The sequence below is a fragment of the Oenanthe melanoleuca genome, chromosome 1, assembly GCF_029582105.1.
Source record: "Oenanthe melanoleuca isolate GR-GAL-2019-014 chromosome 1, OMel1.0, whole genome shotgun sequence".
NCBI classification, from domain to species: Eukaryota; Metazoa; Chordata; class Aves; order Passeriformes; family Muscicapidae; genus Oenanthe; species Oenanthe melanoleuca.
The window spans coordinates 85783465-86041369 of NC_079333.1; the positions used below are offsets into that span (position 1 = coordinate 85783465).

Below are 257905 nucleotides of genomic sequence, written 5' to 3' on the forward strand. Positions count from 1 at the left end.
CTGTGAATAAATACCACGGACGTGTAACTCCAAAATGACAGGGTCTCTCCCCTTACCGCCAGGACTGACCGACAGCTCACAGAGGAACCGGGAACATCCTTTGGCAGCTTTAGGGACGCGGGTACCGCGACAGACTGGACGGCACCCGGGCAGGGAGCTGGCTGGGACACCCAGCACGAAGAGAAGGCGCGACCCTCGCTCCTATTGTCACCCTTTCGGCCGCCTCAGGGGTTGGGTACAATTAAATTAAACAATTAGATCACAATAATTTGGGGACGCCCTGGGGCAGCGGGGTGAGGCCCCGCGCCGCCTCCCGCCGCGCCCGCCAGGGGGCGCCGCTCTGCCAGGGATGGCGCTGCTGAGGGGCCCCGGCCCCGCTCCCGGCCCGCGGCCCGAGCGCCGCTGCCCCGGGGATGCCGCGCCCGCCGGCCCTGCCCGCCCGGCCGCCAACACCCGCACCGCTCCCCGCGGGCCGCCGGGGCTCCTCTCCGCCCCCGCCGGGGTGCCCTCAGCTGCCCCGAAGGGTCTCCTCCGCCTGCCCCCGCCTGTCCGGGAGCCTCCGCCGGGAGGAGGAGGAGGAGGGAGTAGCGGCGGCGGCGGCAAGCGGGCGGCGAGCCCTGCTGGGTCGGGTTACAGGGAGCCACGGAGCGGCGGCGAGGCGGGCGGGGACCGCCTGCGGGGCGGCCGCCGTGCTGCGGGCGGCCCCCGGGGCTCCCCGGCGCTCCCCGCCCCGCGCGGAGGCGCGGCGGGCGCCTCGCCGGGCCCCGCCGTAGCTGCCGAGCCGCGCCGGGCGGCGGGAGCAGGCGCGGGCAGACAGGTGCCCTCCTCCCGGAGCGCTGCGCTCCCCGCCGCTGGCATCGCCGCCGCGCCGCGCGGCGCTGGGCAGCGTCGCCCGGGCGGCTCCCGAGGTCGCCGCCGCCCGCCGCCGGGGGCTGCCCCGCCGCCCCGATGGCCCCCGCCGCCCCGCCGCCGCCCCTCCCTCGCCGCCGCCGGCCGCGGCGGCCCTAGGGGCGTCGGGGCCCTGCGCTGCCCCGCGGAGGGGAGGCGGAGGCGGCGGCGGCGGGGCGGGGGCGGAGGCGGAGGCGAGGGGGCGGCGGAGCGGCGGCGGAACGCCGGCGGAGCGGGAGCCGGCGGCGGCGATGGACGAGTCGTCGCTGCTGGATCTGCTGGAGTGCTCCGTGTGCCTGGAGCGTCTGGACACCACGGCCAAGGTGCTGCCGTGCCAGCACACCTTCTGCCGCCGCTGCCTGGAGAGCATCGTCAGCTCCCGCCACGAGCTGCGCTGCCCCGAGTGCCGCATCCTGGTGGGCTGCGGCGTGGACGAGCTGCCCGCCAACATCCTCCTCGTCCGCCTCCTGGACGGCATCCGGCAGCGGCCCCGCGCCGCCGGGGGCGCCAGCGGCAGCCCCAGCGCCGCGGCCCCCACGTACCCCCAGCCCGCCGCCGCCCCCAGCGCCGTCGCCGCCGCCGCCGCCTCGGCCGCCGCCAGCCTCCGGGAGCTGGCGGCCGCCAGCCGCAGCGCCCTGCTGGGAAAGGTGGGTGCCGGGCCGGGCCGGGCGGGCGGGAGCGCGCGTCCCCGCGGGGCGCCGGGCGGCCCCGGTCTGCCGGCGGGACGTCCCGCAGGGTGTCCGCCGCGGGCACCGTGCGCCTGCCCCGCGCTTGTGGCCGGCTGCTGTGGTCGTGCCCCCGATCTAACGGTGGGAAGCTCGGACGGGGATGTCCTCAAAGTACTCTGGGCGGCGGGAGCGGCCGGGACCGCCCCGGGACACCCCCCTTAGGGTGGGTTTATCCCGGCTATGGGGCAGCTGCTGCACCGGCGGGCCCCGGTGTAGCAGAGCCGGACGTGGAGTTGCGAATCACAGAGTGCCTCGAAAGCGCTGCTGTCCGGCGTGCCGGGCTGCGGCGGTGCCTGTCAGGTGCGGCAGGAGCCGGCTCCCCCCTCGCCCCGCCTGCGGGAACTCTCGGGAGCGCTCGGCCGGTCCCGAGCCCCGCGTGTTCCTCAAGGCCGGAGTTTGCCCCTCCGCTCTCCGGGCGCTGCCGGTGCGCTTACAGCCACAGAGCCCTCCTGACAGCCGCAACAGAGCGGGCTTTGGAGCTAAAGCTTCCCCTCCCCAGGGAACGTAATTTCATTTTTATGTATAAGGTGTGTGACTTATCGAAGGCGAGTACTGCAGCGTGTGCATTTATTTATTGAACTCTTCAATCGAGTGCCCCATCTTGCACCCTTTAAAGTCCATGACAAGGGTTTCATTGGTTCGGAGGGGACAAGATCAGTTCCTCCCACTGTTCTGTATTGCTCTTTCATGGGATCTGATAAAATTTACTATTGGATCTCTTCAGAAATCTTGGGAATGGAGACAGTCTTTAAACTGTGAACTTCATCTCACTTTTCATGTCATATATATATACTGGATATGTTTAATTGTCTTTGATCTTTAACGAAATCCGCTTGAGTTATAGTTTAGTGTACAGGCTTTTGATTTGAAAAGGTCCATGTAGAGATTCCTTGTGAAGTCTTGTGAAGTTGTATTGCTATAGTAAATGTTTCAATTAATGAATTTCCTAATTTTTTTTTTTTTTTTTTTTTTTTCCGAATAAAAGGAATAGACCTGTACTGGTGTTTCAAAGTTTTCCCTGCAGGAAATGATGGCAAATGTCACACATTGTAACATAAAATTCAGTCCTGGAGTTGGAATTGAAATATGCTAGGCAGTATTTCTAGTAGGGTAGAGCCTTATTGTTGAGCCATAGTCTTCAAGGAGCTTCAGGTATTTAATAATGACTTGTCCGATTTAAAGCAGAAAAGCAGTGGAATTCTGCCTTCTGCTTTTTTTGCTTGTTTTTCAACTAAGCTCTGTGCTGTAGCTTTGTCACATCAGACAACTCCTGTCTTCTTAGTTTCAGCATTATACAAAGGGAAGTTTGCATTCATTAGGTAAAGTACAATATCCCATGGTCTGCTTTGAAGTCCAGGCAGGTGTCGCTTCTGGGAGGCAGTGTTTGTGTTAGAGGGGCAGGGTCTTGGACCCTCACTAGGCTTTTGTGGCCATCCAACAAGAAGGCAATCTCTGGTTATCGAATCTTTAAGTCCTAGTCATATTACATATGACTTGGATATCACAAATTACATATGTAATATAATATGTAATATTGCATACTTGTATATTACAGTGGTGTGCACATGTAAAGAAATGCTTGATGGGGAAAGTTATTTGCAAATGTTTAGGGAAATTGAATTTTCATTATTTTACCATAAATTGTCAGGCTTTAAAAAAGTTGCTTCCTTAGTCATTATTGCAGATATCATGTAGTAAATAAAAACACGTTGCATTTTGTCATTTTCTGTCTTTGATTGCATAGCACTTTCATGAGTATTGGCAGTTCTGTTGTCCATTTCTGTGAGGATTGTTACCCATCTGAATTCGACAGAAAGCAAAATTACATGACTTGAGAATCACATTTTGGCTATTACGATTAACAACTGTGATTCTTTCCCCTTTGCTGGGGTTAATGGGTAATTCTGGGGCAGTGGGTCTGCTGGGACAGAGTAAGTCTGTGAAAGTGTTTGCTTGGCCTTTTGACTGATGGCACAATTTTATCCTGGAAATCAATGCAATGTGCTTGATCCTTACAAGGTTCATTACAGTGAAAGAAAGTCTGAACTAATCTGCTTTTAAAAAAAGCAGCAGGGGAGAATAATCCTCCTTGGAGCTGCTGATACAGCTGATTGCTGAGCAGTCCTCAGAAAGAGTGCAGAACCTCTCTGTACTAAACAATAGATGGTACAATCCAGGCTAGAATCAAGCTTTTTGAGGCTGATACGGAAGAGAAGAATTACATCCTTTTCTCTCTTATGTTGGTCTTTGACAGCTCAGCTGCCTTGAAGAAAGCAGAAGTGATTCTTTGTGATATGTATATATATATTTCAGAAATTGCAGTAGATTTGCTGCCTGGGGCTTAAATGCAAATTACGCTATTTTACTAATTATTACCTTTCATTTTGGATAATGCAGTATATAAAATAGGACATACCATTATGGGCTTTTTTGTTAGGAAGGAAGCTGCTGATTGTGAAGTGTAATGGCAGAGAGCCAAGGTCACTTCTATCAGACTTCAATCTTGACCAGATCCTTGGACCAGTATGTTAGAATCACACCAGGGATCTGTTTCTGTGAGAGTTTTAATTAACCTTAGAAGACAGAGCAGGGTCAGTCTCTGTGTTGCTATCATGTTTGTGTTTTGCTTCTGCACCTTATACTTTGGAGAAGTCTTCTTTGTGTAGATGCTGTTTTCTGAAATCAACACGTTGTTTATCACTTGGGCAAAACGGTGGGGTTTATATTTCTTTTTTGGGTCTCTGGCCTTTCTTTTCCCATAGTTTGTTGCAGACTTGGTCTGTACAGACTGCTTGAAGCCAATGTGGAAGGGGCTGAGCTGGGGGGTCAACTGGTGCTGGTGCTGTTTCTACAATTGCCTGAGACCATTCTTCAGAAACACTCCTGGAATACTGTAGGTATTTTGAGATACATGGTACACATCTTCAGTATGAGAGATCTGGAGGTGGTGCATACCTGCTAACATATGATTGAACAATATTTGGGATTCTGTCAGTTATTTTGGTGTGACCAAATGCCTCTGTTTCAGCAAACAGTCTTGTTGTAAATTATATTGCATATTTTGAGATGTGCACATTAAAGCTGTTTAAAGGCAGAGTATGGTGTTAGACATTAAAGAGGGTCCAACTGCTGAAAGAGCACACTGGAAGAATGAAGGAGAGGAAATCCAACAACTGTGTGCCCCCTCCAGGGAATAGACAGGAGGCTAAGAGTGGTTTATAATGGTAGGTGCATTACTCACAAGGTTATAATTTATTGGCTCCTCTGTTTCCATTACCACTGTCGAATTGCTTGGGGAATTCGTGTTCTGTCAAAGTAAATGGCTCCCTTAGATTGTTGAGGTATTATGGTAAATCTGCCTTCTTTACTGTGGGGTTTTGGTTTTTGTTTTTTTTTTTGTTTTTTTTTTTTTTTTAACAATTATTGCAGTTTATCACTTAATTTCTTTTTTTTTTTTTTTTTTTTTTTTTTTCAGGAGTTCTTAAGATCTAATAGCCAGCTAAGTGCATGCAAGTTTTTAGTAATTTCCTCCCAAACCAGGCTTCTTTCACTCCAGGTGCAAGGCTTATTGCTTGTTTGCTCATAGTACAAACTGAGAACAACATTTGCATGAGAAAGAAAACCTAGGAAAACAAAACATGTCTCTCCTTTTTCCCCGAAGAGAGAACATGGCTGAAGTGATGGATTGGGACGTGGTACATTACCAGATGGGGTTATAGGTACCAGTGGACAGTAAGATGTGCACATAAGGAAAATGATGTGTCAGTGTGCCTGAGCAAAGTGACGGATGGGCTGCACTCCCGTGTTGCATGGGATGCATCTCCTGTGTATCAGCTTTGCAGAGCTATTTCACTGTTTCAGGAGCAAGACTGCCATTTCCTAGCCCTTGGCTTCACGCAAGTTTTGCAAGCAGAGGGAACAGCACTAATTTGCTAAATAAGCTTTTCAGCTACTCTGTAGAAATTCTCCAAAAGAGACATTCTGACACTTTTTTTTAGGAGTTCTGCCTCATCTTAGACCAGGTACGGTGGATTAAAGGAGTAGACCTCACAGTATTTCTCTGCTCCCCTGTTTTCTTTCCTTTTTGGCTACACTATCTATCAGGTGAAGATCCCACCCTAGGTTACACAAGAGGAAGCAGATAGAGTCTGGCCTTTTTATGCATTTATATGTCTTACAGCAGGAGAGGATTGTGTAGGGGACACGCTTTGTCTTGGGCAGATGGTAGTCTTCAGCTTGCCTTGTTAATGGTCAGACTTGCATAGACTGGAGTGCTGTTCAGCAGTGTGCCGTGTACACAAACCCAGGGACTTACCTTACTTTTGTTCATTCTCTTTGATTTATTTTCTTCTGATGCTGTAGTTTCACTGATCAGCACTTGAACCTTGTCATAAAGCCATCCAAAAAGGAGTGAGTTCCACATGTCAAAGGCTCTGATCTTGAGGATTTTCTTTTTGTCTGGCAGATGGCTAAAAATGTGTTTTGACACAGGAGATTAACTACCATACTAAAGGGTATTGTGGAAAATATAGCCAGAAGTATTTAAAACCCCAGCAGCTGAAGCTGTCTTCACAGAAATGAGTGAGCATAGGAGAGGGGATTGCTGAGGGGCTGTGTCAGAATAATTCATCATTCACTGAACACTTACACTTTCCAGAAAATGTGTCATTTGCAGGTGTCATCTTCACATCCATTATGTTTTCCAGAAATGGAGTATTTTTACACGTGATTTTTTCTGTGTGATGACGTTATTTTACTTGCAAGCTAGAAAAATATGTGATGTACTTGATGTGACTAAAGGGTGCCGTGCTGACAGTGAACTTTTTCTTCTGATCTGGGGTGGCCAGCAGTGGCTCAGACACACCTAAAAAAGTTGTGGGACAGTGCAGAGGGCTTTGTGCCATTAGCCCCAAACCCTCCCTATTAATTGTGTCAGTGTGACATGCCTCTGTAGGACTCCTCTTGATGTCAAATGTGAATGCTAAGTTTAATCCCTGCACGTCATCCTTCTGAATGATTAATGATGCACACTGGTAACGTTTAGCATATGACAGGGTACCATGTTCAGTAGCTGGTTACTCAAAGACAGATGGATAGGCTTGCTCAACTCAGCCCTAAACATCTTGTGCACGTTTCAACCCTGGCAATTTTTGCCCAGCTGCCCTAAAGCTCTGCTGTGGTTTCAAGGCACATGCAGAACATGGTCATTGATGTCTAGTGAGCTGCAGGAGCTTTCTGGCCTTCACATTTCCCTGCTGAAAACCTGCCCCAGTAGCTCTAGCTCACGCTCATGTGCTTCTCGGTCTCCCGAAGGAAGCTGCCCTACAAACACAGAATTATGGCTAGAGAAGCTGGGTTTTGGGAAAATTGGAAAGTGCTGGCTGTATACACTGAAGCTATGATGGTTGTTTTCTATTGTTGTGTGGGGCTTGGCAGAGATGCTGCACTTTGTTTGCGGGGAGCATCAGCGCAGTGATGCAGCGATGTGTGCTGTGCATGGACTGTAATAGTACTCTGTATTCCTTGTTTCTAATCTTATCAGTTCGTGTTCAGGCAGACTCCTGGTTCTGGCTGGGTGCCCAACAGGTCAGACAGGCTGCAGGCACTGGCTGGTAATGCTGGGTGCCTGTGCTTGCAGGTCAGGGGTAGGCTACGCATGCTCTTTCTAGATGAAGCTGTGTCCGTACGATCAATAAGCTGCCACATAAAGTGCTACAACAATATTTTATTTATGCTGTGGAGGATTTCTTTCTTTGTGAAGGTATTTTCTTATACTGTAGAGTTATTTTGTCTGCTGTCTCATAATTTTAAGCCTAATAATCCCATTACAATTAAAACTTGAAAAGGCTGGGTAGTTCTTGAGTTTTGCACTGTTGTCCCCTCTAATTTCACTGTTCTGTTCAATATTTTGTGCTGTTTCTCGTAAGAAACAGTGCTTAAATTTCAGATAACAGCCATAGTTTACTTTTGCACTTCAGTGACCCACCTGAAATATCTTCAGCTGTGAGATGACGCTTGTTTTCAAAGTTGTAGACCATTATTTGGTAGAAGCCTTTCCTTAAGCTTCAGAGAGCATTATAAATAGTATTTCACTCTGATTAATGACTTTAAGCATTGCAACATTGTAATTGATGACCTCTTGAGCGCAAGATTCATTCAGTGTCCAGGGACTTCATGATTTCTACAGACTAAAACTGCTGGGGGTGCACACGGTTTCAGCTTTCCTGCATTCACTCATCACATATCAAGCTAAATTTTTGCAATCATGTTCGGTCAGTCTTGTTAAAATCTGATCTTTTACAACAGGTTTTCCCAATCTGCTATGAGCTGTCGTGGGAAGAACCCAAGATTAGTTCTAATAGGACATGAGAGCCTGGACAAAGATAAACTACAGGATTTGAGAAAGTTGTATGACCTTGGCGCTGCCCAGCTCCCACAGCAGCTGTGCCTCTGCAGCTGGGGAGGGAGTGACAGGGAAATACAGTGCCAGCTGAAAGCTGCCTATTTATCCCTAGTCTTGCACCAAACCAAACTGCTCCTAATGACAGAAGCCTCTTGCTTGGAGCAGCCTGGTACTTTGGCTGGAAAGTTACTGGTCTGACCATTAGGCAAAAAAAAAAAAGAAAGAAAAAAAAGGATAATTAAATAATGGGAAAAATTTCTTTCTAGTGCATGATGCCAATGGGCCTGGGAATAGGTTCTCCCCATGTACCAGTCCCATATCCTCTTTCTTTTTCCAGTTTGGATTCCTCTGAGCCATGCCTTTTCCTGACTGTATGGGGTGGAGGGGTGGTTGCTGATGTGCTAGTTTTACTCACTTGGCTCTGTTACCATCTTCCTCAGCAGTAATGTTAAACTTGTTACATCCTCTTTGTGGGAAGTTTTGCTTATGTTACTAGAGGATTGCTGAAAAACCTTTCAAATTGTTTGAATAGCTTTAAAAAGAAAAACCCAGGGCATGTGCCTAATAATTTAATCTAATTGTCTTTGTCTGTAATTTGAACATTTTTATTCCGTTAGAAAGAACAGACATTAATTTAATGATATATGTACATGAGATGGCTCTTAAGGGAAGAACAGAAGGAGAGAGTATTACTTTTGGTATTAAAAAGACATTTTGTTTTCAAAAGCAAAGAGAAAAATGTGAAACATCTGGAATCAAGAGCACTTTTTGCCCAGTCTTTTGAGCATAGCTTCCTTTGGTTCCACAGGACTTGCTGCTTACTGATTGCTGCTAGCTGGGGTAACCTGTGTGCTCAGGTGATGGCAGCTGAATATCTGCCCAAAGGAGCTGCCGAGGCTCTTCAGGGTGTCAGACTTGCCACCTGGCACTGGGCTCAGTTTTTCACATCTGCAGGCTAGCTATTGAGGGGTTAAAGAGTGAAAAACTTGCTTGGCTTTGTCCTGGTTTTCTTGGTTTCTGGCACATTCAAAGCATGGGTTGGCCCCTGCTGGAGTTTGGCTTCTTGTCCTGTCGGAGTGGTTGGGATTTTTGGTGTGACTGGTCTGTTTGCATGTGGTTGACCGAGGGCAGGGGTTTCTGAGGGACGCACATCCTCATGAGCACTTTAAAGCTGTTTCTGCAGCAGGTCTCCCTCTTGTCCCATTTTGGAAATGGGACAGCTTAGCTGTCTGGTTTACAGCACTGGGTGCCAGGAGGAGAAGGAAGGCTGTGGGATTCACTGTTTTAAAAAAGGGAGAGATGGAACTGTTTTCTTTCACCATAGTGTTTGCATAATATAATTTGACTCAGGAATGCTGAAGAAATTTTGTCTGCTTGCAGTGGCAATGGGACAAAAGTGCAAAACGCTTTTCTGCTTTGCAGCATTCAGCCTTTTTTGTTTTTTGGTTTTTTTTGAAGACACCTTAAGGATTTGTGGTAGGGAGGAATTTGTCCCTCATGTTGGCTGTCAACAGGAATATGATTTATCAGACAAGTGAAATTAATGCTGTATATGGTTAAGGAGTGCCTTTCTGTGCACAAAAATGGTATTTATGAGAAGCGGCTGCTTCTTAGTCAATGCCTACAGTTTCTTTCCACTGCTACAGCAACAAGCACAAGAGTCTGATTATTCAGGCAAATTAGCATTAATTTTTCTCCAAGTTTTTTTTTTAAATCTGATGCAAACCAATATAAATTTGCCATTGCTAATTTTAGAGTGGTCTGCTTGTATAAGATAACAAACCCCAGTTTTACTTTAAAGAGAAAGTATTTTAACAGAAGGCTGGCAAGATTGTTATCAAAATGCTAATGATCATTTCTCCTAGAGTCTCGGTTATTTTCAGAGGGAGGACTAGAATAGATACATAATCTGAATAATATTGATTTTAATATGTATTACTGTCTCATTAAGCTGTTACAGTCTTTCCCCTTCTGGACAAAGGTTCATTAATTGCTGCAGTTGATGTATCATTAAAGTGGGTTTAGATGCAAGATGGGTAGAGGGAAGGAGAGATCTAAAATGTTGACTCCAGTAGTGGGTGGACCTTTGGGTTAAGATATTAAGGCCCTAACCAAACTAAGGGGGCACTGCTGTGCTTGATGTTCTGCCTCCTGATTGCCTTCCCTGCAACAGCCAAGAAGTCAGCCAAACACAGGCAGTATATCGTGTTTACTTTCCTAAATGATCATTTCAGTAAATATTATTGAACATGTTTATTTGTGGATTACTTTCAGGCCAATTCCAATAAAAAACTCCTCTGTGACTTGCTATAAAAAGACATGATTCTATAAATTTGCTTTTTAATTTCTAAATTAATTCTGAAACAGCTTTAACAGCTTTTAGCATGCTGCCTCTCTACTGGCTGCCTTCATATGTGTTTTGAAATGCTTTTATTTCAGCTTGTACCAGGTTTAAAATATTGTCATCCTTATAAGCAAATCAGTATATTTTCAATAACAGCAATAATTTATGAATTTGTAATTTCAATGCAGTGAAGTAGAAGGAATTTGAAGGAAGAAGGAAGATTTTGTTTTGATTGTGTTTTGATTGACTTCAGCTTACATTTAGATGTCTGTAAACATGATACACACAAATATGTATGCTATATTTTTATATATCTATATCTATTTATGTATTTATCTCCTTGAGTGTATATTTTTTTGTCAGATGGGCCCATTCCATGCATTCTTGTGTCCATATCCAGTCCAGTAAGCTGCACATTATTGTCAGACATGGCTGTGTGTTGTGGTCTGGCCACATCTCTGGACATGTGCCCATGGGGAACCCCTCTTGCAGAGGATGTGTCCTTGAGGGATCATAGGAATGCACCCACACAGCCTCGTCTTGCACCCCAAAACCACAGACCTGTGCTTGTGGTGTGAGGGAGAAGGGATGTCCATTAAGGGGCTGGCTGGAGAGGAGGCAGGGAATGGGTCCTGGTGTGCTGCAAGGCACCTGTTCCTTGAGGATGCTGCGACATGTCGTGATGGGCTCGTTCCTGAACCTCCTTGGGATTTCATGCTAAAATGTCACGAGATGAGACACAGAAATAGCACAGACTTTCCTGGCAGAAGTGTGATCTGCAGCATGTTGAGTGGGCACAATGCATCAGTGCCAGGGCTGCTGCTGCTGGGCCAGCTCTGTGTGGGGAGGGTGCAGCGCTGTGGAAGAGGCAGGCGAGGACGTCTTTGTGTTCAGTCCAGAGCATCTTGCATTTCAGCCAAGAGCTGTTGTGTGGAGAGCCTCATTCTCTTGCATATGCTCTTTCTAAAACAAATCATAAAACCCCCTGGGAGAATAGAGTCATACACACACGTCATAAAATACAGTAAAATAGTAGTTGACAGCCATGAGATGAAATTTTTTGCTTATTCTCTTCTGCTGTGTAGGTAATTGTAGTGTTAGATCTTAGTGGGAAACATCTGATTATTTATATTTCACAGTCATGCAGCAATGTAAAATTTGAACCAATTATACCTTTTTAACAATTAGTACATTTTTTGTAAAAGGAAAGCGTGTTACCTTTGATCTATATTGCAGAAGGGAAAATTCATTTTTTCCTAGTTAGTTTTATCTGTTCTTTTGATAAACACAGGACTTCCTTTTATGTGGCGTTAGTCTCACTTCTATCTGAGCGTGAACTTCCATGATGGTCGGTACTGTGAAAAATAATTCAGCGCATTTTAAATGAGAGACTGTGGAGGTTTCATGGTCTGTAATAATATTGTTCAGCCAGGGAGAGGTCATTCTGTGCTTCCTAATAAACAAGAACTCAATGGCCAGGGTTGAATGGCCATCTCCCTCTCATCCCTGGCTTCTAAAACCAGGAAGCAAGTAGCTGAAGGGAAGGTTGGTGTCTTCCTCCCTTTGTCTTGTCAGCAGCACATTACAAGAAGTTCAGAGCCACATTTGGTGTTCTAGAGCCACATTTGCTTTCCAGTTTCTCCACTTCTGATGTTCGTTTCATATGAATGTTATACCGTTGAAATCACTGTTGCTAAGAATTGGTTTTGCCAGTTGTATTAAAAAACCCAAACCAACAAGATACAGCATTGAATTTGCTGCCTTGTGCAATGTGTAGAGCTGAGAGACAAGCCCTGCCTACCCGCACAAATGAGTGCAGGAAATAGGTTTGGTGCCTCAAGTTACTGTGATTGTCTGGGGGACTCAGGGCAGTTTGTTGTGTTATTTAATGCATCTCCTCTCCCAACTGTTTCACCCACCTTAAAAAAGATATAAAAAATAGGAATACCAGAAGCAAAGGGCTTTGGTGGTAATGGTAGCAGAAGATCCAGCAAAGGATCTGTGTCATCCTGTCCTTCCTGCAGTGCTTCGTCACCATTTGAAGACATCCAGCAGTCAGGAGTGGTCAGGAACAGTCTGTCCAGGAGCTGGGCTCTGGTTCTCCTGTCCTCTTTCTGTCTCCACATGAATCCTCACTTTTCAGTGGGCTGAGGCACCTGCCTCTGCTTTCACTCCTGCTTGTTGAATTTTTAATCTCCCAAATTAGCATATCCTCTCTAGCCTGTATTGCAGAACCCAGCTTTCAGGATGAGCACTGTCACCTTTTTTCACCTTTTTGAGTGATGAGCTCAGAGAAGGATCCAGAAGATGAGCTCCTTCCACATGGATGGTTAAGTTCTTCATGGGTCACTGGTGATGCTAGTGGTCAGGGACCCTGGGAGAGGGGCATGCTTGGCAGTAGCTAATGACAGGATGACTGTACCATGTAGAGCCATAATGAAAGGCAGCACAGGGCTGGGCAGAAAAAGAGAGAGGATCATTTTGAAGGTTTGGTTTCCTGTGGGAGTAGGGCTTTTGTAAATGCCTAATCTTAAAAATATGAGGGGAGTATTTAGGGGGAATTTGCCCTGACAGCACTGTAGGTTGGTATTCAAGTGCAGTTAGTAATAACACTAATACAATTTGGAGACCATGTTGAACTTTCTAAGTCTTTGTACCCTGTTCTCTGAGCTCAGAAACCTCTGCTGCACCAGGGACATGATCAGCTGTTGCTGCTGAGCATTTTCCTCATTGCTGCAGCAAGAAAGGAGTTGGTGGGCTTGTGCCATGGTATATTTGTAATCACATTAACACTCTCTAGACTCAGCCTGCTTTGACCACTCTTCACATAGGCAACCACCTACTTAGAAAACAGAGGCAGGGGCAACTGTCTTCAGCCAGTGAACATGGCAGGAGAATTCAGGGTGCACAGAGGTGACAATAAAATGGTCACCAAGTACCGAGGAGAAGAGGGGATGTTCCCAATGGCTAATGTTCTTCAGCTCTTCGTAGTTCTTTGTTATTTATCAAATCAGGCTTAAAAATTCCAGGAAGTATTGCATTTGTTCCAGCCTTCTTCATGTGTTTTGGCTTTTTTTTTTTTAGTTAGATTTTATATAAAATAGATGCTTAAATTCTTCTATATTCAAGTGAAGGGATGAAAGGAAATGACCTAAAGTTGCACTAGGAGAGGTTCAGATTAGATATTAGAAAAAAAAATTCACTGAAAGTGTTGTTAGGCATTGGAGTGAATGGAGTCATCATCTCTGGAAGTGTTCAAGAGGCATCTGAATGTTTCACTTGGGGATATGTTTTAGGAGTGATTATGGTGGTGCTGGGTGGACAATCTTGAAGTCTTGTCTAACCTTGATGATTCTGTTATTCTCTCAGCAATATTCCTCATGTAGTGCGTAGTTTCTACCCTAAAATGCTGCCCTGCTAGAGAGGGCCTTTCCTATTTAAGTTGATTATTTGAGAATTAGTTTGTCTGGCTGTGAAAATTGTGGTGAAAGAGGGGTGGTTTTTATAGGATCTTGGATGTAGGAGAAGCATATTTCCTTTAATACTTTCCATAGCTATTGTCAGGGAGACTTTTTGTTGATGCAGGGGTTGGGGAGAAAAGAGCTCCCAGTTAAAATAAGAGATAGCAGGAAACTGGGTAGAGTTTAGGTTCCTCAGCTGGTCTGATGCTTTTGATGAACATGTGCTTCTTTGATTGAGTCAACTCATGAGTTTATTGTTTTGGGTGGTGATGCCGATGCCCCAAATCAATGATTCCTATTCAGTGCTAGTGAAATAAATAGAAGCCAAACACTGAGTAAAGACTAAAGTTGTCCCATTAGTGTGTAAACTCAGAGCAATTGGCAGTGAGCAGATAATGACCAAAATGAATCTCAGGTAAAACAGTAAAGGTTACTTTGAGGGGGGGAGGAGGTTGGTGGGTTTTTTCCCTCCCCTGAAGAGTTTAAAAGAGCATTGAAAGACGCCTTTATAGTAGTAGTTAATTTTTTGATGTTATGTCACTGCAGACCCAAGAAAGTAATGGTATGAGGAGATCTTGATCTTGTAATGTTCAGTATCTTGGCTGTTTAGTAGCTTTGCCTGAGTGAGCTTCAAATAGACACTCCTCTGGTTTTTGTGGCTTTTTTCAGTAATTAATGAAGGAATGTGAGTAATCTGCTACTTGGCAGATCTGCTCTTTAGGACTCTGACTCTGTTTGGTGGGAGGTGTGAGAAATCACTACCCTAGTAAGCAGCAATATCGTAGCACCTCAGTAGAACCATTTTGGAGAGTGTTGCTGGAAGGCAATAGTCTCCTTCCTAGGACTAAAAGCTTGAGAAACATCATTCAAATAGCTTTGCTTCATTGACCTGGTGAAAATATTATTCAAGATAATGCTTTGCACAGATGGAGTTGCTGTATTACTTCACTGTAGGTCTGTCAGGTGTTACTATTTTCTGCTCTGTGTGCCATGAATAGATTTGCTTTTTTCCTTCTTATGTCGTGTGTTTGCTTTTTTTGCACATGCAAGAAGCAAAAGGAAACAATTTTTCCAGGAATGAAGGTCTCACATGGAGGCTGTGTTCTCATCACCATGTTCCCCTTGGGTTTAGGCCATGAAGGGGTTTGGGAGGATGTGTTGTGTTTTCACCCAGGCTCGATGGGAGGTGACAGCTCAAGAAATCTCCATGGCCCACTCTGTGCCCCTGTGGTGCCCTGTGCTGCTAGTGCCCCTTGCTGCTTACAGCTGCCTGGTCAGTCGCAGCTCAGTGTCTGCAGCTCATTGCCATCTCCCCTTGACATTGTCTCTGCCTCACTACCATCCCTCCTTTGTCCCAGGATCCTCTCTGGGGCAGCAGACAGCCTGTGGAGCAGAGCTGCTGCTGAGCTTTGACACTCCCTATTCACTTTGCATGTGAGCAGTATTGGAGCAAAGATGGACCAAATGAATGGCCGATGTCCAAAAGGAGATGTGGACACCATGTGGCATTCCTTAGGTTCCTTACTGGAACCGGTACTGTTCAATATCTTTATTAATAACTTAGACAGTGGGGCTGAGTGCACCCTCAGCAAATGTGCTGGTGACACATGACAAGTGGTGCCATTGATATGCTTGAGAGAAGGTATGCTGTCCAGAGGAACCATGGCATTTTAAGGAGTGGGTCCATGTGAACCTCATGAAGTTCAGCCAGGCCAGGTGCCAGGTTCTGCATCTCTGGCAAGTACCACTGTCACTACAGACCGAATGGACTACAAATGGACTGAGAAGCACTCTGCCCAGAAGGCGTTCAGGATACTGGTGCATGGAGAGCTAGGCATGAGCTGACAATGTGTGCTCGCAGCCTGAATGTTCAGACGTGTCCTGGTCTGCATCCAAAGCAGCATGGCCAACAGATTGAGAGAGGTCATTCTACCCCACTTCACTCTCATGAGACCCCACCTTCAGTACTCCAGCTCTGGGGTGCCCCATACAAGATAGATGTGGACCTGTTAGAGTGAGTCCAGAAGAAGGCTGGAGCACTTCTCTTAGCCAGATGGGCTGAGAGACTTGGGTTTGTTCAGCCTGGAGGAGAGAACACTCCAGGGAGACCATATTACAGCCTCTAGTACCTAAAAGGGGCTTATAAAAAATATGTATAGAGATTTTTTTCACCAGGGCCTGTAGTTACAGTACAAGACGTAACAACTTTTAAGTGGAAGAGGGTAGATTTTTGCTGTGACGGCTGACGAGGCACTGGAACAGGTTTTCCTGAGAAGTTGTGGATGCCCCATCCCTGGAAGTATTCAAGGCCAGGTTGGATAGGGCCTGGAGCAATCTGGTCAGTAGAAGGTGTCCCTGCCACTGATAGGGAGGTTGGAACCAGATGATCTTTAAGGTCTCTTCCATCCCAAACCATTCTGTGATCCTGTGACTCCATGACCAGAGAATGAGTACAGAAAATAGAGCGTGGCAGACACAGCTGCAGTGAAAAGTAAATATTGTAAAGTGCATGTGTATGTGTTTAATGAGGTTATAGTAGTTCACATTTCTACTGTTGATTCTTTAAACATCGTGATGCAGTACGAAGATGCTACAAGGAAAATTGTATTTTTGTGCTGAAAGGTTTCTTTGGGTATAATGCGTCCAAATTGAATACAGAATTGAATAAAAATTGAATCATTCTCATATCTTTATTCCATCACAGCTTTGCTGGAGGAATTTTTGATTTACAGAAAAATTCATAGTGGAAAAATCATTTGACATTCATAACAAATACAGTCTCATCTTTATATTGTTTATATTTTGCAGTGGGTGTTCTTTTTCTGAACAATAATAGTAAATTCTTGACCTTATGTTACAGTTTCCAGTTCTTCAATAAATACAGGAATCTTTAGTTAATCTTTCTTAACTCCATGGAATCCTTCATAGAAAACAGTAAATATCAGTGCTTCCTTTGTGGATGAGAAGTTAAAGCACGACCAAAAGGACTCAGTGCCAGCGTGGCAGAACCAGGGAGGGATCACACGCCTCCAGACTCGAGCACTGTGCTGTTGTGGCACTTGATGCACTCAAGCTCTTGTCACCATCCTCGTGTTTGGAAGGAGCGTGACAGACATTTCACACAAGTTCCACCTCCTTTGCTGTGTGCTACAGCTCTCTTTGGCTTATAGCCAAGATTAGTTACTTTAGTTGCTGAAATTGTTTTCCTGTTCTATTTCCTAGTATTAAATTGCTGTAAAATTAACTGGAAAACTACTATTATGTACCCAGTTTCTTTCTTTTGTCTTCACATTCTGGGTTTTTTTTTGTTTGCATATGTTTATTTTTCGTTTATTTTCTCTTCTATTGCATCTGTTAAGCTTTTGTTCTCAATTTTCATGTCATTTGACATATGAGAGAAGCCAAATAAAATATTTCATTTTTCTGTTTCAAGTTAAAAACCAGTTTTTATGCTGAACAATAACTGTATTACAAGGAAGCCTGATGTGCCCTCAGTGCCATTACAATATGTTGAATAAAAGGTAATTTAATGGCAACAGCAGAGTATTTGAAAGTTCACTGCATGAAAATTGGATTTTTGCCTTTTATTATTTACATTGCACCTTATTCATATTTAAGGCCACAGGGATTATCATCCTTCTTAATGGCTTTATTTAATAAAGACTTTGCATTTCACAGTATAGGATCTAGCACAGACTTCAGTCTGTTATCAGGATTTCAATTAACTAGCTTTAGCTTCAGTTGACCTATAAATCCGATAAATATATCTAAATAATTAATTTGCTTTCACTAGCTGATAGTGGCTACTTTTAAATACAGCTGCTATGTACTTAGCTGCTGAATGGTACAACTATGCTCATAACCTGCTTTTATTCTTATGATTCTAAAGATTACATGTGTCTGTTAAAGCAACTGGCTAGGGCAGGACTGGTCTCTCAATTTAAAAGACCTCGTAGAGGGGCGACACTTCTAGCTGAGGACCATTGCAGCTGGGATGCAAGTGCACCTTGAATTTTGGAAGGAGAGGCTGGGAATAAGTAGATGTTGTGGATCAATATATCCCTTAACTGCACTGAATCATCCTCTGGCTGTGATTATGTATATGGTAAACCAAGGGTTGGATGTAATTGATGCCAGGGTGGAGGAGTGGTGGTAAATACAGGAGACTGAATGAAATTCTGTTGCTCTTACATTTGGGTCTTCCCTTCACCTATGAAGCACTGCTCGGTTCTGCACCTGGCCACGCTCAGCAATTCACCCAAGAGCAGCAGGGTGACATCCAGATTGGCAACTGTGGGAAAGCACTGCTCATGTAAGGTTCCTGGTCTTTCTGATGTTGTTCCACCTGGCTTAAGTCCTGAGGACTGAAGATCCCTTTAGGGACCTGCAAAGAGCAGGACACCAGTCGAATTTAAAATGCTTAAGTTACAATACCTAAAGCTTTAAAGATATTTTCTGCCTATCAATGCACAATTAACTGAGTGTATGTACTCAAAGAGAAACGTAATATTTATTAAACACAGTTAATTTAGACATTTTGGCATTTGGTATGCAAAGATTATGCATTTTTCCCAGGAGTTATGTTAATTATTTCTGCATGATAACTTTAATTTTGAAAGGGTTTTTCATTGCTAAAGGGAGGGTTACATGTGCATATGTACAAGGAGAACTTTAATTAAACTTACTGTTCTCCATTCTTTCAGGAGTTTTAAATGCACTTTATCTTCTGTGAGTCAAAAAGACTGCTTGAATTTACAGGCCTCAAAGGGTTAATGTATGAAAATGAAGACATTCAAGGTTATGTTGCTGACAGCACCATTGGGTTGGCAAAGGAAAAAGATGAAACACAGCCTCAATGTACTTCTCTTGCTAAATAGTTTTTTGTTCTGTATTGTTAGAAGAAATCATTCCATATCTGGAAAAGATGGAAAACATGGAAATCATGATGCTGCCTCTACTGACCTTAATATAATTTTATTTTTAACTATTTCACTCCCAGACCTCCTGAAAGGCTTGAAATAGAAGCAACTCTGTTTTTCTGAGGAAGGTCTGAGAATTCGAAATGTGATCCTCATTCTTGGTGCCTACTGCAACAGATAAAATATGGGAAGTTCTCCACATGTTTGTGTGTACATCTGGACACTGGGAAACTGATGTTCTTCGATACATATTCCATGGAAAAACAGCATATGTTCAGTAAGTTTGCAAAGCATTAATCAGTTGGTACATTTAATTTAGCCATGGTATAGGAGATTGTTCCCAGTGTTGTAATGGTGGTGGTGTTTTACACCACTTTAGTGGTTTGTCTGAAGTCTCTTCTGTCTTCACTCAGAGCCAGGATTTAAAAACACACAAAGGAAATGGATTTCTTGTGTTTGGGCTTGGTTGTTTATCAAAAATCTTATCAAATGTACAGAAAGTTCAGAAACATTTCTAACCACCAGCTAGAAGCGAGCAAACTGGAGCAAGATTTAGCTAGCTACAAGATCTCTTAAAGCAAAGCAGTCCAGTAGAGAAATAACACTTATATTATTTATACTTTTAACCCAATAACCAAATTCCCATGACCCTCAGTGTGACACTGACTGACCAACCAGAAACTATTACTGGAACTAGGAAGAAGAAGATAGATGGGCACCGAAAGAGACACCACCCAAAATCCTCCATCTTGTCCCATACCTATTACTAAAAACCTCAAGTTTAAAACCCTTCACCATGTGAAAGCACACACTTCTATTTAACTACACACCCGTGATTTTAGTTTCATCACTCAAATTTGGAAGCCTTCTCCAAGGCCTCAGGTCAAAAGCAGTGTTCTCCAGGGGGTCAGTGCCAGAAAGCTCAGGAAGCTCAAAGCCCTGGTTAGAGTGTTAGAGAATTGATGAATGAACTGGGGCAGAGGGTTCTTGAAGGTTCCTACAAGTTCTTCTGAAAACTTCCATGAATTTGAATGGAAAAGGAGAAAACCTAAAAAAAAAAAAAAAAAAAAAAAGACAGTTCTATAAGTTATAAGACAGTTATAAGACAGTTCTAATAAAATTAGAACTGCTGTAAATTAGTACTTGTCCAGAGTGAGCTCCAGCCATGGAGTGCAACAGCCCTCTAGAGAATCCAGAAGGGACACCAACATAGCTTCTCTCCTTGAAACCTATGATCAAGAGGCTGTAATCATTCTCTGGGAGAGTTCCTTTGTGCCTGCACCGCCCTCTCCTGTTGAAGTTCTCCCAGAGAAGCCAGGAGGGAATAAGTGCCTCTGCTGCTGCAGCTGTCACAGGTTGCCTTTGCTGGTGCTCTTGACAAGGTTGTCACCTGTCCTTCTGAAAGAGTTAGCATTTGCCACCCAGATGTTATTTGCTGAACCAGTAGCCTTTAAATATCATGAACATCAACAATACAAGTCAGAGGAACAACATCACTGGAAACTGCTCTGCAAACCACTGTCTGGCAAAGCAGCTTCTGTAAAAGCAAATAAAGAAGAATATAAATGTTTTGATTCAGGAGTTGTATTTTCCTTTGAAGGTTGATAGCAAGGGGTCAGTCTATTAATAGGGAACTTTGGTCCCACTTCAACTCACTGCCTCAGTGAACCTTTATTTTGTTATTTTATTTCAATATAAACGTTGCTATTTTTACCTTAAAAATAACAAATGTTACTGATAGAAAATGGTCTGCTATGACAAGCATTCATCTGTAGCTACTAGGAACACTATTGCTCCTTCTGTACAACACACACACACATATCTTTTTCTTGGGTGTTAGCAATCAATCTGTTTTTCTACTTTTTGCCAGTGGAAAGGCCCTGGCTCATTTCTTTCTAGTGAATCATATTTTGATTGTCTCATTTCCTGCTGAAGTGAGTAAAGTTGATTTGGGCATACACAGACTGTAACTTCTACACATACCTCTGCTAAGATGCATATTAATAAAACTTGTAAAATTATCTTCTACTATGAACTTATTTAATGTACTAAAACCTCCTAAAGTAGTTCAGAATAAATGATAGGGTTATCCACATTCAATACTTCTTACCAGATGGAGGCAACATGTCCTGGGTTTTTAGCCCAGTTTGTAGGCTAGGGGACCAGGACTCCTGGATGCATTGAGGAACAAGCACACCTGGTAGAATGAAAACAGCCCAAAGGGTCCTTAACAGGCACCAGTAAAGAAGTACTGAAGCAGGGCTGACATGCCTCATGGGCTGTGTAGAATAGTCTGGGTCTGGATATGAGGAGTATGTCCCTGCACCTTGCTGGTAGATCACAGTCACAGAGTGTTTGGCAGGCACCTCTGGAGGGAATCTAATCCAGCTCCCCATCTCCCCTTCCAAGCTGGCCAGGAACTTGAGCAGAGGTGCTGAACAGCACATGAGTACAGCAGAGACTGCCAGGTCATGGAAGTGAAATAGTGGATTTAGAAGTAAGCAGTCCTTAAAACTGTAAACCTGTTGTTCTTGCATTGTTAGGCTCCTTCTTTGTTAATCTTTAAAGGATGCTTTTGGCTAGTTTATTGATTGGGTGTGTTTTAATGTTCATATCTGTGCTATCAGCAATTGGAAGCAGAGCTGGAAGGTGCAGCCACTTCAGCCACTTAAGTGTGAGAGTCTTTCCCTCAGACTTTGGAAATTGTCACCTGTCCTGAAAATTTATAGCTCGTCTTTTCTTTGGTGGCTACTGTGAGTTAATCTGAAGTATTTATAGCTATTATAGTTGTTTGAAAAGCAGGTTCAACCTAATAAGAGAGAAATCAGCAGAGCAAATTAATAGCAGGGAGTCCTTTGTTTAACTTGGCAAGGCTCATCACAAGCCAACAAAGCAAGCAGTCGCTTTGTCAGTAGTATTGAATGGATGAATATTACAAACAAAGAGGTCACCAAGTCTTACAGCCTAGTTTTCCTAAGAAACAGAAGGGCTTGCCAAACAGCTTTAGGACTAGAATCTAGGTGTTTTATGTATTCAAAGCATATGGGGTTCAAAACTACTGTTCCTTTAGTATTGGTGAGTTTTCTGAAAATACAGGAAGGAAACAGGTTTGAAGGAGCCCAGACACGACATGCAACCCATCTGTTTTTCTGAACCATTTCTCTAAATTAATTCCATTGCTTCCCAAGTAGAGTTGATAATAGGATGTTAAAAACAAGAGTATTTCAGAACCAATTTTGAAAGAGGTTCCCAGTGGCCTGTTGAGATGCAGGTATCCTGACAATAATTCCCCACTCCCAGGTGAGGTATTCACTTAAAGCCCTAGTTCAACAGAGGCTTTAAAAGCATGCTTCTGTTAATCTCTGTTACTACAGTTTTGCCTGTGGTTAACTCCAGTAGCGTGTTCTCAATTAAACATGTTTCTGATGTGTCCTCTGCAGAAATAAAGGGCTGACTTGAGGTTAGACATGATTTCCTCTAAGTAGCTACTGAATTCTGTTTAGGCTGTACCTGTCTGCATCTATTTTGCACAAGGCAAGGCAGTGACTTACATCCTCCTATCAGGAATGGTTTTAAGAGTACAGCTGAAATCTTCCACTTGATTAATTCATAAGAGAGGAGCTGAAGGAGCTATGCAAAAAGCAGAACTATAAAATTTTGGGGTTACTGCTCTTTGTCAGCTGTTGCAGGGACAATGAGCATTGCCAAATGTCATAGGCATCTTTAATTATATATGGCTTACTTCCTGAAATATTCATAAGAAATGGAGATACAAAGTGACAGTTCTGGTTGGAAGGTATAAAGGTTATTCTTAAGTATCAACAAGGTGATTTCCACTGCCAGGTTCTCCATCTAGCAAAATAACTGAATTGCCGTGTTTACAGGAAAAAAATGTCAAAGCTGTTCTTTCCGCCATGCATCTTCTTTCACCCATGCCTTCCTTGCCATCCCACAATAATAATTGGTGTAGATGTGTCTGAAAGTCCTAAGCACTTCAGGTGTGAAAAAATCCTGGCTCCTGATGAGGAGCTGGGGAGTGAAGACAGTGATTTATAGGACAACATAAGCATTGCAGAATTCAGAAGCAAGTATACTCTTCAGTTTTAGGTTTGATGAGTCCTGGGAGCCCTGCAGGACTGGTGAGCCCCATAAACCATATGGTTAGCAAGTTGTGCAAATTCCAGTCTGAAACAAATGTAAAAACAGAAGAACTGGTTTTAGCACATTGTTTTTTACTGCCTGTGCTTACATTAGGATTGTGTTAGAAATAGGAACATTAAACTTTTACAGCTGGCAACAGGTGGAGGAGGATGAGCAGAAGGACTGTGTTCTGGATGTGCAAGATACAGGTTATGGGACTAAAAGGTGCTGCTGTTTTAATGACATAACAAGTGTAGCCCAGCAGAAGCCCCCCAGTCATCAGTCATTTCTGCACACTCAAGACTCAGTGTGTGTCCCACTCCCAACCCCTCACTCTGCTGGTCTCACATCTGTGCTGGAAGGGGTGGAAGGATGAACCAAACAACTGCAGTGTCATCCTAGCCCTCCCCCATCTCTGAGAAGTGCCTTTCACTGAATTTTGTTTCTCACCTCTTATGCAAGCAGGGAACAACCTGTCTGCACTACCAGCCTGCATGCACTCTGGCTGTTCAGACATGGCAGCATTTGCTTGAACCACTGCTGCCCTATCCCCTGCTATCCCCTGCTGACCCTGTGGGCTGGTAATGTGTTCTCTGTCCCTGTCACTGACTCAGCTACATGTGACCCTGCAGTGCTTCCTCCCTGTCTGCTCAGTTATGTTGTTCACTGCAGTGCCCTTATTCACAGACACATTTAGCTGCAGTCATACCAAGCCTCCTTTGCCCATCCTGAATGGTATTTTGAGCCAATTCATGGTCATTTTTAGGAAAAGATCCTAAACTTAAGCTTTGCTTTATGAGATGAATTGCATGGAAATTTACTTGCAGGATGCCTTGTGTTTACTAATTCTACCTGATGGCTGCTGATGGCTTACCAGCAAGTACCTTGGTGCACGTGGTGCTTTGGATAGAGACCACTCCTTCCTCAGGGGTGACACATCATGACCCAGCAGGACCCTGATCACTTTTGGTGCCTCCTACTAATTCACATGACCCTCCTAAAAGTGAGGTAAGACAGTAGAGCACTCCTGGCCTATGCTTGCCAACACCTTATGAATGGAACCACATGGTCATTGCCTTCAGCCTTCTCTTATGGGAGACAACTGCAACAAAAAAGTCATTCTGGAAAGATCTACAGACTACCTGTCTCCTGATGGCCTGATTCAACAGAGGCTAAAAGTCATTTACCAGCATTATTTTATTAAATGTAAGATCAAAACTCAAAGGAAACAGTAGGAGCAGGATGAGCCCTGCTAATATTTCTAGATTCCCTAGGACTGAATGGAGAAATCCAGTACAATATACCCAGATACCCAGGAAAACATCATTTGATGTGAGCATGGGAACATGTCAGCCCAGCATGTGAGGGGTTTTAGTGCCAGGGTTTGCTGAGCTGTGCCCTGCCCAGCACCATCACTCCAGCTGAGGAAATCTGGTCTCTGCAAAACCTGTATTTTAGAATGGTCACAAGCTGGCATTTTGGGAGCTGCGTCCTCCCATGACTTGGAAGAGCAGCTGATTCCCAGCAAGCCTCAGCACGTGACTAGGGAAATTGCTGCTTTCTTACCCATTTGCAGCCCTTGGAGTTCTGTATGAGGTCAAATTGCTCAACCAGAAACTTCCTTCTGCACCTCCCCCAGGCCTCAATTTAGGTAAGTCCTTGCTGGCTTGAAGAACTGCAGAAGTAGTCTCAGGAAAAGAGCAATCCTGAACATGGGTCCTGCCTGGCTGCATGGGATGTAAGCATTTGGTTGCAGCTCTTAATTAAAGCCTGAATGATGATGGACCAAAGGGGGGGGGTTTACTAGACCTCTTGGGATTTACTTTTATTTATTTTTTTTAATAACAAGGACAATAGGAAATAATTGCCAGTAGTCCACATCAACAAAGTCTGGAAGAGATGACAGGGGCAAGCTGCTGGATCTCTAATTTGTCCTTGATCTCAGCAGTGCTCCAGGTGTCTGGTAAGGTAGCAGTCAACATTAGGTGTTGTCTGATCAGCAAAATGTGAAGGAATGCTGGTGGTTTATCCCAAATATCATTCTTCTGCCTGCTTTATGTGGCTTTAAGTACATATGTTTAAGTATATATATAGGGACAATATAGTTAAATTATTTTTTAAAATGTATGAAGTCTCTGACTTACCATGGAAGTTCAGCCTGGAATCTGGCTGTTTTATTTGTACAGATACATTTAAGAGGAGGGAGGCTGATGTTATTTTCAGGTGAATGGGGTGCTCTGCTATTGTTGGTACCAGGTGGTTTGACAAGGGATAAAAGGCTTTTAATTTTGTGACTATAGCTGTGCTTCATAGAGAATTTGGGATGAGTTGTGGAGCCAGAAAAGATAGTGATCCTTCTATATGCTTGTTCAGTGGTGAGTGTTTAACATTTATGCTGGTAAGTAAATCTCTCTTATGAAAAACAAGCTTTAAAGGAAAAAGAAAGTCTGTTTGCAGCCTCAGACCTGACAGCACTTTGGTTTTCATTATTATTTATCTGCAGGCACCGTTCTCTGTAAGAGATCCCAGTTTCTGTCACACCTCACAACATATTATGCTGTCAGGAGTCTGTAGAATATGTGTGTTTTAAAAAATTATGTGTATTGAAGTTTTACGATAAAAGCATCACGTGTTATATTGTAGATGTGTCAACCAAGGGGAAAAACATTAAAAAGAAGGAAGGAAGAAAAAATTACATCAGGGCTAAATAATTTTTATACTCGATTGTTTCACAGTAAAATGTAGTACAGTGAGTGTGCGTAATTTACCTCTTCTTGTTGACTCCCTTTGCAGAACTGTATCTGAATCATTTCCTGTTAGTGAATAAAATCAAGAGGTTTTCAGGGTTGTTTAGTCTGGGCAACTGGGAGTTGGTGTAGCTAATGTGTTCCAGGAGGTTAACCACTGTGAACTCTCTTGTCTGAACTATTTCCCTTTTTTGGGTGGTTTTCTACCCATACAGTTGCCTTTCAGGTAGCAAGTTATCAGCTGTCTCGCCTGTAATGTGAAAGAAATGAATCTGTGGTAATGTAAAATTTCAAAAACATGTATTGTCTGTCTCTACTATAGCCAGGGAGGAGGTGAAGGAGACATACTCTTCTACAGCAATGATTTTTACTCCCAGAATAAAGACATTCATGCTTTATGTGCAGTAGTTTTTGAAAGCCTCATTTTCTATTCACATAAAATCATGGTAACAGGCAGAGTATTTATCTGTGATTCACATCTTTAGCTCATGGGAATGTGTTTCCTCTGAGGCATTTTAATGGAAATTTTTATTTCCAGATAGAATCCAAAAATGAATATGAATTTTAGGTGATGCCAACAATGGGGAGTAAGTAATACAAAATCCTGACCTCTGTGGTGCTCTTGCTGTGGAAAACTGGGCACAAGCAGAGTGGCTTGATGCTTTCAGAGCCATCTGGAATGGGTGATGACATGGTTTGCATTTGCTCCTGGTGTCAGGGTGCTCAGGTCAGAGGGTTTCTCCAGCAGAGGGTTTCCTGTGGCATCAAGTCACTGGTCACGCACGGGATGCCTGCAGGCGATTGCTGCTGGCAGTGCTTTCTTCAGCGTTTAACCTGAGCATTTGGAACAGCAGTGCTCCTTGTACTGTTTTACTGGCTACATTTGTGAGCTTTTCATTGATTTCCACCCCTCTTTTTTTTTTTTTTTTTTTTTTTTTTTTTTTTTTTTTTTTTTTTTTTTTAACTGTGACTGATGCATTTGTAATTAATTATTTAGTGGGCATAGTATGACATAAAAGGGAATATTGTACAAATGATTCTATTTTTCTCCTTTGTGTGGCTTTTCTCCCTGCTCCCTTGTGATCTCTCCACAGCTGATCTCATGGTTGATGACAATAAATGCTAATGGACTTCCACCTGTCCACAGTTACAGGTGTGCTACATTTCAGTCCCTGCATGAAGAATAGATTCTCAGGTTCCTTAATGGATATTAGGAAAGTATTTTTCATATGAAAGATAAATATGCTAATGGATAGCAAAAGCCAATTTGATTCTTGGGTTTCAAATTAATTTGTATAAAAGCTCTAGGTTTAATTCAGTTCAGAATGTGGTCTTAAATCAGTAATAGAGGAAGAGTGGTGAATATGGTGAATACTAGAAAGCTAATGTTCATTATATTAATGTTTAGAAATGAAATGCATTCTTATTTGTCATACAGTTCACATTAACAGGATGGCTGCAAACCATGGAACTCCACTGTAAGTACCTTACAAGCCATTTCTTTGCAAATTTCTGTTTGACTTAAAGCAGTAATTAACCCTTTTGAAGCGTTTTTAAAATACTGTGTAAACCCCTCCAGTATTCTGTGGTAAACTCTTTTAATTAGGCTCAAAGATTTGTGAATTAAATGAAGGTGAAAGCCTCTTAACAAATTTTTTTATTTGTATGTTTAGCTAATACTGTACCAGACCTTACCAGGCTGAGGGTCCAAAAGAAGCACAGACTTAATAATTTTATTTCTAAATACATGTACCTTGACAATAGCAGTTTTTATTGGCAGAGTTTAATTCTTTATGTACGCAGGTATAAGGTAAGAGTGCTTCAGTAAGCTTAACAAAACTTAATGAAAATATACTGCCACTGATCTGTCCATGGCATTTATAGAAACTTTCAGTTAGCTTCTTTACTAATTTTTACCCTATAAAGCCAGAGAACTCATTGGATTTGAATATTTTAGATTTTATTAGCAATTATTTTATGAATTTACTTCCACATTTCACATGTAGGTTTTACATGCACCCAACAGGGAAAAAAAAACATGGGAAGTTTTGTGGCAAATGACTGTCTCTCAGCATTGCTTAGGGGTGGATGGTCTCAGTGGGTGGGTGAGGATGTGAGGTGGGACCATGCTGTCCAGCACATGGGGCTGTGGCCATACCTGTTCCTGGGACCCCTGCCATCTCTGTTTGCCTCTCTCCACTTCAGAATGTGAATTGAAAGTGGATGCTCATAGCTTCAGAGGCAGAATTAAATGCAGGAACTGAGCAGGTTGTCTGGAGGAGAGGGAGGAGTAAGAAGAGAAGATCAATAGCCTTACTTCAGCTTTGAGAACCCTACCTGAATGTTTATTAATTAGAGCTCCTCTAATGTCTTCTGTTTTCTCTGAACATCTTTGGACAGTAGTAAGGGAGATGCATCCTCACTCAAAATCTTGTTGTCTTCTGTGCTGTTTTTAAGTTTGCTTTAGCTGTCTTATTTGGGCTCTTGCAAAAAAACCCAAATGAAGAACATTTCAATTCTATGAAGTGTACTTCTGAGTAAAAGGTTAAAATTGATGCATTTGAATGATTAAGAAATGTACCTAGTGATGGTTCTCCAGAACCACAACATGGTGTGTCCTTTGCTGGCTGTACTGAGGGCTCTGCTCATCAGCTTTCCAGTATTTACAGCACACATACCATTTTTTCTTGCAACTTATACTGTAAACTCCTGAAAGCCAGGCTCCTGATTTATACTGCTAAGTCCCCTGTTGGAAGGCTGTTTGCAAAAAAATATTTCTGGTAACAACTAGTTGTAGTGCATTAGTTCTGTTTTCCAGTGCTACCAGGTCATTCAGGTGACCTCCCCTTATCTCAGCTTTTCAGGCTGTGAAGTTAATGTTACTGTACTTTCTTATCAAGAGGAGATTCTCTGTACATTCCTTCATATTTACAGCTTTCCATATAACACTTTTCTATGGTCTTGCTACTTCTGGGTTGGTCTTTTTGAGAAGTCTGTAAAAAAAAAGTGGGCATAGGATTTGAAATGAGCTTTTCCTGCAATAGTGTTTGAGTTTTTTGCTTTTGTTTGTTTGCTTTACTTTTGTTTATTTGGGTTTTTAGTGATGTGAGATTTTTTTCTCTAGGTAAATTTGTTCAGAAATTGGCTTAAACATCAGACATGGCAACTATTTTTTTTCCCTTTCATTTATGTAGCCACTGCTTTCCAGAAACCTGTCATAGGATGTTTTTAGGAAGCAGTAAGGACTTCAGATCTTCACTCTTTTGCCATGTTTATTTTCTACAGGCTTATAGGATTCCCTGGAATAATTACAAATTCAGGTGTGAAGTTAGGTATATTGTTGAAAATATGCTGGTGGGTGTTCATACAGTCTTGAGGGAGCAGGCCTGCCAGCTCTGTTTGCAGTGCCTTCTTCAGCAGCCTGAGTTTTGCAGCAAACTGATGACACTTAGGGGAAGGCTAATGGAATCACTCTTGCACAAACACAAGGTGTGCCAGGAGTTAAGGAATAAGGTGTTTTGCAAGGATACATCAACAGGATTACATCAGTAGATAGAAAATGTGGTTTTTCAAATGCTTATTCGTAGGTTTGCAAGATGAGATTTTATTCTTCCAGCCATGGTATACTGTTAAGTTCCAAAGGTCTTAAAAATTATATAGGAAGTGGAAGTGTACTGAGTATTGTGAGGTCCTACAGTTGTTTTCCAGTTTGTCCTCTGGCCTTCTTCAATTTCTATGATAATTTAACACAACTCTTAATTTCTGCTACCTATGAATGTGGAAAGTGGTGGAACTTGAATTAGAGGGTTAAAGGTGAATTTTTTTTTTTACTGTCTACTGTAAATGCTCAGCAATTTAATGATGGTAACACTACTTCTTGATCATAGAATCACAGAATAATTTGGTGAGGACTATGGAAGGGGCCTTAAAGATCATCTAGTTCCAACTTCCCTGCCATGGGTGCCAGGGACATCTTCCATTAGACCAGAACCATTAGGTTCTTAGAGACTCATCCAGCCTGGTGTTGAACATTTCTGTGTTCACACAGAACAGAACACACATTTTACTGATCAAGGTTAATGAAGCCACGATTTTAATTCCAGGTCAAAGGTGCAGGAGGGTTTTTTTCATGTTGTCACTGGGAATTGTAACCACTGTGCTACCATATGGGGAAGTCACTCAGCTGTTCCTTTTATTTTGTTGACCATCTGGTCTGCTGCTGCTGGGGACCTCAAGCCTTGCAAGGGTACATTGAGGTACCTTCCATTTCAAACCACATTGTTGAAACCTGAAGCAGGAAGATCCCTAGTGAAGGGTTCATTCAAACCACTTCAGCAATTACAGACTGGGAATGGAGTGTCTAAGTGATCGCTCTGGTAGTAGGAGCAAACGTCTACAAAGTGTTCTTTTGGTCCTGGAAACTTGCATTGCTGACTTATAAAACAGACTAGCCAGGCTTTTGTGCTCTGCAGACTGGATTAAATTGTAGAAGATTGCTCAAAGGTTACTCATTACCTTGTAATGTTACATGATGGTGGAAAATATTTTAAGGGTTAGATAAAATTGTCCTGTGGTCTTGAAGGCTGCAAGAATTACAGAAGAAAGAAGTAAAGCAAATGAAATTTGATACAATTCTGGTGTATTTGATGTAGGAGGTATTTTTAGTTGTACCATTCATCTTTCCAGAGGTAAAGATGGAATTTCTATAGAAAGGATAATGTTGATGCCATCAACATGTACATTCACTAAACCATGCACTGTGATCCTTGTAAGCCTGAGGAATAGTGGGTATGCTTCTGTTTAGAAGTAGATGTACTTTTCCTCATCTGTTCTGTTTTCTCTGGAAGCCACAGTTGGGCTCTGTAGCATAATGTGGTTATCAGTACCACTGTGCTGCCAGGACTAGAAATTAGTCTTGTGGTGTGCTTTAAATAGGACTTAATTCAAGTTTGAGGCAAGCTGTTTGTGTTTGCTTATGGTGAGAATGCTTTTGTATTTAAATAAGTCAAAGCAAATAAAAGGGGAAAAAAAATAAGTGAATAGTTTGTCTTTGTGCTTGGAACTGGTTTTACAAAGACTACTAAGATTTTAGAACAAAGCCATATAGAAAGCAAATGTACATTCAGCTTCAGTTAAACTTATCTTTTCCAACTACAATAGACATTATAACAGAAGGAGTACTTATAATGAAATTTATGATACAGTCAAACCTTATTGAAATGCTTTTTCTTCAGAAAGAATTTTAAAAAATAAAAAAAATCACAGAAACAGAATCTAAACATAGCTCATCTGTCCAACATCTCTTGGAGGCAGGCTGTTAGAAGTAATGAGAATAGTTCTCGCAAACAGCTCAGTCTCTTTCAGGCTATTTTAAAAGCCTTGGCTTTTCCTAAATAGTCTTTATGTTTCAATATCCATTATGGGATAGGATGTTTTTCTTCTCTTCACTGCCCTTGACTTGTGTGCTGGGGGTTTCTCTTCCCAGCACACACCGTGCCAACACATTCACACCATTCTTGTAGGGATCTCCATTGACAACCTCCCAGCTATGTCATGCTGAAGCTGCCCCGACCAGGCAGATTATTTACCAGATGGACATGGGGAACAGCTTGAGGTCTGCAGTTGTGTCTGCACTGCTGTGTGTGAGCAGCTGTGGAAAGGGGCCCAGTGCCAACCTTGTCTCTTATCTAGGTTGCTGTTCCATGGGAGGGCATTGGTGGGAACATTGAGGGTGATGGAGCCAGAGTGTGGGGCTCCTTGTCTGATCCAGCTGTCTCCTTGTATTCCATACATCTTAAATGGGTACCATGAGACTTGAGTTATAGCAGACAGAACAGCACAGGATCCTCCCCAGAAGGATATCTGTCTTTCTTAAAGCAAAGACAGATGGGATTTGTGATTATCTGGAGCACAAGCTAAATTATGTTCAAATTGTCAGTGTAGAGAAACATAAACCTGCAGCTCAGGTAAGTTGAGATGTTGCCATTGAGACTAATGAAACAGCACAGTTCAGAGCTACATTAAACGAAACTGTCTTGAGATACTCACCAAATCCGCTGACGTGGAAATGTGTATTAAGAGAGCCTCAGAGGCTTGCATGCTGCAGAGGTGAGACATGAATTAATCAGCTTTTGAGAAATAAAATTTCCAGCTCAGTTGCTGCAGTCCTAACTTTCTTACCAGGATAGCAACATGCCACATACATCAGCGTGCACTGCCAATGGAGATGAAAGAGAGTGAAACTGAAGTCCCAACACAGAAAGCAAAAGCACAACAGAAATTGTGTTGTATACTGCTGTTGTCCTGGATATAACTGTGTAAAGACATTGTTATATAGTGTGTTATGTTACTTTGTCAATAGAAGTTCATGATACAGGATCATTTGTTAGTATTGGGTAAATATTGCTTAAATGGCAAGGAGCTTGGAAACACTTCCATGTGTTCGTGTACTCTTCTGACCTGCATGACAGTTGTAGAAAGCTGAAGTCTCACTGCCATGGAACTCTGCAGAGGGTCATCCTCCAAGGTGTATTTTGAAGGTCAGTAAACATGGCTTTCTATCAGTTCTGCTGGCTTAAGTAATTGTGATTTGATAATACTCTTTTTAGATTTCTCAAAATTTAGAGGAGCATTTTCTTGCAAAAAGGAGCATGGACTGTGATCTTGTGGTGCACTGGTGACAATAAAGACAAATCTTTCAGTACTGGGGACTTACTGTACTTGGACTGCACCTCTGTTACAGGTAGTGCCAGGTGTCACCTTTTACGTATGCCACCTGTAAGGAGGGAAAGAAAAGAGCAAGCAACTGTCCTATCTTCAAGCAGAAAGCTATTAAAGGAGGACCATTATGATAACAAGCCCACCAATATGTAGTAAAGCAGACATCACACTTCTCTTTTGCCCATTGTACTTGTTTCTCAACTTCTGTCTGTTCCCATGTCACACTGTGTGAGAGATGTCCTGGCATCAGCTTTAGACTCACCAGGTTGGAGCTCACCTTAGCTCCTTTCTTATGTTATAAATCTCATTTCTGTGGGGATTCACTTTTTTTGTTCTAACTGCTGGCACTTTAGAACCATTTGACAGGAATATTGGTGAGATAAATGTTCCTCCTGCAGATAAGGATAAATGTAGGTGTGTTACGGAAGTAACTAATAGTGAACAGTGTAAAACAGCAGGGAAGGAGTGAGGACAGATGGGTTTGTTTTTCCTCAGGGAGTCTAAAATAAACTTGATCTGTCTTCTTTAAATCCTTACACTCAGTTGACAAAAATATAGGAAGTGATGTTTATTCATGTAATAGAAATATCTTTAAAAAGAGTTTACATCGGCTAAGGAAATTTGGCAGGTCAGGGATTTATTTATGTATGTATATATGTAACTGGGTGTAAGGGAGGGCTGATGCTTCACTGTACTCTCTCTGATAGTAACATAATCTGTTTTATTTTCATAGATGAATCCAAAATCTGTATTTGGCATTCTGTGTGTTCTGCAAAGGATATTTCTCTCTCAATTTAGGTCAGAGATTTTCAAAGGCATATAGAGCAGCTAGGCATTTAATTTGCACTCATGTTAATAGAATTTGACCACTTTCTTCTTTCTTGTTTTTTGGCATTTTTCATGTCACAGTTTTTATTTCAATTGCATCTGCCTAGTAAAAAGGTGTAGGCAAGAGGCACATGTCTGCCAGCTCTACTGCTTCTTTTACTCTTGATAGACTATTGCTTTACACATTGTTGTGTCTTTTTTTTTGTTTTTGTCTTGTTTTTTGTTTTTTGTTATTTGCCACATTTCTGGATGCCTAGTAAGTAGGGTGAGCAGTAGCTCAGACTGGAAAACTGGAAATCCATCAACCCAGAGCCAACAGCTGCTGGGCACTGGCTGCCAGTCTGAGAGGCTGCAGACACATCATGCTCCCTGCATCCGCAGGATCAATTGCTCCTGACCCACATGATAAATCTGACATGAGCAATGCATGGCAGAGCTGTTGTGCGTGTGTGGGTCAGATACACAAGATACCAAAGACTATGATTTTGAATTTATGGTAGAACACACAGACCAGTTACCACCTAAGTCTTCCTTGCTCTCTTTAAGATAGAGTTTTCTTCTATGCATGTTAGGGTTCTTATCTAAAATAGCCATTAAACCTACATTGTAGATACCAGATTATTCACTCTGTTTTTTTTGTTTATTTGTTTTTTGTGTTTTTTTTTTTTTTTTTTTGGTTTGGTTTGGTTTGTTTTGGTTTTTTTTTTTTTTTTTGTTTTTGTTTTTGTTTTTGTTTTTGTTTTTGTGGCTATTTTAGTTTAAAAAATAGTTTCTGTAGTTGTCCAGATTTTGCTTAGCCATCGTGCCTGTGAGCAGTGTGCTGTGGTGATCAGCGCTGTGTCTTGCCTGCGGGAGTGTTGGTTTGGATGTACAACTTTGTCAGTGTGCAACACATTCTGGGCAGGATGTGAGCTCCCAGCCCCAGGGCCACGGCAGATGTCTCAATTGCTTTGGACTGAAATTGGTTCATTATTGCCAGTGTCCTATTTAGACCAGTTAGAAATAAGCAGTAAAAGAGTAAATTGCTTGAACTCCATCGCAATGAGGGTAAATGAATTTTTACAAACATTGGTGTTAGTAATGCATTGTTTAATAATTAATAATTTTGATGTACAAATAGACATTGCTATAACTGATTAAATACTTTTCACTTGTGCTTACTTTGTGATGAAACACTCAGTTAGCTGCCCCAGTGATGTCATTGTTACTAACATGCATATATCAGCGTGTGGGAAAACACAAAGTATTTTCAGTGAGAACTAAAGCTTCTCATCTAACCAGATAGTGTACCTGTGTATTTATGGTGCAATTTTTAGTGGTTATTCATAAAGGACATGTAATAATCTCTCAGACCAAATTAGTAAATTAGTTCCCTGCAAATACATCTGTGATGTCTTAAAAAATAATAAAAAGAAAAGCCAAGAATTCTACAGGCACTGCTGTTTGCCCTTAAACACATTTAGGAAAAAGGAAAATAGATGCATTTAAAGGCATAGTATGTATAGATTTGCATAAGCATATTCAGGTACTTACCCAGTTAACACTTTGGGGAAAGTGGCTCTTGCTAGAGCATGAGGAGCACAGTGCAGGGGAGCTGCAAGGAGTGGCCAAGTCCCCTCACTGCAGACCAGGTTTGCTGTGTGGTTTGTCTCTGGTGGCTTCTGACACACTGAGCACCACTTGTGCATCATAAAGGATTTGAGAGGAAATTCCTATTCCTAGTCCACTGAATGAACTGAGTCCAATAGCCTTTCTGTGGGGCCAGTACAGCAGTAACCTGGGTCACTGTCCTTGTCCGTGTGAGTGACTGGGACAGCTCACCTGGGGCAGGACCTCTTGTCATCCCAGCATCCTTCCCAGAGTCCATCCCAGGGAGGACAGCAACATCCACAAAATGGTAGTGCCCACCCTGGAGCTGGTCACTAGGCACAGGCTGCCCTCTTGTCCTGCCTGCAGCCTCAGGGGTGCTTGGGCAGATCTCCTGGAGTGGTCAAACTTCAAGCAAAGCTTTTTTTTTTTTTTTTTTTTTTTTTTTTTTTTAACCTCACTGCAGAATACTGCTGGATTCCTTTTGCTGTGGGTGAGAATGAAATGATACAAAAATAGCCTTGTCACATCATATTCCTGTATTTCTGCTTCAAACTGAACACAAAATAAAGGGTTAACAGTGAAGAAGGCTATGGTTGCTTTTGGAAATACAGCTAACAAAGATGCAAACTGCATTTGCTTACATTATTGTTTAATATACAAAGGTTCAATTCTCTGTGTCCTTAGCCTGAAACCCAATAATAGGCTAAATCTAATTTGAACAGAACATGTTGTCTCCAGTTTATTTGTCCGTTAAAGTTTACTGATAAATTGATCTTTCTGTAATGGTTTTAGTAAGAGATAGCCTATAAATCATTATTCTAATGGAAACAAATACAATATTAATGCTAAGTTCTTACAAGCAAAGCAATGGAAGATAATTATCACAACTTATTAATAAACCAAAACAAACAAGGATTTGGTGTACTCTCCAAGAAACTCAATTTCTTTTGTTTAATCAGATGTAGTAAATATGTTTTCATCATTGTTTTATAATAAGATTTTTTTGATTCAGAAATAGTTTTCCCTTTCATGTATTCATCAAACTAGCTAATATTCAGATTGACTCCTATGCTAACTTTTTCATTTTGGCTTTTGTGTCCAAGAACATAAAATTACATCACTTTTTTTTTGATTCATGTCAAAAGTAACAAGGTGTCTGTCTTGGGGCAGACACTATGGGCAAGTGAGGGACCCTTCCTGCCCATCATCTTGGCAGGTCCCCCCTCAGTGCCTTGGAGGTAAGGATGGCCCAGGGACAGCAAAAGGAGCAGGGCTGTATAAAAGTCAGATCCCATAAGGCACTTTTCATCTTCCTGCCCTGGGGGGTTTCAGTGCCTTAACTGAGTTTCTTACATACATTTGAACCTCATACATATATAATGTGTGGGATAGTAAAGCCCTTATTATAAAAGACCACATAAGTCAATGGGTTTTGTTTCTGTCATGTCAATGCTTGTACTTCAGATTCCAGCTCTGCTATTCAGTTTTACAAATGCTTTACTGCTACCACCTTGTTCTCTGAAAGTATCAAAGAGCATTATGATGTTACCCAAAAGGTACTAGAAAGGTTTGTCCTCTCTCAGAAACAAGTATGAGTGTGAAAATCACATCCACTGGCCTATGTCTTTGATGATTATTTTAATTTGCTGTTTTCTGAAATTAGCCCCTTTATGTTCCTTGGAGAAAAAAAAAAAAAAAAAAAAAAAAAAAAAGCTGATAATAGCTTTTTCAGGAAGCCTGCATAACCAAAGAAAAAGATGTGTAACAATTTCCTTTTTAACACAATAGCAGTTGAATTAAGCTCTTTTCAACCTTTCTGGAATTTACTCAGAACTTCAGTTTTGATAAATGCAATTCAAAATTCCTATTTGTTGTGACATAATTGTGCATAGTTTCCAGTGTTCTACTTTGGCCAGCCTAGACTGGTTTGTTGTAGTACACAAATGATTAAAAAATGGGGTTTATACCTACAGCCACACATAGATGTGCACAGAAACCAGAGAAAAATGTGAGACCCTGTTTCTTCTGCATCAAACTACATAGCATCCCTCATTAACTGAAATTGCTTTTCTTGAAACACCTTTTCTGAGCTCATGTAGCTCTCAGCCTCTCATTTACAAATGTACTGTGTGGAGAAAGGGAGATAGGAACTTACACTGCTAAACCTAAAAGAAGCTGTTAAAGCCTGAAAGAAGAGATGACTTTGGAAAGGAGATAGGATCCTTAAGTTTCCACCACTGCCATAAATGAATTAAGAAGATGATGCTTAAAAGTCATGAAAGCAGATTGCAAAATGTCCAAAGAAAGTAACCAGGGCAGTTCATGTGGGACTGGAGCTGATGTCCATTCCAGTTCCCAGTGGCAGCTGTCTCTGCTGGGTGCTGCTGCTTACAGGGGCACGAGTTGGAGTGATGACCAATGCTGCACACTGGCACAGCCCTCTACCCCAGATACCCACCCTTGCCCTGTCATTCCCAGTAGCTGGGTGGGTTGCAGCTTTAGGTTCCAAGTGCAGGTTTAGGTTCCAAGGCTGCTAAAATGCCTAGGAAAAATAAAAAAAGAAGCCCCCCCCCCAACTTTTCCCTTCCTCTTTTTCCTCCCAGATTCATATGATCTGGAATATCCCTCTGGTCAGTTGGGATCAACTGTCCTGGCTGTGCCTCCTCCCACTTCCTTGTGCATCCCCAGCCCCCTTACTGGTGGAGTAGGGTGAGAGGCAGAACAGGTCTTGACTCTGTGTAATCTCTGCTCATTGATAGCTAAAATATACCTGAGTTATCAACATCATTTCCATCACAAATCAAAAAAATTAACTCTATCCCCACCAAAAACAAGCACAGGGTGGTTGTGTACTTGTGGGTTTTAATGCTGTGACACAAAACAAATAGTTTGTTTTCTTAAGGCACTCCAGAAGTGAGTTTGAAGATTTGGATACTGGGAAAGGGCGTCTCTTTTTTTACCTCCATTTTTGGAGTGAAGTTCTTTAATTTTTTATTGGCGTAGGACTTCTCATTTCTAAACTCAGCAGGTCTTTAACAGTGTTTGATTATGCTACAAGACTTACATTTCTGATTTACAGCTGTTTTTTTCACTGACATTAATACATCAACAGGGTGTAGCAAAGCTGTCTGGCAAGGGTGAGACACTATCTTTGTACCCACTGCTCTCATATTACAAAGTTTATGATGTCTGTTGTAAGTCCCTTGAAAACGAAAAGCTTTTGAGAAATGTTGAGATATCTGCTCCTTTCTTTTGTACCCTGCACACAAATCACCCACCCTAAGATAAAACTGGAGTCTAAGGAATCATATTTAATCTTCTCTTGAGATGGCAATCTGCTTCAGCAAGTCCTTCAAATGTCTCTTGCAGGAGCCTGCTGACCTTCTCTGAATGACATATTAAAGAACAATAGAGCCAGTGATGATGCCTCTGGAGCTGCTGCAACTTTGAGGTCAATTAATTGTCACTTAGGATGATATATCTGAATTCACCATTAGTGTCTCAGTCTTCAAGAGGCTGGGGGCAGGCATGCTTGCCTTGTACTTGGCTTAAAGGCCTTGATGTCCTTGTTGCTGAAGCAAAGACGGGCAGTATCACAGAGTCAGCTTTATAAACAGTCTCCCCTTTATTTCAAGGAACTTAAACTTCTTTCCTGATGGTGAGAGACCTGTGTGAGAGCCTGGACATGGTGCTGTGTGGGCAAGCAGCAGTCTGGTGTCCTGACCATTTAGCCATGTGTTGGGCTGCAAACTACTAATTCAGGATCCAACTGAAGATGGGCATCTGCCCCGTTTTCCTTAGCAAGTGTTTAGAAATTCAAAAAGCAAATACACAGCCCAATCTGAACAAATAGGATTGTTCTCAGGGATTTCTCAATGTAATACCTAAAGATGGATGAAAAGCTCTTCTTGGAGACACAGGCTCTTTTATAAGTAATCTGGGGGGTTGGTGATTTTTTCCCACACATGGGGTCTGGCTCTCTCCTGTCTGTGCTGTGCCATCACCCTTCCCTGCAGCTCTTGAAGCCTGCCATGAGCCCAGGTCCAGGCTGAGCCTTGCTGACTTTCCTATGCAGCAGAGAAAAGTAGACATTACTGTGATTTTGGAGCCTCCTGTGCAGGAACTGGAGCTGGAAGGATGAGATGCAGCATCCAGTCAGCTGTGTCCCCCAAAGGTTTATCCATCTGACTACTTGCAATGCAGAAGGAGCCTGAAAGAAGTTTTAGTTTTACTCCTCTGTTTAATTTCTGTGCAATGCTGAGACATTGATGTTGGAGTAACAGCTCTGGCAGTTCCAGCAACTACTTAGAGCTTTTCTTCAGAGGGTATATTTAATTACATCAAGTTTTTAACTGCTGTATTTTCAATACTTCTAATGTCTTAATATCACTATATGTTGAAGAAAAAAGCCCAAGTTTTATGGGGTGCAGAAAAATGGAGAAGGAGCCATCTGCTTGTTGGAAGTCAATCAGTTATTTTTAACATTGTTTTGGAATAGATGTTGAATATCTAGTACAGAAGGGGATTGCAATGATTCACCAAAATATGACTTACAATAGACATTGCAGAGGAATTCACGGTTTATTGTCCATGGTGTCTCTGTGGTGGTGGGTGCTGCAGCCTGTGGCAACTCCAAGAGGCTGCTGGGGACAAGCAGCATCAGACCAGCCATCCCTTGGGGTTTCCTCTCCTTGTTGCCTTAGCAGAGGCCAGCAGCTCAGCCAGCTTTCTCTGACACAGAAATACTTCCAGGCTTCAAAATTACCACTAACAGTTTGTTGTCACACATCTGTCTTATCTGCTGCTGTGGCCTTCAGAGGTGAGTTAAACTGTGGAGAGGCAGAAAACAAAACTAGCTAGTGAGTAAATGGCTCATGGTGGAGCTGTGCCAGATACATCTATTTTTTTCTACCCCCAGAAGTGCTGAGGCTGCTCAGTTATTCTCCAGAAAAAAGAGAAGAGAAAAACTGGCTTAAGGACAACAGCCACTGATCCCTTGTCACCACAGGGAGGGCTGTGACACCAGGGATGCCACCCATCAGGCAGGAGGTCCTGCTTGTATCCCATAGCCAACACCAGATAACTGTCTCTGATGTGACACTTGTTCTGGTTGTTCAATGAAACAGGATGGTGATTTTGTCAATATTGATGCAAAATGATATTTTGATACATTTGGCAAGAGCTCACTGCCACTTGTGAAGGGTGTATCAAAATGAAAGATGAGAAACCTTTGGGTTTGTTTTTTTTTTAAAAAGTGGTGAAACAGAGCAGTTGGAGTTCTCTAAAATACTTTGCAATGTAACACATATCAAATATTTACCAGATTATTTTTTAAATTCAAGTGGAAGTTGTGAATCCTTGTACTGATTCTGAAACTGCGTGTTTGACAAATAAACCCTTCATCCAAAAACTTCACTTGACCATCTTGTTAACACTGTAGTATGTTTGCACTGCTAACAAAATCTTCCCACTCACTAATCCTGATGCTTGCATTCTGCCATTTTCTAAAGTGGCAGCTCAGTTTGAGAGGGGAGCAGAAGTGAAAATAGTTCAAGTTAAGTCTGCAGCAAGGAGAGAACTGCACAAAACCAAAACCAGTCTAGAGCTCTGCAAAAATTGGCTGTCCTGCCAGCTTATAATTCTCCAGAAGTAGAGTCTTAGGGCATTTGAATCTGCTTGCTGAACCATTTTGGCTATATATAAAATAAAAGTAATAATTTTGCATTGGCTGAAACATTTCCTTTTGACATTTTCAAAACAAGATCAAATTAAATTCTTATTTTGAAAGTGCCATTCCAATTGAATCAATGTGAGTTTCAACTGAAGTGGAGTCAACACCTCCAGATAAATTTCTGTAACTGGAAGATACCCATCCTTGGTCCCTGGCTGGGGAATCTGAAGGGTTACTATTGTCTAGGTGGGACATCTCATAGCAGCATACCCCCCTCTGGTGTGGTGATGCTGTTGTTGTCAGAACTGCTCCTTATCAGTGTGGACAGGTGGGACAGGTGTCATATGTGTGCCCTGGGGCAGGCTCAAACAAGCCCCAAGGCAGTATCTGGACCACAGCTCATGTTTTCAGCCAGCATACTTACACAAAGGGACCTTCCAATTTCTTGAGGAAACAAAAGTGTTGAGAATGCCCTGACAACCTGGGCAAGCCTCTGCAGGTGGTGGTGTCTGCCAGTTGCTCAAGAGGAAAAGTTTGAAGAGGTTCCACCACAAAAGGTGCCTTCAGCAGAGGTTCTGACTTAGAAGTGCCCTTCTCTCCCTGGAGCCAGGCTGGGCAGCAGGGAGCTGTATCTGGGTACTCCTGCCTTTCCCAGGGAGCAGGATCACTGTCCAGGTGTGACCATATCCATTAATCACATGTTTGGAAGCCCATCATTTTATCATCTTTCCCTAATTTCATTCTTTCTGCAGATGCTTTCTCCATGCTTTTTCATAGTGGTTTCATCCAGGCCAGCAAAACAAGGAGTCAAAAAATGTTGCTGTTCTCACTCAAAAATTTCCATTTTTGAGTAGTAGGAACATTTAAAATTCATCTGCAAGCAGACATGATATGGGAAAGCTTTTTTTATGCCACACCACACTGAAATTTTTGTGGTGTTTTCCCAAACAATCGTAATTCAAGGAAGCAGATGGGACCTGTAGTGAGTGCAGGGGTCTCTCCAGACACTGCTGCCAGCCACTGACCAGTCTCCCTTTGCCCTCAGCCTGAAAAACAGCTACAAGTTCTGTTGCAGCTACCCCAGCAAATCTTTGCATTGCAATTAAGAAAATTTTCAAGGGAGCTTAACAATTTTTTTCCCCCAGTCTCTGTGTTAGGAATAATGGGAATACCATGGTAACAGCTTTCTCTTGCAAAAATGAAGTGATATTTTGATGGGGGCTGCTATAGAAGATGGAAACAAAACTGATACAAATGATTTTGAAATGAACTTAGTAAATTATAGATAAATCTCTGGAATGCATTATATAGTTATCTCTCTTCCACGTATTTTATCCTTTTATAGGTTTTTATAAAAGGAATAAAAAAATCAGGATGCATGGGACAAATAAAACAGGAAAAGCAATAATAAAAAATAATAGTTGGTAATTTTCATTTACAGAAGGACAAGATTTACAGATTCTCCAAAAGACACTGAGATTGTTAAAAAGAAATGAAGAACAACCCAACCTTACTGTAATCCCTAGCTATTGTAAATCTCTTGCAGTTTGAAAAAATAGATGACAAAGACTCTTCACAGATAAGAAAAGCTTATTTGAAAACAAAGAATACAGACAAATCATGGACATTAAAGGTTTTTAATTATCTAGTGCCAACTAAAGAAAATAACTGAGAAAAAAATGAAAGGAGGTTTATATTCTGTAAAAATAGTGAAGAGCTGTTTTCCTACCTAATTTAAATAAAAATCCTGCAAAGGCTAGTGAAGACATCATTGAAAGAAGTAACAAAGCTCCAGTTACTAATGGTTCCTCACTGTTCTGGCACAAACTTCTCATTCTCATTCAGGGCTACTGAGCTTTTTTACCATCTGTAATTCTTCCTTCACAGCTGTGGGCTTAGGACTTTGCAGCTGGAAGGACTGAAGAGGGGAGGCATGTTGTCACTGGACTACATGGTGACAGTTCTTGGGGTGTATGAAGTCAGGCTCATGAAGCTGTATCCAGTTTTGATTTTTAATACAACTGCCAAATGTGTTCTCATCATAAGGTATAAAAAGGGAAGGGATGCAGATGTTCTCATCCTCAAAATCTTTGTGAGTATTGGAGTATATATATAAGAGAATAGTTTTTTTAGGTTGTTGTTTTGTTTTTTTTTACTTTCATACCTAATGGACTGAGGCACAGACAGGCTTTCACAAAACCTGAAAGTTGGCCTGCTGTGCTAACTAATGCATTCTCCCCAGAAAAAGGAATTTTACAATTGCTTTGTAAGGGTTAGTATTGTTAAAAGTTCAGTGTTAGCAACAAAGAAGTACTAGAAGAGGTCAGATAAGAAAAGCAATGCAGTCTGAGCTGTTACAGGACTCCTGATAAGCAGCAAGGAGCAACACCTTCCAAGAAGTATGAAAAAGGATGCAAGGAGTTAGCAGCTGGACAATGTGCTTTGAAGTACTGAATGTCTGTCTTGCTGGCAGACTAAATGAAGGAGTCTTTTATCTCTCAGACCCACTGAACTAAACTAGAAGAAAGCCAGTGACTCACCTTTAACCCTGAGGCCAAGTCACAGATTGGTTTGCACCCGTATTGCTTATGGTGGGCTCTGTCCAGAGCACACCTGGGGCATCTAGCCACATAGAACTTAACCATGGATCTCCCTTTGGCCCCATGTGGTGTTCTGGTAGCCCTGAGGTATCAGCATGGTGAGTTTTATGTTTTCTTTTCTATCTGGAGTTTTCTCTTTTCTGTTGAAGTGATGGTTTTATAGCTAAAGATGCATGTTGCGTGACCTGGGCATGGCATGAGGCTGTAATACCTAAACTGAGCATACAAAACCTGTTAGGATAACATTACAAAGCTGCATGGAGCACAGACAGCCGTACCTGTTGTCTTCTCCATGCTTTGGGGGAGCACTCCCCAGAGTGAGTTATTCCCAGGAGGATGCTGAGGCACTGGCTCAGGAAGAGCTGACTGACTGGAGCCAGAACAAGACAGAGCAGAAAGTAAGTGCTGGGGGTGATCAAGGGTCTCCTGTCTGCCTTCACTCTTAAGTTTTTTTCTAGTTCTAAGCCAGAAAAAGGAAGAATAGATTGCAAATAGTTAAACATACATGATCATGAACGAACACCTGTTTTCATTAGTTAATTTGCTTTTGCATTCACAGAAGGGGTAAAGAAATGCTTCTCATCAGAAGAGGTTGGGATCACTCAGTGCTGGTCTGGAAGCATCTGACATGAGCTAGGGATGACCAGTGCCACACCAGCCCCAGCCTGGAGCCTCAGAGCCAAGCCCCAGCTAGTTTTGCAGGGAAGGAGTGGAGCTGCCATCACCCCAGGGCTGAGTACAGCTTGCAGCTTGAGACCTGTGCAAACACATGTGAGCACATGAGCCTTGTACAGGCAGCACGTGGGTGCAGGGGGGACACCCTGGGGGTGCCAGTGGGAGGCAGAGTCAGCTCAATCCACCAACATGTGCCTTTCCCACCCAGCCTTACCATTGGCCTGCATTTACACCTGCTTTGGGAAAGGGAATGGCTAGAAATGCCAGGCTGCTGGGTGCCTGACATGTGGGCTGCTTCCCAAAAACTTGGAGAACACCCCTGCTCTAGGTGGGCAAGTGGTCATGGGCCAATACAGCCAACTGGCCTCTCTGCCTTCTTCACACTGCCCAAGTCAGACTTTGAAGATTAAGAGATTGCAAGATACTAGAAATAAAATTTCCAGTTATTTTTGCATTCCTGTGCAGCTCTTAAGGTTATACTTGCCCTGATTTGGTATGGTTGTCCAACGATGGTTGGTGGTTGGTACGGTGTCCAACAATTTTCTTTCTCATTTGCTTCACATGCAGTGCTATGAAATTCATGGCAGAGCTAGCAGAAAAGCAAAAGCCAGAAGGAAAGCAAATCCACTACCTAAAGAATTAAAACTAAAACCAACCAAACAAAAAAGGATTGATAAATTATAAACAGCCTTAAAACACATTTCTAGTGGGCAGATGGTAAGAGACAGTTTTTGTCACTCAGAATGGTAGTGGTTAATTGAACACAAAAGATAAGAAAATAACAGATGCATTCATCAGTTAATTTGCTTTTCTGTTCGAAGACAGGAAAAACTATAGTGACTTTAAGTAGGAGTTGTATCCCTGTTACAATAGGAAGGGCTTATTTGGAAGACAGCAAGAATAGAAGGAGGTATTAAAGACATCTCTTAAGTGGGTGACAGAAAGCAATAACTGGCTACATCTGCTAAGTTTTCCATTTTTGTTGTTCTATCATGAAAAGTCAGATCCCTGTTGATGCAAGAGGATGAAATGTGTTTGTTAATTATGTTTAACTAAGATAACAAACTGTGATCTCAAAGCCATCTGTAAATGTAAAACCAGGTGGCTGAGCAACAGAATGAAGATCACAAATAGAGGATCATAAAAATTTGGGCTGTAAGAACCACTTGTATGTCTGGTCTGTTTATGCAAAAATGCAGTAAAGAGTTTCTATATTTGTAGGCTTTACCTTGAGAACAGAATTTCTCAGGATTCCCTTTTGCTCTTTGGTCTTCGTTATTATCAAGAAAATTAAGTTTCTAGCAGGCTGCACTGTGAGTGAATTCTCCCTGAGGTGACCTTTCTTCCCCTATGTATTTATTACATGTTATTACCCCATGTGATCTCCTGTGCTTTGCCAAAGATGCCACTTGAGCCCCTTTGTGGAGCATTCCTGTGGCTCCTCTCCACAATTAGTGTCACACATGCATGAGTGTGGCAGGAGATGAGACCTTCACACAATCATTTGTGAGGATCATGAAAAATGGTGCTTTGTATTTCTCTGGTTTCTTCCTCTGACCTAGATTTTAGGATTTACTCCCCCTCCCGCTTTGGTTTGGGTTTGTTTTACTTATTCCTGGAAACCTGCTGCGATGATCTGAGCTACGGAGGAATGCTTGTCCTTCCAAATCTGAAGTCAAAACCCTTTTTTGCACTATGTTTTCTCAGTGTTTACCCTTCTCCCTCTTTAAAGACACCAAAATCAACTGAGATTTTACACATATTCATAATACAGAATTAATTCTTTTCTGTAACAAGTGGGCAAATTACATAGAATGGGAAGAAGGACTTAAAGAAGTGAAAAAGACTTTTTCAGGAACATTTGTGTAATTTTTTTTTTATATGAAGTAGAGATTCGTGTTTTTTAGAAATCCATAAATCCTGCCCCCAGATATTTCTAGTAGGCAAAAACCATTTCCATACACTTTCCAAACTTGCATTCAGTTGATAGGTGTTTAAGACATGAATATGTGAAGCATAAGAATGCAACCAAAATAAGTGTATACATGTCACCTTTGTGAATATGATGTGCATATCTGTTAAAGATCTCTTATCTTTGTTACATGAATTATGTTACTGCAAATCTTTCAGGGTTATTACTTTAACTAGTATACAAACAGGTAAAACTAGATAAAATTGGGTTGCAGTTAGAGCAGAATAAGAGAGAAGTCAGTGTCATTTAATTTTACTTCCTGGGTTTGCAAACAAAAAAGTGTTCCTCTGCAGTATTTTAACACATGCTTTGGAAAATAATCTGTCTTCATGAGTGCTGAGAGGCAGTGAGATCCAGACATAACTTGCAAGAATCTTGCTCTGTGTATTGCAGGCATCTGCAAAGCTTATATTATTGCAGCCCCTCCCTGAAATGAGGAGACATTTAACATTGCCATGGTTAATGTTAAATAAACAGTGCTGGGAAGCAGCTTTTAGAGTGAGCTCTGGAGTTTGATATGGAGGAGTTGTAACTCTGTAGGAAACTTCAGGTCGTTTCTAATATAACATTCACTGTACCCTTAACCACAGTGGGAGCATGTACCATTTGATCATGTGCATGGTTTTAGCTCTATGTCAAAAGTAACCAGAAAACTTGGGTTAATTCCATTATCATGTGAAAGGGTTACAGGAAAAGTATGAGGTTTGAGATGGAGTAAAACCTGAAACTTTGAAGGGGTTTGATTTTTGCCTCATTGTGGGAAGTCTAGCCTTTCCAACATTTATCATAGTTTCTTGGAGTTATATAAGGTGTTTTCCCCTCTGAAATGCATGAATTAATTGATCAACCCAAATTTCAGTTTAATTAAGCTTTCACTTGTGACTTACTCTTTGATGTGTGTAAATATATTCTGTATAACATCAGTTTTTTTATTCATGCTGATTTTGAAGTCCTTTAAAAGTGAGATGGGGATGCCTCTAATTGAGGCATTGCCTCTGTATCTCCAAAGTATCGTGCCCCCTAATTATTTATTGCTTTCCTCTAGGGAACTATCAAAGTGATATTCTGAAAATCTGAAATTCTGAATTTTTGAAATACACACTTTATAAAAAAAAGTTGGAAAACTATTTGCAAGATTTCTTAAGCAGTCAGAGCCCTTTAGAATGATTTCTGAATTGGCCGTTACAGTACATGACACGCACAATGAAGTTAAATTGTCATTATTAAAAATTAGCAAGTGAAAATGAGACAGAAGCATCTATATGGAGAGTCTCATTGCTGCAGATTTGGAATCTAAAATGCCTGTCACATCTGCAGCTCATTATGACCCAAAATGGGAGAGCCTGGTACATCTGCGAGAACAATGCCTGGTGATGCTGGCGCAAGTGGACAGAGCTGGTGCAGGGGGTGCAGGGTGCCAGCAAGTCTTTATCCTTGCTGTCACGTCCCACATTGCCTCCTGACAGCTGGCACAGGAGGTCATCATTGCCTTTGCAGCACTTAGTCTCCATTTGTGTTGAAAGCACTGAGAAGCCTCATTATTTTTGAGGAGGGCATTTTCACGGGCGGCTGGTTGTTGCCCACGCGCTGCCTGTGGGACCAGGGTTTTGTTTTCCATGCTTGTGGCCAGCAGCTCCTTAGCTGTCTGCAGCAGGGAGGCACAGACACGAGGCCAGGGGGCATCTGGCATTGAAAGGGAGGGGTGTGTGAGTGGGTTACTGGACCCCTTTCCCTGCGTCTTCGTTCCAGTGTCACAGACGTGGTGGAGATGTTCAGTAAGGGTGATGGTCTTCATTCCATGTGGGGTGTGGGACTTGGAGGGATTGGAATACTCAAACTCAGTGGAGAGTTCACAGGAACAGAAGAAGGTACATCTTTCTCATACAAACAGATATACTCCCCTCCTCCTAGTTTCAACTCTGAAACAAAGAAAAATTATTAAGATCTTGGGTTTAGTACCTATAAAAATTGTATTTTCCCCAGCTTTGTTTTCAGGAATAGAAGACTCATTTTAACAGGCACATCCAACAAAACCAAAGCAAAGTGCTTACTTGGTATAAGCCAAACACCTGGCAGGGACACTGAAAGCCTGTCAGTTTGAGTTTGGCAAAGCACTAAGCAACTGGGGGCGGGTGGGAGGCAGAACCCAGCTGCTTTTCCCGGGAAGGACTTGTGCCAGACCCGATCCACTAACCTCCTGCAGTCGAGGGGATGCTTGCAAGACAAGCAGCACTGCTATGAAAGTTTCCTCTTACCTGGGTCACGAGCCCCAGACCTTGCTTCTCTTCTCTGTAGTGTGCCACATGTGAAAGGCTGCCTACAGGACATAGGTATTTACTTCAACCTGTAGCTCACCAGAGAAATTTAGGTCTCAGCAGTACAAGTGGACTGAAACTCAGCTCACCTCCATTCATCTGTGCACATGTAAACAGGAAGATAATGGCTAAATGCGAGAAAAAAGCCCACCCAGCTTGGCTTGACAGAGTTTGCCTGAGCATGTGAAGGGAAGTGGAGGTGGAGGAGAGGATAGGGGGTTGTTTTGCAGGGATGGTGCTGGGCAGAAAGCAGGCAGCAGTGTTTGCAGCAGCTCACTTTAGTGAGCACAATGCACACAATTACTGAAGAGATGTCAGTGAACAAATGCATTTGGCAAACTATTTGTGCTTAATGTATGCTGATTTGTGAAGTATCTAGTGGATTTCTTTGTCCCTTGGGAAAAGGGATGGGGGGGAAAGAGAAAGTGTCCAGTTGCCATGACAACAGAGCAGGGCTGAGGAGAGATGAGACTTATCATATTTTCATTTTTGATGCTCTGTATAAAATTATGTAGGTAATTACACATGTACTGATCTGCCATGCGGCAGAGCAACTTCTTTTTAGGACACTGCACATCATGCAACACCATGCTGATCCCTTTTTAGAGCAGAGACACAAATGTATTGACATTTTGCTGGGAATATTGCTAGAGAAATTACAGCAGCGGGAACGAAAGAGGGCGTGACAGCAGCCCTGCTCTCCTTTAAGAAACAGAACAAGAATCAATTAACAAGTTGCCAGTGGAAACCTGGCTATAATTATAGCTCTATTATGCTGGCCGTGTTGTTTTCCCATAGAAAATACAGTTTTTAATTAATTTGTGGATTTGGCACTGACACCTCCGCACTCCCTGGCAGGAACAAAGTCGGTGTTTCCCTGCTCAGGACTGGCACTTTATCTAAAAGTGCCCGTAGCACCCACAGAGCTGCTCTTCAGCAGGATGATCTGGGCATGGTTTTTCCCAGTCTGGAGGGAAGCAGGTGTAACTCATCTCCCCACATTGTATTTTGCAGATAAGAAAGCAAAAGATGTTTTCCTCTGTGGAAATGTTATCCTTCCTGGAGGGTGCCTGAACTGGCTGGTCAGACAGGGTTGGAGGGAAGGAGCAGCTGGTGTTTCTGGGGGAAGCATGGGGTGGATGTGTCTCAGTGCCCAAAGGCTGTGTCCTTCATGCAGTCCATGAGATGCTCAGTGCAGGAGCTGGGGGAGTACAAATTCTGGCCAAGAGCCTGAACAGGGCTGATTTTGCACTGTCAGGAGAGGGTAGGGAGGAAGCCTCTGCCACCTAGACCTTACCAAGATACCCATATGTCAAGTCTGTTGGGATTTCTTTTGCTTCCACTTCTGTGCCTGCCACTTTTTCTCAAAGGCAATACTGTACTACTTGAGGGAAGTCAGAATATTTCAGCTGTGGCAAACATACTGCTTTTAAAATGCAAATGTGTTATACATGTACACACCAGGCACTGCTGCTGCTTTTCTTCTGGCACCATTGCCTTGAGTGCAGTTCAGTTTTTGAGTGTATGCAAAACCAGGAGGGGTTTTCCTACAGAAATGCATTTTACTGAGTAGCCTGTTTCTAACGTTGACCTGTGTGGGGTGCTCAGGGAATGAGTCTAAAATGGAGGGTGTTTTAAGCAATCTTTCTCATTGGTATATTCTGCCTGCTTTCTGAGTTTCCCAAGCTGGGTGTCATGTGTAGTTTGGGGGTCAGTAATGGATTTATTTCTGAAACACTCTGAGAAACCTCTTACTTTTTTTTTTTTTTTTTAATTTTTTTTTTTAACTTTTCACATACATTTTTGGCTATTACCACATCCTGTAGCATTCAGATGCAGTTATAATTACGCTTTCAGTAAAAAGATAATCCTCTGATTTATTTCAGGCCTGCTGACTGATAATTTTTCACTGAACAATTTTTGTGCAGTAAGAAACTGTGAATACTTGTGCTGCCCAGGCTGAGTCTGTTCTGTGTCTTCTTGTGTGAAAGGTTTTCCAAGCCCCAGCCTGTCCTTATCCTTCTCAGCCCTTTACTCATTCCACTGTGTCCTGTCATTGCTTGGAAGCTGAGTAAACTCTGAGTCACCATGTAGGAATTAATGGCACCAAGCAATTATTTTGAATTGTGTGATGCTTAGATTGCATTTTTAAGTCAAGTTAGAGGAAGCAGGTTTATCCATGTATATGCAGTTTGTAACAGTGAGTTAAGAAGGATAATAAATGATACTGTAAAAATGGTTTCTGAAACATTTCCTCAGTTTTCTTTGTGTGGCCAGTGAACTACAGAAACATGAATCAAAGCAAGCCAATAGGTATAAAAGGTGGTATGGAACTAGATGATCTTCAAGATGCCTTCCAACCCAGACCATTCTAGGATAAAAAAGCTGAAGGGTAACTTACTCTGTATTGAGTGTTTCTCCACCTGGAACCCATTGTTTGCTTAATTTAACATGTTTTCACCATGTGTCTCTGAGTTGCTGGTGTTACTTTATCATCTGTCTGTGAAAGAGATTACACCACTAATAAACAATAACATGAATGTTGAGCTGTGGCCACACAGGGAGGAGATCCCTGTGTCCTTGCAGACTCATAAACAGTTCAAGGGGATTTTTTCCCTTTTGTAGTATCAGAAAATTAACAAAATGCAGAATCTGCACCATGGTCATTCTAGGCAGGTGAAAGCTGCCCTGTGCTTAAGGGATGAGCCTTGACTGGGCAGTGAGAATGGTCTGAGGATGGAAACAGGCAAAGACACTGGTCTGTCTAACTTTCTGGTTCTGCAGTGCGTGGGTAAGCAGAGCAGGCAGGGATAAAATACAGTAGGATGGAATAATGCAAATTTATTTTCCCTCCTTCAGAATATCTCTGGAATAAGTCCTTGCAAGGTGAACCTCAGCTGCACCAGACCACTGTCTTTCCTGGCAAGGCTTGGAGATTTGCTGTTCACAAACCTGGGTGTGCTGTTGCTGGTTCTGGACTGGTCAGGGAAGGAGCATGCTGTGGAGTGCTTTTATGGGACTCCATGTGGGATCACAGGACATCACTGGGAATGCCAAGTTACAATGTCAGGTGTTACTTCTTCTGATTTCATGTTAATAGCTGGAGCAGCCCTGAGAGATGTCCCTCTAACATGGGAAAGGAGTCTGGGAAAAAAAGTGGTGGGGTGTTTGTTTGTTTGTTTGTTTGTTTGAAGTTTCCTCTCCTCTCCTCTCCTCTCCTCTCCTCTCCTCTCCTCTCCTCTCCTCTCCTCTCCTCTCCTCTCCTCTCCTCTCCTCTCCTCTCCTCTCCTCTCCTCTCCTCTCCTCTCCTCTCCTCTCCTCTCCTCTCCTCTCCTCTCCTCTCCTCTCCTCTCCTCTCCTCTCCTCTCCTCTCCTCTCCTCTCCTCTCCTCTCCTCTCCTCTCCTCTCCTCTCCTCTCCTCTCCTCTCCTCTCCTCTCCTCTCCTCTCCTCTCCTCTCTCCTTTTTCTCATTCTAATACCTGGAAATGAAAAGGAAAAGTCAGCATTTACAAGCAGCTAGCTGCCCATAGGTTGCATTTTGGAAAATCACCTGGAGTGCTATATTTACAATACTTTAGCTGTGCTGATTTTTGCTCTCACAGAGGGCAGAGGTGCTTTCAGAGCCTCAAGGTGATTTGTGAGCAGCAGGTTTGGGGTGCTTGGCCTCAGCAGCTCCCCAGGTTTTTCTGAGCCTGGCAAGGCTCATGAGAGTGATGGCAGCATGCTGCTGAAGGTCTGTTTTCTTAAGGCATGCCATCACCCTGATGCTGTTTGGATGAGAATAGAGAATTGTGGTGAATGAAATGACTCTGTGGCCAGGAGGAATGGGTTGAGTTTTTATTTGCAACAGTCAAAGAAATTAAAAGGAAATAAATTTCCTGGTTCTGCTCACCTTAAGGGTTAATGCAGTGAAACAAAGCAAAATAGAGAGCTTTTTCATAAATTGTTTTCAACCTGATGGAATCACTTCAGTTTTTTTAAGTCAAGGAAATCCAGTGTTTCCTCAGCAGCTGTTGCAGTAAAGATGACTGGTCACTTTGCATGTATATTTCTATTGCTGGAGGTTCTTTTTCACTTTACTACTGAATAGCCCTGTACAAATAACAGATATTCAGCTGCTTAATGTCTGGACATTTGACATCATGTTTCCTGAAACCTTGCATGGAAAGATATTTGCATCAGAGATGCATGAGCATTATTACATGGGTAGAAAATTTACTAGAACAGCAGAATTGGTGGATAAAATGGCAGCATACAGGTGTAAGAGAAGAGACTAGGGTTGCAGCAAAGTTTGATATCTGGGGCATTTTGGGATAAGACATAGAAGCAGTCTGAAAGCAGACCACACATTCTTACTCTGAAACAATGTGCTAAATAGGGAAATCACAAATATGCCAGTAATGGTACAAAAGTGTACAAAAAAAGAAGAACCCTAATTTTGATTGGAATATGGAAAAGTGGAATGAGGCTTAGAAAATGGGCAATTCATGCAAGGGAAATAATGTGAAAGAAAAGAAAAAAGACTGAGAAGTGGAATAATTAGCCTAATGATTTTGCATTTAAAAGTTGCAAAATCCTCCCTCTCTCCTGGCTCTTTGGAGGGAACATGTCAGCAGATCTGTGCTTGTCACATGGTGGGAGACATGTGGCATGTTGTGTGTGACAACCTCAAGCATCAGAGAGAAACTGGTGGTCAGTTCTGGCTGTAAGATGTTCTGTTTTCTAAATCCTGTTGATTACAAGAAGAAGGGCAAAATGGATCTTGTCTTTTGGGCTGTATGGCTTTTAAACAGGAATGGCACTGACAGGGTTAGTGTACTTTTTTGCCATAAAACAGGGCCAATAATTCTGACCTTCTGCTTCTGACCTTTTGTTAAAGTTGAGATGCTCAGTACTCCAGTCCTTGTGTGTTGTACAATTGTGAAGAAAGCTTTTGCTTTGCTTTTTCTGAACTTTTGATTCCAGATAAGTGAATTTCAGGACACATACCTCAGTGCTTATTTACCATGGGCCAGTGATAGCTTTTGGGTTGGCAGTGATTTTCAAAGTTGTTTCTGTACTTCTATTTGACCCTTTTCCAAGGGCTTTGGAGACTAAGCAAAGGTGACCTGCCACGATTGTAATTCTACTTCTGGGATAGAAGATGATCTACTAGTAAAGTACCTACTAATTATTTAAACATTAGCTAAAAATTGTCTGATTCATCTTGGCTGTCTTCATATGACAGAACTACTTTTTTGTGGAGCTTTTTGGCGAGTGGGTTTTGCTGTTGTTGTTGTAGGGTTTTTTTGCTGTCTTTTTGTTGTTGTTGTTGGTTTTGTTTTGTTTTTGTTAGTTTGTTTTTTTTGGTTTTGAGGGTTTTTGTTTGGTTTTGTTTTTGGGAGTTTTTTAATCAGTGAACAATAAAAGGTCAAATATTCTTGTTGGTGAGGTGTCTGGCTTTTGATAGGCAGTGTTACCATAATAAGGCCATAAAAAAAAGTTAATCACTGTCATTTAATTTGAAATGGTCAAGTTTTTTTGCTATTCAGTGCCTCTTCAGCTGGTGTATTTTAATGAACTTCAGTGATAGAATAAATGCCTCTTGGGTCATCGTGATATTAAGTGTGTGAACCCTGCATGCAGTAAGAGGTGGTGTAATTATTTTTTGCTCCTGTTGTGAGATGGATTTTGCACCTTCAATTGGAAAACAGAAGAAGCTGAAGTACATCTGTGAACAGATGGAATTAGAGCTCCTCAGGTTGCTGTGTTCTCTGAGAAGACACAGCAACAACATACCAGAGAGAAGAGGGAGGGTGAAAAAGTGCCTTTCAAGGAGACAGGAGAGAGAAATGCCAGAAAAGACGGCAGCTAGCCCTTTTACTCTGGGTGTTTTCCAAATGGACCTAGTTTGCAATGACCGTCCAGCAATTTAGACATCAAACTAAAGTAAATTGGTCTAGTTCATTATTTACCAAAAGCTGCAGCTCAAGGTAAAACAGAGCTACAGAATTGGATCAGTGTTTTCAAACCTGTTTATGTTGATATAAAGTAAATGATACAAAAAGGTAAAAATACAAAAAAGAAAGTAAATTGAATCAAATTTTCATTCAAATAAAGGACTTTAATAGAACGGAATTTTGTTTGGGCTTGGGTTTGGTTTTTTTTTGTTTTTTTTTTGTTGGTTTGTTGGTGTGGGTTTTTTGTTTGTTTGTTTTAGATTGGTTTGGTTTGCCTGTTTGTTTGGGTGGGAAAGGTGCAGACAGAAAAAAAAAAGAAGAAGACAGTAAAGTTCTATTTAGCTGTTTTGGTTTCTTTTTCCCCCAAGACATCTCCCTTTCAGGAGAAGGCTGGGTAACAATGTACACAAATGTATTATGAATTTAGTACCCAGATCCATCAGTCGTATTCCACTCTGGCAGTTCATTGTTGTTAAGGACAGAGCTCATGATCTCCTTGGTTCTGCCTCCCTTCTGACTTTTTTTTCTCAGTTGAATAGCATTTCTCAAATCATACTAATGTCAAAATTGAGACATCCTGTTGCTTTTCAGGTATAGTACTGCCAGCTGATCAACATGAAGTTTTCCTCTATAAATCTAGCTACAAGTAAATGTATATTGATTCCTGGAAAACACTGTACTGTAACAGTGGAGTGCTGTAAAATACCATAAAAATTCTTCAGGACTAGAGGAGGGACACTGTGTTAGACTGAAGTTGTCTGATCTGGATGTTATCAGAAAGAAAAGTTGTTAATAAATGTCTAACCCTGAGATACAGAGATATGGTATTTTGCTGTGCAGAGAGGTACTTCATATGCATTCTTCTCAAAAATCTGGCTCAGAGTCAAAATACCTTCCTGCTCTTTCATAATAGAAACTCAAACAGATGTAGCACAAGTCTGTGACAATCTCTTGGAGGCTTTACTCCCAGGAAATGTTTTGCTCCTCAAAGGTTAGTATTTATTCTTGGGGGAGGAAGCTATTTCAGAGGTCCTTGTAACCCCTTTCTTCTGCTCAAGTGATATTCACAGTCAGGAGCCCAGTCATCTCCAAAATGGTTCTGTTTCTGAACAACAATTGGTTGTGCTGCAAGTTTTAAACTTTTTATGTAAGCAATCAGCTGCTGAAAAACATGCTTCTATTTTCCATATCACAAAATGAAAGAGTAGTTGGCTTTCTGTCCTCATTTTTGTTTTCCTTTCCACAGTTGTGGATTTGTGTTTTGTCCACAGGCCAAGTCTGTGTGGTTCTTGGCAGGCTGCTCGGACATTTTTCTACTGAGCTTTTATCAGAGCATCTTAGTCTGGGTTACACATGAAATAATGCAGAAAGGCTCAATAAAGGGAAACCTGTGCTGCAGCCTTTAATTAACGCTGTGTGTGTAAGTGATAGGCGATAGGCGAGCCCAGATGCACTGCTTCATTTTGATGCTCTATTGCTTTTCTGCTCTGCAGTGACATTAATAAATAGATGCAGGCAAGCATTTTAGATTTCATTACTGCCTGAAATGCCTTTACTTTTTGGCTTGCCCCAGTTCATTTATGAGGCATCATCATGCTCAAATTAGATAGAAACTAAGCTGTATGTCACTGCTGAGAATTATTGGATTATTCAATTACTGTGAACGGTGCTCACGGAATAAAATATTCAAGAAATATCGAAGGAAAAATCCCTAGATAACCTAGCTACATAAAGGTTACATGTTCAGGCATGGTTATAGTACCAATGTAAGGCAGTGGCATGAGATTAGGGCAAGGGGCAGCTGCAGGGCTGTGCATTGTGGCTGGTGTTGTTTGGAGTGATGAATGCTGCCCTGGCCCTTCTGGTGAACTGTCAGTGTGATTTAACAAGAGGGGAAAGAGGTTTGTGAGGTGTTCCAGGCTGAGATCTCCCCAACAGTTTACAGGGGTGCTGATGGCTGCAAGGTGGTGTTCCCAGCCAGCCAGGGGACCAGAAAAAATCCCATAAGACTGAGCTGATTTCTTTGTCATCTGGAAAACAAATGGCACGTGGATACTTTCACAGTGTTTCTCTTTAGAAAATGAACCTTTTTCTTTAGCTGAATGACTTAAGGCAGGAGCTTGTCACAGTTTCCATGCTGAACTGAGCTCTGGGCTACCTAAAGCTGAATATCTAAATTATTTATATTGCCAGGCCTGCATTGGCATCAAGCATGGGATTAGGCTGTTTTGTTCATGTGTAGGCTAGAGTCGCTGGTTTGAACCAAACATAGCCTTATTAGGATTATGTCTGTACTGCACTTCAAACTTTGGCCATCTTTCTCCCAGAAAATCTGTGTTTGTTTTATTTTAACCACAACTGCTTTGTGGTAATAAACACCCCTATTTAGTGAAGAATTTTAAATAACCGAGAATGCTCTGGATGGTGAAAATTTGCCTTCTGTTCTCTAATAGACAGTACGGAAGTAGGTAAGTCAGTCAACAGCAAAATAAGTATTACAGGAAACCAAAGCATGAATTCATTAATTTTAACGATAATGTTGCTGTTTTACACCAAGCTTAAGTGAATATAAATGTAACTTATTGAAGAGTCGCTGGCAAAAACCATCTGTGCAGGTTTTTCGAATCGCATCTGTGCTAAAACTAGCTCTGCATTCTAAGAAGCATCATCATCATCATCATCATCATCCTCAGCAGCAGCAGCAGCAGCAGCCGACCTTCAGCTGACTCCCAGCAGCATTTCCCCTTCCAGCAGCAGCGTGGAGCAGCCAGCGGCTCTGCCAGGGTTGTTTGGGATGGTGGGAATACGTCAGACCTTTTATTTTTACCACTAACACGGTCTTCCCATGTTTGATATCAGCGGGTGGTTTGGCAGGATGGCTCAGATTCGGTGCTTTGGGCAGAGAAATGGTGCAATGAGCTAATTCTTAATAAGGCTAGTTATCCCTTCACTGTTATTTGCAGTCCTGTGGTTAATAGAGCATCAGGACTGAGTCCAAGAAGTTGAAAGAATGAAACAAAAAGCCCGTTGTGTCTGTAGTGATGAAGGTAATTAAAAGAGAATGAGACTGAGGGGTTCCATGTGATGCAAATCATTATCCTTGGGGTTTTCTTACACCTCAGACCTTTTTCCCCAAATGAAGTCGACAAGTATTTCTGCTCTATAAATTTGGTTCACAACTCAGTGATGGCTTTTTTGCTCATCAAGGGGTGCAAAAGATTTTTGTTATGGTCACTGATTTTCCACGAAATCTTAATAATTTACAGACATCTGCATTCATTTAGATGCACAGAAGGAAAAAGACAATTTAATCTTGCTTCTTTATTTGTGATGGATCTCTGGTTTTGTTTAAAAAAAAAAATGCATGCAGGGAACAGATCCTTAGGGAAATCACCGGAAACAGTTCCTTGTTAAATTTATAGATCCAAATATGTTATCCTTGGCCTTTCTTGAAATGCTCCAGTGGGATACCTACATGAATATCTCCAAAGGTAATAATATTGATGAAGTTAAAGTGATATGGAGAACTGTCTGGTGTAATTACTCAGTAAAATTTTTTAAAGCTGCCGGGAGCAGCTTTATCCCAAATCATGCTAGCAACTGCAAGACAAAGCAGGAGACATGCCTGTTTTGAGAGGTATTGTATAAAAGGTATTTATTTGACTGAGAATGACATAAATCAGAGTTGCCAGCATTTCCTGAAGGATCTTGAAGTCTTGTATTTTTTGTTACAATTATTACTACACTTGACTCAAAGGGGCAGAGATCATTAAATATGTTTTTAATGCTGCTCCAACCCCTCCACACTCCCAAGCCAAGGTCAGAGGCCAGCCAGATAGCTGATTATTTCATCACCCTGCTGCACAGACAGTGTATTAGAACAGCACTAATGTCTGTGCTAAGATTAGTAGCAAGCCACTTTTAATCTTAACTTGCAGTTGGACACATCTGACCTATAAAGTGTAGGTGATGAGAAGTGATGTCAGATTTAGTGGCTTTCCTCTGCTAGAGTGGAGACTGTCAATTTTGTGGCATTTAAAACTGTTTCTTCTCTGCTGGTAGCGATGACTTAGGGCAGCAGCTAAAGTCTAGGAAAATGCAAAGTGACCTGCAAATACTCGTCAGAAAGGCAGTTCCCAGCCTTAGAAGTGAGCACACTAAAGGAGGAGGCAGTCCCTGTCCTCAAGGGCAAGGAGGTGACTCTGCTTGTGAGGATTAAGTTTATCAGGGTCATTAAATTCTGATGTCAAATGTGACTTTTAAGACATGATTTTTTTGAATCAGGATGTCTGTGGAAAAAACATTAAAGCATTAATTTTTTTCTAGTTTCATACCACTTTTATATAAGACATTTCTTTTTTCAAATGGTGACCCAAAATAATGTTTGAGGCCAATGATATCTTCTGATGAATGCTTTCTTTTATATTCTGTGTGTCTGTAAACTCCAGGCTGCATCATCTTAGATACAAGCAAAAATGCAGAAGGTGTGTTTTGACAAGACTGGCTTACAAAAGTCACGTGTCTCCAAACTAATAATTACATTAGATACAATTTTTCATGTTCACTTTGCAAAATATTGCTATATAATCCTATGACCTTGCTTCTTTTTCAAAATACCACTGTGGAATGCATGATAAAATTCATCCTGTTATTTGTTTAATGGCATCACTTAAGTGTATGGAAATATTTCTCTGTGTGCTACTAGGAGTGGATAGTTTGTCAGTAATATATCCACTATTTAGTTCAGTCTTGCAGTGATCTTATTTTTGTTATATTCTCATGATGGGGTAGCTTCAAGCTTCACAGCCCAGGCCTCTCTATAGTGATCTGTGTGTTAGTGCAGGTACACCTTTCACATATATGTGCAAGTCTGCACAGATGTTATCAAGAGTTTTCCACAGGGAGCCTGTTAAGTTGTCAGTGGCTCATATGGTGTTATTTACTAAAAGATGGCCTCCTGTCAAATACCTGTTTTGGTTTTTTAAAAGCCTGAATATAGAGCCAAATTCCTAGCCTGTCTCAGATGTGATCCTGGTTCCCATGTGAAGATGCTGGCTGCAGGTAATTCCTTCCTTCTGAACAAGGAATTCCAGAGCATGTGGAGCTGGAAAGGTCAAACTCATTTGCAGGGAGTTGTGTTTAACTGAGTGATACAGAAGTGATCATCATTACTTGTAATTAATCCTCACGGTTCCTGAATGTCAGTTTACAGACACAGCTGTGAAGGCAATCCATGGAAGATAATTAATATTTGTTATTCCTGACTTTGAAAAGACTCTGGATAGCAGTGTTTATAAGTCCTTCCTACTGGGAGAGCCTATGAGGAAATTCCCTGATTAATCATCAGTGCTGTTGTCTCTGCCTTACTGTTTTACAGTAATTGCTGCCCTTTCACCACAGAAGGGCATGGGGTGATGTGGTGGAAGACACACGTTGGCAGATTTTCACAGTTTCAGAGAAAATGTCCTTCAGGGAAAGGTTAATGCAGTTATTGGGCAGGTTAATGCTCTGGCATTCCCTGAGGGCTGTTCATTGATATGGGTGTGGGGGGGATCCTTTATAGTATTTTTATTTTAAAACTATTAGGCTGCTCAAAGAAAGTGAATGAAATCTAAAAATACATGTTTTATTAACAGCAGAAATCTCTCTTAGAAAATATAGGTCAAATTCTCCACAGTTGTCAGTGTGAAGTTAGAACATCTAGTTGTAGCTGAAAGTGGAAAATATTCTCAATTCTGTGAATTTCACCTTGGGTTCAGATGAGATTTTGGCTTCCTATTTGCATAGCAGCCTCTGCATGCAATCTTACCATTCTTCTTCTGTATTATATTGTAGACTGAACTGAAAGATTAAAGAAGAGTGATTTTCTTGCTTTGTAGGTCCATTATCAAACAGAAGACATAATCTTATTTTATGTTTTGATGTTGATGTGAAGCATTTTTCAATTTTATGTAAACCCTGCCTCTTAAAAATATGAAGACTGACTTTTGTGCAATTTTATGGTCAGCAAACTGAGAGATTATTTAGTACCTCATACAAAATTTGATCCTCTGTAGTCCAGCTCTTTCATTTCTTCCTTTTTGCCATTTCTGTAGGAGAAACAAATATACAAAAGGCTTCTTTGCATGCTACAGTTACTAGAAAATATTTCTGGATTAATGTAGGTACTCACTGGTTTTTGGCCAGTTCTTAAAATATAGAGTTTTCTGGTTTGAATCACAACTTTTTCTCATTAGAGTGACCCTAAATTACTGTGGAAAGAGGGAAAAGCAGTTAGTAAGTTTTGGGAAAATACTTCTGTTAGTGAAAGGGCTTTTTGAATATGAAATAGCCTATTTGATATTATGCTGGTATTTTATTGGTTTATGAACTAGGGTCAAACTTCTTGGCAATGAATTAGAGAACTTAACTGCCTGGATTTTAGTGCCATCTTTCTGGCAAGTGTTCAGTGATCCAGTGAAAAAATTTAATCTTTTTTCTACTTCACTGGTTTGGCCATCATAAGCGATGTTATTAATTATGGACTCTAAAGTAGCAGGTTTTTGTCTTTTGTGACCTAGTACTCACATTGTCAGAAGTGATGCATTTGCCACCTTCATGGTACTAATTAGTATGTTTATAATGAGCCTCCACTCCAATACTGTAATCCTCATCAGTCTACACACCTGGCAGCAGCTTGCATATCTCAATGGCAGACACAAAGTCAGGGAGCTAAATTCTCTGCCATATGGAACATGGCCATGAAAATCCACTTCTCTCTAATTCTATCCCAAATGTATTGGTATTTTGAAATGTACCCTTTCTTTATGGATAATGGGTTACAAATATTTGAGAGTTTTTATGCAGAGGTTTTAAGAAGAAAGGAATAATAGTTTAGAGCAAGAATAGAAAGAATCTGATAGATAGGATAAGTCCTAAAAGCTAGTGAATGGAAAGATTGATTTTCAAGGTTTGCTGTAAGGTTTGTTCTCAGAGTCATATAACTGGCATAAATGGCACAGGATGCAGAGTTGTAATTTCTGTAGGGAAGTCGTGTTTATCAGGAGTGGCTTGTTTGCCAAAGTGTCAAAAAAGCTGACAAACTAAAACATCATGTTGTCACACAAGGGATGTGGTTGGAAAAAGTGTGTGGTGGGAGGTGACTGAAAAGCAAAGGAGAGAGAAGAAAAAAGCTTTACCTGCAGCATACTGGGATCATCTAGTGGTAGCATAATGGTTTTGACAGTCCTCCTTACAGGGTGTGTTGTCTTGCAATGAATGAATGCAGCATCACCCAAGCCAGGTGGAGCAGGTGTGGGCTGAGCATTTGGGATCAAACAACAGTTCAACTTCTGGGGTCTCCCTAAGTGTTGACTCATGCCACTGGCTCTCTGTGGTGGTGTGGTGGTGTGTCCTCTGTGCCAGCAGGATTTATTTGGATCCACAGAGATGGCTGGTCTCGTCCCACTCACCACCAGCCTCCCTTCTCCTGCCACCTCTCAGCAATTTGCTTCCACTGAGTTTGGGGCAGTGATGTAAAATATAAACTTCCCATCTGATTTACTTCTGTCTAAGGTTTTAGAGACATAGGACCTGAAGCTTTTTTTGCCTCTATCTTAAACATTTTTGTGCTTGTTCTGGACTGTTTCTGATCTCCTTACCCCGTGCGTTGCTCTCCGTGCTTTTTCTCCCTCTCCTTTCTTTCTCCTGACCCTGATGGGGTTTGCTCAGATGCACAAGAGAGCAAAACCAAAGGGAAATAAATTATACTTCATCTTAGGTTAATTTTCTTATGGGTTAGTTCCCTGACCCAGCTCACTGCACAGCATCCAAATATTCATTCTGGCAGGAGCAGACGGGAGAGGAAAGAGCAGCTGCAGGTGGGGAAGAAGACCAGAGCATCCTCTCCAGCAGCAGCACTGGTTTACACTGGGGCTTTGTGCTCCTCTGTCACAGCATGTTAGACAGAATCACCTCAGGAGGGGAATTGTCACTGGGATGTTGCACCGAGGACTGGGACAGCCAAGACACAGAGGATGCAACCACTCACAGAAGGCTGGCACTGTCCCAGCCCACCTCACCAAGGATTCCTTCCCAGTTTTCACTGATTTCTGCTTTTTTGAGTCATGGAAGGTATAGATACATTCTTACTCTCAAGGCTTTTTAAAAGGAGCTGCACTTGGGAGAAACTTCTCTTAATAAGGTACTGTCACTTTCCAAGTTCTTTTCAGAATTTTCCATAATCCATAATAAAAAGAAAATCTGCTATTTCCTCTAATAATAACTTCTATATGTACTTAATACTAGGTTATTATTCATGGTTTTATGTTCTTATACTGTGTGAATTGCACTTTACTGTGTGTCACCTTTTATAAGAAAAACGACTTTTTCCTTACAGTTTTTTTGTGAAATAATGCACTGTAGTTCTTGAGTTTTATAATTCCCTGGGGACTTTTTGAGTATTTAAAAGATGAGCTTGCTGTCAGCCTTCATACCTCTACCTTTTTATTTGAAGAAACTACTGGCATCTTAATGTCTAAGCTCAAGTAGAGGAATGCTTTCACACAAATTTCATACAGAGCTTATGTTAACGTATATTAGATATCTAATAGTAATGAGATTTCTTTAGGTAAATAACACATTTACCCTTGCAAAGCACAGACTTTTGGGGGAGTTTCTTGAGGAACAGCTATAATATTTAGTTCTTGGGAGTAGCTTGCTATTTTTATTCCTCTCAAAAGTGCAGGGTGCTTTGTTTCAGCACCAGGGGTGTGATGTGCACAGATTCTGTGCCTGGTGTATGTGCTGCACCCAGCACTCTGCACTCCTCAGTTTTGACTGGTTGGCAGCCCCAGCACTGGTGAATGATGACCCTGGGGTGATGGAGGACAGCAGAGGGCTCTCTGAGGTCCCAGTGCCCACTGCTCTGGGGATGGGCTTGTGCAGTGGCTGGTGGGGCAGGAGCTGGGATGAGCTTGTGTGAGCAGGGCTGGAGTGGAAGGAGGACCCCCAGGAGAAGGGACCACGTTGGCCAACTCCCATTGCTTCTAATGGATGGTGTCTCTTTGCAAGTCCTCCCACAACCTGTGTGTGTAGTATCTCCTCATGGGTTTGTGTACATACATATCTTAAGGCCAGACTGGTTTAATGGAAACTCTCTAACTTATTATTTCCTGGCCAGCAGTTTGTTAATGCAGAGTGCATGCATGGGAACGCAGAGGGCTCTTGACCTGCCTGGTGCCTGGCAGCGAAGTTAAGCGAGCATGAAATCATTAACAGAAGCCTGCATTTGTTTGGAATTGCAGTATAACAGAACCCTCTGGCACTGACCATAATGTTAATGGACATAAAGAGGTTGCAAATGCTCAGTGGAGTGGTATTTTTGGGTACATGCCCCATGCAGGCAGGGCTGGTCCCTTAAACCAGGGCACTTTGTATCAGAGGATTTTCTTGAAGAATCTCCTTTCCACCCTGGCAGTTTTTCACTAGGTCTGGCAGCTCTTTTCTGCTTTCATTCACAGATGAATTGGAAACTAACTTTTTGCTGAGAATCCAATTTTTTATGCAATTAAAAATAATGTCATTAAAATAAAAAAATCTTCATCATGTTTTCTGTTGATGCTTGCTGTGGGAGAAGCCTTGTTTAAAGCAAGTCCTACAGAGGGTTTTGCAAAGGTCTGAAAATGAAAAGTACTTAATGAATGTTTTCCTCATGTAAAAAAATTCTGTTGGCTTGGTGTACCTCTTTGACTTGACGTGAAAACCCTGAATTTATTTGGCTCTGTTGGTCTTGGCTGCAGCACGTGTCTTCTGCTAATCTTGGAGAGTTAATGAATTAAGTGCAGTTACTTATTAAAGCAGCTGCACAGTGCTGCTTTACAGCCTTACAGCCCTGGTGCTGGCCTCAGGAAGCAGTGGGGCAGGGGCAGCTGGTGCTGGGCTTGTAGGGGCAGGTGTGGGGCAAGGGGAAGCTGTACCAAGGCCAATGAGGACCCCAGCATCCATCTCTTTTTTACCACCACCATCCCCTCTTTCATCATTTTTCCTCTGGTTTTCATCCTGTTCTGCTTACCATAGCTTACCTTGCACCTGTTAAAGGGGGCTGTGTGTGCCCAAAAGTGTGCATGCTTTTTTCCCAGAGGTGCATCTCTCTACCAATCCTGCCTGCCCCATATCCTTAGACATATCCTGCCACATATCCTTAGTGTTACTACTCAAAAAGATAATAAGCAATTAATCTACCTGCAAATCTTGTGTTACAACTGATGAGGTTTTGCAGGAGGAGCAGCTGAGGGCTGTGGGACATCCCCTTGCCTGCCTTGTTTATCCCTGCTATTGCACTTCCAGGCCTTGTTAAGTGTGCTTGCTTTTTCTTAGGAAATCAGTCTTTCAGCAGGATGGTTTAATCAGGATCGTCACTTTGGTGAAGCCTCAAAGAACTTTGTATGTCTCTAGAAAGGAATTTGGTTTATTTTTAATTTTAATATCAGTTGTTTTCATGTCTAACAGATATGTGCCCCCTGCATTGGTGCAGCTCCCCCATTTTTGGTAAGAAGAGCTAAGCAAACAAGAAATTATTTTTCCTAGGGAAAGGTCTTGATATGTTAAATACAGCCTTTTTATCTGAATATGTAATTTGCCATTACATATTTCTATGTCTTTCCTCCCTAAGTTAAAGAACACTTTGTGATTGGAAACCTCTTTCCTCTGTACCAACCTAAATGTTGTTAATGAGCCACCTCTGAGTTCTCTTAGGCAAATAAGAAAGTCATTTGGTATTATTTCATTTAATCTCAGATAAATTTTGTATCATTTTCCTGAATCCAAGCTCTCTCTAATCTGTGTGTGTTTTCCCCTGATGGATAGGCAGCTGTTGGGACAGGGCACAGTACTTGCCTAAGGACTTCAGTGCTGCCACAGATCCTCATCCTTTATTCCTTAATCCTTGCCAGTACACCTGTGATTTTTCATAGGGCTGCAGGGGTTTACTGCAGTTCAGAAGAACCCTCCTTGTCAGGGAGCTGAAGATGACTTAAATAATTGGCACATCCACAGTTGTGTTTATCCCCCCCTCCTTGAATTTTGACTCTTCTCCAGCTGTTACCGAAAATTGATTGGTATTTTCTTTCAGATCATTCATGAAGACACAAAACAGTTTTGTAACCAGATCCCTGTAGGCCCCATTAAAAAAGCTACTTTCAGATGATGGAGCCCATTTATGATTAGAGGGGTTTCATTCATGTGTATGAACTCATTGTCAGCTGCTTTTTAATCGATTTGGCATCAGCTGCATTGACTTTGTGTAAGTGCTTTTAGAAACAGTCAGGGTTGCTAGTTATGCATGCATCTGGGTGCTGCACAGAAGTCTGTCCTGGGATTGTAGATCCCTTCTGCCCATTCTTTCAGAAAACAGCAGCAGGTTTGCTTGACTAGATCTGTTTCTTGTAAAACCATATTGATTTGGGTTAATTAATTATGCTATCATCTTTTCATTAAGTGTATAACTTGGACTGCTGTGTTTAGAAAGTAATTTTTCATTTGTTTTACAAAATACTTAGGATTCTGAGTCCAGCCTGTAGTTTATGATATATAGGAAATACAGTTTATTTGTTTCTCACAGGCTTTCATCCATAAATTCAAGAGTGTGTGGAATGATGAGCTGTGATTTACCAGCTGGGCCATTCCTGAGTGTCTGCCTTTTCTTTATTTCTCAATTCATGTCCTCCAAAAAACAAAATGTCACGATACATTATGGGTTTTAAAAGGGTGTTTGTGTGTGTTCATTCCCCTTCGTTCTCTCTTCTGTCATCTCTCTACTTGAGAGCTTGACAGACTGTTTTAGCATTACTGATTGCAATAACACACCAACCAAAATTCATCCATGAAACAGAACTATAGTGCTGATTTCAAAAGCTTTAACAAAAGGCATCCCATCTGGATCATTTAAAGCTCTCGTATGGTTTGTTTCAGAGTGTGAAAATTGAAACTCTCCATTCTGAGAACCCAGAAGTAAAACTGGGTTTGATGTATAGTGAACTCAACAGTTGTTTTCCAACACACTTGTTTTTTCTGTTCTTCCTCTTTTTGCTTAGTGCTATAATTCATAAACAATTGAAGATGCCATTCCATTCCCTACAATTCTTATTTTTGTTACCTTGTTTATGCTGTATTAAACCTTGAATGAGACCAAAATTTATGTAGTGATGATAACTCTGGATTTGATACTGCTCCAGACTGTTTTATTTTATTAATTGAGACATTTATTATTTCTATTTCTTTGGTGGTTTTATGGTTACCAAAGATATTTTCTGTTTAATAGGCTAACAAAGTGCATTGGTGGGGCACTTTCCATCCACTGATCTGGAAGAACTTTCTTGACATACCTCATGATGGAGTAGACATTGTTTTCCTGATCCTAACACTAGTGAAATTTAGGCACAGATAAGATAGATATGGGACTCAGCAGCAGAGGAAAATGCTTAATTACCCTTGCTTTTACCTTACTTGTCCAAATCTGTGACCTAGCACAGGGGAGCTGGAGAGAACAGACCTCTCCTGTACCATTAGATATCTTGCATGACACTCATGTAAGATAATTCTTTATATATATTTTTTACCATAGAACATAATTAAACAGTTTAATTTTCTGTGCTTTATTCAGTCTAATGGCATGTATTTCAACCTGAAGGAGCAACTTCTGAAATAAATCAGGGATGTTGCTGCAGGCTGAAATGGTATTTTGGTCTTGGAGTAGTATGCTTTGTGACTTAGGTTGACAGTAAAACACAACAAAAAACAAAAACAATCCAGTTTTATATTTGTCAGGAGTATTTATACAGTCAGGAGTAAACTGAAAGTGTCAGTGATGTTTAGTAGAGAAGTCTCAGATGGCTCAAGTCCAAGTGACAGTAAAGAACCTCAGCATTGAAGCAATTAAATAGTTGTCCATTTTTGTTGAACTTACAGTAGCAAACCACTCCACCAGTCTGGGACATGAACCCTTTGATTTAGTTTTCAGAGAGAAGAAAAATGGGAAGGTCACTTGGCAGTGCAAAACTACCTTAAAGCTAATTTTTTGGGTTCTATATGCTTGTAATGAGTGAGTTTGCTTTAAAGCTCTGCTTAAGGCAGGGTGCTGGGGAGTTTTGGGTGTTTTGGGCAGTATGGCTTGTCCTAGAAGTGATGAAGGGAAGCAACAGCAAGGCACCAGCATTTTCCTACAGCCACTGCTGCTGCAACTCAGTCTCCATGCAAATTTGTGCTGTCTCTCTCATTTCTTAATGCAGCCCTGAAACAGAGGGAAGAGACCTGTGATGTGGCAAATGTAGCCCTGGTATGAGTGGGAGCAGCACTCATTTTAGCAGTACAGAAGTATTTCTGCCAGCTCCACATCTTTCCCTGCTGAGCTTTACATTTTTGTTTTGCTGTGCACGTGGCTTCATGCCCTGTTGAAAAGCCTTTCTCCCTGCAGAAGCATCCTCCCTGCTGATGCTTGCTGGAAGCATTTTGTGGTACCTTAGGGACACCCTTGGTTTTCAGTATGGGGGTAATGCACAGATAGCACAGGAGCAGGGAAGAGTTTATCTGAGCGTGCAGTGCTGACTGGTTTACTTGTACAGTTTCTTTGCTATTACAAAAGAGGTATGGTGATGCTAGTTTCTAAATTTTTTGCTCTTAGTGTAAAAGGAGAGCATTAGGAAGATTAGGAAGCCTCTAAGCATATCTCCTTTTCAAAATGTTAAGAGCACAGAAAATATATAATTCCCTTAAAACAGAGTATCTAGTCCATTAAGGCAAAATTTCAAGGTATTTTGTCTTGGACAACACTGAGGGAGGTGTGCCCAAAGAAGAGATGAATTGCAGTGTCATTTGCATTGCTGTCTGTCTCAGTGGCCACCCTGAAGAGAAGATCTTTTTTGTTGAGGATAGTTGATCCCAGATAGTAACATGGTGAGTTCAGTGTTTTTCATGTTTTCTGTAAAGACAGCAATGTTGTTAATACCATTCTTGATGAAGGAAGAAGCTGATATTACTCATTTATGCAGATGTCTCTCCTTGCTTCATCTCCCCTTTACCAGAAGAAGTATATGAAGTACCACCTGGGTGTTTTTTAAATATAAATACATACTTTCACATAGTCTTAAAAGGTGGGGTATGTTAAATTAATACCTTTTCATCTATGGATATCAATGAATGGATAGCACTGTGGTTTTTTCCCTAGCAGCTGGCAGAGAAAAGAAATTGAGGGGAAGAAAGTCAGTGATTAGAGAGGAATGCCTTGACCTCTATTCCAGACTTAAATGAAAAAATATGAGAAATACCCCCTAAATGGCCAAAACCACCTGTGGATAAGTGGTGGCTGTGGTAGTTTAGCTGTCATTCATGAAAACTGAAGAAAGGCAGAGAGATGGCTGTTTACTTTAAACATCTTAGGGAAGAGAGGATTTCCATGACAACATGGAGTTAAATGCTAGCACTGTATAATAATAATAAAAAAAAAAGTCTCTTTCAAGATATCTTGCTGAGTCTCCTGATGGAGTTCCTCTGTCACCTAAACAGTTTAAGTTTAGGATGTTGAACAGGGCATGTATGAAAGGAGTTAGCAGAAAATCTTTGAACTGGTGGAAATGTGCTACAGCATCAGTACCTTGCTTTATGGTTAACTGCTACTACAGGAAGATCAAGATTTTTTTGTCAATGATTTACTGTCTGATGTGGGGATTTCTGTTCCAAGATTTACTCCTCTGCAGAATTATTAAATGCTTCCTTTACAGAGATGTTGTGCAAGGGATGATCAGGCACTGGAGCAGGGAACAGGTTGTCCAGGGAAGTGGTGGAATCACTGTCCCTGGAAGTGTTCAAAAACTATGTAGCTGGCACTAGGAGCACTGGGGACATGGTGTGTATGCTGGACAGTTAATGGCTGGACTTCATGGATCTTAGAGATATTTTCCAACCTTAATGACTGAATGGTTCTCTGATTTATGTCCCACACGAATCATGAACACTCTGTGAAATGACCACTGTTTTAAAAAATTCTCAGATATTTTTGTATGGTTGTTTTGAAGATATCACAGTCATGGGGTTTTTTGGGGAAATAATGCTGAGATAGGCAAGGGAATCAAAATCCACACAGTGCAAAGTAGTCTGGTGCATGCTGTCCCTCCTGTATCATTCCAGCCATCAGCTGTATGGGAACAGTTCTTTTATAGGAAGAGTGACCTGTGACTTATAGTTTCATTTTCCTATGACAAATTTAATAACAAGCTGTGAAGTTTGGTGTATTTACATGTTTTGGAATCCTGGTAAGAATAAGGCAAGATATGGCTATTACTGATAAAGGCAAAAGTGTTTTCCTGCAAATGATTTTGCATGCTGTTGTTGTCAGCCCCCAGAGTGAAGAAGTTAGAGGAAAGATCTATATTAGACCTTGATGAACACCTTTCATTCACATATCAGTTGTGGGAGAGGTAGTGAAACCTGGAGATTTTGGACTAATATGAGTGTGGTCAAACTTCAGCCATGTGCAGGGTACCTTCCTCCTTCCCAGCTGTCCCAGGCTCTGTCTGTAGAAACCTTTACCCTGCAGTTGCTCTCCTGATATAACCACGGTTCCACCTTCACATCCCTGAAGATGGAGACTGTTAATGGGGGTCAGACACACCAGAGAGCTGCTCATTTGTAACACATTTAACCACCACTATACCATTATAGTGCTTGGACAACTGGATAGTAAAAATGTTGTCAGTTGCCAATTTTTCTGTCTGCCAGTTGTTTGAGTCCCCTTTTTCTCAGGGAAAGATTTCCTGGAGAGTGAAGGATGATTTTACTTTTGCAGGTGGTTGCAGGGCTGTATAGCCACTTAAAACTCTCTTTTTGCCTGGCAGGTGGGTGCTGCATCTGACCCTGTCCTCTGCTCTCTTCTCCTCTTTTCTTTTTTTTTTTACCCTCCTCTTTCCTATTTGCTGCCTTATTTTAATAGTCCAGTATAACTCGCCAAAACCAGCAACGTGACTGGAATACAAGAACAAATTAGAAGCAGTGCTTTCAACTTCCTATTCGTGAAGTTGGCCAGATCTTGCTGAGACAGATAAAGCCATATTAACTCTCTTTAATGACATTTGCTAAATACTAATTTGCAAGAGAGAAAGGTGCCTGAGGAAAAGCAGATATTCCTCTTTCTGGGGATTTAGTTCCCTTTGTGCTTTAACTTAAAGGAATTTCAAAAACAATTTAAGGTCAACTACAACTCTTTATTTTTTCCCCAAAAGAACTGTAATATCCTTAAACACCACTTGAGCTAACTGTGGTCTGTGGATACATAGATAATGATTTCTCCAGTAAAAACAGTGTCATGAAAAAGAAGATAATTAGCATTTTTTAACTTGTGCTTTTAATTATTTTACGTGACATTTATATGTTAATGTACTGAAAGTTTTGTGTGAATGCATTGCTTGTTTAATAGTGGAAAAAAAAAAAAGAGTTTGGTATAAAATCCCAAACTGTGATTAATAGCACATTTATTCGTTCTTTAGTTCTCTGACAGACAGCAATCAATTGTGAAAAAAATTGTTTAAATCAAGACAAAGAAATTCTTTCTTGCCCCAAAAGAAAGAAAAAACCCCATGCATCTTGTTCCAGTGTTTTCTCTTTCTGTGTGTCACATTTCATCTTCAAGCTCTGGAATAAAAGCAAATGAGATAAAAGCCTAAAAGGGTTAGAAAACCAAAGAGGAAGGGTGAACCCATTGCCTTTTTACTCAGTTGAAGATAATTATACCACTAACCTGAGACGAGAGAGGCTCAATTCCCTTTACTGCCTGGGGGAACTTGAACCCATTTCCAGGAACAGTTCCTATAAACGTGGATGGGAGGGCTGATCCCAGAATACCCTTTTTGCTTTGCCAGTGGTGTTCCCACTTCGCACAGCTTACTTAAATATTCATTAAATGAGGGAAAAAGCAAGCTCTCTGCAGCAGAGGTTGATGTAGAGAGGTGCTCAGGGAGCCTGTGCTCCTTGGCTCACCAGCTGCTGCCAAACAGCCACCACTATAGATGGGGGCTGCAGCATCACCCAGACCCCAAAGCTGTCCCACTCTGGGACTGGAGGCAATGCACTTCCTGTGCCACTGACTTCTCTGTTCCATCTGAGAACATCTGGGTCTGTAACACACAGCCATATTGCTGTGAAGGGACGCTGCAGGAGCGGTGCTCATTTATTCACCCATTTCCTGGCAGGAGGGGCAGCTGTGCTTTGGTGATGTGCAGCAGGCTCAGCTGATGGAGGAGGCTGGGCTCTGCAGGCTGTGCTGCCAGGCCTTGGGGTCTTCAGCTGCGGCATGGAAGGTCCTGACCAAGTCCTGCTCAAAGGCACAAAATTGGCTATTGCTGCTGAGAAACCCAGCTCTTGTACAGAAAGTGCATTTCCTTCTCTGGCCTTTTCCCATCTGTATCTTTGCTGTCTTTGTTTTTTACTAAATGTATCTGAACATCAAAGCATTCTGCAAACAGTGCTGTGAAAACTTGGGTGGGTTTTTTTTGTCATTTCACATAAGGCACCTTGAAACCATTTCTCACTAAATTGCTGCATGTCCCAACCCCAATTAACTGGTAAGTATTGCAACAGTGGTCAAGGGCTTTAAAATACTCTGGGCAGGAAACATCTCTCCCAGCTTTATCAGCAAATTATATCATCCAAGTCCAAACTTATCTTTGTACTGTTCTTAATAACATCTCTGCTTTACCCATAAATACACAGCCCTTTCCATCTATACAGTCCCTTTTACTTAGGGAAAAAAAAAAAAACCAAAAAAAGCCAGTGAAAGATAGTGTGTTGTTACTTTGTAAGATCTTTATGGGAGTGAGTCCTGCAAATTATTAGTGCTGGCTTCTGGACAGGCGGTCACTTCTGGCTCCAGGGACTGCAATCTATATGGATACCTTGTCTCACCATATAATTTTCCTCATTTCTGTGCATTTGCCTCCTGCTTTCCTTGACATATTTTAATCTTGCTTCTTGCTCTGATTCTGTAGCTAAGAGGAACTCAATGCCTCCTTTGGAGTTCCAGACGTTACATCAGTAAAAATATTTTCTAATGTGTTTTCTATTCTGAGTACTTAACACAGGGAGTTATTTCTTAGCTTTGTGTTTACATGCAATCTGTAATCCCTCTGGAAATAACAATGGCTGCTAATGTGATTTATAGATAAAGTGAAAGCATTACCGAAGTTCATAAGCATATTTGCTAGTGTAAATTATATAAATTCATTATTTGCATGCAAATATCATGGGGATGGTTCTGTTTTTTATAATACCATCAGTATTATGTATACTTCCAGGTATTGTATCCTCTGATTTATCATTGATGTCTTGGTGATGTAAAAAAAAAATAACTATTGCAAAGCATTTTGTGGGGGGCAGAAAGCATTGTTTACATATAGAACTCTTTCTCTTTCTTTGAAACCCACAGAATCCAAAAACCTGGTACAGAAGCGAAAAATCTAGTCTACTGCAATCCATACTGTGTACAATGATGCTTTTAAAATAAGTTTGATACTGGAATCAAGTTAGACAAATGTAAACTAAATGCAGCAACTCATAAAAAAAGTAATTAGCAGTTCTTCTCTGTGAAGAAAAACTTAAGTTCTCAATCAGCTGTATTTAAAATAAAGTATATCAACATCAGATTTAGGATCTTCAGAAACTGAAGTCAATTTATTCAAGTCAATGGAGCCACCTACAGATTTGACCCTGAATATCTGAGAAGGTATACAGCCCAAATTTTCACAAGCATGTGTATTAGAAATGTGTGTGCTGTGCAAATAATGTTTTGTAATAAAATTTATTTGCTGGTAGAGTGGATTTTTATAAATGCAACCTTCAAAAGGGTTCCTATGCTTTGTCACCCCCATACTGCTCACTTCTCAGAGCCTGGCTCTAACACAGCCAAAGACCTTTATATACAGTACTTGGTTTGATACTGAAGGGTGGCACTGAGACAAACCTAGACCTGTCACACCTGAAGGAATTTCACTCACTGAGAAATGACATAAGCTCTGTTGCTTTTTCCAATACTCGGCTGCAGGTAAGATATTCTTTAAAAAAAAAACCAACAAGAAAACCACAAAAGTTAATGTTCTAACAGCTTTGTGCAGTGTGGAGATTGCCATGATAATTCACTCTAGAGGTTAAAAACCTGGAGGTAGCAATGAAGAGGTAGGTGTAGATTTAAAAAGCCTTAGCTGCTTTTTGCAATTACAGATGTGAACAAATACCCTCTGAATGGTTGCTGCTAATTTTTCTGAGGAATCTGGGGATCTGTGGAGACTCCTGGTTATCAGCAGATGAAATCAGAGCTAAACCTACCCAGCAGCCAACCTGGACTGATGTCCTGCCCTTCATCTCTTCAGACTGGCTCCTGTATCCTGTGCCAGAGGCAGTTTGAGCACTTTGGAGCTTTGATGAATCCTAAATACCTAGTCAATACTAACTGTGCTCAGCCACCAGCACTATGTTTTCATTAGAAAGAGCTTTCTTAGCCAAAAGTGTTATGCTTTGATAGTGCATCACCTAATCAATTTCTCATTTTTCAAAGTACAGCATGCAGGCTATATTCTTAGCTGCTTCCCACTTTGTATAAATATTGTCAGTTAAAACAAACAAAAAAAAGAAATATATAAAATGCTTATGCTAATGCCTTGATTAGTATTTTTCACCAGCCTATCTCTAGTGGCATGAACAGCAGAGGAGCTGAGGAGTCGAGACCAGGGCTCAATGTGCTCAGCTTCTGAGCACCTTCTCTCCATTGTGCTTGAATTCTTTCCTCTGAGCCCCAACAGGGTTTTGCTCTTTGGTACAGTTTAGGCTTCTGTCCAATCGGTCCAGATTGGCAGATTTCAGTCCAGATGGTTATGATAGATATGGTACCCTCTTTTTAATCTCAGTTAAAGAAGTTTTGACAAAGGCCTGTGAATTAAGTGGGCTATGAGTAGCAATGAGTGAGTGCATTTTTGCCTAGTCCATCTGCCAGGTTGAAAAGAGGGAAGGCAAGCAAGCCATTTCAGTATAAATTAGTGTGCCTGAATTGCACAAATCCAATTAGTTAACAGGCAGGACATTTCTCTGCTATTACTACTATTTAAAAAAAAAAAATCTCTTTGGCAAAATGCACCCTGAGTAGTAAATCTTTCCTTTTCAGGCTTGCCATCCATTTGGTACCTTTGTCCCACATTTACATGGAAATTTTACTCCCCTTGAACACAAAGCTTCTCCTCTCAGCATGCAAGCTGCATTAATTGTCAGTAATGTGGGCAGAAATATATTCCATAGCATTATGTCATCAAAACTGAATGGGATTAATAGCCTGTCCTGTTGTTATAAGGAGTTTGGCACTGTGTGTTTTATCTGTCAGCGAGATGACTATTTATATTGTTTTGGGGTAACTGGCATAATAGCCTTTAGAATAATTGCTTATCTGAATGCACACAATTAAAACTATTTTCTGGGGAGACTTTATGATTGAAACTCACTTGGATGGATGGGTTTTTTGCCAGGAGGGAGAGGACAGCACAGTGTGCTTCATGTGATGTCTTAGCACAGCTCTGCCTGCTGAATGTGACCCTTTTTCAGTGACAGCTGCCTTTCATAATAACAAGCTGCCTTTCTTCTAACACTGCCCTGCCAGTCCTTCCTACTTCCTCATGAGGAGTTTGCAGCCCTCTGAAGTTGGTGAAGTTCCCATGGCTTTGAGTCATGCCAGGAGCCCAGATCCTTCACTCCTCACTGCCTCCTCTTAAGCACAAACATCCACAGCTCCTAGTCTCATCCCCTGAAGGATTTTGGCACTTGGTTCCCAGAAGCACTCTTATGGACCTTCACTTTTGTTCTTCTGATGTCATTTTATTTAATTTCTTTCGTAGAACTGTAAGGGCTGATGGAAGTGTTTTCTTCAGGCATGGTCTATGTGCATTCTCTTCCATGAAAGCATTTTGAATCTGAGTTTCAGCAGATGAATTCAACGGGCCTCTGCATGCTTGAGGAAAAAAAAAATCAGTAATACATTCTGGTATTTATGTATATTTAAAAACATTAGTTCAAATGGGTATTAATAATAGGCTATAAATACTTCATTAGGAGAATGAAAGCAGGGAAGCAATTTACATTCTGCATTCAGCTGTAGCATTGCAACTGAAATGCCAAAGAGAGTTCATGTTGGAGGTCCATTTTCACACTTTATGAAAACTGAGGTCACACTAATAAAGCATGAAGTTGGATATGCTGTAAATATGATAAGTTTATTGCAAGTCTTCAGAAATTCCCGTGTGTCCCAGGGTCCATAGTGAAGCTTATTTACCATAATAGGTTTTTCAAATAGAGTGCATTAATATGTCTGCTTAAAGTTTCTTAATCCCCTCTTATCAAATGCTTTAAGAAAGTATCGACTTAAAAATATCTACATTCAAAAAACTGTATTTTGTCAGCTCTTTAGATGAACTGCTGGTTTTGAATAGTCGAACCTCCTAGTCTGACAAAATGTTAAGATTATCTAATGCAGATTATTTTTAGTTTCAAAGAGAAAAATATTGATTCTTTGTTGTCTCCTCTATTCCTCAGTCATGCACAAAAAACATAGAAATATGAGTATTAAATAGTCTTTTAAGCTGTCACACATTAATACAGAGCTTTTTAAAATTAAATTGGCAATCAATAAGAAACTTAATTTTAAGAACATTTCTTGACCATGTCAAACTGTTTGAGTTTCTTGATATCTTAATGGACCTTAATGGAAACATTTTAAAAACAAGAATAACTTGCTGAAGTAGTTGGTTATTTTTAACACACACATGCTCTAGTTGCAATTGTTTTTTATTGCTATGGGAATAGCAGACAACACTAACAACAACAAAAGATCAAGATTCAACATATTGCTTAAAAAAGAAGGTTGTTTTGAAAATAGAATTAGGAGATGGCAGAGTCTAACTATACACTTCCTGTAGAGCAATTCTTCTTAAATTACTTAATGCAGTCTTGTTTCTCTGAATGTTATTTGTTGAAAGCACGTGAATTATCTACAGAACCTTTTTGAAGTTGATAAAAGTTTTAGAACATGTAATTATTTGTTCCTGATACTGCATGCTGCTTTCATGTGTAGTTTCTAATAGTAAGGTACTCTTCACTGTGTTTACAAACCCATGCTTGTAAAAGCATGTATACAAAGGGGTAAATTTTCAGAAGGATTTATGGACAAGCCAAGGTGTGTTCTTGGACTGTGACATCTCTGCTCATGGAAGAGTCATCTCCTTTCACATAAATACTGCCAGACATGTGGGTTTCTGCAAGTGTCAAGCCAGGCAAGGCAGGGCTGGGTCAGTGGTGTGGGCTCAGCTTTACAGACCAATGGCAACATCTGCATGAGTCAAACACCCTCAGTTCAGACAGTTCTTGCTCCCCCTGTCCCCTGTCCCCAACCTGAGGGGTCCTTTAGGAGCAGGCTGGCACAGCCACAACACATAGCCCTCAGCCCTAAATCTCCTGTGAGCCCCAAACAGCCACTGGTGGTCCTGAGACATAATTATCATTTGTTGTGCATCTTTTTAGTCCCAGGTTTCTGGAAGCATCAGCATGGTGCTTTGCCAACATGAAATGGAGGACCTGTGTGCAGTACCTTTGTCCATGGGAAGAAAGAACATGCAGCTCCAGCACATAGGAACATGATGATGTGCTGGTATAATGTTAGAGGGGGATGCTGTAAGGAAGACACAGACAAATGTGAGGTAGTCTTCATCTTGTCAGCCTTAGGGGATGGAGCAGCATATCCCAGGAGCATGTCCAGAGGCCAAAAGGAAAGTGAGCCATCAGGAGCCAGCTTTTCTTTAAAAGTATAGTCAGGCAGTTCTGAATGATAGCAAAGCAAATGTACAGAAGTTCTGCTCTACAAAGAGGGAAGCAGGAGAGTGCAAGGAGCAGAGGATGTTTGACATCTCTGTGTTCAGGTAATGGAAAGGTTTGAGTAAATGTGGGACAGGTTTAATTAATTTAGGTTTCTTCTATCAACATGTCTGGTTAAAATTGCTGAGCTAATGAGGCTAGTTCTTTTATCTCTGGTCAAAGTGACCTCAAATGTGAAGAATCACATGCCTGACAGTTGGGTCTGGGTTTAATGTTGTACTGCAAGGTGAATGTGTGCAGTTAATGAAAAAGGCTGAAAAAGTGCCTTCAGAAGGATTTTCATGAAAACAATGGCATTTATGAGGTAAACATCTGCTTTCACAAGAAAATGAAGAGATAAAGTCTTGAAAACTCTTATGACTGCAGGATTACACCTCTTTTAAAGACAGGACTTCTTTTAAAATACCAGGTGATAATGATGGTGTGAGGTGTGTTTTGGTGCTCTCAGCCTGCAAAGTCTAGTCAATTTGCAAGTTTTAGTGCTTTTAACCACCTGAGATGTACAGTCTGATAGCACAACTCCCTAAAAAGGCTTGGCCCCGTCTAGCCTGGGCCAGCATCACTTTGCTGAGCTGAGCCATGGTAAGGTGCAGTTTGTAGCTGGCAGGGCTTTGCCAGCCAGAGCTCCTGGAGAGGGCACAGCAGCCCTGCCAACCCTGCTGTTGGAGGGAGCTTGCCTGGCACTAAGGCTGCTTGGCCCCAGTCTGGGTGAGAAGGTTCTTAGTTTTGGAGAACAGTGCATTCTACACCCAGCTTTCCACCCAGCACTGCAGAGACCATGATCTGTCATTTTTAATTTATCACATCAAATCATAGGCTGTTCTGGCCTCCTTGATCATACTCTCTTTCAAGGCAGTTGTATGAGACATCACCAGCACTGGCTAGTGCAAAAGTATCCAAAGAGACTTGAGGTGGAGGTAGGAACATGAAAAACAGCATCTTGGTTGTTGTAATTTGCAGTCTAATCATGCTTTCTTTGCTCAGCAGTGTCCCTGACAGGTCCCATACACTGTGTACAGCTGGCCATTTTGATTCTATGCCAAGTGAGAATTTCCTGGTGTTAAAAGAATTCTCAGTTGTCTGCTTTCTGGGCTTCCAGAATAGTACAAATCATGTTTAACTTGGCTGTAGAGCTAACACTGAATACCTTGAAACAAACCCATAAATTAGTAAGAAAACTGGGTCTTATTGTCCACAAAACAAAAATTTTCAATTCAAATTACTCTTTTATTGAGCCGTATTGCAAGGATGATCACTATTTCTGAATAGGGTGTTAACATATATTTTTTCCTCAGGCACAAAATGGTGATGTTTCCCTATGTAATTCCCTCAGTGGAAGAGCAGAAACAGGTGAGAATCTCTTCTCCTGCATCACTGCAAATCCAGGCAAACTTCATTTGCTGGAGCAGAATTAATCCACTCTGTAATGACTCAACCCTAGCCATGGTCCAGCCTCTTATCTACAGTAAAGGTACTATGTAATAGCTTGTGCAGAAGTAGAATAGAGGAGCAGAGCTTGACAAACAAAACTTGCTTATGTCCTTCTAAAACCTTCCCAACACCTGTGCTGTGGGGGGAAAAAAAATAAAGAAGTAACATTTTTTTTGTTTGTGCCTCTTTGTAGGCACAGTTTTCCAATTACAACAGTCCAGAGGCACTTCCACACTGGATTTTAGTCTTCCATTATATTTTGGGAGAATCTCTGAGCAAAGGTGCCTATTGCCTGAACACATAAAGCTGCACTGCCAACTACAGGGTTTGTGGCTTGGCAAGTCCATTCTGGCTGCAAGGGGCCCTAATGAAACTAATTGGTGGTTCATTTGCAATGTGGAGGGTCCTGTCTTGGGAGAAGTTTTGCCTTTAAATGTTGGCTTTTAAATACAGAACTGCAGCAGGCTGAACTTAGATGGCTCTCAGGCATTATTAAGTGCTTGTTCTTGACTGTACTATGTCATCACTACTGTCATGTCCTTTATGCATGATGCTGTATGTCCCCCTGGCACTGGAAGACGTCCCATCTTTACAAAGGATGTGCCACTAGGCAGCTTTGACAGTGTGGGCTCTTGGTCACAGACTATGTCATACAGGAGTCTGTGTTACACCTGCTGAAGGGTCATGAAACAACAGCAGCAAGCCCAGACACCCCTGATCTTCAGTAGTTTGGGTACAAAATCAAAAGCCATTTATGGTTTCCTTGATGTTTGAAAGGTGAGTGTTATCCAAGCTGTACCTCAGCCCTGCTCCTTGTCAAGCACTTCACAAAGTGCTTTGTGATCTGGACCTGTGCCAACCAGGTGCTTTCATGGGTATTCTGTAATCTGTGCAACCATCTGACCAAAGTGATTAAATATTGTATATCCTGTCATACCATTATACAGTTCAGCAAGGGGAAAGCAGAACATTTGTCTCCCGGCACCCAGAGTTGCATCAAATTTTTCTTTAGGATTGCCTTGCAGTCAGACTGGCATGTTCTGCTTGTGAATGACATAGAAGGTGAGTACTGAGAGTCCCTGCTGTGCACCCTGGCCATGTCTAGAATGCCAGCAAACTTTAATTTTCCCAATCTGAAACCCTGTAGCTGAAAAAGTACTGCCAGCCACTGAAAGATCTTATAAATAGACAGAGTCACAGAAATGATGCTAAGGGAGAATTTGTGGAGAAAGGTAACAATGTCCAGACCCACCTGCTGGAAGGTAGAAACATGCCATAATCTGCTGAATGAGATTAGAAAGATCTGACTTTTCACTCTCTTTTTAAGGCCTTCATTTCTTGATCCATCTGTCTAGATCTCCTTCAAATTGACATCCCAGACTGCACACTGCTAGATATCAAAACACTTCAGTGTGGTCTGGAGTCCTGAAGGTCCCCATCAGCACTGCTTTGTGTGACAGGGTACCACATGCCTGCCTGTAAAGACCATTGCTGGATGATAAGAGACAGGTGGGTCCTGGGACCTGCCACTGGTGTAACAGCATGGTCAAAGGAGACAGCATATTCAGCTGCTATGGGAAAATGGTTAAGGGATTGACAAATCCAATAGGATTATCATAATCAGGAGATGTGTGTTGGTTCCTACTTTCTCCTCCACTCCTCATGATTAACATACTGTTTCTCTTCAGATGTCTTTTCAATGTCTCCTGCTGCAGCTCTTCCACATCTTTCTAAGTATTATATTCTCCTGGCCTGAACCATGAGAACCATGAGAACTATGAACCTTGATTTCTCAGGGTCCTGTCTCCACAATGTAATGCTGGACTCAGCACAGCCAATATCACATTTTATAGAACACTGAACAGTTTGGTAAGAACCAGTTTGGAAAATTGCTTGCAGGAGATTATGTTTAGGACCCTTCCCTCAGACCTGAGAGGCTGATTAGTCAGAGCAGGCAATTATTCCTGGCTGTTCCTGTTCTGATTTCATACACTGACTACTGACTTGTTGTGGAAAACACCAAGCAACTCAGTTTTGTTTTAAAACAGGATGGGAGAAAAGCTAGATGCTGCCTGCTTTCCTCAGCAGACAGAGTTTTCCCAACAGGACTCTGCTGATCTTACTGTAGGCAAGGGTGGGAACTTTTGCTTCCAAGTTGGCTCCAGCACTCAGATCCCTGAAGATTTTAAACATCCCTAACTATGTGTAAACAAAATTTGTCTAAACATAATCTTTCCCTTGGCATCCTGACTTCATGCAGTTTTAGCAGTATGACTTTTCTCTTGGCTATGGCAGCAAAAATGTTACCTGTGTCCTTGGACAGGACAGAGAAATGTTTTGAAATGTGTTGATCAGCATGGAGTAATTGAGATCTCTGCAGTGATTTTTCATGTGTGTGTGTGAGCACAGAACAAAATGAGAAAGGGGGGTCTAGAGGCATCAAGCAAAAGGTGACCCTGTATATGAGCTGCAAAATATCTCACACCAGTCATGACATGGATTTCCTTGTGTCAGTCCTTTCTCCCAATATGTTTTCAGTGCTGAGTGGATAATGTTTCCTGCTGGTGACGAGCATTTAGTTTCAGGCCACCTTATGTTTTTACAAGATACAGTTTTTCTTCTCAGAAGTCTATTTGATAGTGAATTTGAATAAGGATGTTTCAATAGTACATGAAGCATGTGGGTGGCTTTGCTTGCTGTGTTTTAGAAGCAGCTGCACCTTCAATTTAACGGACAATGCTGTGCTTCAGTGGACCATTATATTAGTCCACTATTCCTAACGTAGCAGTCATATTGAAATTGTATTGCTACGTTTTACAAGTATGGTTTATTAAACCCAGTTATCAGCCCAAGTGTGTGGGTAAAGGAGAAGCAATGAGTTAGAAAAAGAAGTATATGTTCTAGAGAAAAATAAGGCAAAAAAGAGAGGGAAGGAATGGGCACAGTTGAAGAGAGACCGAGGATGTCAGGAGAGCAATTGGATGGTGACTGCCAGTGTTGCAGCCTGACCTGTGCTCTCTGCCCTGCAGCCATGCTGAGTAATTAGGGAAGTCTGTTAATTTTTTGTGTCATTATTACAGTAAAAGACATATCCTCCTGCATGGAACTAAAGAGGGATAGTACAAATGAAGCATAACTGACAGTTTTTAAGATAGATGTTTGTCAAAGGCTTACTTAATGTCTCTGAAGTACAAAGCATAATAAGGCTGTGGGTTTAATGTGTCTGGAGTAAAAAATATGTATATCCTCTGCACTATCCTTCTTTCCTGCTCCAGCTGGCTTTTAATGCACTGCTGAAAACAATCAAGTATAAATAGTAGTGCTTGAAAGAAAAATTGATATTCAGACTGTGACTGTGTGGAACTACAAAAATTACTCGTTGTATCTTTGATCATATTCCAGGGAAGCATGAGAAATCATAGCAACAGTGCCTCTTCCTGTTGAGCAGGGCGCCCTCAAACACAAGGGCAAAGCAATGTGGGAATCCTCTGCAGACCTTTGCAGAAATCAGGGTCCCAGTATGTTGCCTGATGTGGAGTAGCTTGCTGTCTATCAGCACACTGTTATCATTTGAATTTTCTTTTTATTTGACACATTTAAGTCTAGTACCTGAGCTTTAGGGAATAGCTGGCACTTTTAAGTGGCAGTTTAAAAAACCACTTTCCTTTGTACTCTTTTTATTGGGGCCTGTTGACCATAAGCCTAAAAGGGAGAGTTCAGTCTGTTCTTTAATACTCCATTCATAGGATGATATATTTGTACTGAAAATGGATCCAAAGAAATCCCAAAGGCACAGATGATCTTTCTGGGGGGAGAAAAAAAAGCCTTTAGTATACTGAACTGTTTCATGAAAGGACTAACATTGGCTGAATCATAAAACCAAGTGAGTGTAGCTGTGATGGCAGCAGTTAGCATTAAAGTGCATTTATTCATGGCAGGCACTGCCAGTGTAAAGTCAGCTGTAGGTTGGTGAGCTTTCATTTGTTGCAAAAGGCTTGTCATTGTTTACATGGCATTAATCCTTGAACTTCTGTCTTTGGAGCATCAGTTTAATGTAAGTTTAACGAATACACTGAGGAAGTGTATTTGTAAATGAACATGTTGCTGCATGATCTGTCTGGTTTGCTCAAGTGGGTGCTGGGCATTGTCTGGGCTGAGCTGGGGGTCTGCAGGGAGGAGGCTGTGGAAATGAGAAGCCATCATGTCTAGCAGAGCTTGGTCCTGGGCCATGCTGCTTCATGTCCTCTGTGGGGCTGGGTCTCCTTGTTCCAGAACTGAGGTACCTCTGGGTAGGTCATGTTGTATGAGTGTGGCAAAAAAATGGGAAGAATCTCATTTTTAGGGAAGGATACTGTATTTTGCCTTAAAGGCAGACCATAAGATGGACAAGGGAAAAAATGGGCAGTTAAAACTTAAAAGAATAGAAAATACCTTTGAAAGACATTGCTAAGCATGTTGGGGAGACTCTCATGGGACAATTTCACTTGTTACCAGAAACATTGCAGTCTTTCATTAGCTGGGCTTTGGTTTTTTCATTAATTGCCTTCCCAAGTAGGATACATGCACATACTTTTTCTCACTGGCTTATGTATTTCTCTTTTGGAAAAATATTTTTCTGATTTTTAATTTTCTTTAAAATATGAATATGGGACTACTTTATTTTTCTTGTTTGGGAAATGCTCCCCACTAAATTGTTGGTGATGTTAACCACTGACAGATTCATTTCTTACTTTCTTTTGTTCTTAATGGAAAATCTTTTTACTAGGCAAAGTTTGAGAAATTCACTAACAAATTTGCTTGTCAAAAAGGCTTCCAGATAAATTAACACAGAGGATACATAAAAAATGCATTAAAAAAAAATGTTCTTCCACAATAATGTTATCAACCTTTATAAAGCATGTACCACATCCTGGGTTATTCAATACATGTCTATATTTTATCAAAGCAGGTACAATTTAAATAATTTTTGTGATAAATTCTCTCTGCTTTTCTTAATTCCACTAACAGAACAATAACTTCTGACATAAATATCCTGAATTCTGGGATGAGTGCCTTACAGATAGAGCCTATAGCACCATGTTTCACGCTCAGATCTCAGCTTACCTGACAGTGACATTGTTCAAGTTCGCATTTTAATTTAATTTTTATTGATTGGGACACTCTCCAAAATTTTTTTATAGTATTTGGAGCAGAGTAACATTTTTTCTACTCTTTAGCTTCACTTCCCTTCTTCTCCCCTCCTCACTTCCCCCCTTTAATTATTTTTTCTTTTCCTTCTGGATCAAAAATTTAGAAGTACAGTAGATTTTAGTGCATTTCCTTATATACCTGTTCAGCATGCTTTTTGACTAGGCTATACACATTGGTGAACTACCTGGAACCAAGCAGTCAGCAGTTCTGTCTTGCTCCCCACAAGTCCTGAAGTTGTTTTCATTCCCTCTGTGAAAATGGCTATGTCAGCAGAGAGTACAAAAGGAATCAAGTTATACTTCATCTTATTAGAAAACTACCTGGAAGCCAATGGAGACATCCTACTCCTCTTTGCCTTCCAGGTCTTTGATCCACTTGAAAAGCCTCCTCCACTGTCAGGAGGGCTTACCTCCCTGCATACTCAGCACTACAAGAATGTATATTTAAACTGAAGGTTAGTATTGAAAATGCCCAACAGAGTTTCCCCCACGTTTCACCTTCTTCCCAATGCTTGATTTGGTTCTTCTATGTGGACACTGCTGAAGGCTCGTGGAAAAATTCAGCCCAGACTTTTTCCAGGCTGTTGTGTTTCTCAGCTTCAACCCAGACCTTTCCCAGGCTGGGGATCTTTCTTAGAGACAAAACAAGGGAAGGAGGAAAGAACAACACAGATAAACACCTGGTGTTGACCACCGAGCCGTGTGAGTGTCTCATGATATTTTGCAGAAAGAATGTTTTTTAAAGAGGTGTTGCCTTCTTTGACCAATGAGTCTTTTCTACTTTGTTTCTCATGATCTATCCTACATATATGCCATGGTTTTTCAATAAATCTCTCATTTCTTGCTGCCTGGAAGGAGTTGTGTTGCTGTGTTCTTTCACTGCTTCCTTACAGCCTTACAGTGGCACTTCTAGTCACAGTCCTAATATTGCCAACTTCGAGTCTTGTGAATCCAAGAGGAAGCTTCCTTTTCCCTTCCTCCTCTCTAGAAAAACCTACAAGATTTACTTAAATCACAGGTGTCAGCAAGCAACTAATGTTGTTCCATCACTGGATCTCAAAAAAATCCCCACAGTTGGGAGGGTTGGTACCACTGCTCTCTCTAAAATGTCATGTTGCTTGCAGGACATAGGGGCTTAAACTCCTTCAGGAGCAAGTCCAGAGGAGGGTCAAAAAGATGATCAGAACATCTCTCCTTTGAGGACAGGATGGGAGAGCTAGGATTGGTCAGCCTGGAGAGGATTCCAGACCTCATTGAAACCATTTATGTCAAGAGGGGGCTTAGAGAAGGGATGGAGAGGGATTTTTTTGCAAAGGCTTGTTTGTAGTTATAAGAATGGCTTTAAACCAAAAAAGGGTAGATTTAGATTAGATATTCTTCACTGTGAGGGTGGTGAAGCACTGGCAAATGTTGCTCAGAAAAATTGTGTATGTCCCACCCTAGAAGTGTTGAAGGCTGGGTCAGATGTGGCTTTGAGCTACCTGGGCTGGTGGCAGATGTCCCTGCCCATAGTGTTGGAACTAGATGGTCTTTGAGGTCCCTTCTAGACCCAAACAATTCTTTAGTTCTGAGATCAACAGCCATCCCTGACAGTTCATTAACTTCATCAGCAGAGTGGTTGCAAACAGCACTTGACCCAATTCTTTCCCTTCCTGCTTAGAGCTCCTTACTCCTGGGGCAGCTGGGAATGGTGGGAAGTTACACAGAGAGAGGAGCTTTATGGGTTTATTTACTGACCTTCAGGATGCAGCCTGCTGTGAAGAGTCCCTTGCTCACCTACACAGAGGCACATGCACGCACACGTGCACATTGAGGCTGCTGCTCTGTGATCACACACCCCCCTTCCAGAGCCTGGGCTCATCTCTTTAATATTTGATAGCTATTTGGCAGTCAGCAGAGAGGAGCAGAGCTTTGTGTTATGTAACTCCTATTAGAAGTTCGGGGTTGATAAAGCGTAAGTCGCGTTTCTCATTATGAGAAATAAAGCGTGTTTCTCTTCTTTGCATCCAAATGCCAGCCTTTGATGTCTGCACTTGGCCCTCACTGCAGCTAAAATCTCTTGTGGCATGTACTTCATAGCCATGTAAAATAGCAGTGTGTTCTTTGCCCCGCTAGTTAAGGAGATGCCAAATGATGTCAAGTTGAGGCTGAAAGTGCTTTTCCGCTCTGCAATCAAATAGCTGAGCTCTGGAAGCTTATTACTGCTTTTTTAAGGATCTCTGTACCAGTTGCAATGAGATTACTCCATTCCTATTTCTTATTCTGCCTTCCTCATAAACTTACAACTCCCTGTTTGCTTGCTCTTAGTGCAGTGCATCAGAAGGATTAAATAGACTTCATCTTCCCTTTTTGCCTTGATGGTTTAGTGCATTTCAAAATGAAATAGGACTGTGATAAATTGCACCTTGAAGAAACCAGAAGCTTAGAAGGAGGTTTAAGTTTTAGGAAAAAAATTAAAGTGGCTAAAGCAGCAGGCAAATAAAACACAATTTGAAAGCTTATAACTCCCTCCACTTCTGTGAATCTGAGATTCTCTCCTGGACCTGTCCCCCTCCTCCCTCATCTATGTTCTTAAAGAAAATCTCTTGACAGCTATCACAACACTATAGTCAGTACTTTAAGCTTTACAGGGTAGGAGAAATGTCTAGTATGACCTTCAATCTTGGATATCCTTTTTTCTTTATCTTTTAGAACTACTTCCCCAAATAGTCTTTATTTAAGCTTTTTGTTTCATGTTGTGTTGAAGTCAGTCCTGTGATTTCACATATTTTTTGAGTTGATAGATTGAACTGCAGATGATAAAGGCTTTACTTTATCTTGTAAACCAAACGGCTTTTATTAATGCCCCAGGCTTATCATGAAGCTCCAGAGTTTTTTCTTCCTCCCTCCTAGAAGCCTAGAGCCTCTTGTTTGAGAGAAGCAGCTAATTGATGGTGGAAAATGCCTGTGTCTCTCCTTGCTGGGTACAGCCCAGGTGTGCTCAGGAGGAAAAGCTTCCCAGGATAGGGGCAGCTGGGTCTTCCTGCCCATGCAGCACTTGGTGATTTCTGTCATGTTGCCACCTGTGCTGAGTGAACTGAATTGAGACCATGCAATCATTTCCTAAAGGCCACTGAGCAGCAATTACCTGTGCTAATGGCTTTTCCTGTGACTGATGCAGACTGAAGTTGAACCCTTTATGGTGTTGTGTCTGGGGGTGATGGATAAGTGTGGTAACCAGTTTCCAGGTTACCTAATTTAAAGGTCTTGCTATATCAGAAGTGCAAACCTGCTTGGTGGGGCTTCTGTTTGCCAAAATCCACTCTCACTTGGCCCTATGAAGAAGACTGTGAAGACAAATAATTTTGAATTTCTATTACCAAAATTGCAAAAGCATAACCTATATGATATGCACTAGAGAAGTTTACTTCCTTGTGTGGACTTGGGGAAAGATGTAATTTTGTAAAATAGAAAGGCAATATTATTTGAAGGTATGACTGTATTAGATATGAGACTAATCAAAACTGAAATTAATTTCTTTGTAAGAAAAACATTTCTACAACTTCTGTTTTCAGGTGTCACATTACAAATATCTTAAATGGTCTGATCTCTAGAGGTTTCTGGTTGCCTAATCTTTGAAAGATACCCTAAAACTGAGGCTTTTGGAAACTAGTTTTGACACATTACTGATTATGCATTAAAAAATAAAGCTATATTTTGGTGAGGTAGGAGTTGATACATCCCTCCCGCTATTCATTGCAAACCAAAACTATATGTAATGTAATTAATTTCTAGTTTCTACAGCTAAGAGATTTTTTCTCAACAGAGGGCCCATTTTTTCCAAGAATATAAGATAATACTGTGCTTTTAGAAGTGGCAATTTTTGTTACTTACAAACATGTGTACAGGTTGTTTTAAGGAAGTGTCATACACAGTGAGTTATGATACAGCATTGGTGTCGCAAAGAATAAACCTGTGCAATTTATCTTGGGATGTAATTGAAACCATGTCTTTAACAACATGAAAAAGGGGATTGGAAATTTATAGGAAATCCAGCAAGATCAATCCAGAATTTTTGTAGTACCTGCCAAAACATATCTGAAGTTCCTATTGAACTGTATCCTAAGATCTCAAGGAATATAATACCAAGCTAGTTAAAAGTACTGAAGTTTTTGAAATGATAGCAATCTATTTTGCATGATTTGCAGAATATACCAGTATCAGGCATAAAAAGCTACCATAAATTAGGTATATATTCTTCTGTGGTGTCTAATATATTAGGCCTGCATGTGCACTTTCTACACTGCTCTCATGAGAACAGGTGAGCCCACAAGCCAGGCACAGCAACTCCTCTTCCCCTAAAGATTGCAGCACTCTACTAAAGATTTTAAGATGAATGAATGGATATTTTAAGGGTAGTCTTGGGTATTCAAACTGACAAATGTATGCAACTGACAAATATGCACTTGACTCAAGTCAAGTGGGCAGTAACACAAAAAATGTAATGTCTCCAGTAGCATTTTGTAGTCTCTGGGAGTGGGTGATGTTTGGATATAGGAACCTGGAAGGAAACACCATCTGGGATACCATCCTCATCTGAATAAGTAAAATTGAATAAAAATTCATAGCATATAATATGCAGTGGGTGGTAAAACAGATGAATGTCAGAAGACTAAATTTCTGGAAGAAATAAGAAAAATACATATGTGGCAAAAGGTTATTGAAGAGCAAGTGATTGTTAAAATAAGCCATGAAGAGACTGCCTCAGTCAGGTCTTTATAGCTATGGCTGTCTGAAGAGGTAAGAAAAGAGGTTAGAAAGTCTATAGCAAAACATTTCTTTTTAGAAAAGTGAAAATTATGTCCATCCCTTTCAATTCTGTCTGGGAGTCTAATAAAAGATATTATCTCTCAATACAAACCTTGTCTTTCATGGCAAGATTTACATGCCTCTGTGACATGAAATCCATTAAGCAGATCTAATTAGACATCCATGCCAGAATCCCCTCCGAATTAATGAAATACATTGCAGTCAAAAGGAAATCTCAGAGGAGCACCTAAACAGGAATAAAGCCCGCCAAGTTATCTTTGGTTACCTCCTTTTCCTCTGATAATGAAAATGTTCAGGCAGCCAGAATTAATAACATTGTGGATGGCAAATAATGAGTCCCAGAATGCTGGAATTAAAAGGAGAATTGGACTTGTAGCCTTTTTACAAAGCAACTGAAGGGGTAAAATGAGCATCTCAACCAAAATGATTGAAGCCTAACTCTGTCTGGTACATAAATATCATCCTTCTATTTTCAAATAGCCTTATAGTCTTCTCCCAGGTTTTTAGTATTCAAGGTTATAGCATGCCAAATATAACTAATGTAGCAATTTAATTAGGAATTGCATCTCATTTAAGGCAGAGTTATTTCTTCATTTCTGAGAGATAGATGGATGGATGGATGGATGGATGGATGGATAGATAGATAGATAGATAGATAGCTTTCTTTTTATAGATGTCATCCTCCTACACCATATAGGAAATTAATGTCAAAGCAGTGGACAAAACCAGATACCACTTCCTCTTGAAATAATGAAAGAAGAGACAGGTGGTAGAAAAAGCATTCAGCACTAGGGAGTGGAACATGGGTTGGACAGGTACACTGTTCACTGGGTAAAACCTGGCTGGGTAGCCAGGCCCAGAGAACAGGGCTGAATGCAGGTGCATCCAACTGGTGGCCAGTCACTAGTGGAGTTGCCCAGGGCTCAGTATTGGGGCCAGTCTGGATTAATATATTTATCAATGATTTGGATGAGGCTCAGTCAGATGAGCAGTCTCAGTCAGATGCCACCAAGCTGGGCAGGAGTGTTGATCTGCTGGAGGGCAGGAAGGCTCTGCAGAGGGGTCTGGACAGGCTGGATCAATGGGGAAAAGCAAATTGCATGGATTCATCATGCAAAGTGCTGGGTCCTTACGCTTGGGTCACAATAACCCCAAGTGTTGCTACAGGCTGAGAGCAGAGCAGCTGGGAAGCTGCCTGATGGAAAAGGACCTGGGGGTGCTGGTGACAGTGGCTGAACATGAGCCAGCAGTGCCCAGGTGGCCAAGAAGGCCAATGGCATCCTGGCCTGTGTCAGCAATAGTGTGGCCAGCAGGACCAGGGCAGGGATTGTCCCCCTGTACTCAGCACTGATGAGGCCACACCTCAAATCCTGTGTTCAGTTCTGGGCCACTCACTGCAAGAAAGACACTGAGGGGCTGGAGAGAGTCCAGAGAAGGGCAGTGGAGCTGGGGAACAGTTGGGAGCACAAGTCCTATGAGGAGCAGCTGTGGGAACTAAGGTTGTTTAACCTGGACAAAAGGAGGCTCAGTGGGGACATTATGACTTTCTTACAGCTATCTTAAAGTTGAATCCAGATGGGTATCAGTCTCTTCTCCCAAGTGACAGGACACAGGACAAGAGGAAATGCCTTTAAGTTGCACCAAGGAGGTTTAGGTTGGATATTGGGAAAAAGTTCTTCACTGAAAGCATTGTCAAGCATTTGGACAGGCTTCCCAGAGAAGTGGTGGAGTCACTGTCCTTGAGGTATTCAAAAGATGTGTGGACATGGGGACATGGGTTAGTGTTGGACTTGGCAGTGACAGGGTAATGGTCAGACTTGATGATCTGAAAGGTCCATTCCAAATCAAATTTTTCTATGAAAATTAGTGTGATGAGGAACAGAAAAGGCATGAGGAAGCTTCCCCTCAGTTTTGTGCACCCATAAGCCCCTCTGCATTAGGGTCCTTGCACTTGGGGACAATCCTGTCCGTGGGACCTGCCACCCCAGCCTGAGCCAGCAGCTCTGTCTCCCCATATCCAGTGGGTGTCCCCAGATCCAGGTATGGATCTGCCTTGCTTGCTTTCACCTGTCTACTCCACTGCAGTGGGCTACTCTAGAGCTGGTTTGGAGATGTGAGGAACACAAAGGGGGGGTCCCTACTGCCCAAGGGGCTCAGTGCCATGGGGGACAGCCTCGTGCAGGCACAGGGATGGTTTGCAAGGCTGGCCTCCAGTCATGAATCACAGGTTTTCATCAACTGGCTCAGCTGGTCAGGCTCCTGGACATAGCCAGCACCATGATGTATATGGCTGTGGACATTCATTTAAGAGATCCTGTTCTGAGTTTAACTTTCCTGCACATGATGAATGAGGAGTTTCTGCCAGGTACTGTAACAACACAATTTCTATTGCTTTGATTATGTTTTTTATTCCTGTGGAAAGAAGCCACATCTGCTCTCACATCAGCAAATATGCAGCTTTTTAATGGCTTTATTCCCTTGTAATATTTGTCCTAGATAAGGCCCAGTTGCTAATTATTCTAGCCCTGGTCCTTCCTTCCTCACCCCTGTCACAGCTTTAGTCAGCACACAGAAAAGAAGCAGTGTCAGCCCATCTAGCTCTTCCATTATTTTTGACTGACAGCCTAAATTAAAATCCTGTACTTTGCTGACTTCCATTAAAAAGTAACAGCTATTGGTATTTGGGTGGAGAGGAGTAAAGAAAAATAAAATCACCTTCCAAACATGAACTTTGCCATGCTTTTTACACTGCATAAATAGCATTGCCCCTCCAAATCTGTAGCTGATTCTGCAGAGATTACAGCACAGACAGAACTACACCATAGCATGCCAGCTGCCCCATCCTTCCAGGTTTGCACTGCCTCTGGCCACCAGGAGCATGATGCCTGTTGGATAAGAAAATAGCTAAGCCTGGGGAATGCTGGTCTTCGGGGACTTATGCCGTTTAATTTTATTTTATCATGGGAAGGAGGAGCTGAAGGCTATGTGTCATGTGCAAGTGAGCATCTGGGTATGTGCTTTTTCTGTGCATTTCTCAACAAAATACAAAGCCAGCTTTCCCTGACCCTTCAGAAATCTCCAGAAGGACCTAGATAAAAGATCCCACAGCAACTGGTGCTAGCCAAGGTCTTTTCTTTGAGAAAGTTATTTTTCTGCCTAACATATTCAAAAGGGACAAAATTGCTTCATGCTATCAAAAATACTCTATAAAGCAAAATGCCTAGCATGCACAATTGGTTGAAATGTGCAAGGCTACATATACATTTCTGTTATTAAACCAGGGGGTTAATTTAGGCTTGGCACATAATGAATCAAGGAGATTTATAAATAATTGCCTTGGGGATAAGTCATAGAAAATCTTACATCTGCTTCTTTGTTAGTGCTTCTGAGTGTAGTCATTTTGGGAAAGACTAAAACTAGCTGATGTAGATACACTCCCCCTCCATAAGTGATCTTGTTCTGGGCAGTTGTTTTGTTTCAGAGCAGAGAATGCAGGAATTAGAACTTGCATGTGATCCTGTTGTCTGAGGGATGTCCATTCCCTACAATTCACAATTGGAGTTTTCCTTGAATTAGTGGCAAGTGTGGATCTGTTTTTGATGGCCAGCCCTGTCCTGACATTAGAAAATGATGCTTTCAACTTGCTTCCCACTCCCAGAACTGGATAGCATCCTCCAAGCCCAGCTTCTGAGAGCAGTAAATGCACTTATAGCAAATTTTCAGTGTCTGATAAGAATATTTTTCTCTTCAATCTAGAAGCCTGGGCTAACCAGGCACTGTCTGGCCCTACTTCTCTCTGGAGTGGAGTGTAGCTGAAGTGAAAACCCTGGCTGGAGGGTGGAGAAGTGGCTGTAAATGCACAAAGTTCTTTGTTCTCCTGGGTGTATTCTGAGGTCTCTGCAGAGTCTCTCATAAATCCTGTGAGCAGCAGCAGCAGCCTGAGGGCCATAAGGGACCCACTGACATGAAGCTTTTTAAATCTGCCTTTTGGAGATGTGGGAGGAACAACAGTAAAACCACCATAATAATAGAGGCACCAGAAACTGCTAATGTTTGCTCAGTCCAGCCTCTGCTTCCAGATGAGCCTAAGCTGTTTTCCTTTCAATTTTTATTTAATTATTTTTTCTTGGTTCTCAGTGTTTCCAGAGATTATTTTGTCCTTTTTTCATAAGCCATCAATTCACACTGTGATCTGAGACACTGAGGGAACAGAGGATCTGATGCCAAAATGTTAACAGATTTAAGGTATCAAGAGGCAAGTCACAGGAAATAACTCATTTGTTCAGGCATTCAGAGCAAATATTTATAAATTTCTTCAGAAATAATTCCCATTTCTCAAAGCCAAAAGGCAAAAGGCAGTTTTTTCTGGATGTACTGAGACTTGTATGGGTAACTAAGAATAGCCTGGAGAGCAGGAAAGGAAAAAGCAATCTGCTTTGAATTTGTAGATCTACCTTAGACATTAAGTAAAGTAGGATGCATTATGCCTAGGCAAAAGGACCTGGATTATGAGGACTCTGAAAAAAAAATTAGGGTCTTTCTTGACTGGATAAGTTTACACTAAAGTGAATGAAATGCCAGAATCAGGAAATGGAAAGCTGAATACTTTGGATACAGTCTTCATCATAGATCTCTTAGGAAACACTGGTTACTAGGCCTAATCGAAAAATATTTACTCTGCTGGAAAGGTGTGATGAGAAAGAGAAACATTTAACTGGAAACAGGCAATCAACATATTCTTTTTTTTTTTCCCATAACAGTTATCATTAGTTTAAATCTTCTTGCACTAACTGTAGTCTGTTGAAAGTATTTGAAATAAGGTGTTTAAACTTTTGTTTTAATTGGTGCAATAACATTTATTCAATCAAGTTAGGCCTGATTTGAGCAGATGCAAATGACAGGTGAACCATGTGAGTGGTTCACATTCTGTCTTTTTATACATTCACCCCCAGGTCTGGAGGGATGCATGAGTGATTGTTACATTGATCAGCATACAATGGGAGTAAACTTCAAGCACTTTTAGACAAAAATGGCAAAAAAGCAAACCTAATCAACTTGCTTTTATGCAAAAGTTGTTTATGGTCTTTCTCATTTTGGAATAAGAGTGGGTGGAATTGAGAAAAGCTTGGTGAATTTACACTAAATCCAGCACACAGCTTGTGCACTATTTGTGAATGGTCCAGGAGGCTCTGCAGAAAATGGACATTTTGCAGCTCCCAGCCTCTCCTGTGGTGTCTGGCTGTTGCTGTGTGGTTGGAGCTGGGATCTGCTGGCAAGGTGCACCTTGCACTGAGGTTCTGGGGACAGGGCACCCAGTGACAGGGTGAGGGCTGTTCCTGGAGCCCCATCAGTGTATCCCTGCTCCTCTTGGCTCATGCAATCAAATACCCATTACACTGTCCATAGATTGCACATGGTGTCTACATGTGGGGATTTGATGCCATGCATGAAGGAAGCTGAGACACTTGAATGCCAGGTTAAAATGATTTATCATGGGTCTTTCCATTAACATTCATATATTCCTGGAGGGGCTGTTTGTTTTGGTGTACCTGAGTCCTGAAGAAAAACCCAAACACTATCCACCACTCTTCTCTGATAACATTGCACAAAAATAAACTGCTTCCAGATTGCTTTAAATTTGTCTTAAAACCAATTTGGAATAAATATGGTTAAATCAATGCATGTATTGATGAAGCATTATTCTCTTACAGTTAGCAGGATTTGGGCCAGTTTGTCATGTATTTCCAGATTGAATTTCTCTGGAATTTCTGTACTAGCAAAGGCACACTTTTTGCCAGGTTCAAATCAGGTAGGATCCTGGTGCTGGGGTCTTTTTGTGGAAATAATGCTGAAGTACTTTAAATTTGCCCTGCTGAATGCAAGCTTATGTTAAAGCCTTAATGTGGTTTTGAGTATTGCTGCTTTATGCTTTTGGCATGGATTATGGTAGTTATTTTAGCAGTGTGGAGGGACAAAAAGTGATAGTTTAGGGCAGAAAAATAATGGAGTTACAATACTCTGTTGAAACTGCTGTAGAAGTAGAGGTAGTAGACAGGATTTGACTGTTTGCACTAAAATCTGGCCAACCAACCAGAAGCTGAGTGGCAGCTCTTCTGAGCAGAGGAAAAATGTGGTTTTATTCTCTGAGCAGAGCTGCAAGGTGACCCCAGGAGCAGGCTGAGGTGTGGGTTTGCTGCTGACTCAGAGGCAGAGGTGCCAGGAACATTTTGGGCAGCACGTTTGGTTTCATTCCAACATTTCCTGTTCAAAGACGGCGCCGCCTCAATGTGCGTGTGTTCTCAGATGTGATAGTCACAGTACAAAGCAGGATGGCTGCAGGCACTGAAAGCTCTAACTGCTTTGCCAGTGAAGTGGAAAGTATGTATAATGCACATGGTATCAGTGACTAGTGTTTTATTCATTAAAGGCATCCTAGTTTTGTACTGTTGTGTCCTCAGCAGACCAGGCAGAACATACACTTTGAATTGTGATCCAGAGGTTCAGTATACATTTCAGAAGGTCTGATGTCATCTCCAACTGCACAGAGTATTAAAATATTTTACAACTGGTGCACAGTATCAATGGCCATGTGTATGAAAATAATTCACACCATCTTTTAGAGGCACTTGTACTCTACTGAGATGCTAATTAAGGGAAGAACACAGTACACAGCCAGTGTCAGAGGTCATGACATTACTGAGATTTTGCTCATCAAGTTGCTGGCCTTGGAAAAGCTTCATGGTGCTTTCCATTTCTTTCACAACCAATTCTGCTGTCAGTGGCAATACTTGACTGGACAATGGTAAACATTTACCAAGTCAGGTTCATTTATATTAAAATATCTGGTCTCTCTCCATCCTAGTCTTTCTGCAAGCCTGAGTCTGCAATGTTAGCAGATAAAATAGAGATGGAAAACTAGAAACGAAACAGAACAACACAAATGCTTCCCAAAAATCCTCTCTTACTCCTGCTAAAATTTCTATTTTGCCTACGATCACCTTAAAAACGAACAAATGGAACTGTTTGTGCTTTCCCTGTAAATTTTGGTGCAACTTTTTTCATGGTTTCCTTTTAGTCTCCAACCACCTCTGAGCTCTTGAACCCAGACTATCTTTTTGTTTAACCCTTTTATTTTTCCCTCCAGCCTTGCTGGCCAGTATTTGTATAGCATGTTGCTAGGCATGTATGTAATTGTATCTTTTATGTTTCTCGATATCTGAGTGCTAAAGAAGGACTACACTATAGTTAAGTACTGTAAATATTAATATGATCAAATAGCAATACCTGGTTCAGATCCCAGGCTTTTAGGTCCCACCTGTGTTGCTGCTCCCTTGAGTAGCCAGCCCATTTTGGTGGGATGAGTCCTGCTAGCAGAGCCAAACCTATTGCAAGGGTGTGATGGTCTGATTCAGAACTTGCAGATAACCTTGTCACACCTCCCTGAGTCCCAAAGGAGCATTGCTCCTGAAAGAACTGATGGCATGTTGGCTCTGTGCATAGAGGGAGGAAATTTCTGTGGATTGTTTCTCCAGGTGCTGTTTCAGTTTGAGGAGAATAGGACTTGAGGCAGAATTTCATGTATCAACATGATTCCTTTTTTGTAATGACCTAAGTTCATCCTTCCTCCAGTCCACCAAGGCAACCAGCCTTATATATTGTTCTCAACACTGAGGCATTTGAAGAAAATGTTTTTCTGACAGTTCAGAAAGATAGATTACATCTGTTTACTTTCAGTATGTCTTTAGGACAGAGTGCCTCATGTGCCAGAGCAGGCTATAGGAGGTCTCCTACATTGGTTTTAATTAACATTATTTTGCCTCATTAAAATTGCTGAGCACTTTGTTCCACCTAAACTGGAATAGACTATCCTTAAAGCAAAATATGAATTTCCAAAAATGAATTAGCAAATTTTTAAAATGAAAGTTATGAAAATCTGTATTAAATTTAGGTATTCTAACTTGACTGTGTAAGAAAAGTCTGATGTTAACCTTGTAGATGTCAACTTTGTAGACTTGCCTGCCTCTATATTTGCATTTAGGAATAATATTGTCTCTTCTTGTTGTTATGTACAACTCTCCAGACTTCCTTCTCACCTCCTCTCAGCTGCCAGTACTCTTGTGGCTGCTAATTGAAAAGAGTGGCTTTTTCTATCCCCACTCACTTGTTCTAATGCCCATTCCAGCACTCAGTGGCTGAAGAGTGTCTCTTGGACATAATCTTTACATCCCCTCTTTAGAGTACAGAGTACAATTTTTCTTTTTACCATCCCCAAAAATGTATAGAGTGATTTATGTGATGAGCTGCCCAACAATTGCTTTCAGTTCACCATTAGTGAGGGACCTTTCTTTCAGGTTTTTAACATGTGACCTCCACACATCAAAATGCCTTTTCAGACATTGGAAAGCTCAATAAGATGTGAAAAGAAGTCAAAGTGAAAACCCAGGAGTGTGTCATAATGACACTTAAAAACTGGTCTTATTGCAGCACTCCTCAGAAAAAGCACATTAAGACTGGATGACCACACACCTTCAACATTTTTTAATCTTAAATTACCTTAGTACTGAGGTGTTATTAATGTATCAAATCACTGGTTGTGTCTGAACAGAACCACAAAAGATGCCTATTAGAAAAATTCACAACTAAAATAGCTCTTTGGAAGGAAGCTGGCCAGTCTATTTTGGAAAATACTGTAATTCAAAGGAAGCAAATATTGTGAATTTTTTCTGGTATTTGCTAGCTGTTGACCTTTGTGAGGACCAGCACACCTAACTCTTGTTGCAGAGACCCCCTCCATACAGTGAGGGGAGAGGAATAATCAGTTTCTGGAAGGCAGTTTGATTTCTGTCTCTTTTCAAGAGAAACTCAATCCACCTTTCATTCTTCATTTCATCACCTATCATTTGCCTAAATATGGAGGCAGAGGTGACTGCACTTTCATTTTGGGAGCCTCAAGCAGGTTTCTGAAGTCAGGATGATTCTAAGCCCATGTGCATAACTGTAGCTAGACTCCTTGTGGCTTTCACCCTTTTGACTGCTGAAGTTGTGAATCCATGCATCATTTACAATGACATATCTGTGCTAATCTGCATAAATCTTCAGATAATAACCTAAATGAAGGATCATTTATTCTGCAGCAGTCCTAAATAGACTAGTTGTGCTCTCATGATATAGTCTATAAAATGGGAATGGTTGAATACCATGTAAAATATAAATAGGGACGTGGCAGTGGTTATGGTAAGGAGAGCTCACCTGGGCAAGGCAGGAGTTGCAGGCAGCTTCTGAGTGAGGAGGTGAAAAGGTCTGGCTGGTGTTTTGCCAAAGCATTTGCACCTTTTTCCTGTTCTTTGTTCAGTCATCTCTATTGGACAGGGCTCACTGTTCTCTCTGTGCCTGGCAAAGCAAGGTTCTTTTTGGGCCTCCTGAAGACATCTGAATGTTTTTGCAGTGACAGGTTCAGTGGCCCTCTGGTCAGACCCAGAGTTTGGAGTTGCTTTGGACTGACTTTTCTTGATAGAAAATGAGATTTCTGGTATATGAGTGTGAGCTAATCATCAACAAAGGAGAACCTATGTGATTTTGGACAACCAGATGTTGTTGAAATACTAAAGGGAAGAATGTGTGAAAAGGAGAAAAGAAAAAAATAGAAATTTAAGAAATATGATGAGATGATGGAAACAAACCAGAAGACATGCAGCCTGATAGAAGTACCAGCCCTTTTTTAGATACCCACTGAAAAAAAATTATAGGAGAAACTTCCTCTTGTGGAGTAGAAGAGAGAGCCACTGGAGAGATATTTGAGGGGTTACAGCTTGTGGAACTGAGGATTTAGTCTGCTGCTACAAGGTTCTTCAGTCATCCTAAAATTCAAGTAACACAGGCAGTGCTATGTTTAGGCAGATGAATAGAGAATTCAGCAAGAAATCTGTCAGCTGTCTCCCTAGCATAAAAAATGAATGAAACTGTAAGATTGGCAAGTTTCCACCAATAGTAACTAACAATAGAGGAAATTATTTGGGTAAATGTAGAATTATGCAAATTATAGAAGACTTTGGGCAAGGACATGGAGAAAAGCCAGTTTGATTTTCTTAGATATCATTTCAAGTGAATGAGGGAAAAAACCAGAGAAGTTAGGAGACCCAGGGTTTGGATAGATGACTGCCCTTCTGAGCTGAAACTGGAAGTTAAGGTTCTGTGGAAAATTATTCATCACGTCCCACCCAGATCATAGAGTCCTACACATACAAAGTGCAAGGAAAAGGAATTAGATAATTCATCAAAGGAGACATAAAACAAAAGAGAGAGCAGTAAAGAGTTCGAACTTAGGGGTTTTCTTGCAAAACAGAATGAGTCAGTGTGATGTAGAATGTCAGATAAAGAGATAATCTTAGTGCTTAGAAATTGCATTGATACCTCAGAAAAACTGTAGGAATGAAACATTATCCCTGAAGATGCAATTATGGTACAAATGCTGTTTCTAAAAACTAATAGGTTGGTTTCTAACCCTGAAATATTAAGGTCATTGGTTTCTATCTTGCTTGTGAAAGACAGAGAGGGCAAGAAGGGTGGGGAGAGACTGGGGAGAATCTACAGTACAGTCTGCATAAAGCCAGAGCTGCCTGTTGTATGAATATGGATAATGTTGGGATCTTGAAAGCATGTGGGTCAATATTAATCAGCAGAGCCTCAGTGAACAGTGTGGTGGTGGATATCCTCAGATCACTCACAAGGTTAACAGAAAGGGTAAAATCTGTAAGGTGCTGCTTACACTTCTGTCTGTGATGGTGGAAGGAAGAATGGCAGGGATGTAGGGCATCACAGTGGGAGACATGCTGCCTCCTGAAGGCAATGCTAACACATTATTAAAGTTTCAATAAAAGATGGATGAGAATATCCTACCTCAGGAAGCAACTGCTTTCTAAAATTTTCTTACAATGGATAAAGAAGTTTTACCTGAGTGACTGGTGAGGGCCCTGTGATCACAGCCTGGTTACATTCACTGTGGGCATACAGTGCCTGGGATTACAGAACAAGTAATATATCTGCTTTGCTCCTGAGAAGGATCAATACACAAAGCTGAGGAAAACTAGTAGTAAAATAAACTCTGGGAAAATCTTCTGCTATAAAAATGCAAAGAGTTTTTAAAATGGATTTTATTGGATGAGGAGATATAGATTGTCTTACAGAGTGGGACTTTTTTGTCTGAAAGCCCATTCTGTTTCAGGATTATGAAAAAGGCAGTAATTAGAAATGAAAAAGCAATATTATAGCTAAATTAAAAAAAAAAAAAAAAAAGCTTAGGAGATGGTAATCAATATAAGTTAGAAGCTACAAAGTGTAGATAATTGATGAAGAAACCTAAAGACATCAGGGAAAAATCAATGGTTAGCAGAGCTGGGGACAGTAAAGATTATTTAAGTATGTTAGAAAAAAAAAGATATCTTAGCAACAATATAAGGCATTACTTGATGGAGATGGCAAAAGTGTTAATGATGCAGAAAAGAGAGTTCATCAATAAACATTAATGTTCTGTATTTTTGCTTAGAAAAAAGCAAGATTACCTGTATGAAGCAGGTGATGATGGTAAAGTACTTTCCAGCTCAGTGGTGACAAAAAAGGACATAATGTGCCCTCTAGGTTAGGGCAGGCTTACAAAGCAATTACTATGACTTGCTGAACTGGCCCGTTCATTAGGAATGCCTCCTAATTCAGAGAAACAATGTAAATTAAGGTAGCAAACAGAGGACTTACCTCCTTGTATGGGTGGAGTTTTAGGGTCTTTTAGATATTTTAGATGATGTAGGAGGTCACAGTTACTAGATTGCAAGACATTTAGGAAAGGACTGGCTTCCAGACTCCATACTCAGTTCTCATGCTGTGTGTTTGTATCTTCTTGGCTGCATCCTTTATGCGCTGCAAGAGCAGTGGGATGTGGATCTGCTGTGAGTGAGGACCAGGCTGGAGAAGCACAGCCTCTCACAGCCTTACCTGGTTCAGTTATATGAGTGGAGGTGGAAAAGGGCTTTGCTCCAGGTGTGGGAGATCTACCCATGGCCACAGAATAGTTAAGAGACCAGATAATACTGAGAAGTTATGTGAAGAATGAGATGATGTAAAACTCTGAGATGGCATTATCAGAAGTTCTCCATTTTTGTTTTTTTTCTCCCATTGGTTTTCATATTAACAATGGTTTCAACAGTAAATATACTGCATAACCTGATCAGTACCAATGCCCTTGTTTTGATAACATTTAGGAAGGTGAAATAGTGGTAGCAGAGATGGAAACTACTGGCAACAATCCCTTTTCAGTGATAGATCTTCAACTTTCTCATAATCATGTGTACTTCATCACAGAGCTACTGATATCATAGCACAGAGGGGAATTCTCTCTCCTGGTTGTGAAGGTGACACAAAAAACTCAGCTGCCTTTGTTGTGTTTCATATAAAATAATGTCAGGACAAAAATAAAAACTGTTAACAGCTGAGGTAAATTAACAGCTAGGAATGTTTATAGTTTATGACCCTCCTGGGGGTTCCATGTGAGAAGAATTTTTCGTGAGAAGAAAATTGTACTTTTGCTGGGTCTTTTCATATCCTGCAGCAAGCCATGAAGAGCCAACAGTGGCTCCCCAGCTCTTCCTTCTCTCTGGTATGGCTTTGCAGCCACCAAGACCTCGTGGCTTTCTCTTCTGAGCCTGTTTCCAGCAGAGCCTTATTCCAGAAGGACACTGCATATTGCACACCTGCCTTGCAGGTGCTCTGCTTTTGCTAACCCCACTCTTTGGAACTCAAGTTAACTTGTGAATTCTTGAGTCAAGACTCCTTCATGGTAAGATTTCTTGTAAAGTCTTCCAATTTGGGGTTTTTTAGTCTTCTTGTTTGGGGTATTAGTGTGCAATTACAGCATGTTCTGAAGCTCTGTCATTCAGTGACAGCTTCTAAAAAGTAGTTTATATGATTCTTTATCCATAACTGCTATTCATTACAAATAAAGGAGGCAATTAAAGTGGTTATTTCAGGTAGCTGTCATTAACCTTAAACCCCACATTATAACTACACATAGCTTAAATTTTTGGGGCTTTTCCCTTAACTTGGCTTCCTTTTCTGTTATTTTGCACTCTTCTTTTTGTAGATATTTTTGTATAAATCCTTGTTCTGCCAATACACAGAAGGATTTTCTGAGCAAGATTCAATTGTAATGCCATTTACATATGTATTGCTGAAGTAATTATGAAAAGGATTGCTACCTTTTATGTCTCCATGATTGAGTGTATCTCACCAGTGAATGAGTAATTTTCAAATTGTACAAATGGGTGGTCTGGAAGATTATTTCCCATATTGACATGTTATTCCAGTAATTTCCCTCCATATGGGTTTTCTTTTAATGCAGTTTCAAAACAGTTTATTTCCCTTCAAAATGAGTATAGTCTTGATGAGTCTCAAGATCTCAGAAATTGGTAGACTTTTCATGTGGAGCTCTCTCATTTGTACATCATGTGGTGATAGTAAAGAGGGCAGTCATGAAATACCAGTGTGACAGCTGTGGGAGACTCTGAGGAGGCTGGACAGGCACATGCCATTCCTGTGCAGCATGTACAGCATCTGCAGAGAAAATGAGCACAGAGCTAATAATACCTGGGATCTGAAATAAGACAAGCATTGCCTATCAATTGACAAATCAGAATGGCTCTGCTTGTGAGCAAAATTGGCTCTGCTAATTTCATGCCCATGCATTTACAGTTAGACACAAATTAAAAATCTTCTGGGTTTTTTGGGGTTTTTTTTCATTCTTTCATATTATATTGTGAACTCCACTAAAAGGTGATTTTATGCCTGGGATACAAACATGTGGGAAATTAACAGAGCTTGAGAAAGGCACTAAAGCTCTGCCAGTGCATTAATTATCTGGCAAGTATATCTAAAATCTGGTAAATCACCCATAACATCAGCAGACAGAAGAGGGATCCAGATTAAATTAGCAGCTAACATTTTAGATGTGATTCTTACTTAGACACATAAGTAAGGAGAACAGTTTCTGCAATAATCATGGGAATTCTGCTACCTGACAATTAGTCCCAAAAGAGATGATTCTGATTTCTGCAGCTCATCCTCTTTGACACACTACTCAGAATGTATGTAAAATGCAGAACATGGAATGATTTTACTTTTCTCAGCAAAGTGTACATCTGTTCAATAAAATAAAACTCTGCATTTTAGTGTATTTTCCTAAAAGGAAATTCAAATATCATAAAAAACTTCTGGAATATACCATGTTTAAATGACACAGAATATATGTTGGCTAGTAGGAGATAGCACTTAGATGAGATCTTTCCCCCTGCCTTAATTTCAGTTATTTTTCTTGCTTCAACTTATAGAGAAGTCATTATAGTGGTTGGTGACAGCCCAATTTCCTTGGAGACCACTGGATCCAGTGCAATTCTCTGTAGAATTCTGAGTATACTCAGGGTTGAAGTAAAAACACAGAAGCAAAAAATAACAATTAGACACAAATAATCCACAATAATACTACTGAAAATAAGAGAAAAGCAGCAAATGTGTTTTACTTCGCAGTAATGGTCTTTTTATTTGGATTTTTCCACAGACTAAGGTTCTTCTCTAAGTGATGTATTAGGATGATTTTTATTTACAGAAGAACATCTTTGGCTCTAGAAAAACAATTTTCTCTCTATTTTTTTTAGTAAATGGAATTGTGCCCAGACACACTCTCAGTGAGAAAGCACTAGGTAACATGCATTTTTTTTAACTAAAGTGTACTGCAGTCAGGCTGGATGATACTATTCTGCCTTATGCCAAGGTTTAAATCACTGGAATGTCTAAAGATAAGCCAAAAGGGGGAAAAAAATCTCAGCAGTAATAATTTATTAAGAAAACTGTCCTCAGGGCAACAATGGAGAACATGTCATTGTCTGGGAATATGGCACCTCCTTGGTTCCAGGTGGCCCTGGAGGTGTTTCTTTTCCCTGGGCTTGATGTGGAATGGAAGGGACTCTGACCACCAGCAGACACTCAGTGGGTTGCCAGGACAAGCCTGGGTGCCCATGAGGACTGTTGGGCAGGTGTTGCTGCATTTTGGCAGGTGCAGGCAGGGCAGCAGGCAGGCAGCCCTGGCCCCACAGGCATCAGCAGTGGCCAGCATCCCTGGAGGAGCTGTGCTTGCAGGAAAACACAAGTATCCTCTCCATTGTTGCTTCTCCTCTGCTTCCACTTGAAGACAGTGCTGGTGAGGAGGTTTATTGAGGCTTCTTGCTTAGGTTTTGGGAGGGGAGGAAAGGTGGATGCTCAGCAGGGTCATATTGTGGATGTGGAGGGTGTGGGCAGGCAAACTCTTGTATGGACTAGCAGAGTTCATTGCACAGCCTTTAAATGCTCTGTGGAAGGTCACTAGGAAAAATAAACAATAGCTGCAGGAATACCTACTCCTCAGGTAGAAAACTGGAGGTGACACACAGAGAGCTTGATAACTGCTCCTTTTGTGAGCTGGAACTGTGTTCAAGATACACAGAAATAAATGCAATTTTCCTTGTCTGAGTTCTTCTGGTGTTCATGATGGAGACAAGGGTGAGGAGCTATAAAAATCAGCATTTCCATGGTGATGCTCACTTGGCCATGAAATGGGAGCTGCTTCTCTCTGGGAACTTGAGGATGGTGCACAGAGCTGGCAAAGTACACTGCAGATATGGCCAGTGTTCCCCAGTTAAGGACTATGAGAGTTTTTGGTCTGTGCTGGCTGACAGGGCCAGACTCATTTTAAAACACATCTACCCTGAAATACAATCTGCAAACACTCCCTTATAGTCACTTGCTAGTGGTAGAAGTTCCAGAGTGTGTTCTCCTCCTTGTTTGAGGCACCTCTCCCAGAATACAGTGAAATACCAAATTGAACTGCCTGTCTGTCTCCATTGCCTAGAGTGGAAGCCGCTACACTGCCAGAGAAGCCAGATGCCTGCTTTTCAGGGTGGATGAGATATGTCTGGTCCTCAGAATCTGCATTATGCTGAAAAGTCACCTTGTGTGATGATACCACAGCTGCTGCCACTGTGAAGTTGGGTGATTTTAAAGGCTCGTTGAATCCCATTGTCCTTCATGAATTAACATATACAGGCTGAATTCCTAGGCCTTGGAGTAGGGGTTTCTAAGGAAGCTTTTCTAAATTAGAAGAAAACATGATTTATCAGCTTCTGGGTATTTCTGTAGCTATTACATTGGGATTTTTTACTTACCACTAAAAAAGTATTTTAAGTACTGAGCATGCCTTCCTTATACTAAAAACATTTTGTAGAATATCAGATGCTGAATATGAAAAATGCCCACTGAGCAGACGATGGAGAACAACAGGCATTTCTGTTTCACAGTGCCTGTGAGGAAAAAAGGATGGTTTCATGTCAGAGTGAGAGTGAATTAGATGAAAATTTCAGTGAATTGACAGCTAATAATCACTGTACCCCACAGACTCCAAAATGCTTTGAGATGGGTGAAACATTTTGTTTGACATGGAATGAAAGATTTTATTTTGGATTCAAACAAATTCAAATATTCTATGAAATAATGAAAATTTGTATATGGAAGTAACTTCAAATGAGAAAATCAAAACCTTTCATTTTCAAAATGTCAAAATGAAGTCTTTCCATTTTTCACTGATTTCTTTTGTCTGAAGCTAACAATTCAGCAAATTTGATACGAATTCATGAAATATTTATGTGATGATGATTCTTCATTTTATTTCAATAAATAGCTTACAGTTAAAAACTATGCACAGCTTAAGCAGTGCATCATGTTGTCCAGCCAGCCCTTTAACAGCACCAGGTTCCTCTCTCAGATATTTTAAAACCTGAATAGGGTCTGTTACAGACATTAATAAAAATGACAAATATGTATCTTTCTTCATAAAAATATAGATTCTCTGTTAAAATGTAAAGTAAAATACCTCAATTCATTGTAAAAGACTTAAATTACAAAAATGGGTGGAATAAATAATTGAAATGATGGGACATGTCACATAAAAACTTAGTCCATTTATTGATAGCTGAGTATTTTTAAAATCTGCTTCTGAGAGTGTTTCTTTACAGCTTTTTCTGCAGTTTCACTGTGTATGTCCTTTGATTTGATCCTGCTTTGCTACAGTTCTTCCACCACAGTTTCACCAAAGGGGCTGGGTAAACACTGAGCACATAAATTGCAAATATATATGCATGACTTGCCCTCAATTTACATGATTATTGCAGCAAATATAAAGCTGGCATAAGGCAAAACAACAAGCTATTGATAAGGCTGATTGAGGCAGGCTTGGGTGCCTACTCTTTTTGGACAGTGTCTTGATTTATGCTATAAATAATCAGGGTAGGTTTTATCTTGAAGCCTTTGTGTGGGAGTTGAATGGGATGTCCTAACCTTTGAACTATCTTTGGGCTCCAGTTCAGAGGGATGGTTCTCTGTTCAGTGTCACAGAAAACATGAAAGGGACTCTAAGGGATAGGAAAAGTGGTGCACTACACCCTTTTTGCTGTTGATTTTTCCATGGAGATCCTTCTCGCATTTCTTTTTGCTTAAACTTTTTCTGTGAAAATGATTGGGAGAACATACACACATACAAAGTTTATAAGCAGCAAAGAATATTTTCAGGACGGGGAGAAGAGGCACTATGTTAACATAGGACATGCTGGTTTTGTTTGTACATGCATAGTCATATACAGAAAGAGGAAATGTTATTTGTTCATAGCGTAGGTGGAGTGCTTAATTATGTGGAAACTTTAGGTTATGGTTGGAGGGCAGATTTAATACCTAATGCAATTAAAGAAGTAGAATCTACAGAGAGTGCAAGACAATATTAAAGTAATTGGAGCACTTTTTCTCTTTGCTAAAATGATTACACAAGAAGAATGTCTGTGCCAAATCTAACATGTTCTTGATGAGTGTAATCCTACTTTTTTGGGGACAGTTTGAAGGAGTTCCTTTTAAATATGTCTGCCACATCATTCTGTGTACTGAGGAGTAAACCTCAGTATGAAGCATGTGCTTCTGTGGTTTCTGATAAATTGCATTTCAGCCATGGCTTTGGCTTTTTTGTTTTCACTTCTGGCTGCTTTAATACTCTGGAAATCCTGGCTTTACAGTATTAAAAATGAGCATAATATAGAAAGCAGCTACAAGTCTCAATGCATATTGTTCTTGGACTTTACAAGTGGCATCAAAAGGCAGTCAGAATTCACTCATCCCATAAGTGGAGCAAGAAAAGAGCAAGGTACACAAGTAACTCCTCTCCACTGATGGACAAGGTCTGAGCTGGGGGAAGGGATGGCCAAGCATGGAAAGTAGGTACATGGAGCAAAACCTTCTGGACTTGGCATGCCTCTTGGTCTTCCTGTGGACTGATGAGCTCTCTCAAATCTGGTGTAAACTTCCCATGTCACACCTTGCTATCAAGTAAAAATTGAGTCTTATGTGAGGGTGGCTAAAATAAACCAGTAGTTAGAAGGTGTATTAAACAGTATTTGGGTTCCATATCACTTCTGTGGAAGACAGGCATACAAATGGTTTATTTGAAATTAAAGCACATGCAGCTGATAGTCTTCAAAGTTTCATTTTGGTGGCTTTTTCTTTTTCTTTTTCCCTTAGAAATGTAAAGCTATAATCAGCTGGAGTAGTAGGTCACAGGGTTTCATTTTCATGGAGGAGGAGAAGGGTGATAAAGGCACTTTCTATTCACAGAGAATGTTATCATGCAGCATGAATGGGGACTGCAGCTCATTTAGCCTTTCTCTGCAGCCTCTCAGAGCTGTGCTTTACAGAGGAATATGTTAGGATTTATGAAAGTTTCATTACTAGATTTGTCAGGCAACATTTGTCTGTTGTGAAATAGACAAACCTGCTTAAATTCTGGAGATTAAAAGGCACGTCTCTTTACTCTTAGGTGTCAGACCTTTGTGTCTGCAGTCTGCCTGAGGTAACAGACTCAGACCTCACTTCTGAAATTAGGTATGGATTTCCTGCTGGCAGTGGGGAAGCAGGGCTGAGGTCTTCTACATAGGGATATATTGCCTGATGCATATTCCCTGTGTGGAGCTGCCTAACACAGAGTGCAGAACCTGAGTTTTAGCCTTTCTTGCCTTTTTTTCACACTACCCAAGACGTTGTCTGCTGCAACAGCATAAGAAATGCAGCAGCTCGAGGTCTCAGCTCTGTGGCAGATGTCTCTTGCTCCCCTGGCTTTGGAGATGCCTCACTAACTAAACCCAGAGTATTAATTCTCAGGTAGCAGCCTGACAGGAATTTTTGGGGTGTCACTCAGAGGGCCTGGTATAGCAAAAGTGTCCAAGGCTTAGTCCCAATGCTCAAATCTTAGCCCTCAAAGCCAAAAGCAAAATGTGCCCAAATGTCAGTGGGTACATTAGGATGCCCCAGAGAGCTGGAGGAACTCCAGTGACTGATGAAATAGGTTCTGAAGGGTCACCTGGTAAAGGAAAAACTCACCAATTTTTGCCTTGCTTAGCAAATAATATATGTCAAAAATGAGATAAAATCTTGCATTTGCTCAGCAGCTGACATTTTGAAATGAGGTCTTTCATTCTCTTGGGAAAAAAAGGAAAGGTTTGCAAGAGGAGATGTGGAGAGATCTGCCTCTAAGTGATGACTGTGGCAGAGTGCTGAGGCAGCTTGAACTCCTGAAGAAATTTAAGAGGCTAAACTCAATGCAGGGGATAAAAACACAACTTCCAGTAATTTGGCTCCTGTTGTGTCCCCTCTAGAAGTGATGCTGCATGAGGGGGTCAAAGCAGGAAGATAGGGCACACTGAAGGACTGAGGCACACATATTCCCCAGTTTCCCACACATCTAGTCCCAGATGTTTGAAAAGTTATATCATGTTCCCATGTAATTATGCCTCTACTTCCTGTGAGACATGTGGTGTAGGATCCATGAAGTATTTGGGAACCTCCCACAGGAGACCATTCTGTGGGCACACAGGGCTAGACCCATATTAGATTTCTGCACTATTTGGAAGATGGCATTTGAGCTAGATGTATTCAATTTAGTCTCTGTTGAGACTGCAGGGTGTTCTTCCCCTGCAGTGCAATGATGTCTGCATCAGCTACACTCTGCAGCTCTGCAGCCTGAGCCCACCAGCAAAACTGGGTCCCAGGATGGCTGCACACCAGTGAATCCTGTGTACATCTCCCAACATGATCACTGGGTTTGTATGCTCAGGCCATCAGTTAAATGTGTCAATCAGGAAAACTCTGGGAATGTAGGATACAAGTGAGGGGAAGCTTTATTTAAAAACATGTAGGTTGGCTGTGTTTAGATCACTGGGGAAGCCTGTGGCTTGTCCACATTTAATGTTAAGTCAGGCTTAAAATCACATTAGTTAAAACAAGTTAGCTAACACATTTGCAGATGGAAACACATTTCTGATGTGTCTAGAGGAAAGCTTCTTGTTTGCAGTAGTGAATAATGCTTTGCTACTTATTCTTACAATGCTACTTATTCTTACAACAAGAATAAGCACCTGGTAACTGGGTTATCACATCCCTGTGAGGCACTTGCACTCAGACATCTCTGTGATGATCAAGTTAGTCATTGCAACAAAGCAAAAGTGAAATGAGAAAAAGGGTGATGTTTTCAGTCCACCTAAACCCTCGAATGGACTGACTGCACTTGTCTCCCCATATGGGACATTCACTCAATGATCTTTGTGGGTGCCTTCCAACTCAGAATATTCTCTGTGTGTGATGTGGGGGGTGTGTGTATGAAAGAGACAAGGCTGGAGGATAAAAAAGACATTCCATCAGGAAGATGAGGACCATCTCCTTTGGCAGCAGCACAGACACAGATGGCTTTTGGCAAACATGAACCTGGCCAGGTGTACCAGGTCTGCCCAGCTGGCACCAGCCTCCTCTGCCTGGTCCTCTGCTCAGCCTGGGGCACCATTCATTCCCAGGAGGGAGCTGGTGTGCAAAAGGATGGTTGCAATCCTCTGCAGCTGCCGTTTTTGTGGTGTACTTTGAGATGGCTGTTTTCAGGTTCAATCTCTTGGGTGATCAGTGCAGCTTGGCACCACTGCAAAACCTGGAGGGGCAGCAGCTGGCAGTGCAAGGGGCAGTGGTGGCTGGGGGTCAGCAGAGTGAGCTTCTGCAGGCAGCACTACACCAAAGGTAGTGTGTTCTCCAGTGGCTCCTACCCCTTCTTCTGTCTCACTCTATAATAAACAGTACAGACGTTAGAGAAGTTATGTTGCATAAGTTAAGAAATTACTAGGGTTTTCCAATCTATTAAGCAAAGCATGTGTTAAACAACTTATCTGGGGGATTGAATTGCCTTTCTTAGCCTTCCCTTTTTAAAGGACTTGATTTATATGCAGCACAAGAAAAAGAAATGGCCTAGCAATATAAAGAAAAAGGTATTGGGAAGCTGGAAGCCAATAAGCATATATAAGAACTCTCACCAGTTTTAATTACCTCTGTGCCATACTGATGAGAAATTTGGAGAAGCTTTCAAATTTCACCATAAAGTCCTATCTATTTCTTAATGCACTGGCTGCCCAGACAGGGGCACAATTTTCTCTAGTCTGATTTACACAGACAGTGTTTATATGAGTATCTTCAGGTGGTACACTGAAAATCTTACTTCCCAGAGAGTAGTGAGATCTTTTCTTGCTATCATCTTACTTATACCATTGCTTGCCTGGTTTTTGTTACTTGGAATATACTTCATGTGTTTTTTATTTCTTTGTTTTCTCCTTCCCAACTGTTTGATTTGTGTGTTGGTAGCAAATGATTTTTATTTTCGGGTTACACAGTTTATTAAGTGGGGAAACTCTGTGCTTTCAGGAGGCTGAGATGACATTTAAAAAGAAGTACTGGAAATAAAAATGCATGTCATACCAACTTCTGTATGCAACATTTAAAGCTTGAAAACTAAACCAGTGCATGCACAGAGTCAACATTTGGGTCAGCTGTTTCAGGGCTGATGTCCACTGGAACAAAACCAGGTTATTGTTGAGATTCTTGAGACGTTGTCTAACGTTGTCCTTGGGGCTCTGCCCCTCCAGCCAAGGTGTCATGAGACTTTAGCAAGGGACTCAAAAAAGTCCAGGCTCTTCTGTAAGCAGGAAAGTAGGACAGGGTGCTGCAGGCCAGGAGGGAGGCTGTGTGACTGATGTACACAGAGTCCCAAATCCTGCAAGTTTTTTTGTGTGTGGCACTTCTGGGTGCTCAGCAGGGCACTGATAACCACCTCTTCTGTTGTATTTAAATATGAGTTAAACTGAGCTGCCCCTGAAGGCACCCTCTTAACTACAGGCATAGACTGTATGGTTGGAACATGCTGTGGTGACTGCTTCACCTTTTGAGTGAGGCTGCTTATAAACCATTCATATTTTTTTTTTGTATTTGTTAAAAGTAGTTTGCAGCATCTCCATAGCTCAGGGCAGTTGTGTTTCCATCTGTTCTGCCTGCTGTAAGTTGTCAGTTCTGGATTTGGCACTGTGGAGGAAAACTGGCATATGACAAAGAGGAAGCAGGATCCACGTTGATTGACAGAATATTTTCTCAGTGGGAAAGTGCAGTGAACTCAGGCATAAAAAGGGATAATCCAAAAGATATTTATCTCTAGGGATCTAAATTATATTAGAAAGTATACAAACAAAGATCTGGTTTCTCTCTAGATGCCACGGGCTCTACACATTCTTATGCTATCCTTTAAGATAGATTGTAGCTAAAGGAATGAATACGTGAAAAAGTCTTTGTTGATAAATTCCCTGGGAACTCATTATAATTCTGTTTTGAGCCTTGCATGCATTCCTGGAAGCATCACATGTCACATTACCCTTATGTGTAGTTGTGAAAATGTGGAATTTAAGCTCACTTTGCCCAAGATAATTTTTTAGGCTGTTGCAACTGTACCATTGAACCAGTATGTGCTGGAAGTTGCCCAGTCCTTACTCAGGAGGTTTTGGGTTTTTTCTTCTGGTCCTTAGCTTAGGTAAACATTATATAATGTAGGTAGGTAGGTAGAGAAACCTTTGGGATGGAGAAGCAGATGGTCCAAAGCTATAGGGAAGTTTAATGGCTTAGTGCTTTACTGGGCTTCTGGAAGCTGTAATGCCTGTGCAAGGCAAAACAGATGGTGGCATTGTAAAAGTGACTGGCACTTCTGCATGCAAAGCTTGGGATATGGCACTTTTGCCTCTAAACTTTGTCTGTGGATACAGTGATGAACTTGCCATGGATTTACCAAGGGCATAAAGAAAATTATTCAGACTGGCAAATGGTGGCGTTTTTGTTTGTGTCAGTGACATCGTGGCTCATGGAAAGCTCATTGAATTGCTGTTAATTGCATTGTAGCAAAATATTTTTCATGAGGCTGTGGGGGATTTACTGACCCATTGTAAAATGTGGAAATGTGTAAACTAAAATTATTGAGTGCATTTAATATCACTGAGAGGCCATACCCAGAGAGTGCACTCTGAGCTGACACAGATGGCACACTGCTCTTGTCTTGTCTTCACAGATTGAGAAAATAACCTTTTAGAAACAGTCATTGTCTCTTCTTTCCCCCAACCCCACCGTCAGTGTTAGTTTCTGCTGGAGTGTTTCATTGCCATCACTGCAAACACACTGGGAGCTCAGCACTACCAGTCCTGCTTAACAGTGAATCAGTGTCACTTCTGAGGGATTTGGAGAGACAATCGGCCTCTGTCCTACAGGATAAAAAAAAGGGATCCAATTGGGAAGATGAATAGAAAGTTATGATGTCCATGCTTGTCCAAGCCTAATCCTTTTTTGTGGTCAACTGCATCTGGTCACCCTTCAGGGATTTTTCAAAAGGTGTCTGGGATTTCATTTGGTGTTTTAGTTGACAGACCTTTATTTACCTCTCCTGGAGGTCTTACACTGAATGTGCATTCCTTGTCCTCTATCCTATGGCTCTCTGCTTGGTCATGTTGTCCAGGCTGGCAGGTTTCCCCATGGGAAGAAGACAGTAAACCTGGTATTCCTCTTCTGTGCATCACCTTTCTCCTGGATCTCCTGGTGCTCAGGAGCTGTCTTCACCTGCTCCCAGGAAGGACACAGGGCTTTGCAGCACTGTTGGCATGGGGAGCTGTCACCTAAGAGTGCCACCCTCCCTCCAGCTGCACCTTTTGCCCTGCTGACACCAGACTGGCTTTGCTGCTCACTTTTGGGTTGTGGTTCCATGACACAGCTGAGCCAGTGCACTCATCTGGACAGCTCACCCAAACCAAGGCCAGTAGTTTTCCACTGGGATTCAGCTCTCAGTTCCTTACTGAGATGGGTACAGAGGAAGCAAGGGCTAGGGAGAGGTGGAGCAGATGAGGAGGAAGGGGACTGTGACTGGCACAACAGTGAGACATGACCAGCAGGTTGAGGGGGTGATTCTCCCCCCTGCTCCACTCTCATGAGAGCACACCTGGAGTGCTGCATGCAGCTCTGGGGTCCCTGACACGAGGATGTGGACATGGACCTGTTGAGGTTGGTCCAGAGGAGGGCCATGAAGGTGATCAGGATGGAACACCCCTCCTATCAGGACAGGTTGAGAGAGTTGAGGGTGTTCAGACTGGAGAAGGCTCCAGGAAGACCTTATAGCACCTTCCTGTACCTGAAGGGAGCCCACAGGGAAGCTTGAGAGGGGCTTTTTACAAGGGCATGTGGTGACAGGACAAGGGGCTAATGGCTTTAAACTGAAAGAGGGCAGGCTTAGAATAGTTATTAGGAAGAAATTCTTTACTCTGAGGGTGGTGAGACCCTCAGGTGCAGGGTGCCCAGAGAAGCTGAGGATGCCCTATCCTTGGAATTGTTCAAGGTCAGGCTGGATGGAGTCTGAGCAACCTGGTCTAGAAGAAGGTGTTTTTTAAAGGTTCAGGAATTAATTTCAGGGAATGGAAATGTCCATATTCAGAAGTAAAGCACTGGCCTGAATTTGTGCCCAAATTTAATTAGAACCAAACCCATGTTTCTAAAATGAAATACCTTTACAGCAGAGAGGAAATACCATAATGTCCCAGTATTCACTGACTCATGACATTCTAGCTCAGTTTTTATACTGAAAAAATTCAAAGTGTTTGACATAGACTTAAATAAACATTTACCCTTTTGGTGCTCCATCCAAGTAGAGCCTAAGGCAGTACTTGAGACTTATCCATTCATAACTGTGAGAGGAATGTGGGACCTTCCTCCAGAGTCATTCCAGCTTGATCAGCTGTGGTTTATAATGCTAGGAGTAAAAAAGGCTTTATTTAAAAAACTTGCTTTCAGGTTTTTACCTCCCAAAATCTTTCTATCATTCTGGCTTCTTTTTTTTTTTTTCTTTTCCATTTTCAGGATTTTTAAGTTAGTAATGTGAAAACTAGTGTCTCAGCTAGATATGAGCTTGTGCATGAGCTTTTCAGTCACAGCCCAAAGTGCAGCTTGTTCTTGATGATTTCAAATTCCTGAAGTATGAGAAATTCAGATTGTGCTACGTGCTTGCATATATGCAAGTCATATTTTGCCAAGAGGAAAGGAGATTTCCCTCAACACTGTATAGCTGAATATCTGAGTTTCTCAGGCTAAACCTCTGCAATTTCTAAATTAGAAACTTTGGTGAGTTGGAGGAGTTGGAGAGTGCTAGGCATACAGTGGGCTCCAGGGAAAACAACATTGTTTTATCGTGAGCTTTTGCTGCACTGTTAGAGAACAGAGCTGGGGAAAGAAAGAGGCTTGTTTATGATTGCACTGAGTAGCACAGTTATCAGGGAACATGTATTACCTACACAGAAAGTATTGCTGTGGATATTTAGGTTCCCTCATAACGTTTGTTGCTGCTTTCAGACTTTAATAAAGTTGTGAATCGTTTCTGGAAACAGATCTACCATGTTTCTCTCAGTTGTGCTAATTCCTTTATCTAATGTTTGAAGTCATCTCCTCCATTGATTTTGAGGGTAGATTTTATCTTCTTAGAACAACTTCCTGCATGGGTATTTGTGCAGAGAGTGATCTATCAATTTTTAATCTGAAAGGATCAGATCCCTATTCTTTTCAAATTTTTAGAGGTGTTTGCTTCTGCTAAGAAGTTTGAAAATATAAAGGACTGAAGTTAAATTCAGTTAACTTCACCAGAAACTTCACCAGAAGCATGGTCTGTCTGTGAATCTTAGAACAGAGAAAGGTTAGAGAAAATGACATGATGGAGTATTGATTTCCCTGGAAAAAAAAAAAAAGGTATTTTAAACATAAATCAACATACTAATATCTTTAAAGTGAGCAATTAAAATCTAGTTCATATAACTCCTGCAATTGCATCAATATTAGAAGCAGAATAGAGAATGCTTTATTTTTATTTCTAAGAAATCATAAAGAGGTCTTTAACATTGTATTATAGAGTACTGGCAGATTAAACCCCTTAACTTAAACACTGAGGCATTAAATTAAGCTTTTAATAGTGTTTTTTTTTCAGAAATCAGATGTTATTTAGAATCCTGCAAAACAGAAAAGATGCATTTTTGCATGGAAAAGGAAGGTGCAGATGCCTTATATTTATTTTTTTTCTGGCACAGTGAACTAGATGAGTTCAGTTTTTGGCTTGTGAAGTCAACTGTTTCCACTATAGTTTCATTTCAGTTTTAATTGTGGAAAAGACATACTAAATTTATAATCTTCTCCTCATTATATTTCTTCTCAGGTTATGCTCTCCTACTAACCCTGGGTGCCCCCATATTCTTTTTCAAGTTGGATTAATTTTCCCTTGGCAAGCCATGGAGAGAGGTGCTGTCTCAGCTAATAAGCAGATCTCTCCATGAGCAGCCAAACTGACAATGCCTGCTTTCCAATGGATGCCTGTCTCTTGCTTGATTGACTTTTGACTGAATTAAGCTGCAGCTGTGATGTGTCTGTGCATCCCTTAGCAGGCTCTCCAGCCAAAGTTGTTCCCCCATGAGGCTGCTCTGTTGTTTAGAAATATATGGTCCAAGTGAAGCTTTTCCACCAGGCAAGAACTCAGAAAGACTGCTGCTCTCTTTTCCTTCCTCTCCTGGCTGGGGTGGGTTCACCACCATCTCCTCTGCATGTCCATTGTGTTAACTTGGAATTCTATTCTGCTGCCTCAGGTTGGGCTGAAAGTGCCCAGCAGCTCCAAGTCCCTAGGGCAGCTGGAGAAACAGGCAATTTGTAGCATCACATAATCTTAGAAAACAAGGCTAAAAACTGGGAAGGAAAAAATTGGGTTGGGGAAATATTTGGACTAGTTCATGTTCAGATTTTTCTTCCTGAGAGTGAATGATTTATGGGACTTAAGCACTGTTTGCCAGCCCAGTGGAGAAGCCAATGACCATGACAGCAGGAACAGGATGATGTCCGTGTCTGCTCAATTAAAGGCAAGTTTACACCCCAGCTAGGACTATGCCTTAAGCATCAGCATGGTTGCTCTCAGCCATTAGTCCTGGAGGTGCTTTTTTATGAAGTACTACATATACTCACCAGAGCAGAAAGAATATTTGTCCTGCCAGTAGTAGAGCTGGGAAGGGAGCAATGTGGATTCCTGCTCCAGTGAGCATGTGCTTTATAGAAAAGTGGAACCGTTCCAGTACATAAGCAAATAAATAAATAGCATCCACCTCCTGTGTGCTCAGAGCTTTCCAGAGATAGGGGAGATGTGAACTTGGGTCATCTGATTTTCAAACACATATTCTGCTCTGGAGCAATTTAACCCTTGGTGTCTTTTCATTCTGGAAGTGATGCCAAATTTCCCCCCTGAATATAGCCTTTTGCTGAAGTATGCCACAAATAAATTTACAGACTACATATTTGATCCCAAAATGGTACATGTACTTGCTGGAATTTCACAGCTTCACTCTCAGAGAAGAATGTATTTTTTTAATGCACATATATATAAGCAGGCAAAAAAAGCCTCCTCGATTGTGGTGGGTTTTCTTCCTTTTAAAATCCTTTTGAACCTAGTTTGTACATAGTTATTATATACCACTCCAGGACATTTTTCCCTGCTGTTTTGAGAAGAAAGAAATTTTTAAATCTTGGCATTAATGACATTCAAGTTTTATAATGGTGCATGGTTAATTCATTGTTGAACATGCCCTGGATTTCAGAAGTGATTCACACGAGACTTTAGAAATAGGCACTTCCTACAGAGGAGAAAAATGAATGTAGGGTGCAGCAAATATGTAGCTATTAGGCATAGAATCACAGAATCAAACAATAGTTTGAGTTGGAAGGGACTTAAAAGACCATCTGATTCCAACTCCCCTGCAGGCAGGGAGCTTCCACCAGACCAGGTTGCTCAGAGCCTCAATCCATCCTAGCCTTAAGCCCTGGGAGGGTTGGGGCATCCACAGCTTCTCTGAGCAACCTGTTCCAGTACCTCACTAGCCTCACAGTAAAAAATTTCTTCCTGATATCTATTCTAAACCTGCCCTCTTTCAGTTTAAAGCCATTGCCCCCTTGTCCTGTCACTACAGGCCCTTGTGAGAAGCTCCTCTCCAGATTTCCTGTAGCCCCCTTGCAAGTACTGGAAGGTGTTATAAGGTGCTTTTGGAGCCTTTTTTTCTCCCAGCAGAACAACCCCAATTCTTTCAGCCTGTCTTCAACAGGATGTTATCAATTGTGGTCCTACCCTTTTTGTGACAGTTCCTAACAAGGCAGTTAATTTTCAGCTCACTTGTTTGAACAACTGTTCAACTGTTGTTGTTCTTTTAAATGCTCACTGCTCTGGCAGGACTTCTCCTAAACCATAAACTGAAATAATACCTTTGAGATCAGCAAACTTCTTTAGATTTACAGTCAGGTAACTGAGATAAAAGTCTGGCCCAAATACTCAGTCCCCCAGGACTTTTCAAACCAGACAGTAACCATGCAGTGAACTACTTTAGGAAGAGGGAAAACATTGAGCACAGTTTAATTTTTTAACTAAGAAGTGTGTGAGCACTGTGTATCTTCTTTTAGGACTTCTTCTTACCTGTTTTGGTCCACTACCATTTCATTTACTGTTTTTACATGCTCAGGTATTAGTGAATGAGACTGCTAGGGAAATTGTTTAAATCATGGTTTACTGACTAAAGGCTGTAGGAGAAAATGATACTTTTGTAAATGCCAAAAATTCAGATTCTTTTTAGACTGCTGTGATAAAATTGCTGTGAGTAGGTCTGCTAGCTCTTTTAATTATATATTTTAAAGAAAGCATTTTAAATGACCAGTATCTCATAATTTCTTCCTCTAGTGTATAATTTGAATAATATAAAGGAATTAAATTCCTCTGAGGTTACAGGCAGACAAGGATTTGAAATATTGCCTGGAGATAGGTTGGGCTTTCCTGTTAATGGGACTCATTTTTATGCAGGGAATTGCCACATTCAAACAGACACCCTTTCATTTTAATGTTCCTTTTTGTTCTTCAGTCTCTGGGTGACAACATCTTAAAAGAGCAATGTGTGGCAGATGATTAAAAAGGACAAATATTCCAGACAGCATCCTGAATTACCTTCTGAGCAGCACTGATGATTGCTTGAACCCTCTCTGTGGCTGCAGAGAATTCAGTAAGCTGTAATTAAAACAAATACGTGAAAAAGAAAAAAATATGCTTTGATGATTATTTGTACTTAGAGCTAGATCCAAAACCTGGCTTCCTCTGGGCATTTCTGGATGTGTGTACTCACCTGATGGTGACTTAGTAGGACATTTACTTGTGCTGTCAGGAATCAGCAGACACATGCAGGCAGAGTGAGTGGCTGGCAGTAGAAGGGATGCACTAAAACACATTGATCTAATGTGTTTCATTATCTAGATCACATTTGGAATGGTCATTACAAAGTAATTCTGTTTAGACTGTATAGTCTGTGCATTGTGGATAACAAAAAATGGCTACTAGTGGGATTCATTAAGCAGCGACTGAATTTCTTCCTTTGTGAAAACAATTAAGAACAATTTTTAATGAAATATTTTCCCTAAAAATCTGGAAGAAATCTGCAGAGATAAGGAAGATATGCACAAGAAGGCACTGTGTTGCTTAAATCTATTTAGTGCTTGTTTTTATCTCATTTTCTCCTTGCTCAAAAAATAATTGTCCCCCATGAATTTCAGTGGGACCATTCCTGGAGCAAGGTATTATGGTGAACAATGTCCAGCAGAATTCAACCATCCCAGCATGAAATTTCATGAGGCCTGTTATGTCTATGAATCTATTTTTTTTTAATATTACAGAAGGCATCAGAAAGTTGACCTGTGGTGAAGGGGTGGGGGCACCTTGGCCTGTTTTGACCACTGAGAAGATCTGTCCTTGAGAACAAACTCATAGAAGAGCAGAACTCACAAGAACAGTAATTCTTCAGATGGTGCAAGCCCTGTTCCACCATCACTGTTGGTTTCTGAAAGCAGATAGAGGGTTCTGTATCCCTCTCTCAATGGATTTGTTTCAATTATTAGGTCTGCAATGTCTGTGTCATGTGAAAGAAAGGACAGAATTGGTTTGGGTGTCAACCTTGGTATTGCTGCTTGTTCCTCTGCATTGTACATGTATTCAGTGCCCTGGGTTTCCCAAGTGATGCTTGGCAGAGATGCAGTAAATGGTCCAGGAAGCACAGCATGCCCTGCTAGGGATGTTTCACCTACAGAACAATTTTTTGGATGTGGCAACATTGATGCTTTACAGGCTTTTACTCTGACTTTGATGGAAAAATGCTTTAACATGCAGACGTAACAGTAGTTTTATCTGGGCACTTAAATTAAAAAGGCACAGGTACCCTGAAGCCTTTTGCAAATATTTGAGGCACCTGGGATATAATCTGAAAATTCCCATCAAAAGTGGCACTTAGGCAATTGAAGCTTGGGAGTGACCTTTGCAATAACTCAGCAAACGAGACAAATAGAAAGCTAAAACTCCTGTCTTACCAGCAACTCACCTCTCTCTCCACAAATAAGCTATTCATAAAATGTTGCTGGGAGGGTAAATTGTGTGGCACATATTTCATTTCCTCTGTCTTCAGTATATCTTACTAGATGCCCTGTAGTTTCAAATAGATGCATTTTTTTTTTCAGATTAAGCACTTCCTAAAAGTAATGGTCCTTGATAACAAAACTGGAGAATGATTTGCTGCTTGATTAGAGACCAAGTCTATGAAAATAATCCTTTTGATAGATGTACTGTATTACAGTGAGTGATCCTTCCCTGCTGGGTCTTTGCATGACTTGATTTGGCAAATAACACTGATTGTGGGTGGACTATGACAACAAGTGGCACATCCATTAGAATAAATCACAGCCCAGAAGCATAAGTTTAGCTTAAAACACCAGTTGACAAGTTCTGATATTTTCTATCTTTCTTACATTTCTTTGCATTAATTGCCTTGCCTGCAAAATCCCTTTATTTTGTACTGGGTTATAAGGAGGAAATGGTGATGTAGTTCTTCTTGGGTTATGTAAGTCCTTGCTTTCAGCCTTAGAAGATTTCTGGTCTCTTCCAGACTTTCAGTATATCTCTATTTGTTGGTGGCATTCAAATTAAACCAGACATTTGGCTCTTGAGAATTCAAAATATGGACAATTTAAATAAATAACTTTATTAAACTCTGACTCACTTTGAACTTAAGATGTGTGCACTTCAAAGGGTCAGGCTGGATGTACTACTAGTAGTTCAGCAACCCATGCAATGTTCTTTAAGCTGCCAAAGGCAGCTGGAAATACTGTGAGATCAAGCTTTCTTTTATGCAATTTCCATATCTTCCCTTTATTACCTTGCAGTAAGCTAAAGAAATTTACATATTGGGGGAAAAGAGAAGGAAATATTTCTTTCAATATTTCTGAAACTCAGCATTAGTTCAGATCTACCGTGAATCTAGCAGTGGCTGAAGGAATCTTTATTTTTCCTAACCTTTCTGTAGCATCCTTATTTAGATCTTTTAAGTTTCTGGATCTCAACAAATCTGAGGGAACTTGCTGAAAGGCTGCAGGACTTGCAAACACCAATCCAAGGCAATGGTCTTGGTATCTCCAGGCTTCTCCCAGCAGAACCAGGACTTGGCAATGGCCAGTCATTTGATGCTGATTGAAATAGATAAGTCTCTGGGGGAAAAAAGCCCCAACTCTTCTTCAGTTGAAAAGTCCTGAGATGGAACATTTTCCTTTGGGGATAAGAAAGATTTAATCTTTTGTGGCCTGGAGCAATCTGGCCCAAATCCATTCCATGATTCCCATACATCAAACTCACTTTCTTCTCTATCCACCCCAACCAAAGAGCTTTGCTCAGCTCCATTAAACAATTCTGTATAAATTGCCATATTGACACACTTCTCATTTATCTCAGCTGGAGTTTTTATTTGGGCCATATTTTTGGAAGAACTCAGGTCTTCTCAAAAGTATTGGTCATCAGGATTGAGTGATTCTTTGGGAACTGTCTTGTGAGCAGGATAGTAAGTTAATTTTCATGCTGTCAGCTCACAATGTTTGATAACCTAACCTGTGACAATTTCAGGAGCCTAATAAATGGTGCTTCAGTTTTATTTACTGATATTTCACTCAAATATGAATGGAATCTGACCATGGAAATATTAAATTAGCTCTATCATGCCCTTCTCTGTCAGAAGAAGGTGAATTATGAACAATAAAAAAGTGCTGAATGAAATACTCTCAGAGCACTTTGCACTATGCCTATGGTTTATTAGAAATGAAGCAATTCTACTTCATCTGTCCTGTCCAGGTTCTCCAGGTCCCTGAGAACTTATTAAGGGAAAATTGGTCTTTGGTATCTCAAATGAATGACACACAAAACAGGAGTTTTTTTAAAAAAGACTTTATTTTTAAAGCTCAAGTTCCCTCTCTTAGTTCCTTAGGACACAAGAAACAGATATTTGTTATATAAAAGACACAGATAAACCCAAAATACAGCATTGGCAAAACTGGAAGACGTAGATCTACATGCACTGGAGCAGTCTTTTTGGGAGAGAAACTGGACAGGAGGAGGAAGGGATGATAAAAAAGAACTGCTTTGAGTGGACTGCAGTTAATAGGAGAATGCAACTCAAGCAGCTGAAGGATAAACAAGCTAGAGGGTTGTGTATTCATTCATTCACTCAGGATTTTGGGGCAGACAGGCTATTATGCTGGAGGCTGTATATGCAGCTATTATGCTGGAGATGAGGAAGCACATGGGAGGAAGATGTCTGGTCTGAACAGACTTTATTGCAGTGCTTCTCCTCTTGCCTAGGCAGGGGGTGCTTCAGGAATTGCTGTCCTCCCCATATTGCAATAACTCTGCTTCCCACTGCAGGAAAAATCAGCTTGGCTTGGGGCTTCCCATAAAGTGACCAAATCTCCATGGCTTTCCAAAAAGGAGCAGGTTCCTCATCTCCATTTGTCGAAGGCAGTCAGATGAGTGATCAGATGAGTCAGTCCTCTGGTTCTTCTCTTCATTGTACTGCATCAGGACAATTATAACATTTCATGGGGCAGCATAAATGGTGAGGAAAGCATGATGAACTGCTGCTCATGTTACAAGGGGTGTGGGAGTGGCAGAATGAGTGCTGGTGGGGGAAATGCTGAACTTGCTATGGGCAACCCCAGCTGACTCCAGAAGGTCTCTCTGATCAATGGGGCACTGCTGCTTCTTGGGCTGGAGGCTCACACACACCTCTTTCACACTGCTCTAATCTATCAATCCTGTTTCACCCACGTCCAGTGGGTGAAATTTAAAGACTTTAAAGAAATTTAAAGAATTTAAAGACTGTGAGTTTTGTGAATGACTAGTTCTTTCATATAGTGGACCCATACTGCCTCTTTTTGAGCCAACTGGTGCAAGTACAGAAGAATGAATGTCAGGGAAAGAAGAGGTGTGACAGCCTCTTTCAGCTGCACAAAGGTAGGAGGTTGTAACAGGGCTGAGGAGAGGTAGCACTTTGTTCTGTCACATTTCCTGGGGCAGAAGGAGATGCCACTCACTGGCTTTGTCTGGTCACTGTCCATTTGTCTCCATGGATATTGTTTGGATCAGGAGTGTGTGTTTGAAGTGTTTCATCCTGCTTGTCTGTGCTTTGGCTTTGTCACACAAAGCACACAGATTTGGTACTTTTCAGAGGAAACTGAGTTGGAAGATGCAGTCCACCACATGTCATGCCCCCAGCTGGGGATGGACATTTAGTGCTGCAGAGTGGAGACTTGTGTAAGGTAAAGCTCACAAAGCTCCTACAGGATGGTGCTTAGGTCCTCAGCACCAGCTCTTCCCCTCTGACAATCCACTTCCATGACTCCAAGCCATGTGCTGATGTAGGCAGACAATTCCCCTTCCAAAGTGTCCCCATGAACTTTCGGAGCATGCAACAGAGTTGGCTGAGTCTTGCTTTTTCACTGGATGAAAATTAGTTCCTTCCAACTTCTTGAAGAGTCAGGGAGTTATAAACACAGGAATGGGGAAGTTGATCTGCATTTTTGAAAACCCTTTGGTTTCGCCTGTTGATTTTTTTTTAATCTCCCAAATATATACACGTAACATTTGAGACTACAAAGTAGAGTTGATGGGTACATAGCCCTTGTCTGTTACTTTTCAAAAGCCTGAGCTATTTAATTCTTCTTAAAATAAAAATAGAAGCGGTAAATTTTACACTAGCTGACAGAGACTATTTTTTTTTCTGTCCAAGTCAAGTCAAGAACATAAATGTTAATTGCATTCATGTATGTTTCCCTGCTATGACGTTAAGTGAGGGCGGAATAAGAAGGGCTTCTCTGGCAGAAAGAGAATTTTCAGCCTGTGATTAACATAAATCAGGAATTCAAATCTGGGTGGCTCCCAAGTGAACCAATTAAAGCATTGCAGAGCCTTAGATCACCCTGTCTTTCAGACTTCCAAGTGAAAATGCAAATAAAACCGCAATGTGGTTGTATGGGTTAAGGCACAACTTTTAGGAGAGGACTGAGCAAGAGAGATTGGCTGTTTAGTCCAGCTGTAGAGCTAATTCTTGTGACCCTCCCACTGAGCTTCACCTCAGTAAAGCTCCCTTTGAATGAATGCCTCGTCCTACTTCCATGAATGAGGACAGCCAAGTCAGCCCTGCTGCGATGAGCAGGTCACCAGCTAGCCCTCTTTGCCAGGGGATGCCCCTCACTCTGAAAGTCTCTTTACTTTTTGATTTTCCCTACCTCTCTCTAACTTTTGTGATATGCTTCAAAACTTACATTGGAAACCCATCCTGTCCAAAAGAGTGCCTTTCTAAACCAAGTCACATTCAGCACAGAAAATTAAGTAGAGTGTGCTCTCAAAGAAGTATTTTAAGTTCAGCTGTGATGGAAATGGATCATTGTGAAGGTCATCACCTTAAGGAGATTTTAAACCTCAAATTGGGTGAAAATATGTGGTAAATGTTTCCTTAAAGTGGAGAGATCTACTGCAGTGCGAGTGAAAACAACACTTAAAACCCTTGAGTCAGTTTTCAAAATTAGGACAAATGTGTTTTTTGCTGTATCCCCAAATTAATGCTGTGTGGAAGTAAGGAGTAGCTTTGAAACTGTAACAGAGCCAAGGCTGTCTTTGGAGTAATTTTATTCCACAGCTAGCTATAGGCCTTCCAGTTACTGAAAAACAAATGTGGCATTATAACCACCTTTTATGTGATGGGGAAAGTGACCACCAGGAAGAATCCTGGAAATATTTCCAAAGCTGGAAGCACTCAAAGATGTGGAAATAATCACTGAAGTAAAAAAGAAAGCTTGGAATTCTTTCAAGGAATTAGCATAATCTTTCTCAAAACTACAACAACAACCAAAAGAACCAGGAACGAAAAAAATTTGGATCCTTCATATCAAGAGACAGCCAAAGCCCTCAAAGCACATTGGCTACCCTGAAAGCATATTTATTCAGCTTTCAGCAGATGATTAGCAGAAATAAGACTTAACAGAGCAAAGATCCTCGAAGTAGGATCTGCCAGGAGAGTTTGGAATTTGATGTTAAACTGGAATAAAAGGAACTATGCATGGTTTAGTATGTCATTGGACCATTCAAAAGTTTGTGCTTCAAGATATCTTGAAATTTTTCAGATTTTGAATCTGAAAAACATTTGCTATTCTTCTAATATGACTCATAAGAACACATCAGATGGATAAAGAGAAGTTGATATCATATTAGTGTGTTGCTTTTGTGCACAAGTGTATTCAGTAGATTAAATTCTTGGAATGGATACAGTAACTCCATACCCTTTTTGTTTTAGGCTTGTACTGTTATCTTTAGAAAAACAAGATAATTTTATTCTCTGGGAAAATGTCTCTACTATCATCTTAGACTGGTGCAAACAATATTTCTAGGAAAGGAACAAGGACTTGAGGTTCTTTTTGCTTGAGTGCAGAGCGCTCCTTTGTTCAGCTATTTGTATTTTTTCTGCTGCATTTGAGATGTTTTTCTTGCTGCTGCTTGTGGGATGTGTTGTGCCTATGGCAGTGCAGGGCTGGCAGGACTGGGAAGCACCTGCTGCAGTCAAAGCAGAAGCCAGATTGTTGTCCTCCTTGGGATGATCCTACTCTTTCAGTTTGCAGGATGAGGTGGCAAAGGTAAGCCAGCAAATCTCCATAGAGAAGTAGCAGTTAAAAGGACTTATTGATGGCTGCTTTATTTATAAGTGCCTTCAATGCATCAGGTTAAATATTAAAATTAATTTTACGAAAGGGAAGAGTCTGGACAAGTTGGAATTTTAAAATTTTCTACGTTCTAAATTTAAAGAGACTAAATTTTAAATGTAGTGAGACTGTTGTTTGTTGTAGTTATCTTAATTATTTTTCAGACAGTTCTATGTAATTTGGGGGCTCTAAAGTGGTTAATTTGGTTTTGTGATGTTCTCCATTCTGTACACATCCCAAACTCATAGCTGTTCCTTTTTGTCCCTGCTGCTGGTCCTGTGTTTAGGAGCAGTGGTGATGTGCACTACAGAAAGTGCAGCACCATTGCCAGTGTTGTTAAAAAGCTCCACAGCATCACCATGTCACACGTGCCATCTCACAAGGTCTGGTTGGGCATTGGCACATCCCCCCAGGTGCCCTCTTCTGAGAGCCCTTGCAATGGAGAATTCCAACCAGCAGCTGCCAATGCCTGTCCTCAGTGCTTCCAGAAAGGGGTTGGACCATGTTCATGGGTGAGCCTTCACGCTTGAATTTCTTGTGAGCCATAAAGGCAAACTGCTTTCCTTTCAGAGCAAGGAGATGTGGCTCTGAAATTGCCAGTTTTATCATCCCAGCTGAGCCAGCTGTTGTGCAGATATCAGTAACGTGAGGCAGAAATGACAAGACCAAGGTAAACAAATATAAAGGAGCAAAGAAATGTTTCCTATCTGCAAATGTGGAGTGTGAAATGTACAGCTAGGAAAGGTCTGTCTCAAGATTCATAGTCCCTGGGCTTATTTCAGTCATGTGAATGGTGCTTACACTGCAGATAATTTGAGCTGGCTTCACCTTCACAGCGTTGACAGGGAAATATTTTCACCCCCTAGAACAGGTCTTAGCAATATCCCGCTGGCACTGTGTGCACAGGGTGATCTGCTCGGGGGTCTGCGGGCTTTTCGGGTTTCTTGCTGCTGTACATATCTGTTATCACAGCAGACAACAGAGCCTGTAATCTAATAGGTACATGACTCCATCCTGTCTACAGACACATTTTTGAATTTGTACATTTTCCTTTCCATCTTCCTGCTGGTAAAACAACCACAGATGAATAGTAAAACAGGGCATTTCGTATGTGGAAGCAGAAGGTGGATAACATTTCTTCTCTTGGTACAAAATCTTGGTTTTCTTTCAAGGAAACGCAGAGCCAAGCCTGATAATTTTAGACCATTTTTACAGCATGAAGAGGCTTCCTGAAAAGCCTCTGATAGGAGGTGTTGATCTGTAAACCACAGACCTTGCCCTCAGTGAAGTGCTGAAGCCCTGGTATCAAGTGCTCCTTACATCCACCACAGTTTTGCTCACTGCTGTTCTACTTTAAGTGTTCCTTAAAAAAAACCAAACCAAAACACACACACACCAAATTAACAAAAAACCAAAAACAAATCACCCAAAACAAACATAAAAACCCCATCACCACAGACTAAATCAAAGGGGGAAAAAATTTAAATTTTAAATTCATGTGACTTGAAAAACAGATTACAGAAGTGCCCCGGTTATGATTATCATCTGTCTCACAATGTGCCTTCTTTTGGATCCATTCTAAACCCCTCTTTCCACATAAGGGATCTCTTCCCCATCCCCCTCTTTTACCATTTAATTTAATAAATCATTGGAGCAAATGTGCCATGTAAATTGAAATATGCAGGAGAGTCAAATAGGGTGAGAAATGATGGGGATTATCAGAAGAGAAGGAAATTCTTTAAGTAAATACTGGCCTTGCTAATTCTGACTGGTTTTGGTGTGTTTTGAAAAATCGGATTGTGCTTTTTACTTTCAGTAATCCAAGAGAATCTCTTGGACTGGAAATGAAAATTGTTTACTTCATGGGATGAGACTTATTAATAGTAAACAGCAATATTTATCTCCTAGGAGATTGTATTTTCCTGATGAGAGCATAAGATGAGTAGCTGGGATTTTTAACTATTTCTGTTAACCAAATAAAGTTTTACAATTAATGCATGCACTGAGAGATAATTTGTTTTTCAGCAAAAATTTGCCTTCTCCTTTTTAGACAGGAAAATCACCTGGTGGTGTTTCACCACTAAAACAGACAAGCTTTATCTTCATATCCCTAAAGGTGTGACTTAAAACCTTCTTGATTTGTAAAACTCTGTTTGTATTTTAAAAATACACTTACAACACCAAATTTGATTTAAGAGGGAATTTTCCACTGGCTTTTGCCTGTCCCTGTGGAGAAGAAATGGCCAATGGACATGCTTATGTCATGGCATCCAATGGATTTTCCTGTTCACCAGTGCAGGACCAGAAAGCTGCACTAACCTCCAGGAGCTTAGTCTTTTATGGAAGTTGGAAACCTGGAAATCCTGATGGATTTATGAGACTTGGCACTAGCTGGGAGGAGGGCAGCATTTATATGAGGAATAGTTTATAGTTTGCACTATCAATCTTGCCATTTATTAATCTTTTCAGATGTTTCTGAGCAAAATGCACACTGTGCTAATCTGTTCCTAAGTGGATAAGGAGGCATAGGGGCTTGGCACGTGCTCAAATCACATCATCTCAGCAAGGGATTGCCCTTCCTTGAGATGTCAAATGGTGCCTTAACCCCATGGCTGGGTGGGCTGGGAGCTGGCACAGAGGGCCAGGGAGGCTTCACCAGCCCCAATTAACTCTTCAGCACCAGCCCCCAGCAGCACCTGGTCCTGTAGCTGTACCTCAAGGGCAGCACATCTTCTGAAGCAAGTCAGAGAGCTGGTGTCTAACCAGTTATGAAACACGAAGCAAAACAGTCCTTCTTCCTTGGGGTGACAATTTAGGTAAAAAATGGGGGACTAAAAGGCTTTTCCTCTGTGCATCTTTCCTTTTAAATAAAACTTGTGCTCGATGGCACACCCGTGGCATAAACAGAAGACGGTGGTAAAGAGTTATGACCGCATTTTACAAACATTATTAAAAAAATATTGCTAGATACTGTGTACACAGAACACTGAAAAGGAAATCTATTTTTATGAAAATTTGGAATTTGAAAGTGGGAGATGCTGCCAATAATTTTTCTAAAGTCTGATTTATAAATGAAGTGCTAATGAATAATTCCACAAATAGATTTACATGGAGTAAACCAAGGAGGCAGATTTTTGCTGCTGCTGGTACAAGAATAAATCTGAGTGAGTAAATCTGATGCTTATTGCCAATTTTATCATTCTTGGATGTGGAAATATAATTTTGCGCAATATTTAAAGAATGTAAAAACTGTACAAGAGGGCCAGTGCTCTCCCAGATGTAGGAGCATCCTTGACTCCAGTCCTCCAGGCACAGTCTCACAGGGCATGCAATGATCTACACTCTGTTTCTGGAGAACCTTATTAGCATTCAGTATTAGCAGGGTATAGGAAAACTGTGCCTAAATTCCCTTTCCCAGCCCTATGGAAGAGATGTTGTTTGCATGAGTGCCTCTCCCTTTGTCTTTGCTCCTGGAGAAGGTGGGAGCTGCTTGGAATTGATGGTAGCAGCATGGGCAGTGCTGGCTGCCACAGAGGAGCCAGGGCTGGAGGACAGCACCTTTCTCACACACACAGGGGCCAGAGGGTATCTCCCCTTAATGCCAATTAGAGCTACACAGTGTTTGCTGAGGGAGGGGTTTATTACCATTGGTTAGGTTGTTAGCTTAATGAGATTAGACAGGATCTAATGAAAGAAGACAAGTACATAAGGAGTTTGTAGTAGTTAAACTGCTCTGCTCTGGGATTTTCTGGGGCTGTGACATGGCATGCTCTAATAGCCTGTTCCCTGTCACATTGTCCCATTCCCACAGGTGCCTGACTGAAAGCTGTCACACTGTCAGCACTGGTATTTCCCCTTGTACTGAGCTGGCTGCAGGTTGTCAATCTGATTTAACTGGCAGTCCTACATGTGCATGATCAAATGATGGCATCCTTTAATAAACCAGTGTGCAGCCAGTGATTCATTGCTGACAAATGGGTCAGCATGGCCCTTCTGTCCAGTTTACCCAGCTCAGCTGCCTCCCAGGGCTGCTGAGCCAGGGAAGGGCAGCAGCAAAGTGACAACTTCCCATCACACAGATAACAGTGGGAAAAACTCAGTGGAAACCTGTGCAGCTAATGATGGTAGAAATGCTGACTGGGGGGGTAGGCAAGTTCTACAGCTGAGATGAGAGGTTTGGTTAAGTAGTCCAAGAAGAAGCAAACACCTCCTGCATAACTGAGCATTGGCCACCACATTGTGGAGGAGGAGAACAAAAACTTCCTCATCTTCAGCCTCTCCAACGCACTTTTCAAATCATCTTCCAGACTTGACTTCCTCAGAAATTTAAAAAAAAGAGGGAAGGTGAAGCTGTAACTATAGATTGGGAATAATTTGGTAGCCATTAGAAATCCAGAGCAGGTTACCCTGAGTTACTGCATTTTCAGGGAGTTTGGTGTCAAAGGCATCTCTGGTTTATGACTAGATGATGACAGAATCACAGAATCATTCAGGTTGGAAAAGACCTCTAAGATCATCAAGTCCAACCATTTTTGTAGCACTACTGTGTTCACCACTAAACCATATTTCCCCAGTGCCACATCCATATACTTTTGAACACTTCCAGGTGTGGTGTTTCCCTGGGCTGTTAATTCCAATATATGACCACCCTTTCAGTGAAGAAATTTTTCCTAATATCTAATCTAAGCCTCCCTTGGCACAACTTGGGGCCATTTCCTCTCATTCTGGAGGAAATCACAATAAAATAAAACGAAATGCAGAGGGGAGTTTTAATATCATTATGCATTTATTTTTTTAGGAGGAAAAAATCATTGCTGTGTTGGGCCAGCCAAAGAATTTTAATTCTTTTGAATCTTTTTTAAAAGAGACTGGGGAGCTGATAGGTGCCCCATGTGCTTAAAATCCCCTTGGGGAACTGCATTAAAATAGAGACAAGATGTTGCAAGAAGGAATTTTCTGCTATGCCAAGGGGTCACCACAGCTTAATTAATTAGTGTTTCTCATTTCTCAAACACAGAGTATCCAGCTGTCTCATGCCCTCCCCTCTGCAGATTTCATATGTGTCATGTAGTCAGAATTTATGTCAACATTTGCCATCTCATTGAGTGTCTCCATCCTTTAACCATGTGATAAACCATTGTTATTTGCTGCCTCATATTGCCAGTCATTCCCATTAGCACTATTAACACCAGAGCAGGGGGAGATTTTGTTTTGCATAAACACCTTGTGCTGACCTTCCTTGGAAAATTTCATGTCACACTACTGTAAGGATGGATGTTGAGGAAGCAGGGAAAGGATGTGAATCATCTAGGAATTCACACAAAATATTTTCTTTTTCTTCCATTCAATGTGCAGTCCTTTCTCTTTTTTCCTTAATGGTATTTTTGCTGGAATACTTTTTGCAGAACAGAAGACTGGAACTCTTCAAAGCTGCAGTGCCAAGTGTCTCCTCTCCCTCCTATTTCAAAATAAATCATTCTCCTGGTGGTAATGAGCAATACAGAAAAATGCAGGCAGTGAGGATTTTGCCAGGGAGAGAGATTTGTAGTGCTGTGCTTTGGCTTCTATGCAAAGTTCTATTTAATGACACTGCCACAGAAGGAGTATTATATTATCTGTCCCACTGCTCCAGCCTTCAGTCTCAGCATTGTATAAGCACACTAGTTTTTTACATTTATAAGCAGCAAGCGATTCCAGAGAAATTCCTGTTCCAGCTACACAACTCAACAGACCACAACTGTGTCATTACCTCACCCTGCTGGGGCAAGTCCTGCTCCTGCAGCTGCACAGGGTCCCTGCCAGCTGCCCTGGGAGGCTCCAGCTGCCCTCCCCAGGAGCCTGCACAGCCCACGGGGCGAGGGAGCTGCTCCTGCCTCTCCCAGCAAGCTCAGGATGGTGGGGCAGCAGCAGGGCTACAGCCACCCTTCAGCATCTGTGAAACCCTGGAGGGAAGGGGAGCCTGGGGACATGGCTGGTCTTGGCTCTCAGTGGGTTCAGGGGCAGCCTGGACCCATTCACTGCCACTGATGCAGTGAGACAACCTGCACCCAAAGCAGTCTGCTGATCCCTAATGTTTGGTGTGTATCCTGCTAAATTTTTCTTGATTTTGGAGAGAATGATAGAGGATTGCTTTTTCTGTTGGATTAACCAGGTTATTTTGACACTCAGACACAGTATAAACTGGTTTTTACCTTGGAAATCTGGAGCTCAGAGGAGCTAAGATGTTGTTTGAACAAAATTAATTTTACTGTCAGAACAAAATATTTCTGAAGATTCCTGTTTCTCAGGAATTCCTTGAAAATGCCAGCTTTCATTTGGGTGGAATATGCTGAACTAGTAATATTCATAAATAATCTCTACAGCCAGGCCCAGCTAGAATAACCCCATGCCTGTCCCTCCAGAATGCCTGACCTCACTCTGAGGGGCAGATGAGACCATTTACCTGCAGTTCCCAGTTCCCAGCAGTTTCTCCTGGTAAGATAACCAGCCTGCCCTGTCTTTACCTCCATGGTGCAGAAGCACATCTGCTGGGAGCACAAGGAGAGCACATGGCTGTGTCCCACTCTTGGCACAGCCATTCATTCACAAAGAGCAGTGTAAACCTGGGCTGAACTGCAGCCAGGAGTGGGGATGGAAGTGCCCATATCCTGTTACCAAGCTCCTGAGCTGCTTAATCCCTCCAGCTGAAAGCTGACCTGCAGCAGATGCTGTCTCAGCAGCTTCCAGCAGCCAGAGATGTCCAGGCATGGTATATATTTAACATATAGGGACACTTTCTCTGCTGTGTTAGTTGTCCCAGCTCTAGTGACACCACCAGGATTACACCAAATCATGCCATAAATAAGATCAGGCCCTAATTATCTGAATTTGCCACGGCTCATGTTTCACATGACACAGAGACAGATTTTTGAGTCAAGAGGCCCTTTGTTAACACATTCCTGCATTTCTCAGTGTCTGATGTGCCAAAAGTAAAGTGGCTCTTGACATGTATTTCCTCTGAGCTGCCTTCTCAGAATGGCTTAACCTTGGTTTGCAGTACTGTCAGCAGATCACAAGGCCCCTCTACCTGGGAGTTTCAGGGCACTGTTATTTTTGGAGACAGTTGCCAGCTCTGTTCTTGGTCTAGTGTCTGTGGTCCACACTGTAGTGACTACCATGCTTACTCTGGGGACACTTGCCTGAGGCTCTGGCATGGCTGAAGGATTCTTTCTGGCCCAAGTGGCCTCACAGCCCCCCCATCTCAGATTAATATTCACATTTCTCCCATCATTATCATTTTGGGATTTTTAGCAGATGAATGCACCTTAATGTTCTAGCAAATGAAGATACTATCCTTAAAATCTGGCAGGAGGGAGGACAACTTCACACATGAGGAAAGTGGTGTTTATGTTAATGGTCTTCCAATTAGCAAAAAGCAATTGTAGTTTGCCTTGATTTTTACAGTTCTTCATTTGGGGTTAAAGGCACTTCATTTTCTCAGCAGGAGACCTGGAAAATGTGTCTTGCTTTGGCATTTCAACAGCCCTTTCTGGCTCATGTGGGATTTATGGCTGGTTTGATGAAGTTAAAGCTGGCACAGCTTTTCTGCAGGTGGAACATTTGAGCAGACAGGTTTATACAACTATGAAGCACTGCATCAGACTGGTGCAGAACTTGATTTAGAGGAAATCTGGGGAAGGTGGAGTGTTATGAGAGAAGAGAGAAAAATAAATATAAAATAAATTCAAGCCCTAGATTAGATGCCATCCTCTCTTTGCTGCTTGCTCACACTCTGGGAGTCTCTGGCATCCCCTAAATAGAAGGCAGGCACTCTAAATCAAAGCAAATGTTTTATCTGTCATTTCTGACACGACTCAATGTCTTCTTGGGTGGGCTGGCAAATCAGGTGGGCTGTAACCATCTCTCCCACAGTGCTGTACGTGAGGTTCCTGCTGTGTGGTGGCTGCCTGTGGTTCAGAGGCACTGCCAGGGGATGGGGCAGCGTGGGGGAGCCCCATGTCCTCACCAGAGTGAGATGGAACATCACTCTCACATCCACCTTCCATGATAGCTCACTGTTCTCGCTGTCCAAACCTTCCCTGAAAGCTGGAACAGTGCCATTGCACTGCTTCCAATGTAAATGGGAGCTCTTTAATGGTTGGCTGTGTGTCCCAGGGCATGGTGAACATGAGCTGACTGCAGTTTGTTCATGAGTAACATCCCGCTCTGCCATGGCTTCTCTTCAATGAAGTTTTATTCATGAGCTTTCTTGGTTGTGGCAGGGAGAGTATTCTGGTTTTCTGTGATTCATAGCAAGTGAACTTTATCTTTTTATTCATAAAATTCCCAAATGATCACACAGAAATGCCTCATTCCTGCCACTATGCCCCCCCAAGAGGCTTGTGTGCCAAAAAAAGACTTGGAATTGGCTGACAAGTCATTTCCTGATTTGCAGCCGTTCCAGATTTACTCAGCTACCAGTCACCCTCACGATGAGAGTTGTTCCTGTTTGAATGGCAGCAGAGTTATTCCTTTTGTGGGCTTTTTTTTTTTTTTCCTTCTGTTCTGCAGGTTTAAACCTGCCAGGTGCTAAACCTTAATTCCTGCAAAAGCTATCAATGAATTCTGACTTTTGTCATGCAACTGGGTGATGATGTGACATCTGGATTTCCTATTCTCTGGAAGTGTTAACCCCTTTTGAACCTTAATCTGTAGCAGATGGCTATGGCCCATGAATCAGGTTTATTTCTACTGGAGTATGTCAAGGAAAGGATCCAGAATGCTTTCTATCCCTTATCCAAATGATGTAGACACCACAGCCCAGAAAATAATGAAGAACACCTTTCATCCTTAAGTAAATCTCCTGATGCACCTCAGTGTTTGGCCCCCAAGTTTCCAAGATCCATAGGTGCAGGAGCACACAGGCAATCCTGCCTGCTTGGGATCTGTGTATATAGCACATGTGCTATTCTAATGCAGAGACAAGGCAAAGTCTGCTTTTCTCTTCTTAAAATCCTGGGATGGACATTATGTTCAGAGCTCACAGATCTATTAGATAGAGGCCCAGGGAAAGGAGATTGCCAGACTTGTTAAAAATACCACAGCCATTATATACCCACCCACAGGTGTCATCCATGAAAGACCCAATCTGCTCTCCTGGTGGTTGTGCCACCAGTCTAGAGGAAATCTATAAAATCCTGCCTGTGCCTCCTTTTGAATCTGAGGCACAGTAAGCTAGATTAGGGTCAAAAGAAGACCATCTGGAAGTAGCCTTAGGATAAGTGACTGTTTTTGCCAAATCTACCCATTGCAAAGGAATTCAAGCCTGAAATTCTTAGCCAGTGTGATGCAGCAGTGTTACTGGTACTTGCAATGGGCAGCATACTTTTTTAATGGAGTTTTGTGAGCACACAAGTTTCAACTCTCATTCTGTTCCAATGAACATTTGGAACCATTGTGTTTGCAGAGAAAGCCCTATCAATGCTGACCCTGCAGAGTTCCATGTCAATAGGTAAACAAAAATTACTTGTATGTAATTATATTTTACATCGCTTTTTTCCCCCAGCTTTAATTGTATTTTATTATTTCTTGGGTACAGCAAGTGCTGAAAAAGTATGCATAACTGATTAAAGTAACCTTGAATTATGTGCTGGGTTTGATAGCAGGGACACAGGTTGTGTTTCTTTGTGCATCTGCAGGTTCAGATCACACCTGCACAGCTGTGCACTGGGCTGTGTCAGTACAGACAGTAAAATGGACAAGCTGAAAACCTGCACAGCTCTCCTGACCTCTGCAGAACTGCACAAAGGAGGGGCTTGGTGCAGTGATGTGCAGGAGGCTGCATTGTGTCAGTCATTTGAGCAATTGGCCCCCGGTCTTATCCTTAGCACATACTTAACACATCTTGCCAAATTATGCGGTTGCTTAGTAATGTGAACAAATATCCCCTGGAGATTCAATAACCAAACTCATTATCACTTGTCATGTAGGCCAGGAACTGAATCCAGATCTCCAGGAGTGAATGACTGGTGTGTTAACCTAGTCTCCTACTGCTAAAATAGCAGAGTGAATATGTGCAAAGTCAGCTCCACACAGTGAGTAAAAATATGCCCATGGTAGGAACACAGAGAAGGTCTATTAAAAATGAATCTCATTATGTAGATTCCATTATCTGAAATAAGTAGGGGGGATTTTAGTGTTTGTTAATGTTCTGAAGAGAGACATAAATGAAGACTGATTTTTTTTTTTAATTATTTACTTTTAGTTTTGCAAACTAAGCAGTAGCTGTTCTGGTTAAGTGTTGCAAAGGAAGAGGTGCTTGCATGTATCACCTTCTGCACCTCAGGAGGCCACTAAATCCCCAGATCTTCATCCAGTGTCACCTGTGGCTGCTGTTAGGTGGGTCTTCAACGCTCTCCTGAGCTATGTGCAGAGGCCCTGACCTTGCTCCAGACAGGTCAGTTTGCAGCAGTAGGGGCAACAGGGCTCCTCAGAATGTGCTGGCACCTCCCCAGGATCCACAGCTCATATCCCAGTCAGAAAAGTGCTCTGCTGCAGGGACATACCCACTCATCTGTGATTACGCTGCACTCATGTGTAGATCACTCATGATCTGAAATTTTTGCGAGTACTCTACCTCTCTACAGCAACTTCCCTCTGGTTCATCAGGAAAATGCAGCGAGTCAGCCAGTTTGCTTAACAATGATTTTTGGCACTGAATCCAATATTTGTGGATCTGCATACTGAATACATATGCTGTTGGCTATAAAGATACCACATTCTTTCACTCATAAGCAATCCCAGCTGCATATATGGTTTTTGGAGTTTTAAAAAAAAAATTTATTCTGGAGTAAATTTCAGACCAGCTGCTCAGCGTACAAATGCAAATTGGTTTAATTCATGTAGATAATGTATGCACAGCAGACATTGAGGGTGTGTGTGCACTCATAATGATGGAAGTTCAGAGGAGATGCAGACTGATAATTTGCCTGAACATGGTCAATACTGGCAAACATGGAAGGGAAAATCTTAAACTTTTGTTGTCGTTTCATGTAGTATCTACATAAAGGTAAAAGCATTTTCTGCAATTGCTGCTGGACATCATTAGTGTAGATTAATTATTTTCTAGAGTTCAGTCTACAGGATCTTTCCATTGCCACGGCACATTTCAACTTCTACTGAAATAACCCTGTGGGATAGCAAATTTGCAAAGTTTTGTGCAATTTTTTGTGTGTTGAAATAGCCAGCAATTGTTCTATTAGAGACCAAATTGAGGGGATGACAGCTTCTCAGTACAATGTTTTGGAGCTAGGTTTGATTTTTTTTCCCCTTTTTGTTCTACGGAGAAATTTGTGTCTTTGAACTATTGAACACATAATTTTTCATTTCCTACCTGTGTGAGAAGACATTGATCTAGCAGCCACAGGATCTCACTGGCTGAACAGTCCTTCTATATGTCTGGGGATTTTTTCACTTATCAGGTTCATGCAGGAGTAATGGCATGTTTAGCTCTCTAAAAGTATGAATCACTAGGTATTTGCTACACTGATATGTCTAAAGAGCTTTTAAATCTACTGTCACACTGCATCATGCTTACATTGCCTTCGTTTCATGCTGCAGAACTTTGCAGGTTGCATGAAAAAGCTTAATTGGGGTTGGCATTCCTGCAGGGATTTGGGTGCTGGCCATATCTGGAGCCAGGACACAGGTCAGAGTGCCCTGGGGCACAGAGTCATACCAAGTGTCTGCTCAGGCCTGCATCATTCTTTACATCTGTGGTCAGAAAGAAGCTTTCTCTTCCACTCAGCTTACAAGGTACATTGGTGATATGTTTTTCAAATCTTCTTGGTACTTACCATCTCATGGTGAGCCAGTCCTCTTAGCAAAATTTGTTGAGTTCCTTTCTTTATCAGGACATCAACATTGTTCCTGCTATCTCCTGCTATCTTCATTTGCCATGTGAAAGTTGCAGGCTCTGGTCATTCCTGCTTGGTGTTAAGCTCATGAGAGGGATTTGTAGGTGTTTTGGTGCCTGTGCTGAAGTGCAGCATGTAGAAAAAATTGCTGAGAACCTGAGAAATAAATCTATTGCAACATTTCTTCTTGATTGCAGAGGACTAGACTCAGAGGGCATGTGGGAGTCCAGCAGTCTCAAAGGGGTCTCTGTCCATTATTTCTTGACTTTTCTCTTACTTTCTCAGACTCTGGATTTGCTCATACTTGCTTTTTTCCAGCCTGCACTGCTAGGCAATTACAGCTGAGTTATTGTGCTGTAATGGATTTATACATAATTTCTGAGCACAGATATAATCTTTCAGGTTCTAAATCTATAGAAACATTCAAACGAGGATATGGACAATTCCTTAGCTGAGATTCTGGCAGGCAGGGGGATAAGGTGGTGAAAAGAAAGCACTGGCATGATATGGAAATTAAACTCCCATCCTTTGAAATGCTGCACGGTAATTCCCATCTGCTCAAGTGAAAGATCCAGTGTGCTTTCTCAGACTTGGAGCTATCACTTACTGTCATACTGAAACTGTGTGTTTAGGGTAGCAATGAGCTTATGGAGCCCATTTGGGGGCTGCTGCTGTAAAAGCAGGTTCTGGTTCCCTTCTGAGCCTTCCCATTAGATGTGAAGTCCCATTGCATTCCTTGTGCAGCTCATTGTCCTCATCTCACAGCCTGGGGAGGCAGCTCGGGGAGCTAACCCACAGACACATTAACCAGCAAAGATTTGCCTGAAGATGGGCTCACATATCATAAAATTGCACCCTTGGCTGCTTCTTTCTCAAAGTCTTTCTTCTAGGTCCCACTGCTGAGAGAGTCCAGGGAGTTGCAGCTTTCTCCAGCTGCTCAGAGAGAGACGACTTGACCACAGAGCACTCACTGCTGTTTCACAAAATGCTCTTGCAGACCCTTGGTCTTCAGATGTGCTGAGATCACATGGCACACATAACTATGACTAGCTTCTTGAAGGCAGTGTGGTGGAATAATTAAGCATAATGAGCAAAGAAACAAAGCTGAAATAGTTTTGATGTCATGGAAATACAAGATGTAATCTTTTTCAGAGTATCTTTATATTTTTCCAAGCAACACTGATCTCCATACTTCACCTGTGTTTTGCATATGTCTTGCTTCCATACCAGAGTCACTGTCCTGAAATAGGGACCCAATCCCAGTGAGAAGAGTTAGGGCAGGCTGTGAGCCTGAGGTGCTAGCTGAAGGAGGAGGTAAAGCAAATGTGCTGATTTAGCTGCTAGGAAGTGTTGAGGATTGAATGTCTCACTTCTGCCTCTCTCAGGGGCCAAAGTCTCTTCTACCTTTTGTGAGATATACCCTTATCCTTTCCTGAAGCTGTGTCTAAAATCTGTCTTTGAAAAGCAAAATACTTTGCATTTTTGTAACATGGACAGAGAAGAAGCCTGTTTTATACAATATCCCCGTGATTGTAGCATTAACCCAAGGTAGAAGCACAGAGGTTCAATTCTTTCCTGAAGGGATTTGAAACCGTACAGAGATGAATAAGTAATAAAAATGTATACACCAGCACTGTTTGCTTTGTTTTTAAGTTTTTTAAGTCTTTTTTCTGTTGCTAATAGGCAACAATAATTGAAAATTATTTCCTTATCAGCAGAGAAAACGATTTCAGTTAACCCAGTTTATTTCACCAAGTTAGACAGTTACCTTCTTAAACCTGAAAAAGAAATGCCCAGACATCCTGTTATTATTGGTTTGAATTATTTATGACCTGTAGCATTTCACAAGGCATCGGAAAAGCAAATGGATCCCATATTTTAAGTATTACTTGGTGGTAAAAGATGCACACAATGCAGTATAGGATTGCTATCATAGCATTTCCCCTGGTGTCATTTGCCACAGAACTTGAGTGTGCTGCCACAACAGTGACAATCAGGAATACTGTCATTATGAGTAGTGAGAGAGCACTTGATGTATTTACATTCATGTAGGCAAAGTCAGAAGCTGGCCTTGGAAAAGAGTAAGGTCATTGCATCTAGCAAAGGTGTAGCTGCAGTTCTCAAAATGACTGCACAGCTTGGCAAGATAGGGTTTATGAGCTGACTTTGTATTAATAACACATCTATGTGAAATATTTTCCACTCTGAGGTTTACAGCCCCATATTTTCTCACAGAAAAGCAGGGGTATTAGCTTTGTTGTGCAGCTCTGTTGATGTCAAATGCAGGTGCTGATGACACAGATGTCCAAATAACTGGGGCAAAATTTCAATGCTGGTTGTTTCCCCTCTGGCTACTACAGGTCCTGAGATTTCCTGAGGTAGGTAAAAATGACCAAAAATTGTACCTGAAGTCAAGCAGTTTTGTCCAGGAATCAAGTATTTATCACCAAGACACAGAGAGACCAGAAAATTGGGAGGGAGATGGTGGGTAGGGAAGTGTGGGAGCAGTGCTGACACTCACCTACCTGTGCCTTTCCCTCCAAAATCTCTGATTATGAGGGGGGTTTCCTGGCTGGTTTTTCTCTTATTGTACTTCATTAGTGCAAGTGCTGAACATTGGATATCATATACTCCAGGTTGGCCAGAAATTCAAACACTTCTGTCATTAATATCAATCTCTCTGCCAGAGGGCTGGTTACAGCACAAGCCTTTCCTTTTCCCTTTCCTAAAGACATTTTTCACCCAGATCAACGCCTGGTGATTATCCAGTCTAAATAAGGATCCCATTATGTGAAGTAGAGGAGACTCTTTTGACTACTGCTGAAATGTATGTAATAATAATAGCCTTAGAGAGGAGTGAAATGTAGCACAAGCATCCTGTGTGTGTCTCTTTAATTAGAAATCATGCAGAGTTTGAAATCCAAGGTGCTTCCTAACATGTGCAGCATTCATTTTAATCATTCCTCAGAGTGCAGGAGGAAGCATCAATTAAGTTCAGCATGAGAGAAACTCCTGGGAGTGGGTGCAGGAAATTAATTTTTTAGTAATATTATGAAACTGATGATGATGATGATGCCCAGGGACAGCACTTTGAAAGCATTAACCTGAAAGGGCAGCAAGGAGCCCCACACTATGTCAGCAAGCAGGCAAAGCACTGAAAGATCCTTAAGGCATAAATTTGACCCACATTCTGTAGATAATCAACTTTCCTCTCCCCAAAGGGGATTTGGGAGAATGATATAAAAGCATGATTTGCATTAGGAAGCCTTGTATCTTCCTTGATGTTTCCCTTGTCTGCTCCAACTACTATTGCTTCCAAACATCAAACTGCACAGAGGTTTGCTCCATGCAGGCAGAAGCTGAGCTGTTCCTAATGGGAGCCCAGAGCAGCAGTGGAGGGCTCTTTTCCACCCCAGAGGAGATGAGAAGTGGCAGCACTGGAGTGCAAGATGCTCTCTGACCCCTCAGCACGGTGGGGCACCCCTGCCCAGCGTGGCCAGCACACGTCAGAGGCAGAGCTGATGAAAGCCCTCCTGGCAGTCATGCAGGAAGGTGCCAGCCTGTCCTGTCAGCAGGACTGAGGCCTGACAGCAATTCCTGCTCATCTGCATGAAGAAAGCGTGTGTCAGTAAATTGCAGCTAATGAATCATTTCAGGGCAAGGGATCTGGATAGGAGAACAAAGTGGAGGCAGGGTGTGGGATGTCAGGGATCCTGCAGTCCCACCAAGCATTCTGAAAAATGAGGTCCTCTTTGAGGGAGAATAACAACCACAGGGACACATCTGATAAACAAGGCTGAAATGCTGTGATTTAAAAAGCACAAATTTTTCATTTTTACTGGATAGCAGATATTTTCATATTGCTAATCCCAGCAAACAGAGGGGAAATATTCTCTCTAAATTCCTGGTGAGTGGGTCATCATGTAGATTTCTTCAGACAGTGTGAGGATGGACACTCCCAATGGGCTCTCACTTGAGAAGGTCTCCAGCAGCAAAGGGACAAGGAGGCTGCTCACACAGTGCAGATGTGGATGAGCTAGCTCCTCTCACACTGACATTTTGAGCCAGGAATATTTCAACATTAGCATCTCCTAATGCAGTTTCTTCTCACTGGCTATAAAAGCTGTCCTGGTGCAAAAGAAACTCTGTGATTTTCATGTAACTAAGAGTAAAGAGCCAGAGCCATTTTTGTATAACAGGATTTGTGTGGCTGTTGGGAAGGGCACGCTGCTGATAAATAAGGTTCAGTTGTAAATATTCTCTAGTGACATGGGAATTTATCCACCTATTGAAGTTTACAACTGAGCTACCAAGGAAACATGTTCTTTAGCTCCACTGTGTATGCAGTCCACAGTGCATTTATCAGACACCCTGTCAGTTGAGGGAAGGCACAGTTCAGGTAATACAGTATTTATGAAATTGTGAATACCACCTCAGAAAGTTCTTTTAGAGTACATTTTTTAAAGCTGTCTTATGAAAACTTTGAACAAGTGGAAAGCAGAGGATATATTTTCAGTTTTGTAGCACAGGAATCTGCTCTGTGGCCACATGCAGTGAAAAAGATACAACAGAAAGAGGTGCTTCCTAAGCACCACATTTATTTATCATAAAGCACAAAGTAAAAGCTGTATAAGTAAATCGAAGGTGAATTTTTTCAGAAGTTTGGAGGTTAAATAGGAATTTCAGATCCTCCCCTTCATCAGAAATAAAATCAAGGCTGGCTTCTCATTCTTCAGCTGTTTACCCACTGCAGTTTACAGATCACCCTGATACCACAGGCAGGTTCTTTGGGTGGAGAGTTGCTCATCCCATTCCCATATCAGAGGGTCCCATACTCCTTGGAAATCCTGGCAGTGACCCTGCTCAATCCCCTGTAAAAAAACATCCCCCTTCATCCTTCAGTCCTTGCAGTACTCTGACAGCCTCAGAGACTCCTCAGGTCCTCAGTAAGTGCAGGTGTCAGTATGGAGGAATTATCCCCAACTGTGTCACCTCAGAAAGACTAATTTTAAGAATCCTTAATTTTTAAATTTTTCTAGATTGTTTTCTTTGGGTGCTGCATCCTATGAGCTGAGTCTGCCAAAGTGGCTTGTGTTGTTTCAGGTGCCAATTTTCTTGATTCTCAGTGATTGAAATGATGGAAGAAGCTTTTGGGTAACCTTTAAGTTAATGTTTGTATGAAGGGAGGGAGAAAGAGGAGAAAGATTTTCATGGTGTGAATTTATATTTAAAAAAAAAAAAAAGAGAAATAATGAAATCTCTTCTCTACTGGTAACAATCTCGGCAAGATTCACCGGAGTGGGGCTCCCTCTGTTGAGCTCTGGGAGCTCTGCCAGATGGTAAATACAGCTGCCCACTCCATTTTTGGGGCAGCTTCATCTCCTGGCCCTTCCTTACCCCTCTCCCTTCCTGTGGTCCAGCTGAGAGAAAAAAAAAATTGCCATAGAAAATGCCCAAAAAAGCAGGGTCTGGGAGTGGGACCTCTGAGCTGTGACCTGCCAGGTGTCTGCCAGGAGGAAACCCAGCTCTGATGAGTTGTAGCAGGACTGGACCACAAAGTCCTTTCTGGAGTGGAAGTGGGAGAGGGTTTCTGCTTAGGAAACACTTGAGTCACAAGGCAAGGAGCCAAAAAGAAAGATGTGGAAAGGCTGGAAAGTAAAGCAGAGGTTTTGGGCTGCATAGCAGAGCTAGAGAGACACTGCTGGAAAATGTAAGCTATCCCGTGCTTCGTCAGCTTCCACCAGGAAAGATCAAATGAAGCACTTACAGCAGAGATTCATGTTATGGGCTTTTATGAAATACTTCTTGTATTTTCCCCAAAGTGTTCTTTTTTTCTTGCTGTGACCTACAGCATAAGGAATTGTGGAAAATTCCAGAGCTGTAAATGCTGCCGTTGTGGAAGTGAAGAAGCCTGAAAAAACTTAAGGCTCTCAAAATTGCACAGGGAACTGACTTTTAACTCTTCTCTTTTATTAAAAATCAAGCAAGGACTGTTTCTGTCAGGTGGCTGGGAAAACTGGGTCATGGTTCTGACCAAAGTGGTGTCATCTGGGGAGTAATCAATGAGAGATTTCATGTTTATTTAAAGGTTTTAAGACACTTTGAATTGAGAACACAAGGCAACCTTCAATATATAATGTTGTAGTGAGTGCCTTGAATATAAGGAGGGTTTTTTGTATTTCTCTGCAGCTTCAAGGGAGCTCTTATTTGATTTATCTCTATTGGTGGCTCTGGCAGGCTAAATGTAGCCAACTGTGCTCTTTCCTCTTTGAACTGCTCAAATAGCACATGGCTGTCAGTTTGCTTAGTAAAGTTGCACTGGAAAATTTTTTTTTTCTGTTATTTGTGGTTTTTTCTGTGTTAACTCACCACCAGCTCCTGAAGCTCAGGAAGTGTTTGCTGGCTCTGGCCCTTGTGAGGCAGTCAGCTGAGGCATATTTTGTCTGATGGTTTCTCAGGAAGCCACACTGCATACTTGGCTTAGAAGTTGTGTCAGCTCTTGGTTGGGGTGTTTTGTAGACCAGCTTCTGCTCTGAAGTGTCTGTTGTGATTGGCAGAGCGGCCAATCCTTTCACTGACATCCCTGCACAGGATTATAAAGGTCAAATTTGGTCCTTAGGATCCAGTGAATGTTTTCTGCCTGGCAGGTGAAGGACAGATTCTTAGAACATACCTAGCTTTTGTAAAAGCTATGGCCAGCACAAGACATCACTAAATATTTTCCATGGTAGAGGCTGCCAAACATTCAGCTTTGTTTCAGAGAAGATTACTTCTCTGAAAAAAGATAAATCTTTGTACTGGGTAGGAATTTTCTAATAGACATATTAGACATAATATTCCACACCACTTCATCAAGATCAACAGAATTAAAGTGGTTCAACTGGAACCAGAAACTGACCTACAATCCCAGCAGTGTGTTCACAGTACCACTTATTAAAGAGCAGAGAGTTTGGAGGCATTTGGGTTCTGCAGAAAGGGAGGGACTTTGTGCTGACAGGGTTAAACAGCTGCCTGGTGTTACCCACTAGTTCTCTGGGCAGTGAATTCACTGCTGGAAATCCAACCTGACCCTAAATATCATGTGCTGGTTAATAGGAGAGCATGTAGTTTGAAAATACTTCAGTTAAACAACAGGTTACTAAGAAAGAGAGATCTTTGAATGTGTAAATTTTGACAGATAGTGAGTGAGGGGCTGGAGAATGTGAGATGTGCAGAGGACATGAAGCTATTAGCTGTCATTATGAGATCAGATGCACTCTTGCATTGAAGTTGTGAATGTTTCTAAGAGAAATGGCAATGGACTGTAAAACTAACTCAGCTCTGATATTGGTAAAACAGAGAATCCTGGACAGACCTATGTGACAAGCTGTGCAGTGGAAAGCCTGCTGGCTTTGTCCCAGTTGTGCTGCATGCACCAACTGCATTTGCTAAGAGAAACTTTGAAATGTTCTTTATTCTTGCTGTATAAAAATATGGACCTTGTAGGGTGAAATGCAAGTTGTGCAGATAAACTACAAAATAACCTTGACAGACAGGTTCTTCCAGTTCTCTTGGAAGATCAGTTTGTGCTCCATCAGCCCATTGCTGAAGAGGATGCACACCATCCTGAGCTGTTCTGGGTGGTGAGCACTGTTGTTCCCTGTTCACTGGAGAGCAATGTCCATGTGCTAGGATGATGCTGTACCTGCCTTCGTGCTCCATCTGTTGAGCAATTCCCCTGGTATCTTCATGCTAATTGCAAAAGTCATTTCTGGAAGTGGAACACAGGCTCCTAATCTGTTTGGACACTTCCTCTCCATGTATAAAAGCTACCTCTTGCAAATGCAGAGAGACGTTCCCAAGACCTTTTAGTTTTGGAAAAGCATTTACCCACTTCATGAGTGTTGTCTGCATGTGTCTTCAGATATCACAAGGGCTGCAGCCCATCTGCAGCACCATCAGCAAGAGTCAGGGCCTAAATATTAGTTAGCCATTTAGTCAAATAAAACAGTAAAGCTTTAGTTTAGTAGTGTTATTTTTATTGTGATTAACTAGTATATCTATGGCACTATCAATAAACATGCCACTTTCCAGAGTATGTAAACTATTCCGTTCAGTTTTCATTCTCCATGGTGCTGTTTCTATTGTCATCTTAAATATTTTTATTCTTAAGTTGATTTCAAAAAAATTGTACATGCAAGGTGTGATTTTTCAGACTTTTACTGATCTGTCATGCAGAGCTGACTAATAGCATATAACCGGGTTTTGTCTTTGCTTCTTTGTGCAAATTTAGATTCTCTTTGATTAATTTTCCTGTAATTAACTTTCTGTGAATGCAAATGCTGCAGTGTCACTGTTGAGATATGTTGGGCAGGTGACCTGTACTTCTGAATCACTGCACGCAAGACAAACCATCTTACACAGAAGACAAAGCACTTTTGAGAGTTTTTGCTGTGAGATATGATGATGATTTATGACCTGTCACCCTGAAAGTTCCTCTTGAGGAAAAAAGCCACTCAGAACTCTGCAGGTCACAGATCTGGTGGTAGTATACATTTTTTGTTTTAACAGCACTGGCTAAAGTTTGCCTTGATCCCTTGTTCCTTCAGCTCACTGCATGTAGGAGTGCTCTCTCCTGCTTCCTAGGGCTGACTAGAGATGTGTTTTAATTTAGGTGAAAGGTGTTGCTCTGGAAAAGTGTTGCACTGAGAGCAAGTGCAGGGGGCAGGATGGTGAGGAGCAAGTGGACAGAGCACAGTCCCTGCTGCCCCTGCCAAGCCTGGCAGACACGGCTGCCATTGCCACCACAATGGAATTGTTTGTTGTGCCAGACTGCCTTCCACTTCTCTGTCCTAAAGGGATCTGAGCAGGCTCATGATTTCAATTGCTCTCAGCTGATTTGAATGGGGGTTTTGGATGCCAAGATCCCAGTAACAGGGTAGTTATAGGGAGCAGCCTGTCTCCTCCTCAGCAGTCCTGCTGATGGATGCTCCATCACTCCTGCTGATGGATGCTCCATCACAAATCCTTGTCCTCTCTAGCACAGCTGCTGGGATTTCTGCAGAGCTCTTATGGGTGTCAGGAAACCATATGCTGAAGTGCTACCCAGCCTGCTTGTGGGGAGTTTCCTACCAGTTGGAAAATGTAAATTCAGACCAAACCGTCACCACTGAATCTTTGCTTATGTAGACTGGGAAATTCAGAGTAATATGTGATGCTTCAGAGCAATGGAGCAAAAAATTAGCAGTATGTATTTTAATTATTATTTATGCACTATAGTGATAGCTTGTATTTAATTGTATTGTACCACTGAGATGTGCATGCTTTTAATTACTTTTCATTACTTTTTCCTTTCCTTCTTTATCAGCTTTTAATTTACTTTGGATGTTTACACTTGATAGTGCTTGATGAAAGAGATAAATGTACATACATTCATACAGAGGAACAGACTCTTCAGAAATATATTTGGAGTATGGGGGATATGGAGATAGATGTTGGAGAATTTTGAAGGACTGCAACAAACAACATGCCAGTATGTTTTGCTAAAGTGACTTATTACAGGCTTAAAAAGAAAAATTAAATATTGTCCCTAGCTGTGTTTTTACCAGGCTGTTCCAGCAGTGTGTCCTGAGGTTGTTTGACTTTATCCCTTCCTGCTTCACCTCTAGCTCAGATGATGAAGAAGACCCATGGAGCAAAGGAAAAGAGGAGTTAAATATTCCTCCACCTTTTGCATTTTTCCAATTCTTTGATTTTTTCATTCTCTTGGCATAAGGGGTCAGGTGACACTGCTGTCCCATGGGGCAGACAGCATCACACCTGCTTCTTGGGGATTCCCCTGTGCAAGGGAAGGCCTCAAAACAGAGAGGTTGAGGTTTCCATTCTTTGCACAGCTGCACAAGGCAAGAGCTTGGGCAAGAGAAATTACCCTTCAGCATTAACATGGCTTTCACATTGCAGAAAAACAATCCTCTGCTTTGCTGTTGTAGAGAGGAGGTGTAGCTGGAGTCTCAAGAGGTTTCTTGGGTTTCAAGGATCTAAACACAAACTTAGTTTGAGAGAAGGGCTGGATAATTTCTGTCCAAGTTTAGTAGCTGGATGCCTTGCCCTATTTATTTTATTTTTTATTTCTTGTTTTATAGGCACCTGCATGGTACTTTGGACAAGCATTAGACCTCTTTCTTTCCCCCATCAAGTCCTGCAGAACTTGGCAGGCTCTGATCCCCGTTGGAGCCTGCATTGCTTTTGAGCACATTGGGAAAATGTTTATTTTCTGTAACTTTTGAAAACTGAAGACCTATTCTATCTGTGCAGCTCACATTCTACTAAGCTTTCTACTGGGAGAACTTATTGGAAGCAAGCATGTTTGGGTTTTTTCCCATTCCTTTTGTTCTTCAGGATACATAATGAAGAATGCTCCAGCTTTGCCAGTTAATTGCTTCATGGCTGTTGTTTGTCAATTTGCCAGCAGGTTTCTGCTTAACTGCTGCCATTTGACATTGCTGAAACACAAATGCAGAATGATTGAGTTGCCAACATATCATTGAGTCTTCTGCAAGGGGGATTTTCAGCATATTAACGCTTCAGGCTTTCACGTCAGTATTGATTGCTGAAATAGAAAAGAAACCTTTGGCAGCATTCAGCATCGTGCCAGCATGGATTTAGTGGCAGGAAAAAGAAACTGGCTGTTGCCATTGACTGTGACTTCATCCCTTCCTTTCTTCCTTTCTTACATTTTTTTATTTCTATACTCACCCACACAGGGTTTTGAAATTTAATACACATCATAGCCAAATGCCAGTTAGCATCACAATAAACCAGCAGGGCAAATCAATTACTTGATGCAGTCAGACTTGAGGCTGTTTAATTTTGCAGCCACCTGCATTATTCCCAACCAGATTTCACAGCAGCTGGGGAGGGGGTGATGGCAGGGGCTCCTCACAGTGAAGGACAGGTCAAGAGCTGACCTGGAGGGAGGTGTGGGGTGGTGGTCTCTGCTGAGCTCATCACAGGACAGCCAGGCTGCCACCACACTGGTCCCTGGATGAATGGCAGAAGTGGCCACTGAGAAGCTGGGTGGTGTGGGGAGAGGAGCAGCATGATGCTGCTGGGGCCAGGCTTGGAAAGGGAGTTCCCTTCCCTGGGCATAGTGAGGCAGAAGGTGCCAAGATGGGGATGAGCAGGGACTTAGGTGGTGGAGCAGGGAGAGAAGGGCATGGCACAGGTGTGGTGCAGTGGCTCAGTGCTGTCCACAGCAGTGGCTGTGGCAGTGCTCATGCATGGAATGGACACAGGAAGGGCAAGGAGGTTTTGCTCTGCTGAAGCAGGGAGCAGGATGAAGGTGTGAGCTCCTGCAGCTCCTGGAGGAGCACCTCTATGTGCTTTGCCATGCCTGAACCTTCCCTGTCTCTGCTGTGCTGTAGTCTGATCTCTTTATATCCTGTTTTAGATTAGAAGGTTTTGCAGGAAGGACTATTCTGTAGGGCATTCTGAAGGTGATGATTTCTGACTGAAATGCTGTTGCATGGAACAAAGACCTGGGGAAATAGGACAGGGCATGAGCCAAGGTTCTGAAGGTAAAATGGGAAGGACATGCTCACCAGCAGGGCATCAGTCAGATATCAGTCCTGAAGACCACTTTTCCTTTGAGCTGGGAAAGTCAAGTGAAGAAGAGGGGGCTGGATAGGCCAGAACTGCCTGCACAAAGATTGTCAATGAGGAAGATAATCAGGGTCAGAGGAAGATTTCTAAGAACCACATTACAACCAGCAAACAGCGGCAGAGATTGTTTTTATTCTATTTCTGAAAGATGCTTAATGTTCCCTCCTTTCAGATGTAGTTCAGAGGAACTTTTTGAATCTGATCTACTCACTTATGAATAGGAATAATAAAGGAGAACTTGCAAGAATATGTTTCTTAGGAACCATTAATATAATGTGATCATGAAAAGCCCACTCAAAGCTAGATCTTTTGGCCAGAACAGATCATCAAAGAAGCTTCAAGAGTTTATCTTGGGTGTTTGGGGTTGGTTGGTTGGTTGGTTGGGGATATTTTGGGGTTTTTGTGGTTTTTGGTTTGTTTGGTTGGTTGGTTTTAATTGTGATATTAAATTTCTCTCTTTGGTTGTTTTGAGCAGACACTTTAAAGCCTTAGAATAGAACAATTAGCTTTATTTGGAAAGGATTAGAGGACATTGGTACCTGGGTCACAGTAAATGCAAGGTTTACATGAGATGCTCAAATCAAAATGGGTACATAGAGCCTTACAGAAAGGCTGAGAAATGTCTCAATTTTTCAGTAGGAGGGTATCTTTTCCACTAAATAACATGTTCACCTGAAAAAGTGCCTCTACAGAGTTTTTAGTTGAAAATCTGTGGTTCAAAATTAGAAAAGCTGTAGCTGATAATTGGAACAGTTTGTTTTGGAAGTCCTTCCCACTGTCAATTGCCCAGATTTTCTCTGAGTAGGGCAGTTCCTAGGTGACATGGTCCACAGATAAGCCCATGAAAGAGGAATACAAGCCCCTAAACTGCAATTTCCCACATTAAAATCTCCAAACAAAGCAATGCCAGATTTCAAATTTATGTCTGGCAGTTGGTTTGTTTTTCTTAAAAGTCTTCATTTGCATCAGGTGAAGGTAAAAACAGGGACTTGAATCATCTTCTATCCAGATCAATTAATTATCAATAAAAGCCAGCACATGTTGCATAAGAATGTAATTGATGAAGTGTGTGGATTGGATGGAGTAAAATCCACTTTCTTCTTCTGTACCACTGGGGGCTGTTGTCTTTTTACACAGTAAAATGAGGCTTGGGAAGAGAAAGTGGCTAAAAAGGTAAAGAAAGTGACCTGCCCTTGAATTGCTACAAAGATCTTGGGATTAGGAAGGTCCTGTCTAGGGTAAGTGATACAGAGCATTTTGCCGGGCATGTTTCTGGATCAGCAGTGTGCACCTGGCAGTAGTCTTACTCTTACTTTGATAAATTGTCTTCTCCCAGCATGAATTAAAGTAGTGATTCTTTTATTTCTAAATTACTACAAGGCTCTGTAGTCTTTCAGCTTAGTGTGAGGGTTTTTTTCTAGTTTCAAATGAGTAATGCAATCTATGCCTTACCTAAGGAGTTTAATGGTAGTGTATGCTTAATCTTTAAAATGCTGTGTAGGGGGCAAAGCTTTGCTTTCAAGGGAAATAACCATCCTGGCAGAGAGAAAAATATCAGTAGGATGCTGCCACTGGTTTGGCAGAGATTGTTTGATGCTTTGTTAGCTGGCTGTTGATTTTATGCTTTTTTAGTTATGTTTGAAGGAGCTTCCAAAATAACTGGTGTTTAAATGGGTAGCTCCATTCAGATACAGCAAAATCCAGAAGAATACAGAGCAAACAGAGGAACTGCAAATTGCTAACGGGGAGAGTTAGAACTGGGGACACATCTGAATGAAATTAAATCCCCCTCCAGACAACCTGGATAGTGCTCTGAAGAGCTGTGCCTGTTTGCCTGTCTCCTTCAGTGTGGGCTGAAGGCAGAAAGATCTGTCACACAGCTTTGCAAGAACTGCACAGCTACTAAAGCTTTTCCCATTAAAAAGGAGTGAGTTAATGCCTGTGTGTGAAGGTGCACTGAAGAAAGCTCCTCTTTGATCAGTGTGGTGTCTGCCTGCTGCAGTGACCATCTGGCACCCAGAAGCGGGCGGAGGCGCCGGCAGGCATGGGGCTGTGCTTCTCCTGCTCCTGCCAAAACATGCAGGTGTAGGAGCATAAAACACACCCACCAGAGCAGGTCCATTTAATGGGAAATGCCTCTGCTTGTGGCTTTAACAAATACCCTGACAAGTCATCCCAGCATCTCATTTTCTAGAAATGCAGTGTTTCTGTCAGGCCACTCCACCTTCCCCCTGGGGAAAGCATCTGAGTGTTATTTTAGGCACAGGAATGTCATCCAGAAGTACAGGCATAAGAAACACCTGGGGGAATAACAGGGTGTTTTATTAAATATAGCTTTACTTTTTCATTATCCCTATAGGACACCCCACTGACAAGCATGATGCAGAGCAGGGAACAGACTACTCAAAGGCATGTGTATGCAAAGAAAACGGTGTCATTTTTGTAAATACAACTCTGAAAAAAAAAGACTCTTACAGGAGGCTGACTTTGCAGGATCCCTCTAACATCCCTTGTGTTATATGCTGCTATATATTTGCAAGCTGACTCTTAGTTTGAATTCAATAAAATGAAAAATGGTATAGAATAATACAGCAATACACCTTTTCTACTCCAGTGTGGGTTAAAGAACTGTTACAGGACCAAAGCAGCAGGAAGCTGTGTCCAACACAGTTACCCCCTGCTCTGTGGGACTCAGCAGGGAGAGGAGCAAGTAGACAAGGGGGACAGGGGCTGCATAAATGGATGCTTCCACCAAAATGTTGTCCATGCAATCATAGCCTGGGTGAGATAATCTATCTTTCACTGGAACAAAACAAACTGTGGGAAGAATTCTTCACACTCAAGTGGCTTCCATCAAATAGGTTGCTCTCTTCTATCATGCCAAACAATGAACTTTTTAGGCTTTTTATCTTCTCATGGGCCATGAGTTTTTAGTAAGTTTGTTTAATTCTTTTAATGAGCGTGAAAGCTTCAGAGCTCTTTTTAGTTCTAAAAGAAAGATTTGAGGCATTCTGCCTACTCCACTTTTCCACAAGGACATTAATTCATAAGCAACAAAGAATATTATAACTGTTTACAGTAGCCCTCAGTGAGTAGCATGAGACTTGGGGATTTTGAAAGAAGTAAGAGTATTTGGTTACAGAATCAAAAGCTAAACAAAAAGCTTCAAACTCAAAAATGTTTGGAGTTGCTCAAACAAATACAATGAAAAATTAACAATTTGCCAGCTTTTACAACTCTGTGACTCATCAAGCTTGTATTGTTTTGTCTCTCTTCTGAGCTTCAGAAACCAAGCAACCCTGATGGTCAAAATGTCTAATATTTTACTTTTAGACATGTCCAGCTTTAGTTGTTTAAACATATAGTTCTGCTTACATAGGATATTTTGCAAATTAAGTGATTCTGCTTGGTGGTGTAAGAGGTACTGCAGGTTTCAGCTGAGCTACATGAGATGGACAGTGCCTGCTCTGATGTAGCACACCTATTTTCTCAGGCTTACCATCACATACATCCTAGTTTTCCTGAGATCCAGTGTAGAACATGCTGTGGCAGTCATTGGGGTAATTTGATAAATGACCATGGCTGATCAGTTTGATTCTAGCTAAATAATGGCTCTAAGAAAGATATTGGTGCTGGCTGGAGGTTGCTTAAAGGTGTTTGTTTTGTTTCCCCAGAGTGTTTCTCAGCTTCCCTATGGCAAAGCCCTGTACACATATGAGGGGAAAGAGCCTGGTGACCTCAAGTTCAACAAGGGGGACATCATCATCCTGCGGCGCAAGGTGGACGAGAACTGGTACCACGGGGAGCTCAATGGCAACCACGGCTTCTTCCCCGCCAGCTACATCCAGTGCATCAAGCCCCTCCCACAAGCTCCACCTCAGGGCAAAGCACTTTATGACTTTGAAATAAAGGATAAAGATCAAGACAAAGATTGCCTGACCTTCACCAAGGTAGGGGCACAGGTTTTTAAAGTGTTCAGAAATCTGTTTTGGAGGGAGTGATGGGGTACGTGTGGTGCTGGCAGCTGAGCCAGCTGCACAGGGCTGCTGGGACTGGTGGGACATCTTCCTACTTGTCCTGGCCTCCCTGCACTCTGTGACATAACTTGTGCCACAAATAGCAAGGCTGGTATAAAGCTAGTGAAGCTCAACAAGTAGAACTGGCTACATGCTTTCTGAGAACGTTTTTTTCCCCCTAAAAAGCATGTATTTCATCTGCATTGAAATGTTTCCCAAGAATGACTCAAATTTCAGAAAAAAAACCTAATGGAAATGTGTCTTTTAATGTTCTTTATTGAATCAGATGTTCCAATGTTTTAAAATTACATTCAGCTTCAAAATGTATATTGCATCATACCATATACCAATTAGCAGTTGAAATACACTATCATCATAATAGTATTTCCTATTTTAAGAACATAAAGACAGTAAAAAGCAGATATTTAAAAAAGAGTCTTTGAGGGTTTTTTTTAAACCAAAATGTTCAATAAATTCCCGTTGGAATGAGAGAAAACTGAGATATTGTAATTTCCTTTGGATTTAAAATGTCACGTTTTCTCTTTCACCCCCACCTCCCCACCTGCTTTTTGCCTCCCACTCCCCTCCCTAGCAATTTGTGTTGACCTTAGATGGGTTTCATGGATATCAAGAAACTCACAGTAAAATAAATCATATCCCCTATTGTTAATTTATGGCAATGAATGCCATGGAGAACCTGTTCATTGTCATTTTCTGTTTTATTTCAACTGTCTGTGGCTGTTATAGTATCACATAAAGTAATAACAGTTATGCTGAAAATGAATATGAAATAGATGATAAAAATATCCTTCACCAGGATTTTACTGACCTCCTCTTTTGAAGCTACTTATTATAGCTGAATGAATTATTTGCAGCATATAATTTTCTCACCGAATGTAACATCTTTTTCACTCATGCAGTGTTTCTCAACAGAAATGCAATTTCCTAGACTGAATACTTTCTCATATTTATTTAACAAAGGATTTGTAAGCACTTTTGTTCCATGGCAAGTGAAGTGTTTGATTGCAAACACTGCAAGCCCTGTGACTAGCCAGCCTCCCTGGAGCTGTGAATCTCTGTGAGAAAGTGGGCTGCTTAGTGAGAAGCAACAGCCGTGCACTAACAGAAAGTTTGCCAGAAGTTACCTCTGAGACCTTATCAGTAAATTTCTATTTTCTGGTGTGTTGTTTTTCTCACTGCCTGCCCAGAGGTACACTGGTGACTTCTGTGAGATGCAGTCTCCCTTGTCTGCTTAAAGTATTCCTTGCTTGCTCAGTCTTAAGAAATTTAATAGATATGCCAGGCAATTGTGGTCTTTTTTGTTAGAGCAGGTCCTTTCCTAGACACTTGTATTTGATGTATTTGGTGCCATATATTAGAAAACCTCCTTTACAATAACTACCTTTGTATGGTGATGGTTCTCATTTTCTCAGCTGTCCAATGTCATTCTCACATGGACCATTTCTTCCTGCTGTATAGCTCTACTCTCAGTCTCTCAATTTTCCTTGTTTTCACCCCTCATGTTACTGTCGGCATCCTTTTAGCCCTGATGTCTGTGTTTTCCCCAAGGAGCTTTGGTTTCTCTTCTACTGCTATTTTCTTCTTTAGCTCCTTCCACTACACACACTGTCACCTTGTAACAGTTTTTATGTCCTGCCTATTGTTCTCCCTGACAGTGAATAATCTATTTTTCATCTTGGGACTTCACCGTCATGTTTTCATCAGTTTTCTCCATGCTAATTTTGGCTGTCACCTGTGCTGATGAAGGTTCCTGTTTAGCCCAGATTATAGATCATCTGCTGATGCAGTCAGTTCCTCTGCACAGAGTCCTGAGCACTGCAGTGCTGTAGATGTGATTTGTCACTTTGAGCAATATGCACCACTTGAATGTCTCAGTTTGCATCTGAAGATGCTGGATGAGGTCTCAGCTTCATTTACCCTATTTGTTCTTTCCTCTGGCAGAGGGGTTACATTGGCATAACATTTATGCAAACTAATCTAACCTATTTCTGCAACTCATTTAAGGCTACCACACACTTGTGATTGGATTTTACTTATAAACATATAATGAAGAAGAGTTTTCCTCTAAAGAGAAGCTATAAGAAGGAAACTCAAATATAGGAATCTTCTGTATCTTTTTTTGTTGTTGTTGTTGTACTTTTGCTGGGCTTTGCTTTTTCCCACCCCCCTTATTACTATGCACTCAGAATATCTACTAGTGCAGTAAAAGAAAACAAAGGAAGGATATTTGGTGTTTCCGCTTCCTAATTTGTTTTGCTATATTTTTCAAAATGAAAATGTTCCATTGTTCCAGAGGTATATTGCCAGGAAATGAAGTCTACTTTACAAGATCTTCATGTGGAGTGCTGCAGGGTATTTCTGCCATTTACCTATTTTCATCTCCTGTAGATACAACCCTCTCCCGAAATAAAAGGCCAAAGATCTAAATGTAATATTTTTATGTGTAAGCATAAAATCAGAGAAAATTCTGTCTTGAGTATCCAGTGGAAAAAACAAAGCTCCCACCTGTCATTCTTTTACACCATTTGGACTGCTCCCTCAAGTCCTCTTTCCAGAGAAGCCATACATGCAGGCATAGGGTCTCACCTCTGCTTTCTCCTCTCTGCTGTCTGTAAGATGATAGAACATCCTAGATTTCCTACTTAATATGTTTTCCCTCAGTGTTTGGCAGTGATTAGCCAAACCAGGCTGTTATTTCTTCTCTGTAACAACTGGTTCCAGCCTTATGTCAACTTTGCACTAACTGAGCACCAGTAGCTTCAGAAGTTTTACTCCTGATTCTCCTAGTGTGTCTGTAATCATGCTGTGGCCTACAGAGCATGCTCTTGGGATATATTTATTTGCTCAGCTTTCTAATCTCTCCTGATGTGGTACCACATGGACATGGGATCCTGCTGGATCTGTTTTAAAAAATAATCTATCCTCCTCTGGGCTATGAATGCTGGTACAAACCATGTGCAAGAGGATTCTGCTCTCAGATATAGCAGTGCAAATCTGAAGTAGTTGCATGGTTATCTGTATAGTTGCTCCAGCCTTACACTGAGTCCAGTTTCAGCCCACACTTTTGTTTTGGTGTTCGACCACTCTTTGCATGCATCTTCACATGGCCATCAGAAGGCTGAGCAATACTGGTAGATGAGTCTCAGACCTGTCAAGGTATCATCAACTGTTCACCACGCTTCACTGCTCATCACATTTTTAACAACATCAACTCTTTCCTTCATTTTCCAACACTTTCATTCCCAGCCCACAGTGGTGTCTAACAAGAGCCGTGCCAATCTTAGAACCATCACATCCAATATTTGTTCCTGGCTGTGGAGCAGCCCCTCAGCATTCAGTTCCAGCAGCATTTGCTGTTCACAGAGGGACCATCCCCGCAATAGCTGGTGACAGGGATTCTCGTGCCAGCTGGCAAGAGCTGTGCCTGGACTCACCAGGCACCACGTGGTGCCATCCTGCCACCGCTGAGATCTCCCCAGTGCTCTAGATGGAGTAGTTATCTCTGCAGAATAGCAGGCACAGCTGCTCTGTATTGCTTCGTTAATGGCCATTAATGACTGGAATAAAAATCGGGCTGTGAATCATGACTGTTATTGGACACAATTTTGTGCTGTTTTCTCAGCAAAAAGATTCATTTCTCTGTCAATCAGATTGCTTTTTAAGTGATTTATCTTTGACTTCTTTTCTGATAATGATTATAAACTGGAACTGCAGGTCCCACATGCCTGTCACAAGGCTGATCCAGCCCTGATGAATAGAGAGAAACTCGAGCAAGAATGGGAGAGCAAATAATTAAAGGCTCTAGCAACAGGCATAAAAGGAGTATGACATATCTTTGTCCAAACTACAGTGGATACCATTGGCTTTTGAAATGAGATTTGAGGCTTGGATTCCTTTATGCTGCCTGGAAATCAATTTAGTCAATGCAAAATTGTGAAGTTCAGAAAGCTGAAGTGGTATGCCAAGAGATCTGTGGCGTTTTGCTATTCATGATCCTTTTGGGAACCTTTCTAGGAATTTATAAGTAGCATGGCTGCCCAACTAATATAAGGTTCTAAAATAGTTCATGCTGAAGCTTTCACCAGCTCGCTGAATAGAATGATGTTGTTGGCTGTGAATTCAAAGAAACTTTCTAGTAATAAAATAATTTCAAAAGATTTTTTGGAATTCGCGTTAATTCTGGAGATTTTCAACACCCTTCTTAAAACTAATTATGTAATGCAATTCTCAAGAATTTGCACTTTGCTCTCACACAAAGATTCTCGTTTTGAATGTCAGCATATCTCAGGATGCATTTCTCATATATGACCATATTCAGCAGCCAGGGCTGGCTGAGCTGAACGAAGTTCAGTGTGTGGAAATGCTTCCAGATTTCATACATGCACGGAAGGTAAAGTTAAAAGGGATCTTCATTGGTTAGCCATTCCCCACCCCATCCTTGAGCTAAATCAACATAGAAAAAGTCCCTTTCCTGACAGGTGTCTGTACAGCCTGCTCCAGGGATGAGATTGCACAGTGCCTCTAGCAAGGTGTGGGATTTTGCAGTTTAAATTTTTTTTTCTTAATTTCTTACATCTGTAAATAGATGCAAATACATTTATATGCAATGCTGGGTTAATAGTTGGACTCAATGATCTTAGAGGTCCTTTGTAACCTGAACAATCTATGATTCTATTCATACCTATATGTATGCACTTACAGACATAAGATTATACAAGTGCATGTAGTGTAGACTACATCACATTTTGTGTTTTTTAAAAACTCTTTTAGGGAAATAGTTGAGCAAATATAAAAAGTAGGAACACTCATAGCAGGTCCCTGAAGTGATGCAGTCGTTCTTTTTCCTCGTTTACACCCTTTACCTAGATTTTAAATTTATGCTAATCGGTCTTTTGTAAGAGCATGTGGAAGCTTTGCAGAGATGCATTACTGTCAGTTCTTTAAACAGATCAAAAATGGTCTGTGCAGACAGGGCTTTGGAAGGGAATGCTAGCTGTTTCTTCAGGAAATTAAATGCACAAATTCTTTTTGCATCCTTCCAGCTGTAATAAATAGCTGAAGGACTCAGTTTGTAGACGTTTCTATGAGCTTTCCCCTAATGGATCATTCAGATGAATAATTCAAAGAAAACATTTAAACTATTTCAGAGTGCACGTGTTCAAAATGCACATGTTCATAAACTACAAAGTACATCACATCTCATCTCTGTTCTGGTCATTTTTCTATCAATGCAAATCCATGGTCTGAACATCCTGGATCAGGAATTTCTGGGGTTTTTTTCTATGTGAGAAGTATCTGCAAAAAAACCAGCTGCCCTTGCCTGGCTATTTCACATCAGTATCTTGTTACATATGCATATGCATATGCAGCTCTTATTTTCACAGAGTGAGTCGTGGAAATAAAGTGAGATTGGCAGGGAACTCTGGAACTCTGTCTTAGCTTTCTGGAGGAAGAGATTTTCTTCTTTTTTGTAAATTTCTGCACAGGAGCAGAGGAAGATTGGATGCCATGAGGGAACAAAGCTGACTTCCCAGCTCCTTTCAGCTCACTCCTTCCTTTTCTCGTAGGGGATCTGAGCATCCAGGCAGAGCCCCATTGAGAGGGCCACCTTCCACAGCTGTTGTAGAAAGCAGTGCTGGTTTAAACCTGGGTTTAGTATGATGACCCCAGAAGACAAGGATGGTAGCAGAAATCCATTGACAGACTGAGTAGTTCAAACCGGGAAAAGTCAGAGCTTTGTTCTAGTCACTTGCGCTTTCCTAATGACTTGTACATTCTGAGTTTGAACTATACCAAGTGAAAATTAGAGCAATCTTGATCTAGTTTGTACTTTGCTTTATCTCTTATTTTATAATCACAAAGAAGTTTGCCATCTCCTGAAATTCTTATAAGGTCCCCTAAATTAAATACAATATTAAAATGCCATTTGTTTTCAGAAATGAACTTGTATCTAAACTGAAGCTGATCAAACAGATTAATGCAATTTGGTTTTTTTGTCCTGTTATTTTTGGCTTTCTCTCTGCTTTGCAATTTTACCTTATAATTTTTATTTTTTTTAAAGAAAAACTGACATTCGGTGTGTCATCAGTATAGGCTTGTTGCAGAGCACCTTGTACTATTCCTTGTTGGAAGTGTTTCCAGGACTACCTGTACTGTACTGGTGCTTCCCTTTGAATTGTGTTAGAGCAGACAAGCATCACAATAGACCCTTGGATACACAGGAGCAACTTCATGCTGAGGAGTTTTCACCTGTGATTTATAGGTGACCTCTTGGGTCAGACATTCTTCTCTGCCCCTAATGAAGCCAGGAGTTTCCTATTCCCACCTGCTGTGCCCAGCCCCTTGGAGCTGCTGACAGTCAGCATGAGCTGCACCTGTCTGCAGGGTGCTTCAGGGCACTCTGAGTGGGATGCCTGGGATAAGATGCTGGGCCAGGGATGCTGCTAGCCCAGGATTCAGGAAAGACTTTACCTGGTTTGTGACCTCCTCTGTGTACTCACTCTCTAAGCTGTCATGTGGGTAACTTAAAATTGGCATCTTTCTACTGAAAATATCTGATTATCTGTATCTCTGATTTTAGGATGAAATTTTGACAGTCATCAGGAGGGTGGATGACAACTGGGCAGAAGGAATGCTGGGTGACAAGATTGGCATTTTCCCTATCCTCTATGTTGAGGTAAGTTTATAACATGTGATGGTGGATGTTGGTCTTGAAATCCTGTGGGGGTTTTGTGCCTACAAGGGCAGGATAACCTCAAATAATTTTGTATGAGAAGGATAAACTAAAATAGAATTACTGAAAAGGGAATTTTTTGGTTGCTGTCTGCTGAGGCACTATGGGGGTACACCCAATTCAATTTAAAGTGATCAGCAAAATATATTCCATGAACTCCTTCTAGAAGCTTCCCCTTTGGTGTAATCTCTACAGTGCATAGGGAAAATAGGGGAGGATGATTGCAGTTGGGATACCTTGCACACATCTGAGGAGAGATGTGAGTTTTGGGCTGGTGGAGAGCAGCAGTGCATGTTGAGCCATGCTCTGGATGCACAGACCATAGAGGGGTGCTGTGGGTGCCCTCTGCCTCAGCAGGGCTCAGGCACCTCCACCCATGTGCCCAAGGGCTCTCAGTCCCTGTGTGCCAGACCCATCTTTATCCTGAGCTCTTTCCTGTTGTAATTTCAGGGTTTTTATTTCAGAGTAAATGCTCAGATTTCACTTGCTCTGTGCAGACCTGTGGTTCCACCTCTTCCCATGCTGCCCATCCTCCTGCTGGTGGTGCCCTTCCAGCCAGATGCTTGGGACCAGGGCTGCAGCCAGCAGTGGTGGCCCTGCTGGTGCAGCTCTGTTGTCCAGGTGCCAGGCAGTGTCTCCCAGGAGCTCTCCTCCCTCATGGGTAAACCAGGGTTGCAAACAGCAGATGGGCACCACATGCATGTGTATTTTTCTAAGGTGCTGCCACTCTGCACCCAGTACTCAGAGCTGCATCACCCTGACTCTGCTTCTGTCTGGTGCCTCTCTGTAGTGAAGAATCCCTTGTGCCCACAGCAGAGCCTGCTTTACTGTGTGTGGCTCTGTGCCCACCTCCAAAATTACTTACAGATTTCTTAGTTAGTGATTGGAGACAAAATAGAGATAATTAGTGCCTGACTACCTAATTATTAACTCCGACAATGACCAATTTGGAATAAACCATCATTAATATACATTGCATTCCCACAGTTGACAAGAATTATAATATTAAAACCAGAATGTGTAGGAGCTGTTATTGGGAAACCAGCTGCCTCACATAAGTTAATGAATAGTTTTCTTCTATTCTGAATGTGTAAGACATGTTCAGTTTGTTGTGATTAAATGAGAAAGCTGAGTTTCTCCCAGATTTCATCCTTTTCCCTGTTCTGGGAAAGTGTTCTGAATTTTGAATTACTGTCCTGAATTTTGCTGCAGAAGGGGTGAACTGGGGACCTCTGCACAGCCAGCCACCACTGCACCTCACCACCTTTCCCCAGCTCTAGTTTAATCTGTAGGCTGGCACTGGCTAGGCACTGTGCAGCATCCGGATCCTTCTCCCAATCCTAGGTATCTGTTCTCCATAATTACTGCTCTTGGAGGGTGAAAGGCTCTTAACCTCAGAAGAACAGCCTGTAGAGAACATGTACAATGTCTTGCTGAAGGTCTCCAAGCACTAGCACATCCTGGGTGGCCATGGAGGAGCAGGAGGTAGCACTGTGAAGAGTCAGAACAGTGATGCTTGCAGATTCTAAAGAGATGCAAACAGCCAGGTAGCCAGAACTAGGGGCCAAGAACACATGCAGGAATGTCTGAGTGCATGTACATTCACACCAGACACACACACAGAGTAGGTAAAGTAAGTACAATTGTATACACTTACGTGCATATTCATGTGTATACATGCACCTGTATTTCATCTGTATAAATTTGAGATCTGGAGACTTGAAAGGCCTGTTTAAATTAGATACATAGGTGTCATGGCCATAATATCTGTGCAGTGGTTTGTAAAACCAAGGGAAGTAATCCTCCAGACTACAATATTGACTACAACATTTCATCCACATAGTGGATGAAGGCTGCCTTCTGAATATGAGATGAGCATATGCAAGTATTCAAGTGATACAATTATGTTGCTGTTGCCAGTTTCAGATGTACTTTGCATTAAAATTAAAAGGAATCAGCAGGTCAAGTCCCAAAGAAGTTTTGGAAATCTCAGTGCTGATATTTATAAAATAATCCATTAAACAAGTAGTACTTGAATCTAAAAACACTCAAGTCTGTCCAAGTCCATTACGTGGTTTTCAAAATCTTGGCAAAATGTGTAGAATAAGCAAAGTTTGATTCTCACAGTAGCCTTCCATTTGTGTCAGTTGATTGGCTGAAGTGTGTGGGATTTCACATGGCATCCTAAGCCCTGCACTCTGGATAGAGTGAATTCCAGCTTGGCAGGCTCTGATGTCCCCAGTTGCTCCCACGGCCCAGACAAGAGCTCTTACCCTTGCTATGCAAGCCAGAGCATTAGCAAACAAGCTAGTCACTGAGGATCTCAGGGTTTAGCATGCCAGGGCTACAAACAGTGGATATAATCCTTGTTGTGGCTCCCTGGGGTAACACTTTATCTTGGCAATGTGCTGCCATACCCTTCAAACAGGTGCTTACAAAAGCCACAAAAGGCTTTTGCAGGTGCTTACAAAGCTTTTGCAATGGGTGGTGAGGTTGGTTGTCTGTACAGTCATATGAGTGTAATGTGGCATATTCTTTATGCCCTACAAGTGTTTAGCAAGGGTGCTTCCATTCTGCAGAGAGGCTTTTCCCTTCCCCTGTAGTATTATCTCTGTCCCAACCTCAGAGAAGCTACACGTGGATTAGGAACAAATAGTCACAGCTCACAATGATAACTTCTACAGCACAAGTCACAAACAATATGTTCTGTCAGGGAGAGTCGGGGCTATTGTTTCTTCTTACTTTGTTGTTGTCCTTCATCTTCAGTAGAAGTCATCTGGGCTGATAATTTACGATTTAATTTGTCTACAGAAAAAAAACCACAACATAATGAAATCCTCAATGTGCCTTCTGTCCTGAAATAAGCATCTTATTAATAATATGTATAGTCTGAAGTCATGCTCTTGCTAGGAGGAGTTTTGGACCTGCAAGGAATTCAAAGTCCTGACAAAATTTCTTTTATTCTACTGTCTTCAAGCTAGCTCCTTCATTCTTAATAACTGCTGTTACTATCTCTTTTTGAAAGTTTTGTTCTGCTGCTATGTGTAAAATTGAGAATAATGAAGAATAAAGTGTGGCCTAATAGATTTAAGTATCTGGGAGTGAAATTTGAGGGCAATGGTGTGCCAAGTATTTGGAGGGACACATCCTGCTCAGATGAGCAGGAACTGGAAATTCAAAAATCTGCGCTGTTAGTGCAAAATTTCTGCATGCAACCCCCAGATTAAAAAGAAGATTGACCAAGATCAAGAAGCCTTATGAGTCAGAGGTAGAGGAAGGCAATTATGTTGGGCGCTACTGTGACTGTAATATCAGCAAATTACAATTGATGAAGTGCCAACCCATTGTTATAATGTTTTATGGCAGCAGGAGCACTGAAAGCTGTGATTAAGTAATATTAGGAGCTTTAAAATTCTTTTTACAGAGCAGTGAAGCAGAGTAATGAGGATCTTTTCTTGTTCTTCACAGTCAAAAAAGAAAGAAAAAAGCAGAAAGGAGTTCTAGGAGAAAGAGGGAGGAGGAGAATGGGCAGAGCTGATGGTTTCAGTGTCCTGCAGCATAGGTCCAGAAGACTCCCCAGGGAAAATAATTCTTGCAAGCCAGTGTTTAAAGAGAGTCCAACCAGAAGTGAAAATAAAATAAAATCCAAAGGCAAATGCATTTCTTAAAGAAAACAATTATTTTTCATTCCAAAATTATCTTTGCAGAGCAGCCTGTCCATTTAAGTTTTGTGCTGTACTACAGGATCTAGCAGTCATCCTGAAACAGCTTAACCCATACAGGGAAAGCTGAGGATGTTAAGTAGTGCCACAGAGGCCCATCCTCCCAGCAGAGGAAGGTCCTTAGCTGTGTAATTATGTACTTTGCTGAGGCCATCCTTTAGTTAGCTTGCAAATGAATGCCATTGGTTTATACTTTCAGTCTGGATGGCAGATTTTGTCCATTTTTTCTCTATATGGGGATTCCCATCAGCCTTTTCCCACTATGCTGGTGTCCCCAGTGGTACTCATCACAGTTATATTGTTGAAAACTCAGATGTGTCTGCATGTGTATTTCTAGCTCTAATAGCTGTTTTGACCATTTTCAACAAATAATTGTTGCCCTGTCCACTTCTTGTCTATGCTTTTTTTTTGTCCTCAGTCTGTTTGGTTTCTCCTTTCAGCTGCAGGACAGATGGGTCCCTATGGGACTCTCATAATGAAATTCAACCTTGATGTCTGACCCATCATTTATTTTTGTGTGGTCTTGGTGGCAACACACTCTGAATCTTTCAAAGTATCTTTTATGAAAGCCTTCCAAAAAACCTGAAGCATTAGATGTTCATTAAGTAGTAACATTTGTTTGGTGCCCTTTTCAAAAAGAACATGCAATCTCTGTTTTTAAGGACTGTCAAAATGGTTCATTTTAGCCTTGCAAGTATCATTTAATGTGAATAAAAATGGAAGCTTTTGAAAGGTGGGTAGATGGAAACTAATGTAGATGATTTTAGAAAAGCTGACTTACTAAATCTCAGAGGAGCAAATTCATCCCAGTAGTAAGTAGGTGTAAAACTAATGAGTTAAGAATTATACTCATTAACATCACAATTGATTTTTTCTGTTCTCTCTCCTTTTGTATGTCAGATAAAAATGGAAAAAGAGCCTTGTAAAGCTGACAAAAATGTAAGCTCTAAGAGATGTTCAGCCAATTTCTGTTGAAAAGCTTTATTGATATGCATTTTCAAGTTTTATATGTATATTGTTTTAAGAATTTCATTCCTGCACCTTCACAGCTTCTAAAAAGTTGGTCCTGCTTGTTTTTATCCTGTATAGTATATTATAGATAATTCCAAGATACTTCTTGGTATCAGATTTCTATGTGAATGAAGTATAAAATACAGTTCTCATGCTTCACATTCAAACTAAAACATGCAGAATTTGTGTTGTAGGCTGCAAGAAGGACCTCTATTTTCACATTAATCTATGAATAAAACTCATTGATTTAAAGTACTCTTACATGCATACAAAGTAAAATAATCTATGGAAGTTCAAATAAAGATTATGTTAGCTGAGAAAACTAAGAGAATTAGCTGTCAGAGGTGAGAAGATTAAATATACAACATAACATATATATTTGTCTATTATGCATATATTATTTAAATATATACACAAAAATTTTTAATCTGTGGCCCATCTTTTCTGCATAACAGCTTGATTTCTTATGTTCCCTTTTGCTTTTATAAATAAAGGACCTTGTGCTCTTTGACTTAATTTCCTATGTAAAATGTAAATTAGCATGACTTAGGGCAGAAAATTTGGGGTTTTTTTTAATTCATCACATTCCTTTTAAGTTCTCTGTTGATTTCTAGCACCCTCCATAAAGTGATCGTTCATACAGATTCTCTAACACTTTCCTCCATCTTCAGGATACAAAACTGAGCTGCACTGTCACCTTTTTATTTAAATGTCAGGTTTCCCTGGACTAGCAGAGCACCTCAGCTCTGTAGACCTTTAGGAGTCACTCACTCCCTTGAGCTGTGTCTGGACAAGTCAAAGCAGGGCTGCTTCCTGGTTTCTTTGTCAGGGAACACCACGTTTACACTGAAGTTCATCTCAGGTGGTGCCACAGAGGGGAAGCCTGCATACAGAGATAGGTAGGAGTATTGTCATATTTGACTCATCCTCCAGCCCAGACAATTGTGAGATCTGTGTGAGCCACGGTGAGAGCCAGCATGTAAATTTAGACACAGCTGTAGGTTGTGGAAAATTGCCTTTTGAGAACTGACAGTTTTAGTTATAGGTCTTCTCTTGATTTTACTTTTGCCTACTTTCATTTGAATGAACTCAAAATTATTCAGATTTAATGTGTTATGACCAATATTTCTATTCATCAAAACCAGATCCGAGTTGTTATCACCTCTTATTGTTTCAGGGCCTGTTAAACCAGAAATTTGCCAGCTGTCATATCCAAAAATATCTTTCCCACCCACCCCTCCTAATTATGAGTAACATCTGAATTTCCTAGACCGTGTTTTGTAAAAATAACTCTCTGGAGCAATTTATAGCAAAAAAAGGTTTCCAGCACAACCAACTTAAGCACACAAGCTTTGCAAATAGGCAAATTTCCTGAGTCTTTCAAAGCCATAGATATCAATTCTATATATCTGTCCAGGGCATTTTTGAAGTGCTGCTTCCTAGATGCCAAAAATTAGATTCCTAGGTATCTAAGTTGATCTGATAACAAGACTTTGGTCTATAGCCACAATCCACTGAAGGACTTCCAGCACTTCCCTTGCAAAATTGTGATTGTCATCCTGCCTGATGCAAATTGATTGGGGTCTGGCCTATTGTGTTTTGCATCTGTTGGTGCTTCCCTGTGCTCTCAGCTCATCAGCCATTCCCTTCACCTCCAGATCACCTGAACCATCCTCGTGCTTTAATATATGTTTTCTGGTTCTGGGTGCAATTCTGTCTCATTTCTGTTATTTCTATGCTGAGTTTTGGGTTCTGCCTCAAAGTTTTTGTTCTTCTGTTACGATTGCAGGGTTGCTTGTGAAACAAGACAAGCACTAGTGATGATCTTGGAAGGACCAAGTAAATAGATAGCACATCTCTTAGAGATAATTCTGCTTGTGCAACAAATGTGTTGGGCTTGCCAGTGGTGCTCAGAAGCCTCACAGCACACAACCATTGCAGTAGCAAACTCCTGCAGTGGTGCAGGTTTCCAAGCACTAGAAATTAGCACTCCCAGTTGAGCATACCCATTGTTTACTTTATCTCCTGCTGCACTGTTTTTGAGTGTAAAACCAGCATTATTGTGATCTGACAAAAGCAATGGCTGCTGCCAAAGGGATTGTCCTGCTTTTGCCTCATGTGTAACAATTCTTTCCTTCTGCCCTCCATGTTCTAGGAGTGCCAGATATGTCTGCATGCTGAGATGAATCAGTTTTAGTTTCCAGTCTTACCTGTTTCATCATCCCATTTACTGCATAGTCACCTGAACATCCATGCTGATGCAGGGCAGAAAGAGGGAAGATGTGAAAGGAGGCTGTTTGGTATCTCACACTGCAGAAAAACATGTCTATGAGGGCAGCAACTCCCACTCACAGTTACCCTGCAGAGATTGCTGCCATTGCACTGCACTCTAAGCCATCATGCCAAAGTGGTGAGGAATGTGAAACTTTGTGCAAGCAACCTCTTCCACCTCCTAGTTGTCCCTTAACTTATTTAATTATTTTATTAAGTTATAATTTTATGACAAAGCACACTAGATACTTCATAAACCAGGTTAATAATATTAGTTTTTGCTTAAGTGAGGCTGGAGGGAGTGTCCTGCTCTAAATCTGACTTTGAAGTCTTCCGATCTGTTTAGACACAATTGAATCAAATTGACAGGAAATTTCATGAGAGAGCTTTCTATAATAGAATTTTTCTGTAACAGAATTTTTCTGGAAACCTTGGGACAAAGCAGGAGAGGTGCCAGAGCATTCAGACAGTGATAGACTCATGCTGGAGATATTCTCCTCTTACCACGTGGCTAAAGGGATGGCACTTAGGCAAGAGACAGCTCTGTTTCTCAAGAGGAAAGCAATCATGCAGGAGGGAGAGCACTCCCTGATGGTCATCTCGTTGATGACCATTTTCTCTGATCTGCTTCAACCTCAACAACATAGTAAGGAACTTACAGTCATGACTTCCTCTTATATCCTTTTTCTTTTCTTTTCCTAGCCCGGGAGGAAGGACTATGATTCTAACCTTTGACAAACAATTTCCTCAGCATCTTCCCTCCTTACTCCAGTCTACTGCTTAGCTTTGTCTGTTCCCAGCCAAAGGCTTTCACTTCCATAGGTGCATTGCTCAGAAAAGACGTGTGTGGTTATATTGATTTGGTGGATGCAAGGTTTTATACTCCTCAATATATGAACTGTGGGAGTAGAAAAGAGCTATGGAGATGATTAATACTGAATTCCTGGAAATCTTCCTGGCCAGATGAGATCTGAGAGCTCTTGGTACTGACACTGAGCTTCTCTGCACTATAGCATCTGGGGGGCTGTCATGGTTTAACCCTGACAAGGGTTAAACCCTAAGTTACTGCTTAGGGTCATGCTCTGTCTCAAGCACAAGGTTTTGTCATATAGGGGTCCTTGAAGGCACTAAAGCACTCCTGAGGGCTGAGTTTAAGGTAAAGTAAAGGCAGCTCCACACCATTCCAGTGACACACAGGTCTGCCTTTGCACGGAGGAACTCTCGCTAAGCACATACCTGAGTTTTCAGAGTAGTACACAGTACACAGTTAAGTGTGTTACTTTCTCTTTGGCCACTGGTTAAAGAGGGAACAATCTACTTTTATGGCAAGTAATAAAGACATTGCCAGTGGGAATTACATCCTCATGAGTGGTTCCATTCATTCATGTGGCTGGCAGTTCTACCAGTTTTATCCAACCTGATTGCTGAGCATTTGCAAAGATCAAACTCTCATCAGGTCATACCCTGATTATGGGTACATTCTTTTTGCATCCCTAGCAAATGCAGATGTGCCTCATTCTTGACAGTCTGATGTGGTCATTTGCTGCTACTCCTTTCTTTCTCTCTGGAGCCTTTTTCTGTCCTCTAGAGCCCATACAGCTCTCCTTTACTTGCAAGCCTTTGCTTACTCATTACTCTCTCTGCCCATTGTCTTTTATTTATTACTTTCAATGACAATCACTTTGTCAGTTTTTTTAAATCCCAATTTTCTTCCATAGAGCTCTGTTCTTCCTTGTTGTGATGAATGCTTCAAACATCCACATCAGCATTGCTCCTCCAGATTCTTCTCTAAAATTGTTCTTGGCTGTGATGGCTAGAGAAGATGTACGTTCTGCAAAATCCCCTGTCCATCTTGCTGATAAGAGTGGTACATTGTATATTTTGTCTATAAATATTCATTTGTCTCTTGTCCCCATCCTAAATTGTACTTTTTTGGGCCAAGAGCTGTCTTGTTGCTCTATGTTTACATAATGCTACTCACAATGGAATTCTGATGCATTATGGGAGCTTTTCAACATTTAATGGCAAAAATAATATAAGTATGAATAAATGTCTCTGTGTGTCTTCATCACACAATGTGGTCACAGTTTGCAAAATTTCAGCTTTCTTGGGACAACTTGTCTCTCTGCCTATGGAAGGTAGGTGTAATGCAGGACAGCCTGTTTTCAGAAAGGAATGTGTTAGGAAAATATTTGAGCTTGAGTAATTCCACAAACAGGAAAAAAACCCCAGTGTTCTGCAGTTTCAGAAAGATTTCCTACTGTGCACATTTTTTGCTAGCCCATTCCTTTTGCCATCTGAGAGCTCAAACAGCATGGCCTAGAGCAGTGGTTTTCCAAATTCCTTCCACTTGTAGCATACTAGCATAAACAGCATTTGCATATGGATGTCATAAAAGTGACTAATGCTGGCAATCATCGTACTTTATTGCAGTAATGTGACACATGTGCCTGAGCATCCTAAACGATCTGCTCCAAGCTCATTGGGGCTGAAGAAATGGCACATCTCTTATCTAGCAGTGACACTTCTGGCAGAGCAGGCTTGGACAGAAACCAGAACATTGATCCAGCTCCAGGTACAAGAGGCAAGGGCACTAGCTGCTTCACTGCATGATTCCACTGTGCTGGGCATGCATCCTTTACCCTAAACAAGAAATTAAACTCAAAAAGTTGAACAAGTAACATTTCTAGTTGGATGGCCAGAGAGTTCAATGTACTTTTGACTCTCTGTTGAGCTGTTGGCAAGTCAGTGAAGAGACCTCTCACTCTGAACTCAACCTTGCCCCCAATCATATTTTAACATCTCAGACTCTCCAAAGAGGTCTATAAATAGTTCTTTGAGGTGAGGGGCAGTGAGCCATGCCATAAGTGTGAGGTTGAGTGCTGCCATTTTCAGTCAAGAATTTGCAAAATTTAGGGAATTTATCACAGTTCACCCTTGTCTGATTTTTCTTCTACAAGGTGAGGGGGAGAGTTGTGAACCAAATTGCATCATCATATAGCACAGAAAGCTTATTTTCATATCTTACTGGCTTTCAGTTACTGGCCAGGCTTCCAAAAAAACTGAGATGTGCCTGTTGTGCAGTGTGCAATATGCTATGTGCCACAGCCCCTGCCCCATAATGCCATCCCAATCCATTGTCCACCTTTTAGCAGTACGACAGAAGTACAGAGGTCTCCAAGGTGAGACAGAGTTATGTAAAAATTGTTTTAAAATAATTGGTCACTGCATAGAGCAAAAAAGGATGCAAACTAATGCTCCCACTGAGGAAAAAGAGCCATGCTGCTGTACCAGGCATCAGCACATGCAGGAAGAGGGTGCTTTAAATGTGCAAGCAATTCAAAGCAGAGTTTGCACTGTAATAACCACAGGAGACACAAACTCAGACTGTCAAGTCATGTCTCTCTCAGCACAATTCCTTTTTTTTCATCTGTATGCATAGTTATGAAGACCAGTCTCCTTGTCACACAACACAAACAATTAATGTATTCTGGTGCATCTGCCCATTTCAAACACACATAGTTCATCTCCCATTTCACAGCAACATCTCAGAGCTGTCCCTCTAGGGAGTCGTCCAATGGCTTGGTGAAACAGCAACACAATATATCCTGACTCATACTTTCACCCCAAGAGGCAAGTAGTAAACCCAAAGGCTGGATGCATCTCTCCAAAGACATTTTGTGACAGACAGTTGACATCCATTGGTGTTGGCTGCTTCCAGAGAAACATGTACTGTGACCCTGGAGCTGGTGCAGGAACCCTCTACCACAACCAGCAGCCCTGCTTTATAGCCAGCAGTAGCAGGAGCTCCATGCACACAGAATCTAACTATACAGCCCCATGGGACATCACACTATGGTAAATGCCCTGTACCACATCCAACATTTCTTTTCTGTCTTGTATTTGGGAAGCAGAAGCCAGAACATAATGTAGTAAAAAATGCCTCCTAAATATAGTACACACAGGGCAAAGGCTGTTTATCACAACCCTTTAGTGCTACTAGCTGCTTGAATTGTGAATACTTTGGCTCCTTTTATAAGCAATTGAACCAAAACACTTTCTTGGCATTTGCTTTCATTCTTCATTTCTGCTTTAATAGAGATAGAAGGTACAGTGCATTTATTTGTATGCAATTCCCCACAGGTAATCTTCAGTTGCAATACATAAAACTTAATTTTCCCTGATTGCACAAGATTTCTTATTCTACACAAAGTTGTAAATCACAACAACAAAGACTCCTTGCTTGCTCAGTGTAGGCAAAGCCTTGCATTGCTTGAACAATTGCTTTGGCTTTCCCAGGTGCTCCTGCTGCTGCATTCCAAGAGCTTTCAAAAGCCTTCAAAGATTTATCCAACTTCATGCTTTCTGCAGGTAACATTGATGGTGTGAGGTGATGATGTAGGACTTTTTCTCAATATCCACCAGAACACATTCCTTATCAAATTTATAAAGGACTTCAGCAAATATATGTTGTTTTTTTTTTTATCCTTATCTCATTAAGCTAGAAGCAAGTGTTTTCCTTTAAAAAATGACATGGTATTGTTGCTCCTTTCACACAACCCTGATCATTACAAAACCAGCATTTTCAAGAAATATATTTCCAGGAACAAATCTGAGAATATGAGCAAAAGGGCACAATGTCATGTCTGGTAACGTGTGCACAGTGCAGCTATCAGGAAAAGAAGGGTCTGTGAAACAACATGAGCATAATGTTCCTGGTTCACAATCCCATTTACAATTACTTGGGGTCACACACCATAATTTGGAAGCCATTTGCTTTAGGACTCCCAGGCTTGATGTATGCATTAACTCTGAAGATGTCCTCCGCCCTTAGTTGGTGGTATTTAACTTGTCCAATTTCAGTTAATTCATAATTTTGTGGGTATTGTTGATCACTTGAGTAAGAAATAGCACCAGGAGCCTTGTGAAACATTAAGGAAGGAAAGGGGTAGAAAATTGCCTGAAAACTCTGAAAGTATAAAATTTGGCTCTTTTTAAAGTTATTGCTTAGAGTTTACATGTGATCCATACAGCTCCAGGATCTAATCAGTCTTTCCTAGATTTTGCTGAAGTTTTTAGGTACAGCTGGCTCACAGTGAACGTTTTCACAAGGAAGGACTTTCTAGATTCAGCACAAAGCTGCTTCACAGAGATTTCCTTCCTTGCAGTAACTGGCTGTAATGATACAGCTGCCAGGTCTCAGTGAGGCATGAGGGCATCATCTGAACCGCTTCTGAAAGCCTCCTGATTCATACAGGTCCCCAGCCAAGGTTGCTGCCCAGCATAAGGATGCTCACACTTCTGCTAGCACCAACCTCTTTCCTCGTGGTGCAGGTGGACACCTGGTCTCAGGAGGGGAGGCACAAAGGCTTTCCAGTTTACAAGAACAAGAGTGAAGGATACTCAGCATAGCCAGAAGGCTGCTGGCTTTCTATTCAGAAAGTGTTAGCTGTTAGTTGTTTCAGGTCTCCCATGGCTGCTCCCCCACACAGGGACACCCCACTGAACTCCTAAACTGCTGTGGCTTTGTAATTTCTCGTCTTAGCTGAGAAACATCATCTGTGAGACAATTTCCTGATGGACATCTTGTCAAAACAAGCAAGTTCCTGGGAAGTACTTAAATTCCAATGAGTTTCGTTTTTTGATGAAAAAATAGTTTGTGAGTAAAATCTACACAAGCTTCAACAGGGACTCTTCTGGTACTGAAATCAGTGCCAGATGGGCACCAGTCCTTCCACTGTTGAACACAGCTGGAGTTTTGCCACTGACTTCAAAGGAATTAGGATCAAGCCCATGAATTCATGACTGCACTTTTTATTTAGCTTTCTGAATAATTTATAAGTAAAAATAGGCTGTATTCTCCTACTCTTTCTGATGTTGAGTAAAGCTGTATTTGGTTACATTTCTTACTTTCAAAGGAGCTTTGGTGCAGTCATGAGTGTCTCATTATGGAAAAGGGTGTCCATAGGGGACAGACAGAAAGAAAAATGAAATCCTTAGGCATATCGAAGGCACACAGCAGATCAGAGATTCAGAGATGACAGATCAGAGCAAGAAAGTCCTCACACTTTGAGCTGAAGGCTAAATAGCTACCATTGTTTCAGGAAGTGGAGTGGGATCTAGAAAGCATACTTCTTTTTTGTGAGTTCATCTATTTTTAATGATATTGCATTTAGTTTTATTTTCTTTCTTCTCAGTTCTTTAGACATTAATTTCCATAAGGTTTCTTGCTGTGCTTAACTTCTGAACAGACTTTACAGATTGCACATTTCTCTGGGATCCACCAAACTTGTTCTCCACCACTGCAAACCATTTTCCTTCTTAAAACAATTTGGAAAAAAGGGGAAAGAAAAAACTTCCCAGTTCACCACCCAGGGCTTAGTGTTTACTTCTGCTGCACGCATCATTTATTTTCATTCTGCAAGATCATGATGACACGCTCATCCAAGCACATGCTGTTCTAATATGCTACATTCCTTCAGCCCCTCAGTGCATTAGAAGTGTCATTGCTGCTAAATGAGAAAGATCTCGTAGGACAGGCAAATAGATTGCTAAGTACTGCTGGCTTTCAAAGACCCATGTTGTAGATGAAAATTATTGGCTTGCTTTTTCAGGTTGATACATTGTTGTGTATGTGGATGACCCTGGTTGGGAAGGCTATCTGCTGTAGGGTTTTAGAGAATTCGTTCCTTGAGAATGTGCTGACGTATTTAGCAGGTTTTTGGAAAAGAGAATGAGATGTATGCCTCAACCTATGACTGGAGGAACAGAACACTTGAAGTTTGAGATGTGTCCTAGGAAAGTATTTCTGCAGCTATCATTTCATTTGAATCTGTTCAAGCAAGCACATGTACTGCGCTTCTTATATTTTCTGGGTGCATGGAATAGCTCTGCTCTCAATCACAGTGTGGGTTTCAGAAATCTATCTGCCATGATGGATAAACCACTTGCAGAAAATCTGTTCCACATTTGCTTGTTCCTCCATGCCAGTAAATTAGAAAAGACAAAAGTGGATTGTTAGAGATTAACACAAAACCATTAAATAATGCTTTGGTTTAGCTATAGTATTTTCTCTTAAACTGTGCCTTACTAATTATTCTTCATAAGATAGTGCCTAAATAAATAACTGAGGTAGGGTTTTGTAGGTTTTGCCAAATGAATTTAAATTGTCCATGGAAAACTTCGGAGGCTTTCTCTAAACACTTCTAAATCTGAATTAACAAAACATATAAAAGATTAAAATTATTGATACATTCGATATGACTTGGTGGAAGAGCCTTTGGCACAAATTTGTCTGTTAATATCCCACTAGTAAGCTCTTGAATTGCTGTGTGTCTTCTGTACTAACCTACCAAAGAACATATAAAGTATTAGGTAAAGAAAATTATGTACTTCCTTCTAATGTCCATTTCAGTCAAAGGCTGTTTTGTTACTTGGCTACAGCAGAAAAAAGATTGTATCCTGAATTTGCTGGTAGGGATAATAGTAAGGAAAAGCTGGTTTAGCTTTCTGAAAGACTCGTTTTTGCATCTGAAAATGCTTTTACAGATGAAGTCCTCTCAGAAACCCAGCAGAGACAGAAGAATCTTGTACAGTTATGCCCTTAGTTACTTAATAATCTCACTGTGCTTCAGAACATAAATTATAATACTAGCAAACTAGTTTAATGAGGGCATACGAACTTAATATTTCCTGAAAGTACCTTCTCTGAAGTGAAAATGCAGTAATAAATTCAGACTGTTTATTTTAATCACAGAATCAGATATGGAACTGCAAGTTGCCAAAGTCTCCGCAAGGCATAAAATAGGGATGTACATGATCTTCTCAATATTTATGAACCATAAAGTATAAAAATCAGCAGTCCCTAGGTGAAAATATTTTCAGTCTTTCAGGGGGACATTGTGAAGATGTTTTATTAATAATTTTAATTTTGTTTTCTGCTCTGCTCAGTAGTTCCTTTCTAAAAACTTGAGCAGGATGCTCTTTCTTTCCAATTTGTTCTTTTGTATTAGGTATGTAGAGATTTGAAGGGATTTGTAACTTTTTGCTTTTAAAACCAATTTGAGTCTTACACCTGTATTTGAACAGCACCATTCTTTAGCTAATAGTTTCCATAAATACAGGAAAAAAGATTTTGTAGCAAATGAATCTTAATAAAGTGTCCTTTCTCGTCCAAATTGGCTCCAGTTTATCAAAATACTGACTCACATGTATAAAACTGAGAATTTAAGCAATCTTTTCTTATTTAGAAAAGAATGACATTTTAGTCACACATTAGTAACGCTTTGGTATGCACAGTATCAAGTACATGCTAAAGTGTATTTGTAAGCCTTACACAGTGAGACTCTCTCTTTGGTAGGGCAGATGTCAGTCAGAAATTAATCCCTTACCCACACCTAAATGACTACAAAGTAAGAATATTCAGTAGCAGAATTGTCCTCCTTCTTACAGAAGACAGCACTATCAGTGAAACACCACAATCCAGGAGCTGCTGTGGTGACCACAGTGTATCGAAGTGTCCCTTGGAAGTCTAAATTGGGATAGAATAATTTTGACACTAACATGGATTAGTAAATGCACTGGCATATTTGTCAAGGGAGATGTAGTGAGGATTAATTATTAAAATCTGACCTAAATGTCCCGTGTTTCTCTCTTCTTCCATATTAATAACAAAAATAAATTCCACAGTAATAATTTGCTATTTGGATTAAACCTAGAGTTAATTGTCACATACACCAGACAAGAAATAGATTTTCTTTACTCTTCATTCCATCTGGGGTATGTAAGTAGGTGCATAATGTTGCCCATTGAAACTATACTTAATTAAGTCATATCAAGATAAAAAGAATATAGTCCAACGTGGGACCATCAGTGTAGATGACAGTTTGTCTCCTGTATCTGCTCATCCTTAAAAAATAAATAAGTTGAAACCAAAGGTAGTTCCTTTTAAACCCACATGTATTAGAAATCAGAAGTGTGCATGTATATCTGTGCATGCAAGCATGGGCAACAGCAACTGAGAGAAACTCGCCATAATACATTATGCAGAAAAAAAACGAGATTTATGTGAAGACTAATAAAAAATAATTTTGGCAGTGGAGAAGTCCTGAGTGATGTAGCTTAGTATTTGTCACCTATGTGTAAAGTCATAATTAGAGTATCTAAGACAGTCATATCTAAAAGCCAGAAGCATGGAAAAAACTTCTCCCTTAGCTCATATTGCATGGGCTCTCTGCCTGGACACTAAAGTCATGACAGCTTGCATTGTGGCAGGGTGGAGAGTACGGCTTCCTGATCAAGGCCACCAAATTTTTAATGAACAGCACTTGATTACTGCTCCCATTGTAGGAAAAGGTTGTCTGGAGGTGAACAAGACTGTGCACAGAGGTATTCCACTCCCACCCTTCTACACTCCCAAAACTAGATGAGCTGGAGCTGTCTCCAGTACGATTACCCACAGCTAGGGAAGGTCTTCCTGAGAAGCAGGCACAGTAGCTCCATGAACTGACTGGTGCATCTTACCTCAGCATGCAGGACTCACAGCCAGTAGTCACCAAGACCCTGTGAACAGTTTTACTGCACCATCTCATCAAATCTCTTGCATGATAAAGTCCCTCAGATAATATAAGGCTTGCTATTGTAAGACTTTTTTTTTTCTAGACAGGATTGCAGGGCTGCTGGGAATGTTTTACTGGTTTGACATTCAAATCCAAGCCTTATCCCTCTAAATCTTATGTCATGTTTTTAGGACAGCCCCTTTATAAAGAATGGATTTGGGGTAAAATCAGTCTCGCTGCATTCTCAAGGGTATAAATCTCAAGTCACTTTGGCCTTAGCAGAACCAGAAATTCAAATATAGGATCTTTCCTATATGCCGAGAAGGGATCAAAACTGAGTGAGAAAGTTAAGTTCTGGTATTCGAGATTGTCATAAGAGTTACAAGCTTCCAGAAATGTCAAATTCCTGACACTGACTATGGGTCAGAACTTTCCATTAAGCTTCTCATCTGGAAGCAAATCTGCCTGAAGATCAGATGACAGAGATCAGAAAGCAAAGCTTATTTACATATTCAGAGTTTAAAATAAGAAATTTGCAATCATGTTTATGTTTTAAAAAAGGTTTCTACAAGTTTTTCGTGAAGAGGAAGAACTGTTTGCTTTTACAAAGTAGCAAGCAGACTTTTCTCTGGTATTCACAGCCTATTTGGGAAGTACTTTCCAGCATCTGTGGGCAAAGCTGTTTAAAAACAGTTCCCTACAAAAATAAAGTCGTGAGGCTATAAAGCATTTTTTATCTTGGCAGACCAAAATATTTTTTCCCAGTATTTCAGGAAGCCTCTGACATTCTCAGAAGTTCATTAGCTTGACTTTTGGGGAGGAGTTTTCTTTCTGTCTTTAATCTTCTACTGATATTGAGATTTACTTTTGTTTATATCAATACATGGCTATTTTTTATTACTTCATGTTTAGATGCTTGCTCTCTTACTGGCATTTCAACTAGGTGCTGCTTTGAACAAAAAAGTAAGGGATTTTGTTGTTTTAAAAAGAACAGTTTCAGTGTTAAATTGGATTCCAGACAGTAGTATTTATAATCTAATTCTTACAAGAGATTCAGAGCTTGATATCAAGAGCTGGAGCACGTCATTGTCCACATGTAGCACGTTGTAAAATCAGAAGTTCTAAATTATTTTTTAACTCTCTTTTTTCCTATCTCAAAGAGTTGAAATATATTCTTTTTCTGCTTGTTGTTGATTAGCAAATGTTTTCTCACTCTCTGCGGTCAAAGAGTCATACATATTTGATAGCTTTATCCTTTTCTCCTTAATATTTCAAGTAATTCTGCTAGACTATCTTCATCAATGGGGTAAGTGGAGCTGTAACACCTACTTAAGGGAGGGGAGCCATCTGGTTTCCTTGCAACTCGGAGCCTGCTGGCAAATATTAGGTTATACCAATTTAGAGCATGATGAAGTGGGAAATAATGGACATTTCTGAAGAATCTGAAATAGGATCAGCTGTTATCGGCAAAAATTGGCAGGTGCAGTGCACTATGCTGGCTGTAAGCGTGGTCTCAAGTTGGAGAGTGCAGCTGGGAAAATGACTTGCTAATTGAATGGTTGCAGGTCTCCCAGCAGCTCTGAAAGTAGTGGAGCATCATTAATTGGAGGCTCTTGGTTGACTTAGTGGAAGCTGTGACAAAAAGAAGGATCCTGAAAGTTGAGGTTTACTTTCTAGATGTTTTAGTGTGGTTTTTGCCTGTTACACTGAATGAGTCCTCGTGGAGTCAGAAGTGCTTTCAAACTCAGGGGGACTGGCCTAAGGCTAGCACCATCTATTCTTTTATTTACAGCATGGTGACAGTGGTTGGGAGTCCTAAAAGCTACGCAAATTACACATTTGTTTAACTGCAGGTTTCTGTTGTTGTCTTTCCCTTCCCTCTCTTTTTCCTTTTTATTTTAACTTGTGTTAGGTTTCAAAATTAGCTTGGCTTGGAGCAAAATAATTTTTTTTTCTTCTTCTTTTTATTTCGAGCCTTTCTTTAGAAGACCTTGGCCACAACTTGTTTCTTGGATGCTGCCATAATTCATAAAAGTAGTTATAGAAAAAAATGCCCTAGTTTTGGTCCAGAATAGTCTTACATGCATAGTCTTACATGCACCTCTGGCTTATGTGGGTCTCAGAATAGCAGTGAATGCAACAGCACATGCGCATTAGCTGTAGCTTCCTTTTTCATAAGTTGTTTTTATTAATTAAGTGCAAACATACTGCTGTGCATCCCAGTTTAATATAAAGGTCTGTTGGCAAAATGTGGCATTTTCCATCAGCTGTTAACACACCTCAAGAGAAGATGTATTGGCAATAAGTGTTGTGCAGCAAGCACTGCTGACTTCAGAGTGCACTTCATCTGTCATTAGTGACGGCAGCATCCCTGTGCACCTAAAATTTCTCCAGATGTGTACAGTGTAACTTTCCTGGATGAGTGACAAAGGCTGGGAGGCAAGAGACTTCAGTGATGGGGTTATGCCACCCAGCACGCCTCTGTTCTGCAGGGACACGAGGTTTTCTGAGTGTGGATTAGATGAAGAACAGCAGGGTGAAAGCTGGCCTGAGCCTCCTGAGCAGTGTTCATGGGCAGTAGGTCAAGTGTTAAACCCTGATGAACTGATGAAACCACTTTTTCAAGCTGATCCCTGAGCATGTCTTCCAGTGGCCATCAAGCTCTTCCAAAGTTTAGATGATACAGCTAGGGAAAATGCCTTCAGTTTGCATCTGCATTTGGATAACCTGTGTTAGGTGTGAGGCAGGGAGATGAAACTGGGAAGATTTGGAAGCTGTACCCTTGGATCAAAACCTTGTGTGGCAAACATCAAGCACAGGCCTGTGATGGAACTGAGAATAGCAAAACACTGATGAAGAAGCTCCTGCCTCCTTCCCCAGTCTCTGACTTAGTAGGCTGGGACAAGCTGTTTTGGGGAATGCCATGTTTTTAAAATGTTGTAGCTTCATGTGGATCAATTTATGGTGCCTGGTTCTAGAACTCTTCTGGATGCTTACTTTGCCTCTTTTGATCTTCCTGGCATTAACAAGTGGATGGAAATAATTCACCTGGCCTCATAAATTGAATAAATTCATAGAACCATTTAGGTTGGAAAAGATCTCTAAGGCCATCCAGTCCAACCGTTAATTCAGCACTGCCAAGCCCACCCCTAAACCATGGCCTTGACATGCCAGGTCTTTTAAGTCTCTGAAATACCTCCAGGGACAGTGGTTCCACCACTTTCCTGGGCAGCCTGCTCCAGTGCTTGACAACCCTTTCAGTGAAGAAATTTTTCCTAATACCCTATTGTAAACCTACCCTGGCACAACATGAGGCAATTTCCTCTTGTCCTGTCAGCTGTTACCTGGCAGAAAAGGCCAACCCTCACCATGCTACAACCTCCTCTGAGGTTGTAGAGAGAGGTAAGGTCCCCCTGAGCCTCCTTTTCTGCAGTGCAGGGAACCTTACCACTCTCTACAACTCCTGTCTTTCCCTTTTCGTCCCCACACAGCTGAATGAATCTGCCAAGCAGCTGATGGAGATGGACAAGCCGTGCTCGGCCGCCGCCTCTGGCTGTGACTTGCCGCTGGGGACAGAGACGGTGGCGGTGGCGGCGGCAGCGGCGGTGGGGCTGGCACCGTGCTCCACACTGGCCGGCGCCGGGGCTGCCGGAGCGGCACAGCGCCAGGTGGAGGGCAAGAAGAACACCAAGAAGCGCCACTCCTTCACCGCCCTCAGCATGACACACAAGTCCTCCCAGGCCGCCAGCAACCGGCACTCCATGGAGATCAGCGCCCCCGTCCTCATCAGCTCCAGCGACCCACGGGCAGCCGCCAGGATCGGGGACCTGAGCCACCTCTCCTCCAGCGCCCCGGCCCAGGTAAGGGGAGTGAGGGCGGTGTGGGAGTCTCTCTTCTCTCCGGCCCCTCTGGCTAGCCCTGAACCGGAGGAGGATGAAAAACCCATGTGGACACAGACAAAAGATAAAGGAGGCTCCTTTTCCCAGGATATTGTCCAAGAGTTCATTACCAAACAGGCTCCAAGCGAAAAGAGAGCGAGAGAAGATGGCGGGGGAACTTTAAACTCAGTGGGCGGGGGAAAACCCAGCCAGAGCCAATGGGATCACATGGGCGGGGAGGGGCCAGGAGGGCTGAACCAACGCCACAGAGCCCGGGGGGATGCGGGACAAACCATTTCCAGTGCTGTACAAGCGCAGGGTGTGGGCACGGTGGTGGTGGCGCTCAGCTGGTGGCACTTAGCAGGTGGCACTCAGCTGGTGGCACGCCCTTGTGTCACCTCTCCAAAAGGGCTCACCCACGCACGAAGCAGTCACACGGTGCTGTCATCCTGGTGTGATGGTACTTGGCATCTGCCATTCCTATCCTTGCGTTAATCAGTGGGCAGCCCTGAGAACCCAGAGGATAAGGACAAATAGGATTCACAATACTGCAACACTTTAAAAAACAAAAAGTAATCCTATAATTTGTTACAAGTAATGCATCTGTTGCACCAGTTTCTCTAGTAGAAAGAAGTAATTTTGAGTGATCCCATTATCCTGAATGCATCCATTACTCTGCAGGACAGCAATGTCAGTATGAAATTCGCACACTGGGGATAAAAAAAGATTTTTGGAATAATTATTTCCGTAGAGATCACTGGAGGATGAGCAAATATGCTATACTTTGACAAGTGTTGTACCCAGCAAGTAGCTGCTGCTCAGAAAAACCCAAGGAGTTTTTAAACCATCACACATGCTGAGAGTGCAGCCCTCTCCATCCTTCCCCTCGCAAAGGAGGATGCAGCAGAGCATCCTCCCAGACATCCCCACAGGTTGCAAAAGGAGCTTCCAAGAGGCTGCTTCTGGGACCCTGGCAGAAACAGGAGCCAAAATCACCAGGGGTGCACTGAAACCCTTGGCTATTGCCCACTGTTGCTATGGATAAGGAAATCCTGCTGGCAATTTGCAGTTTGAAGGTGTAGAAGAGAAGGGAGAATAGTCACAGTCCCAAAGCTCTTCTGCCTCAGCCTTCCTGCCCAGTCATCTACACAAGTGTGTGTGCAGATTGGTACCCACAGGTGGTTTATAGACCAGTTCCTCATAGTCTGTGCTGCTTGTTGGTGCCAAGACAACCTCAGAATGACAGGGTCTTTCCACACATCATGTCTCTGCTGAAAAAAGCCATCCTCACCCCTTTTTCTCTCCCTGGACATGCCTTCTGGCCCTTCACATCCATGTCCCCATATGGGAACAAATAGATGGGGATATGGGTAGATCCATATCCAGATAATTTACCAGCCCTGTGGTGGCCCAGAGCAGGAATCAATCCATGTTACAGCCATTGCCCATGCTGGTACACATGTAGATGGCCAGGAGAGGGACAAGCAGAAAACTGTAGGGGCTGCTTTGGGCAGAAATACCTGTTTATGTCTATCTGTAGTGCTGGTGGGTCTCCCCTGTGAGGCCAGTTTGCTGCACCAGACCATGGGGTCACTCCTGAGAGCTGTGCCCTGCTGTGACCCATGACATGAGCCCCAGGCCCCAGGTTTGCAAGGACACTGGGTGCCTGCATGCACACCACATGTGATGCAGGGCCGGCCAAAACTGTACTGAGAGGACCTCCACAGTGGAGCAGTACTCTCTGCCCCTGCCTCAGCTGCTCACTTCCCTCCACTCCCCATCCACATCAGGAACCAGAGAGGCAGCTCAGTCCAGTGTAATAGCACTCATTTTCTTCCACATGCCTTTTCCAGGAAGGATTTCTGTGGTGTAAGGTCTTTTCCCCCTTTCAGTCCCCAGCAGGAAAGTGAAGGTGAGGATATGGCCGCCACACAAAGCAGCATGGGTGCCAAGATGTACTGGGACATCTGTGAAGCAGCACAAGCACTACACATGAGGGAGGGTCCCAAACTTGTCAAGTAAATGACACCCAGGTTTTTGGCACTGAAAGTGACACATTTGGACTTTACAGAGACGTGATAGACAGTGGCTTTTCTGTTGCTGTGCTAGTCAAGAGAAACACAACACATGCCCTTTCTTGTTAGACTCATGTTGAAGATTCTTTCTGAGCTATTAAACCACAAAAGTTATACCATGAAACAAAAAGTGCCTTGATTATTCTCCCGTTTTAACAGAACGACTGGTATGCAAAACCACGTTCATTTCTCAAACAATTTTGTCATTTGCACACAAGTAGTAGAGGACAAGAAGGACCTGATGTTTCTGATGACAAGTTATGATTATCGAAATCCAGCCCACAGGAAGCTTGGTTGAGTCCTTTGTCGCAGATGGGAAAACATGTAATTGGTGCCGTGGTCAAAATCTCATCTAAGGCTGGGGTGCAAGGAAGCCCATGGTGGGAGCAGGTTTGGGGGGTGGTTCTGCCTCAGGGCATAGAGCCAGAACAGGCAGCTGAGCACATGCCTCTAACAGTGCTGGACAAAACTCTTGGCCAAAATCCAGGTGGCTCCAACCAGCCTTAATGAAAAGAGGCTTCCCTCGATCAAAAATTATCATTGCACCCTGGCACCCCAAGTGTGGCATTTACATGTATGAATACATATCTCTGCTTTTGGGAACCTTGCTTTCTACTTTGAGGGATTTAAACATTTTCCTTTGAAAACTTTGCTATGAATGTGGATCGATAGGGGAAAAAAGTGGGGCTGAAGTTTTCACTATATTCTCTTGACTGTAGGAGCAGCCTTCAGAAAAATGCTTGTAAGATTAGCAATAAAATCACAAGAGCTACAAACATTTATTCACCTGCTTTTAAGCCTTCTTAGTTAGGTCAAAATACAAAAATACAGAATTTGGATCTTACCAAATGTACATTAAAATTGCGCAGCTATATATATGTAACTATTAAACCCATAATAATAGGGGTTACTCTTTAATTAAATGTGTCAAAAATTCAGTTTCTTCTCTGCCATCTGCTTAGACCTGACATGGCTCTGAAGCAATTAATGATGCTTCAGCCTTAGACAGAATATCAGTTCAGCACTTTTCTTTTTATTCACATGGCTGAGCGCCAGCCACAGTAGCATAAACAATGGGCCCCATGAGCTCTTACATCAAGGCATTCAGGGCACTGAGAATCTTGTCTTCAGATTTTTTGCTTGAAAATGCATTTGGCATTTCGAAGGTAAATGCCCTGTATGTCTTGTTCAGGGTTTGACGTCTTGACAAATCTGCAAACTGATTCTGCTGCTGCTTAGGAAGTGCTCAGGGGTGATGCTGAGAGCCTGGGCAGGTTATAGGAAGGCTGTGCATGTAGCTGCCAAACTCACCAGTGAGCTCTGCTGCAGGAAGATGTCTCACCTTTTCTTTCCTTGAAGAGGAGCCTCTCTGTCCTACATGTCATTGTCACAACCTTTGAGTGGTTCTCTTTGTAACCATCTCAGGACCTCGCTGGTTTGCAACAGCAAATTCAGCCAAAGCTTATTTCTTAAAAGGGAAGCAACAAACTTACAGTTTCAGTATCTAGCAAATTTATGCCTTTTTTTAAAATTAGAATGTAAATTTCATTTATTGTGTCATTATATCCCATCCTTGAAATTTCCAGGCACTTTTTCATTGCTTATTTAGTAGATTTCTTTATAAAAAGAAATAAAGGAATTTTGTTCAGTTTAGTAGGTACGAGTTTCTCTGGAATATATCAAGACTGGTATTTAGCTTGCAGGGGGGATTCTACATTTTGAAAAAGTTCAATACAGTTGAACTTATAGCCTAGTTCTTATAGCCTGTCCTTTGAACAAGCAGAATTCAATTACAGGAGCTCTTGAATGGCATCCAGTCCCCCAGCTAAGGGCAACCGCCTGGTGCCCAGCAAAACAGTCTCCTCAAAACAAGCATCAGTTTTCCCTGTAGACCTGAGGCACCTACATGTGGAGCACCTGCTTTCTCTCTGCTGACAAGAGAAGAAACAGAGACATCTAGGGATTACTGCCTAAGTTACTGCAGGAACTTAAAATTTAGGTGCAAATTTTACATGCTTCAGTAAATGTAGCATATATTCTACCCCTTACAAGTTATTTCATGCATAGTGTTTTATTCTTGTGGCTTTTGTCAATTCTTGGGAATTGAAACCAGACTTCCACACTGAGCTGAAATGGGCTTTTTTTTATTTTTATGAGTCGTTAGGATATTATAAGCCTCCAGGAGGGCACAGATTTCTACATATTGTGCACTGACATGCAGACCAGACTATGAAATCACATGTTTTGAAAGCAGTTCTGCATACCATTAATTTAATAATCGAAGACTGCTGGCCTTCTATAATTGTTCTTTAAGCAGAACCAACTCAGCTGTTTTCCCCAAGCCAAGATGTATTTTGAAATGAATGATGGTCTTAAAAAATATCTTCACTGACTATAAACTTTGGGATCATTGAAAGGCAGAAGAATCAACTTGAAGTCACCTCAGCTGGATAAAATAGCTGGAATTCCACAACAGTCAGGATATAAAGCATTTAATTTAAAAGAGGCAATGCTAGAATCCTAATTTTGCATGCAACTAAATTTGCTTGTATGCTTTTTACTGCATGCTGAGCATCACTCATTAACTGTAGGATCTCCATCTGAAAGGTAATAGTGTCTGTCCATCATGCAGAGTGTCCTATCATACTGGCAAAATGGATTTTTATTGAAAAAAATAGTAGTGCTGTGATGGAGCTGACGCTGAATTAGGTTACGGGTGCAGAGGAGCAGTTCGTAACTGAGACTCCTTGGGGAGTGGGGAAGGTCCCCCTGGAAAGTAATCATGCCTAGGCCTCAGATGGCTTGTCCTGCTTCCATTTTCACCCCTTATGAATTATTCGTCCCTGTTAGTTGAAAAGGTCATGGGTCAGTCCTGCTCCAAATCCCCTGGATTTTGACAGAAAAAGCGTCTCTCATGAATAATGAAGCATGGCTTTGTGCACACCAGGGTAACAGCTGAGTGAGGAAGAAAGGATCCTCCCCACAGAAGGAACTTCTGTGTGTGTTTTGAACAATTCTTCACCCTGCACAAGAAGTCAATTTGTATTTGCAAGTATTAGTACAAGCTCCTAACCAGAGGACACATGTTCAGGAAAAGCTGAGAACAATGTCTTGCACGTTCCCAATCCCAAAGAGTGACAGCATTTGAAATGAAAAATGTTCCTTGAAGTGTCTTGCTATATAAATCATTTGGAAGTGTGTCCTTATCAGTTATTTAGAAGTGATGAATTTTAGCTGAGAAAATGTAGTAGCAGAACTCTGTTTGAGCCTTGGCTGATAACCTAAATGTGCTGACCATGAGAGGCATACAGATTATACCTAAAATCCAGAGACTAAAAATGGACCTTGAATTTTCAAGTACACAACAAGCTCTAAGAAAATAACTTAAATTCAGGTATTTTTCATCTTTGGCTGGGAGTCCAAATTCTATCCAATCTGTTCTGTTGCTGACTCTGAATGGCAACTGAGTGGACACAAGAGCAAGACAGGTGAAGCTGAGGGCAGCTATTTCAAGAGGCAGCACCAGTCAAAATGACAAAAGAGAAGAAAAATTAGTCCAACCTGTCTTTCTGTAATTTATATCAAAATATGTCACAAAAAATGCATAAGAGCTTTTGCTAATGTCTAACATAAACTAATTACTCATCTTTGTACATTTTCAGTTCTATTCATAGTTATTTATAATTGATTCCAGACATGGCCTATTCTAAATAGCTTTTTTCTTTTCTTCTTTTTTTTTTTTTTTTTTGGCTACCAATTGGTATTTGAATATACTCTGTGCATATTGGGATATATAACAGTATTTGTCAAACTATTGGAAATGAGGCTCATGAGCTGACTCAGTCTATGGTCTGGTTACATAAACAATCAGAAATCCAGGTCAAAGCAAAATTGTCTTTAGGTAACTACCAGGTTAGAGACAGTGCCTTCTCTTTTTCCTATAATATGCCTTATCACAAATATATTTTGAAAGATTTTTCAAGAACCACACAAAATCTTATTTTTTATAGGAGCTAGGAAGAGAAAGTAGTGCTTTAGAAGGGTTATTTAACTGTGCATGAAATTCCATTGCCTGTAAAAGAAAAACAGTATATTTTTTCCCAGATGCTCCTCAGGGTAGTAACCTGAGAACATTTTACCACTGAAATAATTTTTGCACATAGCTAATCTTGAGGCTTTACAGTACCTGCCAGTCAGGTACTGGTTTGGAAGTCTCAAGAGCAAGTGAGAAACTGTCTTGGTATTTACCCATACTGTAAAATCCTGTTCAGCTGGCACACACTATGTGTACATGCATGACATTTGAGCAGAAATTACTAAAGTGTATATTTTCCTCTTTGTTTTTACTTGGAAGGTTTGTTTATTTGTTTGCTGTTATTTTCTCCCTGGAGGGGGACTTCATACAGGAGGCATTGCACAGGATCCTGATGAGTTTGTTGTGCAGTTATCAAAAGGACAATTATGAGTGTGGGATTAAATTCACATCTTTTACAGGTCAAGCTTTCACTTGAAGCCTTCCCATGTTTGATTTTTCATGTTCTTTGATTCCAGAATTACAAGAAACTATTTACTACAAACCCATTTAAAACCTTCTGGTGGAGAGCTATATCTTGAGTATAGTCTGAGAGAAACAAGGCTGAATAAAATATAATTCTCATGATGCTCATCCCTATGATGCTTAATTACTCCTCATTTGGGGGAGCTGAGAAGCTGTGAGCCAGAATAATCAGTGCTTTTATGGAAGGTAATGTCAGATGAATCTTCAGAAGAAAATGACAACATTATTTGGGTTTTTTCTTCTAATTTTTAGGCATCGTTAGATTGCAGGATAGGGGAAATGGAAGCTCAGGAGATTAATTTACTTGACTTCTCCAGCTCTCTGCATAGCTCTGAGAGCTACTGAGAGAAGACATGGTCTAGAATTTTGGTCTGTTCCAAACCAAAAATAATCAGGGCCAACCTGGTCTTAGAACAAGCTGGCATAATACTCTGCCTCACCTTCATCCACAGCCACAGATACTTGCAGGTTGTAAGAACCCCTCTGTAAATCATATAAATTTAGCTCCAGTTTTTGCAGGAAGGAACTGAGTATTTATGCAGCTATTTATGCAGCTGCAGCTGTTATCCTGCACATTTGATTGTTTTTCACACACGCTGTTATGGAAAAAAAAATTCTTCCTCTAGAATTGATAAGTCCATTTCAGCCCCCACTTTGATAATTAGCATTTGATGAGGCTACTTGATCTTGCATGTAACACTTTTCATCAATACTTGGTGTCACTACCATGCATTAAGTGCTAATACATTATTTCTAGGAACATTAAGGTCCAGAATGATTGCCACAGTCATTGTTTTATGGAGTCAGCAAATTAGAGAAACGAGTCACAGGAATCTTAAAGACCATTAGCCTGTTTTTATGATATTTCCAGAGGATGATATGTCAACTTATGTGAGTTGAGTGGGTGTTTTCCTCTTATTTTAAAGTAATATTAAAGAGAAATTTAAAGTAAGCTGTAAATATGCATTCAAGACATTAAAAGAATTTTTTCCTGAGAATTAATGAATGTGATAAGTGCCCTGTGGTGAGAGAGTGCTGGATTTTCTTTGAAGTCAAAACTGAGAATTCTGGTTGGTGATTTTCTAGATGATAAGAACATTCGTCTGATAGCAACAATTATTTTTCAGTGAAGGCTACTGCAACCTGCAATATCACTGTACTCTGTTCCTAGTTTTATCACTGTCTTCCTGTCTTCTATTCCGCTCGAAGACTGAGTCCCTTGCTTTTGCAAGGCACTTCACTAATCCCTAGAGCCACCATGTCTTTTCAAATTAAACCACAAATGTGGCCTTAAAGTACTAGTGAAAATCTAAAGTAAATCTGCAAGGGAAAAGAAAATACAAGTTATGCTGGAAGTCCAAACTAGTAAATCTTATGCTTAAAGGTGTGGGTAGGAAAAGTGAAAGGGAATGAATTTGAAAAGATGTTTCAGCCCAGATATGTAGTTGTTACTTTTAATTTATTGGTGTCTCTGGGCTTGTCAGTAGTATTTGGGGGGCAGTTGTGTTTCAGTGGTCATACAGAAGCTGTTGTGTTTATGGGAAAAAGAAGCAAAAAGTCCTTTTAATATTACTCTCCATAATCACATAACCACCTACTACACCAGAGTAGCTGGTGATAAAAACAGAGGGCACAGCATGAGCTGGGAGTGAAATACCTGTATTGCAGCACTGTCATTCCTGTGTGTGTAGTCTGGGAGTTTTACTCAAGATTTAGCCTTGCACAGTACAGGTGGTGCTGCTGTGCTACCTGTGGTCACAAAAAAAAAGCAGAAATTAGTGCAGAAGGATCAGAAGTGGCTTTCAGCATGCATTTGTGCATCTGCTTTTTCCTGCTGGCTGGCATCTGGGTCTGTAGTGTCCAGAGGAAAAGAGCTGGTGCTGCTGAGCTGTTGAAACAGTGGTGAGTGGTGCTTGGAGGATGCCAGATTGAAGTGGGAGCATGAAGAAGTCAGATTTAGCTGTTCATGGGCCTAAGTAAATGGGATCAGATTGGCAGTGTCTGGTTCAGAAAACTGAAATATAATTAGAATTAGGTGAATTAGAATTAGAATAAATGGCCTCCTAATCAAGAGGTGTGCACATGTGATCACCCAGGAGGTCACATCTGGAAATTCAATGGCCAAATGTTTAAAGGCATTAGAGGCTCATAAGGATAGAGAGGAGCAGCAAATGGTATTTTCAGAAGTGACTCCTATTACTTAAATTGCAATAAAATCTGTGGGAATCAGGCAGTGAAGTACTTAATGCCACCCTGAGAAAACTGCAAGGTGCCTGTTTTTTATCAGTAAGTGCCTACGTGCCTCTTAAAGTCCTGGCTGTCAGAGACATCTCCTACCTGTAAGGCTTTAGCAATGCTGAGTAGCAGAGACTGAAGAAGGTTTAAGACACAAATGCTGCAGTGTTTGAGCCCTCTCTGCATAATGTCTGTGCATGGCTCTCTTTGTGTGTCTGGTGCCACACAAGAAAGATGGATCATGTAGGGACATGCCATCAGAAAGCAAGGATGTGGCACACAGCCTTCCTAAAAGGTATCAAAGCTGAGAACAAGAAAATCAGAGCATTGTCTTGCATTCCCATTCCCCTGGGCAGATGAAGAGGAAAGGAAGACATGTTTAATACCTTGTTCCTTAGATCACAATAGCAAAAGTACAACCTGGCTCCAGGGCTAAATAAAGAAGGAAAACTAACTAAGTCCTGCTACCAGCTGTGGTGGAGAAAGGCCTGCTGTGTTCTCCAGGAGGATTATTGGTATTACTGGTAACTGGAGAAATGCACATAAAATTGTAGGAAGAGTAGAAAGGTAAACTTCCAACACAGGTAATCAGAAGTATAAATAGATTATTCTTTTGCAAAAACCAGACTCTTCAAAATCTTATTGCAAATACTATCTTGCAAAATAATCTAGCAATATTGTATTTTATAATATGAGTTAATTAGTGATACACACAGAAGACAACAGGACCTTGAAAGAGTCAGCTTAGAAAGCCTTCACCAACTGTGTCAGGGACTGTAGTTTAAATGCAAAGCTGGTGAACATTCAGATGCATAATAGCAATCAAGCAGCCACCAAGAGAATACATCAAGGAGCACAGAGACACATGAAGCTGAAGAGCAGAATACTTTTGTGACAGTAAACATCAAGATGAGAACAGAGGAGCTGAATTCAATGTGTAGAGGGCCAGCACGTCCTGTGGAGTAAAAAATGATGATGAAAAGCAGGGTCATAGACAGACTGGAAAGTACACAGTCATGTCAAAGCCTGTAGGGAGAGCAGCTAAAGAAAAACCAGAACACAATCAGGAAGAAGATCTAGATCTAGATCTAGAACTGATCTGGATGTATAGGATACTAGGCTGTACAAAGTGGCAAAAATGAATGGTTTGTAGGTGCCAGGCTGGATGCAGTAATATTGGAGAAACCAGATATAGGCAAGAAACTGAATGTCAGGTAGATACATATATACAGAACTGTGGAGATATCTTTGGGATTATTCAAGGGAAGAAAGCAAAATTGTCATCCATCATCAGTGAATGACAGTTAAATGATTTCTTAATCCCTTGGACTATATTTTAGTACAAGCATAATAGATAGCACTTGAGATCATGCTTTTAGTAATACAGAAGACACAGAAGGCCACATTGTCCATGCAAACAGGCAAATAGATGGTGCTTTTGATGCTCTGCTCTTTTGGCTTGAACTCATCACCCTGCAGAGTCAGTCAGGCTGAGCCCAGGGTGCCTGCAGTGGCCACTCATGTGTCTTAAAGATGAAGCATTGGTCAGCTCCCAGAGCTGGATGTCATTGCTACTAGTGGAATGAGTCCTGTGATTGGAGTGCTGGCATCAAGGGCTGCAGGCTTCAGGAGTAGGGCAGGACAGGTGAGAGAGAGGTGTGGAACTGTAAGTAAGGGAGAGGTTTGACTGTAGAGTTAGTGATGATGTGGTAAAGTGTCTCTGGGTGAAGACTGGGGGGAAGGAAAACAAAGCAGGTAATGTGAGGGTGTTTACTACTGATTGCCCAGTCGGGATGTAAAACACCAGTGAGTTATTCTATAGACAACTAGCAGAGCTCTCTGGATCAGTAGCCTGTCCTTATGGGAGATTTCTACTTCCCAGACATCAACAGGAAATATCATATTTCTTCGACAAGTCTTGGAAATTCTTGAGGCTTATAGGAGAAAACTGTTTGTCATTCATGCTTAGTGAGCCAGCTAGGGAAGATGCCCTCCTGGACTTGCTATTTGTGAATAGAGGACTCGTGAGGGATGTGACAGTAGGTGGCTGTCTTGGCTACAGTGTTCATGAAATAACTGAGTTTAGGATTTTCACTGTAAAAACAAAAAGGATGGCAGAGTTGCTTCCCTGGACTTCATAAGAGCAAACTTTATGTTATTCAGCGTGTTACTTAGCAGAATGTCTGGGAATGTGCTTTTAAGGACTTTGGAGTCCACAGGTGCTGGTCAGGTGATCAGGTGATCTTTAAGATTCACCTTTCAGAAGCACAGGAGCAGACAACGTCACCATGCTGTGAGTCAAGCAAGCAGAGTAGAAGACCAGCTTCTCTCAACAGGGAACTCCTTGTGTAGGTCAGGAGGAAAATGAAACTGTACAACCTCTGGAAGCAAGGTGAGGCTTCTCAGGAGCCTGAGTACAGAGCTGTGGTTCATTTACACAGAGAGAAGACATGAAAGGCCAAAGGTCAGTTAGAGTTGAAACTGCCCAGTGTTGTTTCAAATAACAAGGACTCTCTTTTCAGATGAGGTCTAAAGAATAAAAGATTATATTTGGTGAAGATGGTGAATACTTGATAATACTTGGTCAATACTTACAGGAATGAAGAAAAAGCACATGCATTCTATGCACTTTTTGTCTCAGTCTTTAGTAGACCTTCAGCTTCCCAGTCCCCTGAGTTGGAGGACCACAAATGTGGGACCAGTGACTTTCTGTATATAGACACTGGAATTGTAAGGGACCAACAGTATCAGCTGAATATTCACAAATCCATGGGGTCTCATGGGATTCACCCAAGTGTTCTAAAGGAGCCGGTGAATGTTATGGCAGGGCTCCTCTCAACCATCTGTAAAAGATCTTGGAGGTTTAGGGAGGTCTTGCTGACTGGAAGCTTGACAATGTCACTCTATCCACAAAAAAAGGCATAAGGAAAGACCCAGGGAATTACAGACCTCTTAATTTAGCCTCCGTTGCTGGAAAAAATTACAGACATGATTATACTGGGTAGTACTGAAAGGCATTTAGGAACAGGCATAAGGAACAGTCAGTATGGGTTCACAAAAGGAAAGTCCCATTTAACTGAAGTGATATCCTTCTACACTAGGGTTAGCTGCCTAGAGGATTAAGGGAAAGCAGTGGAAAAGTTTTTTCAGGATTTTAGTAGGCTTTTGATACTGTATCTCAGCATCTTTCTAGACAGGTTGCCCAGCCATGGAATGAGTGGACTTGTGATGCACTGGTGAAGAACTGGCCAAAGGCTAGGTCTCTGTCATTGCACTGAATTGCACTACATTGCACTACTCATTGCACTACAGCTGGCTGTTGACAGGTCACTAGTGGTGTTCTTTGGGGCCCGTTCTGTTTTGTCTTTCTCTCTATATATATATATACACACGTATACATATATATGAATGATCAGGATGCAGGAGTTGAATGCACCACTAAAAAGTTTGCTGATGATACCAAAGTGGGAGATGCTTTTGACTCTCTTGAGGGACAAGATGCTTTGCAGAGGGACGTAGATACACTGGAGCATTAGGCAATGATTAGTGGGAGGAAATTATTTAAAAATTCAAAATGCTGGATTCTGATCCCCCTAGCATGGGGTAATGCCAGCCACAAGCATGGATTAGGAGGGGAGTGGCTGAAGAGCAGCAGAAAGGATCTGGGGGTGCTGGTGGACAGCAGGCTGTGTGAGACACCAGAGGGCAAACCCTGTCCTGGGGTGCATCAAACAGAGAATCACCAGTCACTCAAAATTATCTTGCTGTACTCAGTGTTGAATGGCCCCAGGCCTCACAGGCCTCCCCTGGAGCACTGTGTGCAGTTCTGGGCCCCACCAGGGAAGGAGGATGTGAAGGTCCTTGAATGCATCCAGAAGAGGACAACAAATCTTATGAAAGGACTGCAAGAAATGTCCTAATAGGAGCAGCTGAGGACACTGTGTTTGTCTGGTTTGGAGAGAAGGAGGCTGAGGGGTGATCTCATTGCTCTCTACAGCTTCCTGAGGAGGGGAAACAGAGAGGGAGGTGCTGAACTCTTCTCAATGGAGTCCATTGACAGGATGCATGGGAGTGGTCCTGTGGGAATGCCCCACAGGACATTCAGGCTGAACATTAGGAAGCATTTCTTTACTGAGAGGGTGGCCAAACTCTGAAACAGGCATCCTAGAAAAGTTGTTGATGCCCCAAACCTGTCAGTGTTTAAGAGGCGTTTGGACAATGTCCTTAATTAGTTAACCTTGAAAAGGTCAGGCAGTTAGACTTGTCACTTCCAATATAAATATTCTATTTTACTCTATCCCATTCTGTCCTATTCTATCCTTTTCTGCTGTGTTTTCTGCCTTTACAATTGCACCCTGAAGCTGTTCATTCAAGTCTGGTTTTTTCATGAGGTAAAATCTAAATTTTATTTCCTAGTAAGGAAGGATGGGGACTGATGGATTTGCTGTTTTCTTAGAGACCATTTCTCTACTCCAGAGCAGGCATACAGTGGTAGAACAAAATGAAGAAGTTTGAACTAGCTGATTTCTCACTTACTTCTCGGATAAGGCAGCTGCCAGGTGTCTCAGTCCAACATCTTCTGCAATCCCTAACCCCATTAACCAGCTCAACATAACAAATGAGGGATGATTCTCCAGCTATCCCTATATTTCTTAGTGGGCTAGTGTGTTTTTTATGTAAGTTGATACTAGCTCACTGATGTGACAGGCAGTATTAATAAAGCCTTAGTCATAGAGCTGGAAAGAATGCTTTTTACACATAGGACCAAGACTTGCCTGGATACTCCTTTGTTTGAGCAAGCAGCCAGAAAGTTAGAGGAAATAATGAGAAAAAGGAGATGTACTTGTCAATACAATTTCATGATTGAGTGTAGATGTTGGTGAGAGATGGGACATCTTGCTGCTTTTTGCCAAAAGCTATGGAATTACAGTGGAGTGTTTCCATGTTTTGTTGCACAATTTCCTAATGATACTGTGTACATATACAGCAAAGCAATATAGCTCAGCAATGCACTATCAAGACAGAGCACTAATAATTATGTGGCTTCTTTGGAATGAGGTAACCTTGAAATCCAGTAATTAGGTAGCAATGTGTGTCTTGGTTCAACTCCGTGTCTTGGTTTAATTCAGTGTCATTTTAAGTGCAAAAATTTTCCCTATGTTTGTGTCCCAAAAATCAATATGTACTGTTTGTTAGATAAAATTTTGAAACAGAAAAGCTGTTGTGGAGGCCTGTGAACTGCTCAGAATCTTTGCTGTGTATAACACACTCTGCCTGAACCTGCAATTTGTGGGTATTGGTTCCGACTTTGGAGAGTCATTCTGCATGTGGACATGCATAAAGCATATGGTTAGACTTATTAAAAACTTTTTTGCTCAAGTAAACCATTACAAGTCCCATGAGCCCAGCTCAGCCCTGTCTGCAATGAAGATCTGTTGCTACAGGCCTTGGCATTAGTTCAGGAGATGTTTCCAGTCAGGATTCATTTTTGACATAGATGAATGAGGACTTTGGTGAGACAACTCAAAAAGAGATTGCCCTACATAATTTGGCTGAGCATTAGGCTTTGAGAAATGAATGATTACATTTAGAATTGCCTTTCACATTAATAGCTAGAGAAGATCTGTCCAGCTGTCTAAATGAGAGTGGAGATTTATTTTCTGGGGTAAAAGTAGAGTGAACTACTTTCTCCATTCAGAAAAAGTTTTGGGTTTTGTAGTCACCTTTTTTTTTTGAAGAAGAATATAAGAATATTCCTGATGATAAAAAGAGTATATAGAAATGAGACTGCATTCTGGAAATTGAATAGTATCTTCTTCTCCAGAGATCCATAACCATTAACCAAAAGAGTACCAATTAAAAAACAAGTTTTTGAGGGTAAAAGGTTACTTTTCTCAGAGAAGGTACTATTGCAGAGATACACTTGCTGAGCTGACTTTACAAAGCAGTTAAGTAGTTTTACATTGTAAAACTTTTAAGACATGCATACAACATATAACTAAAATGTCTCTGACAGGTGCATGGAAATTTTGCTAATCCTTTGTGTCAGAAATGTATTTTTGGAATGTGTAAGTCTAGAATATGCTTTTTTGAATGCTTTTGAATGTTTTTGAATGCAATAGCATAAAGTTAGAAAATCTAGGAATTTATATAATATATGGTTTATTCTTCCATGACTTCACCCCTGGCGATTTAGGAAATGATGGGCTTCATCTTAAATCCCTGTGTGTTCTTCTTTGTGTATTTTCAGGATTCCTCTTTGATTGGAACAGCCACAGTGGCTGGTCCCAGGACAAGTGCAATAACTGGAGATCAGGGAACACCACCGAAGGTCCAGCTCCCCCTCAATATGTAAGCAGCTCATCTCAGTCACTGTGTACTCTTTGTTTCCAATTGTTCGTGTGCATGCGTGTGTTTGCTTGAAACCTGAATGCCCAAATCTCACATCAGGTGCGTTCTGAGAAGAGGGAGATTGCAATTTCAAACATGAGGCAGCTCCTGATGAAATTGAAAAATTAATAGAGAAGACTGAGACTTCCCCCTTTCTGTGTGAGCCCTTTTAGACTTTATTTATTATAGCTGTATGAATCACTGTGAAGCAAACTGAGTACCTCTGAGCTAGAGAAAATCTTCTTTCATTTAAAGCTCTTAAAAAGGTGTAGTCCCATATAATTAAACACCTGATATATTCATGATTAACCAGAAAAAAAATGGCCCAGTTGCACTTTTTTGGTGCCATCAACAATGAAGGAACAAAGGCAATGAATGAACTCCACATCTTTGGCATGCAGTTTTGCTGAATAGTGCGTAGAATAACAGAAGGTTCACAGAACAAAAAGAATAGACTTCATTACAGCAAGTCTCTTCTAGCCTGGTTGCTTTATCTGATACTTGTCTAATTAACTACTGAATCCTTTCGTCTCAACATATATACCTTGTAAAAGCAGGACAACTACACACACACACACACACACACACACACACACACACACACACACAGACACACACACATCCATAATTTTGGGTTTCATGGTATGGCTAAAACAGGGTCTGAATTCATAAAATCCTAAAAATAATAGAGGAGATCTTCTTTAAGAACAACAGGGGTGTTGGATCAGAAGAAAAAAAATTTCTTCTTAGCTACTTATCTTTATACCTGAGGGATGCCCCAGGAAGAGGTCTCTTCATCACCCTGTGTTCACCCTGCGCAGCCTGTGTGGCACATTGTGAGGCATGTGTTTGTTTCAAGCTTTGCTCTGACTAGGAAGAGGTAACTGGCAATACTTGAAGTACCTAGCTGCTGAATCAGGACATTTTCCAGCTCTCTGGCAATATCTCTGACTCCATGCCTCAGCAAGCCTCCCCTTCTCCCTCCCATGCTTCTCCTGTCATCTCCCTTGTGAAGCAGCCTTGTAATCCAGTCTGTCATTCTGCATTTGCAAGCCAAGTTCCAGTCAAAGAGGATGCATTATTTGAAAGCTGTAGCAGTAGTGGGGAGGTGCAACTCTAGACAAAGCCCTGGGGCTTCTGTGTTATAGGCAGCTACCCAAGGCTAAGAACACTTCACACTTAGACCTTTTTCAGGGAACTTCTAATAAACATTTTGGGTTCTTTGAGGTCCCACTCATAACCCTTAGCCTCACTGTTTCACATAGCCCAGAATAATCTGATACTACATTTTGCAAGATTTCAGATTGTTGTTTTAACACTTTTTTCCTAGGCTGTACAGAGTTAGCTGGTGAAGTTTCACACCTAAAATCTAGAGAACAGTGAAATGTTTCCAAATCCAAAGACTTTGGCTTAAAGCAAAATCATCTTCAGCAAATGGGACCACTAGACCTGATTTCCTGCCAGAGGAAAAACCCAGAAACAAATTCTGGGGAGGGAAGCTGCCTGCAATCAAACTATTTTCAGCCATGGATGAGAGCAGGCATCGCCCCAACTCTCCTACAGCTGCCTCCCTGCCAGGAATGGAGTTTATACCTGCCCACAGGCTGGGCTTGTCACTGGGTTTGGAGAACCCTGTGCCTCTGCAACTGAAGAGGAGACCCCCAGGGATGGACATCCTCACTACCCCCCCACATAGGAGGTGGGATTGCTGGTCCACAAAGTGCTGATCACTTGTTTTGTCCCAGGGTCACTCTATGTGGTTGTCACACACAGGCTTTCATCACTTTAGCCATACAGAGATTGGTCTCTTTCGGTATGGTGTCTGTGCTGGGCTGTTGTACACCTCCTTTCAATCTCTGCAAGTATTTCAATACTCTATACAGAGGATGTTTAGGCTCTTTGTGATTTTGAATATTCAGACTTACTTCTAGCAAATTTGGGAGAATTTGCTGGGTGAAGCTCGTAGGAGAGAACAAAAATAAACTAATAGGAGATCTGGAGATAGCTGCAAGGCTCAACAGCCTATGATCCACTTACCGTAATTTTTCCTTGCACCTTCTTCTAGAATCTCCACCTGTAAATTACATTATTACATGTAGCCCCTTGGAGGAAAAGGTTTATCTAAAATGTTCCATCCCTGACCCCCTGCTTTACCCATAGCTTCTGAATCTGAGCCCTGTGTAAGCAGCAATTTCAAAAGAGACAGTCAAAGCCCCAATTTCTGCTCCCTCAAGTGAGTGCAGTCTGACACTTTCTGTTATGTTCTTGCAGAGCACAGTTCTGAAGGGTTAGCACTGAAGCATGCAACCTTATTTCTGGTCAGGGTGATGTATTTTAAAGTTCTTCAGATCATATGTAGCCTCATGTTTTCTGTCAGGTGAACAGCTACAGACCTGCTCAAGACCACCTGATTATATAAGCTAAATAAAGGATGCGCAGGGTGGTTTGTCCCATCTGTTGACTAATGAAATACAGTTTCTGATTATGTCTTTGTACCCCATGCACGTGGTAAAAAGAGCCAGGCACATCAGCCTAAGATTCCCCAAGGAGCTGTTACCAAATATTTCATATTCTGCTCATTACTGCTGTTTATTTACTACCTTCAGAACAAAAAAAAAGGAAATCTACAGTACAATAAAAAAGTAAAATCAAGAAAAATAACAGGATTTATTCCTCAATTATATTTCCTGGAAAGCAGAAGTAAAAAGTCATGTATCATTTTTATTGGCTGAAAATCTACAATAACAACTGCTGTAGTTTTTATTTTTTCTCTGGTTCACTGCTATAAGGTGGGCAGCAAGCCTCTTCTCACCCACCCCTGAGCCTAAGAGCATTCTGCTGCACTTTGTAATGTAAATGCACTTTCTTTGTTTTCCCATTTCTCCTAATCTATCTTCACTGCCTGTAAATCACAAATAAATTAAAAAATTCAAGAAGGTACAACTTTGATCAAGTATTACCAGAAATCCCTTTTTGCATCTGTAGAAAAGTGACAGTACAAAAATCTGGTATTTACAAAGAAAATGTTGTTCTGTGTGTGCACTCTTTCTATTGTATCCTGACTTTCCATTATTTCCCAAAGTGCAAGCAATCATTCTTAATTTTCAACAAGAATCTCTCTAACAGAGAGAAAATCTGTAGGGATTTTAAGCTGTAGTCATTTCACAACAGTAGACACATCCCTGAAGTAGTAACAGAAGAACAAAAGAGAGATAAATAGAAAGATTCTAAACAAAGGGAACAAATAAAAGCTTTAATTAAATAAAAAGTTCTACATATTGGATCCTATATTGAAGATTTATTAGAATACTTGCATGCAAAACATCCTAAACCAAATTCTACCACTTCACTTACTTAAGTAAAAAACCCTTTTCAGAATGTGGCCCTTTCTCACTTTTTGTTTTACCAACATAGTAAAAGAATTACTGTACCAGATCAGAACAGCTTGGTGTGTTGTTTCTAAACTTCTAAACATAAATAGCATCAAGAAAGCTGCAAGAAAAGCTTTTTAAATAGCCTACACATAAGAAAATTTTCTTCTTAAACTCCAGAACAGAGGTGGATCCCACCCTGAAGGGTATGAATGTACACTTCTTCCAGATGTCAGGATTTGCAAAGCCCTCTTACTCAAGCCCTTGTAACTCTGGCTCTCACTGTAAATGTTGTGTTTTTTTGAAACTGTTGCTAAGTCCTTAACTTCAGTGCTGCTTTGTGGCACTGTTTGGTTTTGCCCTGAGTGAGAAGCAAGTCTCATCAACTTCTAAACTACCTTTTACTCTGATTAGTTATTCCCTTATTGTCTTAGAATCCAATCTCTGCCCTCCCTTATTTGTAGCAGCCTGTAAGGATGTCCTTTTTTAACCACAACTTCTGAACAGTGCTTCTGGTCGCTTTCTGCTCTGTGGGGCTGGAGCTGGAGCAGGACAGGTGGTGTTGATGTCATCTGTGTGCTCTGTCCCTGTGTGACCTCTCCCCACAGCTACCTAGCCCTGTATGCCTACAAGCCCCAGAAGAACGACGAGCTGGAGCTGCGCAAAGGGGAGATGTACCGGGTCATAGAGAAGTGCCAGGACGGCTGGTTCAAGGGCACCTCTCTGAGGAGTGGCATGTCCGGGGTCTTCCCAGGCAACTACGTGACACCTGTTTCAAGGTGAGGACCAATGGCCTGTACTGGGGCTGAGAGGGATTCTGGATGGCACTGAAAACCATGTAGTTCTGCTTGTAAATCACATTCCCCTTCCAGAAATTCTCTGGTGGCACTGCAGACTTGTGTAATGATACCTGCTGGCTGTAGCATTTGAGTTACCCACGTCCTCAGGAGATTTCACTAGTTGTATTAGATGATGGCATTTTTAAACTCTCATAGGCCCAGGTTTTACTATTTTAAAAAATCTGTTGATTTGGTGTTATAAAACCACTGGACACGTAACAAAAGAAGAAATGTTTGTATCTTGCTTTTCAGTAGCTCCTCATGTTGATTTTGTTCTCCTTAAAGCAAAGATCTGGGATGGTTTGGATCTGGACTAATGTTTGAACAGTTAAAATTCCAAAGTGGTAGGAGAGTTAAATAAATTGCCTGGTTTTATATAACACCCCCCCCCACCCCACCCCCCGCCATCAGTTGCAGCAGATGAGAAAAGGAAAGAATGGCATTTCTGGGAGAGGAATGCCATTTGTCAGAGTTCAGTATTGGACAATACCAAATCAAAGCTGAGAAGCTGAGAAGAAAGTCCATCTCTGTGTCCCAGACTGTTTGCCCTACATGTTCCTTGCAGGTGAATGCTAGCATATCTATGCCCATATATCCTTTAGAGCAACTGTGGATTTGCAAACTGAACTCATTCCTTCTCATGTGCTCTCAGTCTCTCCTCCCACATGCACATTGTCTCCAACATCCTTGACTCCTCTCCAGAGAAGGGCACCTCACACCTCAGACACTGTTGATCTTGAGAAATTGATCCAGCTTTGTTGCATCTAAAGTTTATGTCAAGTCTGTAGCATGTGTTCTGAGTAACACCAAAAGTTAAGAACACATCAAAAGGCAATAACTAAGCCTGCTGACGGTCCTAATACTGCATTTCAAAAAGGAAACACCAAATATTAATTCACTGGCTCTTCACTGTTCATCAACCTAAATGTATCTACCTTATTTTATAGAGCCCCTTGGCTGCTTTCACTCCTTAACTCTTCAGCTCTTAATTAGTAAGGAAGTTTGTGCTGAAGGGTCGGTTATCTGAATCAGCAAGACTTTATTAAATGCAGCATGTCACAGCTAGAACAAGACAGAGAAGTGCTAAAGGGCAAAAGGCATTCCACAAAACCTGAAAGCAGCATTATGATTATATTTATGATCCTGTGGGCTAATTAAGTTCCTGTATAAATCACCCTCAGTGAGAACAGCAATAAAAATCTGATAGCAACAAAATTCCCAATTTGCTCTACTTCCAACATACTTTGTTCCTCTTTGACAGAAAAGCAGAGGATTAGATTCATACATGTTTTTTGCCACTCCCTACAAAAGGAAAAGAAGTTGTGAATTTAATAACACTGAACTAGATTTATATGCTGCCCAAACACGTGTGAGTGGAGCATTATGGAAAAAGAACAAAACTCTTTAGATGGATAGACAGGCACAGGCCAGCAGAGAAAATTTGCCATATCCAACATCCATCCATCTCTGTTGGAGTCACAGATAGTTTCTGTACCTGTTGGTGTGCATGTTTGCCTGAACACAGCTCTCAGTGGACTGTTAGATGTGCTTTTCTGGCAAACTCAGTCTAGTGCAGATGGCTAAGCCAGCTCCAGCTGAACCTTCCTGCCATCCTGCCAGCTCTTCATGGTAGATGACAGACACTCAAGATTTCCATCTGGTGGGATTCCCAGCTTTTCCCAACCTGAAGACTTATCAAAAAAAATGAAGAAACTAGAAAATCAGATGTATTTAGCAAAATGTAATCCAGGCAAACTTTGCACCATGAAATGAGTCAAGTCAATGACACCACAGTGTTCTTTCCTCTTGTGACTTTGTGGGGAGGGATGATTGGGCAGAAGGCATAGCTTTCTTTTGCCCCTTTGGACCATATCCTCCAGCCTGTGCTCTTCTTCCATCAGAATTCCACTCTTTCAGCTTTCCACTCTTTTCTTAGGGTTATTTCTTCTGTCGCCCACAACCTCTGCACCAGACCAGACTGTTCAACATACTCCTTTTCTGCTCTTCTTCTCTGTCTTCCCATGCAAACTTGGGGACGCATAGTTTCCCTCAGTTCCATACCCCATAGTCGACTCTTACACTTTTTCTGTTATTCTCTTCTCTCTTGCTGAAACCTTGTACTGTCTCATTTCCATTTTCTCCACCTTACTTTGTTCTGCCTCATATCCCCTGTGTTGTGCTTTCCTGGAAGAGGACCTTGGCACAAGAAGCAGCCCAGGAGAAGAAAACAGCATAAAATGATCCATCTGTTTCATGGCATCTACAGCTGGGGAAGGAAATTATTCAGGAACTTGAGTAAGAAACACAGAGAAAGAGCTGATCAGCACCAGATGAGTTTGTCCACTGATGTCTTTCTGTCTTCCTAAGTGTCCTTCTGTCCTAGTCAGATTCTTTTAGGTCAATGGTAAGAGGATCAAGACATGCCATAGTCTGAACTCAGTTCATAGGAGAAAAAGCCTTGTCCCTTCCCTCTGAGGTCTATTTGGCCACTCAGGTGAAATACAAATGATGCATGCAGTTAAAAGTGAGGAGTGAGAGAGGTGTCAACGACTGTTTGGACTTCTTTTTCATTCAGATCAGCTGCATTCCTGTCCTTGTTGCATTCCCTTAGCAAGTCTAAGCTTGGGCTGGTTACATCAATAGGGTAAGTGTTCAGCCAAGCCAAGCCCAGTCAAATCTGCAGCTTCTCAGTCCCCTTCCATAGCCACACACAGATTTGGTGTTATCCATCATTGTTTCTCCCTGTAGGGCTGTATGCAGGTTTGGTCCAAAGAAAAGATCTCTGAGTCTGTTTTAATTATCACTCCATGGGAAATAGCCTCTGGCACGCAAAATGACATCTGGGAGATACCCATTTCCTCTGAATTAAGATTTGTGACTTTACTAGAAACTATTCAGACAGAAATGTAGGGTAATAAAAGGCATGATGAGAAAAATTATGTTTTCTATTTTTACCCTGCACTTCTTCCTGTAGAATAAAGGGATGAAAATATCCCCCAGCATGCTTATAAATGCGTCCTATATATATATATATCTATATCTATACCTCTATCTATATAATCTATATCTATATCTATCTATATCTATATCTATATCTATATGTCTATGTCTATGTCTATATCTATATCTATATCTATATCTATATCTATATCTATATTTATTTCTATCTATCTATCTATCTATCTATCTATCTATCTATCTATCTATCTATATGTAAGTATATATATATATAAAGTATTTATCAATACCTCAGTCTAGTTTAACAACTGATAGGGTATCATGTTAAACCCCCTAAGTAACTGGAGGTGCTTATCAGCACCGTGGTTGGGTACTGGGGTCTCTGCAACATGCTTACATTGTACACTTGTCTCCATGCAGGGTGCCAGTGGGAGCTGGGCAGCCCAGGAACAGCGGAGCTGGAGGAGCTCCCACAACAAAAGTAGCCCCAGGAGCCATCCACCCCATTGTGGCTGGTCACAGCAATGCCAGCACAGCTGTCAGACCAGTTGTTCCCATCACTGCTCCCCAGCTGCAGGCAGCCTCTCCACAGCTGAGTAACTGCCTGAGGTACTCGGCCCAGCAGCCAGGCAGCCAGCCCCGCAGCGCCATGCAGATGGGTAAGTGCCACCCTGTGCCTCCTGCACTGGCAGCACTGAGGTGGTACCTGGTAACCCTCGAGTGCAACCCTCGAGAATGTGCCTGTCCCCACAGCTTTTCTTCTCACTTTAGCCCAGCCAATGTGGAGTTTGTCCATTGGTGATAGAGTATGTTTTCTTTGCTAGTAATATTTATGGGTTTCTATTGATCTCTGGGAACCACATTGTGTTTATCAGATTGTTCTGTTGCTGCAGCTGAAATAGATTGTAGTGTTTACAAATATTTATACAATTTATCTGAGTGAAAGCAAGCACTTTGTATACTGAGGAGATTAACAGTTCTGAGTCCGGTTGGCTTGCTGATAAAATAATACTGTCCTTATTGCAGAGCAAGAAATACATGCCTTGAAATTAAGAAGCATTTCATTGGGCTTCAGGGATGAAAAGTATTTATTAGGCAGAACAGGACCCTGTGTTAGTGGAAAAACAAAAGATCTGAAAAATGCTGCCACCTTTTTGAAGTAAGAATAAGAGCTTCTTGCACCAGGGGGCCTCTGTTCTTTCTAGGTTCCCTTTCTGATGTACAGCATAATTTTCTAGAGTACAATTTATTCCCCTTTCCCTGATGTTAAACAGCTTCTGATGTTGAATAAAGTGAAAGTAAATCATGTGGTGGAACAAAATTTAAAACATTTTGTTTCAGATATTTTATAGGGATGTGAGCCATTGTATTTACAAAAGCAGATCAGTAACGACTGTGACTGCTGAAAACTGAGGTCTTAGATACAAAACAGAGCAAACACAAATGAGAAATACCCTGCAGAGTAAGTCATGAGTTCATACCTTTTGAAGCCAGAAGGCACCATTATGACCATCTAATCTCACCTCCTACACAGTCCAGACCAAAGGGAAAAAACCATAATCAAATACTTGCGAATCTCAGTCTCGAACAGTGAAGACTCCTCTGCTCATCAAACAGTGCAGGGCTTTACATGGTATCCATGTCACACTGGGGAATAATCAATTTATCCTCTTTTTGTCTACTTCAGAAAGTGCTGCTTTCCTCTAAAGTCACACCCTTCCAAAAGGCCTCCCGCTCCCACAGTGCAAAGGCAAAGATGTCGCCTTTTGGGTGAAGTGCTCAGGAAGTGTTTGGGTGCTCCTGGTGCCTCCCATGCCCATGTCAACAGACTGGTGACTCCCCTGAAACCAAGGTCACAGATTGCTCTGCCCCACAGGCCTGGCATGCCCCACACCTTTCCACACCTCCAGCAGCTTCCCTGATTTAAGACTGCTTCTCTAGGTCACTCTGACATCTCTAAAGTGCCAAAGCCTTTGGCAGGCAGGGTGATCCAGGGACCACAGAGTTGTTCCAAAACCTCCTATGCAGAGAATTTCCCAACCTTTCCAGAAGGTTCATGAGATTGTTGCTTTACTTAAATAAACCTTTGCCAGGATAAATAAAGGAAGTTTTCATGAATATCAGTAGCTGCCTCTGTAATGCCTGTCCTCACCAGCATCCTGTGGACCAGAGCTCCTGCAGGAGAGGTCAATGCACTGACTTTTGGAAAAGCTTTCCAAGAGAGGCAAGCTGGCACAGTATTCAAATCACGTTTCTGTTGGCTTGCAATATACATGAGTAACAAATCAATTTTCTACAAGGCCACTAATGTAGGAGTACACCCAAAACGAAATATGAGTGGTGCAGAACAAAAATAGCCTTCAGAGAGCATTGCTAATTAATAGCATGTTTGATGCAGCACAGTCCAGATCGAGATCCCAGAGCAAAGGCATACATTGTAACAGTAAGCAGATGAATCTACAGAATAAAATGTGAGAGCTCTACTCTGAGTTTATTTTTCTCAGGCCATTTCTTCTACTGTTTCTCATGTTTTATGTTTCCTTTGTGTCTGGAAACACCAAGTCCTACATGAAAGAGGTGATGTACCTGATATGATTATCAAATCAGTGTTCTACATCCAAGTACATGCAGAGAAATTCCATTAGCATACTTTCTCTCTAAATTTAGGAAAGCCATTGCTCCCTACAAACAGTAGTTCAAAACCTAGATCCTACAAGCTTAGCCATCCCAAATAATTAGATTTCTCATCGCATTGTTGGTTATCACTCAGGTTCCAAATGGGAAAATCAAGAGGGAATCACTTCCAGATAACTAGTGTGTACCTTGCCTGGCTTTCTGGAAGTGAATTGCACTTTCAGTGCCTATTTTTAGTAGTCCTGGGAAGGGAGGATGATAATTGTGAAAATAGTCTTGAAGGTGTCTGTAATAATAACTTTTAGGGCCTTCCTCCTGCCACATGGTAAAGTGGTATCAAGTTACAGACTGGCTAAAGATAGTGTAGCTGATTTGTTATAAACATTAGTAAAAAAAGATGTCACAGAGTCAAGGACCTCCTGTGAGGGAGAATCATATAAACTTTAGAGGTGCTAATATGATGATGACTGGCCCATCATGTTCAGTATCACATCAGATAAGAGGCCAGAAGGCTGGGAAATGAAATTCCCTCCTGGCAGGAGTGCTCAGCTGGTATAGTGATAATGATTAATGGCACTCTTTCCATCTAATCCCTGCTAATGGGTGCCACTGATAACCATAGGAATAGAATCTAGTGGTTTGAGTTGTTCTAGCACTTTTGTTTAGTTATAGATTGAGTGAACTCTAGCTGCATAAAAGTTTGTCCTTCAGATGAATGTCAGAAAATGACAGATCAAAGTGGGTCAGAAATTTTCTAGTAAAATGCATCTTGGTAAAAGAAAAAATTTACTGGACTCAAAGTTTTTTGTCAGGAATGGATGTAGTTCAACCAGACCAACCATGAGCAGTATTGGCTCATGTTTCTAAGGGAATTGATGGCTTTCCAGAGCTGTTCTCCACATAAGAGAACAGTGCAATGATCACATTCTATATTTTCACATCCCAGGTGAATAACCTGACCAAAATAGAAGATATTGTGGGGTGAGTGAGCATGTTGTGCTCAGAAAAATGTTCAAAGGTTCAAATTTTGCACTGAGACAGAACTAAACAAGATTATGAAACCTTGAAATCATTTAAGAAATGGGCACTTTCCAGCCAGTCCTATTATTGAATCATTTATGTGAGGGAATGTCTGAGTATGGACTCAGCTTCTAGGCTGTACACACTTGAAGTGGAGCTGTATTTAGGTAACACCTAAGCAATCAACCAAGCTGGAAATCACAGACAACATCATTGTGGAAATGGACCCAGAGCTTTGTTACATTTCTTGCATCCTGAAGCATGCAACAGGCTCTGGAATCCCTGGGGAGCTGCCCTCATCAGTGCGTCACAGTCACTGTTAAATGGGGGAGCTCTAATTCCCGGTTGCCACCGCTTGCAGGCAGGGTTTGCGTTGCAGGAGCAGCCAGACTAAAAGGCACTGCATAGTCCCTTAGAGACTTTGCTGGCAGAGAGGAGGCTGAGCTCAGAAATCCTCCGGTGAATTTCTGCCTAATTTATCCTGTGCAGCACAGTGATGTGATGTTGATCATTTTGTTAGGGCTGAAACAAGAGACCTCCTCTTGTAATTGCTGTCTGCAGGGTCAGCGTGGATCATCTGGGTTAACCCCTTAGGTGCCGTGTTGCATTGTTCCAGAACCGATCATGTTAGGAGGACGGCCTGGGGTGCAGAAAACGAGATAAAGGCAGCAGGTTAGGTATTTATTTCCAGACACGGTCAGGGAAAGTGAATTTCCCAGTGGCATCACTGGAAGGTGATGCGGTTACACTGTGTCTATTTCCTAATTATTTAAGATTAGACAAAGTATCGCATCATGGATGGAGAACGATACAAAGAGAGGCTCTTTCCGTCTCAGTTTATTCCAGGGCGGTGGTATGGCCGGGAAAGAGGCCGAGCTTCCTCCCGAACCAGGTATTCAGGAGAAGGGAATGGGAGTGGTTTTTGGCTAGCTGCCAATGGGATGAGGACACAGAGGGACTAGGATCAGCATACCGACCCCCGGTGGGTACAAGGACACAGGGGAAGGTCACAGGACCGGAAAGGAAGACATGAACTGGGGTTTCCAGGAAGGAGGTTACAGGATACCTTGATTTCAGTTCTTATACCTCATATACCGAATTGCAGCATCAAGGAACAAGCCAATTTTGGTGACTTCAGACAGGGCTTTGCAGCCAGGAGGGGAATTAGCCAAAAACACTTGCAGGGTGAGATAAAGGCAAAAGGCTAAGAGCTTACATCCCCATCGGGCCCTTGGCACCTTCACAGACAGAATCACAGAACATTCTGAGTTTGAAGGGACCCACAAGGATCATCGACGCCAACTCCTCAAGTGAATGGTCCTTGAGGGCATCGAACCCACAGTGCTGTTGTCACCGTGCTCTGACCCAGTGAGCTGTGGCCACTGAAGGGCCCATCGAGGCCCAGCAGGGGAATTTAACCCTCTGCTCTGTGCTCCTCCCGCAGCGCACCCGGCAGTGCCGGCCCCGGAGCGACCCACGGCCACCGTGTCGCCCCTGCGGACGCCCAGCTCGCCCTCCCGCCTGCCCGCCGCGGCCATCCGGCCTCACCCCGCCGTGTCCCCGCAGCACGGCCACCAGCCGCCCGCGCCGGGGGCCCGGCCCCTCATCCCGCTCACCTCCGCCGCCGCCGCCATCACCCCGCCCAACGTCAGCGCCGCGCACCTCAACGGGGACGTGGGCGGCGGGTCCCTGGGCGGGCCTGCCGCGCCCGGGCCGGCCGCCAAGCCCGAGGAGAGGAAGAACGAGAAGGTAAGGGCGGCCGTGCCTCTGCTGAGTCTCTGCCGAGCCTCTGCCGTGCCCCTGCCGTGCCCCGTGCTCCTGCCGCATCGCCCTCACACAGGGCTCCTGAGGAGGCACCCTGCGAAAACTGGTTTCCATCACCAGGCGGCTCGAGCATCCCCACCTCATCTATTTCCACACTTCATCTTTCCCCCCACCACCGTCCTCATGCTCGCGCGTGGGAATCAAGGTTGAATGGGCTGAATTTGTGTGTTTCTCCCAGTGATCAGCACTGCAAATTTGCAGTGGTTCAGTGAGATGTTGTAGCAGGCTCTTGGCCATCGGAACCGGATGGCCCAGTCAGAATCCACCTGCCTCCCTACATCAAACAGGCTGATGGTGGCACCAGCCACGCCTCAGGCTCAGTAAAACATTGGTTCATGAGTGGTAGGAGCTGTTTGGCTCTTCCAGAACCATCTCAATTTCTTCAAGAAAGTTTCATTGCAGTGGCTCAGCCAAAAGAGGAGAAGGTTACTGCTCAATGGGATGTAGGTGCAGTGAACTGTAGGGTGGATCTCTTAGGAGCCAGCAGTGGGACCAATACCTGGATATGTGTTCCCTGGCACACCTTGCTAGGGAAAGCCAGCGAGGAGAGCTGCTTTAAGCACCTTGCCTTTTAGGTTCTTGGCAAATATTTTGCTTTTGCCAAATGTTTACATTGTGTCAGCAGTTCTCATCTATCAGTGCTGAACATATCTCTGTACTGGCTAGCAGAGCAAGATCCTGGTTTGTATCTGAGTAGGAGGAAGAGATGTGGGGGCCTGCTTTTCCTTTGAACCTGAAAAAAATCCTTTCCATATGTTCAGTGAGCTTTTCCATGGTGACAGATACACATGGAGTAAACAGTTTATTTGTACATGGTAATACTGAGGTGGTAGGTCTCATGTGTCCTCAGGGCCACAGATAACCCCTAGCTGCACAAAGTGAGGAATGCAAGTTTTAAAATGCTTTCTTTGATCCTGTCTTGAATTTTCTCTGAATGCATTTTGGTGAAAGAAGAAGGGTGTAGAAATTCTGCCCTGGATGTGACATTTAGGTATTTGCTTACAAAGAACAGCTCTCAGGTGTGCATGAAGGACTGCATCTGGTGGAAGCAGGATAACACCTGCTACTTCTGCAAGTCCAAGGAAGGGAATAGCATTTGGCAGGAGGTAGTAGAGCTGCACATTGCCTCAGAGCATTGTATACTGGCTTATTTATTACTTCCTAAAACGCATCAAGTGATAGGTCCATATATTTTAATTCATGTGATACTGCACACTGAAAGTCTGTAGGCAAAATTATATCGAGCACAGTCCTAAGATACTGGTTAATCTTTCCCAAGCTGTTACTGCTCAAAGTTATGGAATTGGGATGCAGAGAAGTAAAATTAAGAGGTTTTTGAACTCCATGCATGAAGGGGAGAAGGAAATAATATACAACATCATTGTCTTGGCCATTGCCAAAGACTAGTTCACTATATGGGAAGTATCAGAGAGAAGTGACAGTAAAAATTGTCAATTCTGACTCAATTGGGTAATACATAACTGCCCTGGTTGAACATATTCCTGAATCTTGTCCATGTTATAGTTCACTTTCACTCTAGAAAGATCTGAATTAGCAATGTTTCCTTTCCTTTTAGAAACAGTGACTGATGTTTGGCCAGATAAGTTGTATTCTTACTCTTTGCTAAGCCCAAATATTTCTTTGAAGCAATTGAGAGCTTGGATAATGCCAGAATGAAAGCCATATTACTATTCAGAAAGGCATCTGTGAGTCAGAACTGGAACCATATCTGTAACAGGGCTTGATATTTTCAAAGTGAAGGCTGATTGGGAAGGTTTTTTGGTAAATAGGAAAGTGTCATAACACTCAGAGGGAATATCAGTGGAGAAAGGCAGTATCTGTTATCAGTACACATAATAGGAAAAAATAACACAAGATTGAGGAGCAAAAAACAGAAGGAGGGACATAGCTAGCAAGCTGCCAGATAAGCAAAGATAAGAAGCAATTTTTCTTGAGTTCAATTTCATTATGTTAATCAGTCAGGTATTTTGAGATGAAAGGAACAGAGGGGAAGTTAGTAAGAGGAGAGGTAATAAGGTCTTCAGCTCTATTGAACACAGGATGGAAGAAATGCACAGGTAATTATCTCCTGAGAAACTGAGATTAGCAAGTCATATGTGATGTAAATTGTAATGTGCCATAAAATTAGTGTTGTTGTTAGAATCAACAATTTTTGGTATCCCATGAAATTGTTAACTTTATCCTGGCTTAGTCTTTCCAGTGTCTTTTGTAGGATATCATTGAGGAAAAAGGCTGAATGATCAGAGAATAACTGGTTTAGGAGACATTTTCTTGTTATTAAGCATGGTTTTCTTTCATGCAGGAATTGTCAGTGTGAGTTCACTGCGGTACAGAGGGCACATAGTACATAAGAAGTAGTTTGTATTCAGGATAGACATGACAAGGATCCATTGTTTTTCATGGTTCTTTTGAGGGCTGTGGAGATAAATTGCAATTTTTGCATTTATCACTCTAGTCTGGTGAGATATATTGGTCCTTGGGGAATTTTCTTCAGATTATAATATTAGTAATGTTGATCATCTGCTTGAAGGCTGGGCTGGGAGATAGTGGGGAAAAGTGTTTTAAGATATGATCTTCTAAAAATTTATGTTTTATAATTTCCCATGTCGATTCCACTCAGGGATTCTAAGTGTGACACCGAGGGGCAGCTTCTACAGTGAGTCAGTGCATGCTGTTTGTGCTGCTTGTTCCAAGAAGGAATCTGCTTCACCTCGGGAATAGCCTTGCTGCGCGTACGGTGCAGTCATCACTGTTAGTGCTGTCCTCTGTGCAGGTGTTTATATGCCAATATCATGGGTTCCTGTTGGTGTGCAACAGTCACATATGGGCAAATCCCAAGATTTCTCTAAAATCAAGGAACTCCAATTCCAACTTCTACTTATTTTCTTGTGGTTTAAAGGCAACTTGCAGAAATAATCCTAAAGGTTATGGTTTTCACATCAGCATGAATTATTTTCTTGCTCATTTTCTATTAATATAGCAAAAAATCCTTAGGTTTATTTTTTGACATCTTTAGTTATCTGCTTCAGCTTATTTCTTGAAGATCTTCATCCAAATTTCCAAAGCTGCAGGTGAATCTTAGTACTTGCATTCATTTAGGTACCCTAATAATAGTGTCTTACTGTCATATTCCTGCTGACTTAGTCAGGAGACAAAATTTTGCCTCCATGCCAGTCTTCACTTGTTGGTATGCATCTAATCCTGGAGGATACCATCTGCAACTGGGCTTGTTCTCCACATCTCAGCTCCTTGACCAGCCTCCTGTCTGCTTAGGGAACAGTTTTGAGCATGGTCTCCTTTACCAGCAGCTGATGGTAGCTGACGAAAAACTGTGCCACAGACAGTGCCTAAGTCCACTGTGCAACAGTACTTGGAAAGTACTCTGGCAGCCAGGCAGGCTGAGAAGTGGAGCACTTGAAAATCAAAGAAGTTTCAGTGCTGTACAGACACAGTAGGAAGCAGCAGGAAAGGCAGCTCCTGCAGGGGCAGCACAGACACTGCAGGAATAGCAAGTGGCCTGAGTAAAGGTGAGGGAGCATGGCAGAAGTCAAAGAGGTAACGGTGGTCAGGGCAGCATAGCAGAGAGAAGAGCACTGGCAGCTGCTGGGAGATAGATCAGGGAGCACCAGAGAGGGGGTGCCAGTGAGGGGTCCAGGTGAAGGGTGCTGTGCAAAGCCCACAGGAAGGGGTCCTGAAGCAAGGAAGTTGAAATAAAGTTGAAATACTAATTTTTCTCTAGAGTCACTCACTCTATGCCAGGTTAGGGATAGGAGCAGTCTTAAGACATCACAGGGTCAGGAAAGGGTTAAAACAAAGAGGAAATGCACAACATCCATTTCCTTTAAAGGTGTGAAGTGGTAGCAGGGTTCCTTTGAGCTCTTTGCCATTTGTTACTCATATCTGCATGTCAAAAAATTCAGTCAAAAAATTCAGTCCCAGTTCCCAAATCTTCTGAACATCTGAAAGAAAGAGATGGAGATCTCAGCTGTGGAATTGGAGCAAAACTGTATGGTTTGGAGGCTTTTTAAAATAGGGATCCTGCTTTTTTGGGCAGGGTGAATACTACCCAAGTTCAACTGGTAGATTACAGCTGAGAGCTTGTAATTATGGTATGACTACTGCTTTGACCTTGTTCAATTTTTGCTATAATAGTTTCTGCTGTACATAATCTGGGTTGATGCTTAATACCACTGATAAAACCACTTGTTTGAATGAATTAATGCATTTCTCATTAAATGAGCTCCTCATTATGTTAATCAAATCAAGCAAATCATGCTGGGTGGTTTGACCACTGTAATTAAACTTTCTTTAAAATCCACTCATTTGGCTTTTGATGAGGATTTTGATTAAACTCTTCTAAAATGTCTGGCCCAAGAGCTGACAGAGAGGAAAATAAGAGCTTGCACTATCAAGCAAGTCATTAATTCGTCTCTGTGTTACAGCAATTCCTTACTGTTTTACCTAGCCAGAGTGTATTGAAATATTTGAAAATTGGCAATGTCTTACAAGGATGCTGAGAGAGCAAGTCTGTTTGCAGCTTTAAATTTAGGATCCCTGGAATATATAGAAGATCTAGATTAACAAGTCACATCAAATGTTTCCTGATGTTGATATAAGAAGAGATACATCTGCAGAAGATTACTTTGAACACACACCAACAGTTTTGCATGTGAAGACTGAATCAGTAAACATCTGTCTGTTTTCACCAGTGTCACTCACTTTCTCAAGTATCAGTCTTGCTCAAAATAAATGCATTCTTCAAATGATACATTATGTTTGGCATGATGCTGGTGTGAGAACTACATTGCAAAACAGAACAAGCCAAGGCCTGTTTTCTGGCCCTGCAAATGTCCCTGCATGACTAGTATCCATGCTTCTAAGCTTTTTTTTTTCTGCCCAAAATAGGATGTCTACATCCAAACTGCTCATCAAGAACAGTCCTAGCAAGTGGTGTGGGACAAACCATGCTCCTGTGTTGTGCTGGGAGAGTGCTAGTTCATAGAATCATAACATATCCTGAGTTGGAAGGGACCCACAAGGATCATCAAGTTCAATTCCTGGTCTTGCACAACCCCAAGAAGCACACCCTATACTGAGGAAGCATTGTCCAAATGCTTCTTGGAGCTCTGTCAGGCTGGTGCTGTGACCACTTCCCTGGGGATTCTGTTCCAGTGCCCAGCCACCCTCTATGTGAAGAACCTTTTCCTGATATTCAACCTAGACCTCCCCTGGCACAACTTCAGGCCGTTGCCTCAGGTCCTGTCACTGGGCACCAGAGAGTAGATCAGTGCCTGCCCCTGCACTGCTCCTCATGAGGAAGTTGTAGATTGCTGTGAGGTTTCCTCTCATTCTCCAGGATGAGGTAAGTTACCTCAAATGCTCCTCACATGACTTCCCCTCAAGGCTCTTCACCATCTTCATAGTCTTTCTTTGAATCATCTCTAATAGCTTTGTATGTTTCTTATATTGTGGGCCCAAAACTGCACACAGGACTTGAGGTGAGGCTGCATCAGTGCAGAGCAGAGCAGGAAGTTGATATAAGCCAAACACACAAAGGTTAATACATTTGTTGCTAATCCTGACCTTGTTTTTTATGCCAGAATAGACATGACCAGAGAGACTTCCCTCTCCACTTCTTCCCCTTCCTGTCAGTGCCTTTCTCCTCCTTCTCCTGAATTGCAGCCCAGTGCTCAGTCCTTCCTGGCAGCATCCCTCAGTGCAGGCTTCCTACCTGTACACCTAGTCACCCACCCCAGCTTTATGTAGCATTGGTGACTAAATCAAAGGCCCTTTAGAAATTCAGCTTCATAAACTCTTGAGATGCTCTTTGACCTTAGTTCACAGTAAGCTGTCTGATTAAGCTATCAGATGGTCAGCCTGAAACTGCCTGAAGAACCAGATCCTGCACAGTTATGCACTTTTAGTTTTTACTTACTAGAGTGTTAGTCTCTGCATTGCAACTTCTCATATTAACTTGTCCCATAGTGAAAGGGATTTGTTATAACTTCATATCCCCAAAGAAATCTTAATTCCTTATCCAGAAAATTAAAGGTCAGTCTCAAAAGGGAAGTGTTGAGCACTTGCAAGGACTTTGTAGGTATAAAATGAAGTGACAAAAATAGTGGTCACCTGTAACAAGTAGAGGAAGCTAAGGACAGAATTGATGCAAGCAGGTTTTTCAGATACCAAGTCAATGAGGCTGACCCTGAGTTTCTGGAAGAGGAATTCAGTCTTCCTAGCAAATACAAAATTATTTCATATTTTTCAAATTGGGAAAAATATTTCCCTTATGTTCAACTAAGAAAGCCCACTGAGTTGCACAGGAGTGAAATGGAAGGATAACAACCAAGTGATTAAATGAAAACAGTGCAAGGCATAACAATAAAAAAATTGCACAAGACCAGAAGACCCTGACTTGAATTCATAGAAGTGTAGGATGCATTAAGAGGGAGCAACATTGGAACAGCAATCTAAAGGTTTGTATCAAAAAGAATAAATTCTGTGACACTAATTTTCCTGAGTACTCTGTAAGACATCTGAGTTGATCCAGGAGCCACCAACACCTGCATTTCACTGATCATTTTCAGAATCAGCTATGACTTTCCAGTGTAACATGTTCCAGTTTCTTTCTTGGTAAGGATGCTTTAGTCTGGAATATTTCAGTTAGTTCTCTCAAGATTTGTGCACAGAATACATACTGTTAATCCATTTCCTCTCAACAAAGGCAAGGGGGCTGTCTCCATCACAAATGAGCCACTGCTTCCCATGCTCCAGAAAGTGAATCTTGGCTCAGTGACCAGCAAGTGATTCACCAGAAACTTGGCCAGGGAGTGGAAACCTCTTTTTCTGGTCATGTGAACTCAGGCCACAAAGTTCTGTTTTAGGGCAGAAAGCTCATGCTTAAAATCTCTATAGCACCTTCTCCTTCATCGTTAAAGCTCAGTTTGAAAGGACAAAAACCTGGCAACTCAGTGATGAATATTTTAAGGCTGGCAAATTACCCAGCAAAAAGCATGAGCCCCAGCTGTCAAAACATAGAAAACTTAAGCTTTACAATAAAACAGATTTCTGTTATTTCTGACTGGCTAGGATTCTTTTGCTTAGATCAAGGGCAATAAGTCATTGATCAAAATTTCTTTTTCTTCTTCACGTTTTTGATGTTAGGAAATGCTTTCAAACTCCCCACAGATATTTCATGCGCTGACTCTGCTGCCAAGCAGTCTCCGAAAGCTATTCCTTTTTTCTCTTCTCTCCCCCCGCCTCTGCTTATCTGCCTCACAGTGCTGTCACAGGATTTCTCAAGTGTCCACAGTGGATTTCTCTAACACTCTTTTGAGTGGTTCTGTGCTGCTTCTATGGCCTTGAGGGGAAGCGGATCCCAGGGAAGAGAAGATGGAGAGTGCTTTAACTTCAAGAGGAAATTCGGTTTATCTGCTAACTGGTGATGAAGCTGTTTGGATGCCAAGGCACGGAATTCTCCTGGCACCTGTAGAGACCTAATTTTATAGCACAGAGGACCCAGGAGCTTTTGCTAAATCCTTAGCATGGCTTGAGGAAGAGAGTAGAACTGACAAAAGGAAGAGCATGCAAGGGAGCACTGGAAGCAGAAGGCTGGAGGCGTATGTGTGCTCGAGTGTGTGTCTGTGTGTGAGCATCCCTGCACTGGCATTCCCATGGCATTCCCCTGCCTGCAGAAGAAATCATGCAGGACCAGATGGCTGGATGGGGCCAGGCTGTGGGTGGGGGTGGCAAGTATGTCCTTGGATTAGTCGGGTAAAAATGTAAGCTCTCTGTGTTATCAATGGGAGACATTGACATTCGCCTGTTGCGGGATCATAGGGGCCAATCCCCACTCCAGACAGCACAGCTCTGCAGCTGAGCATCCCCTCATGGCTTCTGCCCTCTCTCTGCCCTGTTCCTGAAGAACATGTTTAGATCTCTCATTCCCTCATGACATCAAGCTCCCAGTCCTGTGCATGGGTTAAGAAACCCAGACTGTGAATGCTTCTCCTGTCCCCGTAATTCTCCTTTCTGCCTGAAGCAATAACACACAGAGCTCGCATGAGCTGACACTACCCCACCACTCCCAGGAAGAAAGACATACAGGGTGAAACCATTCCAGCAGAAAAACAGAGTAGGAAGCTGGATGCCTTGAAAACAATGAAACAACTTGCAGTGTGACAGAGTTGGTGGCATCTTGGCATCCCACACATTCAGGACTCATTTGTTTTCTTCAGTGGTTTTCCAACTGTGAATTCACAAGCCAGTAAGCCTTAAACCAACAAGAGGCAACAGAGATTACTCACTGAGCTACAAGAATTTAAAGTGCCAATGCAGTTTTCTAATGGAAACAAAGCCTGAACTTTCCTGAGAAAATTGTCTCTAATCAACTTTTCAATGCTCAAGTTTCTTTTTCCTAGGTAGGTTAAAATATCTACAATCAATGCAGAAATCTTTCAGCAAGCTCTGCTAAAAGAATTACATAAACTGAAGGAAATTACAGCTTCTGACAAAACATCAATACTGTAGGAATAGCATGTTAAAACAGTCAACAAATATCTGTGGCATGTCTATTTTTGTTATGTAACTTGGGGGCATAACCAAGCCATAGCAAAGGGTTGTTTATCTTATTTTGTGCACTTTTGTTTATTATTCATGTTGCAGAAGCAGCATAAAAATTTACAAGCCCTCAGCCTTTCTTTTGCCAAATGGTAAATCCACTTTAGAGTCAGTCTGGCTGTTACTTTTTTTGACTGAATGTCTTAAACATCTAGTATTTTTCTTCAGACCAAGTGAAGACCTGGAGTCAGTGTTTGTCTCTGAAGGACTGAAAAAAAATGTAACTATTTTGCCCTCTGGAGAAAAGATCAGTTTCAGGAATCCAAAAAGTACACCATGCAAAAGTCACTTTTCTGACACTACATCTGCAGGCTGCCTGTAATCAATTAACACAGTGTGTCAAGCAGTCAGCCTTCTAAAAGGCAATTTATTATAAAGGCAGTATTCAGCCTGTTGCTTTGCCTTTTTTTTTGCATGTATTTTGTTTGGTTCATATTCACTGACACACTTCTGTAAGTTAAGACTACAGAGGCTGTAATACTAACCTTCAGTCCCAGATCACTGTAGTCAGCACACTAGAAGCAGGCTGGCATTGAGCTTCGTCACCAGATGCCTCAGGAAGAGAAGAAGCAACTTAATGAGAGTCCATGGCCAATTTATTTTCAGTAAAGTAGATTTCCTGTGCTATAGGTTTTTGTCCCAATTCATGATCAGTCCAGAATTAGTATATTTTTAAATGGAACTAGGTAGTTTTTTTATGACCTCAAAGATCTCTATTCGCTCTTGTACAAAGTCATGTTATTTTTCATATCTTTAGCTTTCAGACCAAAAAGGGAAGAATTCAGGCAGGCAGATCCTATCAACACAATGGTGCCTGCTGTGGCAAGGGGAATGCATAAGCTAGGCTTTGACCAGGACATAAGGAACGAAATTTTCAACTTTTAAATTTTTTGTGGATGAGTTTTATATCTAAGTCAGATACTTCTGGTTGGCAGACAGAGTGAATCTGGCTGAGAGATACAACTGGCCAGCAGGGACAGTGGTAGTAAAGATGGTGGCCCTGAAGCCTGGAATGGATTTCCACTCATCAGCCATGAGACTGTCAGGTGGATGCCAAGTACCCCATTAAGGAAATTCTGCAACTTCCCTGAGCAATCCATTCCTGTCCTTTCATATTCTTCAGGTCAGAAAATTCCCTGTTATTCCTCACATATGTTTTATGGTTATAACTCAATCTTGCTCCAGATGGAACTGCTGATCAGCTGTCTCTTGACAGCCTTTCACGTGTTAGAGAACTAATAATGTGTTTAGTCCTTCAGAATTCTGTTCTTTCAACCTCACTGAGCCCAGTTCCTAGCCTTTCCTCACGGTAAAGTTTTCTAGACCTCTGATTACACTTTCATTGCTCCTCTGGGCAGTCTCCATCTTGCTGGAGTCTTAAAGAGCAGTGTCTCAGAGTGGAATTGTACCAAGATCTTGTTAGTGCAAATTAGGGTGGAATAAGCACTTTCTATTACTTGTATATAAGTTGTTTACAGATAAAGCTTGTCTTTTTCACAAAAGCATCTTGATTCACTTCCAGTTTGTGACCCAGTGTAACTTCTATGTCTCTTTGCAGCACGGCTGGCTGACCAGTCACTCGTATTGCAGCTGTGCATTTGATTTCTCATTCCTAACAATTGTATATCATGCTTGTCTTTGCAGATTTCATTGTGGTGATTCGGGATAATTTCTCCATTTTAGGAAAATTGTTTTGAATTCTTACCCTGTTAATCCTACTGTTGTGGATTGACCCTGGCAGGCAGCTTAGACTTACACAGCCACTGACTCGCTCCCTGCCACAGTGGAAAGGGGGAAAGAATCAGTAAAAGTGAGAAAACTCATGGAATGAGATAAAGGCACTTTTTACTTTGCACAAGCAAAGTAAAACAAGGAATTCACTCACCATTTCCCACCCACTCACATATCTTCAGCTGTTTTATTTACAGTAATGGTGACTTGGGATGACAATCACCATCACCCTGAATGTGCCCCACTTCCTACCTCTTCCTCAGGGTTTCAGTTGCTGAGCATAACACCATATGGTCTGGTATATCCCTTTGGTCACTCAGGGTCAGCTGTCCTGGCTGTGGGTGAGAGGCAGAAAAAGCCTTAACAATGTGCAAGGGCTGCTTGCTAACTAAAACAGGGTGTGTTATTACCATTGTGTGGTCACAAAACCAAAATACAGCACCATACAAGCTACTATGAAGAAAATTAACTCTGTCCCAGGTAAAACCAGGACACTGCTTGTGGACTCAATCAGCTCAGTACCACTGCTGGTTTTAGAAGTACACTCAGTGGCTCACAAATCAAGTAATTAATGGAAAGATTGACTAGCACTGGGTCTGAGACAAGCCCTGATGGTACATACTTGAAATGTCCTCATGGTTTGACAGAAAATCATAAACTGTGAAACATTGCAAAGCAACTGGTAGCACCTGGTTATCTGTAGCTGGAATTCTTGCATACATACTGCTGATTTAAAAAGAGGGAGACTTAAAAGGGGCTCCTCAAACACACATTGCTGTTCTGGCAGGAAGAAGTTGAATGAACAAACTTGTGCAAGTTGTTCATCATATTGCTTTCTCTGCTCTGGGAAGATTGTCAGATATGGCAAAGTAATCATAGTACAGGACCTTGAATAGAAGTCGTGATTGCTTAACTGATGGGCTACTAATTCTGTTATCTTTATAGGCAGAGACATTCCAATCAACCAGGATCAAATTGAGGATGGGACAATTCTAAATTAATGTTTGCCCACTCTGTTTTGCTAAAATGAAAATAAGAAAGCCTGCCAGTCTGTCAATCAACCCCTGCAGTTTTGCACCGTTATCTGACTTGTATAAAGGGTTTTTCATCTTCATCTGTGGTAGGCAGGCTCAGAGAGGGAATGACAAAGCTGTCATTTCTGCTCCAGTGCAGTAGTGATTTTATCTTTATATAGTTTCCATCATTTTCAGATGTGAGATATATTTGCCCAACATCTTCACAGAAGCATTTTTAACTTACATGTTAAAATTGACCATATCTTTCCATTGGTTGGCAGGATTCAACATTTATTTCAGGTCACATGGGCCTCTTCTGCATCAGTCAACTAGCTGGCAGAGTGAAGAGGAATATGCTGTGTGTGTGCTGTCATTAGTAATTATTTCTGCAGCAGTTGCAAATGAAAACACCAACCAGATGTCACTGCTTTATTGCATAGCACAATCCAGACATGCAACAAATTTGTGTTTCAAAGAGCACTTGAGGTTACAGATGTGAGTCTGTATGTAGCCTATGTGAGATGCTTCTCATTGGCTGCATTACTGGTGTTACCCTACTGTCAGCTCTAGCATAAAGCATGTCCTCACACATCTTGGGTTACCCAAATCACTTTAAGCCTGACATTTGAGCTAACATGTTTTGTCTCACAGTTGGGATAGAATGAGGCAATGGAGAACATTGGCTTGGGCAGCACATGTGACAAGTGGCAATTAGTTAAATCAGTGTAACTCAGTTGCATTTCATTACATGGTCATATCTGGAGATCATGTGGCAGGGAAAAAGAAAAGGGCTAAGCAGACAAATGAAGGGAATGCAGAATGGATGGACAGGATAGCAAAGTAAAACCAGGGTTAGTACAAAAGTCAACAAAAAGCCACAGTGCTATTGGTTCCTCTTCCCTGCTTATGCCCTAGTTATTCCCTTTGGTCAGCTCTGTTTCTCATTGCTGATCCTTTTTGCTCTGCACTTCATTTTAACAAAGAGGAATTTTATATTTCTAAAGAGCTGTTTTTAGTATAGAGTATTTGAAGAAAATGGTGGGGGAGAGGGTGGGTGTAGATGAAACTAGGAAAAAAGATGAAATATTAGTTTTTGCTGAAGAGAGGATGCTCTTATGACATGTGCTGCCAAGACCTGAGAAAGCAAGCTTTTTGCTGTGGCAAAGCTCTCTAGTAATTACAACCCAAGTGTTTTGGCATTTGGAAAGTGACAGTTCCTTGGTGACTTTACCAAAGAAATTGTCATTTACATGCCTGACACTGACAGCCACTTTCTTTGCAATACTTTAAAATTATTCTGGGTTTCTTTCTTAATTTTTTTGAAGAGCATACTTGATCAATTGATCTTCATGAGAGAAAACTACTTCAGCTATCTTAATGTGTCTAGGAGTAGTTCACAGGGCTGCTTGGAAATACAGTAGGAATGAAAATGCCTGTAGCACAGCTGGCAAGGGAGGTTACAGAAACCTCAGCTGCTTTGCCTGCAAAGCTTATGCACTTCAGTAATTGATCACACATTGGTGTGCAGGACAACAGTTCTGTCCTTGTGCAAGAGACATCCCAGTGGGGCCTGTGATGCCCATGGAAAAATAGCACCTGTGACTCCCTGCACACCCCTGTGTGCTCAGAGGCTGAGCTTCTCTTACACCCAGAAAAGAAGCCATCAGCTTGGGCATGTTAGTATCACTTGCTTTGTTTGGGATACGCTGTCATGATGGTAGGAGGGAGTAGAGACAAGGCCTGATGTTTTTAATGCATGAAAGAAATCAGATACTTTTGGGGAATGCTCTGATTTGATGCTGTGATGGCTGCCAAAACTGGAGGTCAGCCTTCAGAGAGCAAAATTTTCATGCTTGTGGCTTTGATGGTGTCAGGGACCTGCTTCTAAAATGTCACACCATCTGAAGGCACCTCTCATTTCTGTCCCTCGCTCAGTCCAGGCTGCCCCAGCAGCAGTGCAAAGCCCAGATAATTTTCAGAAATACTAGCAAGAGGAGCTTCTGCTTTGATCCCCTCTAGGCCACAGTCCATGCAAGTGTGATGTATTCTGTCAGTCTCAGCTGACTCCTCTTCCAGCTAAATGCATCTTTTAGAAGTTGCTTAATCCTAGGAAGAAATTATTTCACTGTAAAGAGTATACACACAAATTCTGGCAATTTTGCATTGTCCACTGACAGGCCTTTTTTTTCTTCCAATGGAGAATTGATTTTGAGAAGAGAATATACCTCCTGTGATACCTGATTTTTCCACAAGAAATCTTCCCTCCGAGTGCAGGCCAGCCAATACCATGTAGTTTGTTGGAAGTAATGAAATTACAGCCTGAGGAGGCACAGCTGCTAGAACAAGATCAACCAAGCAGGAATAGATACATCAGGGATAAAGCACAAGCTGGCCTCCACTAATCCAAACCATTTACCCTTGTGTTTCTGCTTTCCATAAAAGTACAAGTGTCACTTGCCTGTCATTTAACAAGATTACAAAGGAAGGGCAAGCAATTTTAACTCTTTGCTTCTGAAACAAAATCTATCCTTCATGAATGACTTCAGTCATTGATTCTCTTTCGTTCACTTGTTCAGTGAGTGAGGTTGCTCTGGCTTTCTGCAAAATGTGAGTGTTGCTCCCAGTGCTTCCCAGGACAATAAATCGTTTTCACTTCCTTAAGAGAGACTAGGAGCAGCAAGCTAACCAGTCAGTCTAAATCATCTTATTTAGAAACATTAATTTTAAGTATTTCATCTAGCAGTTAATTTATTTGTACATCTTTTTCTCATTTCAGAATCCTGTGCTGCCAGTCAAGCTGTGATAGATTATTCTCTAGTTTGAATAAATGAACCTGAAGTTTCACAAGAACGCTCATGGTCTGTCCAGCTCTTTTGCTTCAATTCTCTACAAAGTACAGTTAGTCTGTCACAGTTACCTAAATCATTTAGGTAGCTTGATTTATATTAAAACAAAGGTGTTAACATTTCTAGGTTTCACATTAGGTTAGGTCCTCAAGACACAGTGTATGATAGTTTAGGAGATCCCCACGGTAGCTGCAAGGAAGCCCTTGATGTGTACAAAGGCAGTGCAATGCCAGGTTAGGAAGCAAACTGGCATCCAAGAAGGAATAGAGTCTTCTCAGCCCTGTCACTGGTACTTTTGGGGCTCCTTGCAGTGAATGCAGCAGCCCTTGATGTGTGGTTTGCACAGCAGAGATGGAGCTGAGGAATCCAAATTGCAGTCGCAGGGCTGTGAAAGTGCTCTGGGGTTGCTGTTCCCAGCCCTTTGTGTCTCTTCCTTGGCTGACACTGCATCCTGATGGCTGCCTTTTGCCCTCTCTCAGACCCTTGCAGCTGAGGAAGTCTCTGAACAGCTGATTTCCCAAAGCTGAGAGGGCACAGGGGAGGATTAATTCCTGGTTTTGTCCTGTTTTCTAAGCTTTTGCCAAAATACCTGAATTTTTTACCATAGCAATAATTCTGAGAACGTTACTGTTTTTATGGTCTCTTTATAGCGAGGTGGAGTTACCCTGTGTATGCTCTAAGTACTGTTTCATTTACCTGTTGGGATTTACTAAAGCAGAGTTTGGATTCATACCACTGCTTTAATAGCCCTTGCTAGGTCTGTTCTCCATTAATTTGTCTAATCCCCTTTGAACCTCTTCATACTTTTGGCTTCCACAATACTATGTGCATGAAGTCTCCATTTAATTATGTGTTGTGAGAAAAAGTGCTTCCTATTTTTTCGTTTCAACCATTTGCCTGATAATCTCATTTAGGTTCCCCCTAACTCTTGTACTGTGGGAAAAAATCAATCCATTTCCCAAGTACTGTCTCCACAGGAAGGGATTTTGTAGGTCACTATTTCTTGTCAGTTTTCTGCTTTTCAAGCATGCCCAAAGTATATGCTGTATACCTCTCTATATAGGCAGTGTGGTGGGCAGAAGACTCAGCAGAGATCTCAGTGCTTTGAGCTGAACTTCCCTTACTTGTTATAGGATGATTGAAATCCAGTGGATTGCTGAGGAGAGAAAGAAGCTGGATGTCAAATATATAAGGATATCAGGCCTACTCCTTTCTTTTGTGTACCACACTTCAAAAGAAGAGGTGCACTAAAATTAGGACTGAACACATCCATCTGACCTTAGTTCTAGGGAGAGTGGCTCCTTGGAAGTAAGTGGAAATGTCACACAGGCTTCTTGAGAGCCATGGTTTCATCACTTCTTTGGTGGTGTTCTTGCATTTCAGTTTATCTGTGTACAGTTTTGAGTTAGTTCATCACAGCAGTCATTTTCAACTCCCTGTGCTGTGTTTCAGCTGTTCCTGCAAAAAAGTAGCACTAAAACTGCTACAGGTCATCTGTCCCTCCTTCACCATTAACAGTGTTAGAGTCTCTTTTACCTTCTACCTCTTCTGAATTCAGCAGCCTCCAGGAAGCTTAATGATAGCTGAGACTCTCTGCTTCCTCTTCAGTTGTTGGTTGGGTTTTTTTCACCTTGTCTTTAACTTTGCTGCAGTATTTGAAAGATCTAATATTCCATCTAAATTGAATATTGAAATATATTTTTAGATTCCCTCTTTATCTTTTTTTGTAGTCTCTAGAGCCTTGCATCCGCCTCAGTTGTACAAAAGCACATGATGAAGTGCCTATGTGCTTTGCTGTATTGGGACCTGAACATTAATTTCTTATTCTCAGTTTTATTTTCAAAACATTTAAAATTCCCAGTCAGGTCTAGCAAGACATTTTGCTTATTTCCCCCTGTTTTTAGTAGTATCTATCTTCAAATTCATAATAAATAAATATAATATTTTGTGCACATCTGTATGCATATTACTGTCAGTGGAATTTAAAAGCTAAAGATACTATGATCCTAAAATCCTTTTTGTTCCTTGGCATGTAAGATGTATACTGAGATTATAATAATAGGCTTGTGGCCAGGAGAAGTCTCCATTAAAAACTAAATTTTTGGCAAGTATTCCCATGCAATATATGATACTAAAATAGTCTTTCCCTAAAATCAGAAGAAATCTTGTAGTAAGTAGTTGCTGTTGTCTTATTTAGTATATCATTAATGCCCCATGAGAGATAGTGGCAAATTGCACATGATATATACATATCCAAAGATATTCCACACCTGAAGCTTCCCTTTGAGATTACATGGGTTTCGGGGATTTTGGCAGGGCTTTTTGACTGATTATCAAAATCTTAAGTCAAATAATTTTACAGATTTTAAAAATCCAGATAGCTTTTTTTTCTCAGAGACATAATCCAAAATATGAGCTACTGTTTCAATGCAAGCATCAATCACCAGAAGCCACGATGGAATCAGAATAAAAACACACTGTTCTCCAGCCACTAACTTACATTTACTCAAGCAGGCACTGACCAAGTTAAACAAGCAATAAAAGTGGTGTTTTGGGGGTACTGACTGATAGATGAGTTCCTGATTTGTGAGGGCATTTGAGCCCTCCTAGGGCTCAGGGCAGCATTTAAGCAGTTTTGTTTCTTTTTTCTTCATTTTTAAATGAAACCTCTTCTTTTCCCTCTGGCTCTCTTATCTATTGATGAAACTGGTGTTGCATGAGAAATTACCTCATTTCAATGACTGGAGACAGCTTTTCTATCAGCTGCACTAAGGTTTTCTCATTTGTTTAATGAACCTGGATAGGTGGAAAATTAAGTATTAGGAGCTACAGAGAAAAAAAACTAAACCAGAATCTTCTGTGTATTTGGGTGGTTTTAAAAAATATATCTGTATTAATATAGCCAGTACATGTAATTGGTATTTAGATTATGGCATGATTATTGCTTTGCAGACAGGGGACTCTGTTATCACTCAGTCATCAATGAAGTAGCTGCTCTCCGAGCTCATCTCATCTCTGAGGCTGAAAGAAGAGCTAGTTATTATCTTCAAGTGAGTTATTAATGAGGGGAAAAATCATCCCCAATTACTGTGAAGCAAAATATTTCAACATTTACATATCTCAGATTTTAATTTTGATCTAATCCTTCGTGAGTTCTTCATTATTCACTTTTCCAAACATTCTCACAGTGGTTTATCAAGAGGAACTTACACCTGTCCAAGTGCTGGCTTCCTAAGGGTATGCTGCAGGGTCAGTGCTGCCCATCCCATCCTTGTGCTCCTAGAGACTGATTTCCTCTGAGATTCCTTCATGCTGCACCATAGGAACAGAGCCTGCACTGTCAGCTGTGCCAGAGAAAAAATTCTGAGTTGTCTATACTGTCTGTGTTCCCAGACCATTTTTTTCCCTTAACTAGAAACAGCCTGGAATTTATTTATAAGGGCTAATTTTGTTCTTTTGCTTTTCTTTGAATCCTTTTGAAATTAATGGTTTGGAAGTTTTGACTCTGAATGTCCTAGAATAAAACCTGGGCAACACAAAGGTGATGATTTAAATTCATATAAACATGTGGGCAGTAACCAGGAGATGGGAGAAGTGCTGTCCACACTGTGAATCCATCCATCAACACAGATGTGAAGGTCTGACCTTGGCAGATTCAGGAGGCAGGGATGTCAAACACAGTTTGCAGTCAATTGGAAATGTAGCTACTAGACAAAGAAAACTCAATAATTACACAGCTGTTTCAGTAGATTACGGATTTCCTAGAAAACAATAAAACAACCATCTGTGAATGGCAAAAAAAAAGTAAACTATCTTTTTTTTAATTCAAAAACATTTCTGAAAGTCATCAGATATGTCCCCTGTAAACTTCTTATCTCTTTTCAAAAGCAACACAGTCTGTAACCAATTGGTGTAGATTTCTCTACAGCATTTATGTCCATTAATGCTTCATTGATTTACAGTGAAACTGCTGAAGGACTGTCTTGAATAGACATATAAATATTAATTTCTTGTGACGGATGGCTGCTATTACACTAAATATTAAATGAATTCATAATACTTGGACATTTGCAATAAATCACTACTGGGTCTGCATACTAACATCCCATTCCCTTTTTTTTTAATATATATTAAAGCTATGGAAAAGGGCTTGTTGCTCCCAAAGAAATGTAGAGCTTTGTAACACTAGAATCGTTAACGAATTCCGAGGAGTTTCAACTTAGTCCCATTTTACAGACAGAGGAAGGCATGTCGTGGTTTAGGTTGAACTGCTGATCACAGAGGGTTCAAACCTAATCTGTTTCTCATGAGAGACATCACAGTAAATTATCCGTTCCTGACAATCCTTCTTTTGCTTGAAATGCTCTGAGCAGCATCAGCAGAGGATCTAGCTGTGTGATAGCAGAAGGCTGAGAGCCAGACTCTAAGGGAGAAGGGCTGGACATGTTGTCTAATCTCCACACACACCAAGTGGTTGGTATCAGGTCACCTCTAAGTATCTCACCCAAGGCCAAGGATGGTACTGCTCAGGTTTCGACTAGGCTTAGCAATTGAATTAAGTCATCTTCTCTCTTCTGAGACCACAGATCTTAGTTTCAGAAGTCTAGTAAAATGCTCAGCAGGGGCTAAAAATAAATTATTTGTTTTTCCTTTTACTGAAGTAGAACAAAGGACAGAACAGCAAGTTCATTAGAGTTCTGTTTTCTAAGGGATAATAGCTTAATAGTAGAAATTTATGGCAGGCCTACCCCTGTAGAGTGGATGTTTTCTTGTAAACAAAATTGTATGACTGTCAGACTCATCTGCTTTTTAATGTGTAGATGGGTGTGAGTAAATGCACCTCCTTCATTCCAAATAGTTTTGCTTCTGTGCCTTAAACGGTCTAAGTTGTAAAAGGTTTTTCTAATGAAAATTTGCCAAGGTATTTAATTTAGAAGCTACCACATAGGAATATTAATTGTTCATTATACAGGGCTTTAGTTCACATAGTTACTTTGCATTTGCAAGACTGCCAATTAAAGAGGCTCAAAGTGCTCACTGCTGCACAATAGCTGTTTCCCAGAGCCCCACAATGGCTATTGTATTCTGTCACTGACCTTTGGGCACCTTCAAATGCATATTGACACAGGATGCTGGGATCATTAGAGCTATTGTTTCAGTGTGCCACAGGGAAAGAAGAGTTTTGCAACTTCATGAGGAGCTTTAAAATTTTATATAATGATGACAGCAATAATATTTCTTAATTAGACAGTGAGAAAAGAACCAAAGCATTTTTTTCTGGTGTTTCAGGTAAATTCCAGAATGCACATTTTTTTCCATATAATCCCTTCCCCTCAGGGAAATTTATCAGGGACATTTGGTCTGCTTTTTTGTTGTTTCCGGGAGAATTAATTTTTTTTTTGCCTGGTGGTGCTGCCATATAGCCAGCCTCTCTTAGCTTCCATGGATTCTGCCTGGGTGAAAATTTTGACAGGATGGATCCTTTCATCCTGTAAGTGCAAAACACTCTTTTAAAACATAACAAGTGGTATCCAGGATCTGGATGCACAGTTCAGACTCTACTCTTCAAAAATCAGTGGACTTTGGCTCTGTGACAGCAACTGTGCTTCATTTTATCTCTTCTGTGACTTGGTATCTAAGGTATTTCTGTTTTCTTACCATTCCATGACAGTTAAAGAGTGCAAACAGGAACTTTGGAAGCAGAAATACCAGATACTCCAAGTACATTTACTGTAGTAAATCCAAGCACCTTCTAAAAGCTTATATTTATTTTATTGTAGCCTTTCTCTTCTTTAAAGCTGCCTTGAGAAATTACTTCAGCAGTCAGAACATAAAAGAGCATAATTTTAAACCTTGCATGGGATATTTTGTCTACAGAGAATAAATAAATTACTGGTTTGTACTTCCAACAAGTATTCCTGCTTGAATATATAGAGAGAGTTTCTGTTCCATAAGTCTTCCCATTTCTGGGTTTGATTTTATCCCCTGGGATCCTATTATTGAACAAATTATCAAATACAGCTAAACTTCACAGCCCTGAGCCTCTGAAGATAGTTTGGGTAATGGCTTGCACTTCTGACAAAAGAGGAAGAAATCTAATAGACCTTTGCAAAACTTCTTGTATCATTTTTTAAAAATGGAAAAATTTGCTGCACAGCATTGCTGGTTGCAACTCTAACCTAGCATTGTGGAGCGTGTCCCAGAGGATGGCCAGTTTCTACATACAAACCTCTAGCCAAAAAACTTTCAAGGTGAAGGACACAGTATTTGGTATTTGTGTGTGCTTGAGGTAAATGTGCAGCAGGATTTCTCACAGTTATAAAATCCAAAAGGTTAGATGTGTTTCCTCAGGAACGCAGGCTAAACTTTTTTTTCTCCTTAATTGAAAGGAAGCTGTTACCATCTTTTCGTTTCTCTGTGTCAGAACTCTTTGGAGAATTTTGAAACCTCCCATGCACTGCCACCGCAATTGCCAATTGTGAATTCTGTGGTCTATCTTCAAACATGAAGGTGATGCCTTTACCTTAACACATGAGGGGAAGTGACCCACTTCTGGGAGGGAGACATGAATAGTTATTGCTGTGTGATGGAGGATGTAAAGGGGAGCATGTTCTGGAAAGAGGTGTTAAACCAGATTCTGTGCCTCCATTCTCCCTACTGTAAATCTGCATCAGGTAGTAAAAGAGGCAGTAATGATGAATGCTTCTCTTGCAGTGGGCTGGGATCTGAAATCTCTCCTAAGCCCACTGTGCATCCCAGCATAGATTTTTAGCCATAGGTCCTGACTTCTTACTTGTGGAATATATCTCTATTAAGGAACAGGAATCTTCTTGAAGGGAGAGGGCAGCACTCTGCTTGCTATCTTCTCTGCATGGGAAGTTGTATCTTTGCTGTACCAGTGTAGCTGCACTCTTTCTTTCAAAAGGCACATAATCGCTGCCTGGATAGATTAGATTGGGATAATCATTGCAGTATGTTTGGTCCTTACTTTACTGAATCAGTTGAAGCCCTTTTCAATGGGAAGGGATTTTCATGGGATCTTTATTATAAAAAGTTCAAGTTCTACCTGGATCCATGTCTGTGGCAGTTTTGAGAGGTTTCCTGCCTCACACATTGAGGTTTTCCAAAACAAAAGCAAATGGAGTTGGTATGTCTGCTCACTGCCCATGTTTTGTTTGGTTCTTTTGCAGAAGGAGAAGAAGAGTGGGCTGTTGAAACTTCTAGCAGGAGCATCAACAAAAAAGAAGTCCCGCTCCCCACCATCTGTGTCCCCCACGCACGACCCCCAGCCAGCCATTGAAGGAGTTCTGCAGGGGGCAGTGGGGCCTGAGCTGTCCTCCCTCTCCAGTCACGGCAGAGCCGGCTCATGCCCTATCGAGAGTGAAATGCAAGGAGCCATGGGGCTGGAGCCTCTGCACAGGAAAACAGGCTCCTTGGATTTGAATTTTTCCATCCCTTCACCTGCCAGGCCACCCCTCTCTTCCATGGCAGCTATTCGGCCAGAGCCCAAGCCTTTGCCCCGGGAAAGGTAAGTTGTGTTTCTCCTGTGTTCCCTGCCTGCATCCACAGGGAGCAATTGGAGGAGGGATGAAAATTTAGCTTGCTCAAGGGTTGTTGCAGTTTTGTGGATTGACTGTATGTGGCTCATCTGTCTTGTAGGAAGACAGGGCTTACATGCATGTGCCCACTGAAAATCATTTGGTACACCATGGATGTTTAAAGAAGTGTTTCAGAACACCTGTCCATGACGCTTCACAGCCATGGTTTAAATGTGGAGGATAGCAGTGCTTTCTCAGCTCAAATGGTATAAATGCTGTTGGCAAATGCCACATTTTAAATGGGATTCCCGTATTTTAACTTAAGGACTTGACATATTATTTCCCATCTGGACATGTCCTGTTTTGCAATACCAAAGAATGTTTCAAATTCTTCTTGTTTAGAGTACTTACAGATACGGCCATCTTCAGTGACCTTTTAGCAAAAATGTAGCTCGTTTCTAGAAAGGGGTGTACCCTCTGTGATTCTGGAGTTCATTTCCTGCTCTCCACCTTGGTACCTCAGAGTAACTGACTTAGCAAATTTGAAAAAAGAAGAATAGGAATACCAAAATACAAAAGCAGGTGGAGAGAGTGATAACTGATCAGAAAGGATCTGGGAGTTGCAGAAAAGATTTAGGTCTCCATGTGCAGGGTCACATTTGCTTCAGGTAAATATTTTCTACAAGACTGCAGCTTGAGCACTGGGAAAGAAATAGATATTACACAGCTACAGTGCTGTTGAAATGCTTTCCACTCAGAAGGTGATTGAGAAAAACAGGTTTTTACAAAAGCATTGAAGAATTTTCAAAAAGCTGTTCAAGGAACACTCTTAAATTGGTATTTAAAACAATTTTGAAATAACATTAAAATCACAGAAGTTGGAAAGAAATTAGTTTTGTCTTGAGTGTATGAAAGAGGCTGAAGGGAATGGACTGGGCAAGGCACCCGACCCTGTATCATGCTGGGATCATGAAGCAGATGATGGGACATTACAGGGACATACAGGACCGTCCATACCTTCTATAGTGTTTTACTGAAGGCAGGTTGGAATTCAGTTGAGAAGGTGACAGTGACACCATAATATACTTAAACTTTTCTAAGACATCTGGTTTGTTACCATAAAACCTCTTTCTGAGTAAACTGTACTCAACCAACCCAGCAGATACTAAGTGGATTGAAAATTGATTCACTGGCATCAAATTTAACTCTATATCAGAACTCACTAGAAAATGGTTATTAATGTAGGTAGTTCAGCCCAACAAGAGTGGGGTCCTGAACCTGAACTGTCAACATAAAACCTTTGCTGTTGCAGAAGTGGGAGGTAGGTGATGGGTAGTGCAGATCTGTTGGTACAGAGCTAATTCAGCTACTGGTCAGGTGAACACAGAATAACTGTGTGTTTCCCTGATGCAAAGTGAAGTGGACTCAGAGAAGCATCATAAGAAAAATAGAAGATTTAAAATTACACACTTGCAATGAGAGACACAGGGTGCTCTGGTACACGTGGTAAAGAGTGTAGGGATGGCATGGTAACAGTCTGTAAGAGATTGCAGTCAGGACAGACATGGGAATATTCTTACACTAGATTTGGCATTTTTTCTGAAAGAGATGCTTTTGTTCAGGTGCAGCTGTTAGACTTGAAGCAGAAATAAATACAGGCAAGTCCTTCAGCATTGTAATGAAGGCAGTGAGAACAGACTATTGCAGTAGTCTCTTGCCTGTAAAATCCATGAAAAAGTAATTTAGTAAAAGGAGTGAAAAACCAATCCCTATTTAGGCACACTTAATTTGGTCTATATCAGTTCAGATTAATGCTATAAGAAAAGTTAAATCAATATAAACCAGATTTATCACGAATGTAACTAAATCAGTGGGCTGCTGCACCTTTAGTTAACTGTAACCATGAAGAGAAGCTGGGGAGTACAGCCCCTGACATCTCCAGAATTAGATGTTAATATGCTGCTCTCAAAGCTTTATTACAGAGAACTTCAGACACATTATTTAATATGCCAGGGCTAGTCCCATACCCTACAAATTTCTCAGTCTACCTCAGGGTGGTCCAGATAGGGAAACATTTAACTGATGACTATTTTAAGTGGCAGAATAGAACCAGTGACACAAAGGTTACCTGCATTCTCTTAGCTGTGCTGGAATCAGGAGCAAATAGATTTAGAGTGCTAAAACTGAGTAAATGCTTCCAGCTGCAATATATGGTGATAAGGAACTTTGATTTTATGTATTTTGATTCCTAAGTCTTAAATTTGAAAATAAGCTATAATTGAAGTAACCATAATTATACACAGCAGGCAAGATTTTTTAATTGATTTATGAATTAACTTCCGTATCATTGGTGTATCTGCATTCCTTAACTGATCATACAGGTTTTTTTCATGTCCATAATGGGAAATATTAATTACCTTCATGCACTAGGAAGGATAATGCTTAGTCCTGGAATAATCTGAGCAGATACATTAAACACTTGTCTGCTAGAAATTCATCCCACATCCATCTGTGCTCATTAAATAATCAAATTTCTCAGAAGTACCAAATTATACTTTTTTTAAAACAAATTACGGTTTTCAAACCACTTGTTCTTTTCACATCTGGCAATGGAGCAACTTGCATTCAACGTCACTCAGCTCTGTATTTTGCTTGTTTGCATTTTGGTGCATTTCATCCGCACAGTAGGAGCAATTCTCTGAGAAAGAAAAGGGAGGAGAAGGAAAAAAAGGTTAGATAAACAGATTCAGATGCTGGAAGAAATTTTAAAAAGCTGCAAAGCATTTCAGTACACTTAGCTGTACTTGGCTTTCTGTCTCCCAACGCCCATCTGTGCACACAGAAACAGAGCACTGAAAGGTTGGAAGAAGTAGCACATTCCTTAATATTTACGGCATTCAAAATGAGGCTCATGCAGGCAGCAGAGCACCGCTACTTTTCCTATAGAGGTTGGCTTGCAGCTCCAGCACTCGCCACATCCAGGTTACTGATCAAACCCAGTGCACCAAGAGGTGCATTAGAGGGCTCTGATTGCTTGCAGCTCATTCACTGGTTAAGGAATTAATTGCCTATTCTGCTGCCTGACAGTGCAGACTCTTCCAGGTAGACAGAAAGGTGAAGCGTCACCCTCTCAGAGGTGCTGTTAGTGTTTATACTGTCCTTTTTTTTTTTTTTCCTTTTTTGTACATAGAGAAGAAAACAATTTTCTTCTTCTTGATATTCCAAAGCCTGGCTATGGATGACTGGATTAGGAAGGAAATTGCTCCTAGCTCTCTTGTCATTTAGCTTTCATATTTGTCTGATTTGCTGGGGTAGTCAGAGCCCATCTCTGCCTTCTGGGTGTAGTTTCCAGTACCAGTTTATAAAACCACATTCCTTCAGATGCTCTCTGCCACAAAGCATCCAGCAATCCCAGCAGCAGAGCAGAGAAATTTCCCAGGTGGTGTCCTTGTCACTTCATGTGGCAGTGATTGACTGCCAAGTGAATGCCCCGTCAGGCTGTGTGTGCCCCACACATTTTTCCACCTACTCCTCCATCCAGTTTCTGCTGGTGCAAGAAACAGGACCAGTACAGGGACACACTGTGGTGAGGCAGGCACCGGGCCAGAACCTTGCCCACATCCCACTGACACTGTCAGCTCCCAGGAGGGGTGTGCTGTGTGCCTGGCAGCACCAAAACAAAGTGCTTCCCTTGCCACCCCCTTCAAGAAAATGTGACTGTACATTAAGCAAAACAGGAGAGTTGAGTGTGCGTGTGTGTGTGAGTCATGTTCCCCTCACTGCCTGGCACTGTTCCCAGAGGCGAACCTGAGTAAAACATGTCACGCGTTGTTGACTCTTTTATAGTAACTGGCACTAACTCTGCTGTGTTATATTGTGATAAAGCAGCTGTGGCCAGACTTATTGTCACGACTGGCATATCTGTACTGCGTTTCTATGGTTTTTGTGCAGCCTTCAAACAAGTTATAACCACACCAGTGCTGCAGAATGAGATGGGAGCAGTAAGTTTGACCTTTAAAATAGATCCCTCTGTGTTTCCATGTATCTTTCTACAAATCACTGCCACATTAGAAATTGAGCTCCCAGTTCAAGGAAGCATTCAAGCATGTGCTTAACGTCTATTGACTTCAATTTTGCTGTGCTCGTATGTCTTCTTTGCCAAAAAGGAAAGCAGAAGAAGGGTTCTTTTCATTCCTGGAACGTGATACTAGATAAATGACCCAAGGAGTAATTTCTGACTGGACAGTGACGTGTATTCACATGGTTAAGTGCTTCTCTGAGTAGGGATACCTGCGTTAGGACTGGGAACCAGCCATCTCAGAAATTGAATCCTGAGATATTTCCAGCAGAAAGATAAAAGACCCAACTGAGACTTGTTCTTCTAAGGCTGTCGATTCAGTCACCATACTATGGAGAGGCAGGTTTTGACTTGTAGTGTGCAGAGGTGCCTTGCAGGTCCCTGCAATTTGCCAGTGAAAGGATGAAAAAACAGAGTTCCACTGGTAAACAAGAGCAGTGGTTAACTGGGCTAGATGCTCCATTGGCACTGATTGTCCATTGCCTCCAAAACTAACTGTGTATCTCTAATGCATAAAAGACCTGTTGGAGTCACAGGACTGGACTCGTGCAACCTGTCCTTAGTGCATGATATTTTAAGAAACAGGAACTTGCACTAATTAAATTCAAACACTCTAAATGGGATCAGACTGGAGGTCAGCCCTGCAGACCTAATTTGCCTCATTGCAAATTTTCTTAAGTTGCTCTAGTTCCATCAGTGTCCTGAATACACTCAGTGAATATTTGTTTTTTTTTAGTGTCCATGGCTGAGTTCAGCCATTTATTTCTGATCAGTTCTGATCAATACCATTCAGTGCCTGCCTGCACACTGACAGAGGGCCTGTATGAATCATTTAGACCAGACACGACTCCTACACCGCCAGTGTGCATGAGATGAGTCTCTCTCTGCGGAAAGTGTGGCACGAGGCTTTACAGCTGAAGGAGTCTACACTACTCAGTGCATTTTGTCATGGCCACTTGCTAGAGATATTCCAACCTCTGCAAAAGGTGGGATAGCTCTCATGTCAGAGCCTTGACTCACATCCAGAGCTGCATCTTGTGCACTAAATGAAGCAGACATCCTACAGGAAAAATAGTATGCAATCATATAATAAAAGATTATATTGCAAGGCAGCAGAAGTAAAGTCATGGACCATTTTATTTGCCTTTTTTTTTCATCTCAGGTGCATGGGTGTGAAACGCATGTGCTTTTAAGGTTGTAGATGTCTTTATGTATCTACACACAATATTTTTAATCACTTTCCTTCTTTAAAAGAAACAAAACCAGAGCTTCCATTATGTGACATCTGAGGTTAGGAATCTTATTTGCAACTTCCAGATTTCAGTAGGAGTAGCAAAGGGAGGGCTGGGTGGGAGAAGTATTTCTTTTGGCTGTGAAAACAAGTGCTATGAAGATGGGACAGGGGAATTGCAAGGTCTTTGCTGACAGCAGAGGATGGACCCATTCCCAGCTCAGTGAGATGCTGCCAGGGTGCCCATCCCACCCTCAGCCCCAGTGCCAGCCTGTACTGATACCATCTCCTACTTCTTGGGATGCCATGTCCCTGCCCCAGGCTCCCTCCCACCAAGGCTTTTTGCTCTCCCAGACTCAGCTCAGCAGAGCTTCCCCCCTCAGCAGCCATACCCACACCTTCCATCATGGCTTTCAGTTTTCATCATGGTCACGTTTCTTCCTCTGCTCCCAGTTTTTCTCCCATCAGCCTCCCTCTTCCTCCACCTTGTCCCTTACTTTACCACATTCTCCGGGTCCCCCGTTCCCTGACCTTGCTGGTCCTACTTGCACCTCTCCTCATGTATTATCTCTTGTGCACCAAGGACCCTTCCCAGGCCGCTGCCCATCCTGGACAGCAGCCTCCAGGGATGAAGTGACCAATCCAAGGATGCCACATAAGCCAGCAATGGAAATGTCCAACATCAAGTCTGTCCCCTAAGAGAAAAATACAAGAGAGGCCCAGTGCTAAAAAAGGAAGAGAAATGCAACCTCTGTGGTCCCACAGAGCTAGGATAGCTTGGAGCATGAATCAGCAGAGATTTTACTTTCAGTGCTCATACAAGCCTAAACCTGTGCTATTTTGAGGTGGTTTTAATGTTTTTAACCTGGCTGAGACTGAGTGATTTTCTGAAGGAACACCATCCCTGACATTCCAGTGGGACCACAGGACAGGTCTTTACTCCTAAATATAGGACCTGAGAGCAGTTTGTGGAAGTGCTCATATGGGTCCTGCTGGTGCTGCAAAACCCCTCATTATTCTTGAAAATGATGAGGCCATTGGGCTGTATGTTGGACCCTCACCCTGATATAGCCAATTGCTGAAGAGAATTTGGGCCACAGTGACCAACATTTGGCAGAATTATAACTATATCAGATAGATTTGCACAATTTACAAGAGAAAATACCAAATACTGTTAATAGTGGTCAGAGATGGTTGCCACACTTGTCATTATAATTGTTGCCCAGCTAATTAGCATTTTTGAAAATTGGTAATTTATAGGTGGAATGTGACACAGACAAAATTGTGAAGACTGAGACCCACCTAAAATGCCAAGCAACAGTTTGGTATAGGAAAACCTACAGTTTTATAGCATCTTCTCGAAAAGGGGACAAAAGGGGAGATATAAATAGAAGCATCCCAGACTGCCTTTTTGGGAGTGAGGGAGGATGTCTGGGAGAAGAGACCTTTTCTGCCAAAAAACTACGGCTAATAGCTGTCCTTGCAAGTCCATGGCAGAGGATAAGCGAGGCTGAGGTGCCACCTGGAGGTGTGGAGGGGTGGCACAGCTCCCTATGCCAGCGCCGTGCCGGGATCTGCCCCTGCAGCCCCCACCAGGCTGCCTCTTCCAGGCTCTGCTTCAAACCTGTCGAGGGAAAAGGCATCCCATCTTTTTCCATCTCTCACAGAGGAGTTCTTAAGTGATTTTCAAGGTCTTTCATAGCTGGCATTTTGTTATTCTATCAAAAACTTCTTTGGTACTGTCTTGTGAGGTACTGTAGTTAATTAAATTTAAACCATAGCATTTAGGGTTTCCTGAGTGGGAAAAAGCACCTCATTTCATAATGCAGTGACTGAGATTTATTTCTCTAAATTGCCAAGAAGATGCTGTGTAGAACCCCTTTTATGACAAGCGAGTGCATTCCTATTGAGTGTGGTCACCTGTCTCCTCATGTGAACCATTTAGGGACTAGCAGCTCATCACTCTGAGGACGTAGTTTTGCTTTAAAAGGAGGTGTCTGTGCTTTTGGTATAACATGAGGTGCTGGCAGTCCCAGCTGGGTCTTCAGAGTGACCCTGCCCAAGGCACCACCTTTTTCTGAGTTTCTGTTTCCTGACTTGTCAGAACAGTCTGTGAATACCTCCACAGCACTCAACTAACATTGAGGTCCAACCTTTTTTTTTCTTTCTCAAGGCCTCTTTAGTTTCTGACGCAGAACTCCAGTGTGCTGTGATTGTGCATAAGAGTAGTGAGATCTGAAACTTGGCATCATCTTAGCTGAAATTGTTCCACTCTGATAATTTAATTAATCAACACTGCAGCAGAGTGTTTGAAATAATGTGTGCATTCATTTGCATAATGAGTGTAATTGGCAAAGCTTCATATTATAAGGGTAGCAGTTCCACAGATGATAGCTTGATAGACCATTTTCCTGCACACGTTTCAACCCCTGTTATTTGCTTTTCCACAGAGGAAGGAAGTGACAATTAGATTTATTAGCCAAGGTACAGAGAGGATCGGCAAATTTTTGATGGCACTTGAACACATATATTTACCACTACTGTATTGCTCTGTCAAGATAAAAAAGCCATAGTCAGGTATTAGAACAGAACCCCTGCTCCAAATGGAGTTTAATGCTTTTCCAAGTAATGGGTTGTTTGGCTGTGGAGATCTCCAGGCATAGCTGATATTTCCAGTGTCATGCCAAAGTGGAGTGCCTGGTTTCAGAACTGAAGTCACTAGGCACCTGAGCAAAGTCTGCAAAGAAAATGGGTGACTGTCACTGGAGAGCCCCTTTCTTTGGTAGTACCTCACCGAGAATAGCCTCAGAGCATGGTCCACAGCCTCCAGGGCATGTTAAAGTCCCCAGGGACAGGATATTACCTTAAATCAGTACTCACCTTGTAACAAACAGGACTCAGGCACTGGTGGCCAGCAGCAGTTGTGAATATATTAATTCTCAGGAGATGGGCTGCAGGTAATCAATTGGTAACTTTTAACTATCTTACTATATTCATTACTTTGCAATTAGCAAGACAGTTATTGACTGTTAACCAAATGCCAGATGACTACAGAAGTGCTGAAGGTAAAAAAACACAACTGTGCAGTAGAAATATATTCTCTGCTCTGCACACAAGTGCGTTGATAGAAAATGGCCCAGTCTGTGCTCTCAGAAGGACGCCTGCTGATAAGCTCTGAGTGCAGAATAGCTGTATCAGGCTCAGACACATCATTACTTCATTGAAATGAAGTGACACTTGAAAACTAAGTTCCCAGAGAGCCCTGTGAATGGTTCAAAACTGGGGCTCCCCGTTGGTTTGGAGAGTGCTTTGAAAGTCACTTGATACCTCTCCATTTTAGCTTCCCTTCCAGGTTTGAGGGACCCCAAGTACATTCTCAAGAAACATAAGAAGAAAAATATGAACTGCTTTAGCTAACTTCTGCTGGTTTCACAGGCAGTGGGAACATTGCAAACCCCATTTCTCATCATCAGTGGACAAGGGAAGAGGGCATATCATATGTCTGGACTTCTGTAAGGTCCTTGACATGGCCCCTCAGAACATTTCTCTCTAAATTGGAGGAGGATGGATTTCATGGGTGGACTGTTTGGTGGATCAGGAATTGGTTGGACAGTCATATCCAGAGTGTCCCAATCGACATTGGTGACAAGTGGTGTCCCTCAGGGGTCCACACTGGGACCAGTGCTGTTCAATATCTTCATCAATAACAAAGATGGTGGGATTGAGGGCACCCTCAGGAATTTTCCAGATGACACCCAGCTGATTTATGCAGTTGGCATGTGGGCTCTGAGCAACCTGCTTGAGTTGAAAATGTTCCTGCCTCTGGCAGAGGGATTGAACAAGATGACCTTTAAACTCTCTTCCAGCCCAAACTGTTCTGTCATTCTGTGATGCTATGATTTTTGGCTGGAGCAAATGCAGAGCTGAATAAGATGTTACAGCAGAGATGCAGCACCAGGATAAAGCAGCCAAGTCCTGGCACAGGCTCAGCAGGCAGCTGGAAGCAGGGACACCATGAGTGGTCCATGCATTGACAACATGTTCCTGCTTTCATGGACTGGCTCCAGAGTACATCCTGGTCAATTGTCCAGCCAAGCGGGCCAGAAATTCCCATCTTACTCAGTTTTAGTAGAAAATGTAGCTGCATCACATACAACTAGTGTGTGAAAATGTAACTTATGGATATTTCCAAAAGTTTTTTACCCAAGATCTCCAGTACTGGTGCCCAGCAGCTCCCATTAAGTGCAGCTTAACCAAGTGTTTGCACGTTTTCCCCACAGGTACCGCGTTGTGGTCCCGTACCCGCCGCAGAGCGAGGCGGAGATCGAACTGAAGGAAGGTGACATTGTGTTTGTGCACAAGAAGCGGGAGGATGGCTGGTACAAAGGGACGTTGCAGAGGAACGGCAGGACGGGCCTCTTCCCCGGGAGCTTTGTCGAGAGCTTCTGAGGACGAATCGCCGCTCTCTCAACTGAGGAGCTTTCAGGGGAAACTGCATAGCACAAGAAGAGACAGCAAAGAGAAACTGGACTGATAACCACTGCCATTTTTATTTCCAAAGACTTCCCCCAGGCCCTTCAGTCTGCAGCTCTGGAGACACAGTGTCCCGCTGTGCTCCTGAGACCGTGTGCGGTGCATACAGTGATACGTTGAAGTAGTGCCTTCCACCTGGAATCACAGACTGAAAGGACGCCCATCTGGACTGTAATGACTAAACTCTGGCTGTTAACCTTTTGTGTAAATTATAGAGAAGATATCTTTAAAAAAATTAAGAGGAAAGCTGTTATATTGCTGTAACTTATTTGTCAGAGCTGCAGTGTTCTTATTACTGGCCTATGCAAGACGGATTTGAGAGTTCAAGGAGGTGTGCTAGGAAGCTCTTAAACTGGGATTTTGTTTTTACCAAGGGAAGAAGAGGGGAGGGTGGAGAAAACCCCAGCTAAAGATCAGTGCATCATTGTGCAAGTCAGAATGAGGGGTCCAAAATGTTAATGTCATGCTTTCTATATACCTCAAAGATATGCTGCGCAGGTTTGTTGGTGCGTGTCGGTGTTAAGTACTCAGAGTGCCACACCACCCCGTGTCCTGGCACTGCTGCCAGGGAGGTCCTGGAGGAAGCACGGCTCCACCATTAAACTGTGGTTATTTGAGCAGAATCCCTTTTGCCTGTCTTCTGCCCGTACTATATGCAGCATGGATTTTTGTCCTTCGGTATCACTTTCCATTGCTTTTTTGTACGACGTACCTTTTTACTGTAAGAATTGCTCTACTTTATATATATTCCTACTAGATCAGACATTTCCTCTTTTTCATACATCTGGTGCTATTTTTTTTAATTGTTAAAGATTTGGTTAAACAGAGAGGCTGCAACAAGATTTGCATTCAACATATGAAATTAGAAACGTACCTGAAGATTGAGATCAGACTGCTTGTTCTTGCATCATAGAGGAAAAGAGAAAAAGCTGCATGGTCACCGATAAATATACCTGGGGGGGCTGCCTGTGGAGCACACACATGCTTGCTCTCTCCTACATATTTAGAGTGGCTGAAGACCCATGCTGAAGCACAGCGTTCTGTCTGGAGAGTGATAATGACTCCAGAATTGGAAGTCATTCCCAGAGGAGTAATTTTAATTGACTTTTTCATGGCAATAAGAAGAACACTGCAGGTTCTAGCACACACAGGGACCTTGGAGTTTTCCTCTGTTGTTGCATGACAGAGACGAGAGCTGATCTGTGACAGCAGTAATTAGTGTTATGGAAATGTGATTTCTTACTGTAGAAATGTACAGTTCTGGAGACTGTTGGATTTCTTAACGTCGTCAAGCTACAATACAAACTGTGTCAGGCAATATAAGCTTCCATCTACCAGGGACTTAAAGGTGCAATAAATGCAAGGTGAGTTTAGCCAGTAATTTGTATGAAAAAGAATGAGAAAAAAGTCATAATGGAATTGTTGAGAGTATTTAAAAAGACACCGACTCTTGAGGAGTGAATCATGTTGAAAGGCCTTTCATAGCTGTATCCATACCTTGCCTCTGATAGCAGCTGGCTGTTTGCCAAAGCCCACATGTGGTGGGTGTTTGAAAGCATGTTGGAGGCACTGTAACCTGGAGATGATCTTATTAAAACAAAGAGGCCCGGTGGGTGAGCATCATCACTGCGTTACCAGTATTTCATATGCAAAGGTGTAAGTTTTGTTTTCATTCAAGCCGTGTGTACTAGTACATATCAAAACCCATGTAAGTGAGCATTCCTGTTTAAGTTCAGCTCTGTGACTTTGTTCTCTGTAAAATAAGTTCTTCTTGCTGTCACATGTTAACAAACCAATTCCAGAAACACAGTTTATGGCCAAGTATAGCACCTTCAAACCGGGAGGCTTCACTTTCAGGGTGTTTCTTTTTATACTTGATGTTGCCGCATCTGTTGATATTCCAGATTGTAATGAGTCAGTCACTAAAAATTTAGTTACTGTTAAGAGGAAATTGACTTTTTATAACCAATCAGAGACTGAAGAAATGTCTTCTGGAAAGACTTGCTTGAGGTTAGAGCCATATCTGTTCCACTTATTTGGTCCAGGTCAGAACTGGTGTCGCTGCACCTCAAACAGTAAACTGCACAGTTAGGCAGTCAGCAATGCCAAAATGTGTGTTATTGATTTCAATAAAAATTCTGGGTTAGATCTGTCAGAGATGAGATTTTTTTCTGACAACTTACAGTAGTTAAAACGCTCTTAAAATTCTGTTCCATGGCTATTTACTACAGTCAGAAAAATGAAACAGGATGGCAGCTTGCATGCTGCCTATTCTGTTTAGCCAGATCTAAAATGGTTCCAGATTTCCACTGTTTTATGCTTAACTTTAAGAGGACAAAAGTTGGTGTGTGAGAGGATCAAGGAAAACATGCAGATGTCATATCATTAAATCAGTGCTTTAAAATATATTTTGCAAGGAGGATGATGGTTTTTTGAATGTTCAACAACCCTTCCAATCATACCTTCCTCTAGGAAACATGTGAGGGGAAGGGGGGAGGAGGTGTTCTATTTTGATAGCAGCTGTTTCTGGGCCCTCTTTATTGCTTATCACAGTTTGGGTTACTGAGTAATAATCTTGGACAAATCACTTCCATGCCAGGAGCACAAGTATTAAGGTGAACTTAATACAGCCCAGTGATACAAAAACATGACCCAGTGCCATTCAGAAAGTCCTGAGAGGTTTGACTCATACTGTGGTTCTGGTTTTTACTTGTAATGCCAGGAAAAGAGGGAGGAGGGGGCATCTCCATCTCCTGCAACAGGGCAGGGAAAAGAAAAGATTCCTTCTGGTGGCCTCAGTTTGTAAAATGCCAGGTTTGTTCTTCTAGAAATGGGTTCAAGTAATTGAACAATTCCTTTGAACTTTGCACAGCTCAGAAAATGTTTTTGTTATACATGAATGTTAACGTGGTTTAGGAAATGTTGGCAGATATGAGTACAAATGAACTACAATGACTGTGTTTCTGATTCTTTAAATAAAATAAGTATTAAGGCAACTTGACTGAGGTTTCTTTCTCTATTAGACAACAAGGTGAACAAGCAGGTAAGCAGCTCTGAGGTTTGCAAATAAAATAGGGAAGACTCCTCTGCAAACCTCATAGTAATTCCCACATAAATGAGACCTGTTAGGGGTAAGAGATACCTGAACAGGAGTTAGAATCTCTGCTTCTTCTTTTGGCACATCTGGGATTTCTTCAAAGTCTTGAGAAGTTAACAACTTACTTGTGGAGAAGAAGTGTGTAGGTCCAGAGAAAGAGAGTACAGGCCAGGAGGAGGCAGCAAGGTGGTAAGGGTAAGGATGTGGCAGAGACACCAGGAGGGGATGTGGAAGCAATAAACTGGCAAGGAAAAGAGCAGCCTCTAATAGTGTTAATGGGCTTCAGGGGTGCTCTGAGATCACCTGGGGGGCTGAGCAGGTTTGCAGGCAGAAGAAAACCCCTTTCCTCCTGCCCTGGGTAGGCTTGGGTGTGATGTCAACAGGGTCCACTTGTCCTCCGGTGTCCTTCCTTGGCAGCATACAGCCATGGAACTGGAGGAGAGGGAAGGAGCAGGTGTACCCTGGGCAACTGAATGCCCCTTTACTCAGGTGAGGGGTGTAAGCCCATTTTTGGACAAGGCCTGAGATTTCCATTCAGCAGCACAGTGCAGTGCATCTGGAAGGGGAACATGAGTCCATGAGTAGGTCAGGATGTATTTGCCTTGATTTGGTGGGAGACATCTCTGGAAGAGGCATCCACAGGTGGTGATTCTTTGCACAGTTAGGGAGCACACAGGGCAGGGGTGAGCAAGGCACAGCTCACTCACCAGGGCATCTGCATGGGAGGTGACACGAGCCTCTTTTTGCCCTAGCTGGATCCTGAGTCAAAATTCTGAAATGTGGGAACCACTAGAATTTAAATGTGGGCAGGCAACACTTCTCCCTCTGCTAGGCCTTGCTGGCTGTCTGACAAGGAGTGTGGTGCAAAATGCTGCACAGAGAAGCCTGCCAGCTGCTTCCAAGCTGGGCTGGTGTGCCAATCCCCTCCACACTTTGCCAGGTCCTGTTCTCTGGCATTTCTCTGTTCTTGCTGCCAGTACATACTGCACACTTCACCCAGCCTTGGTACTGCATGTCACCCTGTGCTTCTGCTCCAGTGTCTGGTAGGAATCTAGGCCGTGTTTTGAAAGAAAAGTAATCATCGTAAAATTGTTACACGGTCTGACTGTTCCTAAATGCTCATGGAGAGCAGAACCACCTGGACAACATCTGCAGGGCTTTCCTGCAGCCAAAAGCTCTTCCTGACATCAGCAGCTCCTTATACATGGTGAACCTGGCAGCTACATGGCTTGGTTAGTTGGTGCCAAACCAAATAAATGAGCTGTACTGGAAGGAAAGCCAAGAGGTGCTACAGTCTGGAGAAGGCCCTGTCTTCGCGCCCCAGCCTTTCATGTAGCAAAAATAACTTTCCAAGTGGTCACAGATGTATTTCCAACCACTGAGGCATGGGTGTCTACCCTCCCTTCAGAAAACCACTCAATTTTTCTCAGGCACCAAGCAGCACCACCTGCCCCACGGTGCTGCAAAGGGGCCACGAGCCAGAACAGCGAAGAGCTTGTGCCAAGGTGGTCCCCTTGCAGCACGTGCCAGCCTGTGTGAGCCCCCCACGTTTACAGTACAGCTCAGTTGCAGCTGAGCCTACCTCTACTTGGGTCTCTTCTTTGCTCCCTAAGGAGACTCCAGCACCCCAGGGAAAGACAGCCAGCATCCTGCTGACTTGGCCAGGGAGTCACTGAAAGCTGTTTCCAACACGAATGGCACTTTTGCACCAGCCAAGATGGAATGCGGTGTTTTTGTAAAGGCAACAGGAATGGCCTTGCACACAGGATTATGAGCTTTGTGGCCTCCTGTGTCATACACGTGTGTGCAGAAAAGCCCATGAGCTAGGAGTGCTGCCAGGGGTGGGGCTGCGCCGGTGCTACCTGCCCATCCCTCTCAGAGAGGCCACTGGAAAGGACAGGACTGGCTTTTTAGTTAAGGGCAAGTATCCCTGGGAGAAATGTCTTTAACTTACTGTCAGAGAAGGAAACCATTTGTGTTCTGCATCTGCACGAGGGCTTGGTAGAGATGCTGTCAGTCATGTCACTGTGGACAACCCCCTGCTGGCCCCAGGAGTGCAGCTGTGGGGTGTGCATGGCAGGAGTGGAGGGCAATCCCTTCGCCAGGAGGGCATGTCCTCTGCCATCCCAGCTGGCCAAGGAGAGCCACAATGAGAGCATGGTACTGGCACAGCCCAGGGAGACACTGGAGACACTCTGGAGACACACTGGAGACAGGGCAGAGTCTGACAGCACATCTGAGGGGACACATGCCCAAGGAAACTCACTGGGACCTCTGGTTTTGCCACTGAATCAGGCTGGGAGTCAGTGTGTGACACGTCCCTGGCCCAGGGGTGGTGACCCTGCCCCACATCACTGCTGCCTCCTTGAGGCACTTGGCTCTCACGTGTGATGCTGCACAGCCAAGGGGTCTGGGAGCTGCCCCCACACCTTTCTCCCCAGCAGAGAGGCATTCCCTGTCTCCTCCTCATGGGTGTGTCGAATTTGCCCGACAGCTGCCCACTGGAAAATCGGCCTTGAAGACAAGAGGGCAATTTGTTGAGGATTTTCCCTGTCCCCTCCCCAGATAATTGTCTGGGATCTGTGTTAATGGAAACATAAATTGACTGCCACTCTGCTAAATGACAATCAGGTTTTGTTTGACAGAGCTAGGAAGTATCTTATCCTGAACATTGGCATCAAACAATCTAAATGCAAATTGCAAAGTGTTTGGGGGTAAGGAGGCTGTTTATCTTGTGATGAGGTTATATAATAATGCAGAGTGGGGAGAGAATTGCCTTTCAATTCCTAAAGGCTATCAAAAAATGTGATGCTTAAACCTTGGGGCCAGTGTTTACATTTTATTTTAATGGAGCAGATTCAGTTATTTGGCATGGATTTTCTTTTAACAAATCACTTTTTTAAACAAGATGAATCACGGCGGCATTTCAACCATATTTCAGCAATTCTCAGGCATCCAGGTTAGCGTGGAAAGTGACAGAGCAGCCATCATTTTAATCCTGTTATGTCTATTGCTCCCAGCTTGTTCTCCTCTGATGAAACACACTCCTGTGCCTCGAAGAGGCAGGAAAACATTTGCTGCACTCGTGGCCTATTTCTCTTGTTAGATTACCAGGTTTATACCTGCCAGCACTGCCCAGGTGCTGAACATCTCCAATGTTCTTACACAGGAACAGTTACAGGACTCAGCTGAAAACGTGAAATGCAACCAGCTGCTTCCTGAGACACCACCATGTGCTGGGGTTACTGCTCATGCTGGATGCCCCACGCTGGATGTGCAGCAGCTTTTGTGCCAGTTGGTTGTAAAAAACAAAAAGTCACTGCAAAATTCAGAACTTTCAGAGCTGCCCAGCACAGCACTCCTGCACAATGCAGGCTGGCATCGTGCCCTGGGGCATTTTCCACAGGGAAATAGATTTCTTTAGTCTTGTCCTGGGAGGGAAGAGGTGTCCACAGCAGCTCAGGGGGTTCAATGACCCGAAGCTTTCAGCAGCTTGCAGAACTGGTCTCCCTGAAGCTTTTCCACTCCAAGTTTGTAATCTAATCTTCTTGGAGCTTGATTTAGACTTCTTCATTTCTCCATAAATTAAGAAGGAGGCTTGAGTTTATTCCAAGAGTTTTGCTCATCTGGGAGGCAAAGGAAAGAAAGGATTAATGTGTCATTTTTATTTTCCCATTTAAATATGTCTCATGCAGAAAAATGAGCATGAATCTCTGCAAGGCAGGAAAAGAGCAATAGATCTGTGAAAGTGACACAAGTTGTGTATGTATAAATTGTTGAGCCTGTAGATCACTTGGTGTAGGCCAGCCAAATAACTCACACAAATCTATGAATAAAAGGACGTTTGAATGTAAATGGATACCATAGGAAAGGCCATGATAATCTGGATCAGTGAGTGATTGTAGCCCCTTTTAGGAGGGGTAGCCAGGATTTTGGTTTCACACACTGCCTCTGTGATGGAGACCTTTAGGGACCAGCCAGAGCATCCCTTGAAAGGGGCTCATGAGCCACAGGAGAAGAAGGACCATGGGCAGTTTCCCAAATTTGACCTATTTTAGAACACCTGTTTAACTTACAGCTGTTAGAAAGCATAGCAGGTGATTTTCCAAAGGCTTTGATGATGTGGCTGACAACCTGCAGCTCTTGGGAACAGCCAAGATGAGGGACAGACCTTGGTTACTGCTCCACAAGTTGAACACAGGGTGTGACTCTTGGGGTGTCCTCTGCAGGGCCTGGAGCTGGACTCAATGATCCTCATGGGTCCCTTCCAACTCAGCACATTCTATGAACATTCTGTGAGCATATGACAGACTTTGCCTTCACTGCTGTGATAAATACATATACATAAACCACACACATGAATATATGTATTTACATACACATCTCTTTGTGCATATCACTCCTTTAGTACCAGAAAAGAGCCAGGCTGAGCTGCATGGCATCTTCACTGATGTCATTTCAGCTGGTCCAGGGCTACCTGTGTTTGCAGCTACAGCACAGGGTGCCTTGGAAGAGTTTCAGATGTCAGCTCTAAAGCAACACCAGGAAGTTGAGGAAAACCACCCTGAGGTCTGAGCTGTGACTCCTTTGTCTGAAGGGCATGGCCATTCTGGCAGTTTCTGAATTTCCTCTGATGACCTCCCACCAGTTTGGAGATGCAGCAATAGGATCCATTTAAGGAATCATCCAATGCCCAAACTTTCTTTTCTACTCTGAAACAGATACTTTAAAGCAAAAAATTAAGTCCTTCTTCCTTTAATTCTTCAGTCCTCACAGAAGAGCCCTTAATTAAATAGAGCAGCACTCATTCAGATTTAAAGGCAGTAAAATGCATCCTTGAGCATTTCCCATGGCTTAATATGAAAAGCAGTTGCCATATTGTATCTCCATCCATTTACCCTGATCATAGGACAGTAAATTGCTCTGGAAACTCATACCAAATTAATGCTAAATTTTGCCCAAGACTGTTAAAAGCACTACTTAGCTTTGTCTAAAGAAATACTCATTAGCTGAGAGAGGGGAGCACAAGAAAGCCAGGGAGAGTAACTGGGGTGGGGAGGATCAGGTCTGCAGTGTTTGGTTATTTATATGAAGCAGAGAGCTGGTGAGTGGCCCAAGGCACCTTCCAGCCTCCACTTTCCCCATCCTGGGGCAGGGCTGCAGCTCAGAAAAGGACACCCACCCAGTACCTTGTTAGTCATGAACCACTCTTGTAGATGGTTATAAAGTGATCTATTTTGTCATTAGCCCTATCTTGCATTCGAAAGCTTAGTTTCTAAATTATACTCACTTTTGCACTTCCATTAAGCTCCTTGGTTTCATAGACTAAATTAACCTTTTTGAGGACAAATTAAATTCCTTTAACTTTTTTGGTGAAACAAATTCAGGAGGAATTTTTTTCACTCAGTTATATTTTACTGAAATATCAGAATTATACTTGTGTGCATCTCTGTAATCCAAGCACTGGGGATTTTTTTTTTTCCTGAGGCCTCTGCTAATTTTCATACTGAAGCCTTCCTACCACATCCCAGATGTTAATAAAATTGGAAATGAGCTGCACCAAGAATGCAAGGGAGACAGGAAAAAGCACGATGAGGGACGGTCCCTCGTATCAATAAAATCTGCCGCATTTCTCCAGGCAGTGTGTGAAATACAGCGGGCACATCATCCACACGGCAATAAAAGGCTGCCACACGCCTCCCCTGCACCCGGGGAGCTATCATTTTCAATTAGGAACAAAAGCCTCTGGCATGTGACAGCAGCAGCAGAAGAACTGAACACAGTTAAGGCAAAATTTAGTTTCATTACGGCTCGGTGCCGATTACAGTTTATTCTTTGTTTTTTCCCCGGGTCCCTCTGTCATTGTACAGGAGGTAGCGTGGCAGTGCAGGCTTTTCTAGTGGCTTGAGCACAATCAGAAGTGAGTCAAGGAGACCCTAAAATGATGCTTTTAAGAGGACTGCAGCTTTGGACTTGATTTTAGCTTCTTTAAGGCATCACATTTCCTTGGGCCAAACTGTGATAATACGCAATTAAAAATCCACTCTTGGTGCCTTCTCCTTTCCCTCTGTTGACATCAAGTGCTCATATGATGTAGCAGTAAAGTGGAGCAAGGCACGGTGCCAGGCATGCCCCAGACTTAATAAAATTTCAGGAAATCCAATATATTAGTCAGAACATATCTCTTTCATGTCTCACTTAAACCTCCATTGTACCCTAATAAGTATAACTCAGTTTTTACCTCAGGTTTTCAGAAGCTAATCGGTTACAACATTGCCTTGCATTTATTGAAGTATTTCTTATCTTTTAAAATTAACACATTCCGCAACCTAGTTCTGCATAGTTCAGTTTTTTAAGCGTGTCAAATTCATATATTCTCCTTCTGTTTTCATTTTTCTAAATGTTTATAAAGTCTTTTCAGCACTTTCACTTCCAGGGAGAGATATGTGAGCTCAGATCAGCCTCTGCCACTGCCATGCCTGACCCTGGCTGAGGCTGTTGCATGCTGTTGCTGGGTTTGGTCTGGATTCAGCAGGAGCTGAGGCACACAGGGGGAAGTGGATTGTCTGGCAGGGCTGTTCCAGCCCTGGGGGATGCCCAGGGAGAGTGCAGCTCTGGCCCTAGGGTGACACTGGTGACCCCTGAACCGTGAGTGCCAGCAGTGGGGCTGTGCAGAGGGCACCCCCTGCCACCACACCACAGCCCCAACAAGCTCTGCAAGCAGTCCCATGGTTATTCTTCACCCACTGGGGGGTCCTGCTGTGTTCTGCTTCTGCACCACTGGCTTTTTCCTTCCTCCTGTTCAGCACACTTCTGTCCTCCAGCCCTTGTGGTCCCAAAGCTACTGCAGCTCCAACTCTTACTGAAAACCATGGGACCTGTGAAGCCTGTACAGACACAAAAAAGCAGACTAGCACGTCCACCAGAAACAAGGACAAAAGAGCTCCTGGCTTCTAATGTTTTTATCCAGCTCTTGTGAAAATATAAGGGTAGAAAAACATTAAATAAGTGCTCTTCCCGCTCTAATCTGCCATTTGGGGAATTATCATATTTTATGCATCCAGTGCAAAGTGCTTTACCTCTGAAGCAATGGATATGTATGCACAGACTCACCCATGTAAAATTGCCCACAGCCCTGGCTCTTATCACCGACTCAATTTTTGTGCAAGCCTAAAGGGAGCTCCAGCCCTGAGACAGCAATTACCATACTTATCCCATGTCTTACAAAATGATAGAAATTGTGTCTTTGATAGGTGCTCATATTAGGCCCAGAAAGATTATTTTCTAGTACACCTGGCCACAGGGAAATAAATGTCCTTGTTTCAGAACTAAACATGAACAAAGATCCCAGGGCTCATGTGGGTCACAGAATCATAAAATATCCTGAGTTGGAAAAGACCCATAGGAATCCTCCTGGCCCAGCAGGAGACCAAGAATGACATCAAGTGCTTGAAAGTCTTGTCCAAATGCTTCTGTGACCACTTCCCTGGGGAATCTGTTCCAGTGCCCAGCCACCCTCTGGGTGAAGAACCTTTTTCTAATATCCAGTCTAAACCTCCCCTGACACAATTTCAGGCCATTGCCCCAGGTCCTGAGGTCACCAGAGAGGAGAGATCAATGCCTGCCCCTCTGTTTCCCCCTGTGAGCAAGCTGCAGGAATCTATGGGATCTCCCCTCAGTCTCCTCTTACTATAGGGTGAACAAATCAAGTGATCTCAGCCAGGGAAGAGCAGGGAAGAAGATTTGAACCCCAAGTTCATGCCTTCTCTCTCCATACTACAATTTCTTCCACTTTAGAGTTTTAATCACTGAGTTTTGGCAAGTGTCCCTGGCCAGGCTGCTGCCATGCCACTAAATAAATACACTGCCATACACATAGTCTGGAATCTCCAGGCACCAGCAAAGGCTAGAAGTTCTTTCTGATATCAACAGTTCCAGTAGAGCTGTCGAGCCATCAGGGTTTCAGGCTGGGTTGGAGAGCCCTCAGGAGCTTCTCAGGGCTGCACTGGGGCTAATCCAGCTTTTCACACCAGTGGCATGCAGATGGCCCAGCCCAAGAGCCCACCCAGCTGCTCAGAGCAGAGCCAGCTGTGCCACGCTCACCAGCAGGAGCACAGGGCACAGCCTCACACCCTGGGCTGTCACACAAGCACCCACCACTTGTCACAGCTTCATTCCCCCAGGGCACACAGCAGAGGAGCAGTCTAGTGGGGAGCACGTGTCCTGGCACACATCCGAGCTGATGTCAAGCTGATGTCTTCTCATTAATCTTTATAGGAACGAGCATGCTGCATTTGGAGCCAATATGCAGCCAGGAGGTGTTACAGCCACAAGTGAGCACAGAGAAATGATACAATGGGGCTGAAAAGTTTACAAATCCTGCACAGCCAAAAGATAGGAATAACCTGGAGAAGGTGCCAGCCAATATTCCTGAAGAAAATAATCACACCCAGAGACATTTCATGGAGGAGGCACTCAGAAAGCAAGAGCCTACATATGCCTACAAAGCAAGAGATAAAGAATGAGCATGAGCAAAAGAGAGCAAAGAGGAACCTGGAAGAGCTTTTCTTAGTGGGAATTACACAGCACTAAAAGCATGGGGTCATATTCCAGTTTTAAGGACACTGAGATCCGTGTAGATTTCTGCACAGTTGATCATACAATAGCACTGTCTTTGGGGAAGGATGCAGAAATCCCTCCCTGATGCCTGGCAAAGCCTCTGCCCTGCTCAGAACCTCAGTGCAGGGAGCCACAGGCAGCTCCATCACAGCCACATGGCCCAGAAAGGTGCCACCAGCACTGCAGAGCTCCCTCCCTCCTGCTGCTTTCCTTTGGGTGCCACGGCACACAGTCCTGTGCTGCAGAGGTGACAGGCTGTGAAGCAGTGCCTAAAAAAGTAGTGATTGCACAAATAATGAGCAAACCCTCCCAAGCAGGACTCAGCAAGCTCTTATGTTCAAAACTTTAGCAAAAGGATGGCAAATGTTATTTCTTGTCCACGCTGCATTTGCATTACATGAACCCAAAGCTTGCAGATAATGATCATGAGCCTGCACTGCATGCCCAGGAAGAGTCCCATCCCTCCAGGCAGATTGTCCAGCTGCATCAGCCCTGCTGCCAGCAGCTCCCTGGCAGGCTGCAGACACTAAGGCAAGGGGATAAGACCCTTATGACCTACAAATGAAATCACAGAGAAGCATGGAAAGAAAAAGCAAGCTGGTGCTGGAATGGGAACCAACAGAGAAAGAGACACAGATTACTTTTTCTCATTGCTAAAAGGCTCAGGTTTAATCCCCAAATTCTTTGAAAATTAGCCCCAAAGTAAAAACATTCTTTAAAAATCAGCCTGTTCCCTGCTACCACCAAGCCCTGACCAAATCCTCTCCAGCAGTTTGAAGAATAAACTTCACACAGCAGATGAGTGTTGAGACCACACTGACCCCCTTGTGCTAGAAAAAAAAAAGTTTCATTGTGTCCAGAGGAGCAGTTTGTGCAGAATGAAATGAAATTACATGTGTTATTTCACTGGGTTTTGTTCAGAAAGCAGAAGGAAAAGCTTTCTCTGCAGGGTACTGTAGGAGCCTTTGACAGAAAGAGAAAATATTACTGCTGCCACTGCTGAATCTCAGCTGGTGAACTTTTTTCTTCCATTGTCTCTAACATTCGCTGCAACAGAACTACTCCTGCCCTACTGCCCCTCCTTAAGAGGATCAGACATCACCCACTCCAACACCAAAAAAAAGTCACCTCAGAAATCCCAGATGGAAGTTCTTTCTTTTAAATAGGGAGCTACCTGGTTGTAGCTGCACTTTTAATCTCTGCTTTGATCTACTTCCAAACCCATCCTCAGACACCACAGGAAGCAGTGAGCATCTGCACAGTGCCTGACACAGCCAAGGTGCCTTCCAGCTCCAGTGCCACACAGCAGGACAGGGACATCAGCTGTGCAGTTTTTACTTTGAAGGGTATTTCTTGGATGTGAACCACTGAGTATGTTACCAAAGAGCATTCTTTTGAAACTAGGTAATGCACATTTTCAGCTTTAAGGCTGAGAACCTTCAGCAGATTTAGTGAGCAAGCGGCTAAGATGAAAGAGGAAGGATATGCTGTTATGTCTAGAATTAAAAGAAAATAAAAATGTGCCACGATAAAATACACTGTTAAACTGGTTTAAATCAAAATAATCTCTTGTGTGCTTGACAACTAAGATGAGACAGAAAAATCTCAAGTCTTCCACATCCAAGCATTAGAACATGCTGTATCAAACTCCCCACCTTGGGGAGGTCAGGATTTTCCCACCCCAGCTGCTCTCTGGCCCCAGGTTGCTCATGCTGAAATCCTCATCCCTGCCACACAGCTTTTTACATCCCTGAATCCTTCCTGCCACTCCACTCTCACAGAGCACAAACTGCCCGAGGATTTCCATTCTGGCTGCTTCTGAGGAGTGAAATCCTGACAATCCTTTAATGTTCGCTTTATAAAGTGAGGCTTTCACAGCTTCCCTTTGCTTGGGGGTTTGTTTTTATGTTTAAACATAATTTTTGGCTGGCAGCAGGACACAGATTCAGGAGCTCCATCCTCTCTGGGGTGATCACGTAGCACCCCTCACTGGCAGCCTCAATAAAAGGGCCTTTAAAATACAAAGAGAAGAAATAAACCCAAAAATGTACCAAATAGAAGACCCAAAGAAACCCAGAATGACAGCAACAACAATATACCTTTCCTTCCTAATTTCAAAGAAATATAATTTCCAAGACAATTGTAGTACTTTTTAAAAAACAGTCTTTCCTGCAAACAGATTTGGTTTTTCAAAAAACAGAGGTCCTCCTGAGTCATGCATCTTCTTTTTTTTCTGTGAAGCTACATGAAAATATTTTATTTTAAGAATCCTTTTAGTAAGTCATTAAGTGGTTTCCAACTAGCAAAGGTGAGAAGATTAAGGATGATACAAAAATATACATCCAGAGGATACTTCATCTGGTGTGTCTCTTACATTTGCCATACTTACAAGATTAGGGAGAATTTTGTAGTCTTTATGCAGTCTTGACTGAACGCTGGCCAGAGTAAAATTAATTTATTTGAAATCACACACATTTCTAAATTCCCCTGCAGTTTTGGATGGGCTGCTTGCCATTTTTAGTACATTTCAACTTCATTTCATATCAAACAGGAAATACTTTCTTTTTCTTATCCAGTTAAACTCACCAATGCACCTGCAACCTCCCAGGCTGCACAAGGAAGGACCCAGAAACTTCTGCATGGGGGTTTTGTCTTTCTTTTAAGAGGGTAGTGAATTTATTACTTCAGGTATTACATTCTGAGATATGACATTTGTATTATTGCACCTTATAAAAATTTTAAAGCTGTAAATAATCTTTTAGAAGCACATAGGGATTGTATGGGCTTTTTTAAAAATATCCTATCCAGGCAAATTTCCAAACAAGGCTTTTAGCAACAGCCCTTATTGCCTACTTAAAGTGACAGCAACCTCAGCCAACTGTTTGCAGCAATTGTTAATTCACAGCTTGCAATGCATTATCTTTACTTTTTGATCCAGTAAGTTTTGCCAATATACAAACTCCATTATATCATCTCATAAAACTCTCGAGGAACACTCCCTACCTTGCAGGCACAGAATGACACATTCAAAATACACACATGATATGCAAGCTTTTACTGGGGCAGTCTGCTGTGCCACCCACCATAATTACATTTCACTTACCAGCAGTGTCCTCAGGTTATTGTGATCTTTAGTTTCTGTGATCACATTTTCAATGACTGGATTCATAAACTGAACTATTTCTAGACTCACCAAAGCCAGACCAGTGATGTCAGGGATGTGCCTGAGGTCTGATCAAGACAAGAGGTTACAAAGGGCTTTTTGGCAAGCACCAGCTCCCAGGGCCAGAGTGCTGCCTTCCCAGAAACAGAAGTTTGGGATGGAGTCTGTTAAAGGTGGTTTTTCTATTTCTTTTTTAACTTCTAATTACTCCAAAGCCTCCAAGAAGTCACACATAAAACAACTACCTCCCCAAAGTTTACTGTCATTCAACAATCACAGAAAGCCCTGCCCTGTAGGAAACCACAGGAAATATATTCACAAATTATTTCAGAGTGTGAAGTTTTAGACCCAGCCCCTTCCTCTGCCAAACTTGGAGAAGGGATTTGAAATGAGCTTTCTCACATTTCAGACAATGAACTTGTCCACCAGGCTAAGGAATTTTTGAAAAACTGTATTCATACTAAAGCAATGAGCAAAATCTGGCATGAACTTGAACTTGGAAATACTTTTTTCTTTCACAACCAATGCATACTTTACCATCTCAAAGCTGGAGAAGGCCAGCAAGATGGACTGACAACTCAGGCTAAATTATGTCTCAGGGAAGCCTCTCTTCTGATGAGGACCTACTCAGACACTTCAGGTCCACACCATGGACCATATTCCTTCAGGAAACCCAGGATGGTTTTGGAGATGTTAAACATGTATGTGAGTTCCTCTCTAAAACCCAAGTGGCTGGGAAATCAAGATGCTACAGCATAAAGCATTGAAATTTTTTATTTAGAGAAACCAAGGTCTCATATAAACCTAACCCAAAGTACTGAGAATTCAGAATGCATTCTCTTCCTTACATAGACCACTTTCCACAAAAGCTCTTCTGGTTTTTTTACCAGTCAAAACAACAGTAGGATTGAGATCCATGTACAAGTTTGGGGAGCAGAGGCCTGTGCTTTTCATCAGCAAAGGATGTTAGCCCAAGTACCTAGTCCATCAGAGATTTCCTGCAGGACTGTAACTACACATTAAAAACTATGATGTATTTACTTCCACGGCTCATTTTCACTGAGTGGGTGCAAATTAAAAAAACCCAACTAAATATGCTTAAAAATCTGAGCCCTACCCACTGTGGATCTCATTTTTGAATGCAGTATCTTTTAACTTCTTAGTGTACTTTGTGAGAATAAATACAATGAAGATTGAGAAGCAGTCAGAAGATACTCTGGCCTGCCTAAGAGATTTTTTCCCTTGAGAAATCAGCATAGGCAAAAAGAACTGTAACTTTGGAGACAAAATACACATGTCAATCTCAAACCCCACCACTACAGGCAATGGAATCATTTCTCACATGTACGTACTCACACTGCACATCCGTACATTTTAAATTATTAGGGGTATATATTGATTTGACCTTGGGGCAAAGCTTGGATGTCATTCACCTGCTGTGAACACAGCCATAAACCTGCACTGGTACTCTGCATTCCTCTGCACAGTGCATCAGTACTGCCTATTGTGCTTTGAACCTGGTATAAATTTTTCACTACAGCCTGCAAGTCAAATGAGTCCTCTCACACTCCATGAGGTGATGGGGGCAACAAACATTTGGGGAAAGGCTGTGACAGAGGTTTCTGTGTGTCCTGTCTGCCTGGCTGCTCACACACCTTGTCAGCTGGATAGGCCAATATGCACTGGGATCATTGTTTCCCCAGAAGGTCAAAGGACTGATCATCTTCTCACTGCCAACACAAGTGGGAATGGAACCCCCCAGACTTACCAATGAAACTGAAGTAGAAGCCATGAAAAACAGCTATGCAAACACCAGCACCTTCTCATCATCTGTCTAAAACATGCCAATTCTTCTCTCTTCTCTCCAAAGGGGTGATGAGTACCAGTCTGCTTCTTCTCAGGTGAAGGAGTTAACATCAGAGGAAGGAGCAGGTCCACATTTCCACTCTGCAAGGACGGAGGTGTAAAATCTGCAGAGCTCTGCCCTGCTGTCTCTCCTCAGCAGGAACAATCAGCCCCCCAAAAGTATGTGGACTAATAAGAAAGATTTCCAACTCCCAGCACAAGGGAATGCAGACATGCAGGCAGGCATCCAGACCAAGTGTTGAGCACTAAAATAGTCTCTTGAACTGATGAGGAATCACACAGCCCAAGGAGCACTCTTAGCTAACTCTAACCTCTGTCACTTGCTGTGAGTGGTCTATTTATCCATAGACAGCAGCAGGCCTGAGATACATCTATGTACACTTGTAAAAAACATATGGATTTGTAAATGTGAATAGGAATATATCAAAATCCTTCTCACTTGGATATGAAAATCAGAGAAAGCCAAATTTCTGCCGGAAGCCAGAATTTAATTTTTAAATCATTGGTTTGGTGGGCTTCTTTCATGTATAAAAATTCACTTACAAACTGTGATATGCTGAAGTGCCCAGAGAGATTATTCCTTCGTGATCATGAGTACAGGTACCCCAAAATAAAGAGACTTAGAGATCTGTTGCCAAAAGACATTTGTGTAGCTCCATAAATACTCTTTTTCAGAAAGTTTAAAGCTCACAGGATGGTTACACAGAAGACATCCTGACACATCTCACTTGCAGTTCTCAACAAGAAATATATGCTATTTTCTCACACCTTTCTAGGAAGTAATTTAAAAAGATTTTGGCTCCAAATGAGGTGCAACTGTACTCAGTTTTTCAAACGATAAAGACTGAGTTCCAGCATTTTAATGCCCTAGCACATAATCAACCACATCAGCTCAGAGCTCTCACAGCACTTACTTTTATGTTGCCTTCTGTGCTTACACCTTTGTTTCTACAGAAAATAAATTAATATTTTCTTAATATTTGAACAGAAAAAATTGTTTGTGATAAATGAGCTATAGAATTACAGAACTGCTGATGTTAGAAGGGGCCTCTGGAGCTCACCTACTTCAAACTCCCGAGAAAAGCAGGTTTATCTAGAGGGGGCTGTTCAGAGCCAGTGTCACAGCTGCTCAGTGCCACTGTCTGTCCCCAAAAGCAGAAGCCATGTGCTTCGAGCGCACCCTAGTGAACATCCTGTTGAAGCTTTTTTTGTCTGGTTTAAAATCCTGCAAGTTTCTATATTTAACTATCAAGGCTTTGCTGCTGGGGTCTGGATTTTTAAAAATACATTTATTAAAGAAAATGTGGAGATGTAGATGTGCCTCAGTACTTCATAAAAGGCCAGTTGGGTATTTTACCCATCCATGAATTACACTAAATTACTTTTTGCAGTGATTCACTGAATGTGAATTACAAAAGTCTTCCCAAAGGTCTGGAAAAATTATTAATTTCTGAGTATTTTTCTCTTTACATAAATATTATGTTGCTGCTGTTACAAGAGGCTTGTGTTTCCATAAGTTAAAATCATAGAAGCACAGAATATCTCAAGTTGGAAGGGACCCATAAGGATTGTGCTCAAGTCTCTGTTCCCTGCAGGACTACCTAAAATTAAACCATATGACTAAGAGCATATTCCAGATGCTTCTTTAACTCTTGACAGGCTTGGTGCTGTAATCACTGTCCTGGTGAGCCTGTTCCAACCATCTTCCCAGTGAAAAGTCTTTTCCTAATGTTCACTCTGAACTTCCTCTGAATTTCTGGTGCTTGCTCCATCGGCTGGGGACTGCACAGCTCTGTAGCCTATCCAGACATTTCTGTAAGGACTCTCTATCCTAGAGAGAATCCACAGCTTCCTGAATTTAGCATCAGTAAACTTCCATAATGTACATTCAACTCCTACGTAGAGTTCATTTACAAAAACATTAAAGAGCACTGACCCTACAAGTGAGCCTTGGGATGTGTGACTGCCAGCTTGGTGTAACCCCATCTACTGCAACTCT

At 41.8% G+C, this 257905-nt stretch overlaps 1 protein-coding gene across 1 annotated transcript; it reads left to right on the forward strand.

The window, feature by feature from the left end:
- Nucleotides 1-998: 998 nt before the first annotated feature.
- On the forward strand, nucleotides 999-242157 carry SH3RF3 (SH3 domain containing ring finger 3). Its single transcript, XM_056499356.1, has 10 exons — nucleotides 999-1535; nucleotides 152110-152385; nucleotides 159053-159148; nucleotides 179258-179626; nucleotides 194763-194863; nucleotides 198882-199052; nucleotides 202491-202729; nucleotides 207169-207473; nucleotides 228972-229309; nucleotides 238909-242157. Exons 1-10 carry the CDS (start codon nucleotides 1140-1142, stop codon nucleotides 239075-239077), a joined length of 2460 nt encoding a protein of 819 aa, XP_056355331.1. The 5' UTR covers nucleotides 999-1139; the 3' UTR covers nucleotides 239078-242157.
- The last annotated feature ends 15748 nt before the right edge of the window (nucleotides 242158-257905 follow it).

What these genes read in the sequence shown, in the direction of transcription:
- SH3RF3 (XM_056499356.1), top strand. Translation starts at nt 1,140, where the DNA reads ATGGACGAGTCGTCGCTGCTGGATCTGCTGGAGTGCTCCGTGTGCCTG. An exon ending in GTCCAGCTCCCCCTCAATAT is followed by an intron (nt 194,864 to 198,881) that starts GTAAGCAGCTCA and finishes CTCTCCCCACAG; the next exon opens with CTACCTAGCCCTGTATGCCT. An exon ending in CCGCAGCGCCATGCAGATGG is followed by an intron (nt 202,730 to 207,168) that starts GTAAGTGCCACC and finishes CTCCTCCCGCAG; the next exon opens with CGCACCCGGCAGTGCCGGCC.